The sequence below is a fragment of the Moschus berezovskii genome, chromosome 24, assembly GCF_049115385.1.
Source record: "Moschus berezovskii isolate FMDL1 chromosome 24, NW_MosBer_1.0, whole genome shotgun sequence".
Classification (NCBI taxonomy): Eukaryota; Metazoa; Chordata; class Mammalia; order Artiodactyla; family Moschidae; genus Moschus; species Moschus berezovskii.
In genome coordinates this window covers 3,377,526-3,664,921 of record NC_142483.1, presented here as the reverse complement: position 1 = coordinate 3,664,921, position 287,396 = coordinate 3,377,526, and the positions used below count along the sequence as shown (strand labels likewise).

The 287,396-nt window shown below is 47.5% G+C and overlaps 4 protein-coding genes and 1 pseudogene across 19 annotated transcripts; 4 read left to right on the top strand and 1 right to left on the bottom strand.

Moving 5' to 3' along the window:
- The first annotated feature begins 45,866 nt into the window (after nucleotides 1-45,866).
- TRH (thyrotropin releasing hormone) lies at nucleotides 45,867-48,966 on the top strand. Its single transcript, XM_055413271.2, has 3 exons — nucleotides 45,867-46,040; nucleotides 47,026-47,244; nucleotides 48,099-48,966. Exons 2-3 carry the CDS (start codon nucleotides 47,034-47,036, stop codon nucleotides 48,617-48,619), a joined length of 732 nt encoding a protein of 243 aa, XP_055269246.2. The 5' UTR covers nucleotides 45,867-46,040; nucleotides 47,026-47,033; the 3' UTR covers nucleotides 48,620-48,966.
- Nucleotides 48,967-82,935: 33,969 nt separating this feature from the next.
- On the top strand, nucleotides 82,936-105,576 carry RBSN (rabenosyn, RAB effector). Of its 2 annotated transcripts, XM_088831530.1 has the most exons (13): nucleotides 82,936-83,150; nucleotides 84,964-85,261; nucleotides 89,606-89,746; nucleotides 91,903-92,003; nucleotides 92,915-92,960; nucleotides 93,080-93,241; nucleotides 94,532-94,773; nucleotides 96,004-96,074; nucleotides 98,396-98,482; nucleotides 99,727-99,829; nucleotides 100,833-100,937; nucleotides 101,597-101,698; nucleotides 101,807-105,576. In XM_088831530.1, the coding sequence occupies exons 2-13, from the start codon at nucleotides 85,114-85,116 to the stop codon at nucleotides 102,740-102,742; spliced, it is 2,244 nt and encodes a 747-aa protein (XP_088687656.1). In that variant the 5' UTR covers nucleotides 82,936-83,150; nucleotides 84,964-85,113; the 3' UTR covers nucleotides 102,743-105,576. The 2 variants fall into 2 exon arrangements, with proteins under 2 accessions (XP_088687656.1, XP_055269487.2); XM_055413512.2 differs by having other exon boundaries at nucleotides 82,937-83,150; nucleotides 101,597-105,576.
- A 4,928-nt stretch (nucleotides 105,577-110,504) lies between these two features.
- Nucleotides 110,505-164,889, top strand: MRPS25 (mitochondrial ribosomal protein S25). The gene is made up of 4 exons (XM_055413510.2): nucleotides 110,505-110,773; nucleotides 152,560-152,666; nucleotides 164,119-164,206; nucleotides 164,629-164,889. The coding sequence occupies exons 1-4, from the start codon at nucleotides 110,640-110,642 to the stop codon at nucleotides 164,819-164,821; spliced, it is 522 nt and encodes a 173-aa protein (XP_055269485.1). The 5' UTR covers nucleotides 110,505-110,639; the 3' UTR covers nucleotides 164,822-164,889.
- A 1,526-nt stretch (nucleotides 164,890-166,415) lies between these two features.
- NR2C2 (nuclear receptor subfamily 2 group C member 2) lies at nucleotides 166,416-274,710 on the bottom strand. 14 transcript variants are annotated; one of them, XM_088831961.1, is made up of 17 exons: nucleotides 274,571-274,710; nucleotides 273,464-273,585; nucleotides 272,731-272,941; nucleotides 259,701-259,784; nucleotides 206,106-206,216; nucleotides 191,033-191,233; nucleotides 185,331-185,433; nucleotides 183,174-183,353; nucleotides 182,283-182,430; nucleotides 181,527-181,620; nucleotides 178,635-178,768; nucleotides 177,258-177,435; nucleotides 176,693-176,814; nucleotides 175,949-176,088; nucleotides 174,768-174,905; nucleotides 173,415-173,520; nucleotides 166,416-172,036 (listed from the first exon to the last, which is right to left on the bottom strand). In XM_088831961.1, the coding sequence occupies exons 4-17, from the start codon at nucleotides 259,758-259,760 to the stop codon at nucleotides 171,862-171,864; spliced, it is 1,890 nt and encodes a 629-aa protein (XP_088688087.1). In that variant the 5' UTR covers nucleotides 259,761-259,784; nucleotides 272,731-272,941; nucleotides 273,464-273,585; nucleotides 274,571-274,710; the 3' UTR covers nucleotides 166,416-171,861. The 14 variants fall into 14 exon arrangements, 13 of the variants coding, with proteins under 13 accessions (XP_088688087.1, XP_088688086.1, XP_055269477.1 ...); XM_088831960.1 differs by lacking the exon at nucleotides 272,731-272,941; XM_055413502.2 differs by lacking the exon at nucleotides 274,571-274,710 and having other exon boundaries at nucleotides 273,464-273,862.
- LOC129547520 (uncharacterized) lies at nucleotides 273,760-279,540 on the top strand (annotated as a pseudogene). Its single transcript, XR_016036152.1, has 2 exons — nucleotides 273,760-275,374; nucleotides 277,327-279,540. The product of XR_016036152.1 is annotated as an uncharacterized LOC129547520 (transcript).
- Nucleotides 279,541-287,396: the final 7,856 nt, after the last annotated feature.

Genomic DNA, 287,396 nt, shown 5'->3' with positions numbered 1-287,396 from the left:
CCCCTGGTGGCTCAGCTGGTAAAGAATGTGGGAGACCTGGTTCGATCCCTGGCTCAGGAAGATCCCCTGGAGAAGGGAATGGCAACCCACTCCAGTATTCTTGCCTGGAGAATTCCATGGAAAGAGGAGCATGGCGGGCTACAGTCCACGGGGTCGCAAAGAGTCAGACACAACTGAGCAACCAGCTACCAACGTTGAGTACCTGCCATGTGCCAAGCAGCTTTATTTATTGTCTCATGTCACCCTCACCACATCCAGCGACACAGCTGCTGAGAGGCGATCGAATCTCTTTGCAACTGGACTGCATGATTTGAGCCCTGCCGGCCCTGCCACTTACAAGCCGTGTGACTTTGGGCAAAGTACTTCATCTGTGCCTCAGTTTTCTCTCTCTCTTTTTTTTGATGGCGCCACACAGCTTGTTGGATCTTGGTTCCCTGACCAGACCAGAGGTCGTCAATCCGAGCCAGGCTCCTGGCCATGAAAGCACTGAGTCTTAACCCCTGGCCCGCCAGGGAATTCCCAGTTTTCTCCTTTGTTTAAAATAGAAATGAATGCCTTTCATACCAGTCTCATAGAAATGATTTGTAGATGAAATCAAGGACATGAGACAGGGAGTGGCATGTCGCAAACATTTTGTGTTTACTGATACTGTTTCAGGGATGTAGCAACTGAAGCTCAGAGAGGCTAGCTCACTTGCTCAGGGTCACACAGCTGGGAAGTAACAGAACTGGAATTTCGACTCAGGGATTCTCTGACAACAGGTAAACAAGTGTGTAGAAAATTACAAAGGTATGTACCTTTGTAGTATCTCCTATAATATCTCCTATAACAAAGGTACTCCTTTGATAGCTTGTGATTGGAGGAGATAGGAGATTGCTTGTAATCTGTGGCCGCCCGGAGGAGGCCTTTAGACAGGTCTGGGACAGGTCTGGAAGGCTTCCAGGAGGAGATGGTGCTTGGGTTGTGGCTTAATGGATGGGCCGAGGTTTGCCAGGTGAGCAGGTGATGTGGGGCTGATTCCCAGAGGCCCCCACCCCCACCCCCCGCTTCCCTGCCACCCTCTCTCACATCTTTACAGAACCCCCAGGACCTCACCCTTCACCTACACCTGAAGGAACTGAGGCCCAGAGGCCAGTGATAAGTGTTGAGGCAGTCCAAGAGCAAGTTGGAAAAGAATTTCCAGACAGAGAGCATTTCAGAAGGGAGTGAGTTTATGAAGAGCCAAGAGCAGAGAGAGAAAGTGGTCAGTGCAGGCACAGTGGGCCAACAACACCTGACAGACCAAGGGGATCAACAGTTTTCATGGGTTAATAGCCAGTTTTTAGAGCCTGAAGACAAAATTCCCTCTGGACGGTTGGTGTTGGGTGATCAGTCGGGGCACTGTAGGGCATTTACTGGAGTGGGCATCGCTGCCTGACTGGGAGTCAGGAAGCTTATGAGTGATGACCAGCGGTTACCAAGGGGCTCTGTCAGCTTCAGAGGTGACCTTGGTTCTGGGCTCCACGTCTGTGGCCTTAGCTGCAAGGCCTCGCACCTGCGGCCTTGGGGCAGGACTCAGCAACGATAAGTGAGGGCCAGCAGTCTGGGGCCTTTTCTTCTCAGGATCTTTAGAAGTTTTTCTGGAAGATAACAGTTTCTGAATAAAGTTGGCTGAATGACTCAGAAAACCACACAACCGCCCCTTTCTGGGATTCTGTGTCCGCAGCTATTCAAAATGGAGGGCTGGTCAAGCTGACCTCAGAGACCCTGACCCGTCCCTGGATCCTGAGGCCATTGGTTGGGCCTCAGCCCCTCTTAAGGAGACCCCCTGCCCCCTACCAGCCCCAGCTCTCAGGCTCTGTCCCTCCAAATGCCACCCCCAGACTTCAGGGGGCGGGGGATGCCAGTGAGCGAGGCCTACACGGAGCGCCCGCCTGGCGAGCAGAGGCCTGGCGGCCCCGGGGGCCAGAGGCTGACAGGATCCAACCTGGCGGCTGACAGGATTTTTAGGCCTCTGTGCGCCTGCCGCTGGGCTGGAAGCAGATTAGAGAAACACAGAAATGGAATGACCTCCGCTTGGCCCTCACAATGCCACCAAAGGGAAGGAAAGGCTTTTGAGAGAAAGCTAAACAGCCTTTGGTTGTTGTGGGTTTTTTTTCCCCTTCCCTCCCTCTTCTCTCAGCCCTGGGAGCAAGGTCAGGACCCAAAGGGGGTTTGAGGGGGGGCCTCTCACTCCTACAGACACCTCATTTGGGACCAGGAATCTCCTCCCATCTGCCCTCAAAACCCATGAACCTGCCTTCACGCCCTTTGCGTAGGGCCTGGGGAGGGTCTTCAGTATGCCTCGCAGGAACCGTCTGTAACCTGACCATGTGGCTCCCATCTCCCCCTTCACTCACCACCGTTATTTATTTCACAAAGACATACCTCCCGGGCTTTCCTCTCTGCACTTCCCAGTACCCACTCATTTAATCCTCAGACACCCTCACTTTGACAGCAGAGATCACAGAGAGAGATGGATTAACCTCCAGCGTCCTCGGGACTCAACCCAGGCAGTCTGGCTGCAGAGAACCCCTGCCCCCGTGACGCTCCACTGTCTGCCACTTCTCCAAAGTCTGACCCCCTTCAGGCTCCCGATCACCAGGCGCCTCCCTTCTGAAGTCACCCCCCAAATCCCCCAGCTGCACCCCACCACGACCTCTAACGTCACCCGCTCACCATGGGAGGCTGTGGTCCCAGAGTCATTATTCACAGATGAACTGCTCATCCACCCCATCCATCAGCTGCCTCTGACCTGCTGTGTCGGGCTGCTGTGCCGGGCTGCCCGGATGGTTGTTCTGGAACCTCCCCCCTCACCCCACTGCTCCTCACCTGATTCCTCTAAGTAAGCAGAGTCCAGCCTGGGGCCCTCACACAGTCTTGTGAAAGCCTGAGGGAGTGAAAGGAAAGCTGTAACCAGTCAGCCCACACCCGCCCTGGCTGGTTCTTGCCCTGAAGAGCCCTGCCCTGGGCGCCCCTGCTGGCTGCTCCTTTCCTGAGCCCTTGGCCTCTGATTTTAGTGAGAGACCATGCCATCACAACCCCTTGTTCTCTTCCCAGAGTGGAGGAACTTCTCACTTCCCGGGCCAGGCCCCAGTCAGAGCCACAAACCAAGAAAAACCCCACAGTCTCTCGCAGTTGCCACCTCCTTGCAGTGGCAGAACGCTGGGGCCAGATTCCTTCCTTCTACAGGAGGGCTCACTCAGACTTGGGCTTCTCTGATGGCTCAGAGGGTAAAGAATCTGCCTGCAATGCAGGAGACCCACCTTCAATTCCTGGGTTGGGAAGATCCCCTGGAGAAGGGAATGGCAACCCACCCCAGTATTCTTTCCTAGAGAGTCCCAAGGACAGAAGAGAGTGCCAGGCTACAGTCCAAGGTCTCAAAGAGAGACAGGATTGAGCCACCAACCACTCAGAAATTTATTTAATCTCCAATAACTAGATCATGAGATCCTCAATACTGGGAAAACCTTCTAAGGTCTTACAGCGGGTTTTTGTTCATTTCCTCTGAACATTTGCATCTTGGTCTGGAATGTCTTATAAATTTTATCTTGGTGACGGAGTAGGAAGTTGCAATTTAGCAACCTGTTACACACATGCGCACGCACATACACACAATTACATGTGCAAAGAGGTAAGAACAGTTCATACTGCTGAATTTTGGCAGGGAGAGCTGTGTGTGTACCTGGTCAGGAGGGCGAACAGGAGCACTGGCTCGGAGGTACAGGCTGAGGGCTCTGCACTTGCTGATTCTGGTGCCCCCCCCCTCCATGCTGCCCTTGCACAACTTTCCTGCCCCACTGGCCCATCCTCCACCCCCAGCTCCCAGGTCAAGGTGAGAGCGGAGGCTTTGCACAATAAAGAAACAATTTGAAAAGCAGAGGTAGAGGAGGGGCAGCAGAAACAAGGAGCAAAGTGCAGTGAGGAAAGAGGAAGGCAGCCTCATACCGAGAACCCTCTCCCTGAAGCCGAAAGAGAGAGAGTGGAAGTCTGACTCTTTGTGACCCTACGGACCGTGGCCCGCCAGGCTCCTCTGTCCATGGGATTCTCCAGGCAAGAGCACTGCAGTGGGCAGTGTTCCCTTCTCCAGGGGATCTTCTCTACCCAGGGATTGAACCTGGGTCTCCTGATTGCAGGCAGATTCTTTATCACCTGAGCCACCGGGGAAGCCCTAACACCAAAGCCTGACAAAATTCCTCTAAAACTCACAAGCAGGATCCAGTCCCTCTGCTCTGAGCCAACGCTGAAAAACTCCTTCTCACCTGTCCTTTGGGGCCAGGAGCTCGTTCTGCAAAGGCAGGGACCACTGGGTCTGTCTTGGTCACCACTAGATCCCCCAGAGTGAGCGACTGATAACGGTCAGATGACTGACTCGGGAGCCAGAGCCTGAACCAGGCTTTGGGGGCTGAGATGATGACCGATGTGCCCAGGGTTCCTTTATGGTTCTGTTCCCTCCCCTTCTTCATCCTCCTATGGTCATACAAATGATATCTTCATGTATTATAAGCTTATCCACTTTTTGTTTAAAAATTAAACAGAAAAAAGAGCTATAAACCAAAAAATGTATCTATGCTATCTTCTAGAATCACCTGTGTAGATGCCTAGATGCTGGCGCTCTTTATTTCTTCCTGTGGATTTCAGATACTCTTGAGTGACCTTTCATTTCAGCCTGAAGGACTGCCTTATGTAAGCAGCAAGTAATGACTTTCTATTATCTCCTCCTCTCTGAATCTAGGAACCACTAATCTGCTTTCCACTCTATGAATTTACCACTCTAGGTACCTCATATCATTGGAATCATATAATATTTGTTCTTTTTTATCTGGCTCATTTCACTTTAGCCTGATTGCAAGGTTCATCTGTGTAGTAGCAAATGTTGGACCCTTTCATCAGCTCAGTTCAGTCGCTTAGTCGTGTCCGATTCTTTGTGACCCCACGGACTGCAGCATGCCAGGCTTCCCTGTCCATCACCAACCCCCGGGAGCTTGCTCAAACTCATGTTCATTGAGTCACTGGTGCCATCCAACTATCTCAGCCTCTATCATCTCCTTCTCCTCGTACTTTCAATTTTGCCCAGCATCAGGGTCTTTTCCAATGAGTCATTTCTTCATATCATGTAGCCAAAGTATTGGAGCTTCAGCTTCAGCTGAATATCCAATGATATTCAGGACTGATTTCCTTTAGGATTGACTGATTTGATCTCCCTGCAGTCGAAGGGACTCTCAAGAGTCTTCTCCAATACCACAGTTCAAAAGCATCCATTCCTTGGTGCTCAGCTTTTTTTATAGTACAACTCTCACATCCATACATGACTCCTGGGAAAACCATAGCTTCAACTGTATGGACCTTTGTCGGCAAAGTAATGTCTCTGGTTTTTAATATGCTATCTAGGCTTGTCACAGCTTTTCTTCCAAGGAGCAAGCATCTTTTAATTTCATGGCTTCAGTCACCATCTACTGTGATTTGGAGCCCCCAAAATAAAGTCTGTCACTTTCCATTGTTTCCCCATCTATTTGCCATGGAGTGATGGGACCAGATGCCATGATCTTAGTTTTTTGAATGTTGAGTTTTAAGCCAACTTTTTCACTCTCCTTTTTCACTTTCATCAAGAGGCTCTTTAGTTCCTCTTCACTTTCTGCCATAAGGGTTATGTCATCTGCATATCTGAGGTTATTGATATTTCTCCCAGCAAACTTGATTACAGCCTGTGCTTCATCCAGCTCGGCATTTCGCATGATGTACTCTGCATATAAGTTAAATAAGCAAGGTGGCAATATACAGCCTTGACATCTCCTTTCCCAGTTTGGAACCTTTCCCAATTTTCCTCCTTTCCCAGTCTGTTTTTTCGTGTCTGGTTCTAACTGTTGCTTCTTGACCTGCATACAGATTTCTCAGGAGGCAGGTAAGGTGGTCTGGTATTCCCATCTTTTAAAGAATTTTTCACAATTTGTTGTGATCCAGACAGTCAAATGTTTGGTATAGTCAATAAATCAGAAGTAGCTGTTTTTTTAGAACTCTCTTGCTTTTTCAGTGATGCAGTGGATGTTGGCAATTTGAGCTCTGGTTCCTCTGCCTTTTCTAAATCCAGCTTGAACATCTGGAAGTTCTTGGTTCATGTACTGCTGAAGCCTGGCTTGGAGGATTTTGAGCTTTGCTTTGCTAGCATGAGAGATGAGTGTGATTGGAATGCCTTTGTCAGGATGTCTGGCTCTAGGTGAGTGACTTTTTCATGGCTAAATAGTTTTCCATGCTATGTATAATATCACATTTTGTTTGTTGATGGACATTTGGGTTGTACCCACCTTTGGATTATTCTGAATAATGCTGCAAGGACCACTGACATAAGTTTGCTGTACATCTGAAAGTAACAACATTGTAAATCAACTATCGTCCAATAAAAATTATCAAAAAATAAAGTATTTGTCTAGTAAATCCACCATCTGGCCTTCCTCAAAGATAGTTTCAGTTGGTTTCTTTTCCCCCCATGTATGGGTCGTACTTTCCTGTTTCTTTGTGTGTCTTGCAAATTTGCTGAAATATTTGCATTTTAAATAGTAAGTGTAGCAATTCTAGGAATTAGACACCCCCCTCCCCAGGGTGCATCGTTGCTGCTGCTGCTGCTGTTTGTTTGTTTGGTGATGTCCCTGAGTGAATTCTGTAAAATCTGTGTTCTTTGTTATGTGCGGTCACTGAAATCTCTGTCTGGTTAGCATGATGGTCTGCTAATGATGGAACAGAGATTTCTTTAAATGCCTTGCACCAGTAAATCTCCCAGCCTGGATGAGAGGCTCTGTGTGTTGACACATGCTTCTAATGCTCTATCAGACAGTTTACAGTCTTCACTTTCTGCTTCTTCAGAGCCTGAAGGTCAGCCAGAGATGAACCACTAGGGCCATCTCAGGTATTTCCTGGACAGGTGCCCAGCGCTGCCCGTGTGCATGGCCTTCTAGACCTCCAATAACATACTGGAGCTTTTCAAAGTCCTCTATGGATGTACCATTCCCCAGCTTTCCTTTTACATGTTTTTGTGCAGCTTCTCGTGTGTTCCATCTGTTATCAGTGCTTCAGGCAGATTTTATGTTAAATTATTGCTGCTGACCTTTTTATCTTTTCTTTTTTTTTTTTTTTTGACAAAAGTCCCCTAGGGAAAAGCCTGTTCACACTGACAGAGCTGAGTCAGGTCAAAGAAAGACAAGCTCTGGGAGTGGGGATTTCCAGGTAACTTCCAGCAGGTCAAATAATGACAAAGCCCCTGGGGACAGGACAATTTAGGGAGCACCAAGCCCTCCTTCCCCCTCCAGATGTTGCTAAATTGCTGTTTTTTTCTGGCTATTATGATTGTGAAACTGTTGGTTTTCAAGGCTGCTGCAGATCTGGGAAGAGAAGAATGGACTCGGATAATAGCCACAAAAGTTCATGGCTCTTACTGAGACTAGGTTTGTTTTTCTTAAAATAAATGTTCCTGGGAATGTTGTAATACTTTTGTTAATTTCCAGAACACTGAAACAGTTGATTTTGACTACCTTTGCCAACATCCTCATCATCCTTACAGAGGGCTGGATTTTCAGAGGTCCTTGCTCCATTCTTCTGGAAGTGCTCTCCCCTCCCACAGAGAGTTTGAAATTAAAAAATTTAAAATGTGCTGCCCAAACAAAAGAGGCTGTAGATTGAGATGGTCTGTGGTCCATCAGATGATTTGTGGCCTCTGGTCCCTAAAATAAGCCCTCTACGGGGCCTTCCCTGGGGGCTCGGTGTTAAAGACTCTGCCTGCCAATGCAGGAGACGCAGGTTCAATCCCTGATCTGGAAAGATCCCATGTGCTGCAGAGCAACTAGGCCCGTGTGCCACAACTCCTCCTATCTATACCCTAGAGCCTGGGAGCTGCAACTGCTGAAGCCCAAACGCTCTAGAGCCGTGCACCAGAACCAGAGGGTAACCCCTGCTCACCACAACTAGCGAAAAAGCCCGCACAGCAGCAAAGACCCAGCACAGCCAAGTAAATGCACGATTTTTAAAAAGCCCTCAACACATGTTTGCTTCCCTGAGAGCTCCGTTGGTAAAGAATCCTCCTGCAGTGCGGGAGACCCTGGTTTGATTCCTGGGTTGGGAAGATCCCCTGGAGAAAGGATAGGCTGCCCACTCTAGTATTCTTGGGTTTCCCTTGTGGCTCAGCTGGTAGAGAATCCGCCTGCAATGTGGCAGACCTGGGTTTGATCCCTGGGTTGGGAAGATTTCTTGGAGAAGGGAACAGCTACCCACTCTAGTATTCTGGCCTGGAGAATTCCATGGACTGTATAGTCCATGGGGTCGCAAAGAGTCAGACACGTCACTTTCAACAAATGTTTATTTATTTGTAGAAAGTTGTAACACTCGGTTGGGGGAGTAGTAAACAATGATTCCATAGCCTGTGGTTCCCGGAATCCCTATGTCTCTTCTCACCTATCAGACCACATGCCTGGCCCTTGGCTGGACCTATGACAGTTGTGGCTATTCCCAGTGGATCTAGCCCCAGCTGCATCACCTCTCAGCCCAGGACTTTTCCCAGGGCCCTCAAGGTGGGCAGTGAGGGAACACTGTCCGGGGAGATGTTGTGGGTACAGAGCCTGGCAGTGTCCAAACCTGTTCTTGGGCAGTTTCTCATCTTTTGATCAGCACACTAGCTCCCTGACACAGGCAGCACGAAAAGACCACAAAATAGAGGCCTTTTAGATGCTACTGATTGGTTAGACAACTGAGCACGTCTCCTTGTATGAGTGAGTATGTGACCTCGTAAATGTTTGTGTGGGTAGCTATGTGCATGTATGAGTGTACGCGATGTTTGAGTGTGTAAGTGTACACGTGTACACGTGTGAGCTTGTGTGTAAACACGTGTGAATGTTTGCGTGTGTGTATGTATATGGCTATGTGTATAAGTAGACATGCTGGCAAGTGTGTGTGAAAGTGTCTATGAATGGGTGAGGTATGAACGTGTGGGATATTGTACGTCAGGGAATGCAGAGTGGGTGTGTGAAAGTGTAAGTGTTGTGAATATGAATGCGTGTGAGGTGTAGAACATTTGAGTACGTGTGTAAGTGTATGAGTGTGTGCACAGGTGTATAAGCATGTGTGAATGTTTGTATGTGTAAATGTGTGTGACTGAGTATGTATGAGCAGAAGTGTGTGTAAATGTTTGAGGGTATATGTTTGGGAGCAGATTTAAGTATGTTTGAGTATAAAACTGTGTGTCTATATTAGTAACTATGTTAGTGTGTGCATTTAAAGGTGTGAATGTATATGTTTATTGCTGTCCAGTTGCTAAGTCATGTCCGTCCCTTTGAGACCCCATGGACAGCAGCACACCAGGCTTCCCTGTCCTTTACTGTCTCCTGGAGTTTGCTCAAACTCATGCCCACTGAGTCGGTGATGCTATCTAGCCATCTCATCCTCTGCTGGCCCCTTCAGTGGTAAAGAATCCGCCTACCCATGCAGGAGACACAGGTTTGATCCCTGGGTCGGGAAGATCCTCTGGAGAAGGAAACGGCAACCCACTCCAATATTCTTGTCTGGAGAATCCCCTGGACAGAGGAGCCTGGCGGGCTACAGTCCATGGGGTCGCAAAGAGTCGGACACGACTGAGCACCTAATGTATATATGTTTGAGGGTGTGTAAATATGAGGATAAATGAATGGACGTGTGGATATGAAAGTTTGAGTGTGTAAGCTATGACCACATGTACAAATATATGTGTGTGAGCACAGGAGTCTGAGCAGGAGAATCGTATGGGAGCGTGAACGTGTGGATGTGAACATTTGGGTGAACGAGCCTGTGCATGTATGAGAGAGTGTGTGTGTGTGTGTGTGACAAGTGTATGCAGATCTGCCGGGGCAAGTGAGTGTCAACCACAGTGAGGGGGTAAAGCCAAGCTTCTCCTGTGGGACGTGCAGGGCAGGCGTCCCCAGGCGGGAAGTCTGAAGTCACACTGGGCAGATGTTCACCTGCTTAACCCTAAGGCCCTGGCCTCCTGCTCCCCAACCGCTCGCGGTCCTGGGGTTCAGGCGGGGCTCCCAGGCACTGGTCTCCTGGCTGTGGCTTCGTCCGCCCCCTCTCAGTCAAAGAAGCCTTGCGTTTACAGCTCAACTTTGCCTCCAGGCCTGCTATTGGGGTAACAGAGGCGAAGCACATATTACTGGCATTCTTAAACTTTTCCCATCAGCGTTATTGCACAGGCCACCTGGAGGTTGATTTTAAAATCCTGCTCTTTTTTGAGAAATTTAGACCCTTCCCCTCAAAACTTCACCTCACCTAGTTCTCTCCTTCCATTATCTCCATCACATAAATCTGTTTATTTCCTTGATAACCCAACCTATAATTATCTTAGTCTTTAAATTGTTTGTTGATGTTTCTGTCTCCAAACTCCCCCAAGGCAGGTATGTATTAAGTCAGCCCTGAAGTGAAGTGGCTCAGTCGTGTCCGACTCTTCGCGACCCCATGGACTGTAGCCCACCAGGCTCCTCTGTCCATGGGATTCTCCAGTCCAGAGTACTGGAGTGGGTTGCCATTTCCTTCTCCAGGAGATCTTCCCGACCCAGGGATCGAACCCAGGTCTCCCGCACTGCAGGCAGACGCTTTACCCTCTGAGCCACCAGGGCAGCTAGGAGGTCAGTCCTACTCACAGCTGAGTCTACAGCACTTAACACAGCTTGTGGGCACTTAGTCCGTGCTCCGCGAACAGCCTCACTGACTGGCAAGGAATTCATTCACACACATACACCACAGAAGTAAATGCCTCTTGAAACCAGCTACCCACTGGAGCTTCCTATTCACAGAGCTCAGGTGTAGCATCTCCTGTCTTAGTTTGCAAAGTGGCTGATGTTAAGATTCTAGAACTGTTCAGTTCAGTTCAGTCGCTCAGTCGTGTCCGACTCTCCGCGACCCCATGAATCACAGCACGCCAGGCCTCCCTGTCCATCACCAACTCCCGGAGTACACTCAAACTCATGTCCACAGAGTCAGTGATGCCATCCAGCCATCTCATTCTCCATCGTCCCCTTCTCCTCCCGCCCCCAACCTTTCCCAGCATCAGACTCTTTTCCAGTGAGTCAACTCGTCGCATGAGGTGGCCAAAGTACTGGAGTTTCAGCTTTAGCATCAGTCCTTCCAATGAACACCCAGGATTGATCTCCTTTAGAATGGACTGGTTGGATCTCCTTGCAGTCCAAGGGACTCTCAAGAGTCTTCTCCAGCACCACAGTTCAAAAGCATCAATTCTTCGGCGATCAGCTTTCTTCACAGTCCAACTCTCACATCCATACGTGACCACTGGAAAAACCATAGCCTTGACTAGATGGACCTTGGTTGGCAAAGTAATGTCTCTGCTTTTTAATATGCTATCTAGGCTGGTCATAACTTTCCTTCCAAGGAGCAAGCGTCTTCTAATTTCATGGCTGCAATCAGCATCCGCAGTGATTTTGGAGCCCCAAAAAATAAAGTCTGACACTGTTTCCACTGTTTCCCCATCTATTTCCCATGAAGTGATGGGACCAGATCATGATCTTCGTTTTCTGAATGTTGAGCTTCAAGCCAACCTTTTCACTCCCCTCTTTCACTTTCATCAAGAGGCTTTTGAGTTCCTCTTCACTTTCTGTACACATTTCGATTATTTGAAAACTCGGTTTGTTGGTTCTGAAGCCACAGGTCGCTCAGCCCAGAGTCTGGCTATTTCTGGCACTGCAGTGTCACCTAGTGGCTAGAGATAAATCTGCAGTCTTAGGAAAAGTCCCTACCCTCCAGGTCGCAAACCAGGAATGGAATGTGGGGGTGTCGCTGATAAGAAATTGATGGTGAAGCAATGACACTTCAGCTGTTGTTACAGTTGGTTGCAGCTGATGGATCTACAGCAGGGTATCACCACCTAAAGCCTGTAGCTTACTTTAGAGTTCACTCCTGGTGTTCTGTCTTGTACTTTTCTTCATGTGAGGTCACAAACATGATGTTTTTAACAATGCCACACAGAAAAAGAGCAAATACAACATGTTCCATCACTGAATGAGTCTCATTTAAGGCAGTTAGGGAACTTACCCCAGGAACATATATTTTGTGGACTGACAATCAGCAGTCATATCGTTACAAAATGACTCACCATTTGGCATTCTTTGGTACCCATATATTTCAACCCTGCCTCTTCTTTTTTCTCAAAATGTTTTGGTTTGGACTTTTTATTTACTTATTTTTTTATTGTTCTGGGTTCCAAAGGCGATTCTAATAACCAGCATTAGATTTGAAGATTGTTATATCTCTTTGGGGTAAAAATCAATCCATTTCATTATTTTGACTATTAACCTAATCGATTTCATCCCCCCCTCCCCGACAATCAAGAATGGAAGGGTTCAGATGAAGCTGTCCTTAGTGCCTGTATTCAGAGATGCTGCTTATTTACCTGGCTGCACTGGGGCTTAGCTGTGGCACATGGGGTCTTCCATCTTTGTGGAGGCAGGTGAACTCTTAGTCTGGCGTGTGAGATCTAGTTCCCTGACCAGGGATAGAACCTGGGCCCCCTACACTGGGAGTGCAGAGTCTTAGTCACTGGGCTACCAGGGAAGTTCCCATATCATAGAGATATTTCTGAGAATTCTAGCCTGGAGAATAATGATGACACAGAGTTGATGTAGCCGACATCTTTATTCTTGTACTATTTTTTTCTACCTAGGAATTTTGGGATCATTATGTAGCAGCCTGGGAAAGTTATTCCATGATAAAACAGAACTGTATAGCAATATTTTGATAAGCTACATATAAGTTCTGTGATGTCTTTTTTCTGCACCTTTTTTCCACCTTGATATGGGTAACATAAGGAATCTACCTAGTTTGCATTTGAATGACTTCAATACACCCTGGTTTTTCCAGTAGTCATGTATGGATGTGAGAGCTGGATCATAAAGAAAGCTGAGTGCCAAAGAACTGATGCTTTTGAACTGTGGTGTTGGAGAAGACTCTTGAGAATTCCTTGGACAGCAAGGAGATCCAACCAGTCCATTCTAAAGGAGATCAGTCCTGAATATTCATTGGAAGGACTGATGCTGAAGCTGAAGCTCCAATACTTTGGCCACCTGATGCAAAGAGCTGATTCATTAGAAAAGACTCTGATGCTGGGAAAGATTGAAGGCAGGAGGAGAAGGGGATGACAGAGGATGAGATGGTTGGATGACATCACTGACTCAATGGACAGGAGCTTGAGCAAGCTCCAGGAGCTTGTGATGGACAGGGAGGCCTGGTGTGCTGCCAGCCACAGGGTCGCAAAGATTCAGACACGACTGAGCAAATGGACAATAACAACAATAATATGCCCTAGCTCCACTTTTTGATTTGATTCAGAGAAGCACAACAGCTCTCAAGTCTTGCCTGTTTTAGAAGCCTTAAATCCGTAAGATGAAACCCCAGGCCAAGAATCTGAGGCGAATTAATTTGTGTGGAAGGAATGTAAAGAAAACATTGGCCGGAGCATAATTAGGGCAGGATGCATTAACTAAATTCTGTTTTCAAAAACTTGAGTTGCAGTAGAATTTTTTGATGTATATTTCAATTATCAATAGCAAATAAATGAGTGTACAGAGGATCTTATTAAAATTTGAGTACTTAAAAAAATTCTTGTTCTTATTATTTTATATTAGCTTATTTCTGGCCAATTATTCAGTGACCAGTAATTCTTATCTTCATCATATTCCTAGGATATAAATATCTGGCATTCTAATATTTTGTGATAGTGAACCTCTGGGAAGGAACTTCACGCATTTGAGTTCAAAAACAAGAACACAGATATTTGCACATACCAGCTTCCAGGAAGAGATGCCAAAAACAGATATGTATATATATATATATCCATTTATATATGTGTGTATATATATGTATAGGTATATGTATATATAGGGGTGTGTGCTTCCCAGGTGGTAAAGAATCCGCCTGGCAATGCAAGAGATGCTAGTTTGATCCCTGGGTCAGGAAGATTCCCCTGGACGAGGAAATGGCAACCCACTCCAGTATCCTGCCTGGAAAACTCCGTGGACAGGCCTTGCTGAACCTGGTGCGCGGTCACCCCCTCCCCATGCCGGCCTCCTCACAGCTCCCCTAACTGATGAGGTGGACTCTCTCCCAGGGCCTTTGCCCGCCTTTCCCTCTGCTGGGACCCTCCTTCTCCGGATTGCCCACTCAGTTCTTCCACTCAGCCCCTCTCTGGGTCTTTGCTCAATGCCTCCTCCACAGTGAAGCCCTCCCCCAGACTTCCTATTGCCACCACCCACTACTCGGCGTATTTTATACATTTGCTATTTGTCTAGTCTCATTCCCAGCACGCTATGCTTTCCGAAGCCAGGAATCATTGTCCCTGCTCGTTTAGTTTACCGGCACATAGTAGACACCGAGGGCTTCCCAGCCGGCTCAGTGGTAAAGACTCTGCCTGCCAAAGCAGAAGATGCAAGAGATGTGAGTTCTGTCCCTGGGTCGGGAAGACCCCCTGGAGGAGGAAATGGCAGCCCACTCCAGTATTCTTGCCTCGAAACATTCCACGGACCGAGAAGCCTGGTGGGCTACAGTCCATGGGGTCGCAAAGAGTCGGACATGACTGAGAACACACGCCATGATTGGTTGAATGTGTGAAAGAGTGCCTACGGATCAAAGCTGGCAGTCTGTGATGCTACAGAGAGGGGCTGCAAGTGGGATTTCCTGGATTAATCAAGCCCCAGTTAATCATCTCCATACGGAAAAGCATTCCAGTATTCGCTGATCATCTGATTATTGAAAGGAAGCTAAAAATGTGACTTTTGTTAAGTGAAATTCTCCACTTTTTAAAGTGGAACTGATGTCGTTTTTAAGAACATTGACTGTACAGACCAAATGACATCTGTTGGCTAAGTTTGGCCCACGGGCTACCTGTCTTGTGACATCCAATAGAGCCCAGCTCCCTCTTTCCACCCCTGATTCCTCTTCTGGGCCTCCATTTAAGGAAATGCTGCCTGGACACCTCCACCTGGATGGCCTCCTGGACTCGCAGAATTCCCAGTTTCAACCCTGATTTCACCCTCCTGTTCTCTCAACCAGATGCTTTTGAGCACCTCACCTCACCCTGCAACCTGTCTCCTAAATCAGTCTCTTTTCAATCTGACTCCTCCACCTGCCCTGTTCCTGACTTGGTGGCCGTCCTCTGAGGTACAGTTAGGGTGAGGGGAGCTCACTACAAGCTTGTCAGAGCTTCAGTTCAGTTCAGTCGCTCAGTCGTGTCCAACTCTTTGTGACCCCATGAATCACAGCACGCCAGGCCTCCCTGTCCATCACCAACTCCCGGAGTTCACTCAAACTCATGTCCATCGAGTCAGTGATGCCATCCATCCATCTCATTCTCTGTCGTCACCTTCTCCTCCTGCCCCCAATCCCTCCCAGCATCACAGTCTTTTCCAGTGAGTCAAGTCTTCGCATGAGGTGGCCAAAGTATTGGAGTTTCAGCTTCAACATCGGTCCTTCCAATGAACACCCAGGACTGATCTCCTCTAGAATGGACTGGTTGGATCTCCTTGCAGTCCAAGGGACTCTCAAGAGTCTTCTCCAGCACCACAGTTCAAAAGCATCAATTCTTCGGCGATCAGCCTTATTCATAGTCCAACTCTCACATCCATACATAACCACAGGACAAACCATAGCCTTGACTAGATGGACCTTGGTTGGCAAAGTAATGTCTCTGCTTTTCAATATACTATCTAGGTTGGTCATAACTTTCCTTCCAAGGAGTAAGCATCTTATAATTTCATGGCTGCAATCAGCATCTGCAGTGATTTTGGAGCCCCAAAAAATAAAGTCTGACACTGTTTCCACTGTTTTTCCATCTATTTCCCATGAAGTGATGGGACCAGATGCCATGATCTTAGTTTTCTGAATGTTGAGCTTTAAGCCAACTTTTTCACTCTCCTCTTTCACTTTCATCAAGAGGCTTTTGAGTTCCTCTTCACTTTCTGCCATAAGGGTGGTGTCGCCTGCATATCTGAGGTTATTGATATTTCTCCCGGCAATCTTGATTCCAGCTTGTGCTTCTTCCAGCTCAGCGTTCCTCATGATGTACTCTGCATAGAAGTTAAATAATCAGGGTGACAATATACAGCCTTGATGTACTCCTTTTCCTATTTGGAACCAGTCTGTTATTCCATGTACAGTTCTGACTGTTGCTTCCTGACCTGCATACAGGTTTCTCAAGAGGCAGGTCAGGTGGTCTGGGATTCCCATCTCTTTCAGAATGTTCCACAGTTTATTGTGATCCACACAGTCAAAGGCTTTGGCATAGTCAATGAAGCAGAAATAGATGTTTTTCTGGAACTCTCTTGCTTTCTCCATGATCCAGCGGATGTTGGCAATTTGATTTCTGGTGCCTCTGCCTTTTCTAAAACCTGCTTGAACATCTGGGAGTTCACAGTTCACATATTGCTGAAGCCTGTCTTGGAGAATTTTGAGCATGACTTTACTAGCGTGTGAGATGAGTGCAATTGTGCGGTAGTTTGAGCATTCTTTAGCATTGCCTTTCTTTGGGATTGGAATGAAGACTGACCTTTTCCAGTCCTGTGTCCACTGCTGAGTTTTCCAAATATGCTGGCATATTGAGTGCAGCACTTTCACAGCATCATCTTTCAGGATTTGAAATAGCTCAACTGGAAATCCATCACCTCCACTAGCTTTGTTCATAGTGATGCTTTCTAAGGCCCACTTGACTTCACATTCCAAGATGTCTGGGTCTAGGTCAGTGATCACGTTATCATGACTATCTTGGTCATGAATATCTTTTTTTGTACAGTTCTTCTGTGTATTCTTGCCACCTCTTCTTAATATCTTCTGCTTCTGTTAGGTCCATACCATTTCTGTCCTTTATCGAGCCCATCTTTGCATGAAATGTTCCCTTGGAATCTCTAATTTTCTTGAAGAGATCTCTTGTTTTTCCTATTCTGTTGTTTTCCTTTATTTCTTTGCATTGATCACTGAGGAAGGCTTTCTTATCTCTCCTTGCTATTGTTTGGAACTCTGCATTCAGATGCTACTGGAGATCAGTGGAGAAATAACTCTAGAAGGAATGAAGGGATGGAGCAAAAGCAAAACCAATACCCACTTGTGGATGTGACTGGTGATAGAAGCAAGGTCCAGTGCTGTAAAGAGCAATATTGCATAGGAACCTGTAATGTTAGGTGCATGAATCAAGGCAAATTGGAAGTGGTCAAACAGGAGATGGCAAGAGTGAACATAGACATTCTAGGAATCAGTGAACTAAAATGGACTGGAATGGGTGAATTTAACTCAGATGACCATTATATTTACTACTGTGGGCAGGAATCCCTTAGAAAAATAGAGTAGCCATCATGGTCAACAAAAGAGTCCGAAATGCAGTACTTGGATGCAATCTTAAAAACGACAGAATGATTTCTGTTCGTTTCCAAGGCAAACCATTCAATATTACAGTAATCCAGGCCTATGCCGGAGAAGGCAATGGCAAGCCACTCTAGTACTCTTGCCTGGAAAATCCCATGGATGGAGGAGCCTGGTAGGCTGCAGTCCGTGGGGTCGCTAAGGGTCGGACACGACTGAAGTGACTTAGCAGCAGCAGTAGCAGGCCTATGCCCCAACCAGTAACGCTGAAGAAGCCGAAGTTGAACGGTTCTATGAAGACCTACAAGACCTTTTAGAACTAACACCCAAGAAAGATGTCCTTTTCATTATAGGGGCCTGGAATGCAAAAGTAGGAAGTCAAGAAACACCTGGAGTAACAGGCAAATTTGGCCTTGGAGCACGGAATGAAGCAGAGCAAAGGCTAATAGAGTTTTGTCAAGAGAATGCACTGGTCATAGCAAACACCCTCTTCCAACAACACAAGAGAAGACTCTACACATGGACATCACTAGATGGTCAACACCGAAATCAGATTGATTATATTCCTTGCAGTCAAAGATGGAGAAGCTGTATACAGTTAACAAAAACAAGACCAGGAGCTGACTGTGGCTCAGATCATGAACTCCTTATTGCCAAATTCAGACTGAAATTGAAGAAAGTAGGGAAAACCACTAGACCATTCAGATATGACCTAAATCAAATCCCTTATGATTATACAGTGGAAGTGAGAAATAGATTTAAGGGACTAGATCTGATAGATAGAGTGCCTGATGAACTCTGGACGGAAGTTCGTGACATTGTACAGGAGACAGGGACCAAGACCATCCCCATGGAAAAGAAATGCAAAAAAGCAAAATGGCTGTCTGAGGAGGCCTTACAAATAGCTGTGAAAAGAAGAGAAGCAAAAAGCAAAGGAGAAAAGGAAAGATATAAGCATCTGAATGCAGAGTTCCAAAGAATAGCAAGGAGAGATAAGAAAGCCTTCCAAGGAGCAAGTGTCTTTTAATTTCAAGGCTGCAATCAGCATCTGCAGTGATTTTGGAGCTCCCCAAAATAAAGTCTGACACTGTTTCCACTGTTTCCCCATCTGTTTGCCATGAAGTGATGGGACCAGATGTCATGATCTTAGTTTTCTGAATGTTGAGCTTTAAGCCAACTTTTTCACTCTCCTCTTTCACTTTCATCAAGAGGCTTTTGAGTTCCTCTTCACTTTCTGCCATAAGGGTTGTGTCATCTGCATATCTGAGGTTATTGATATTTCTCCCGGTAATCTTGATTCCAGCTTGTGCTTCTTCCAGCCCAGCGTTCCTCATGATTGGAGGGGTCTGAATCCAACCCTGGGGCAGAGACCTCACAGAAACAGACAGGAGATGGTACCACTCTGATCTCTGGATAAAGTCCATACACTTGATAATTTAACACAAATCTATTTTTAAAAGTTTAAATTGGGATCCATACATATATATGGCCAAAGTTGGGATCCATATATATATATAGCCAGATGCAAAAATCCTAAGTATCCAGCATGGTGGATTTTCCATGTGTAGATACATGAGGCCATAGGACCTTTCCAGTCTCCCAGCAAATGGCCTGGTTTCTCTTCTCAGTCAATACTGTCCACAGCCCCCCACCCCCACACACACACCCCACACGTACACACTCCCAGTATTATTCTGATTTTATCATTAATAAATGACTTAGGCTGCTTCTGGGATTTCACACAAGTGGGGTCCTGCGACAGGGACTCCTTTATGTCTGGCTCCTTGGCTCAGTGTGATGATTCTGAGACTCAGCTTTGCGTGAATCAGCTGTTTGCTCCTCTGATTGGATGGATGTTCACCTGGAGATGGACGGTGGGCTGTTTCCAGGTTTGGCTCATATGACAAGTCTGCCTCGAGCCTTGCTGTGCAAGCCCCCGGTGGCCGCGAGTCCTGCTATCTGGGGGCGTCTACCTGGAGCAGAATGCTTGGGTCCCAGGCAAGTGCAGGCTCACCTTCCACATCCAACAGCAAAGGAAAAGCAGCTGGACTTTGTGTTTTTAAAGGATTTTAAAGACAGGATGAAGGAGAGTATATGTGATTAGCTCGTGGACTGTCCTTCTGATCGGTTGGTGGTGAGGTAACCTGGAGTCAGCATCATCAGCCTTCTGGTTCCAGCTGTTCAGCCATCTACCTGCTTATGGTCAACAAGCAGTTAATTTCTGCCACCTGTCTGCAAAACAACTTAAAGAATATGGCTCAGAGTATTATCGATAGGGCTTCCGGGGTGGTTCAGGTGGTAAAGAATCTGCCTGCAATGCAGGAGACCCTGGCTCGATCCCCGGGTCAGGAAGATCCCCTGCAGAAGGAAATGGTAACCCACTCCAGTATTCTCGCCTAGAGAATCCCACAGTCAGAGAAGCCTGGTGGGCTACAGTCCATGGGGTCCCAAAGAGTTGGATACAACTTAGCGACTAAACCACCACCACCATTATATATAGCCGTTGAGAGGGAATTAAATGTCTTTAACCTCATTTCATGACTAAACTATTATATTTTATCTTGCTTTACTGTTTTCTTTCTGTATTTTCTCACCTCTCTGATTAAGTTTACTTTTTGGAACTCAGGGAAGGCCTAGGAAGCACAAGTTTTCCTGCAGAAAAGAGGCAGGTAGAGGACATGGCAGGGATCTGTGTTCCAGGAAGACCCCATAGGGCCCCCAAGCGGGGCCCTAAGATAACACACACGGGCCTTGTGCCCAACCAGCTCCACCCCCTTCTATGGGCCTCAGTCTCTTTGTCTGTGAAACGGGACAGTTAGCTCCCGAGGTCAAAACCTGGCTGCTGTTTTCCTGACAAATCTGTTTTGCTTGACCTGCATGGTGATACATGAACTTTGAATTAGTTGCCAACCTGTGGAAATCTGGAAATTTAATCTAAAGCCAGTATTTGTGCCTCTTTTGAGAAAGGAGTCCTTCCCTCAGGGCTGTGGTGGGTGGGGTGAAGTGAGGTCTCCTTCAGCCTACGTAACTCCAAAGGCCTGTGTGAAAAATCTAAGTTTCTATGAAAAGGATCCTGGCGTAGGGTGGTGGTGGCATGTTACGGTTGCCAGATTTAGCACATTAAAAATATAGGACTTTGCTGTCCACCGGAAACCAGCACAACATTCCTAAATGGCTGTGTGTGTGCGCGCGTGCGTGCTCATGGGCTTTTGCCCTTCCTGACTACAAGAACGGTTGCAAGTTTAAAGTGCAATTCTGATTCTTACCACCAGGAGGAAGCAGAGATTGCAAAATTGACAAGTTCCAGGCCCAGGCAACAGAGGAGATGGTTGGATAGCATCACCAACTCAATGGACAGGAGTTTGAGCCAACTCCAGGAGATAAGTGAAGGACAGGAGGGAAGCCTAGTGCGCTGCCATCCACGCGATTGTGACGAGTCGGACACGACTGAGCGGCTGAACAACAACCAGGCCCAGGGGCTCTACTCTGCTGGGTTCAGGGGCTGCCAGGGCAGGAGGAGAGGGCAGCTGAAAGGAGATGGTGGGGACAGGATCTGGGGATGTGCCTGACCCAGTGTCTGACAACACGGGAAGGCCAGAGGGAGAGAGATCATATTGGTATTGCTGTTCAGTCGCCCCAAGGGGTTTGGTGTTTTCAAGAAACAACCAAAGTCCTCGGAGCTCTAAATGATGGGCTAGCGGTAAGAGGGGCGGTCAGAGGAGCAGAGGAGACACAGGACGGAGGTGCAGGGCCCGTGGGCCACGGTAAGAACTTGAGTTTTTACTCTCCCTAAAGCCAGGAGCCATGGAACGCTTCTGAGAAGCAGAGGGACATGATCTGACTTCAGTTTCGAAAAGAACCATCTGCTAGGAAATAGCTCATGGGGCGGGGGACCGAGGAGGGACCCAGGTGGAAGCAGGGAGACCAGCAGAGAGGCTGTTGCAGTTGCTGGGGTGAGAGGAGATGGTGGCTGAACCAGACTGATGCTGGGGGAAAGGCTGGGATTCTGAATACATTTTGAAGGATGAGCCAATAGGATCTGCTACTGGAGGGGTCATGGGAAATGAGAAAAAGAAAGGAGTCAAGAATGACCCCAGAGGTTTTTGCCCAAGCAACTGTTAGGAGCGGGTTGCATTTTCAGAGACAGGACGCCCTCAGGAGAGCCGTCAGCACGTGTTAGAGAGAACCCACTGTGTGGGGCCCAGCCAGCCTGATCCTGGAGCCTGGGGAGGGGAGACAGACAGTAACCTCTCACTCACAAGTAACGAGAAGATGCTGGCTGGTTGGCAGGGCCATGCGGATCACAACAGGGTCATGAGGTCTTCACACTACCTAAGAGCAGCCAGAAGCAGCTTTCAGCAAGAGTCACAGGATGCCTTGACCCTTTAGGAGAGAACAGAGCGCCTCACCACCACACCACCCCTCTCAAGGGGCTTGGGAGACCCTCCAGTTCCCTGACAGCTCAGTTGGTAAAGAATCCGCCTGAAATGCAGGGGATCCCAGTGTGATCTCTGGGTTGGGAAGATCCCCTGGAGAAGAGAAAGGCCACCCACTCCAGTAATCTGGCCTGGAGAATTCCATGGACTGTATAGTCCATGGGTCGCAAAGAGTCAGATATGACCAAGCAGCTTTCACTTTCCTGTGCCCAGGGACTCTCAGCAGCTGCCACCTCACGATGGGGACTGTCATGTCCCCCTGGACCTCGCGGCTCCCCCTTCATTTCCCTACAATCAGCTCCATCTCTGGGCTTTTTCATTTCCTCCGGAGCCACCCGCACCCCACGCCTTGCTCATATCCTGTTGTTCCAGACCCCTCATCCACCAGCGCTGCCCCCTACCCCCCTCTGGTTATGACTTGGCTTACGAGGGCATCACTCCGATGTCTGCCTCCCGGGTCACCGGGCCATCTCCCCATGTGTTTCCGTCTCTGTGTCTTTTCTCCCCTTCTAATAAGAACAGCAATTGTGTTGGCTTAAGGACACACCCTACGACTTCACCTTAGCTAATTACATCTGAGATGACTGTTTCTGAATAAAGCCATGTTCTGAGATACTGAGCTTAGGACTTCAATATAGCTTTTCAGGGGGACTTGGCTCATCCCTCTATCAATCAGATCTAGTCCCTTAAATCTATTTCTCACTTCCACTGTATAATCATAAGGGATTTGATTGAGGTCATATCTGAATGGTCTAGTGGTTTTCCCTACTTTCTTCAATTTAAGTCTGAATTTGGCAATAAGGAGTTCATGATCTGAGCCACAGTCAGCTCCTGATTATACAGTGGAAGTGAGAAATAGATTTAAGGGACTAGATCTGATTGATAGAGTGCCTGATGAACTCTGGACGGAGGTTCGTGACATTGTACAGGAGACAGGGACCAAGACCATCCCCATGGAAAAGAAATGCAGAAGAGCGAAATGGCTGTCTGAGGAGGCCTTACAAATAGCTGTGAAAAGAAGAGAGGTGAAAAGCAAAGGAGAAAAGGAAAGATATAAGCATCTGAATGCAGAGTTCCAAAGAATAGCAAGGAGAGATAAGAAAGACTTCCTCAGTGATCAATGCAAAGAAATAGAGGAAAACAACAGAATAGGAAAAACAAGAGAGCTCTTCAAGAAAATTAGAGATTCCAAGGGAACATTTCATGCAAAGATGGGCTCGATAAAGGACAGAAATGGTATGGACCTAACAGAAGCAGAAGATATTAAAAAGAGGTGGCAGGAATACACAGAAGAACTGTACAAAAAAGATCTTCACGACCAAGATAGTCACGATAACGTGATCACTGACCTAGAGCCAGACATCTTGGAATGTGAAGTCAAGTGGGCCTTAGAAAGCATCACTACGAACAAAGCTAGTGGAGGTGATGGAATTCCAGTTGAGCTATTTCAAGTCTTGAAAGATGATGCTGTGAAAGTGCTGCACTCAATATGCCAGCAAATTTGGAAAACTCAGCAGTGGCCACAGGACTGGAAGAGGTCAGTCTTCATTCCAATCCCAAAGAAAGGCAATGCCAAAGAATGCTCAAACTACCGCACAATTACACTCATCTCACACGCTAGTAAAGTCATGCTCAAAATTCTCCAAGCCAGGCTTCAGCAGTATGTAAACCGTGAACTCCCAGATGTTCAAGCAGGTTTTAGAAAAGGCAGAGGCACCAGAGATCAAATTGCCAACATCCGCTGGATCATGGAGAAAGCAAGAGAGTTCCAGAAAAACATCTATTTCTGCTTCATTGACTATGCCAAAGCCTTTGACTGTGTGGATCACAATAAACTGTGGAACATTCTGAAACAGATGGGAATCCCAGACCACCTGACCTGCCTCTTGAGAAACCTGTATGCAGGTCAGGAAGCAACAGTCAGAACTGGACATGGAACAACAGACTGGTTCCAAATAGGAAAAGGTGTACGTCAAGGCTGTATATTGTCACCTTGCTTATTTAACTTATATGCAGAGTACATCATGAGGAACGCTGAGCTGGAAGAAGCACAAGCTGGAATCAAGATTGCTGGGAGAAATATCAATAACCTCAGATATGCAGATGACACTACCCTTATGGCAGAAAGTGAAGAGGAACTCAAAAGCCTCTTGATGAAAGTGAAAGAGGAGAGTGAAAAGGTTGGCTTGAAGCTCAACATTCAGAAAACAAAGATCATGGCATCTGGTCCCATCACTTCATGGGAAATAGATGGAAAAACAGTGGAAACAGTGTCAGACTTTATTTTTGGGGGCTCCAAAATCACTGCAGATGCTGATTGCAGCCATGAAATTAAAAGACGCTTGCTCCTTGGAAGGAAAGTTATGACCAACCTTGATAGTATATTAAAAAGCAGAGACATTACTTTGCCAACCAAGGTCCGTCTAGTCAAGGCAATGGTTTTTCCCGTGGTCATGTATGGATGTGAGAGTTGGACTGTGAAGAAAGCTGATCGCCGAAGAATCAATGCTTTTGAACTGTGGTGTTGGAGAAGACTCTTGAGAATCCCTTATACTGCAAGGAGATCGAACCAGTCCATTCTAAAGGAGATCAATCCTGGATGTTCATTGGAGGGACTGATGCTAAAGCTGAAACTGCAATACTTTGGCCACCTCATGCGACGAGTTGACTCACTGGAAAAGAGTCTGATGCTGGGAAAGGTTGGGGGCGGGAGGAGAAGGGGACGATGGAGAATGAGATGGCTGGATGGCATCACTGACTCTGTGGACATGAGTTTGAGTGTACTCCGGGAGTTGGTGATGGACAGGGAGGCCTGGCGTGCTGTGATTCATGGGGTCACGGAGAGTCGGACACGACTGAGCAACTGAACTGAACTGAACTGAACTGGCTCATCCCATGACAGCTTCATTGTTGGAGGCGATGAGCCAGCCTGCGTGTCTACATTGCCCAAGAGTTGTGCCCTATGGGAGGGCTTTGCGGATGAGGTGGCTCCCATTGGCCAAGGACAATTATCAGGAGAAGGGGGCAGCTGTGCTCTTTAGCAGGCAACACTCACGGCAGCTAGGGGGTGGGTTCCTCAGCCCAGAGAGGGAAGCTGGGTGGGGTGCCCGCAGCATCTGGACAGGGAAGCTGTTCAGCCTCACTGGGCCTCGGTCCCTTCACTTAGAAAACAGGGCTTGCAGCCTGTGTGGTGGTGATTTAGTTACTAAATCGTCTCCGTCTCCCTGTGACCCCATGGACAGTAGCCCACCAGGCTCCTCTGTCTGTGGGTTTTCCCAGGCAAGAATGCTGGAGTGGGTTGCCATGTCCTTCTCCAGGGGATCTTCCCGACCCAGGGATCAAATCCTGGTTCCCTGCATTGAAGGCAGTCTCCTGCATTGTGTAGACTGTGTACATTAGGGAAAGGTGAGGATTAAAATAGTTTACATTCTTAGAACCGTGCCTGATGCGTGGTAAGTTCTTGGGAAATGCTAGCGTATTATTAATCGCCTCTTGGGCCATGGTGGGCATGCCAGTCTCTGAGAAGCAGCAGGGCTCAGGCTCAGTCTCAAAGATGGGCCCCTGTTCAACCTCCTGGCTGATTCAGAAAAACCCTCAGATGACTTAGTTCACCACAAACACGACTGCAGAATGAGCCCTTAAGGTCATCCACTTCAGTCCTCTGGGACCATTTTGCAGATGGGGAAACTGACGCCCAGCCAGGAACTTACCCAAGTAATGCATGGGAGGCAGCACGGCAATCTTTCAGAGAGATGTCTTGGAACAGACAGACTTGGGCTTGAAGCCCAGCTGATTGGCCTTGGGTCAGTACCTCTGCCTCTCCGGGCTCCAGGTTTCTTGTCTATTAAAGGAGTCATCACTGTACTTATGGTTGAACATGAAATGCTGCTCTCTAAATGCTTATTAAATATCAGCTCCTGTGTCACATCAGCATTATCATGAAACACGTGGCACATATGTGGCCCTCCTGGAAGGAGGGGTACTTCCTAGCCAGGATACTCTGGCTGCAGGCGGAGTGACAGGGTGGGGGTTTCAGCCCCTGCATACTGACTCTAGTCTCCGCAGAGGCCCTGTCTGGCCTGGGCTGTGGTCCCACCCATCCTGGTGGCCTGTCACTCACCTTCCTGGAGCCATGGAGCTGCTTAATTGCATAGATGGTGGTGCTGTCGCCAAGGCCTCGTTCGTCAGAGCCGTGTGGTCTCAGCCGTGCTTGGCTGAGAGGTACATTCATTATGCAGACAGCTCCAAGCAGGACTTCCAGAGAGACTGGCCGAGGAGGGAGGCGAACAGGCACGTTCCATTCCCGGGGCTCAGCAGGCCTCTCGTCCCGCGGCTGATTGACACGCGGGCCCACTCTGTGAAGGGTGCTGTCCTCAATGCTTCACAAATGTCAGCTCACAACAGCCCCGTGAAGACGGTTATCTGTGAGGATGGTTACTATGCCCGTCCCCTCTTGTAGATGCATCATGAAGGACTGAAGCTGAAGCTCCAATCCTTTGGCCACCTGATGCGAAGAGCTGACTCATTAGAAAAGACCCTGATGCTGATGCTGGAGAAGGAAATGGCAACCCACTCCAGTGTTCTTGCCTGGAGAATCCCATGGACAAAGCAGCCTGGCAAGCTACCGTCCATGGGGTTGCAAAGACTCGGACACGACTGAGTGACTGACACGCACACACACACACGCTGGGAAAGATTGAAGGCAGGAGGAGAAGGGGACGACAGAGGACAAGATGGTTGAATGGCATCACCAACTCAGTGGACATGAGTCTGAGCAAATGGGGAGATGGTGACGAACGAGGAAGCCTGGTGAGCTGCAGTCCACGGGTCACAAAGAGTCAGACACGACTTAACGACTGAACGACAGCCAAGGCCCAGAGAAGCGCGGTGACAACTCCACTTTCACTCAGACCGAAAGTGGGGCCAGTGGCTCCCGGGTGGCCTCTCAGTGACATGCGTGTTGCTAAGTGTGACATCACTAGTAGTTTCCAGGTACTGGGAGTTCGCAGGGGTCAGAGGCGGTGCTAAGCCCCTTTGTGAATGGACTCTGAGATAAGGACGAACAGCCCCTTTTACAAAAGGCCCCTGGAGGGTGGTGGCACTTGCTCCAGGCCATACAGCCATCCAGGAAGCAGCTGCTTTGTCTTCTTTTTTTTTAAATATGTATTTTCTTTTTATTGATTTGACTGAGCTAGGTCTTAGTTTCAACATGAAAACTCGTTAGATGTGGGATCTAGTTCCCTGGGCAGGGATCAAATCCAAGGCCCCTGCATTGCGAGCAGAGTCTTAGCCACTGGATCACCAGGGAAGTCCCTGCTTTGTCTTCTTAAATAAGGCAGTTCTGGTTCCCAGCCTGGACCTTAACCACTCCTTCTGCTTGCGGGAGGTTCTTGCCCTTCTCTAGCCCTCAGTGTACTTAAAAAAAAACTTATTTTTTTGGCTGAGTGGGGTCTTAGTTGCTGCATGTGGGTTCCCTGACCAGGGACCGAACCCATGCCCCCTGCATTGGGAGCAAGAAGTCTCAGCCACTAGCCCACCAGGGAAGCCCCCTCAGTGCCTTTTTTAATCCATCAGTTCAATTCAGTCACTCAGTTGTGTCTGACTCTTTGCAACCCCATGGACTGCAGCACGCCAGGCCTCCCTGTCCATCACCAACTCCCAGAGTTTGCTGACTCATATCCATTGAGCCGGTGATGTCATCCAACCATCTGTCATCTGTCGTCCCCTTCTCCTCCTGCTCTTAGTCTTTCCCAGCATCAGGGTCTTTTCCAATGAGTTGGTTCTTCGCATCAGGTAGCCAAAGTATTGGAGCTTCAGCTTCAACATCAGTCCTTCCAGTGAATATTGAGGACTGATTTCCTTTAGGATTGACTGGTCCAAGGGACTCTCAAGACTCTTCTCCAACACCACAGTTCAAAGCATCAATTCTTTGGCGCTCAGCTTTCTTTACAGTCCAACTCTCACATCCATATATGACTACTGGAAAAACCATAGTTTTGACTATATGGCCTTTGTCGACAAAGTAATGTCTCTGCTTTTTAATATGCTGTCTAGGTTGGTCATGGTTTTTCTTCCAAGGAGTAAGCATCTTTTAATTTCATGGCTACAATCACCATCTGTAGTGATTTTGGAGCCTAAGAAAATAAAGTCTGTCACTGTTTCCATTGCTTCCCCATCTGTTTGCCATGAAGTGATGGGACAGGATGCCATGATCTTCATTTTTTGAATGTTGAGTTTTATGCCAGCCTTTTCAATCCATAAACCAGTCTTTACCAAGCTCCCTACACTGAACAACAACTAGACTGTGTTGGGGGATGTGGCAGGTACAGAAGACGGCGGGATCTCAAGTTTCTGCCCGGAGGGTGTCAGATATCCGCTGCCACCCCGTAGTTGTTCAGGCACTCAGTCGAGTCTGACTCTTTGCAACCCCATGGACTGCAGCACGCCGGGCTTCCCTGTCCTTCACTATCTCCTGGAGTTTGCTCAAACTCATGTCCATTGAGTCAGTGATGCCATCCAACCGTCGCATCCTCTGCCGCTCCCTTTTCCTCCTGCCCTCAATCTTTCCCAGCATCAGGGTCTTTTCCAATGAAAAGGCTCTTCGCATCAGGTGGCCAAAGTATTGGAGCTTCAGCTTCAGCATCAATCCTTCCAGTGATTGGTTTGATCTCCTTGCTGTCCAAGTGACTCTCGGGAGTCTCCAGCCCTGAAGATCCTGCAAACCACCGTTTCTCTGGGTGTAGACCACATGGATTGAATGGAACGTCCACAGGCTACAAGGAATCAGATTTTGCACTCTTTGCTCTTAATCAAAAAGCTTTAGGAAGAGAACACGTTCTCCATCCAAAGCCTCAGGAAGGTTATTTGAGACATTTAACAAATGAATATACAGTTTAACGAGTTTGAGAATTTAGAAAAGTCGTATGTGTACATGTTAAAACACTCAAACAGCACAGGGGGTGAAGTAGGAACTTCAGCTCCTCACCCTCCACTCTGCCTCCCGGAACTGCGGCCCAGAGCTCTCCTGATGCTGCTGCTACTGCTGCTGCTAAGTCGCTTCAGTCGTGTCCGACTCTGTGCGACCCCACAGACGGCAGCCGACGAGGCTCCGCCGTCCCTGGGACTCTCCAGGCAAGAACACTGGAGTGGGTTGCCATTTCCTTCTCCAATGTGTGAAAGTGAAAAGTGAAAGTGAAGTCGCTCAGTCGTGTCCGACCCTTAGTGACCCCATGGACTGCAGCCCACCAGGCTCCCCCGTCCATGCGATTTTCTAGGCAAGAGTACTGGAGTGGCTTGCCATTGCCTTCTCTGATGCTATTGATCACCTTCTGGGAGTCAAACACTGCCCTGGGCACTGGGGACAGCAGGGAACCAGACACAGTCCCTGCAGAACCAAGGACAATGGCCGTGGTTGTTAAGGTTTATTGAGTGCTTGCTTAGAGTGGCCGGGCAGGGTCCTGATTCTTTTAACAGTGCCCCTTTTATAAAAGAGGAGAAGGGAGCATCTCCAAATCATGATTTCCTAGACTTTGTCTGAGTTCAGCCTGTATCTGAAGCACTTGGACGGGCCGTGCTCAAACGCAGGTTCCTGGGCTTACACTCACCTGCTTCTCAGAGCGGGGCCAGAAGCATGCATTTTCCACACACACCCTGGGAGTCTTTGTCATTGTTCAGCCATGTCTGACTCTTTGTGACCCCATGGACTAACGGCAGCACGCCAGACTCCCCTGTCCTTCACCATCTCCTGGAGCTTGCTCAAACTCTAGTCCATCACGTCAGTGATGCCATCCAACCATCCCATCCTCTGCCGCCTTCTCCTGTTGCCTTCAACCTTTCCCAGCATCAATTTTGAGGACCACTGCCCCAGCTGCCCTGGGCAGTGGCAGGGTGAAGAGACTTACCATTGAGGTAGTGGCATTCTGAAAAAGTGAGAAACCCTTGAGGGGGGGCAGCCAGGGCAAAGGTGCAGGGGGGAGTGGGCTCACCTGCTGGGTTTCTCTGAAGCTGAGCCTCCTGCAGGTCTAACTGCCTCCATCCCAAGGTTTCTAGCCCCCCTAGGCACTCCCCCTCCTTCCCAAGATGTGCAATTATTCCAGCCTCCAACCCCCAGGCAATCCCAGCTGCTTTTTTTTTCAATATCTTATTAGTCAAGCGGAACATTAATTAAATGTGAGACTAATAGGCCCAGATTAGAAAGAAAAAATTATAAAGCCGAAGCAAGTCTGTTCACAGGGCTCTGCGGTAGCTGAGACCCTTAACTTTGTGACAGTGAGGAAGACTGTCACCCGGACGTTCCCACTCTGCCAGGTAACTCGAGATAGCACCTTTAGATGTGTGTGGGGGTGGGGGAAGTGCATGGAGATGCTGAGTCCAGGGAGCCCTGAAAACCAGAGTCACCTCAGCCACCATGGGGCTCTGTGAGGGAGGGGCAGGACGTGGGCCACCATCCAGGAATAAACTAGACCCTGTGGGAAAAGACGCCCAACTGCCTCCCTTCACCCCACCCTCCTACTCTCCTGGCTTCCCCCTGGTGAGTGCCTATTCATCCTTCAAGGCCCAGCCCAAAGACCCCACCTCTGGGAAGCAGAGCTAATCTTTGCATCTCCCTGGCTAGGAGCAGCTCTCTGCCACAGTTCAGGCTCCTCTTCCCACGTCTGTCCCCCTTACAGTCATCCGAACAAGGCCTGGCCCTGAGCAGCTGTGGATGAACAGGTGTTTTGGCAAGATAAGTGCTGGAGCCGGTCAACTCTGCTTCCCCTAAACCCTCCTTTCAAATTAAGTTTTGTCCCAACATCCAGCCTGTACTGAACAAGTAGACTGGAGTTGTGTGTACTGTTTGAAGTGATATTTAAGGTTGTTTGCAACCTCAGCCTCACCTCCTTTACCAGTTCTTCCTAAGCGTTGTTCCTGGCCCAGCTACGTCCGAGTCACCTGGGGCACCCCCTGGACCTACCTGGTCAGAGGCTCAGGGAGTTTGCGGAGCCCCAGTTTGCAGATAGCACTAGGCAGTGGGAAGAGCTGTTGATGGACAAAGTCGCTGGAAGCCAAAGAGCCCCGCCTCTCACCAACCCCCGGCCCCAACCCTCACCCCCACCCACTGAGCAGTTCTCCTTTGCCAAGCAGTACATTTATCTAAATTAAACACGGTGCTCCTAATGAAACAAAGAGTTATTACACACTCCGCTACCTCCCAGCAAAGCCTCTAATCAACTCAGCCACCCTGAGAAGGCACTGAGAATGGGGGTGCAGTCCACCCCCACCCTGCCAGAGGAAGGGGCTTGGACGCTGGAAATCAGCTCAGCAAGGCCCACCTGCTTCATTCACCGAGGTTCTAGAGCTGGAACGCCCACCCACTGGATCTGCCGTGTGGGGAAGTCAAAGTGGACCTGTGGAGAGAGTGGACCCTTTTCCAGCTCCTTCCTTCCTGGCTTTGTGGTCAAACACTGCCATGACTAGGCAGCTGGAACCTTCCCCAGCAGCCCTGACTCACCAGCTGGAGGTCCCTCCTGGGTTAAGTGTCATGATCGACCCCCGGCTTAGCTCCGTGAACCCTTGAACCCTCACACCTTTTGCCCTTCCCTTCCCCTTCAGTAACTTACAAGGATCCCAGGAGCAGAAGCTAATGATTACTGAGCTTTGGATTCCTGTCTGGATTGTCACTGCTGCAGCCCCTAGGTCCCACTATTTCCAGCCTGGGGAGGGAATGGAAGAAACAAGATGTTTCTGCCTGGTTCTTTCGGGTCACTTGCTCTGGGCACCTGGCCACCCTGCTGCGAGGGAGCCCAGGGGCCTTGGAAAGGCCACATGTGGGTTTTCCAGGCCACAGACCTGGCTGAGGTCCCAACCAACAGCCAGTATCAGCTGCTAACTGGGGGGACCTTCAAGGTACTTCCGGCCTCCGCCACTGTCTGACCGTCACAGCACAAGTGACCCCAAGCGGGAACCCCCCAGCTGAGCCTGGTCGGCCCTCAGACCTGTCTGGACAGTAACCGCCTGTTCTGTTATTCTGTCAGTTCTTCTTGTAGGCCGCTAAATCTGGGGTTGATTCCTTAGACAACAACAGAAACCTGGGGACTGAGCAGTAGGGGTGGGAGATTCTGAAATGACTAAGTTTCCACTTCTTAGCAGAGAGAGAGCTTGTGATGGAAATGAAGTGCCAACCTAGAGAGTCAACATTTTTGCCTATTTGGCTTCGAGGCTTTTAGACAAAGAAGTCATGCCCTTCATGCCAGCCATGTGACCTTGTGGAAGTCACCTTCCCTCTCTAAGCTTCAGTCTTACGAAAGACATGATGTGCTTGGCACCCACCCGGCTCTCCTTGTCTGCCCTCACCTCCACGGGATTGAGTGCCCTTCACATCTCCCTAGACACCCTCCTTCTCCACTCTCAGGCCATCCTGCTCCTGGGGACACACGCACGCCCCTTTCTGCCTCCCTGGGTGCTGGAGTGAGATGGGAGCCGGGCAATCGATGGCCAGCTCTGCCTTGATGAGTTCTCTGCTCGTTAGAAGGGCCTGCCGCCTCTGCCTCCCTCCCTTCCAACTCAGCAGGTACCTGATTCAGGGCAGGAGTAAAGCAACTAGCAGTCTGCTTCTCACCCCACCTGCTCAGAGTTGGAGAGTCTGCCCCCTGCACCAGAGTAAGGCCTAGATGGAGATCTAGACCATTAATTTCACTCCTGAGAATTAAGCTAAAGACATGATCTAAAACGTGAGGATATTCATTGCAGCATTGCTTAGAATAACGAAGCCCTGGAAAGGATTTAAGTGTGCATAAAGTGTGACCCTTCATCTCTAGGGCCTTAGAGAATAGAGGAGGCTGGGCTACTCTACACTTAGAGAGGAGAGAGCAGAAAGAGGGCTGGGCTTTGGATTCAGATGGACCCAGGTTTGAATCCCACTCTGCGTGTCCCTGTTGAATGTTCCTGCGTGTCTGTCTTCATGTCTCCGTGTGTCCTTGTGTGTGTCTGAGTCTCTGTATTGGTCTCCACGTGTGTCCATCCGTGTGTGCTAAATGTGTGACACTTTCTCCACCACCTTCCCCACACCCCGCCTGCCAGTCTACTCCATCCCGTCTTAGGAGTTGGCGACCCTGACCTCTGTTTGCCTCGGACCAGCCTGGTGGCTGTGACCCGGCCCATCTCAGCACTCCGCCCTCCCTCCCAGGCCCAGGGGAAGTCCCAGGACTTGGTAAATCCTGCTTGAAACCCCAGCCCCCACCATCCTGACAGCTGCAGCAAGTCCGTTTGTGACTCTCTGGATACGAACTGAAAAATGACTGGCGGTAATTGTGAGAGGAGGGTGTCTCTCTGTGTGTGACTCCAGCCAGAATTTATTAAATGTTCTTCTGAAAATTTCTGTTCATTTCCCGACCTGTTGGACTCGAGAGGCTCATCAATCATGAGGCGCCTCTGGCGTGAAGAGCATCCGCAGGGCTCCCGCTCGACGTCCGGCCCTGCCCATCCCCGCAGAGGACGTCATAGTGTCCCGGCCCCTTTCTCAAGCTGCGTCCCTGAGGAGACCAAGCTTATCTTTCATCAGAGCGCAGTCATTACTGCACTCCCCTCTCCGGGCCGTGGAACGCTGGCTGCGGCTGCAATTGGAAGACAGAGGGTTTGGGAGCATGGTGACAGAGAGGGGTCTCCAAGTCTACTACCAGCGGGGCATTCAGAGACCCCTTTCTGGGTCTCTCTATTTGACCATCCAGACCCACTCTCCGTTTCCCCCTGCTGATCCGTGCGTGCGGAGCAAGCCAGTCTTCATCAACGGCTTCCTAGGCCCCTGGTTCTCTTTTGCGTTTGGCCGGTGGCGAGTCCCAGGGAAGATCAGAGGTGGGAGGAGAAAGAGGCTGTGGTGTTTAGTCCCCTGGCTCCTCTCTGGGCTGGGAGGTCCCTGAACTGAAGATTACAGCTCCGGCCACGTCCCTGTCCACCCAGCCCCTGCCTTCCTTGGGTTCTGGTGACCACTGACTCCTCTGTCTCCCTTCAGGCTTGGAGGTGCTGACAGGGGTCCTTCACCCTTCCCGGGTGCTACACGATACCTTGTACACTCTGCCCATATTTTTATAAATATCCCCTTTATTGAATTATCCTCAAACTCTCCAGTTGGAAGATGCCATCTATTTCTTGGTCTGACTCTGACCAATATGCTTTTGCTACCCAGACCACAAGCAGACACATGGTTGCTGTTTCAAATTTTTAAGAAGACTAACTCTGTTTCTAATAATAAGTGCGCCCCAATTTAAAAAAAAAATTAAAAAGAAAAAATTAACAAAAACAAACAAACAGGAAAAAAAAAAAAAGCTAGAAAACAAAACCAAAAAAAGTGTCCATTGGGGAAAAGTCAGAAAAAAAACCCAATCTTTTCCAAGTATCTGCTCTGTTCCAGGCCAGCATGATGCCAAGAACATTCCACATTCCCTCACATGACCCCTGTGAGGAAGGTTTTACTCCATTCAATGTAAAGATCAGGAACCTGTGGAATGGAGAGGTGACCATACCTGCCCCAGTCATGAAGCAAGGCCGCAGTGAGCTGAGGAATGGACTCTCACAGTCCAGAGTGCTTTCTGCGGTCCCGCCCACCTCCTCAGACGCCCTTGCTTATCTGAGCATCATTCTTACTGTCCTGAATAGCTCTCTGGCCCCAAAACCAATAAAGGAAAGTCTACTTGCTGCAGCCACTAGGTCCCCAAGATAGCCCTGGAGATGAGTTTAGCCTCAACCTTTGCCACGGCCAGACCCAGGATGTCTGTGATGGAATGGTCTGGCTCACCTCTTCACCCCACTCGTGGGCTGGAGTGGAGAGAAGCCCTTCCTTGTGATTTCTCCCCCAAGAATCCATGCCCTAGATCTGCGCCCACAAATAACTGCTGGTTGAGTGCTGCCTCAGGCGTCGCCCTCACCTTGGCAAGGGCGAAGCGGGTCTGGCGGGAGGCGGTGAGCCTCCTGCACGTCCTCCTCTTCTCTGGCTGCGCGAGGTGGCCCCTCCTGAGTGCCTGACCCTCTCGGCTCCTGCTTTTCTGATGTTACCCATTCTTCAGCACCCCAATGAGCCCCTCCTCACACTTCATACTTGACGGGTCTTCTCCAGTCCACAGAGACATCTTCCCTGGTGACACACCTTCGCTGCCACGTGTCTCGGCACATAACTGTTCTCGAGTTGTTTATACTGTTTTTTAAATCAGTTAGTTGGTTAATTGACTGTCCTGGGTCTTTGTCGCTGCGTGCCGACTTCCTCTAGTTGCAGCGAGCAGGGGCTCCTCTCTAGTTGCGACACGTGGGCTTCTCATTGTGGTGGCTGCTCTTGTTGCGGAGCACGGACTGCAGGGTGCAAGGGCTTCAGCAGTCTCATCGCGAGGGCTCCCTAGTGGCACGCGGGCTCTAGCGTGCAGACTCAATAGTTGCGATGCACCGGCTTAGTTGCCTCGCAGCATGTGGCATCATTGCAGATCAGGGATTGAACCCAGGTCCCCTGCGTTTGCAGGCAGCTCCTTAACCAGTAGACTGTCAGAGAAGCCCATTTAAACTGTGTGTGTCTCCCAGTTGCCCTGTGCGTGCACGCGTGCTCAGTTTTGCTCAGTCGTGTCCGACTCTTTCTGTTGGTGAATACATCCACGCCAGGAGGGAGATGCCCCCCGGCGCTACAAAGACAAGCGCTCATGCCCAGGACCCTCCCAGATCTCGCCCTAGGGGTCTCCTCATCTCACTGTTCATCTGCGTCCTATGTAATGCTGCTGTTCAGTTGCTCAGTCCTGTCCGACTCTTTGTGACCCCAAGGACTGCAGCCCACCAGGCTCCTCTGTCCATGGGAATATCCTGGCACCAATACTGGAGTGGGTTGCCATTTCCTCCTCCAGGGGATCTTCTCGACCCAGAGATCGAACCTGCGTCTACTGAGGCTCCTGCCTTGGCAGGCAGACTCTTTACCCTTGAGCCACCTGGGAAGCTCTCCAGCTGACCTAGGCGCTCCACAAGGCAGGAAACCAGCTCACTTCCGTCTCCCTCACTCACTTGCTTATTCACGGATCTATCCACTTATTCACTGCCTGACCCGTCCATCCATTCATTCGCTCAGTCACGTAAAGCATAGTGTCCTTAACATTTCCTGGCCTCCTTTGGGCTACCTACAGATGAGGCCAGGAGAAATCATCCATCGCTTGAAAGTCCAGTTCAGATATCGCCCATAGGGCCAATGGCCCTATGTCGGGTAAGGCCTTGAACTTGCTTTGTTCTCTCAGAGACTCATGAGACTGTGGGTCACTTCCTCACAGGAATACTTCTCAGGTGGAATCGGAGCTACCTCTGGAAGGTGCAGAATAAGTAACAAAGAGGCTAGAGCTTGTGAACCAACAGGAAGAGCAAAGCTCCCTGCCCCTCATGGCCAGGTGTATTTTCAACAACTGACAGGCTGTGTACCATGTTAGTTAAGAGTCAAAGATTTGGTCTTCCACCGAGTGACCCTGGGCAAATTGCCCAAACTTCGGGGTTTCAGCTTTTTCATCTGTAAAATGGGAATAACTGTAATACTTACATCATTCAATTTTTATGAGGATTTAACGTAATAATGCATGGGGAAAATCCTTAGCATAAGGACTAGCCTATGGTAACCAATTAGTTTGCTGAAAACTTTAAAAATTATTATTAGTGCTTAAGCGTTATTTTCATCTTCATTTTACAGAAGGAAAACTGAGCTAGAGATGTTAAGTAGGGTACCTAATCCCCTCTCCCCTCCAGCAAATCATTGGCTGAGCTGGTACTTGAATGCACACCTATAGAGTTTGTGGCAGAAGCTAAGACAGGGGAACTTGCTCTGGTGTCAGTCACATGATTCTTCTTCCCTGTGCCGGGATCCCTTTACTTTTTTGAGTGTCATCTGTTAGTCATTGGGTTGCAAGTGACAGAAAGGACAGCAGAAACTGACTCAAACAGTGTATTAAAAAACAGAGACATCACTTTGCTGACAAAGGTCCATACAGTCGAAGCTATGGTTTTTCCAGTAATCATGTACGGATGTGAGAGCTGGACCATAAAGAAGGCTGAGCCCTAAAGAATTGATGCTTTTGAACTGTGGTGCTGGAGAAGATTCTTGAGAGTCTATTGAACAGTAAGGGGATCGAACCCGTCAATCCTAAAGGAAATCAGTCCTGAATGTTCATTGGAAGGAATGATGATAAAGCTGAAGCTCCAGTACTTTGGCCACCTGATGTGAAGAGCCGACTCATTGGAAAAGACCCTGATGCTGGGAAAGATTGAGGGCAAGAGGAGAAGGGGGTGACAGAGAATGAGAGGGTTAAATGTCATCATGGATATAAGTTTGAGCAAGCTTCAGGAAACAACGAAGGACAGGAAAACCTGGAATGCTGCGGTCCATGGGCTCGCAGAGTCAGACACTGGACAACAACCAGAAAAACAAAAGGAGGGCTGTGGAGGGTCCAGGCAGCAATGACTTTCCAACCATGTTACCCCAGCACTGTCTTTACTACTGGTACGAGTGTGCCCCCACAGCTCTGGCATGTCTCCACCCAAGAGTCCAAGTCCCAGGAGGGAGGGGGTTCCATAGGCCAAGCTTGGCCCACATGCTGGTTCCTTGTACTGGGATGTGCTGGTGTGGCTGGTGTGTGGCTCCCCAGGAGGAAAGAAGGTTCCTTCTGCTTCAGTTCAGTTCAGTTCAGTTCAGTCACTCAGTCATGTCTGACTCTTTGCGACCCCATGGACTGCAGCATGCCAGGCTTCCCTGTCCATCACCAATGCCCGGAGCTTGCTCAAACTCATGTCCATTGAGTCAGTGATGCCATCCAACCATCTCAACCATGGCTCCTTCTGCTTCCCAGAGGTCAAAGGATGGATATAGGAGGCCAAAACACAATGACATCCACTCCAGACTCACAAGTGACTTCCCATGAGGTAATGAAAAGGAACACTTGAACTCTTAGGAGGGACAATGAGCCTCTCCTCGGACCAGACTAACTGGACGTCTCCGTCAGCACCTGCTGGGGTCCTCTTCCTCCATCTCCTCTCACCCTGGCTTATGGTCCAATGTTAGTGGCAGATTAATACCTGCTTCCCCACTTGCAATATTCCAAGGACAAGCTCTAATTAGCCCAGAACATTGTCATAGAGCTTGCTTGTGGCTGACAGCAAGATAAATATACCTAAATGGCCAAGGTGATTTGGGATTGGTTTTCATTTTCCTCCTGTAATAAGAGGAGCATGGGCAGGGGTGGGGGTGCGTTATCTCTGGCGGGCCTGATGGATGACGCGGTATCTCATCCGCCGGGGGCTGTGGCTCACAGGCAGCCCACGGTTTATCACCCATCCCCGCCCCAACCCACCCAAAGCGCTTCTGGACTCATCAGAGTCAGCGTACATCCTCCTGGAGGATCCAAAGATAAGCTTCGTGATATTTAAAAAGTGAGAGTCTCACTTTTCATGATGGGCCCTGAGACCTCAGAGTCTGGGCTGATGGCTTGAGGTATGGATTCCTGCAAAACATTTTCTGTTAAAAAATAAAACTCCCTCTAATTTAGTGAGGAGAATACGTAAGCAAAACATCAAAGAAAATTTTGCTAAAGGAAAAAGAATTCTCCATATGCATCAACATCCTAAAACTAGTTGCTTTCAACTGGGTACATTCCCTTCCAGTGGGATAAAATAGAAATTTTTATTTATTTTAATAAAGCATTTTATTATTTTTAAAATTTTATTTATTTATTTTTGGCTGCACTGGGTTTTCTCCACTTGCGGTGACTGGAGGTTAGTTTTGTGTTGTGGAGCACAGACTCTAGATAATTGCAGTGCATGGGCTTAATTGCCCCAAGGGATGTGGGATCGCCCCCAGACAAGGGATCGAACCCATGTCCCCTGCATTGGCAGGCAGATTCTTAACCACTGGACCATCGGAACTGTCCCAGTGGGCAAGTTTTAGAATAACACAAATGTGAGTTCAAAGCTAAGTTCCTCTATTTCCTGGCTGTGTGACTCTGAGTAGGTCATTTTGCTTCTCCGAGCCTCGGTTTCTTTAAAGAGGCAGAATCATTTTGCCCTCATATGCCCGCGTGCATTGAATGAGAAAAAGATGTGTGCGGGGCACCCAGGCGTTGGCTGCTACACACAATCTCTTTCTGCTGTCCCTCTCCGCATTCTCCTTCCTCAGCACCCATGGTGTGCTAAACTCTCTGGGAGGTGGACACATTATGTCCGCAGGGGAGTTCCTTCTGATATAATAACACATGTTAACTTTCCAGGCTAGCTAGTAGAGAATGTGTGTGTGGCGTCTGCTCAGTCACTCAGTCGTGTCTGACTTTTCGCAGCGCCATGGACTGTAGCCCACCAGGCTCCTCTGTCCGTAGGATTCTCCAGGCAAGAATACTGGATTGGGTTGCCATTCCCTTCTCCAGGGGATCTTCCTCTGACCCAGGGATCAAACCAGAGTCTCTGCATTAGTAGGGGGTTCTTTACCACTAGCGCCACCTGGGAAACCTCAACTAGCAAAGAATGAAGAAGAAAAGAATAAACAGGCCAGTGTGGAAGGAGGCAACGAGAGTGGTCCGTTCACAAGTAAAACACTGGATCTACACCGGATGGGGTCACCAGCAACTAACTGGACCCTAAGATGATCGCAGACCCTGCCCCAAACTGAGCCACAGACGCAGGTCCACCCTGACCTGTATCCCTGGGCACACACGCACATGCACACATGCACACACTCAAGCTTCCTGTGTGATGCAGAGCCGTGCGCCTGAGCACCTCTGTGTACACGCTCCACGTCACCCACACGCATCGGGCAACACTCTCCAGAGCCGCTCTCCTGAGTTCCGCTCCCTGGCTGGCTCTGCGGGTTGGCAGCATCTCAGCCACCCCGGGCCCTCTCTGATCGCAGGCTCCATTCAGCAAGCTCCAGCAGAGCGGAAAATTGCTCTTTAGACACAATCTGGACCACACAGACCTGCAATTGGCCTCTCGGCATGAATGTAAGACCTCAGGGAGGCACAGGGCCTGGGCTGGTGGGGCTCAGGGCTTCAGCTCATCAGTCAGCCTGGACCATAGAATCCTGAGCTGGCCCTGAACCCAGACAGGGGCACGACTCTGCTGGGCATCTCACAGGGCGTGGGAAGCTTCCCTGGGCATCAGCCATCTCCAGACCACGAGGCTCTGGCGAGGGGATGTCTCTGCTTAGGAAGGGAAGAAAAACAGGTCCTCAAACAGCTAGGGCTCATCTGTTTCCAGTCCTGCTTGTCCCAAGTACCCCATCCTCCGGCCCATCCACCGCCAGGAAGCCTTCCCTGATTGCTCTTGCCTTCGCATCTCTCCTCGCACACCCTGAAACTGCCCCCCATGTGGTTCGTTCCTCCTGGTAAATGTCTAGACTGCCTTGTGTGTTCCCAGAGATGACACGGGGTGGGGGAGGGGGCTACCCTTACGCCCTCTCGGTTCGAAAGACATCGACCTGGCAGCTCAGCTTGCATGTACTCGTTCTGGGCTGAACGGATTCACTTGTGCCATCAGTCATTCAATAACTCTTTACCAAGTACCACCTCTGGGCCAGAAACTGGATAAACAGCACGGAGCAAGCAGCTGTCCTCACGAAGCAAGGTTCTGCTGTGGGAGGCAGACAACAAACCAGGGACAAGGAAATAAACACCCAACTGCGCTTCATGATAAAGGCTGGCAAGGAAGGGCGAGTGCAACGGCCACCTGTTTCAGCCAGGGTGGTCAGAAAAAGCCTCCTGGTAGGACCTTCCATCCAAAATAACTCCAAGTCTTGTCCAACAAACCATCCATCCCTGACCCTGTGGGCTGGATCTGTGGCCCCACCCCAGGGCTTTTGAGCACTTGGTAGCTTGCAGTGCAATCGATGTGGACAGGTTCTCCTCCCCTCCCAGACTGCTAACATCTTCAGAAGAGTGTTCCTTTCTGGATGCCCTCAGTGACCCTAAAACTCAACGTGACCTGCTCAAGGAATGTTCATTAAACGAGCAAGTAAAAGGGGAGATGAATGAATGAGCAAGTAAATGAGTAAATAAACGGATGTGTGAACAAATGCGTGTTTGCGGGAGGCTCTAAAGAACGTGTCCAGTTATGAAGTCCACCCTTTCGACACCAGCTTCTCTTACATATTAATGACCTAACCCTTGGCATTCAGCAAGGATGCAGGATTCAACTCTGAGACTGCTTGAAAAGTGGAATAGTGAGTGCAGACAGGCCAGTGGAGGCATATTACGTTTCTGAAAGTAGCTTTCACAATAAAAAAGAAGATGGGATTTTTTTTTTAACATCAATACGCCACTCATTCTAGAAAAATTATTTCTTCACTTACTATCTCCACATAAGGTGCTTAAGGGCTTCCCTGATAGCTCAGCTGGTGAAGAATCTGCCTGCAAGGTGGGAGCCCTGGGTTCCCTGGGTTGAGAAGATCCCCTGGAGAAGGGAAAGGATACCGACTCCAGTATTCTGGCCTGGAGAATTCCACAGACTGTATAGACCATGGGGTCACAAAGAGTCGGACACGACTGGCGACTTTCACTTTCTAGGTGCTTAAGGGGTTCAAACTATTCTTCTTATTTGATATATGTGTGTATACATGTCTGCATTCATAGTTTCTGAATATGTTGTCCTAAAGTCTGTATGTGAAAAAAAAAAAGAATAAATGGCCCACAGGTGGCAAGGTCTAAGAAGGGGGCAACAGCATGGTGGTGAGAAACGGCACCGCAGTGGCTCTGTGGTTCTGTGAGGAAGCTGGTTTGTGGCCAGGCACAGAGAAGCAGCTGGGGAAGGCTGGGCGGTGCACGGTGGGAGCAGACTCAGGCTGAGCCCCATGGGGCACAGAGAACTTAGGAGCCGGCAGAGTAGAGCGAGAACCCAAGAAGAGAGAGTGGGCAGAAAGGGGTGAGAGAGACGGGAGATTTCACTTCCACAGAAGCTCCTCACTGGCTTTGCTATTTCTCTTCACCCCCTGTGTACTCACAATGAAGCCGGCAGACAGGGGGATGGTCTGAGAGGATAAATCGGATCAGAGTTCTCCCTGCTTTAAACCCTCTGTTGTGCCATTGCCTCGAGAACAAAGTCCATAGTCTTTCATTCTCTACCGCCAATAAGACCCCAGGAGATCTGACCCCTCCCCGCTCTTCTCTTATTGTCTATGACCCCCTCCCCACCCCACCACCGCTGTGTGCCCTGGGCTGGAACCATCCCCGACACTCGGATGTATGTCGGAAATCTTTGTTGAATAAAGAAACACATCCATGACTGAATTCACAACTAGAAAGTTTACAGTGGACTCATGATCAATAAAGTCATTGATCAGTTGAGTCAAAAATCTCCAATGGAATCTGACTGGGGAAATTTTCAGAGTGAGTTTCTATGGAGAAAAAGGCAGATGCTGAAAGGACTCTTCTTCCTGGAATTTTTTGAGACAATTTTTATGATCTTGGGAAAGAGAGGACGCGTATTGTGCATTATTATTTCTATTAAAGCTGAATACAAAGGAAAAAACTGAATATTTAAAAGGTACCATTTGCTATAATTAAAAAGCCACCATGTAGTGGATACGGAAACCACTAGAGGAAGATGGAACCGTTGTGGGAAGCTGGGAAAAGGGTACCTATGACCTCTTTGTATTATTTCTTACAATTTCATGTGAATCTACAGTTATCTCAAAATTAAAAATTTATTAAACCCTGAAAAAAATTAATAGGCTAGGCAGACCTTCTGCAGCTTAGGGTTGATGAAGACCCTACAATATCTGAGGGGCATCTCTGAACATGGAGCGGAGGGCTTTGAGAGAGGAGGTTAGAGGAGCTCAGGGAAGGCAGGATCTGGAAATCAGAACTTTCCCAGGGTCTCAAGAGTCCTCATGCAGGAAGATGCATGTGTGTGTATGTTGGGGTGGGTGGGGGTGATAGTCGTAGGTACTGGGAGTTAGAAATAGTGTCCAAACCTCACCATTAAATTATCTCATTATTCTTTTTCAAAAGCAAAGCTGTCTTAATCTGATAAGCAACGACAGTCTTGAAATCAAGCAGATTTCTATCATCAGGTGGGGGGAAAGAAAAAGCAAGTTGGAAAAATGTATGCAATACAATGACTGGACTCCTAGCTCCATGAGAGAGAGAAGGAACCTGACTTGTTATCCTGCTGGTCCCTTTGCTCATTATTCAGGTCTGGTGAGACCAGCAGATGAGGAGACGAGAGGGAGTGACCGCAGCTCCTAAGAGGAGGACGGCGCACCACGCAGGGCCACAGAGGGAAGTACCAGCGTCCACCAGGAGTTAGGCAGAGGGAGCAGGGAGTGGGGGAAATGGGCAAGGACCTCTACTGTGGTTTCTCAGGAAGGAATAGGCACCGTGGTGGGGGCAGCTTTAGAACTGGCTAGTTTGAATAGTTCCAGTGGACTCTGGGGCATCCGGACTGTCCCTAGTTGTCTGGTACCTGACCCTGGCTGATTTGGGCTCTGGATTGGTTAGTTTTGTATATGAAAGGTGCTCTCATGGGAGTTCTTTACTATCTCTAGGAACTGGCTACCCTGGGAGGGGCAGGGTCTCCAGAGAGTCAGCAAGACCCCAGAGGTCTCCATGCCGTCCTCCAGGGGATCGTCCCCACCCAGGGATCGAACCCGCCTCTCTTACGTCTCCTGCATTGGCTGGCAGGTTCTTTACCGTTAGCACCACCTCAGAAGCCTTGTGGAAGGCACACATGTGTTAAATTTTCAGGTTGCCACCCAAAGAGATGGTATTGATTTACACCTCCACTGCTGTATACGAAAGGTAACAGGCCTTTGTGTCTGTCTGATTTAATGCTTGGCTAGGATGGCAGTTCTTCTAATCCTGGGGTCTGGTTGGGAGATCAAGTCTGGAATTTCAGGTTTGTAATCCACCCCCACACAACCATCTGACCCTGGGGACACAAAGTGTGTCTGGGAGTTGGGAAGGTGGTCAGGTTACCTCTCCAGACCTAAGAATGAGGAGCGGACTACAGCTGGTGATCTAAAAGCTCCCTTCCACCTCCACTCTTTCTGCTTCTCTGAGTCTCTATGTCCCTATCTGTAAAGTAGGACTTACAGTCCCTATCCCACTTATCTTGTGATGTAAGGCTGATGTAAAGGTGATGTAGGGATGCAATGGGTGGTGGACATGCCTGGAAAGTTAGATGCTCTGCCAAGGAAAGAAGTAAGAGCTAACACTCTTGGATTCCCCTCGCCAAACCACCAGCGTGGCCTGAGACATACAACAGGTACTCCAAGTTTTAGCCTGAAGAACTATTGCAAGGGGAGGCAGAACAATGTTCAGAATGTCCAGAGGTAGGAGTCTTCACTGATGCTGTTCCCTCTGCCTAAAATGTGGTTCCGCCTAAGTATGCCTGGCACACTTCTATATCTCCAGGAGGGACCACAGAGCCTGGCACACTGTGGGTGTCCATTGGCTGTTTCACTGTGGAGGCTGTTCCCAGGACAAGTGTAACAGTGCTCTCCTCCAAGGTATCATCTGACTTCAGGGACTGATTGGTGCACAAGTTCCTTGGGATCTTTGATTTTCTCCTCCCTCTATCCCTTCGCTTCCTTTGCCTGGGGTTCAGTTCAGTTCAGTTCAGTTACTCAGTCGTGTCCGACTCTTTGCGACCCCATGAATCACAGCACACCAAGCCTCCCTGTCCATCACCAAATCCCGGAGTTCACTCAAACTCATGTCCATCGAGGCGGTGATGCCATCCAGCCATCTCATTCTCTGTCATCCCCTTCTCCTCCCACCCCTAATCCTTCCCAGCGTCAGAGTCTTTTCCAGTGAGTCAACTCGTCGCATGAGGTGGCCAAAGTACTGGAGTTTCAGCTTTAGCATCAGTCCTTCCAATGAACACCCAGGATTGATCTCCTTTAGAATGGACTGGTTGGATCTCCTTGCAGTCCAAGGGACTCTCAAGAGTCTTCTCCAGCACCACAGTTCAAAAGCATCAATTCTTCGGCGATCAGCTTTTTTCACAGTCCAATTCTCACATGCCTGGGGTAGGTAGACTCAAAAAAACTTCTTATCCAGGGGTCAAACTCCAGCGTCCCTCCTCAAGGACCAGAGCAACACACTGGGAAGACAGTAGAAATTGGTGGAGGGTGTGGTGACCCGGGGCAGCTGTTGTCAGGAGGAAATGCAAGCCCACTTTTCCCCCCAAGAGATTTTCAAGAGAAGCCACAAATCCATACTTTCCCTGGGTTCTCCTGGCTGTAAAACGTTGGTTACTGAGTTTTTTCTCTGGCCATGGGATTTCCCAGGCAAGAATACTGGAGTGGGTAGCCATTTCCTACTCCAGGGGATCTTCCCGCCCCAGGGATCCAACTGGTGTCTCTTGCATTGGCAGGTGGATTCTTTTATCACTAACGCCACCTGGGAAGCCCAACAGGCCAGTTTAGTTCAGTTCAGTCGCTCAGTCGTGTCCGACTTTTTGCGACCCCATGGGCTGCAGGACGCCAGGCTTCCCCGTCCATCACCAACTCCCGGAGTTTACTCAAACTCATGTCCATTACAGTTTTGAAGTTTTAGAAACTGAGGCCTTCCCTCACTGTAGGGAAGAGAAAATTGGGCCCAGAGAAGTGTGGGCATTTTCCAGACGCGACACAGTCAATCTCAGAGCCCTGGTCCACTTGTCCACTTTCTTCCTCTCTCGGCCTCCCCGTTACTCCCCCTCCTCTCCCCCGCACCCCCACCCCCTCTCCCATCCTGGCTGTCTCTGCGTCTTTCAGCCTCTCCGGGGTGTGTCTGCTCTGCATCTCTCTGTGCATCTCTCGTCTCCATCTCCGATTTGGACCGGTGCGCATCTCTGTGCGATTCTCTCAGCCTCTCCGCCTTTGTCCCCTACCCGGGTGTTCTCTTAGACACCAGACCTTCGAAGCTGGATGCGGAAACACCCGCTCCAGCATCCCATCCTGCGGCTCGAGCCTCCCCCCGCCCCGACTCCTCCGCCCGCCGCCCCCGCCCCAGGTTTCCGGCGGAGCGGGCGGGCGGGGTGCCCACGGGGCCCGCTGCCGTCAGCGTCCCTTCCCGGCGGCCGCGACCCCTCCGCGCTGACCTCACCCGCGCCGCCGCCCCGCGCAGATATAAGCAGCGGCCCCGCGGCGAGCAGGGCAGCCGCCGCCCGGGTCCCACCAGCGCTCCTCGACTCCCCACCCGCCGACCCCAGGCCCCGAATCTCCGGATCGGAGCCCAGGATCCCGGACCGGTCCGCGGAGCTCGTGCCGGGCAGGTAACCACTCTCGGTCCCTTCTCCCCGCGGGCGGCGTCCGGGGCCCGGGAGAAGGGGGCGCTTTGCTCGCCCTCCAGCGCGCCCCGCGGGGAGCGGCCGCTTTGGAGCTCGGAGCGCGCCGGGCAGGGGCGCTGCGCTTGCACCCCCGGGCCTTCCACGGCGCAGGCCGGGGCCCGACGGAGGCACGGCGCGGGCACAGGGCTGGCGGTCCCTCCCGGCGCTCACGTCCCGGCCTTTGGAGCCGCGCATCGCGGGGAGGTTCGCATCCCACCGCTGCACGGCTTCCCCATGCTGGAGGTCCGCGCCAGGATGCCGGGGGCTGCCCTGGGCAGTTTGGGCACCGGCGGGAGAGCCTGGGAGTTAGGACTCGAATCCGGACCTTACAAACAGAAGTTCACGGTGGCAACCGACCTCAGCCTGAGAATCTCAGTCTCGGAGCTAGAAATAGGATTTAGCCTATTGAAATTAGCCTCTTAGTGTTAAGATTTGATTCCTAGCCTGGCCCTAGAATCTTAGCGTTAGAAATAGAGTCAGCGTTGCAATCAAAACGCTGTAGAAGGAAGGCGTGTTGGAATAAAAACATTGCTTTGGGAACCTTGGGGGAGAATTTTAGCCTGCGACGCTGCAGGTTAGCGTCCTGACTGTTGGGCCCGCACCGCAATCTTGGTGGTTACACTTTTCAGGAGTGGCATTGAGAAGTGGCGGTGGAAATGGGGTCCCTGACTCTTGCAGGTAGACCTGGGGGCGGTCAGGCTGTCCAAGCATCCTTAGGGCTGAGGATGCCCAGGACTCAAGGCAGGTCCTCCAGCTGACCTCGCCCAAACGTGGCAGGTGGTCCTGCTCCTGGGAGGGCATTTGAACGGTTGATCCCCCCAACTCACCCCCGGCCTCGGGTATCCCCCAGGACAGGAAAGAGAGCCATAGAGCAGGCGGGGAGGGGAGCGCAGCAGTGTACCTTTGTTCTCTTCCTGTCTCCCTGCCCCAGACGCCAAGATGCCTGGCCCTTGGTTTCTGCTAGCCATGGCTTTGACCCTGACCCTGACCGGTGTCCCTGGATGCCGCGCACAGCCGGATGTAGCCCAGCAGGAGGCGGACCTGTCTGAGCAACAGGGCCTGGAAGACCTCCTGCGACAGGCGGAGCGCCTCTTCCTCCTCCGGGAAGACCTCCAGCGACTGCGAGGAGACCAGGACGACAGCGTATCCGGTGAGGGCTGGGACTGTGTGGGGCTGCGGGTTGAGAGGAGGACGCCCGGCTGGAGACGGTCAGGGGAAACTCGCCACAGAGGAGGGAGCGACTTAGGCATTCAGCCTCTTGCCTTTCAGAAACTGCCCCTGGCCACACCTTCGGCAGGTGGTGAGTCGACTGCCTCCTGGGATCAGATTCCTTTTCCATCTCAGTTCTGGGACTATCTCAGAGAGCAGACCTTCTGTGGGAAAGAGTCTGTGCCAGGGAGAGAGAGTTTCTTTGTATGTTACAGTGTGAATTACTAGGCACCTGTTCATACTAGGCACCGGTATGCCAGGCACCCTTCTAAGTACTTGAAACCCCTCATAGCAGGATTTGATCTTCCTAAGCGTCAGATCCTAAATCTGTCTGCAATGCAGAAGACCCAGGCTCTATCCCTGGGTGGGGAAGATCCCCTGGAGAAGGAAATAGCAACCCACTCCAGTATTCTTGCCTGGAGAATTCCGTGGAGCGAGGAGCCTGGCGGGCCACGGTCCATGGGGTCTCAAGAGTCAGACACGACTTAGCGACTAAACCACCAAGCCTCAGATAGGTACTGTTATTACCCTTCCCCACCCCATTTTACTCAGAAGGAAACTGAGGCTCAGATAAGTTGAGTTGCTTATGGTCACACAGCTGGGGAGTGGAAGCAGAGGCCGTGCCCTTGACCACCACCTGTGTGAGTGTGTGTGCCTGGGTCTATGAGGCCTGAGAGGCAGGTGTGAGGCCATGAATCTGGGTGAATGCTGTGGGAATCTGTCTTGCCTGGAAGGAAGGCTGGAGTGGGCTTCTGCGGGTCACGGGGTCCCTCACCGGCCTCTTTCCTTCCCCAGAGTCCCAGATCTTTCAGCCTGATTGGTTCTCCAAGCGTCAGCATCCTGGCAAAAGGGAGGAAGAGGCAGACGAGGGAGTGGAAGGAGAAGAGGGAGGAGGAGGGGCCGCGGGACTCCGCAAACGGCAGCACCCCGGCCGGAGGGACGAGGTGGCGGCGTGGGCGGTGGACGCGGGTCAGCAGAAGCGGCAGCACCCCGGCCGGCGCGCCTCCTGGCTTGGGTACGCTGTCAACAAGAGGCAGCACCCAGGCAGACGGCTGGTGGACCCCAGGGCCCAAAGGAGCTGGGAGGAGGCAGGGGAGGATGGGGATGAGGACGAGGATGGAGAGCTGATGTCCGAGAAACGCCAGCATCCTGGAAGGAGGGCCCTGGGGAGCCCGTGTGGACCCCGGGGACCCTGCGGCCAAGCCAGCCTTCTGCTGGCACTCCTCGATGACCTGAGCCAGGGGCAGGGGGCTGAAGAGAAGCGGCAGCACCCTGGGCGGCGAGCGACCTGGGCCAGCGAGCCCCTGGAGGAGTGAGGCCTGTTGCCTGTAAACTCAGTTTGTGGTCCAAGAGTGTCTCGAGCCCTGTGCGCCCTACCCCCTGTGACCCCCTTTTCCCCCCCTCCTTCGATGCCTGACCATACTCCCGAGCCCCCCAGTTTACACACATGTCCAGCCCTTGGCCTCACCTGCCTATATCAGGGACGAGAGAAAGCCAGCTGATGAGTTCAAACCTTGTGTCACCCCACTCGGCATTTCTGGTGAGGCGACAGACCCCAGAGTCCCTCTCCCCTCACCCCTGCAGGCCTGTTCCCCTCCCTAGCCCTACGATGAGCGTGCTGTGTCTTCTAAGGGACCCCCAGGGTGGAACAGGGTGCCACTGATGTGAGCAACCAGGGAGGGTGGGTGGGGTTGAAGCCAGCATGTCCAGATCCAGCGCCCAGCCCTTGCCATGTGCCAGGATTTGCCATGTATAAACTTCACCCCTAGTAATCAGAATCTCATTCTCTTCTTGGGCATCCTTTTGTGGGTAGGAAGAGCCCCTCCCTACGATTGTGTTCCGCTTGGGAGAAACATTGTGGGTGGTGCTGTGCTGTGTGGTGGCTGCAGGAATAAACACGTGCAGGAATTTGTAAATGTCACCCTGGAAGCCACGGCTTGTATGTATCCTTCTCGGCACCTTTCTCCTATCTGCGTTAATAAAACCTGCATCTGGATAACGTCAGCGGTTGCAGTTATATCTCAGCTGATGTAGGATTTATCTTTACAGCATTGAGAGGGGACAGGCTGAGCGCTACCCAGCTCTGCTGAGAAGGGAATCAGGGACCTTGCAGGGGTGAAAAGTCCTCTCCACCATCCCCAGCTCAGAACAAGCTCCAGGGAGGTAGATGGGAGCTCTGGAGCCCATTCGACACCTGGGGAGACTGAGGCCTGGAGAAGAGGAGGGACTTGGCAGAAGACACACAGCTAGCTGGGGCGGAGCCACGGGTGTGAGAGGCAGCTCAGGACCCTGACTTGAGTTTGCCTGATTGGTGACAGGGCTGGTCTGGCCCAGTTTTATAATCATCATTGTTCTTGGCAGGAACCAAGAGTTCATGTGTCATCTGGCAGGCACAATGAGGACAAGGGCCAGGCTGTGTTTGTGAACTCAAACCAGGGGCTGAGCAGGGAGGCAGGCTGGGTGCAGTACAAGAGGGAGTGGTGGGGACTTGGGCAAAACTGGGAGAGGCCGTCTGGTAGCTCTTCAGCTCTTCAATCCAGAAACATTGACATCCTGTGAATCAAATAATGGTAATAATTGTGACACACACCCAACATGTACTGTGTGTCAGGCAGTTCTTAAGCACATTATGTATATTAATTCTGATCTTCACAGTGACCCTAGGTTTACCATGATTAGGCCAAACTTCCTAATGAGGAACCCAACGTACAGAAAGCTCAAGAGACGTGTCTGGGGCTGATTTGGCCCATTCATGGCCACCTTCCCACTTCTGACTCGAACTCTGAAATTTCCCTGGGTCTTAGACTGTGTGTTACACACCTTCTTTTTTGGTGGGTGGATGGGCTATTTGGCTTTTCTGCACACAGCGTTTGGTCACCTTCCTGGAGAGGGAAAGAAGGGTTGGAAGGGTGTCTGAGACTCAGTTCCCCTCCTCAGGGAACCTCAGTTCGGGTGGGCTGGGGTTGGAGGAACTCAGGGCTTACGCATTCACACTTGTCATCTCCACTAATATCCACAGAAGTCTGCTGAACTATTGAGGCTTTGATGGATTTTTCTATTTTTGATGAGGGAAGCAGCACAGAGATTAGGCACCGAGGTGCCTGAAGGTGGGGCTGGCCTTCCCTCTAGACCCTCTGGCGCTTCTTCACTGGACCATCAGCGCAAGCGGGGCCCTAGCAGGAAACCCTCTGCTCAGAGACGCTCTGGAAGGCAGACCCCCTAACACGGGCCACTTAAAGAGCTCTTCCAGCTGCTCAGGGCTGGCAGGTGCTTTCTCAGCCAATCCCATGGCAGCCCCAGGAAGCTGCCTGTCATGTCCTTTTTTTTAAAAAAAATACACTAGACTGTTCTGTTGTGTTTTTTGCTAATTAAAATAAATATTTATTATTTTTGGCTGCTCTGAGTCTTTGTCGCTCTGAGGGCTCTTCTAGTTGCGGCGAGAGGGGGCTGCTCTCGCGTTGCACAGGCTTCTCATTGCAGTGGCCTCTCTTGTTATGAGGCGTGGGCTCTAGGGTGTGCAGCTTCAGTAGTGCAGTTCCCCGGCTTTGGAGGACAGGCTTGGTGATGGAGGTGCACGGGCTTAGTTGCTCTACTGCATGTGGGATCTTCCCGGATCAGGGATCGAACCCGTGTCTGGATTGGCAGGCGGATTCCTCACCACTGAGCCGCCAGGGAAGCCCTGGTGTGTCCTTCTGAAGTTGAATGGCAGTTGAGTGTGGAGAAATGAAGTGCTTGCCCAAGAGCACGCCCTACCCTCTGCCCTTCCAAACGTGCTTGGTATGGGTTGCTGTTACCTCTTCAGAGATGGCGCCATTTGAGGAGTAGGACACCCACTTCCCCTGTCACTTAATGATTCCCCTCTACCCCTGAGAGTGATCAGACCACGTTGTAGTTAGCAAAGCATAGGGTAGACACAGATGGCAGAGCAAATCCATCTGGCTGAGCAAAGCAGGCTTCCTGGAGGAGGAAACATCCAAGCTGAGTCAAAGGGTAAATAAGAGGGAAGATATTTCAGGCAGAAATAAAGAGCATAAACAAAGGCCCAGTGGGGAAAACAACCAATGTTCCTAGAGTTGCTAACACCGGAAATCTGAGGTGTTCTGGCCCATTCCTTTCTTCAAGGAAAAATGTGGCCCATTTCTCTACCTGTTGTCTAGTGCTGATCATGGCCCCTTAGAAGTGTGAGAGAGCAGTGTGGTTTGGGAATGGAATCAAGGAAGCCTTTCTGGGGAAAGGGGCATTTGAGGTGAGCTCTGAAAGATGAAAGAAAAAGAAACCTTTCTAATCATTTACTCTGGGCCCAGACATCAGGCTTTGCCTGATGGGCACTTTTATCCCACTGCCCAGCACATAGTAGGTGATTTGTAACTACCTGTTGAATGAGTTAATTACCCATCGTAGTCACCTCCAGTTCAAAGAAAAGGATACGAAGAGAGAAGTAAGGTTAGGGTTGGTCTGAAACTTGGGGTTCATCTCTACCCAAGCCCTCCTCTAGCATCCAGTGTTTACCATGTTCCGTAAATTTTACCTCCTAGATCTGTCTCAAGTCCACCCACTTTCTCCCAGTTCCTCTGCCACCCCCCAGGTCCTGGCCTCCATCTTTTGCTGGTCTCTGGCTTCCATGCTTGTCCCCCAAAGACCATTGTCCACACGGTAGCCAGAGAGAAGCAGATAGGACTATGGAAACCATACTGCTTCAGACCTCTTAGTAGCTTCCAAGTTACCTAGAATAAAATCCTTGCCATGGCCCACCCAGTCGGACTCTTTTCTGTTTCCTAAACACACCTCAGGACCTTTGTCTATGTTTCTCCCTCCGTCTGGAGCCCCCTTTTCTCCTAGGGTATCCGAGGATACTTTTGAAGTATCTTACGGTGCTTCCTGAACTGTGGAGGTTAGAAAGCAGAAACTGCATCTCCAAGACTCCCTTGCAGCTAGAGTTTTGGAATCACGTTAAGGTGTCCACGGGGAAGAAGTGAGATTGGAAAGGCTGCTCTGATGATTCCTTCTGGAAAGCAAGGTGATAGTGATCTGTTTCTGCAGCACCTTCCTGCTCTCCAAACTCTAGCTCTGAGAGCATCTAGAGTCAGTTGTTGAAAGCACCTTTCTGGCCGGCTTCACAGCTATCATTGTATGTTCTTTTCCCTTATAAACAACTTTATTGGTGGTATATTTTACATATCCTAAGATTTATTCATTGTGGGAATATACTTCAATGATTTTTAGTAAATTTATACAGTAGTACAACCATCATCATTAATCAGCTTTAGAGCATTTTCAGACCCCCAATAAATTCCCCGTGCCCACTTACAATTAATCTCCCTCCCTGCTCTTAGCCCCAGGCAACCACTCATATACTTCTTCTGCATACATTCGTGCTTTCTGGATATTTTATACTAAAATAATCTATAACATGTGGTCTCTTATGCCTGGCTTTCGCTGATTGGCACAATGCTTTTGAAGTGCATCCATGATGTAGCATGTCTCATTACTTTGTTCTTTTTGGTTGCTGAATAATATTCTAAGTTGTTGTTCAGTTGCTAAATCCTGTCCGGCTCTTTGTGACCCCATGGACTGCAGCACGCCAGGCTTCCCTGTCCTCCATTATCTCCTGTAGTTTGCTCAGATTCAAGTCCATGGAGTTGGGGATGCCATCCAGCCATCTCCTCCTCTCTCACTCACTTCTCTTACCTTCCATCTTCTCCAGCTTCAGGGTCTTTTCCAATGAGTCAGCTCTTCACATCAGGTGGCCAAAGTATTGGAGTTTCAGTGGCAGCATCAGTCCTTCCAATGAATATTCAGGGTTGATTTCCTTTAGGACTGACTGGTAGCGGGTTCTTAAGCTCAATGTTTCCCACGGCAGTCTCCTCATTTTCCTGATTAGAAACGGAGAAAACATCTTCCCTGGCAGGGCACCTCTGTGGTATTTTTCTGCAGGACGGCTCCCCCAGCCCTTTGACAGTTTCATAAGCACTTTATTCCGAGAGCAATATTCCAGATGTTCAAAGACTGGTACCAGACAGGCATCAGCCAATCAGGGCACATGTCCGATCAGAATGGATGGATTCTGACACACCTGTGAGGCCACAGCAGTATTGATACAACTTGCTGAATGCCAGCCCAGCTGTGTTAGATCAACTTTTCTGCTTACCATCCCCAGAGCAAAGCGTTTGCTGCGCTCACTCCTGATTCACACCAGGTAACTCCTCCTCCTCCTCAGCTGTCGTTTCAGACAACCCTTCATCGGGATGTGGCACCACATCTCGCCTTTCCTTGCAGCTGTCACAGTTTGCTCTTTTATCTGTAGCCTAAGACAGGACTAGAGTGCAAACAGTTTACTTGGAGGGTGATCACAGGAAGCGATGGTCTCAGAGCTGGGGAGGGATTTGGGGAAGAGGAGGCAATGAATGTAGATGCAGTGGTGAACAGATTTCCCTTGAGAAGCTGGAGAACAGGACTCAGAGCGTCCCACTCGACAGCGAGGTAGCTGGAGATTTTCTGCTGACTCTCACTGATCAGGAGCCAAAGGTGGGTCCTAGGGATGTTAACACCCTGGCACTTTCAGCTTGCCGCAAGCACTGACCACTGGGGGCCCTGAGGTGGAGAATCTCCGGATGCTATTGTGTATCACCGCAAAGTTGAGCACTGAGGGGATGGCATGAGGGACCCGCAGCAGCTGCCGGTCTTCTTGGGTGATTTTTTCATAAATGCCTCCTTCGTCACCAAACTCTGTGCCCCATGAGGCGATCACTCCGGTACCCCCAGCACCAAGGACAGTTCCAGTGCAGGGCAGGTGCTTAGAAAACATTTGTTAAACATGAAAACCAAGGTGGAGATGGGAGTTGAAGGCTTCCTGCTTCCCTGATAGCTCAGCTGGTGAAGAATCCGCCTGCAATGTGGGAGACCTGGGTTCGATCCCTGGGTTGGGAAGATCCTCTGGAGAAGGGAAAGGCTACCCTCTCCAGTATTCTGACCTGGAGAATTCCATGGACTGTATAGTCCATAGGAGTGCAGAGTTGGGTATAACTGAGTGACTTTCACTCACTCACTAGGTGGCGTAGTGGTAAAGAACCCAACTGCCGATACAGGAGACATAAGAGATACAGGTTTGATCCCTGGGTGGGGAAGAACTTGGGGAGGAAAGCATGGCAACCCACTCCAATATTCTTGCCTGGGAAATCCCATGGGCAGAGGAGCCTGGCGGGCTGCAGTCCATGGAGCTGCAGAGTCAGACACACTGAAGGGACTCAGCACGCTTGATGCCTGAGAGAGAGCCAATGGGCAAACCCAAATGTTGCAGGGTGCTACACAGTCACTACAGACCTGTGAGCCTGGCCTTAAGGGTGGCCCTGGAGCTGAGAGCTTGTGTCATGACCCAGTGTCACACTTGCCCAGTGCCTCTGCCGTTTACAGAGTCTTGGAGGGCGTCAAACAGCCCTCTGCAGGTTGCAGTTTTTAATCTCTACACTGGGACACCAAGAACCTCCTCTGTGTGGGGACTTTCCGCTTACCATTGACACCCCACTTTATGGGTGAGAGATGCCTGGTTTAGAGAGGTGAAGCAACTTGCCCGAGGCCACACGTCTCTTATGGGTGGTACCACCGGGCTTACCCCAGTTCTCAAGACTTCAAGGCCAGTGGTTTTTCCTTTCTACCCCTGCCATCCTCATGCACGCAGCTTTAAAAGCAGAGGAACAGGACTTCCTTGGTGGCTCAGTGGTAAAATATCCACCTGCCAATTCAGGAAACGCGGGTTCAATCCCTGATCCGGGAAGCTCCCCCATGCAGCTAAGTCCATACGCTGCACTGCTGAGCCTGTGCTTTAAAATCCAGGAGCCCCTGCTCCACAGCAAGGGAAGCCACCGCAATGAGAAGCCTACCCACCACAACTAGAGAGAAGCCCACACAGCAACGAAGACCCAGCACAGCCAAAAATAAATAAATATATAAATTTTAAACAGCTGGGGAGCATTCCTTCAAGGAGCTGCCTCTCACAGAATCCAGCGAGGCTGCCTGACCTGCTTCGCTGTGATCCTTCCCCATGTCACGACTTCCTCTGATATATGTTCTTGAATTAATTCCTTCTGTGAACCTTATTTCGATTAATTAGATGCAATCAGAGGACTGCTTTGCCAAGAGACTCAGTTCCTGCTTGGGCCTCTCGGGGAGTGGGGTAGGGTGGGGGAACACGTGGGGCTTCTAACCTGAAGGATGTTGGCAATTAGAGCCCATTTCAATCACCCGGGTATGAGCTGACTGCCTTGGAGAACATCAATTAGCTCAGTGGCTAAACTGCACTGAGAGTTACAGGTTACCAAGGGGACCTGTGGTCAATGCCAGGATTTAAGTGGCTCTAGTCTTCAGGGATCATCTTTCCTGAATTGCGGCCATGTTCTGGGGCTGTTGATTATCGGCAGGCTGATTAGACCCTGTCCATGGAGGAGAGTGTATTCCTAATTGCCAGCTGCTGAGGAGGCGAGCTTCCCGGCACAGACGCAGGTACACCCCGTCCAACGTGCCAGACAGAGGCAGGCAGACGCATGTCGGGGGGCGGCCACGTTAGGCCGGTAGCCAGAGAGATGGCACAGGACTCATACCAGGCTCAGCCTGGTCTCCCCTAGGAGGAGTATGGGGTCTCGGGGTGACCCTGGAGACTACGGAGGCCCAGGCCATCCTTGGGAGGATAAACATTGTCTCCAAGGAGATGCCCAACCTAAAGAAAAAAGGGAGTCCCTGCTAATGCCAGGCTCTGAGCTAATAATCATAACTTTGTTGTTCAGTTGCTCAGTCGTGTCCGACTCTTTGCGACCCCACGGGCTGCAGCACGCCAGGTTTCCCTGTCCTTCACCATCTCTCCGAGTTTGCTCAAACTCAAGTCCACTGAGTTGGTGATGCTATCCAATCAGCTCTTTCTCTATCACCCCCTTCTCCTGCCCTCAATCTTTCCCAGTATCAGGGTCTTTTCCTATGAGTCAGCTCTTTGCATCAGGTGGCCAAAGTATTGGAGCTTCAGCTTTAGCATCAGTCCTCCCGATGAATATTCAGGGTTGATTTCCTTGAGGATTGACTGGTTTGATCTCCTTGCTGTCCAAGGGACTCTCAAGAGTCTTCTCCAGCACCACAGTTTAATAATCATAATAGTCAGTGTTAATTGAGCTCTTAATTGAGCGCCGAAGAATTGATGCTTTTGAGCTGTGGTGTTGGAGAAGACTCTTGAGAGTCCCTTGGATTGCAAGGAGATCCAACCAGTCCATCCTAAAGGAAATTAGTCCTGAATATTCATTGGAAGGACTGATGCTGAAGCTGAAACTCCAGTACTTTAGCCACCTGACGCAAAGAACCAACTCATTGAAAAAGACCCTGATGCTGGGAAAGATTGAAGGCGGGAGGAGAAGAGGCCAACAGAGGATGAGATGGTTGGATGGCATCACTGACGCAACGGACATGAGTTTGAGCAGGCTCCGGGAGTTGGTGATGGACAGGGAGGCCTGGCGTGTTGCGGTCCATGGGGTCACAGAGAGTCGGACACGACTGAGTGACTGAACTGAGCTGAGCTGAGTGCCTGGCACTGCTCTAAGCACCTCACAGGAAACAGGACCTTCAGCCCTGTCAAGGAGAAAACTGAGGCTCAGAGAGATTAAGCGATCTGCCCCCATCTGTTTCCAGCCAGCCATTCTGTTTCCCAGATGAACAGCTGTGGATGGAGTGCTGGCTCTTCAGCGATGGTGCTCGGATGACCCCTCAGGTCCCAAAACCCTCTAAGGGGATCCACAAAGTTTTCACTTTCCTAATTGTGCATCTGTGTGAGGCCAGGTTGTCTTCACGTGTTTCCGTCAAAATTTAATCTGGTGAGTAAACGCAAAAGCAGATAAGAGAATCTAGTTGTCTTCCATTAAGTCGGACAATTAAAAAATTTGTAAAATTGTACACCAATGCCACTTCTCTCATCAAATTTTTTTTGTTTTGGAAACTTTAATATTTCCTTTAAAATATTTTAGTTAACACACTATGTATTAGTTGTTTTAAAATATTCTCACTTGGATTTCTCATACGGGAAACACCAATAGGTATAATCCAGAGTTCTTTGAGGGGGTCTCAGTAACTTTTAAGTACATAAAGGGGCGCTGAGAGAAAGTTGATTGAGACACATACACACACACACACAATCTTAAGACGAGGTGGACTTAGCAGTCCTGTGTGCTGCATACTCTTGTAAGGGCTTTATGTATTTTGAACTGTGCAGTCTTCTTAGCCAGGAGGTAACTATTACAGTTATCCACGTGGGGAAGCTGAGGCACAGCGCGGTTCAGTCTCTTACCCAAGGCCACACATTCAGGACAGGGCGGAGCCCAGTTGCCAGCCCAGGCCTCCAGGCTCTGGATCTGAGCTCCTGGCCAGGCCTCTGCCCTCGGCTGCCAAGCAGCAAGCACCCTGGGGCAGGGAGGAGAAGGGGACGTGGGGTCGGGCTGCACAGAGCTTAGGGCTTACGGAGTTTAATGGCATCAGTGTAAGTTTCCTATAAGTACATTTCTGCACAGAGAGACACAGCGCTTCTGCTGGATCACACAGCCAGGAGAGGGCTTCTTACTCCTCAGTTCGGAGCCAGACCCTGGGGACCACCTTCTCACCACCCTCAACAGTGACCAACCGACTCAGGGATGGGCCACGCCCAGCTGATGAGAGCCGGCTTCAGAGCTTCAAAGGGGACATTTATCCGGAGGCTCTTTTTCCCTCACAGGTTGCTGAACTGGTAGAAGCTTACCCTGGAGCTGCTGGGGGCCACCTGGCCAGTGCAAAGCAAGAACCTGGCTGAGAATCCTCACTGATCATGAGACCGACAAGCAACGGAGAGACTGAGACCCGGATCCAGCGCTGCCTTACACCCTTGGCCTTTCCAGTGACGCGAGCCGATGACTTCCGTTTTCTCTCAAGTCATGTGTGTTTCTTTAAATATAACACAAGTTTAACATCATCCGCACATGTCACCCTTTTATTTGTTTCTTTAGCTGTGCCAGGTCACAGCTGCAGCATGCGAACTTAGTTGCGGCATGTGGGATCCGGTTCCCTGACCAGGGAGCGAACTTGGTCTTAGGTGTCGTGAAGATTGAACGAGATGCGGCATATGAATCGTGTAATTTGGGGCCTGATTCAGGAAATTACCCACAAACGCCGGCTCTTGGGACGATCACTTTATTAGTTTGCTTTTAATTTTTGCTGGGGGAAGAGTTTTGAGCTGTCATAATTCTCAAAGGGGTCTACGATCCCGGAAGGTCAAGAACGATTGGTTTGGGAATCCGAGGAGCGTGGGTCGGATATTACGCTAAATGATCACGTCTTGCTTTGCAAAGTCTGCCAGGATGGCACCCTGTGACTGCCTCTGTGGGGGTCAGGATGCTCGCCCTAGCCAGGATGAGCCCCTCCCTGGCTTATCTATCCCTCCCCCTGGCCCCGGGTCCCTGTGACCTCAAAGCTCTCAAAACGCCTCATTAATGCCTGGTGAGAGCAGAGCCAGCAGGCGGGGCTGCCTCTGGCCTCCGCGGAGCACACCCCTCATTAGAGCAGAAGGAAGCGTCTCATCTGACAGTGGGGCGGCCAGGGCCGGCGGTCCCTTTGTGTCTGGGCCCGATGACTCAGGGAACGCCAGCACAGGGCCGTGGCACCGTGCCCCACTCCCACTCCCATGATTCTCCGGCCCCAGGGCCCAGCACTGCAGCTGGCATTTACCGAGGTGATAAACTAGGTATGTACTCATTGGTCCTCCTGGTTTGGCCACGAGAGGCTGAATCAGAACGTGAGGCCTCAGGGAGGGAGGCAGAGCCAGGGTTCAGATGCCTTGTCCCCACTCCAAAGCCTTGCAGTGGAGAGTTGGGGGGTCGGGGGGGACAGGTGGAAATTGGGGGCAAACTTGATGTCCGGCAGACAGGTGGGTCCTCTGCTCTGCCACCTCCAGCCTTGGTGTTATGCAAGCCATTTCTTCCGTCTGTGCCCCAGTGTCCTCAACTGTAAGGAGGGGATGAAGAATCGCACCTGAACCGCTACCCTGCAGAGAACTCATTTCACAAGTCCACTCTGCTCGCGTTTCTGTCCTGCTGACGTCCCCAAGTCACACTAACCCCAGCTCTCAGACACAGGTGAGGTCAAGGCCCGCCGTTCAAGGTCCTTCGTGAGTCAGACCCTGCCCACTGCTCCTGTGTCAGCAACCACACAATCACCCACCTTACCCAATCACTGAACGGATAAAATGATGTCTCTCCTTCACCCATGCAATACTACCACTTGGCCTGGAATTCTTCCAGCCTCTCTTTCTGAAGTTGGAAAATCCCGACTTCAGGCTCAACTCGGGCACCTCCTCCTCCAGGAAGCCTTCCGTGACCTCCTCCCAGCGTTGCATCAGGCAACTCCTCGGGGATCCTACCTGCCGGAGCTGGACAGGCCTGGGCCCAGGATCCTGGGGATCCATCTAGAACAGCCCATCTCAAAGCATGGTCCAGCATCATCCAGACACTTGTGAGAAACGTGACTTCTCAGCCTCCACCCCAGGCCTTCTGAATCAAAACTGAGAGCATGGCCCAGCAATCTGTGTTGTAAAAAGCTCCCCACGGGATTCTGAAGTTCAAGTTTGAGAATCACTGGTCTAAGCAGCTGCGTTTTCTGCGTTTGGTGTGCCTTATGACCTGGTCCCACTCCAGCAGCTGCTGCGGGCCGTGGGGTTGCCTCCCCTGGATGCCGCACGCTTACAGAGTTGTTACTGACGAGAACTGTCTCTGACCCATCCTTTTCTCCCACTTCCTGGAGACACTCAACCAATTTTGAATTTTAACTTTCCTTTATTGGTAAAGAAGAGACTTCGGCACCAGTCTCATTTATTTCTCATCAGTCTCTCTTCCGCCCCAATCCTGCCAGGCTGGGACCTGCTGAGTCTGAGAATCAAAACGCCAGTCAGCTGCCTCTTCAGGAAAACGCTGTCAATTTCGTGTGGCTCCCCTCAGACACACCAAATGTCTGGAAAAATACTTCTTTTCTCCTCTTCTCTTGCCCAGCACCTCACCACTGTGGCTCAGAAAGCTGGGAAGGTCTCAAACGTTTTCAGAAGAGTCACTTCCCTCAGTCTAATCCCCTCCCTGCACCCCTGGAATCTGCTAACCTCTTGTACTAGGATGTTCTTCTTGGTGTCTAACCACACTCTTTCTTGCTGTCACTGGCTCCAAACCAGTCTGTGGTTTATAAGAAACAAGTGGTTTTATCTCTGTTTTTTGTTGTTGTTCAGTAGCTAATTCGTGTCTGAGTCTGCAACTCCATGGACTACGACACACTAGACCTCTCTGTCCCTCGCTATTTCCCAGAGTTTGCTCAAACTCATGCCCATTGAATCAGTGATGCCATCCAACCATCTCATCTTCTGCCGTCCCCTTCTCCTTTTGCCTTCCATTTTTCCTAGCATCAGGGTCTTTTCCAATGAGCTGGCACTTTGCATCAGGTGGTCAAAGTATTGGAGCTTCAGCATCAGTCCTTCCAAAGAATATTCAGGTCTGATTTCCTTTAGGATTGCCTGGTTTGATCTCCTTGCCGTCCAAAGGACTCTCAAGAGTCTTCTCCAGCACCACAGCTCTAAGGCATCGATTCTTCAGTCCTCAGCCTTCTTTATGGTCCAGCTCTCACAAGACTAGTGGAAAAACCATAGCTTTGACTACACAGACCTTTGTCAGCAAAATGATGTCTCTGTTTTTTAATATGCTGCCTAGGTTTGTCACAGTTTTCCTTCCAAGGAGCAAGCACCTTTTGATTTCATGGCTGCCATCACTGCCTGCAGTGATTTTGGAGCCCAAGAAAACAAAATCTATCACCACTTCCACTTTTTCTCTGGAAACTAGCCAAGGGCCAGGCACACAGCAGGCACTCAGTAAATGGTTTATTCACTTAGAAATAGTGCGTGTGGGGGGGAATGGGGGGGATTAAGAATAAACTTTGACAATCAAAAGTGAACATTTACTCTGAGCATTACGTTAAGTGTCTCAGATCTAGTCAAAGAGCCAACAACTTTACGAGGTAGATAGTGTCTTATTCCTGTTTTACTTGTGAGGAAACTGAGGCTCAGAGAGATGAAGCAATGTGTGTGAGGTCACACGGCAATTTTGTGACCGATCTGGTATGTGAACCCAGGGGAACATGGGGGGCTCACTTCCTGGATGGTCCCGTGAGTGTTGCTGGGGTGTGGGGGGCAGCTGTCTTGAGAAGCACCCAGCCCCCAGAGATTTCAGCTGCTTGGGAGCAAGGCCCGAGGCAGAGACACATGAAGCCCATAGCTGTCCTCCGATGAAGGGCTTCTGAAGCTGGCAGGAGGAGGCGGCGGAAGATGCTGTGAGCAGGCGGCTGCGGTGGAGGAGAGGCTGCCACCGAGACAGCAAGTGCCAACAGGTGTGAGTAAGAAACCCCTTTCCTCACACCCGGCTGGGGCTTATGGAGCAAAGCTTCAAGACCAGTGACAAGCAGCAAAAACAGAGCAAGCCTCCCCTAACACCCCCACACACACCCTGCCAAAGCACGCAGCTGTTGACGTAGAGTGCCTTCTTCTCTCTTTCTCCTCAAACCCAGCCTCATCCACTCAAGGAACAGATGCCATTGTAAAGAAAAACCGTGCAACATGAAAGCTGTTGAGTCGAGGTTACTCAGAATCTCACTGAGGACTACAGCCCAGGGGGCAGTCTCTCAGGCTGAGGAACCGTTCCAGAGAGGTAAGCGGGGAGGTCAGTGTGTGTGTGATTTTGGGGGAAGTGTGTACCGGCCACCAAGCACACACCTTGGTACAAGGAACAGACAGCTTAGTAAATGGTTTTAGTGCTTTCTTTTTTTTTTTTAATAAAATATTTATTTATTTCGCCACATAGGATCTTAGTTGTGGCATGTGGGATCTAGATCCCTGACCAGGGATCCAACCCAGGGCCCCTGCATTGGGAGATCAGAGTCTTAGCCATTGGACCACCAAGGAAAGTCCCCATGCTTTTTCAGAATATGGGAAGATGCAAGAGTTTGGCTTCATAAAATTCTCTCCTGCAAATATCAAACTGTCTGAAGGCCTGTTCTGCCAGTTCTCCTCAATTCCTGATCTCCACCCTGAACCCCCGGCAGGCTGTCCTGAAGGTCAGATCAGGCAGGCTATCCTGAAGGTCAGGAACTGTAGTGCCTTGTGACCTAACCCTTGTAGACCCAGAGGGCCAGCACCATCCTTCAGTGGGCATAAAGTAATACATTATTGTGTAAAAATGTGTGTACACACAGATCTGCAGAGCAAAAATCAGAGTCCCCTTTGGTAACTCGGCACCTCCTGCTTCCCCAGGGTTTGGAGGTAGCTGGCCCTGGGGGCCTTGCTCCCAGGAAGAGGGGGCCCAGGGGAGTAGGGAGGAGGGTGTGTTACTGTGTGGCCTCGTGGTAATCCTTGCACATGGCTCACAGGTGTGTCCATTTCACATGGAACATCTCCAGACAGACTAGGAGCCAGAAGGGTCCAGAGGAGTCTGGGGATCAGCATAGCGCACACGCCACCAAGGGATGGTCGTTCAAATAGGGAGATGCAGGAGGGCTTTTCAATGTGGGTTCTCTGGTGGCTCAGATGGTAAAGAGACTTCTTGCAGTCGGGGAGACCCGAGTTCGATCCCTGGAGAAGGAAATGGCAACCCACTCCAGGATTCTACATTTTCGGTGTAGATTTTGTTATTCCGCCCAGTGTGACGAGGCCCATGGACCTAGAGACGACTGCCATTGAAAAGGCAGCTTAGGAATTCCTGGGCGGTTCAGTGTTAGGACTCTGTGCTCTTCACTGCCGAGGGCTTGAGTTCAACGAAACTAAGGTTCCGAGAAAGAGAGAGATGGAAATACAGAGAGAGAAAAGACACTCTGCGTCTCAGTCTCTGTGAGGAGAGGGCCCCCGCTCCAGAGGAGAGCGGGCGGGCACGGTTGGGGGGTGACCACCAGGGTTGATGGAGCCTTACTATGGTGTCTGTAGGGAGGAACGGGCTAGCGAAGACGGTAAGCGGAGCTGAATAATCCCAGTGGGCTCTGGGGAGCAGGGGCTGTCTCTAGCTGACTGGGGCCTGGCGGAGGGTGTAAGAGCTCCTCTGGATGGTCCAGTTTGCATCTAAAAGGCACTCTCCCAGGTAACCCTCTCTGAGCCCTAGGAACTGCCTACCCTGGAAGGTCAGCCTCTCCGGAGCCTGCAAGCCCCCACAGTTGCTGGCATCAGAAATTAGGGAAGGTATGGGACTTTCCTGGCGGTTCAGTGGTTAGGAGTCCATGCTTCCAATGCAGGCGGCATGGGTCTGATCCCTGGTTGGGGAGCTAAGATTCCCACATGCCACCTGGCGTGGTTAAAAAAAAAAAGGTAAAAATATTCAGTTAATACAAGGAGGAGCCAGGAACTCTGGGTCTGAGGATGGCAGGCCACGGGGGAAGGTCCCACGCCAGGATCTGCTGTCTGTGATCTCGTGAGAGGGGTGGGAGGGACAGAACCTGACCGCTGGCTGTGTGTTGAGGAGAGATGCAGAGGGCAAAAATGCCAGATGTGCTGGGCACATGATGAAGGCTCGGTGTCAGCTGAAAGGATGAAGGCTGAGTCTCCAGAAGGAAGCATAAATAATAGCAAGGGTGGTCTCTGCTTTTGCATATTTTCATGCATCACCAGGGCACACACACACACTCTCATGCCTTGTCGCCTATTATTTGACATAAATGTTACTATCCCTCTACTCCTTGCCCTAAGCTGCTTTAGCAGCACAAGACTGTGCTGTTAGAGCGCCATCATTCACTTTCACATCCCCTGGGGCTGGGTATCTAGGTTATTTTCAGTGCATCTCCGTTATAAACCGTGCCACCATGAGCAGCCTTGTGCAGATGTGAGAGATTCTGTGGGACAGAACACCTAGGAGTGAAATTGGGGGTGGTGGTTTAGTCACTAACTCGTGTCCAACTCTTGCGACCCCATGGACTGTAGCCTGCCAGGCTGCCCTGTCCATGGGATTCTCCAGGCAAGAATACTGGAGCGGATAACCATTTCCTTCTCCAGGGGATTTTCCCAACCCAGGAATTGAACCCAAATCTCCTGCATTGCAGGCAGATTCTTTACCGACTGAGCTACAAGGGAAGTCCCAGAAGTGAAAGTGAAAGTCGCTCAGTCGTGTCCGACTCTTTGTGACCCCATGGACTATACAGTCCATGGAATTCTCCAGGCCAGATTACTGGAGTGGGTAGCCTTTCCCTTCTCCAGGGGATCTTCCCGACACAGGGATCGAACCCAGGTAGCCTGCATTGCAGGCGGATTCTTTACCAGCTGAGCCATGAGGGAAGCCCCAGAAGTGAAATTGCTAGGACAAAAAAATGGACAGACATAATTTTTGTAAATCCTGCCAATCGTTCTACAGAAGTCTGTATGCAATTTATACTCCCACCAGAGTGAATGAGATTTGTGCGTTCTCATTTTCCCACGCCATTCCCAACACTGGATATTATCAGTCTGTAATATTTTTGAAATGAACCTATTTCTATTTATTTTTTGGTGGGGCGGACACAACTTGCAGCCTGCAGAATCTCAGTTCCCTGACTAGGAATCGAACTCACACCCCCCTGCAGTGGAAGTTCAGAGTCTTAACCACCGGACTGCCAGGGGAGTCCTGAAATTAATTTAATAATATTTCTAATATATATTCTACTTGATCCCCAATGTGGTTTGAGATAGCTTTTACTCAAAGATATGTGAAGGAAGCATTCTAGAATTGTACGTAAGTGGTGTAGACTCCAGAGTTGGACCACTTTGGTTCAAATTCCAAGGCTGTGTGAACTTGGCAAGTTTCTGACCTTCTCTGTGCATTGGTTTCTTTGCGATAGGATGAGACAAAGAAGGTTGTGGTATACAGTAGCCATAAAGATGCCCCTCTGATGTCTCCAAGGATGGGGTGTGTCACCAACTGCCTCAGCTGCCTGTGCAGAAGGACACATAACATTCCCGCGGAGACCAGGCTCCCGAGGGCTGCTCCCAGCCAGTGACTGAGAGCACCAGGTCCTCCCCCAGGGACGGGACCCCCCCGGGCCTGGAAGTCACGCCTTTGACTCCTTTCTTTGACTCTCTTGCCTCCCTTTTATAAGGACACTTTTGATTACACTTAGGGCCCATCTGGATAATCAAGCATCATCTCCCTATCTCGAGATCCTTAACTGAATCCCATCAGCAAAGTCCTTCTGACAGGCACGGTAACAGTCACAGGTTCTCTGCATCTCGGGGGGCCATTATCAGCCTACCGCACTGCCCACCTTCCCTCTTTTCCTCCCCTGCCCATGGGAGCCAGGCCTGTGGTTGGATGCCTCTCCCAGGTGCCTCCAGATGAAGTAGAGGGTGCTCAGTTACATGTTGGGGACACCGAACAATGTTTAAATAGACAAACGCATGGGACGCAGTGCATAGAACTTACACTATAAAGTGACTCATTGCTCATCTGACATTCAAACTCAACTCAGTGTCCAGTACTTCCTGCTTCTTCAGTCTGGGGACTCTAGTAGTGTCCCTGGGTCCCTGCGTGGGTACAGCCGTGCCCTGGCTGAGGTGTGAGGAGGGCTAACTGCCCACACGGAGGGCAGAGGGTGTCTGGGGACCAGGACACCAGGAGCCCCCACCCTGATTCTCTGCCTCTCCTCTCTGGACCAGGCTGGGCATCCTCAGCCGCAGTTGGGGCTCTGGCACTGGGGCCTCCATCTTGGACACTTCTTTCTGTTAACCTATCCTGTCTCCTTTTAAAATTGATTTATTTGGGGGCCTCCCCTGCCAGGTCCAGGGGTTAAGACTCCAGGCTGCCAGTGCAAGGGGCACAAATTCAACCCCTGGTTGGGGAACTAAGATCCCAACTGCCCGGCAGTGCAGCCAAAACAGAAAAAAAGACAAAAAAAGTAGATTTATTTTTTAAAGTGAAAGAAAAAAAAAAGTCCAGAAGACCTAGAGATAGCTGCTTTTACTTGGTTCTTGTGAGTCCCTCTAGAGCTATTTTAAGCATTTTCAGCATCCATGTGCTGTCCTGGACTTAGAATTAAACCCTTCCATTCCTATTCTCTGAAACCCTGAAAGGCAGCCTCTAATCCCAGATCCCACATGCCCTCCCAGGTGTGGTGAGTACGACCCTGGGTCTGCACAAAACGATTTGGAGTGGAGCATGGCTTGAAGTTTTAATAGCTCAACTTCTACCTAAATGTGTCCTAAAGAAAACAGACCAGTACATCCCACACAGAATTTCCCATCTGCATAAAATGGGATTAAAATTTAAAAGTGTGCTGTGTTCAAGGTAAATAATGGGCAATCTGTAAAAAGAGTGAAACTGTACAGGAGGCGGAGAGACAGTTTGGAACTTGGCTTGTGGCTATTAACATGACCAACCTAGACAGCATATTAAAAAGCAGCAAAGGTCCGTCTATGGTTTTTACAGTACTCAAAGCTATGGTTTTTACAGTAGTCATGTATGGATGTGAGAGTTGGACCATAAAGAAAGCTGAGTGCCAAAGAATTGATGCTTTTGAACTGTGGTGTTGGAGAAGACTCTTGAGAGTCCCTTGGACTGCAAGGAGATCTAACCAGTCCGTCCTAAAGGAGGTCAGTCCTGAGTGTTCATTGGAAGGACTGATGTTGAAGCTGAAACTCCAATACTTTGGTCACCTGATATGAAGAGCTGACTCATTTGAAAAGACCCTGATGCTAGGAAGGATTGAAGGCAGGAAGAGAAGGGGATGACAGAGGATGAGATGGTTGGATGGCATCACTGACTCAATGGACATGAGTTTAAGCAAACTCCAGGAGTTGGTGATGGACAGGGAGGCCTGGCAGTCCATGAGGTCGCGAAGGGTCGGACATGACTGAAGCGACTTAGCAGCAGCAGCAGCAGCAAGAAAGTGAGATCCGTGCTTCGCGCCTAGAACGAGCCCAACCCAGTGACTGGGAGAGGAAGGCTGGGTTCCTGAGCTGCCAGTCTCAATCTTGGTTGAACATCGGAATTGCATGGGAAATGATAAAACCCCCAGGGTCCAAAACAACCTGAGGGTGCAGACCCAGCGTTAGAATTCTTGAAGCCGCAGCAGGGACGGGAGTGCGGTTCCTAGAGCTTCCCTGAGCCTCTCAGGAGAAGAGGATGTTGGGCGCCCCCTGCTGGCGGGAGGAGCCGCATTCTCCCAGCCTGGGAGGATTTGCTCGGGAGACTTGGGGTTATCAGTTCCGTGGGGGAGAGGTTGGTCCCCTTTACGTAAGCTGTGCTCCAGGCTGCCTTTTCACAGGTAGCTAGAGGATGCTATTTAAAGCAGGAGGCTGGAAGGCACGTGGGAGGCCACTAGGTCTGGTTCATGCGCTCAGGACGCAGGCAAAAGACGTGTCCCAAATTCTGATCCTCAAAGTGCCACCAAGGCCAAACAAAAATAGGAGCGGAGGCAGAGGCCAGGCTGCATGGGGGAGTGGAAGAGGCTCTAATTAAAATGCTCAATACACTTGATGATACTTTATTTTTCTCCCAGCTAAAAGCTTACCCATTCCCGTGCTCTGGCATTTCTGCTCATGAAGTTGAAGGTCACGCATAATTCAGCGTTTCATCCATTCTACAAATGTCTCCTGGGCCAGGCCCTTTGCAAATATAATAACAGCTCACACATATTGAACGCTTACTTTGTGTCAGGAGCTGTTCCTTGTGCTTTGCACATATTAACTCATTTGATCCTCGTACAATCAATCCTACCTGAAAGTGCTAGTCGATCAGTTGTCTCTGACTCTCTTGACCCCCTGGACTGTAGCCTGCCAGGCTGCCCTGTCCATGGGATTCTCCAGTCAAGAGTACTGGAGTGAATTGCCATTTCCTACTCCAGGAGATCTTCCCTACACAGGGATTGAACCTTGGGTCTCCTGCATTGCAGGCAGATTCTTTACCATCTGAGCCACCGGAGAAGCCCTACAATCCTATGAAGATGGTCGTTATCCCTGTTTTACAGGTGAGGGAGCTGGTGCAGAGAGGGTTAATAACTCGCCCCAGTTCTCACAGCTGGAACGGCCTGGGGCACGACTGGAACAGGGTTCCTTCCTCGGGAAGCTCGCCGTCCGGGGGTGACAGACCTGGAACTCACAAGAGATGAATTGCCCGCTCTGTCTGCGAGAGTTTGGGCAGGGCAGGCCCTTGAAATGGGTTCTAAAGGTTGAGTAGGAGTGGCGTGTGTGCTCAGCTGTGTCCGACTCTTTGTGACCCCATGGACTAGAGCTGGCCAGGCTCCTCTGTCTGTGGAATCTTCCCGGCAAGAATCCTGGAGTGGGTTGCCATTTCCTACTCCAGGGGATCTTCCCCGCCCCAGGGACAGAACCTGCGTCTCTTGTGTCTCCTACTTTGGCAGGCGGGTTCTTTACCACTGCGCCACCTGGAAGGTCAGAATGGGAGTCAGCTAGGTTGACAGCATGTGGCAGAAAAGGGAAGGGCCACTTCAGGCCACCCATTCAATTGCTGAGTCCTGCAACACTTACTGAGGGCCTACTTTGTGCCAGCACGGTTGGGGGCTGGGATGCGGCAGCAAACAAGGCTGAGTTGCTACTACGTGCAGCTGGCATCCGAGAGGGAGGCAGGCAGGCAGTAAATACAGGCATATTCAGAAGAGATGAAGGCAGTGAACGCCGGGCATGAGCATAGAGGTCAAGGGGTCAGGGCGCGGGTGAACAGCCAGGAACAGGGGAGGCAGATGAGGCTCCCAGAGTCCAGAGAGGAAGCCAGTGGTGCCTGGTCTGGGGGTGAGCACCCCCTTAAACTCTGCACAGTGTGGGTGTCCCCCCACCCCCCACCCTGGGCGGAGGGGAGAAGCGGACATATTCTGGATCCACTGGGGAGCAAAAGCCAGCCGGACTTACTGATGGATTGGGAGTGAGGTGTCAGAGGGGTCAGAGACGACCTCAAGGATTTGGGCTGGAACAGCTCCTGAATGGAGGTGCCATGGACCCCCACGGACAGGCTGCTGTAAGAGCCGGTTTGGGGGTGGGGTCTCCGAGAGAACAGAAGCCCCGTGAGCTCTGCTGAAGGCACAGGGCTGGTCCAGAAGGCACTGTGAGTCCTGCCGTCTGAGCTCATCAGCGGCTCAGCTGAGCCCCCGTGAGAGAAAGGGGGCTCACGTTCAGCAGTGCAGGGACTTGGTCGGGGGAGCGCGAAGGGGGCTGACTCTCCCGCCCCAGGTCGCTGGGGTGCTCACCCGCCCCTGATGGACAGCAAGGGGCGGCCTCGGAAAGCAAAGGACGGACCCGCGTGGCACCCCAGGAGGGCTGCATGGCTCTTACATGGTCCTATGGCGCCGCCTGGTGGCTGAATAGGCTCCTTGCAGCCCTCTGCTGACCCTGCGTGCACAGCCCACAAAAAGATTGTATAGTCACTAAGTCGTGTCCTACTCTTTGGGACCCCATAGACTGCAGCAGGCCGGGCTCCCCATCCTTCACTCTCTCCCAGAGCTTGCTCAGACTCATGTCCATCGAGTCAGTGATGCCATCCAGCCAGCTCATCCTCTGTCGTCCCCTTCTCCTCCTGCCCCCAATCCCTCCCAGCATCAGGGTCATTTCTGATGAGTTGGCTCTTTGCATCAGGTGGCCAAAGTATTGGAGTTTCAGCTTCAGCATCAATCCTTCCAATGAACACCCAGGACTGATCTCCTTCAGAATGGACTGGTTGGATCTCCTTGCAGTCCAAGGGACTCTCAAGAGTCTTCTCCAGCACCACAGTTCAAAAGAATCCATTCTTTGGTGCTCAGCCTTCCTTATGGTCCAGCTCTCGCATCAGAAAGAGTATACACTGCGAAAAGGCCTCCCTTCAACCCACCTCCCCCTCCCCAGAGGCAACTCCAGCTAGAATTTGTTTCCTTCCAGAGACTCAGCGTGCGTGCTTTACAGCGACACTCACCAAGGGTTCACCCTGCGCCAAGCACATGTGGCGTCTCTGTCCTCTGCCCCTCTCCCCAACACAGAAGCCGAAAGCCCAGTCCTGTCCCTCTCCTACTCCGAACCTTCCCCTTTCCCCCACCTCACTCAGAGTAAAGGCAGAAGTCTCCGTAACAGCCATGATGTGCCCTCTCCCCTTGGGCCCAGGATCTAAAGCCTGTAACTCCTTCGCTCCCTGCTTCAGCCACACTGGCCTCTTTGTTGCGTGGCGTTGTTTCATTGCTAAGTTGTGTCTGACTCTCTGCGACTCCATGGACTGTAGCCCTCCAGGCTGCTCTGTCCGTGGGATTTCCCAGGCAAGAATACTGGAGTGGGTTACCATTTCCTTCTCCAGGGCCCGGCCTCTTTAGATTTTGTGAACTCTGGTAAACATATACATTGGATTTACTGGTTTGACCCTTTTTAAGTGCACAATTCAGTGGCATCAGATGCAGTCAGAGTTTGCAGTGACTAGCACCACTGCTGCGTCCAAACTCTCCCGTCACCTCCACACGTCCGCCCTCGTGAGACTCCCCTCCTTCTCTGGCAGCCTCTGTTGAACCTTCTGGCTCTGTGAACTTGCTTGCAAGTGCAGTCACGGACTATCTGTCCTTCTGTGTCTGGCTTACTTCTTTCAGCATGATGAAAATGGTCCATCCATGTTACAGCACAGGTTAGAGTTCTGTTCCTTTACACGACCGAGTAATATCCCACCGCATGCCTAGAACACACTTGGTTTGTCCAGACAACCACTGACGGACACTTGGGTAGTTCCCACTTTTGGGTTTCTGGGCACAATGCTGCTATGAACACAGGTGTTGGCCTCGTCACTCTTTTTTCCACCTGCCAGGCATGCCCTGGCTTGAGGACTTGGCACGGACTGTTCCCTCTGCCTGGACTGTTTTTCCCCAGGGGATCCACATAGCTCAGTCCTCACTGCCTTCAGGGCTTTCTTCAAAGTGTGCCTATAGTCAGCCTACTCCAAGCCCCCTGCTAAATCCCTGACCTGGCCCACCCCGTCCCCTTTATCTTTTTCCATAGCTCTCACCACTTCCCAACACACCGCCTAATGTACGTACTTAGTATACGTATCATCTGGAGTCTGTGTCTCTCCAGCTCCAGGAGGGCGAAAATCAGGGTCAGTCTGGTGTATCTCAGGCAATACACGTATTGAATTGAATGAACTAAAAATTGCAACCCTAAGTCAATTCTGAGTTACATATTTTAAACTGGAGGCGCAAGTCTTGTTAGATTCTGTGCTCTCCAAACTCAAATGCCTCAAATACTTCAAATACCACATATTATATGGATCGCGTCAATTTGGGGCTGAAATTAGGATTAACTTCGCAACTGGCCGAACACACTGATCTGAGCTGCAGGTCAGAGGAATGGGTTCTGAGGCTGCAGACGACCGGCGTGGGTTTTTCTCCCAACCTGAGCAGCGTGTTCACTGTGATTCTCTCCTCTGTCCCTGGGAGCACAGCTTGGGGTGTGTATATCACAGTCAAGGGGCTGAGTGGGAACAGGGGTTGGGTGGGTGGCCAGCCCCTTCGGCCAAATCCAGGGCTTGAGTGCTGGCACAGGGTTCCATCTGATGGGTGCACGGGGGTTGGGGGGTTCTTTCTCATTCACTGAAGGTCCCTCTGGCCTCTGGATGGGTGGTAGCCTTGCCTGGTCAAAGGCGATGCCAGTCCATGACCTGCAAAATGGGCAGCTTTGCAGCTCACTTGCCCTCGGGTCAAGTTTTCTATTTTCTATTTCTATTTTCTAATTTTCAGGTCTGCAGAGGCTGCTGCTCCCCACCCCCACCCCCACCCCTGCACCCCCATCACATTCAACGAAATGTGGCTCATATCTGATTCAGTCTGAGCTCCCACCTGGCAGGGCCATGACACCCAACAAAACCAGCTCGGACTCTCATACCTTCTGTGGCGGGATCTGACTCAGCCTGACGCCAGCTGCCACGGTGTTCGGATGGCAACTTCCGTTTCTCTTTATTGAACCAACATTTACTAAGTCCTTCCTACCCACTGGGTACTTTTCCAGCACTTTCCAAATGCTGACCTCTTTAATCCTCCAACCTAGGAGGGAGGTACAGTCATGGTCCCATTTTAATGATGAGAACAATGTAGAAGTCCAGAGAATCCACGTGACCCACCTGGGATCAAACAGCTCCTGGACTGGGATTCAAACCTGGGTCCCCTGGCTCTGGCAGTGGATAACCACGATGCTTCACTATGCCTTCGCTTAAAAAAAAAAAGTGATTTTTTAAAAATTTAATTAAATTTACTTATTTGGCTGCACTGGATCTCAGTGGTGGCACGTGGGGTCTAGTTCCCTGACCAGGAAGTGAACGCAGGCCCCCTGCATTGGGAGCGCAGAATCTTAGCCCCAGGCCACCCCGGAAGTGCCAGTTTTTCCTGTCTGTCTGTTTTTCCTCTTCCCCTACTTGCTTCCCTCCCTTTCTGCCCCTTCCTTTCCTCTGTTTCCTTCCTTCCTGACCCCGAGCAGCTGCCATCTGCTTCCCCTGGACACCACCCAGCCTGGCACAGTCTCTGCCGGTTTCCCAGACGGGGCCCAGCCAGTTCCTCCGTCACCGCGGCCGCTTCCCAGTGCCAGTGGACAGGGAGTGCCAGCCTCCGCCCCGCCTCGCAGCGGCAGGTGGCAGAGGCCTGGGAACCGGGCCCGGGCCAGCCTGGAGGGAAGCCAGGCCTATGGGGAGCTGGGTGAGGCGCTCACAGCCGCCCCTGACGTCTGGTGCCCACCTCGTGAGCTCCATCCGCCGCTCAGCGACTCCACTGTGACGCCAAGTCAGCCTGTGCTCCTGGGGAGGCGCTTCAAGAGTGGGGACCCCGCTGCTCTTGTGAGTGTCACACTGCCTTGTCTAAATGATAGAATGGCCAGCAAAAATCACGATGGTTGAAAACAGGTTCATTGCCTGACCCCAGACACAATCCTGCCTGTGGGCATGACTTGTGCCAGGGCTCCCATGACCGCTGGACATGAAATGAGCTTTTTTCCTTCCCCAGTGCTGGCTGCCAGGACCTAAGGGAGAGGCCAGTGACACGGGCAGATCTGGGTCTGTTGCTCTGCTTCTGACCCCCTGGCAAGTCTCTTCCCAGTCCGTGTGAGTATAGGAAGGGGAGTCCCTGTCGATGCCTTGTGAAAAAAAAAATGTGGCCTTCAGGTTGAAAACATAAAACATGTTTGGAACCCTTTTTATCTGTACAGATGGGAAAACAGAGACCAAGAAAGGGGATGGAACTTGCTCCAAGTCACAAAGTAAGATGCGGTCAGGGCTGGTTCCCAGGTCTCGAGATACCTAGCTTACTGCGCTTTCACTGGTGGTTGTGGTATTCAGTCGCTAAGTCGTGTCAACACTTTGCGACCCCGTGGAGTGCCGCACACCAGGCTTCATCTGTCCTTCACTATCTCCCTGAGTTTGCTCAGACTCATATCCTTTGAGTTGGTGATGTCATCCAACCATCTCATCCTCTGTCACCCCCTTCTCCTCCTACCCTCAATCTTTCCCAGCATCAGAGTCTTTTCCAATGAGTCGGCTCATCTCATCAGGTGACCAAAGTATTGCAGCTTCAGCATCAGTCCTTCCAGTGAATCTTCAGGTGAGTGGTTTGATCTCCTTGCTCTTCAACAGACTCTCAAGAGTCTTCTCTAGCACCACAGTTTGAAAGCATCAGTTCTTCCGCGCTCAGCCATCCTTGGTGGCTCAGATGGTAAAGAATCCGCATGCAATGTCTGAGACCTGGGTTTGAACCCTAAGTTGGGAAGATCCCCTGGAGGAGGGAATGCCAACCCATAGTATTCTTGTGTGGAGAGTCCCCATGGCAGAGGAGCCTGGTGGGCTAAGGTCCACGGGGTCGCAAAGAGTTGGACAAGACCGAGCGACTAAGCACAGCAGCCTTCTCTATGATCCAACTCTCACATCCATACATGACTACTGGAAAAACCATAGCTTTGACTAGATGGACTTTTGTCAGTAAAGTGATGTCTCTGCTTTAGAATACGCTGTCTAGGTTGGTCATAGCTTTTCTTCTAAGGAGCAAGTGTCTTTTAATTTCATGGCTGCAGTCACCATCTGCAGTGATTTTGGAGCCCAAGAAAAGAAAGTGTCACTGTTTCCATTGTTTCACCTTCTATTTGCCATGAAGTGATGGGACCAGATGCCATGATATTATTTTTTTTAATGCTAAGTTTTAAGCCAGGGTTTTCACTTTCCTCTTTCACCTTCATGAAGAGGCTCTTTAGTTCCTCTTTGTTTTCTGCCGTTAGAGTAGTATCATCTGCATGTCTGAGGTTGCTGACGTTTCTCCTGGCAATCTTGTTTCTAGCTGGTGATTCATCCAGCCTGGCGTTTCCCTCTGCATACAAGTTAAATACACAGAGTGACAATGTACAGCCTTGAGGTACTCCCTTCCCAGTTTGGAACCAGTCCATTGTTCCATCTCCAGTTCTAACTGTTGCTTCTTTGCCTGCACACGGGTTTCTCAGGAGGCAGGTCAGGTGGTCGGGTATTCCCATCTCTTTCAGAAATTTCAAGAGTTTGTTATGATCCACACAATCAGTGGCATTAGTGTAGTCAATGAAGCAGAAGGAGATGTCTTATTGCAATTCCCTTCCTTTTTCTGTGATCGAACAGATGTTGGCAATTTGATCTCTGGTTCCTCTGCCTTTGCTAAATCCAGCTTCTACATCTGGAAGTTCTTTGTTTATGTACTGTTAATGCCTCGCTTGAAGGATTTTGAGCGCGACTGTGAGATGAGCACAATTGTGAGGTAGTTTGAACGTTCTTTGGCAATGCCCTTCTTTGAGATGGGAATGAAAACAACTTTTTCAGTCCTGTGGCCACTGCTGAATTTTCAACATGTGCTGGGGTATTTAGTGCAGCACTTAAACAGCATCATCTTTTAGGATTTGAAATAGCTCAGCAGAAATTCCATCACCTCCATTACTTTGCTCCTAGTAATGCTTCCTATGGCCCCCTGGACTTCACACTCCAGGATGACTGCCTCTAGGTGAGTGATCACACCATTGTGGTTATCCAGCTTATACGGACCTTTTTTGTACAGTTCTTCTGTGTATTCCTGGCATCTCTTCTTAATCTCTTCTGTCAGGACCAGCCCAACAACTAACCAACCCGCGGGAGTAGTGCCACAAAATAATAAGGAAAAATAAGACTCAGAAATAAAATGGGGATCAGGGGGCTGATGCCAGTTGTAGGCAAAAGCCCAGATCCTAATCCTTGCATGCCTTTTGTTGTTAACATCCACTTCCTTACTGGTGCTCTAGAGATAACTGTTCTTTACCATCTCAGATCCAAGATAAAGATACACAATGTCAAATCTCCAGGCCTTTCATGACTTGTTTAGCCTTTTGGCTAGCAACACCCTTTCTCAGGAACTGCCTCAAGGCTCTGGTCACTAATGGTTTTCCATGAGTCACATCAGTACTTCAACATCTTGTTTTCAAGACGTCTTTCCGTGATGTACTTCTTACTGCTCCCAGCCCTTCGCCTGGGGGTGATGAGAAAGTCGTTCTTATTTTTCAAAGAAGCCCCGTTAATTATAGTACAGGCCTGTGCATAGCAAGTTCCCTTCATCTTCTCCTCTGTCCGGCCCATGCTGTTGCTGTCCTATCCTGGGCCCCTCTGCATGAACTGTGCCCATGGTATCTAATTTTCTTAAAGGGAACTCTAGTCTTTCCACAGCTTTGTTTTCCTCTATTTCTGGGGGTTGTTTGTTTAAGAAGGCGTTGCTGTTATTTCCCCTTGTTAATCCTTGGAACTCTGCATTCAGAGGGGGTATTTCTCATTCTCCTATTGCGGATTGTTTTGAATTGCCTCTCACTAATGCTTGCTTTTCTTGTGTTTCAGCAAAATCATCAACGCAGCAGCACATTCTGCCTACCGTCCACCTCTTGAAGTTTGCATCTTGAATGGGGCTTCTTTTCTGAACTGTTTCTCATGACCAACCCCAGGACATTTCTGGAGGTGGGGTGTCATTTCCAGGGCCCCAGCCCTTGCCAGTACCCAGTGCCCAGAAGCGGTGGTTTTCAAGGTGTAGTTACAGGACGTGTCCACAAGGCGACAGCAGGTTTCCATTTTTGGGTCTGGGTGGGCGGCAAGCGGAGCCTTAAGGGAAGAAAGTGGCTTTCCGGGGGTGGGAGAGGAGGGTCGACAGAGCGAGAAGAAACAGCCGAGGGCTTGTGCTCCTTACTGTTTCCCGGGACGTTTCCCACCCCCGACGGATGTCAAGCCCTGGCAGACCGCTCTGCTGAGGACGCTGTGGTCCCTAGGTGGGGGGCCGGCTGTGCGCGAGGAGGTGCAGCGGGGAATCCCACCGTCGGGAGAGTTGCACACCAGGTGACTTGCAAGCTCTTTCAGCTCAGAGGGTAGACCGTCTTTGGATGCAGGAGGTTTTATGGAGCCTTCAGGAGGGTGCACCTGGATGGGGAGATGGTGGTCACGGCTGCAGGGAACCAGACCCTCCAGGACTCAGGGGAGAGACACATCCTCCCAGCTCTCTCAGCTGGCCTAGAGTCTAGCCTCGGGGGCCCTAGGCTTTTCAGGCTCCGGGGAGGTGACACAAGCCCTGGTCACCGAGACTTCAGGTACAGAGCCTTGGCATTATTATTGTTTTGTTTTTTTCTTCTTCTTTCAATTTCAGGTGTTTTGTTTATATTGGAATAAAGTTGGTTTCGTATGTTGTGTTTCTTTGACTGTTTAGCTTCCTGTTTCTGTTACACATTTATATAGAAGTATTCTTTATTATTTTTAGAATTGTTTTTAGATTATTTTGGGTAGTGTCCCCTTGTTGATTAGGTCCTCCTTGAGTGTTTATATGTATGAGAATTGATGTATTACTCCTGTACTAATATATCTCTCCACTTAGCTTTTTGCTTCCTTCAGTCAGTTCAAGCGCTCAGTCGTGTCCGACTCTGCGACCCCATGGACCACAGCACGCCAGGCCTCCCTGTCCATCACCGACTCCCGGAGTCCACCCAAACCTATCTCCATTGAGTCGGTGATGCCATCCAACCATCTCATCCTCTGTCGTCTCCTTCTCCTCCTGCCCTCAATCTTTCCCAGCATCAAGGTCTTTTCAAATGAGTCAGCTCTCTGCATCATGTGGCCAAAGTATTGGAGTTTTAGCTTCAACATCAGTCCTTCCAATGAACACCCAGGACTGATTTCCTTTAGGATGGACTGGTTGGATCTCCTTGCAGTCCAAGGGACTCTCAAGAGTCTTCTCCAATACCACAGTTCAAAAGCATCAATTCTTCGGCACTCAGCTTTCCAACTGAGTCCAACTCTCACATCCATACATGACTACTGGAAAAACCATAGCCTTGACTAGACGGACCTTTGTTCACAAAGTAATGTCTCTGCTTTTTAATATGCTGTCTAGGTCGGTGATAAGTTTCCTTCTAAGGAGTAAGTGTCTTTTAATTACATGGCTGCAATCACCATCTGCAGTGATTTTGGAGCCCAGAAAAATAAAGTCATCCACTGTTTCCCCATCTATTTGCCATGAAGTGATGGGACCGGATGCCATGATCTTAGTTTTCGGAATGTTGAGCTTTAAGCCAACTTTTTCACTCTCCTCTTTCACTTTCATCACGAGGCTCTTTAGTTCTTCACTTTCTGCCATAAGGATGGTGTCATCTGCATATCTGAGTTATTGATATTTCTCCCAGCAATCTTGATTCCATCTTCATCCAGCCCAGTGTTTCTCATGATGTACTCTGCATAGAAGTTAAATAAGCAGGGTGACAATATACAGCCTTGACATACTCCTTTTCCTATTTTCTGTTGTTCCATGTCCAGTTCTAACTGTTGCTTCCTGACCTGCATACAGGTTTCTCAAGAGGTCAGGTGGTCTGGTATTCCCATCTCTTTCAGAATTTTCCACAGTTTATTGTGATCCACTCAGTCAAAGGCTTTGGCAGAGTCAATAAAGCAGAAATAGATGTTTTTCTGGAACTCTCTTGCTTTTTTGATGATCCAGCGGATGTTCACAATTTGATCTCTGGTGCCTCTGCCTTTTCTAAAACCAGCTTGAACATCTGGAAGTTCATGGTTCACATACTGCTGAAGCCTGGCTTGGAGAATTTTGAGCATGACTTTACTAGCGTGTGAGATGAGTGCAATTGTGCAGTAGTTTGAGCATTCTTTGGCATTGCCTTTCTTTGGGATTGGAATGAAGACTGACCTTTTCCAGTCCTGTGGCCACTGCTGAGTTCTCCAAATTTGCTGACGTATTGAGTGCAGCACTTCCACAGCATCATCTTTCAGGATTTGAAATAGCTCAACTGGAATTCCATCACCTCCACTAGCTTTGTTCGTAGTGATGCTTCCTAAGTCCCACCTGACTTCACATTCCAAGATGTCTGGCTCTAGGTGAGTGATCACACCATCGTGATTATCTTGGTTGTGAAGATCTATTTTGTACAGTTCTTCTGTGTATTGTTGCCACCTCTTCTTAATATCTTCTGCTTCTGTTAGGTCCATACCATTTCTGTACTTTATTGAGTCCATCTTTGCATGAAATGTTCCCTTGCTATCTCTAATTTTCTTGAAGAGATCTCTAGTCTTTCCTGTTCTATTGTTTTCCTCTATTTCTTTGCATTGATCGCTGAGGAAGGCTTTCTTATCTCTCCTTGCTATTCTTTGGAACTCTGCATTCAGATGCTTATATCTTTCCTTTTCTCCTTTGCTTTTCACTTCTCTTCTTTTCACAATTATTTGTAAGGCCTCCTCAGACAGCCATTTTGCTTTTTTGCATTTCTTTTCCATGGGGATGATCTTGGTCCCTGACTCCTGTACAATGTCACAAACCTCCATCCATAGTTCTTCAGGCACTCTGTCTATCCGATCTAGTCCCTTAAATCTAGTTCTCACTTCCACTGTATAATCATAAGGGATTTGATTTAGGTCATACCTGAATGATCTAGTGGTTTTCCCTACTTTCTTCAATTTAAGTCTGAATTTGGCAATAAGGATTTTCTGATTCCTGGAATAGGTTTCCATTTTGTAAATGGCTGTGTTTGTGTTGTCAGTACCATCCTATGAAAACATAGGCTACTTTTTGTTCTGTGCCTGACACCCTTCACCTAATATGATCAACTCCAGGCCATCCATGTTGATGCAAATGCAGTTTTTCATCAATTCCTTTGTCTGAGTCGTAGATCATTATATATATGTACCTCATCTTGACACATCCATCTCTCTCTGGACATTTCCATTGATTCCATTCTTCACTATCATATCATAAATTATGATGCAGTGAATGTTGTTTGTTTGTTTCCTTTCGAATGTCAGGTGTTTTTTTGCATGTTCGTCCAGGAGTTTGATCACCGGCTCAACTTTTTGTGGTATTTTGTAAAAATCCATATTTATTTACTTGTTTGGCTGACCTGGGTCTTAGTTCCAGTACCCAGGATCTTTATTTACAGAATGCACACTCTTAGTTGCTTAGCTGTGGCATGTGGCATCTATTTCCCTGACCAGGGATCAATTGAACCTGGACCGCCTGCATTGGGAGCATGGAGTCTTAGCTTTGGACCATCAGGAAGTGTCCCTCATTGAGATTTTTTTTTTTTGAAGGAGAACGTTCCTACCGTTCTAAATCTTATCCATTCATAGTCTCAAAAAGAGTGAAGGAGAGTTCATGTTTTCCTTGCCCCTCCACATTTATCGAATGGAACACTTTGATGATGACCATTGTGACTTCTTGGAGGTTATTTCTTGGTATAGTTTGATTTGCCTGTCTCTCGTAGTGGTGTTGAGCGTCCAGCCTTATCCTTTTTTTTTTAAATATTGTGAGTAAAATTTACCTCCTTGAATTTGTTTCTTGAAAGCTTTTTTGAAATCTTTTTCAATTACTTTCTTCAGGGCTAATTTTTTTGAACAGGTTTCATTAATATCTCTTATGACTTGTTAATATTAACAGCCCCTAAGCACTTGTTGTATTCCCATGTTGCTCTGTGGGAAACAATTTGCCTTCCAGTGCTGGAGTCGTGTATTCAATCCCTGGGTCAGGAAGTTCCCCTAGGAGGAGATGGCAACCCACTGCAGTATTCTTGCCTGGGAAATCCCATGGAAAGAGGAGCCTGGCAGGCTACCGTCCATGAGGTCACAAAGGATTTGGGTATGACTTAGAGACTAAACAACAAAAACAAACCACAGGCTTTATATTATTTTTATTGGAACCAGCCATGAGGTGGCAACAGTTCTTCTTGCATGACTCTGGTTTGTTCTGCAATCAGAACTTTGGTGAATGTCTTTGTCCTGGCTTCTGAATTAAGAGTGGAATGTACCAGAGCAAACAGTCAAGACTTTGTGTCTCATTACTTCTTCCCCCTTAAGCCTCACCCCTTTTCCCCCACCCAGGACAAATGTCCACCCTTGCATAAACCTCTATGGTGAGTGTGCTGTGGTTCATCGGTGGTGTGACTATGAGGAAGAAGGCTGCCCTCAGTTTAGTCCAGTTGCTCGGTCACGTGTCCGACCCCTTGGACTGCAGCACGCCAGGCCTCCCTGTCCATCACCAACTCCTGGAGTTTACCCAAACCCATGTCCTTTGAGTCGGTGATGCCATCCAACCATCTCATCCTCTGTCATCCCCTTCTCCTACCGCCTTCAATCTTTCCCAGCATCAGGATCTTTTCAAATGAGTCAGCTCTCTGCATCAGGTGCCCAAAGTATTGGAGTTTCAGCTTCAGCATCAGTCCTTCCAATGAACACTCAGGACTGATCTCCTTTAGGATGGACTGGTTGGATCTCCTTGCAGTCCAACCACTAAGGCTACCCTACCACTAGAATATTTGGAGACCAGTTGACTTTCGAAGCTCTTGCATCTTTCCTGTCCACCGTCGTTTGGGTGCAGTAGGTCTGGTTGTACTGCTGCAGCACCCGGCTGGGTCAGGAGAGTTTGGTCTCCATCAGCATGGACGAGGTATTAGAGGCCCAAATGGGGCTCATTTGCCAGACCATCCTGTCTTACCTCCCTCAGCCCCACTGCAGTACAGCCTTGGTATCCAAGGCTCCTCAGATATAGGGATGTCAAAGCAGTCAGGGTCACCAAGGCCCACGGTGAATATAATGAGCATCCCCCCCTTTTTTTGGTCACTTTTTTAATCCTTTCATCCATTCCTGGATACTCTAGGTTGTTTCCATATCTTGCCTCTTGTAAGAGATGCTGCAATAGGTAAGTGGATGCAGATACCTTTTTCAGTTAGTCTTTTCTTCACATAAAACCTAGAAGCAGAATTAGTGAACCCTATGGCAGCTCTCTTTTTAATTTTTTGAGGCACTCCATACTGTTTTCCACAGCGCCTGCCTCACTTTACATTCCCAGTTCCATCTTCACCAACACATTTCTTTGTGATACAGTCACTCAGTTGCAAGGTGACATCTCACTGCCATCTTGTTTTGCATTTGAAGATTCACCGATTTTCCTGACCACACTGTACATGCTTGGGTTGGATCCTCTGTCTTATTTCAAGCTTAAGCTCACGCAGTAATATTCTAGATGGTTCCACATACTGCAAGTTTCTCAAATACGCCTTTTCTTTCTAGCTCTTAGGACTTTATGTACTAGGTACATGTGCTCAGTTGCGTGTGACTCTTTGGGACCCCACGGACTGTAGCCCACCAGGCTCCTCTGTCCGTAGGATTTCCCAGGCAAGAATACTGGAGTGGGTTGCCATTTCCTCCTCCAGGGAATCTTCCCAACCCAGGGATCGAACCCACATCTCCTACATTGCCTGGTGGATTCTTTACCACTGAATCACCTGGGAAGCCCCAGAACTTTTATTGTTTCTAATTAATTTATTAACAGAACTGCAGTTGTTGGTCTGGAGGAGGCATTAAAGACCCCTGGATGCCTCATAGACCACATACCTGGGCCAAGGCCTAAGGGGCTTCAAGGTTCAGTTTTCCAATCCGTGCAATGGAGTGGAAAGCAAAGGGTGGGGTTTAACTTCAACTCCCCACCCCCTCCCCGCCCGCCTACTCCCAGCCCTTGAACTTCCAGTAGTTTTGTTAGGATGTGACAGTTGGTCCATGACGAAGGCTGAGTGCGAAACAATTGACGTTTTGTGATCCTGGAGGAGACTCTTGAGAGTCCCTTGGACTGCAAGGAGATCAAACCAAAGTGTGAAGTGAAGTCGCTCAGTCGTGTCCGACTCTTTGTGACCCCGTGGACTGTAGCCTACCAGGCTCCTCTGTCCATGGGATTCTCCAGGCAAGAATACTGGAGTGGGTTGCCCTTTCCTTCTCCAGGGGATCTTCCCGACCCAGGGATCGAACCTGGGTCTCTCGCATTGGAGGCAGACGCTTTACCGCCTGAGCCACCAGGGAAGTCCAATCAATCACTGGAAAAGACCCTGATGCTGGGAGGGATTGAAGGCGGGCGGAGAAGGGGATGACCGAGGATGAGCGGGTTCGATGGCATCACCACTCGATGGACATGAGTCTGAGCAAGCTCCGAGAGAGACAGAGAGAGAGAGGAGAACAGGGAAGCCTGGCGTGCGTCCATGGGGTCGCAAGGCGTCACACACGACCTATCCGTTGAACAGCAACCCCAACTTCCGGGTTTGGGAAAAACGTAAAGTCAAGGAGCGTACCGCGGTCACTCGCTCCGGCGCCTGCGCAGAAGCCGCAGCTGCGCCGCTCCTGGGGAATTTTTTTCCGGCCTCTCGATGACACGGCGCTCCCAGGTCTTCTCTCTCCCGGGCTTTTGGTTTCGGTGCCGCCGCAGGCGTGCCTGCCGAGCGCCGAGCTGTTGATGGCGATGGCGGCCGCGCCCGAGTGAAGGCTTGTGGAGGCCCAGAGCCCGCGTCTGAGGGCTGGACAGGCCTGCGCGCCCGCGGGAGTCCCGGGCCGGGTACGGAGAGGGCCGGGCGCGTCTCCGGGTCGGGGCGCCACCCGCTTCGGCAGGCAGACAGGCGGTCGGTGGCGGCGGCGGTGGCGGGTGGGCCTGCGCTGTGGTGGGTGTGACCTGCGTGGCGGGCGCCGGGCCTCTGCTGCCGCGCGTCCCGCCCGAGTGTCCGCGCTGCGTTTACTCCGGCCGTGGCTGCGCGGGGGCGCTTTGGCGGTGTTGGCTTCTGCGGCGGCGGCTGCGTGGTCCCAGGCTGCGGCGAGCGGCCGGCGGCGCTCGCGCTGGACGAGGACTTGCAGGGGCCGGGGCCTTATTTGGACTTAGCACAGGATTTCGGGCGTGCTTGTGGACGTGGGGCCCAGCGCGGTGGTCCGTGGTGGGCGTTTGGCTGTGTGATCTTAGAGCTCGTTCGTTCATTCATTCCCTCCCGGGGCGTTGTTGGGGTCGTCGGAGGTTCGTGCCGGCACCGACCCTGCGGTGTGGTGGTGGGAACGTGGACGTGGCCGCTGCCCTCACACAGCTCACAGGCTGGGGGTTCCAGTCGCTCTGTGTACCTCCGATTACTAATTGAGCTTAGTGCTGTGAGGGGAGGTGCAGGGCCACGGGACAGAACACCTTGATCAGTGCTTTCGCGAGGGCGTGAGGGTGCCTTGAGATTTCGGGAGTATGTGTGTTGGATTTGCGGCTGGTTGGGTGAGTGGGAAGGGAGGAGGCTCAGGTGAACCTCTGGCTGGGAACTGCTTGTTCTTTCAGCGGATGTCTGGAAAAGGGGCTGAGATGTGATTGTATGTAATCATCGGGCTTTTTCACTGGAGGAAGAAAACAGGAACCTCGTGTTTCATTTGTTTATTTCCTGGGTCACCGACCCCGTTTCGCTTTGATGACTGGGCAGTCCCTCCTCAGTGGCCCTGTAAGCGGGTCCATCGGCAGCTCAAAGCTGAGGTTCATACGTTCCTCCTCACTCTGCACCCTCGTTTGTGGCCTCAGATTCTTGAGAAATTTCTCTGCTTTGGTGGAATGGTTTTGCCTACGTTTTCCCTATGGCTGGGAGTCTTTCTGAGTTGACATTGAAAGTGACTTTGTCCAGGCTGGATAAAACTGAAAATGTAACTTATTAAACTCTGAATTGTTTAAGCACCGGGTTCTTTTATTTTTTAGGCAGGGAGAACGTTAGACTTGCTGGTTTATAAAGTCTAGTAAGTTTATTGGAGAACAAGTGCCGTACAAACATAAGACACGAAATATATTTTTCCTTTTTTGATAAGTATTTGTGTTATTTTCAGTTCGAGGCTATCAAAGTAGATTTTTCTTTCTGATCACTCAGGTTTCTAATGCTGCTCCTTAGACTGAAGTCGGAATTTTTGTTTGGTTTCTAGGATAGATGCTACCCCTTTTCCATCAGTGCATTTCTGACACGGATGCAAAAACTCCATATCTGTAGTTGAATAAATGGTCAAGGGAAAGAGAGTCAAGTAAAAACTTCCGCTTGTTGAGAACTACTTCAGACATGGCATACACATTATGAAGTTGGAATAAATATTAGAGAATGGACACTTCTGATGTTGTATTTTCCTTTCTTATCTTCAGGAGTCTGTGCTTCCCCCTTCATTGAGTTGCTGTTGTCCAGTGATGACCTCTTATCTTAGAAAGTTTTAGTTTAGTTTCCATCTAAGGATTTGAGAAAGCAGTTTGTATTCTCAGACTTGCACTGGAAAACATTAAGTACCTGTCTTGAATTGTGAAAAGAACAAGGAATGTTCTCAGTTGCTGCTAATTTGCCTGAATTGGTTTCCCTCTCCCTTTCTTTTTCCTTTCTTAGGGCTTCTGCTCCAGAGGGGACACCTCACCCGGGCCCACGATGCTGCTTCCCCATCGCCTGTGTGCCGCCAGACCCCTCGTCTCCTGTAGAGGAATCCAGCTGACTCTTGTCATGAGTCCCCTGCGTTGTGGGGGTTGAGAGAGACACCCCATGGCGTCTCTGGATGACCCAGGAGAAGTCAGAGAGGGCTTCCTCTGCCCTTTGTGCCTGAAGGACCTGCAGTCTTTCTATCAGCTGCAGTCACATTATGAGGAAGAGCACTCTGGGGAAGACCGTGATGTCAAAGGGCAAATTAAAAGTAAGAGGCTAGGATTTCCTGCTTATCCTGTTCTGTCATTGGGAGCTTTAACTCGTGGGATGGTTTTTATCAGCTCCCATGGTTGTCACTTTTGACTAAAAAAAAAATGTACAACTTGAGAGTTGTGAGTTAAGTTTTATTTGGGGCAAAATGAGGACTACAGCCCGGGAGGCAGCAGCTCAGATAGTTCTGAGAGACTGCTCCAAAGCAGCAGTGGGGGAAAGTCAATATATAAGGTTTTGGTGAAGGGGGAGTTGAGTACTATGAAGTACTCATTTTACAAAAGTTTTTTTGTTAGTCTTGAGGGTCTGATTTCACCATGAAGGGATTTAGTGCTGCTCTAGATAGGAGATGCAAGGATTGAGATCATAAAAGTCTGTTCCTAAAAACATCCAACTATCTAAAGACCTGTCCCACCAGATTCCCTGGAGCATGGAGTGCCTCCCTCCACCCTGAGCTCCCTCTGGGTGTGTTGAAGGCCAGCAGCTGGAGCAGCCTGGGTCTCAGCCTCTGCAGGGGTAGAGGGCAGGCGCCTTTGTTGTTCAGTACTTGGCAGTGCCCTTGGTGAGCGCCCGTTTGTAGTTGACGCCACCTCACACGATAAATAACAGAAAATTAACAATAATGATAGAGAACATGCTTCTAGTGATTTCCATGTACCAGGCAGTATTAAAAACATTCCCCTGCATTAACTTCACTGAATTGTCACCATAACTGTGTTGTCAATGAGCCCCATCTTTCTGATGAGGATTCCAGACACACAGAGATTAAACACGGAGATGACGCCTGCAGAGTGAGGCTTCACACATAATGTGAAGCTGCACAGTGAGGTAGAGCCTGGCTTTGAACCTGGTGAGTGTGATTACTGTTCCCTGCTGTCTCTCCCTAGCCTGTTTGAATTATCTAACTGCCAGTGCCAGAGGGTTTTGGGGTGGAATTCCTTCCCTTTGCTCTGTAAGCGGAGGCACATTGTATACCCGTTTACCTGTCACAGGTTCAGGCCTTCCTGCCATCCTTATTTCCTTCACTGCACCTTGTCCTCTGCAGCGCAGGAAAAGGAAGGTATGATTGAAATGTAAGGAGGAAAACCCACAAAGGTGAAACTTGGTGTCTTCCAAGTTTCCAAACTTGGTGAACTTCCAAGGAACCTCACGTCCTGAAGGGTTGCAGAAAGAATTTGTGAAGGTAATTTTTGCGGTTGAGAGTGTTCATGTCCTAGACTTCAGACTCTAACCCCCAACGATGACGCTGGTGCTCTGGAACTCTTTCCTAGTGATTCAGTTAATCGCTGGCCACACTTCTGAAGGCAGTGAGATTGAAAAGGTCTGATGCCATATTCACTTGGTTGGGTGGGAGAGAAAGGAGTGATCCATGTCTTCCTGAGTGGACTTTGGCCTTCGTACATGTGAGTCACACGCCCCCTGTAGTCAAAAGAATCTCACTCCGTGCCTCACTTTTCAGTTCAGAAAAAGAGTTGTTGAAAGCTTTACTACTTATAACTCTGATGAAAAATATGACAGTTAAACATTTTCAAAATCCTGAAGGCTGTGATGGACGAGGTGGCTTCTGGCTGCAGAGTCTGGAGCAGCCTCTTAAGAGGCTCTTAGGAGACGAAAGAGAAAAAAGAACAAGAGAGAAATGTGTGTTCTTTCACATACATTGTCATTTCATTCAACTCTCCCAACAACCCTGCAGGAAGGTGGCTGATCTCATTTTACGGAGAAAATGCAAGACTCTGAGATGTGCGGTGACTTCTCCAAGGTCACTCAGGGATTGACAGAGCTAGGCCTCGGCCCCGTGTCTTCCATGCTCTTTGCCCGTGGCATCACAGCTGAGGCGAGGCCCTGTATTCCTATCACAGCAGACACTGCAGCTGGAAAACTAGCAAACAAATGAACTGCTTGTCTAAGTGGCCTTCGGACAACTGAGGGGCCCCTTGGTTTTCAGGGAACACCCAGTCTTCGTGTCAGCTGAACTGGGTCGTATACTGGGATTCTGCTGAGACTTTGGCGCTAGTGGCTAGAGAGGTTAGAGAGTGGTGTCTTCACATTACTTTTATTAGGACAACTGAGCTTTTATTAGGGAAAATATGTAAGATTATTGAAATAATAGATACAGGACCTTTTTTTTCTGACTGAAAGGAAGTGAGGGTTGATCGTGAATCCTGGTTAGAGAGAGACTGGAAGTTGTCAAATTTAGTTCCTCTTTTCTGTCAGTGTTTCTCTCTGCTTTTCTGTTTCTGCCTCCTTTGAGAGACTGAGTTTCTTGTTGGCTTTGGCTGTGAAGGGAAGACAGGCAAAATGAATCAGACACCTAGATTTTAGTCCCCTTTCCTTTCATCTGGCTCATAATCACAAAATGTTTGCAAGAAGTCAAGACTTGGGCTTTCTTCTCAACTAATGAAAAGGAGAAATGTGGTACTGAGCTGAAGAAATGCTTTCGGCTGATCAGATACTGAAAACTACATATCCTTGCTCCTACCTCCTGCTTCCATTACTTGACTTGTGGGCGCTTGGAAAACCTGGGACTGGAAAGAACTGTCAAAGATGATGCCAGCTAAGGGGCCAGGAGTTTGAGTGAACTCCGGGAGTTGGTGATGGACAGGGAGGCCTGGCGTGCTCTGATTCATGGGGTCGCAAAGAGTCGGACACGACTGAGCGACTGAACTGAATTGAACTGGAAGGGCCAGGCTGCAAGCACTAAAGCCTGCTTTTATTAGGAAGGGCGTTTCTCATTTTCCGTTTAGCATTGGTCACAATGGAAGGCTGCAAGAAGGACCTTCTTTGGTTGGCTCAAGCTTTGGTTCTAACTCCAACATAACTTCTTAAAAGTAGCCTCACCATCCCTTCAAGGGCAGGTTATGGGCTGTTTTCTCTCTTAACTCCCAACGTCTGGCATCGGTGGGACACTGTGTATACATCCCGTGGTCCTCCTGGTGCCTTCACTAAGCTTACTTTATTTATTTTTTAAATTATCTTTTTGGGGGCTATTTTCTGTCCTCCTTTCTGTTTAATTTTTCTTGCAGGACAGTTGCTTTACAATGTCGTGTTAGTTTCTACTGTACAGCAAAGTGAATCAGCGTGCGTAGGCATGCACCCCCTGCTTTTTGAATTTTCTTCCTGTTTAGGTCACCACAGAGGGTTGAGTACGAGTTCTCTGTGCTACGCAATGGCTTCTAGGCTTCCTTTGTAGCTGCCGTCTGCCCCAAAGCCATGCAGAACCTTTCAGGAAGGATTCATTGCCTGGTGCATCTTGAATTGAGGACTTATGCCTTGTCTGAAGTGCATTTTTTTTTTAACAAAGCCCTTTCAGGACACAAGCGTTGTCAGTTGAATTTAACTTTCCTGATTTTCTCTGTTCCTCTTAATCATCCTCTTATTTGGGAAACTTTTAATCTGGGAGCCACTCTGGTGTTCATGAAGATTCTGATTCCGTTTGTCTTGCTGGAATCTGGGAGGCAAGACCCAAGGCTTGGGAGCGGCTTGCTGGTGGGTAGACGATGCTCTCCGTGTGTCCTCATGTTCCTGCTGGCTGGCTCTCCCTCTCCAACTTTTGAACTGTCGACTGGACATGTTTGTCCTCATAGAAGCACATGGTTCCTCGTGTGTCCTTCCTTGGCCTCCAACTATTAGCGTCCTTGAAGTTCTTGAATTTTATCTGAAGTCTGTTTTGCAGCCCTAAGATTTTAGACTGGAGAAGGAAATGGCAACCCACTCCAGTATTCTTGCCTGGAGAATCCCAGGGACAGAGGAGCCTGTTGGGCTGCCGTCTATGGGGTCGCACAGAGTTGGACACGACTGATGTGACTTAGCAGCAGCAGAAGCAAGATTTTAGACTAGAGTTAATCATAACAGTACTGCTGAAATCACCATCTGCAGCTTTCTTATGGGACCCGAGACCCGGGGGTAACTTTCTGTACTGCACGTCCAGCATGTACAGATGTTTCATAGTACTTGTCCAAATCTTTGAATCCAAGAGTCTTACCTCAGAATCGATTTTCTGGTAGGGTTTGCTAATGTTCCTCAGCCTGCCATTGAGTCTCCCCTTAACTACTTCGTTGATTTAAATCAATTATTTTTTTAAGCAACAAGATCCCTATAATGATACGGGCTAGAGGATGGAGTTGGACCAGTAAATGGGATTGGGACACTGGTCCTAGAAGTTTGCCTCCTTCCCTCATACTGCTGCTGTCCTTGGAGAATGAAAGAAACCTGATACAAGAGAATTCACGAAATGAGCTGGGACCCTGCTGATAGGGGAAATCTGAGTGCTCCTCCTGTAGCACCTCAACACTCCCCTGGGTATTCTTCATGGATTCATATGGCGTTTGTTCCATTTTTTAAGGTCTTGTCCAGAAGGCTAGGAAAGCAAAGAACAGGCTGTTGAAACGGGAAGGAGATGATCGAGCTGAGTCAGGCACCCAAGGATATGAGTCTTTCAGCTATGGAGGGGTCGATCCTTACATGTGGGAACCCCAGGAGCTTGGTAAGAAATGCTTTTCATTCATTCATTATTGAGCATCTGTATGTTTTCAGAGTTGGCTGAAGAGACACCAGTAAACCTGCATGGTTGTAAACTTCCCATGACCTTTGTGTCCTAGTCGGGGGAGATAACCAACAAGGATGAGCTGGGCATTCAGACACAAAGCATTGTGGCATTGGGCACTGCACTGAATCTGTACATGTGGACTCTCATTTAATTGTTGCTGAACTCCATGGGACCTGCCCAGGGTCAGACAGCTGGGGCGCTGCAGAACTGGAATAGGAGAAGATCAGTCCAGACACAGTTCATTGTCTCTTCTCATATAGATGTTACCTGCCTACTGAAAAGCACTAGTTCATGCAGCTTAATTTTCTGAAGTGTGTAATTATGGTATCATCTACTTGCTTTCCGAATTATCATCTTTTGAGGGTAAAGGAAATAATCTAAAATTTATTTTGGTGATGGTTGCACAAGCCTGTCAGTAAACTAAAACCCACTGATTTTGTATGCTTGAAATGGTGAATTGTATGTATTTGAATGATAACTCAGTGAAGCTTTTATCAAAAAGATCATGCTACATGGACCTGAACTAACTAATCTTCCATGTCCTTTAACTGCTGATCATTAGTGATCATTAATATAATACTGTCTATCCATGTGATGGATAAATAATGATTTTTTTTTTTTTTGTAGTACTTTGTTATACTTTGTTTGCTTTTTGGCTAAGCCATGTGGCATGTGGGATCTTAATTCTCAGACCAAGGATTGAAAGCCACAACCCCTGCATTGGATGCTTAGTGTCTTAACCACCAATTGCTAGGGAAGTCACGTACTGCTTTATTATACTTTGATACTCATTATCTTGTTCACCTTTCATAAAAGCCATGTGAGGTAGAAAGGATAGTGATGCTCATTCCATTTAAAGTTAAATAAGATTTAAAAGTCAAAGTCAGTTCCATGACCACACACCAGCTAAATTTTAAGAGCTCATTCTCCATGTGTGGCCAGTGGCTAACATATTAGAGAGTGGAAATGTTTTATTTTCATCATGGCAGGAGAAAATAAAAATAAGACTATATGCATATACTTATTTGTTACATATGAAAGACAAAAACACGAAGGAGACATTTTAAGTGTATGACTTCTTATTAGATTTTTGATAACTTATTTCATGATTGCCAGTGTTAAATTTATCAAGCTAATGTTCCAGTTAACTTCCCTGATTTAACAATTGAAGGAAGGCACAAATTGCAAAGGGTCAAATGAATGGCAAATTTTCAAAGTTAATGCTTGTTGACACTCCTAAAAATTTGAAGCTAAATTTTAATTAGATGTTAAAGTATGGCTGGGAAGAAGAGAATAATGGATGGTTAAGAATCCAGTATAAAGATCTAGATACAGTAAAGTACCTACATGAACAAGCCGTCATTGGGAGGAAGAAATGAATTGAGTGCTGGGAGGGGTGGGTGCAGGGCCAGCTTTCAGAAGCGGTCAGAGATTGAGCAGGAGCTCTTCCAGATGCTCTGAGACAAAAGGCTAGTTGGTTCCATCTGTATGAGGATTGTCCTAGGTCTTGGCTCCTGGACTGAGGATGCTATCGGTTTAACTAGCCCCACAAAAGCATCTCTTAGCATTTGCATGTTGGGGGCTATTTAGAGAAGGGTTGTGTTCCTTCTGATGAAAAAGCCATATTGTACCAACTTGGAAAAGTATAGAAAAATAGCCCATAATGTTATTTCCTTTTTAACAAAAGTTCACATTCCAGGCAGTGTTCTAAGGATTTTATAAATTTAACTTCTTTAATTTGGATAACAGCACTGTGTGGTAGCTACTCCTGTTTTCCCCATTTTATAGCTGAGTACTTCAAGTTACAGAGACGTTAAGGAACTTGTCCAAGGTCACACAGTGTGAGGCAGAATTGAGCACAGGCTGGTTCCAGAGGCCAGGCTCTGTCCTTGAGGTCTTTTTTAACGTGCTTTGCAGCCCCAAGGTGACCATAGTTAACATTTTAGCAAACTTCCTTCCGTTTGGTTTTCTAGTTTTTAGATTTTTGTTAAGACTCTAAAACCCTAGGTTTTGGCTTGCTTTTGAAGTTTGGGGCAGGGAGGCTCCCCCAGGGAGTGACAAGTTGTTTGTGTTGCCTCCCCGCTTCCTTCTAGGTGCTGTGCGAAGCCACCTTTCTGACTTCAAAAAACACCGAGCTGCCAGAATTGACCACTATGTCATTGAAGTCAATAAATTAATAATCAGGTTAGAGAAGGTAAATTTTTTTGTTTTAAAACATGTTTTTTTCTGCAAGTATAAATTCTTTGAAGGGAAAACTTACATTTCTGCAGCGTGTGTGTCGTCTTAAATCTATTGTGTAGGTCTGACGCTGGCAGGAAGACACCCTATGTAGAGTGGTGCTGAGGATGTGGTGCATGGTTCTAGCCTGGGCTGGTTTTACTGAGGGTAGCAGCCTGGGTCAATGGTTGGCCACATACCCAGCTTCCTTTTTCCTTCCTGTGAAGCCCACTTGCCTGCCTGGCAGCCCTTCTGCCTTCAGATCCTTCCCTCGTCTGGGGGTCCCAGGCACCGTCACGCGAAGGGGTAGATGCCCTGTGATGGCAGTCAGGCTGGTAGCCAGGCGCGGGAGGAGCGCCCACCAGGACCAGTGTGTGGGGTGGGGACCTCTTGTCCTGTGGTTGGTTTAAGAGTGAGTCTTCAGTATCATGACCACTTTCTTTTACATCAGCCCTGGAAATGCTTAATGTGTATCAGCTGGATTGTGAGATAGGCCGGCGTGGCAGCACTACAGGTTCAGCTCTCTGTGTGCGCTTCGTGGGGCAGGAATATTGTGTCCACTTTCATTGTCCAGGAGGGCTGTGGAGAATCGGGGGTTCCCCCTCGCTCCCAGTAGCCACCCCACTGTGTCCTTGCCTGCCCCTGGTTATTGCTTCCCTGGGCAGCCAGCAGTCAAGAGACTGGAATGGGTCATGGGAAGGGGAGTGCCTTCTGGATGCAAAGCTAATACTCTGTCCCCCGTGAAGTTGTTTTTGTGACATTATGGGGTTGGAGATGACATAAGACTTGAGTAATGCCCATGTGCTCATTCCCACTTGATGGCTCTGCCTGTAGACAGTGTATCCACCACCAGATTCATTCCTTCTGACCCCTTTTTCTCCTTGTCAGCTGACTGCATTTGACAGAACAAATACCGAGTCTGCGAAGATCCGAGGTAACTCTAGAACTTTGCTCACGTTCCTTCTGTTCTTTATCTTTCATCCTGACCCAATCTCTTTTTTTAAAAGGGCCTTCCTTTGTGTGTGTTTGGTTTTTGTCTTGTTCTTCCCACAGCAATAGAAAAGTCCGTGGTGCCTTGGGTCAACGACCAGGATGTCCCTTTCTGTCCGGACTGTGGCAATAAGTTCAGCATCCGTAACCGCCGCCACCACTGCCGCCTCTGCGGGTCTATCATGTGCAAGAAGTGCATGGAGCTTATCAGCCTTCCCTTGGCAAGTAGGTGACGTGGAGGCGGCCTGGACCCTGACCTCCTGTCGAGACCAGCCCCCACTGGGGGGCTGGGGGGCTTTTTGTCTCAGTGTTTGGCCCATGGGACCTTCATTCATTTACTGCTGATTCCTTGCGGCCCACTGCAGCCTCGGCAGTGTGCTAGGGCCCAGGGCAGCAATGGTCTGTAATAGAGGTTGGCCAGTTTTTCCCATAAGAGACCAGACAGTGAGTACTTTAGGCTTTGTGGCTCACATCCTGTCTCTGTGACATTTCTTCTTAATTAAACAGCCTTTGTGAGGTATAAAAACCATAGGTAGCTTGAGGACCACATACAAAACCAGGCGGACTTGGCTCACCCACATCTGGTCTATTAGCGTCGTCCATTCCTCCAGGGTAGGAGGAACCCAATGGCTCAGGACTTTGAATCTCAGCTGGTGAAAAGTTGCTGGAGACGATCTCAAGGCGTTCTGGCTGACTCTGGGGTGTGTGGGGTGGTTTTGCAACCCTGCAGAGTTCCGCTGACTCTGCACGTGCTGTTGACTGCAGGGTGTCTGGGTAACGTGGGACGGGGCAGATGTTTCCTGGGTGGGGCTCTGGCGTCCAGTGGGCACGTGTCACCTTGGTAAGTTCCCTCTCTCCCTGAGATGACTCCCTGTCTCAGCTGAGCTATGTTTTGGGGACACTCTTCACCTTCCTTCTCTTGGGCTGATTGACTGATAATTACTGGGCAGCTGCTGTGCGGTAGCCCTATTGGAACAAACCCATAGGGATGCAACTATGAATGGGACAGTTTGTGCCCTCGGAATCATAACTGCTTGGGCAGCTCTGGGCTGTGCATAGAGCTGTCATCACATAGAACATGTGGGAAGTGCCCCAGGAGGAGCAACATGGTGGGAACTGATAGGCGTGCAAATGGTTTTTGCCTCAAGGAATTGGGGAAGGCTTCCTGGAGGATGTGCCATTTGAACTGAGCTCAAATGAACTCAAATGAACTGCTGAGGGTTAGCAGTTGGGGTTTGGGCCTGGGGGAAGGCTGCAGGGGATAGTCCCAGGGAGAGCCTGGGTGTGTCCGGGCAGCCGGAGCAGGGCAGGAGGTGGTAAGGCCAGATTGGGGTGAGCCTCAGAGCTTCAAGGACAGACTGTCCTTGGCTCCTGACTCTCTTCTGGAGACGCTGGGCGTCCAGCACACCGCAGAGCCTGAGCCCTGGCAGGCAGAGGTATAGGTGCCTCTTGCCTGGGGCAGCATCTGCTCCCCACCTGTGGAGTTCACTACTGCCCATCCTGTGTTCTTTACAGACAAGCTAACCAGTGCCAGCAAGGACTCCCTGAGCGCTCACACCAGCCCCAGCCAGTCACCCAACAGTGTCCACGGCTCCCGCCGGGGCAGCATCAGCAGCTTGAGCAGTGTGAGCTCCGTCCTGGACGAGAAGGATGACGACCGGATCCGCTGCTGCACACACTGCAAGGACACGCTCCTCAAGAGGGAGCAGCAGATTGACGAGAAGGAGCACACGCCCGACATCGTGAAGCTCTATGAGGTCATTCCTGAGTCCGATTCGAGAGGCTAGGCTGTTTGTTATGTGCATGCCCACGGATTTTGAAGAATGGTTTGGAAAATCGTTCCTTTCAATCATTTTTAGTTTCTGCCAGAGGGCACTAGCTAGGGCCCGAGTGAGTCGCAGAGTCACTGGGTATGTTGCAACAAACTTGCTTCCTTGCCCTTCCCTGCCCACCTGAGAGTTGGAGGTTGGCGCTTTCGGTGGCCCAGGGGCAAGAGGAGGAAGGCTGGTTGCCATGCGGTGTGGACAGGTTCTGAGGGTCAGAGCGGGAGCAGGAGCTGGTGGTGAGTGGTGGACCAGAAGCGTCCTGGGACACTCCCTTGGGAGTTGGAGAAACTTCCCCGAAGCGTGGCGCTTCCTCTTTGGAGTCCGTTCAAATGCCTCAGCGCTGGTCACCACCAGTGACCCTGCGCTGCCTTCAGTAGCTGCTACATCATAGGGGCAGAGTGTGGCCAGAGCCTGCGGCTTAGAGGCAGACTGGGCGTGAGATGACTCTGCCTCCCAACCCGGATGCGGCCGCAGGCTGAGACGGGTGAGCCAGGAGGGCGTTGGGCAGGGAGGTGATAGGAAACGGGGAGGAGGAAACCAGCCTGGCAGTGGAAGGAAGCAGTTGGTGCAAAACCAGACAGGGGAGGAGAGAGTTTTCGTCTGGTCATCACTGAATGGTCACTGTTAGCAGTTCTGCACGTCCCAGTGATGGTGTTTCTGGAACCACCGTGACTGCTAGAAATGGTGTCAGTTAAAACCTTGCTGAGCTGCAGACATAGCCGTTGTCCATTGTTTTGTGGAGCTCATGATCTGATAATTTCTATAAACAGCCGCTGAGCTTTTGGTTTCCTTTTTTGAAGTGAGCCCTGGCAATGCCTTGTGTGGTGTTCGGCATCACCTGGCAGATAAAGGTCATAGCAACTGATTTCTTTTCACTACCTTGGTGAACTCACATGACTCGTGTCCGGGAAGGCCTTGCTGCTCTCGAAAACATCTGGTCAAAGTTACCCTTCTTTCCTTCTTACAAGATTTTTTTGTAGAGTAGGTCTGTAAGTCAGGAAATTGATAACAATGAACAGAACAAAACTAAAAGCCACTGTCTGCATTTTTTTTTATATAGAAAACTGCACATTTTCTATACATCTCCATTGATTCTGCATAACCTTTGTGTTGCCTTCTTTGTACCTTGAGACACAACCCACCTCTTCTTTTTGTTCTTAGAAATTACGGCTTTGCATGGAGAAAGTTGACCAAAAAGCTCCTGAATACATCAAGATGGCAGCATCATTAAAGTAAGCTCTTCCTTTCTGTTTCACTGGTCAGTGGTGACTGTTTTCTGGCATTTTAGGTCAGTTCTTCAGTAGCTGAAAATGTAGGCCCTGCCCCTTTTCCCCTCGGTCCTCACAACTAGACACTGCAGCCCCTGGCAGTGGACAGTGGAAGCGTGGGGAGCCCTGTTTCTTGAGCCCCACTGTCCCCGACTACCCCCGTATATTTGCGCCTCCTGGGTCCCGGTCCTTCTCTCTCCACCCCTTGCCCGAGACCACTGGCTCTGAAGGAGAGCAGGGAAAGGACACGGTCCCTTCCTGCCTGCAGTTCACTGAGCAGTAACTTCACTCAATGGATCACACTGCCTTCCTGTGAGTAGGTGCAAAGAAGCGTAAACCTCCCTGGAATGGAGAGTCCTTGACTCGGAGCATCTGCCGCATGTTCCTTTCCTCCCTGGAACTCACTGGAGTCAACATGCCCTCCTCCCTCGCCTGCCCATGGGTTTAAAATTGGAGCAGGCCTGCCTTCTACCTGGATGCCAGCAACGTCAGCCGGTGTTGCTGGCAGTGTGCTGGCATCCAGCCTTTTCCTCAGGACATTGTCACCCAAGGGCCTCCTCTCCCAGAGTCCTGGTGGGTTTTTGCTTTGTGCCTTAGACACAATTGTGGGTCAGTGGGCTCTCCCCTAGCCAGAGGGGAGCTGCCGTTGTTGAGAACGTTTCCAGGTGTCTTAACCTTTCCTCCAAAGACCGTCCCTGGAGGGCTCCCAGTAAGGGTGTTCAGCCCGTCACTCATTCATTCAGTGGACGTTTATCAAGCGCACGCTCGCTGCCAAGCGCTCCTGAGTGCTGGGGCTGCAGCAGTGCAGGGCGAAGACAGCTTCCCTATCACGGGAGCGCAGACTGTGCGAGTGAGCAAGTAACGCACAAGATGCCGACTGCCCCGAGAGCAACATGGCGGGCTGCTGTGCCTGAGGCCAGGGCAGCGATCCCGGACTCAGGGCAGCCCTGTTCGCCCCCACATGGCTGGTGACACCGAGACAAAGGACAGGCCCTCTGAGTCCTGATCTGGCGCTCTGTGTGCAAACTGTGCAGTTAGAGGTGATGAAACAATGTTACTGAACCTGTAGACTACAGAACGCACCAGGATCTTTCCAGCCAGGATTGCCTGATGGAGGGAAGACAGATACACCTGGCGGTTCTTTTCTTTAACGTAACTTGCTGCTGCCTCAGGAAGGGAGTTTAGTGGCCATAGCTGAGGCTGGATTAATAGCTGGGAGATCATCTGAAATGTTCCTGTTCTCAGTAAACCTTGTTTAAGCGCGTCCCATGTGCTAGTTACTGGGGGTATAAAAATGAAAAGTCATAATCACTGCACTTGGAATTCAGCAGTCTGGTGGGAGTGTGTGTGTGTGCTTAGCTGCTAAGTGATGTCTGACTCTTTTCCACCCCATGGACTGTAGCCTGCCAGACTCCTCTGTCCATGGTATTTCCCAGGCAAGAATACTGGAGTGGGTTGCTATTTCCTTCTCCAGGGGATCCTCTTGCCCCAGGGATCGAATCCAGGTCTCCTGCTTGGCAGGCAGATTCTTCACCACTGAGCCACCAGGGAAGCCGCCTGGTGGGAGTGGCAGACTCGTAAATGAAATTCTAAGACCACATGATAACCGCGTTGTTCTTTGAGTCTGAGGTTAAACCCATTCTGGCCTTTCCTGATGTGCCCTCCTCTGCTCTCTGGGTAGTCTTTGAGGAAGGAAAAGGGCCTTCTCCTCTGGTGTGATGTAAGCAACTCGTGTAGTAAACCACTTCATCCCTCTTCCTAGATGCACAGAAGTTGTTCAGGGAAAGTGTTAGCAGGCTGAAGCAGGGTCAGTCCTACTTATTTTGACAACGAGCTTAGGAGCTGGCCATCATAGGCCTCCGCACTAGTTTTCCCATGGCGTTGGCAAATTAAAAGCGATTTCTGGTTAATTAACACTCACATGTTGAAAAGGAACAAACACTGCATTATATGAAAGTGACAGTGAAAGCCTCTCAGTTGGGTCTGACCCTTTGCGACCGATGGACTGTACAGTCCATGGAACGCTCCAGGCCGGAATACTGCAGTGGGTAGCCTTTACCTCCTTCAGGGGATTGTCCCAACCCAGGGATCGAACCCAGGTCTCCCGCATTGCAGGCGGATTCTTTACCAGCAGAGCCACAAGGCGGGGGCGTCTAAAATGCCATTTGAAGAGAGTTAACTGTCCCCCTCTCTGTGAGGCCTTAAACCTGTAGAGTCCTTTTACACCACACTCTCCATTCAGTGCCATGAAACTTAGATCAAACATCTGCGTTATTTCTCCCTAGTGCCGGAGAGACAACCTATAGTCTGGAACATGCCAGTGACCTTCGAGTGGAAGTGCAGAAAGTGTATGAGCTAATAGACGCGTTAAGGTAAGGTCTGTTAGGTGATGTTCCTGCCTGTTGCCTTAACTGGAGGATGTGCTGGGTTTACGGGGTGGTGGGCGGCCAGCAGACTAGCTTACCTGGTCCTGGTGATCGGGGGTGTGTGTGAGGAGGAGGCTGAGGGGGCTGCCAGCTCCGGCCCTCAGTGCATCTCAGTAACTTGCTTGAGGAGTTTTACCGTTCATGATTGGTAAAGGAACAGGAGCTGATTGGCGTCAGCTATGTGTTGGTCACCGGCTGTTTCCACACAGAGTGGCTCTTGTGTTTTACCACAGTTACCCTGTGACGTAGAGATTAACACCCCCATTTTATAGATGCAGGAATGCACCACAGCTAGCGAAAGTGCTGGAAGGATGGAAGTCTAGATTCTTTCTTCAATTTGACCACTGCTCTTTTTTTTTTTTCTCGTTTTTTTTTGGCTGCACTGTGTGGCTTGTGGGATTTTATTTCCCCAACCAGGGACCAAAACCAGGCCTACGTCAGTGAAAGTGGCCGAATCTTAACCACTGAACCACCAGGGAATTCCCAGCTACTGCATTTTAACTGTGGATTGTCTGTTGGGGTTAGATCAGCCCTTTGCAGTGTAGAAAGTACCGTGACTCAGAACAGAGATGCGGATCCCTTGTCCATCCGTACCTGTAAGACTAGCTACACAGGTTGCAGGGTCAGATGCAAAATTAAAATGTAGGTCCCCTGATCAAAGTTAAGAATTGTGAGGGTCTTCCCTGGTGATCCAGTGGTTCGGAATCTGCCTTCTGATGTGGGTTCAATCCCTGATCGGGGAACTGAGGTTCCACTTACCACGGGGCAGCTAAGCCGTGTGCTGCAACTACTGAGCCCTCGCCCCGCAACTGAAGAGAAGTCTGTGTGCCGCACCTGAGAGCCCGCAGCAGCAACCAGGACACGATGCAGCCAAATACAGAAATGAATACAGGAAAGGAGACTTGTACGGCAGTGACAGAAGAACGCTAAACTAAGCACAGGGCTCCTCCACTGCACCGGTCACGGGCCCTCGTGGCTGAGTGTTTGTTGTTTGCCCCCGTGCTTGTCTGGGGCCTCGGGTACAGCCACTGGGTAAGAAACGCGCTTCACCCACAAGGACATTTCAGGGGAGCCTGGAGCCCATTTCTCCTCATACCTTGCCGGCATGCAAGCCTGGCGACTGGGGACTCTTCACCCGTGTTTCTGAGGCTGGCTGTGCCTCTTACAATGACGTGTTTGTTCTCATGCAGTAAGAAGATCTTAACCTTAGACGTGAAGCTGGACCCGCCGCCACATCCCAACACTCTGCGGCTGCAGAGGATGATCAGATACTCGGCCACACTGTTTGTGCAGGTGAAGCCGCCGCTCTCCACCACTCAGAGGGTGGACGGGGCCCACAGCTTGCTTGTTCTCTGTTCGTGCACTCACTGCTCTTTAGGATTACACGTGTGTCAGCCACATCTAGGGAAAAATCTGCATGTCAAAGGAAGGTGACATAGACCCTGCTGTGGGTGTGCTCACCACCCTTTATGTAGCTTTTCCCCTGTCCCTGGGCATTTGATAGGCTCCCATTTCTCCACTGCTGTGAGGAGTGCCTGGTGGACCTGCTTGCACAGAGCATTTCCTCTTTGGGATAAGCTCCTGAGGGACTCTCCCTGGGCTATTGATATGGAGGAGACAGGTGATTGTTCAAGGGCTCACTCCACTTGGGAGGCTGCATCTGAGTCCTCTCAACCTCAGAAAGCCCTTATGAGAGTCACAGTCAGTCCCTTTTGGGGCTCCTGACAGAGATCTACGTGTCTTGTTGGGTTAGTTACCTGACACTATAATGCAGAGTGAGGCCCTTCCTGCTTTTGATGGATGACTGTATTCCATAGCCGTTGGTGGGTGCCCACTGTGGCCCAAGCAGTGTTTTAAGTGCTGGGTGTCCTGATAGACTTTTCTGTTCTTATAAAGCTTGTATTATAGAGAGGGGATAGATGAGAAAGAACTAAACATATGGCTTAAGAGGGTGGAAAGTGCTGTGGAGAAATGGAAGGAGGGCGTAGGGGTGGGGCTCAGATGGTGGCTTACAGACGTGGTAATAGACAGGGAGGGCAGGAAAAGGCCTCACTGAGATGGCAAGTAACTGGGATGTCTGGTGTTGATCATCTCCTAACGAAAAGGCTGGCCCCTCCATAAGGAAGCTGGCACGGACCCAATTTCAGGGTTAGGTCCTTCCCCGCTCTGCTTATTAGGGTGACTGTCCGAGACCGACGTGATGTAGCTTCAGTGGACCCTCATTGGGGAGCTTAAGATTCTTTTTTTTTTTGTCCCAGAAAGGGTTTAAGTGTAAAATTTCCATGACTCCCTACAGGAAAAGTTGCTTGGTTTGATGTCACTGCCGACCAAAGAACAGTTTGAGGAACTGAAAAAGAAAAGGAAGCAGGAGATAGAGCAGAAGAGGATCCTGGAGAGGCAGGTGAGTGAAACTCAGGGACACTGGCACCTGTCTTCTTCCGAGCGGCTCCCATGAGCACAGAGGTCTCCCCAGGCTCCCAGGAGGTCCCGTGAGGTTGTCGTTAAGTCAGAAACTCTCACTCGCTCTGGTTTGTGTTTTCCTTCTGTTCTGGCTCTTGCATTTTAGAAATCAAAATAACTGTTTTTTTCTCCCAGGTCCTATTTTTCTTTCAGAGGTTCTACTGATTTTCTCCTGTCTAGAATACCATGGAGACTGGCAGTCCTCCCCCCAGTACAGGGTGCAGATGACCCAGACACCAGGGAGTGTGTCTGGAATATGCAGTGTTCCACTTTGGAATATGCAGTATTAAACAGAGAATAATATGTGTATTTAAGATTGTGTGAGATTCAAGTGTAGATGAATGGTAATAGACCTCAGAGGTTTCAGATAAGTGCTTAGCCAGTGAATATGAGATGGAGGAAAGCTTACCCCTTAACTTACTGTTGTTTGCTATTTTAATTTTGAAAAAGCATAATTTGATTTTAGCAGCTGGATATTACAGTCCTGCGGTGGGGAATCGGGGTCTCACTGGAATGGGGATGGCGTGACCGCAGTGGTGGCCAGCAGTGTGGCTGTTGGCCTGGTGACCGTGTTTCTTTTCGGTCTTGGTGTCTTCCCAGGCTGCCCTGGAATCCCAGCGGAGGCTTGAGGAGAGGCGGAGTGACCTGGCGTCCCGCGCGACCAACGGGGAGGTGGCGCCCCCTCGCAGGGGTCCTGCCCCGGTGAGAAAGACCGAGGGCTGGCTCCCGCTGTCGGAAGGCCAGAGGCAGAGCGAGGACCCGGACCCCCTCCTGCAGCAGATCCACAACATCACGTCCTTTATCCGGCAGGCCAAGGCTGCGGGCCGGACGGACGAAGTGCGCACCCTGCAGGAGAACCTGCGCCAGCTGCAGGAGGAGTACGACCAGCAGCAGACCGAGAAGGCCATCGCGCTGTCCCGCAGGCAGGCCGAGGAGGAGGATCTGCAGCGGGAGCAGCTGCAGGTGCTGCGCGAGCGGGAGCGCCAGCGCGAGCGGGGCCAGGCGGCTTCGCTGCACACGCGGACTCGGTCCCTGGACTTCCGGGAGATCAGGCCTTTTCAGCTGGAGCCGGGCAGAGAGCCGCGCACCCACCTCGCTCACGCGTTGGATCTGGGCTCTTCCCCAGCTCAGAGCGGCACTGCCACCAAGACCTCTCCACCCAGCTCGGCTCCCGAGCCCTTCCGAGGGTGGTCTGGGCCCCCGGCCCTAGGCCAAGAGTTCCTGCCCCAGAGCACCCCGTCACAGCGCAGTGAGGCGCCCTCCCTGAATCCCTTCGATGAGGAAGAAGACCTTGCCAGCCCTTCAGCCGAGGGCACGGCCAGCCCTCCTGCTCCGGAGCCTTCCTTTGGCCCGCCAGCCCGCGTGCTCAGAGAGTACAACCCTTTCGAGGAAGAGGAGGAAGAGGAGGCCGTGGTGGGGAATCCCTTCGCTAAGCCAGATGGCCCCGCCCCCAACCCCTTCGAGGAGGAAGACGAGCATCCCCCGCAGACACCCACATCCCCTCCTGCCCCTGGCAACCCCTTCGAGGACTCCCCCTGCACCAACCCCTTCGAGGAGGAGAGTGACAGCGGGCAGGAGGGCGCCGAGCCCATTGAGGAGGAGCTGTTGCTCCAGCAGATCGATAACATCAAGGCATACATCTTCGACGCCAAGCAGTGCGGCCGCCTGGACGAAGTGGAGGTGCTGACGGAGAACCTGAGGGAGCTGAGGCGCACCCTGGCCAAACAGAAGGCGGGCACCGACTGACCCGGCCGGGCAGGGGCCTACGGAGCAGGTGGGAGGGCTGGGGGGGCATGGAGGAGGAAGGTGGAGTTTAAGGTGCCTACAGGTTAGGGTGGAGGAATTGGGTATTTGGTGCTGTGCACTTGGAGCTTTTCCCGTGACAGATGAATAATAAAATGGGAACGAGAACAGGAAGAACCAGCATGCATTTGCTGCTTTTCCTGAATTTTTTTAAATAATTGGGTTTTCCCTGTAGAAGGGACGTGAAATCTTCACTGCCAAGGTGTCACAAGTGCAGTTCTGTTGGGCCCTGGGCAGAAAGGGCTCCCGTGTGCACCTTGTGTGTGCATTTGCTCCTGCCTAGTGTTGGTCAGTTTGCAGTGTTAGAGGGCAGCCTTTTATAGGGCCCTTCCTTTAGCCAAGACACAGCGGAAGTGTGTCCCATCAGACTGTGTTCCTTTCGCCTGGGACTTCCACTGCCCTCCAGGGCACGTCTTGTGCGATGGCAGGGGGAGGTCTCACTGTGGAGGCAATGGTGTAGACCCAGGAAAGCCCCTCTGAAGAGGGTGAGGGGGTGGGGTTTCATCAGCGTCTCTTGCCCTCTTCCTTTCAGTTCTTCTTTCTCGCTTTCAGGAAGTTAATCTCCCCGTGCAGGGTTATCACTGTGAGTCTGTTCATGAGCTTTTTAGAGAACAGCAGTTTTTAACTTTTTGGCTGACAGAAGTAGTATACTTTGGGAGCACAGTCTCTGTCCAAGTGTTGCTCTGTGGAACTGAATGACCCCTGGGACAATTCTCTGTCCCCGGAGAAAACGTCCTCTAGCGCTCTGGCACAGTTACTCTGATGTGGGCTTTTTCAGAAGGCCCAGGCTATCGTTTCGGAGCTGGTGTTCAGGAAGCCCTCGTGGAACCTTGTCAGAAGAGCTGAAGTCCCCTGAGTCAGAAGGTCAATGGCAGTAACTCCCAAGGCTCGTTGATGAGCCTTTCTGTCTGTAGGTCATCTCGTGCTGACCGTGGGCACTGGTGAGATACTGTCTCACCTACGGTTAGTAGTATTAACAAATTAAATGGGGAATTACCTGGCGGTCCAGTGGTTAGGACGCTGAGCTTTCATTGCCGAGGGCATGGGTTTAATTCCTGGTCAGGGAATTAAGATCCTGCAAGGGGTGTGGTGTGGCCAAAAAAAGTAAAATGTTTGCAGGAGGCACAACCCAGGATCATTGTGGTAGAACCGCAGTACTTGAACTCTTCACCAGTTAAGGGCAAAAAGGGAAATTGTGAATTTCGCTTTGGTGCTTAGGTTTACAGGGACATGACCCTTAACTGACATCTGACATCAGATACCCAAATGTGTTCAGCTCTGGGTAGAGTTGCTGCAGTTACGCTTGTTAACTAATGAACAATAACTGACCACTAGTCACTTTATACCCATAACTAACTCGGGCTCTTATGATCACTGGTTACTGGTGTAAGAGCTGAAATTTATTTTGTCTCATTTTGGGCAGACCTCTGTTGATCTTGGGAATGTCTGAAAAAACACTGTGGTGTAACAGATGCTGTATTTGTGTTGACACTATTCACATTTCTTTAGCCCCTGCTGGCTCTTTGGGCTGAATGAAGAGGTCCTGAACAGGAGCATGGCAGTGGGGAGTGGGTGGGCGGAGAGTGTGTGGAGGACCTCTTGAGTTTGGGTCCTATTCACAGAGGAGTGCGAGTGGGTTACTAAGGTCAGCCAGTTACCAGCCTTGCTGATTGTCATGGTTTTGGGAAGCTGGCAGTCAGGCATCTCAAATGCTGCCTGGTACAGATGTCCTTACCCCCTCAAGGTCAGTGCCCTTCATGCTGTTACTTGCGAGGGACTTACGGATGACTGCATGCTCCTTGCTGCTCCATCTGTCCTTTCTGACTGAGAAGAAGGAAGCTCTCTGCACCAAAAGCAGGTAGTTCCCGGAGCCAAGTCCTGCTTGCCCTCATAGTTATTTTTCTAATGAGAATATATCTCTTTTAATTAGCTGGTGGTTTCAGTTAAGACTAGTTTACCAAACATACCCTTTCCCTGAAATCAGCTGCAGGTAGCAATCTGTTAGTAACTTAAGAGCACTGAGAACCAGACCTATAAGAAACATGTTTTTAAATTTAAAAAAGAATCACTGAATATACTAAACCAAACTAAAACCCTCTGATGTGATTGAATTCTTCCATGGCTACATTCTCCTGTAATCACAGACATGACTGGAGTCAGAATTCTCTATCCCTCCTTTGTACCATTTCCCAGAATTCATAGACCCAAAGATGGGCACAATGTTGGATTTACAGGGATGGGGGAGCATCATGGAAAAGGTGGCCTGGGAATTGCAACCACAACTTCAAGTTCTTCCCTCATGTCAGTGTTTCAGACATCCTACATCCCTTCAGTGCAGACAGCTCCATCCATCTCATCAGAAAGTGAGCAAGTCCTTGATCCGTCGTTGGCAGATGTCCCTAGACACAGATCATGTGTGGAAGAGACTCTGGGGGTTTGGGCATCAAATGAAGCTGACTTTTCCCTTTTATGCCTTGATTGTATTTTCCCTTGTCTACACTAAGGACACTTACGCATTATACTCGCTGCTCAGTGTGTCTCTCTTGTTCAGATACTAGAACATACCTGAGTCACCAAGAGCCATGTGGTAGGCTAGACGTCGGCATGATAGGTGATGGGGCTCAGGGTGAGAGGCTGGTCTCTAATAGGTCACAGGCTGTGGTAGTGGATTGTGCTGGTCACCAGACAGTGACAGTTGGAGGGTCATTGATTTGCATGTACTACTCTGGGGCCTTGTATTGGAACCTTTTTAAAAAATAAAATAACAAGATATTCATGGTTGGATGTGTGTGTGTGTGTGTGTGTTTGTGCACACCAAGAATTACCAGATAACATCTGGTCATCTCCTTAATAACACTAGTCCTCTCCTTAATGACTTCTGAGTACAAGACAACAGCCCCAGCTCCTGTGTTCCCCGTGTGGTTATGGCCTCCAGACAAAACCAGGAGTCTTCCCAGGGAATAAATACGGGTTCCAGTTCTGCCCTTATGTTCAGTGATTTCTGCAGTCTTGATTAAATGAACTGTCTTACACAGGTGTCGTGCCCAAAGGTAGCAGAAGGGGGCAATGGGAAAAGAGAAGAAGCTGCTGAGTGGGTCTTCGATGTTGCCATCACTTGGACCTTTGAGACCTCCCAGGACTAAACCAGGAGGAGGTGATGTTTAGAAGAGTGTAGGGTGTCCCTCAGGGTGCCACTCCCATGCTAGTCCACACTCAGCCTCCAGGAATTCATCTAGTTTTCCAGCTTTGGCTCCAGTGGCTTCTGCTGCAGGTAAGCAGACCTTGGCTGTCACTCTGCATTCACCTCTCCAGATTTCTTGGTGGTAGTCAGCCCTGCCAACTCGGTTCTCTGGGGTCCGAAGAGTCACTGACTTTCAGTTTGCCCAGCTTTCTCATGTAAGAACAGGAGTGACAGCTATCAAACTCTTCATGTTTCTGAGCTGAAGCTGGAAGTCCTGAAGTCTTTGAAAGCCACGCTAGGCTACTGAAGAGTTTTAGGCAGAAGAGCTTTTGACCTTAAAGTTCAGAAGAGGTGCTTCCTATGGACGAAACGTCCTCCCTAATGTTAGAACCCTGAGTGCCTGTACACGAAGCAGACCAGGGCAGCTTGGGTTTTGGAGTCAGGCAGACCTAGGCTAGAACCCCAGGGGTGGTGACCCTTAGCATGCTTAACCTCACCACACTCTCTTTGATCTGTAAACGAGTTGTTTGGAGGGTTAAATGAGATATCCATACCCAATACTTGACATGCTGTCTGACCTACAACAAGCACTGAGTATTACCTGTCTGTTTTGTTTTTGAATTTTCTATGTATTTAGCTGTGCTGGGTCTTAGTCGCAGCACGTGGCATCCTCAATCTTCTTTGCAGCACGTCAGATCTTTAGTTGAAGCATGTGGGATCTAGTTCCCGACTAGGGATTGAACCCAGGCAACCTGCATTGGGAATGTGGGGTCCTAGGCACTGGACCACCAGGAAAGTACCCTACAAGGGTTTTAGGAGCTCTGACCAGGAGCTGGGAACAAAGACCAAATATATTTCTTTTTTTTATCACAGAGGTGGTTTAAGAAATACTTATAAAGGTCACAGCCCAAGGACACTGACCCATTAAAATACTGAGATTTCACCATGAAATTATTCTAGAATGCTTCCCTTCCCCTACACCTTACCACCACACCAACAGAACTCCAGTATAAGAGTAGACTACAGCTGAATAAGGTGCAAAACACACATTCTCTAGGGAAGCCCAAAGTCACAAGAGACAAAAGCTGACACTAGAGGAGTTGAAGCTTCTGGCCACCTACAGCTATAGCAAACATTAAACAGCTCAAGTCCCAGCCAGAATAACATAACTCTTCGTAATAGAGGCTTATTTATCTCAGTTCCTATTACCTAATACAGCCAATAATGTCTGACTTTCAACAAAAAATTTTAAGTGTGCTAAAAAAAAGGTATGGAAAAAAAACCCCACTCTGATAAGACAAGTATATATCACAACCAGAATCAGATACTAGACAGATGTTGGAGTTACCAGATGGGAAAGTTAAGTGATTAATATGGTAAAGAGTCTAGTGGTAAAAGTAAATAATATGCAAGACGAGATAAGTAACGAAAACAGAGATAAGGAAACTCTAAGATTGAAAGGAAATGCTAGAAATAAAAAACACTAACAAAGAATGCTTCCGACGGGCACATTAGTTGACTGGACACAGCCAAGGAAAGAATCAGTTGACTGGACGCAGCCAAGGAGAGAATCGGTGGGTCTGGAGGTCGGTCATAGAGACTTCCTTTGTTGTTCTTGTCCAGTCGCTAAGTTGTGTCTGACTCCGCGACCCCATGGACCGCAGCGTGCCACGCTTCCCTGTCCTTCCCTATCTCCCGGAGCTTACTCCAGCTCATGTCCATTGAGATGGTGATGCAATCCAACCGTCTCATCCTCTGTCACCCCCTTCTGTCCTCAGTCTCTCCCAGCATCAGGGTCTTTCCCAGTGAGTCAGCTCTCTGCATCATGTGGCCAAAGAATTGGAGCTTTAGCATCAGTCCTTGCAGTGAATATTCAGGGTTGATTTCTACTGGAGAAAGGATAGGCTACCCACTCCAGTATTCTTGGGCATCCCTTGTGGCTCAGCTGGTAAAGAATCCTGTTGCAATGTGGGAGTCCTGGGTTCAGTCTCTGGTTGGGAAGATCTGGAGAAGGGAAAGGCTACCCACTCCAGTAGTCTGGCCTGGAAAATTCCATGGACTGTATAGTCCACAGGGTTGCAAAGAGTCAGACACGACAGTGATTTTCTCTTTCACTTTTCCTGTAGTGAAAAGTGGTTTGATCTTGCAGTCCAAGGGACTCTCAAGAGTCTTCTCCAGCACCACAATTCAAAAGCATCAATTCTTTGGTGCTTAGCCTTCTTATGGTACAACTCTCACATCTGTACATGACTACTGGAAAAACCATAGCTTTGACTATATGGACCTTTGTCAGCAAAGTGATGTCTCTGCTTTTTAAAACACTGTATAGGGTTTTCATAGCTTTTCTTCCAAGGAGCAAGTGTCTTTATATTTCATGACTGCAGTCACCATCCTCAGTGATTTTGGAGCCCAGGAAAATTAAATCTGTCACTGTTTCCACTTTTTCCCCATCTATTTGCCATGAAATGATGGGACCAGATGCCATGATCTTAGTTTTTCAATGTTGAGTTTTAAGCCAGCTTTTTCACTCTCCTCTTTCACCCTCATCAAGAGGCTTTTTAGTTCTTCTTCACTTTATACCATTAAAGTGGTATCATCTGCATAACTGAGATTGTTGATATTTCTCCTGGCAATCTTGACTCCAACTTGTGATTCATCCAGCCTGGCATTTTTCATATGATGTACTCTGAATATAAGTTAAACAAGCAAGTTGACTGTATACAGCCTTGACATACTCCTTTCCCAGTTTTGAACCAGGCTTGTCTTTCCATGTCTGGTTCTAACTGCTGTTTTTTATCCTGCATACAGGTTTCTCAGGAGACAGGTAAGGTGGTCTGTTACTCCCATCTCTCTAAGAATTTTCTACAGTTTGTTATGATCCACACAGTCAAAGGCTTTAACATAGTCAATGAAGCAGAAGTAGAACTTTTTTGGAATTTCCTTGCTTTTTCTATGATCCAGGGGATGTTTGCAATTTGATGTCTGGTTCCTTTGCCCTTTCTAAATCTAGCTTGTACATCTGGAACTTCACAGTTCACATACTATTGAAGTCTAGCTTGAAGGATTTTGAGCACTACCTTGCTAGTATGTGAAGTGAGCACACTTGTATGGTAGTTTGAGCATTCTTTGGCATTGTCTTTCTTTGGGATTGGAATGAAAACTGACCTTTTCCAGCCCTGTGCCCACTGCTGCGTTTTCCAAATTTACTGGCAGATTTCCCTACTGAACTTCCCTACTGAAATGCAAATGGGAAAAAGGATGGAAAACAACAACAACAGAAAAAACCCCGCAGAACATCCAAGAACGATGGGACAATTTCAGAAGAGGTAAAACATACATAATCAGAATACCAGAAGGAGAAAAAAAAAAGAGAATAAAAATATTTTAAATAATAATGGCCAAGAATTTTCCAAAATGAATGGAAGTCACCAAACTACAGGTCCAGGAAAGCTCCGAAAATATCAAGCAGGATAAGTACCAAAAATACACACCTAGGTATATCCTTTTTTTTTTTTTTTTGCCTAGAAATTTTATTCTGGTGCACTTCACTGGATTGACAAGTACCTTAGAGATATAATTTTGCTAGAAATACATACTGTGTGCAGGTTATATATATATATATATGTGTGTGTGTGTGTGTGTGTGTCTACACATACACATGCCATATACCTAAATTTGAATTCTACTTGTTGTGTGGGTGATGACAAAGGTGATTGTCATAACCTATACACCTGGGTATATCTTATTCAAACTCTATAAACCAAAGACATAAACAAAATCTTGAAAGAAACCAGAAGAAAAAACTATCTTACCCATAGTGGAAAAAAAGACAGCTGCCTCCTATTCAGAAAGCATGCAAGAGAGTGGAGTGAAACATTTAAAGTGTTGAAAGTTGCCCCCCAACTCCCAACCTGTATTTCTGTATCTGGCAAAACTGTCCTTCAAAGTAAAGAACAACTGAATATTCGGATCAATAAGAGTACTTCAGAAAGAGTACTTCTCAGCCACCTTTTGCTTTTCAAGAAATAGAAATCCAGAGCTCTCAAGTGATGAAACTAGGAAGTGGATAGATACTCAATTCCTTTTTTCCCCCGCTTTTGCAAGTCAGTTTTTTGTTGTTGCTTGTTTGTTTGAAGCCAGTGTTAGACATTGCGCAGTTCTAACCTTTCACCGTAAAGCCGGAGAAGTTGAGTGAGGAAAACTGACACACTTGAGGTTGAACAGAAAGTTATTGGGCGTCTTGATACTCAAACTCCGCTCCCCCGAATTACTTCCTCCTGTTAAGTTTGTTGTCCGAATGACCGAGTTTGAGTGTACATAAAGTGGTTTCCCTTGGCGGAGCGGAGTAGGACCGAGTCACGGAGCATGAAAACCTCAACGTTCCACGAGTTCCCAGGCTGTAGGCAGAGGCGCTGTTTCCCCGCCCACGCCGCCGCCACCTGAGGAGAGCCCCGCCAGCCAGGACTACAAGTCCCAAGCCGCCCCGCGGCGCGCGCGCTGCCCGCCGGGAGCGGCCCTCCCTCTCCCGTGAGTCTGCGCGGGAAGTGGAAGCCGGCGCTGAGGCGAGGCTGCTCGCGCCAGGGGAGCTGTCGGCGTGCCCGCTTCTCCGCGCTGCTGGACTCGTGGCCGGCAGTCCGGCCCCCCCACTCCGCCGCCGCCATGCCCATGAAGGGCCGCTTCCCGATCCGCCGCACCCTGCAGTACCTCAGTCAGGGGGACGTGGTGTTCAAGGACTCGGTGAAGGTTATGACGGTGAACTACAACACGCACGGGGAGCTGGGCGAAGGCGCCAGGTCAGTCCTAGCCGCCGGCGACTGGAGGGAGCCCGCTGGAGACCTGGCGCCACTGTCCCCGCCCCACTGCGCGGACGGGCGGCTGCCCCAGGTCCCACAGCAGAAGGGGACCCTGGGCCGGGCCGGCTGAGGGGCGGAGTGGATGGAGCCCAGCCCGGGGCCACCGAGCCGCTGGCGCCCCGGCTCTGCTTGCACTCGCGGGCTCCGGGCGAGCTGCTTTTCCTCAGTGTCCCGACTGGGGGGACACCTGTGTGCCTGGGCTGAGGCGGGGGTGCGCTGGGAGAGGTTACCGCCGCTGGCCGTGGTGGAGCCGGAGCCTCCCGGCGTGCAGCGGGGTGTCTGAGAATGCTCCGCGTGCTGTCTAAGCCCGTTTGCTGTTCACCGCAGTGTTCCTCTCTGCCCAGGGATGAGGGAGCGCGAGACGGTAAGGGACAGGCTCGGCCAGGCACACCCTCCTGAAGGCTGGTGGGGGCAGCTCTGAAAGTGCTTCGTTCTCCAAGGACTCATCACCGTTGGTTTTTTTTTTTTTTTTTTGAATTAATTTCGGGCTGTGCTGGTCTTCAGTTGCCGTGGGGGGGGGCGGGGGGCTTTCTTTTGTTGCCCGAGCAGGGGCTACTCATTGCGCTGGCTTCTCTGGTTGTGGACCACGGGCACTGGGCGGCCGGGCTTAGATGCGCTGCAGCGTGTGGGATCTTCGCTCCCGACCAGGGATGGCGCCCGCGCCCCTTGCTCCACCCCAGGACCACCAGGAAAGTCCGCACTCATCACCCTTATAAGTGAAGGGACTGTCCCTGTCAGCTCTGCAGCCGCCCGTTACCCACTTGGCCCCTGCACCCCAAACTCCTTGATGCTCTTCAGCCCGCAGCAGAGTCGGGGTTCATTGGAAGGGAAGCTTGCAAATGAAAGGTTTGAACTGGACCTTGAGGCAGCGACAGTGCTCTGGGCTTCTCAAGTGTTAGATATAAAGTTACCGAGTGCCTCCTCATGCTGGGCCCCGTGAAGTGTGCTGGAAGTGTAATTCCTGTTATTCAGAAACTTTGGGCCTGGGTGTGTGGGATGGATCAGAGTGACCGGAGAGCAGCTCCCTGTGGAGGGTCGACCCCTTGACCTCTGGGGGGTTCTTCAGTGCAGGGCTGTTCAGGAGAGCCAGAAGCTGCCCCCTAGCTGTGTTTGCTTTCAACAGGTGAACCTAGGAACTTGGACCTACTTGTGTGGGGTCAGCTGGTATGAGGGCTTCCTGGAAGACTCGGTCATAGGGCTGCATGGGCTCCGGATCTCCTTCATAACTGCCTTTGAATCCTTCCATCCACACCAGGAGTTCCAGGGCAGAGGCCAGACAGGTACAGCAAAGGAGGGACACAGTGTGGATGGACCTGCAGTAAAGTGAAATACTGCCCTGTCTCAGGGGGTCATTCACTGCTTGGCCACATGTTAGCTAGGTGGGTTCCATGGAGAATCTCTGACTTGTCAAGAAGCCTGAAATTCAGCTTTTTGTGTAAGTCTCTGGTGTTTTAAATGGTCTGCTGGGGACTTCTGGGACTTCCTTAGTAGTCCAGTAGCTAAAACTCAGTACTCCCAATGAAGGGGGCCCAGAGTTCAATCCTTGGTCAGGGAACTAGATCCTGCTTGCTGCAACTAAGACCCAGGGCAGCCAAATAAATAAATATGTATATCTTTTAAAAAGACCAGTCAGTCAGAATAGGCCTGCACATACTTGCTTGCTCAAATATTTTAATACTCTTTAGGTAAACAGGAGCCAAACATCCTCTGTTCCTAGTGATAAGGGTTTGCCTTGTCTCACTGGTACTGAGGTTTTAACCTGGCAGTCTTGCTTTTTGTAGCCCCATTGGCCTTTGCCCTTGGCACTTCAGCTGTCCCTCCATTGCAAGTGCCAGTGACCGGACAAACCCCGGGCTAGTTAGTCTCAGGATGTGCGCTGGGTGTGTGGGGAGCCGCTTTATTCAGTGTCTGAGCTGAGTTCAGCCTCACCTCTGCCAGGTGTTGTTGCCCTTATGATGCAACGGGAGTAGTAACAGCTGCTGGCATTTATCGAGTTCCGTGTTCAGTCCTGTGCTGCAGGGTCGAGGTGAATTTGATAATGACTGGAGCCCAATGCTCACGGCCCTGAGTCTGGCTTACTGGTCATGTGACCAAGGCCATGTTACTTTCCGGACTTTTTTTTTAAACATTTATTTGGCTGCACTGGGTCTCAGTGGCAGCATGCAGGACCTTCGATCTTTGTTGCGGCATACGGGATCTTTAGTTGGGGCATGTGAACTTCCCTGGTGGTCCAGTGGCTGACTCGGTGCTTCCAACGCAGGGTGCCTGGGTTGGAGCCCTGACATGTTTTCTTAATGTAAACACCCCACCCTCTGGGGTTGCTGCCAGCGTTCGCCTGTTATTACCCGCCCCCCCCCGCCCCGCGCCGGGCTCCAGCAGGAGCCCTTGCATAGCCCTGTTGAATGTTGTCATAGTAGTTCTAGGTGCGAGAAGCTCCTGCACAGATGTGCCCTGATTTGTTTGTAAACGGTTTTGCTATGTGGCCATCCTCTGCTGTGCGGTGGGAATTGAGGAGAGGGGTCCTGAGTCTGGGAAAGTCCAGTCCTGTGAGCTGTGGTGGTCTCCACGGCTTACTATGGTAGTCAGTACTCTGCTTCCATTTCCTCCCAGAGGCAACTACTTTTCAACTCTAACCATTTGATTAGCGAAGTTTTTACTGCCATATAAATACCATAGTTAGCACCTTCTTCTTTTCTTAGCTTTAGGCTTTATCGATTGACTTGCTGCTTTTTAGAAGGCAAGGGTTTAGCTCTCCCAGCAGCACTGCCATTCCCCACCCCAACACATGCATGTCGAGTGTGAGCTGGAAAAGAATTTCCGACAGTGTTTCAGAGAGGAGTCTATTAGGAACAAAGAGCAGAGATAATGAGGGCACTGCGGGCACAGAGGCCGGCCCCTGGCCGACCAGGGAGAGCCCATGCAGGGCTAGTAGCCGGTTTTTATAGTCTCAAGACAAAGAAAACTCCTGCTGGAAGGGTGACATTAGGTGACTGGTTGGGGTGGGTTATCTAATGTGGGATCAGGGAGCTGGCTGGTTTAGGTGGGTTGGGTGCTTATGGCAACGGTTACTATGGGCTCTGTCAGTTCTGGAGATGACCAGGGTGGCATCTGTGGCCATGGTGTAGACTCCACAGTACATACTACTCGACAGCCCCCACCGTCCTCCCAACATAGTCACTTAAGAATTTCGGATAAATCAGTACTCGCTGTTCAGTTACTATGACTGTAAACACTGTACACAGTTGAATCAGAGTACGGTGATCATTTTTTGTTTTTCTTTTTGCAGTTTTTTGTTTCCCTAGCATTATTAATTGTCATTGCTTTTGTTTTAACGTTGGATTCTGCCCCAGTTTTGGACATCTGCCCAAGCAGATGTCAAACATTCAGGCTCTCGGTTGCTCCTATCCTTTTCCTGAGAATGGACTTCAAGCCCCTGTGTGGACTGCCTGTCTGCCTTGCCACTGTGTTGACATAGACACTGAAGCACAGAGCAGTGGCTTGCCCCGGGTCGGACGGCTGGGACGAGGTAAAGCCAGGCAGGTACTCTTCTGCTGTGTACCGCTCACACCGGTCCATGGTCTGGTGTGGGGGCAGGGCGGCAGCAGGAAGCAGAGGGTGCTTTGAAATTCGGGTTATTTGGGGAGCCTTTAATCAAGGGATGCTTTGCAAAGGTGTGGCAAGGATGGGAAAAGAAACCACAAGGGATGATACGGACCAGGGTTCTTGGCTTTCCCCAAGCAACAGAAGTTGACCAGAGGCCTGACAAGAGATTCAGGCAGGGCTTTACTGGGGCTTTTGTTCCGGCTGCAGGATGGAGCAAAATCAAGTAACAGGTTTTCTTGAGCTGTTTCCGTCTGTGAGGTGACAGTGCTGGTGAGTCCAGGGAGAACCACAACAGTAGCTATTTAGGGACTGGAAAGGGGAAGGAACCAGGTTACCTTTGGCTTAACTGTTGACAAGAGCAGTGGTCATGTTGCTCCTGCCAAGGAACCATTCTGCTCGGATATGTGTTTGTGTCAGTCCCAGGGATGAAATCTCTAACGCGTTTTCCTTGTTTATTTTGACTGTATGTTCTTGGAGTATAGTTGCTTACAGTATTGTGTTAGGTTCTGCGGTACCACATCTTGAAGCAGTCAGTCGTATGTATTCATGTGTCCCCTCCCTCCCAGCCCTGCATTCCACCCTCCAGGTCGTCCCAGAGCTCAGAGCTGAGCTCTCTGTTACATAGCAGCTTCCTGCTAGTCATCTGTTTTGCCCATGGTTGTGTATAAATGTCCGTGCTGGTCTGACAGTTTGTCCCCCAGCTCCTCCTCAGCATGTGTCCACAAGTCCCTTCTCCAAGTCTGAGCCTGTATTCCCGCCCTGCGGTAGGTTCATCAGTACCATTTTTCTAGATTCCAAATATGTACATTAATTTATGCTATTTCTAACTTCACTCTATGGAACAGGCTCTGGGTTAGACATTATTTCAGCTGACTCTAATTTGTTACTTTTTATGGCTGAGTGCTGTTCAGTTCAGTTCAGTTCAGTTCAGTCGCTCAGTCGTGTCCGACTCTCCGCGACCCCATGAATCACAGCACGCCAGGCCTCCCTGTCCATCACCAACTCCCGGAGTACACTCAAACTCATGTCCAGAGAGTCGGTGATGCCATCCAGCCATCTCATTCTCTGTCGTCCCCTTCTCCCGCCTCCAACCTTTCCCAGCATCAGAGTCTTTTCCAGTGAGTCAACTCGTCGCATGAGGTGGCCAAAGTATTGCAGTTTCAGCTTTAGCATCAGTCCCTCCAATGAACATCCAGGATTGATCTCCTTTAGAATGGACTGGTTGGATCTCCTTGCAGTATAAGGGACTCTCAAGAGTCTTCTCCAACACCACAGTTCAAAAGCACCGATTCTTCGGCGATCAGCTTTCTTCACAGTCCAACTCTCACATCCATACATGACCACGGGAAAAACCATTGCCTTGACTAGACGGACCTTGGTTGGCAAAGTAATGTCTCTGCTTTTTAATATACTATCAAGGTTGGTCATAACTTTCCTTCCAAGGAGCAAGCGTCTTTTAATTTCATGGCTGCAATCAGCATCTGCAGTGATTTTGGAGCCCAAAAAAACAAAGTCTGACACTGTTTCCACTGTTTTCCATCTATTTCCCATGAAGTGAGTGCTGTTACATTGTATAAATGTACCACTTGTCTTTATCCATTCATCCCTCCAGGGACATCCAGGTTGCTTCCATGTCCCAGTTCAGTTCAGTTCAGTTGCTCAGTCGTGTCCGACTCTTTGCGACCCCATGAATCACAGCATGCCAGGCCTCCCTGTCCATCACCAACTCCCGGAGTTCACTCAAACTCATGTCCATCGAGTCGGTGATGCCATGCAGCCATCTCATTCTCTGTCGTCCCTGTCTCCTCCCACCCCCAATTCTTCCTAGCATCAGACTCTTTTCCAGTGGGTTAACTTGACGCGTGAGGTGGCCAAAGTATTGGAGTTTAAGCTTCAGCATCAGTCCTTCCAATGAACACCCAGGATTGATCTCCTTTAGAATGGACTGGTTGGATCTTGCAGTCCAAGGGACTCTCAAGAGTCTTCTCCAGCACCACAGTTCAAAAGCATCAATTCGTTGGCGCTCAGCTTTCTTCACAGTCGAACTCTCATATCCATACATGACCACGGGAAAAACCATAGCCTTGACTAGACGGACCTTTGTTGGCAAAGTAATGTCTCTGCTTTTTAACATGCTATCTAGGTTGGTCATAACTTTCCTTCCAAGGAGTAAGCATCTTTTAATTTCATGGCTGCAGTCAGGATCTGCAATGATTTTGGAGCCCAAAAAATTAAAGTCTGACACTGTTTCCCCATCTATTTCTCATGAAGTGATGGGACCAGATGCCATGATCTTAGTTTTCTGAATGTTGAGCTTCAAGCCAACCTTTTCACTCTCCTCTTTCACTTTCATCAAGAGGCTTTTGAGTTCCTCTTCACTTTCTGTGATAAGGGTGGTGTCATCTGCATATCTGAGGTTATTGATATTTCTCCCAGCAATCTTGATTCCAGCTTGTGCTTCTTCCAGCCCAGCGTTCCTCATGATGTACTCTGCATATAAGTTAAATATGCAGGGTGACAATATACAGCCTTGACGTACTTCTTTTCCTATTTGGAACCAGTCTGTTGTTCCATGTCCAGTTCTGACTGTTCTTCCTGACCTGCATATAGGTTTCTCAAGAGGCAGGTCAGGTGGTCTGGTATTCCCATCTCTTTCAGAATGTTCCACAGTTTATTGTGATCCATACAGTCAAAGGCTTTGGCATAGTCAATGAAGCAGAAATAGATGTTTTTCTGGAACTCTCTTGCTTTCTCCATGATCCAGCGGATGTTGGCAATTTGATCTCTGGTTCCTCTGCCTTTTCTAAAACCTGCTTGAACATCTGGAAGTTCACGGTTCACATACTGCTGAAGCCTGGCTTCGAGAATTTTGAGCATGACTTTACTAGCGTGTGAGATGAGTGCAATTGTGCGGTAGTTTGAGCATTCTTTGGCATTTCCTTTCTTTGGGATTGGAATGAAGACTGACCTTTTCCAGTCCTGTGGCCACTGCTGAGTTTTCCAAATTTGCTGGCATATTGAGTGCAGCACTTTCACAGCATCATTTCTCAGGATTTGAAATAGCTCAATTGGAATTCCATCACCTCCACTAGCTTTGTTCGTAGTGATGCTTTCTAAGGCCCACTTGACTTCACATTCCAAGATGTCTGGCTCCAGGTGAGTGATCACACCATCGTGATTATCTTCATCGTGAAGATCTTTTTTTGTACAGTTCTTCTGTGTATTCTTGCCACCTCTTCTTAATATCTTCTGCTTCTGTTAGGTCCATACCATTTCTATCCTTTATCCAGCCCATCTTTGCATGAAATGTGCCCTTGGCTATTGTAAATAGTGGAGAAGGCAATGGCAAGCCACTCCATTACTCTTACCTAGAAAATCCCATGGACGGAGGAGCCTGGTAGGGTGCAGTCCATGGGGTCGTTATGAGTCTGACATGACTGAGCGACTTCACTTTCACTTTTCACTTTCACACATTGGAGAAGGAAATGGCAACCCACTCCAGTGTTCTTGCCTGGAGAATCCCAGGGACGGGGGAGCCTGGTGGGCTGCCGTCTATGGGGTCACACAGAGTCGGACACGACTGAAGTGACAGCAGCAGCAGCAGCTGCAATGAACATGGGGGTGCATGTGTCTTTTTTTAGAATTTATATATCTGGCCACAGGGAGTCTTTGTTGTGGTGTGCGGGCTTTATCTAGTTGGCAGAGAGTGGGGCTAGTCTTTGCTGTGGTGCGTGGACTTGCCATTTCTGTGACTCCGCTTGTTGTGGAGCAGAGACTGCAGGCTCAGCAGCTCTAGAGCACGGGCTCAGTAGTACTGGCTCATGGGCCTCGTTGCTCCAAATCTTGTGGACTCTTCTCCAACCAGGGATCAAACCTGTGTCGCCTGCACTGGCAGGCGGTTTCTTATCCCCTGTACCACTGGAAAGTCCCACATGTGTCTTTTTGAATTATGTTTTTGGCCGGGTATGTGCCAAGTAGTGGGATTGCTGAGACATATGGTAGTCTTATTTCTATTGTCTAAGACATCTCCTTAGACACTGATGAAATCACTGCAGATGGTGACTGCAGCCATTAATGTAAAGGTGCTTGCTCCCTAGAAGAAAAGCTATGACCAACCTAGACAGCATATTAAAAAGCAGAGACATTACTTTGCCATCGAAAGTCTGTCTAGTCAAAGCTATGGTTTTTCCAGTGGTAATGGATGGATGTGAGAGTTGGACTATAAAGAAAGCTGAGCACAGAAGAATTGATGCTTTTGAACTGTGGTGCTGGAGAAGACGCTTGAGTGTCTTGGACTGCAAGGAGATCCAACCAGTCCATTCTAAAGGAGATCAGTCCTGGGTGTTCATTGGAAGGACTTATGCTAAAGCTGAAGCTCCAATACTTTAGCCACCTGATGCGAAGAGCTGACTCACTTGGAAAGACCCTGATGCTGGGAGGGATTGGGGGTGGGAGGAGAAGGGGACGGCAGAGGGTGAGAGGGACGTGAGTTTGAGCAGGCTCTGGGAGTTGGTGATGGACAGGGAAGCCTGGTGTGCTGCAGTCCACGGGGTCGCAGAGAGTCAGTCATGACTGACCGAGTGAGCTGAAGGCATTGCCATGCTCTTTCCCACAGTGGCTGTGCCGGTTTGTGTTCCCGCCAACAGTGTCAGAGAGCACCCTTTTCTCCATTCTTAGCATTTATTGTTTGTAGATTTTTCTGAAGATGGCCATTCTGACCTGTGTGAGGTGATATACCTCATTATAGTTTTGATTTGTATTTCTCTAATAATGAGTGGTGTTGAGCACCTTTTCATGTGTTTGATGGTGATCTGTATGTCTTCTTTGGAGAGATGTCTACATAAAGGTCTTCCAGCCATTATTTAATTGAATTGTTTGTTTTTTTGACATTGCGCTTGGTGAGCTGTTTGTATATTTTGAAAATTAACCTTTGTCAGCTGCTTTGTCTGCAAATATTGTCTCACATTCTGCGGGTTGTTTTTTTTTGTTGTTTCCTTTGCTTTGCAAAAGCTTTTACATTTAATTAGGTTCCGATTGTTTCTATAGTCGTTATTTTAGAAGGTGGGTCAAAAAATTTTTATTTCCATTGTTAAAATAATTTTTCTTTGCATTTTAAAAGATTAATTTTAACTGGAGTATCATTGTGTTACAGTGTTGTGTTGGTTCCTTCATACAGCAATATGAGTCACCTGTAGGTATACATGTGTCCCATAAGTATACATGTGTCCCTGCCTCTTGAACCTCTGTCACCCCCACCCCACCCCTCCAGGCCCTCAGAGAGCACCTGACCCTGTGTTATTCAGCAGCTTCACACTGCTTTACACATGACAGCATATGTATTTCTGTGCAGTTCTTTCAGTTCATCCCATCCCATCCTTTCCCTGCTGTATCCGCAAGTCTGTTCTCCAAGTCTGCGTCCATATTCCTGCTCTGCAAATGGGTTCATCAGGACCTTTTTTCTGGATTCCATATATATGTGTTAATATGGTATTTGTTTTTCTCTCTCTGACTTACTTCACTCTGTATAAGAGGCTCTAGATTCATCCACCTCCCTAAAACTGACTCAGCTTCCGTCCCTTTTATGGCTGAGTAATATTCCATTGCATATATGTACCACAACGTCTTTAACCATTCATCTGTGGATGAGCATCTCGGTTGCTTCCGTTTCCTGGCTATCAAAAATAGTGCTGCAGTGAACTTTGGGGATACACGTGTCTTTTTGGATTACAGTTTTCTCAGGGTCTGTGCCCTATAATGGGATTGTGTATAACAGAGTAGTCTATCCCTGCTTTTTAAAGGAATATCCATACTGTTGTCCATAGTGGCTGTATCGGTTTGCATTCCCACCAACAGTGCAAGAGCATTCCCTTTTCTTCTCACCCTCTCCAGCATTTATTCTTTGTAGAAGTTTTGATGATGGCTGTTCTGACTCTGTGAGATGATATCTTTTTGAAGTTTTCATTTGAGTTTCTGTAATAATGAGCGATGTTGAGCATCTTTTCATGTGTTTGTTGGCCATCTGTATGTTTTCTTTGAAGAGGTCTCCGTTGAGGTCTGCCCATTTTTTGGTTGGATGTCTTCTTTTGAAATTGAACTCCTTGAGCTGTTTGTGTTAATATATCTTGGAGATAAATAATCCTTTCTCAGTTACTGCATTTGCAAATATTGTCTCCCATTTTGATGGCTGTCTTTTCTTTTCTGGTTTCTTTTGCTCTGCAAAAGCTTTTAAGTTTAATTAGGTCCCATTTGTATATTTTTGGATTTATTTTCATTATTTAGAAGGTGCATTGAGAAGTTTTATTTTTATTTTTAATCGAGCTACCAGGGAGGCCCCAGTAATTCCTTAGGGGTGTTTAAACTTGACGTTTTGTTGAGTGCAAGTGCTTCACAGTGTTGTGTCGGTCTCTTCCACACAGCAGGATGAATCGGGCATCAGTATACACGTGTCCTCTTCCCCCCAGAGACTCTGCCTGCCCGGGCCCTCCTCACACCCGTCCAGTCTCTCTCGGGCATCACAGAGCACCAGGCTGAGCTCCTGGTGCTATGCATCAGCTTCCCACTAGCTCGGTTGTTTTACACATGGTTTTATATGTATTTCTGTGCTACTCTTTGAGTTTGTGCCACCCTTTCTTTCTCCAGCTGTGTCCACAAATCCATTCTTCACATCCACATTCCTGCTCTGCAAATGGGTTCATCAGGACCATTTTTCTAGCTTCGATACATAAGTGTTAATATACAGTATTTCATTTTCTCTTTCTGACTTACTGCACTCTGTAAAACAGGCTCTAGGTTCACCCACCTGGCTAAAAGTGATTCAAATTCATTCCATTTCATTGCTGAGTAATATTCCATTCTGTGTATTTAGCACAACTTCTTTATCCATTCATCTGTCAACAGACATCTAGGTTGCTTCCATGTCCTCAACATTGTAAATAGTGCTGCAGTGAGCATTGGGGTACATGTGTTGTTTTGAATTACGGTTTTCAGACTGTATGCCCAGTAGTGGGATTACAGGGTCATACGGTATTTTTATCCCTAGGTTTTAGGGAATCTTTATACTGTTATCCTTCGGAGAAGGCAATGGCAAGCCACTCCAGTACTCTTGCCTAGAAAATCACATGGACAGAGGAGCCTGGTGGGCTGCAGTCCATGGGGTCGCTACTAGTCGGACACGACTGAGCGACTTCACTTTCACTTTTCACTTTCACACATTGGAGAAGGAAATGGCAACCCACTCCACTGTTCTTGCCTGGAGAATCCCAGGGACGGCGGAGCCTGGTCGGCTGCCGTCTGTGGGGTCGCACAGAGTCGGACACGACTAAAGCGACTTAGCAGCAGCAGCAGCAGCATACTGTTATCCTTAGTGACTGTTTTAGCTTACATTCCCATCAAGAGTGCAAGAGAGTTCCCTTCTCTACACACTCTCTGCAGCTTTTACTGTTTGTAGAATTTTTGATGATGGCCATTCTAACCTTGTCAGGTGATACTTCATTGAAGTTTTCATTTGCATTTCTCTAATAATGGGTGATATTGAGCATCACTTCCTGTGTTTGTTGCCCATCAGTATATCTTCTTTGGAGGGATGTGTGTTTAGGTGTTCTGCTTGTTTTTTTTGAATGAAGTGGCTTTTTTGTTTTTTTAATTGAACTCCATGAGCTGTTTGTCTATTTTGGAAGTTAAGCCTGTGTCAGTTAGTTTTCAAAGATTGTCTCCTATTCTGAGGGTTGTCTTCTTGTTTTGTTTGTGATTTCCTTTGCTGAGCAAAGGAAAGTATGTCCCAATTGTTTATTTTTAAGTATATTCATTATTTTAGAAGATGCATCAAAAATAAAAAATTTCATGTGTTATTTTTTTCATATTTTTTTTCTCATTTTTTAATTGGGGTATAATTGCTGTACATGTTGTGTTGGTTTCTGCCATACAACAACATGAGTGAGCCCTAAATATACATATATCCCCTCCCATTTGAATCTCCCCACCCCCACCAGTCTAGATCATGACAGCCCACCAGGCTGAGCATCTGGGGTTATACAGTAACTGCCCACTACCTATGCTCTTTAACATGATAATGTATATGTTTCCTTGCTATTCTCGATTTTTCCTACCCTGTCCTTGCCCTGATGTGTCCAAAAGTCCATTCTCTACCTTTGGGTCTGTATTCCTGCCCTGCATATAAGTTCATCAGGGCCATTTTTGTAGATTCCATATATATGCATGAATATATGTTACTTGTTTTTCTGACTTCACTTTGTATAACAGGCTCTAGGTTCACCTACCTCCCTAGAACTGACTCAAGTTTTTCTTTTCTATGACTGAGTACTATTCCATGGTGCATATGTAGTACATCTTCTTTATCCATTCATTTGTCCAGAGATAACTAGTTTGCTTCCATGTTCTGGCTATTATAAATAGTGCTGCAGTGAACATTGAGGCACATGTGTCTTTTTGAAAAATGTGTTCTCAATTGTATGCTCAGTAGTGGTTTTGTAGGTATAGTACGTTTTTTTCCTTCTGTTTTTTATGCAATCTCCATACTGTTCTCCACTGTGACCATATCTTCCCACATAGTACAGGACGGTTCCCTTTTCTCCACACCCTTTTCAGCATTTACTGGACTTGTAGAATTTTTATGGTGGCCGTTCTGGCCCGGTGAGGTGATAATGATGCCTCATTGGAGTTTTCATTTGCATTTCTCCAGTAATGAGTGATGTTGAGCATCTTTTCATGTGTTGGTTGGTCATCTGTATGTCGTCTTTGGAGAGCCATCCATTAAATTTTCCCCCAATTGTGATTCAGTTCAGTCGCTCAGTCGTGTCCGACTCTTTGCGACCCCATGAACCACAGCACGCCAGGCCTCCCTGTCCATCACCAACTCCCGGAGTTCACTCAAACTCATGTCCATCGAGTCGGTGATGCCATCCAGCCATCTCATTCTCTGTCATCCCCGTCTCCTCCTACCCCCAGTCCCTCCAAGCATCAGGGTCTTTTCCAGTGAGTCAACTCGTCGCATGAGGTGGCCAAAGTATTGCAGTTTCAGCTTTAGCATAAGGCCTTCCAATGAACACCCAGGATTGATCTCCTCTAGAATGGGCTGGTTGGATCTCCTTGTAGTCCAAGGGACTCTCAAGAGTCTTCTCCAGCACCACAGTTCAAAAGCATCAATTCTTCGGTGCTCAGCTTTCTTCACAGTCCAACTCTCACATCCATACATGACCACGGGAAAAACCATAGCCTTGACTAGACGGACCTTGGTTGGCAAAGTAATGTCTCTGCTTTTTAATATGCTATCTAGGCTGGTCATAACTTTCCTTCCAAGGAGTAAGCGTCTTTTAATTTCATGGCTGCAGTCAGCATCTGCAGTGATTTTGGAGCCCAAAATAATAAAGTCTGACACTGTTTCCACTGTTTCCCCATCTATTTCCCATGAAGTGATGGGACCAGATGCCATGATCTTAGTTTTCTGAATGTTGAGCTTCAAGCCAACCTTTTCACTCTCCTCTTTCACTTTCATCAAGAGGCCTTTGAGTTCCTCTTCACTTTCTGCCATAATTTGTCTTTTTTCTTGAAACTGAACTCCAGGAGCAGTTAATATGTTTTGGAGATTAATCCTGGGTCAGTTAGCTTTCAAGTATTGTCTCCTATTCTGAGGGTGGTCTTTTTGTTTTGTTTGTGCTTTCCGTTGCTGTGCAAGAGCTTTTAAGTTTAATTAGGTCCCATTTGTTTATTTTTAATAGTCATTATGTAGAAGGTGGCTTCAAATTTTTTATTCTATTTTTATTAAAAAATTTTCTTTTGTTATTTGAAGTTGATTTTTAATTGGAGTATGATGGCTTTGCAGTGTCACGTTGGTTTCTTCCATGTAACAGCATGAACCGGTCATAAGGATAGGTACTTCCTTTCCCCTTGCACCTCTCTCCCTGCCGCCTGCCCCAGTCCAGTCTTGCTAAGCTATCACAGGGCACCAGGCTGAGCTCTCTGTTATACGTCGTCTTCCTACTGGTTGTTTCACACCTGCTAATGGATATATCTGTACGCTGCTCTTTCTGGAGGTCCCACCCTTTCCTTCCCCCACTGTGTCCACAAATCCACTCTCTACATCTGCCTCTGTATTCCATTTTTCTGGACCCCATACATGTGCCTGGATATACAATATTTGTTTTTCTCTTACTGACTTCCTTCACTCTCTGTAAAAGGGTCTGCTGCTAGGTTCACCCAATTCCTTAGAAATGACTAAAATTATTTATTCCTTTTTATGGCTGAGTAATATTCCATTGCATATGTGTAGCACAACTTTATCCATTCATCTGTTGACAGACATCTAGATTGCGTCCACGTCCAGCTGTCATAAATGGTGCTCCAAAGAACAGCAGGCTCATGTGTTGTTTTGAATTATGGTTTTGTCAGCGTATAGCCCAGTGGACTTGCTGGGTCATATGGTATTTTTATCCTCGTTTTTTTAAGGAGTCTCCATACTTAGCTCCATAGTGGGTGTATCACTATACTTTTCCACCAGGAATGCAAGAGGGTTCCTTTTTCTACACACCCTCTCCAGCATTTACTGTTTGTAGAATTTTTGTTGATGGCCATTCTGACCTTGTACTGTAATACCTCATTGAAGTTTTCATTTGCATTTCTCTAATAATGACTGATGTTGAGCGACATTTCATGTGTTGGTTGCCCATCTGTATGTCTTTGGAGAGATGTCCATTTAGGTATTCTGCATGTGTTGTGAATGGATTTTTATTATTTGTTTGTTGACGTTGAGCTCCAGAAACTGTATATTTTAGAAGGTAATCGGATGTCGGTTGCTTCCTTTAAAATATTGTCCTGAATCTGAGTGTGTTGTCTTTACCATTTTGTGTGTAGCTTCCTTTGTTGGGCAAAACCCAACCTAAGGTTGGTTAATCAAACTTAACCTTAGGTTCAAGTTTTTTATTTTTGTTTTATTGTCATTATTTTAGAAAATGGGTCAAAACCTGTTATTTTTATTTTTCATGAGCATTTCATTCTTTAACTGGAGTATGTTTGCTTTACAGTTGCGTAAAGCCATATGTGTACATATACCCCCTCCACCCTGAACCTCCCGCTAGCGCCCACCCCTCTGGGTCGCCACAGCTCACTGGGGTACTGTGTTACACAGTAGCTATGCACTCACTGTGCATTTTGCACATGGTCATGTGTGTATTTCCATGCTACTCTCAATTTATCCCACCCAGTCCTTCCTCAGTGAGTCCACAAGTCCGTTCTCTATTTCTGGGTCTGTATTCCTGTCCTGAAAATAGCTTCATCGATGCCATTTTCCTAGACACCATAGAGATGCACCAAATACAATATTTGTTTTTCTGACTTCTTCACTCTGTCTCAGAGGCTCTAGGTTCAACCACGTCCCTGGAACTGAATCAAATTTGTTCCTTATGGCTGAGTAATATCCCATGGTGGGCTTCCCTTGTGGCTCAGCTGGTGAAGAATCCGCCTGCAGTGCGGGAGACCAAGGTTCGATCGCTGGGTTGGGAAGATCCCCTGGAGAAGGGAAAGGCTACCCACGCCAGTATTCTGGCCTGGAGAATTCCATGGACTGTATAGTCCGTGGGGTCACAAAGAGTCGGACGCGACTGAGCGACTGTCCCTTTCAAGATCCCACGGTCTGTCTGCAGCACAACTTCATCTGTTAATGTGCTGACGTACATCTAGGCTGCTTCCATGTCCTGTATTGTAAATAGTGCTCCATAGATAATTGGGATACATGTGTCTTTCTGAATTATTGTTTTCTCAGGGTATGTGACCAGGGATTACTTGGTCATATGGTAGTTTTATCCCTACCTGTTTAAAGGAGTGTCCATACCGTTGTTCATGATGGCTGTATCAGTTTACATTCCCACCCACAGCGCAAGGGTGTTTCTTTTCTCTGCACCCTCTCCAGCATTTATTCTTTGTTGAATTTTTGATTGTGGCCTTTCTGACCCTGTGAAGTGAAACCTTATTGAGGTTTTCATTTACATTTCTCTAATAATGAGTGATGTTGATCATATTTTCATGTGTTTGTTGGTTATCTGTATCTCTTCTCTGGAGGGATGTCCATTTAGTCTCCCCCCCGCCACCCACTTTTTTTTGTATTAGATTGCCTTTTTTCTTGGGCGAACTGTGGTTCAGATCATGAACTCCTTACTGCAAAATTCAGACTTAAATTGAAGAAGCTAGGGAAAACCACTAGGCCATTCAGGTATGACCTAAATCAAATTCCTTATAATTATACAGTGGAAGTAACAGATTCAAGGGATTAGATCTGATAAACAGAGTGCCTGAAGGACTATGGGTGGAGGTTCTTAACATTGTATAGGAGGCAGTGACCAAAACCATCCCCAAGAAAAAGAAATGCAGAAAAGCAAAATGTTTGTCTGAGGAGGCCTTACAAATAGCTGAGAATAGACGAGAAGCAGAAGAGAAAAGGAAAGATATACCCATCTGAATACAGAGTTCCAAAGAATAGCAAGGAGAGATAAGAAAGCCTTCTCAAGAGAAGAATGCAAAGAAATAGAGGAAAACAATAGAATGGGAAAGACTAGAGATCTCGAAGAAAATTAGAGATACCAAGGGGACAAGGGACATTGCAGTCCCTGCAAGGAGATCCAACCAGTCCATCCTAAAGGAGATCAGTCCTGGGTGTTCTTTGGAAGGACTGATGCTGAAGCTCCAATACTTTGGCCACCTGATGCTAAGAACTGACTCGTTGGAAAAGACCCTGATGCTGGGAAAGATTGAAGGCGGGAGGAGAAGGGGACGACAGAGGATGCAATGGTTGGATGGCATCACCGACTCGATGGACATGAGTTTGAGTAAATTCTGGGAGTTGGTGATGGACAGGGAGGCCTTGTGTGCTGCGGTCCAAGGGTCAGACACAACTGAGCAACTGAACTGAAGGGGACATTCCATGCAGGGGTGGGCACAGTATGTATGTATGGACAGAATGGACCTAACGGAAGCAGAAGGTAGTAAGAAGAGGTGGCAAGAATACACAGAAGAACTGTACAAAGAAGGTCTTAATTACCTGGATAAGCACAATGGTGTGATCACTCACCTAGAGCCAGACATCCTGGAGTGTGAAGTCAAGTGGGTCTTAGGAAGCATTACTACAAACAAAGCTAGTGGAGGTGATAGAATTCCAGCTGAGCTATTTCAGTTCCTAAAAGATGATGCTGTTAAAGTGCTGCACTCAGTATGACAGTAAATTGGGAAACTCCGCACTGGCCACAGGCCTGGGAAAGGTCAGTTTTCATTCCAGTCCCAAAGAAGAGCAGTGCCAAAGAATGTTCAAACTATTGCACAATTATGCACATTTTATATATATATTCCTTCAAGGTAGGTTTCAACAGTACCTGAACCGAGAACTTCCAGATATACAAGCTGGGTTTGGAAAAGATGGGAACCAAAGATCAAATTTCCAACATCCACTGGATCATAGAAAAAGCAAGGGAATTCCAGAAAAACATCTACTTCTGTTTCATTGACTAAAGCCTTTGACTGTGTGGATCAAAACAAACTGTGGATAATTCTGAAAAAGATGGGAATACCAGACCACCATACCTGTCTCCCGAGAAACCTGTATACAAGTCAAGAACCAACAGAACCTTACATGGAACAAGTGACTGGTTCCAAATTGGGAAAGGAGTATGTCAAGGCTGTATATTGACACCTTGCTTATTTAACTCACATGCCAAGTACATCATGTGAAATGACAAGCTGGGTAAAGCTTAAGTTAGAATCAAGATTTCTGGAAGAAGTATCAGTAACCTCAGATATGCAGATGACACCACCCTCATGGCCGAAAGCAAAGGAGAACTAAAGAGCCTCTTAATGAAGGTGAAAAGAAGAGAGTGAAAAAAAATCTGACTAAAAATTCAACATTCAAAAAACTTAAGATCACTGTATCCAGTCACATCACCTCATGGCAAATAGGGAAAAAATGGAAACAGTGACAGACTTTATTTTCTTGGGCTCCAGAATCACTGTGAATGGTGACTACAGCCATGAAATTAAAAGATGCTCCTTAGAAGAAAAGCTATGACCAACCAAGACAACATGTTAAAAAGCAGAGACATCACTTTGCCGACCTAGGTCCGTCTAGTCAAAGTTATGGTTTTTCCAGTAGTCATGTATGGATGTGAGAGTTGGACCATAAAGAAGGCCAAGTGCCAAGTAATTGATGCTTTTGAACTGTGGTGTTGGAGAAGACTCCTGGGAGTCCCTTGGATTGCAAGGAGCTCAAATCAGTCAATCCTAAAGGAAACCAACCCTGAATATGCATTAGAAGGACAAATACTGGAGCTCCAATACTTTCGCCCCCTGATGTGAAGAGCCAACTCATTGGAGATGACCCTGATGCTGGGAAACATTGAGGGCAGGAGGAGAAGGGGCAACAGAGGATGAGATGGTTGGATGACATCATCAACTCAATGGACATGAGTTGAGCAAACTCCAGGAGACAGTGAAGGACAGGGAAGCCTGACGTATTCCAGTCCCAGGGTCGCAAAGAGTCCTATATGACCGAGCGTCTGAACAACACAGTTTTTCTTGAAACCGAACTCAGTGAGCTGTTTGTATATTTTGGAAGTTAATCTGGTGTCAGTTTCCTTGTTTCAGATATTGTCCCCCGTTCTGAGTGTTGTCTTTTCATGTTTTTCCTTCGTTGTGCAGAAATTTTTAAGAATGTTCCAGTTATTTATATTTGCTTTTATATTCATCAGTTTTGAATGTGGGTCAAGATTTTTAATTTTTTTTCACAATTAAAAATTTCTTTCAACTGAAGTAAAATTCCTTTATAACGTTGTGTTGGTTTCATCATACCACAACCGAGTCAGCCATAAATACACATGTATCCCGTCCTTCTTGAACCGTGTCTGCCCTCACCTCTCTTGGTCATCACAGCTCCCCAGGCTGAGTTCCCTGTGTTATACGGCAACCTCCCATTAAGTGTGCATTTTCACATGGTAATGTTTATATTTCGGGCTTCCCTGGTGGCTCAGAGGTTAAAGCGTCTGCCTCCAATGCGGGAGACCTGGGTTCGATCCCTGGGTTGGGAAGATCCCCTGGAGAAGGAAACGGTAACCCACTCCAGTATTCTTGCCTGGAGAATCCCATGGACGGAGAAGCCTGGTAGGCTACAGTCCATGGGGTCGCAAAGAGTTGGACACGACTGAGCGATGGAACGGAACGGAACGGAATGTTTATATTTCAGTGCTACTCTCTCAATCCTTCCCACCTTGTCCTTCCCCCACGTTGACCACAAGTCCGTCGTCCTCTGGCTGTCTGTTCCTGCCCTGCTAATGGGTTCATCAATACCATTTGCCTAGATTCCCTGTAACATTAATACATGATATTTGTTTTTCTGAATTCATTCTATATGAGAGACTCTAGGTTCATCCACCACCTTCAGAACTTACTCAAATTCCTTCCTTTTTATGGCTGAATAATAAATATTCCATTGCATATATGTAAGACGACTTCTTTCTCCATTCATCTGTGGGTGGGCATCTATGTTACTTCCATGTCCTAGCTATCATAAGTAGTTCAGCAGTGCATTTTGGGGTACATGTCTGTTTTTTAATTATGATTTTTTTAGGGTTTATGCCCAGTAGTGGGATTACTGACTCATATGGTCATATTTGGTAACCCACTCTGGTGTTCATGCCTGGAGAACCCCATGGACGGAGGAGTCAGGCCATCTACAGTCTGTGGGGGCGCAAAGAGTTGGACATGACTGAGCGACTAACAGTACAGCATGGTTGTATCTAGTTTAACAAATCTCCATATTGTCCACAGTTGCTGTATCAATTTACATTCCCAGTAATAGTCCAAGAGGCACGCATTTCCCCACACCTTCTCCAGTATTTATTGATAGAATTTTTGATAATAGCCATTCTGACCCATGTGAGGTAGTACCTCATTGAGTTTCTCATTTGCATTTCTCTCTTAGTGAGTGATGTTGATCATATTTTCATGTGTTTGCTGGCCAGGAGTATATCTTTGGAGAGATATCTATTTAGGTCTTCCAGGTATTTTTTGATCAGATTGTTTGTTGCTTTTGAAATTAAGCTCCATGAGCTTTTTGTATAATTTGGAGCTTACTCGTACATCAGTTGCTGTTTTTGCAAACATTGTCTCCCATTCTGTGGATTGTCTTTTCGTTTTGTTTGTGGTTTTTCTTTGCTGCGCCAAAGCTTTCAAGTTTAAATATGTCCTAATTGTTTAGTTTTGTTTTTATATTAATTATTTTCAAAGGTGGATCAAGCTTTTTTATTTTTAAAATACTTTTTCTTTAGTTTTAAAAATAAAAATGTGTTTTCTTTTTCTGACAGTTTTTGTTAACTGTTTTACGGTGCTGTATTGGCTTCTGCCATAAAACAGTGAATCAGACATAATTATATGTACATCCCTTTCCTCTTGAATGTCCTTCCAACCTGCCGCATCCACCACTGCCCAGATCCCATCCTTCTAGGTCATCATGGAGCACTAGGCTGAGCTCCGTGTGCTCTGCAGCGGCTTCCCACTAGCTGTCCATCTCACCACTGGTGATATATGTGTCTCAGTGCTGCTCTCTCAATTCCTCCCACCCTGTGCTTCCTGCACTGTGTCTACAAGTTCCTTCTTTACCTCAGGGTCTTTATTCCCACCCTGCAGATGGGTTCATCGGTACCATTTTTCTGGATTCCGTACATATGTGATAATATACGATGCTTGTTTTTCTGACCTACTTTACTCTGTATCAGAGGCTCTAGGTTCATACACCTATCTAGAACTGACTCAGATTTGTTCCATTTTATGGCTGAGTAATATTCCATTCTATATGTGTACCACAACTTTTTTATCCATTCATCTGTTGACAGATATCTAGGTTGATTGCATATCCTATCATAAAAAGCAGAGTTGATAGCCAGGATAGTGACTATCCATTGCGCTGAAATAGTGCAATGATCCCTGGAGTTTAAGAGTTTTTTTGAATTACTGGTTTCTCAGGTATATGCTCAGTAGTGGGATTGATGGGGTATATGGTAGTTTGGTTTTTTTTTCCCTTGTTTTTTAAGTCTCCATACTGTTCTCTATTGTGGCCATATCAGTTTACATTTTCACCAGCAGTGCGAGGGGGTCCTCTCTTCTCATCCTCTTCTGGATTTTCTGTTTATAGAATGTTTTTGATAATGGCCTTTCTGACCCGTACGCAGTGATTCCTCATTGTTGTTTTCCTTTGCATTTCTCTGACAATGAGCGATATTGAGCGTCTTTCATGTGTTTGTTCGCCATCTGTGTTCACAAAGGTAGATCCGCAATTTTTATTTTAACTTTTTAATCAGTATTTACAAATAATTTTTAATCGGAGTATAATTACGTTAATATGTTGTGTTGGCATCTTCCATATGGCAACCTGACTCAGCTGTAAATATGCATGTGTCATCTCCCTCTTTAATCTCTCTTCCCACCCCCTGTCTAGTCTGAATAGCCATCATATGCTTAACTTTGAACTGTTATAGCCAAAAAGGCACAAATTTTACCAAAAGGTTAAAAAAAAGGCCTAAAAGGAGAACTACAACTCTAGCTACTAAGGAACCTAGGACGCGACAGAACCGGGTTGACTTTGGTTTTACTGTTGGCCAGACAGCGGGTGATGGGGCCCCCCACCCCGAAGGAGCCACTGTGCTTGGATATGTGTTTTGTTAATCTTAGGGGTAAGGTCTCGGAGAAGGCAATGGCAAGCCACTCCAGTACTCTTGCCTAGAAAATCCCATGGACGGAGGAGCCTGGTAGGCTGCAGTCCATGGGGTCGCTAAGAGTCAGGCACGACTGAGTGACTTCACTTTTCACTTTCACACATTGGAGAAGGAAATGGCAACCCACTCCAGTGTTCTTGCCTGGAGAATCCCAGGGATGGGTGAGCCTAGTGGGCTGCCATCTATGGGGTCGCACAGAGTCAGACATGACTGAAGCGACTTAGCAGCAGCAGCAGCAGGGGTAAGGTCTAACATGTTTTTCTGCTTTACTTTTGTTGGAATAGAATTGCTTTACTGAGTTGTTGGTTTCTGCTGTCCAGCGTCGTGAGCCCTTTACGTGTGTTCATGTATCCTCTTCCCCTTGAGCCTTCCCCTCCCCGAACATCACCTGCCTGGGTCCTCACAGAGCCCTTGCCTGTGCTGTGCAGCAGCTCCCCGCTTGCTCTCCAGGTCACACGTGGCACAGTGCGTGCGTCAGTGCTGGCCTCCCAGGTCACGCCCCTTCTCCCTCCACGCCCGTGGCTGCAAGTCCTTCCCTGTGTCTGTGTCTCTGTGGGTAGGTGCGCCAGTACCATGTTTGTAAGGTCTATATATGTGTGTTAACATGATACTTGCTTTTTTCTTTCTGACTTACTTCAGTCTGTAAAACAAGCTCTAGGTTCATCCACCTCAGTTCAGCTGACTCTAATTCGTTCCTCTATGGCTGAGTAATATGCCATTGTATACATGTGTCATATCTTTACCCATTCGTTCATCTGTCGATAGGCATCTAGGTTGCTTCCATGGCCCAGCGATTATAAATAGCGCTGCAGTGAACATTGGGGTACATGTGTCTGTTTTTGTCTTTTAATATATTTATTTTATTTTTTCGCCTGTGCTGGGCTTTTGTTGCAGTGCCCGGGCTTCTCACTGCAGTGGCTCTCTTGTGGAGCACAGCTCTAGGCGCGCGGGCTTCAGTAGTTGAGGCACACAGGCTTGGTTACTGCAGCTTACAGGCTCTAGAGCTCAGGCTTAGGAGCTGTGGCACCAGGGGTAGTTGTCCTGCAGCACGTGGGATCTTCTCAGACCCGGGATCGAACCTGTTTCCCTTGCATTGGCAGACGGATTCTTATCCCCTGTACCATCAGGGAAATGCCTCTTTGTGTCTTTCTGAGTTATGGTTTTCCCAGGGTATATGCCCGGTAGTTGGAGAAGGCGATGGCACCCCACTCCAGTACTCTTGCCTGGAAAATCCCACGGGCGGAGGAGCCTGGTAGGCTGTGTTCCATGGGGTCGCCAAGAGTTGGACATGACTGAGTGACTTCACTTTCACGTTTCACTTTTATGCATTGGAGAAGGAAATGGCAACCCACTCCAGTGTTCTTGCCTGGAGAATCCCAGGGACGGGGGAGCCTGGTGGGCTGCCGTCTGTGGGGTCGCACAGAGTCGGGACACGACTGAAGCGACTTAGCAGCAGCAGTATGGCCAGTAATGGGATTGGTGGGTCATATGGTAGTTCTGTTTTGTTTTTTAAAGAACCTCCATACTATTCTCTGTAGTGGCTGTACCAATTTATGTATTCACCAGCAGTGTTAGAGGGTTCCCTTTTCTCTAAACTCTCTCCAGCATTTGTTTGTAGATTTTTTTGATGATGGCCGTTCTGACTGGTGTGACACGATGCCTCATAGTTTTCATTTGCATTTCTCTAATAATGAGCAGTATTGAGCATCTTTTCATGTATTTGTTGGTCATCTGTGTGTCTTCTTTGAGATGTCTATTTAGGTCTCTGCATTTTTTGGATTGGATTGTTTATTTTTTGATGTTTAACTTCATGCGCTGTTTGTATATTTTGGAGATTAGCTTTTTGTCTGTTGCTTTGTTTCAAATATCGTCTCTTATTTTGAGGGTGTTTTCTGTTTGTGGTTGCCTTTGCTGTGCAAAATCTTTTTAAGTACGTCCCTTTTTTTAATTTTTTGTTTTTACATTCATTATTTTAGACAGTATATCAAAAATTTATTTTATATTTATTGTTAAGATTTTTTTTTTGCATTTTAAAAAGTTTTTTGCATTTTAATGTTTACTAATATTTTTATTTGGAGTATAGTTGCTTTTCAGTGTGCTGTGTTTCTGCTGTACAACAACGTGAATCAGCCATAACTGTACATGTATTGAATCCTCCTCTTACACCTCCCTCCCACCACAAACCTTTATCCCGTCCCTCCAGTCTTCACGGAGCACCAGGGCAAGCTCCCAGTGTTATACAGTACTTTCCCACTAGTTCTTTTCAGATGGTTACATACATGTTTCACTGCTGCTCTCAATTCAGTTCACCCTCTTCTTTCCTCTCTGTGTTCACAAGTCTGTTTTCTGCATTTCTATTCCCGCCCTGCAAATATGTTCATCAGTACCATTTTTCTAGATTCCATATGTATGCGTTAATATACAATATTTATTTTTTCTTTGACTTATTTCACTCTGTGTAACAGGCTCTAGGTTCATCCACCTCATTTCACCTGACTCTAATTCATTCCTTTTTATGACCAAGTAATAATCTGTTACATATATGTACCACCCCTTTTTCCATTCCTCTGTTGATGGATATCTAGGTTGCTTCCATGTCTTGGCTATTGTAAGTAGTGCTGCAATGAATTTTGGGGTAGATGTGTATTTTTAAATTACGGTTTTCTCAACATGCTGCTAAGTCTCTTCAGTCGTGTCCGACTCTGTGTGACCCCATAGACGGAAGCCCACCAGGCTCCCCCGTCCCTGGGATTCTCCAGGCAAGAACACTGGAGTGGGTTGCCACTTCCTTCTCCAATGTGTGAAAGTGAAAAGTGAAAGGGAAGTCGCTCAGTCGTGTCCGACCCTCAGCGACCCCGTGGACCTCAGCCTACCAGGCTCCTCCATCCATGGGACTCTCCAGGCAAGAGTACTGGAGTGGCTTGCCATTGCCTTCTCCGTTTCTCAACATATATGCCCAGTATATTGCTGGGTCATATGGTACTTTTATCCCTAATTTTAAAAAATGCATCTCTATATTGTTCTCCACAGTGGCTGCATCAGTTTACATTCCCACCAACAGCATAAGAGGGTTCCTTTTTCTCCACATCCACTCCAGCATTTATTGTTTGTAGATTTTTTTTTTTTTTTTGATGATGGCCATTTGATTATTGAGAGATGATACTTCACGGAAGTGAATTTCCCTAATAGTGAACAGTGTTGAGCATCTTTTCATGTTTGTTGGCGGTCTTTATGTCTTCTTTGGAGAAATGTCTGTGTTTAGGTCTGCTGCTGTTTTTTTTTTTTTTTTTTTTGGTGTGTGTGTGTCCCTAAATCAATTTAATGTGGTAACAACACGAAACAGACAACAGATTGGGCCTCTTTAGCGAAACACAATTGAAAAACGAAGATCGCCAGCAATCATCCATAGTGCAGTCTTCATAAAGCTTCAGGGGACATTATCTGACAGAATTAAGTACAAAGTCACTTATAAGGAATTTATCCTTTTGGTGGCTAATGTTGAAAATATTATTTACATTAGCAGGCAAAATAAGCTGGCAATACACAAGAAATTTTCTAAATTTTATGGATGTGGTTCTGCCCCTAAATCTGGGTAACGATACCATATCTCTTATGAAGCTGTATTATTTTTTTATTTTTCATTGGAGGATAATTTCTTTAGAATGTTGTGTTGGTTTCTGCCATACAGCAACGTGAATCCGCAGTAAACATGCCTGCTGTCTCTGGAGCTCCCTTTCCCCACCTCACCCCACCACTCTGGGTTTCATGCAGCACTGGGCTGAGCGCCCTGTGTTACACAGCAGCTTCCCACTGGCTGGCTGTTTTCCACGTGATAATGTGTCTGTCTCAGTGCTGCTGTCTCTGTTCCTCCCAACCTCTCCCTCCCCCGCTGGGCCACGAGTCTGCTGTCTGTGTCTGCATCTCTGTTCCTGTCCTGAAAACAGGCTCATCAGTGCCATTTTTCTAGATTCCATATATATACGGTACGTGTTTTTTCTCTTTTTGACTTACTTCACTCTGTAGAAAAGCCTCTAGGTTCATCCACCTTAGTTCTACTGACTGAAATCCATTCCTTTTTTATGGCTGAGTAATATTCCATTTTAAATATGTACCGTAATTTCCTTAATCTGTTGATGGACATCTAGGCATCTTCCATGTCCTGACTACTGTGAATAGTGCTGCAGTGAACATTTGGGTATATATGTGTTCTTGAATTGTGACTTTCTTAGGTTATATGCCCAGTAGTGGGTTGCTGGGTTATATGGGAATTTTGCTTCTAGTTTTTTAAGAAATCTCCATACTGTTCTCCCTTGTGGCTGTGTCAGTTTACATCCTTACCAGCTGTGCAAGAGGGTTCCCTTTTCTCTAAACCCTCGCCAGCATTTATTATTCGTAGATTTTTTGATGGTGGTCACTCTGAATGGTTTAAGGGGATATCTCAATGTAGTTTTGATTTGCATTTCTCTGGATGGCATCACCGACTCGATGGACATGAGTTTGAGTGAACTCCGGGAGTTGGTGATGGACAGGGAGGCCTGGCGTGCCGTGATTCATGGGGTCGCAGAGAGTCGGACACGACTGAGCGACTGAACTGAATAATGAGCGATGTTGAGCTTTTTTTCATGTGCTTGTTGGCCACCTGTATGTCTTCTTTGGAGAAACTTCCGTTTAGGTCTTCTGCCCATTTTTTGATTGGGTTGTTTGTTTTTCTGATATTGAGCTGCGTAAGCTGCTTTTATATTTTGGAGATTAATCGTTTGTCATTTGCTTCACTTGCAATTATATTCTCCCATTCTGAGGGTTGTCTTTTTGTTTTGTTTATGGTTTCTTAAGCTGTGCAGAAAGCTTTACATTTATTTAGGTCCTGTTTGTTTATTTGGTTTTTATATTCACTATTTTACAAGTTTGGTCAAAATTTTTTATTTTACTTTAACTTTTTTACTAATATACTGTTTTCTTTTTTAAAAAGAAATCTTAACTGTGCAGTGTCTTACTTGCAGCGTATGAGATCTTCAGTTGTGACATTTGAAATCTTTTGTAGTTGGAGCATGGAAACGCTTAGTTCTACCATGTGGGATCCAGTTCCCCGACCAGGGAGTGAACCTGGGCCCCCGGCCTTGGAGTGTGGAGTCTGAGTCCTGTCCACTGGACCACCAGAGACGTGCCTGTTTCTCTGTTGTTCAGACTGTGACGTCTGGCCCTGTTGGTCCCAGGTCTCCTTGGGCTGAAGAATCTTAGTCTCAGGTTTACAGCAGTTGGGAAGACAGCAGAGCATCCGAGAAATATGGCCTAAATAAGCGTGACTGAAGAGAAGAGAGTGAACGAAAAAATGAAAACCTCCAGTTTCTTACACCTTGTGGGATCCAGGAGAAACTATTTTCAGTGTCCCTGCCCATAGTGAGTAGCAAGGTTTGGTGGTTAACTGTCTGCTGAAGCCAAGTGGCTTGTCAGCTTTTCTCAGTGTTGGTTTCTTTTTATTCCTTTAATTCATTTATTTGTCTTTGGCTGTGCAGGGTCTTCATTGCCGCGCACGACGGGCTTTCTCTGCTTGAGGTGGGCGGGGCACTCTGTTGAGGCGCTCAGGCCTCTCCTTGTGGCGGCTTCTCTTGTGGAGCACAGGCTCTAGGCGAGAGGGCTCCTTTGCTCTGGGGCATGGGTCAGAATTGTGTCCCCTGCCTTGGCAAAGGGATTCCTCTCCATTGTACCAGCAGGGAAGTTTTCTCAGGGTTGGTTTATGCCTGGTTTGGACATCAGAGCTGCTTTGTGTGCCTCCTGATCGGCCCTGTTGTTCCCTCGGGGTAATTTGAAAAATTTCCTTTTGGTGTCTGTGGCAGTAGATGGCTACCACTAGTTTGGTTTTTGACCTGCTTTTGTGAGATATAAGGTCTCAGTCCCATCTTCTACAGGGGAATTTTTTGCATTCAAAAGCCCTATTTCTTTCTGGAGAGTTGCATGGGCCTGTAAAACGAGGTAGGGATATTTTGAGTCTATATATGTATTTCTAATTTTTCCTTTCCCCAATGTAAGGCCTTAGTTAGGGCTGTTAGCTCAGCCTTCTGGGCTGAAGTGTTAGATGGCAAAGGTTTTTCTGCTGCTTTAAAAAAAGAAACAAAAACCAAACACAAAACCCAGCAGCAGTCGGTGAGCCTAAAGAGCATTTGGCATTTCCTCAGAGGACGTCCTCATCAGCTAGAAACACAGATCAGATTGACGCTTTCAACTCGTCGTTGTCCTGAAACCGTGGGCTCAGCTTCTAGATGCTGTGAGCCCAGGTAGGTGTGGCACCAGCCACTCCGCTCTGTGTAGCCTGTCACATTTTAAAGTTTCTAACCCCATTTTTTACCTCCAAGAATAGGGAGAGTGGAATGTACAGGTTGAAGTAAGTACAACTTTTGCATAAAACACTGTTTTCTTTTAAAAGCAGAGCACACATTTTTCTACCTTATTTTCTAATTTTTATTTTATGATAATATTTAAAATTGGAAAGTGTGTAAGTGTTAAAAACCTCTAATTGCTAAAGAGCACCGAGGAAATGGAAGCGCACACTGAGAATAATAAAGACAAAATTATTTTCTTGAAAGCAGATAGGTGATTGAGTGTTTTAAACAAACCAGCATCATTCATAGCCTCCAAAAAATTACCCGAGTCAGCTTGTTAATATCGTAGTTAGTGTTCAGTGTTTTAATTCACTGTTTAGAATTCTAGGTCCTTTATTGCGAAAAGTCCACGGAGTTTACAGTGCACACTGTGTGGAGGTGCGGAGCACCTAACGTAGCCTACGTCACACGGGTGTGACACGCTCCCGTCTGAGCACAGGCCGATTGGGGCTTGCATCTGTCCACTCACTCCAGTGTTGCCAGCGAGCATTCGCACTAGCAAGTTTTGAGGGTTAGCTCTGAGGAGTCAAGCAGTCAAGCCTGGTCCTTAGTAAGGTGATCTCTGGTTAGCCAGTGGTGAGTCCCTTGTACTTGATGAGGGACCTTGACTTCCGGTGACTGTCCAGAGGTACGCTTGTTAGCTTCTTACACTAAAAAAGCAGTGCCAGGTATCATCCGGGGGCAGCCAGGCCATGAAATCTAGTTTAGGAAAAGAGCCTGTAGGCTGAGGAGCTTCTCCTAGCTTTTGTACTAGGACCCCCAGAGGGGCCCCCCTGCTCTCAGCTACACTTAAGATAAATGTGTGTTTTTCTTTTGTTTTTTCAGTTGGTGAGCCCCCCCAGAGCAGGAGCTCTGGTGAGGGCCTCTGTGGTATTGTTAAAAGCCCTCTCTTGTTCCCCAATCCAAAGTAATGGCTCTGCATCTGGGCCTTTGGTGGCTTCATATACAGGTCTGGCCATTAGTCCGAATCCTGGAATCCAGATTCTGTAAAATCCTGTCATGCCTAAGAAAGTATGAAGATACCTTTTTTTTTTTTGTCGTTGGGATGCTTAGGCCTAATATAGCTTGTTTTCTCTCTGGAGAGAACTGTCTCTTCCCGGTGTTTGTAATATATCCCAGATATTTTGTTGCTTTGAGATTGGTGCTTTTCTTCCTTTTTTTTTTTTTTTTCTGGGAGATCCTGTAGCTGTGGACCCCAAGGAAATTAAGGACTTAAGTGATATTCTGACCTGAGGCCTCCATGGTAGGACTGTATATTAACGTGTCATCTACATACTGTGGAAAGGCCCCTTCTTTCTCTCTGTTATTGGCTGTGTTGGGTCTCCGCTGCTGGGTGTGGACTCCTCTCTAGTTGCATTCTGATGACTTCTTTAGTTGTGGACCTTGGGGTTAGTTGCTGCACAGCGTGCGGAATCTTCCCATCCCTGGCATCTCCAGGACTCTGGACCTACATACTGTTACGGATTGGCCACAGGGGATGTGTAGAGACCCCTGCCTCGTTTACTGCCCTAAGGTCTTGAACTGTTCGATATTCCCCATTTAGTTTAATAACTGGCAGAATAGGGGCATTGCGTGGAGACTGTCAGGGTGCAAAGAAGCCTTAATTTCAGAATTTCTCTATGAAGGGCTGCAAACCTTTTTTTGCTTCCAACTTTATGGGTTATACTGTCTTCTGTTAGGATAGGCGACTCTGGCTTAAGGCTTATTTTTAAAGGTTGGGCATTTATAGCTGTCCCAGGGATTCCCAGTCCACAGGGTCGCAAAGACTTGGACACGACTGAGCAACTGAACTGACTGAGGGATTCCCTTGTCTCAAACTGCAGGGTTTGCTGTGTGTGGAATATGGTTGGCAATCCACCCTTGTTCTTCCAGCTGATTTGTCGAAAGAGTCAAGAAAAGGGGCCTCTCAGGGCCTGCTGACTGTAATAAGACTCCAAGAGAGCCCGGAAGTGGGGTGTGGGGCTCTCAGGCAGAACTGAGACGGCGCGTGAGAGCAAACTGCGATCAAAGTGATGCGAGAAGCCTGCAGGGGCGCGAGTGAGGGGCTCGCCCCGACACCGCCACAGCGCAGCACCGGCCTGAGAACTAGGACACATTCAGTGACTCCGCTATCAGTTAGAAATGGATCTTCTTACCTGCTGTGCCAAGGGCCATCCGAGGCTCCTTGAGGGAGACAGACGTCTTGTTGGAGGGGGGCCACCAGCATCCCGGGCCACCTCAGTTGTCCAGTGTGGTTGCCTCAGTAGTGGGAGCCCCCTTCCCTTTGGGACTGGGGACAGTCCCACTTCCAATGAACTGTTTTGTCTGCAGACTGGGCACGGACTAGGGAGTTCTTTCTGGCACTTTGGAGCCCACTGGCTGGTTGACTTACATTTGAAGCATCCCCCTTGCTGGTTTTACCTCCAGGTGGATGCTTAAACTTCCTTTCCCGCCTTGGGTTGTCCTGAGGTTGCCAGGCATGGCTGACAGCTGTGGCCCTCAGTTTAGCTTGAGCTCTGACCTGTTTTTACATCAGGTTCTCCATCCTCAGTTTGGTCTGGATTAGTGAATACCCCAAGGGCCACCTGTAGGAGTTGTGGCACTAGGGCTGACAGAATGTTCCAGCAGGTTCTGACCGTCAGGAGTGGGTGGATCAATGTCAGTAGGTTTTCTAAAAGCCTCCACATGCCGTCCCTGAAAGGAGGCTGGATTTCTCTTTTTTTCTTTTGGGTCATTTTGACCTTTTCGTAGTTAACTGACTTGTGGGTACACTTTCTCGTCCCTCCTAACACACGCTACATCACGCGCTTCCTGGCTTCTGTTCCCTCCCTGTAACTCCTGCTGGGCTCCTTACTGATTTGGAACTGTGTCGCCACACATAGTATAATGTTCGTGTTCGCAACCCGAACATGAATTGGCAGGCTGGTCACCATGTCGCTGGATTGCTGGCCAAAATCCGTCTTTCCTCGCAGGTACAGCAAGTAGAGAAGACTATTTCAGTATCCTTCTAAGTAAAATCAAAGGCCAGTGTTAGGGCCTGAAACCCTTTGACAAACTCACTAGGGTCTTGAGAAAACTGGCTCAGTCTGCCTTGGGCTAACTACATCGATTAAAAAGAAGGGCACATGTCCTTTGATTGTCTCTTTGCCATTTACCACTTCCCTCGGAGGGCACACTTTGCCTGATCTTGGATGGTAGGAAGTTCCACTGCGAGTTGCTGGGGTGTGGGATTGGTCAGAGGCATCTGGGGAAGTAGATGCCTTGGGGGAAGTAGGTGGGTCTAAAAAGCAAGGGAAGCTTGGTCTCCCCCTGAGAGTTGGGGGATGTTAGGAGATGACCTGAAATGTCAGGTGTGCCTTCGAATACCCAGAAACCGCCTAGAGTGAGTGGGGTTTTGGTAACGGACCACGAGGACTTGGACATTCAGAACCTGTCCATTTTCCTGTCTTGCGACAGTAAACATTTCCAGTTGCAAGATGATATTGTAATTTAGAGATGGATTTTTCTCCATCTCCCAACCTATATAAAGGCCAGGCAGTGTTATAGTAGTTTTTTTTTCTTCCCGTTTTCAGCCCATCTATTTTTAACACTTCTAATTTTTAAGGATACATTCCAGAGGTGTCTCTTCTGGCTTAGAAGAGGATCCTCCCATGTTGAGTCATCTGCAGCCAAGAGCACCTAGAAATGAAACCCAGCATCCCAGAGACATTTTCCCAGGAGGCTTTTGTCAGAGTGGAGTTGGAGTGCCCTCCTCACCTCGTGGGGTTTTAAGCGTCTCCTACTCTGGCCACCTCCATCCCTTGCACCAGGGGTTCCCGATGGGGGACATTTGAACCAGTACCAGTGCATTGCTAGGACTCTCCCTAAGGGGGGCATCTGTTGTCTATAAGCTTGTTGTCCTATAGCAGTTTTCTCTCTGTTGGATGTTGGGGTGTATTCCTCAAGAGTATGCATCTATAAATCCCAGGATGTGGGGCTGCTTGGAAGTAGCCAGCCAAATAGTCTGTAATAAGGTACGAGCTGCCGGAGCCTGGAGGAAAGGCTGAGATTAGATGGAGAAAGGAACTCCTGGAGAAACTGGAGCTGGGCAGAGTGAACGCCCTGGGGTCAGGAACAGGAGCTGGGCACGGTGGGGAATGCCCCGGGGTCGGGATCGGAGGGCTGGAGGTGGGGAACACCCCCGGGTCAGGGTCAGGAACGGGAGCTGGGCACGGTGGGGAATGCCCTGGGTCAGGGTCAGGAATGGGAGCTGGGCATGGTGGGGAACGCCCTGGGGTTGGGATCTGAGGGCTGGAGGTGGGAGTTGCTCCCACAGGGGATTGTTGGACATATAGTGAGATGAGAGCCTAGACAGCAGAAAAACCGGAAACCCTTTCCCCCATGTTTGGTGGCTGCGATAAAATTGGAGATAACCTCTATCTGACACAGGGAACAGCGGGTTTGGACAGCAGTTCCCATATAATTTAACGTACAGTTAAATTAGGATCTGTTTGGGATACTCCAGGGGCCCTTTGAAACACCCCAAGGTTAGCTGGAGGTCAAAAGAACTTTAATTAGAATTTGATGTTTGGGAAGTCTGTCAAAAATTTAAAAAACCCAGTCAGAGTCAGAGGTCACTGTGAAGCAATTATTCCTTAAGCTAAGGTGAAAAAATTTTTTTCAAAACTAAGTAAACTAAGCACAGAAACTCATTATCTGTTGTTATCTTATGAAAGACCAAATCTAGCCCTTCTATAGCCTGTGTTAGTAAAATCCACTTACCTAATAAGATTTAATTCCACTTTAGAAAATACAAAATTCTTCTCAGATCTACTTCTGCAGACCTGTCCTTTTCTGTAGCAATACTTTGTCCCTTATTCTTCAATTTAGAAATAATCAGCCTTAGGAGAAGTAACCCTTTATCCTTTAATGAAGTGTATGTCCATTTCTCACACCTCCTTTTTTAGAAATGCACATCCCACAAACTGTCTTTTCCATCCGCACTCTGTCAGTTGGCAGAGCACGTCTCAGAGCAACGCCAGACAAGCTTCAGTTCCTCTCTCACAAAGCAGGCTAATTTAGCAGTTAACATTCCCAACATTTTACCCATCGTATTTGAAATGACCTGGATATGCAGTGAATTCCTGTATTTAACGTAATTTAGTTTTGAGTACCAAGATGTACAGAGACTTTTTTTTTTGCCTTTTAAAATATTTATTTATGTATTTGGCTGCGGCAGGTTTTGCTGGCAGTACAGGGGGTCTTCACTGCATGCTGTGGGATCCTTCGTTGCGGACGCTCTAGTTGTGGTCCTCGGGCTCAGTAGTTGCAGCGCAGGCTCAGTCTTGGCGTGGCGGGTCAAGTCTTAGTTCCTTCACCAGGAGTCGAACTTTGGTCCTGCTCATTGCAAGACGGTTTCTTAACCCCTGGAGCAGCATGGAGGTCCTGTAAAGAGACTGTTTTAGATGGATGTTTCTAAAGCATAGTCATTCCCCTAGAGTTAACCAACAAGTATTCATCCCATTTACTTAAAAATTTAATCATATCAGATTATTACACCTGTTGGCAAATTTCATAACAGGAACACAGCGTGTACTTAACTGACCTTCAGTAATCTTAGGTACAGTGAAAGTATTATATTTATTGTTGATGACTCTAAAGACTGATCTGTATTAGGTAAACCCACAAGCTTAAGTCAGACTAGCCAATTTCTATAGAACCAGAGATTTCCTAGTTTTCTGGCTTGAATTTAAAATGGCCTCCTTCCCCTGGGGCACCCCCCAGCCCACCTTCGATCTGGGGCACTGCAAATGAAGTGGGCTGTTCCTGAGTTCAGGCAACATAGTTACATTGCAAAAGCAGAGGACAGCTGCAAGCTCCCAGAGCCAAGGCAGAATAGTTACACTACAAAAGCTGAGGAGGTGAGTGCAAGCCCCTCTAGTCTTTTTGTTCTTTAAAATTCCTCCAAGTAACCCAAGGCTGGAGTCTCAGGCAATGTGGGCTGCATTTATATTTCAAAATTTAAATGATCCACCCTGCCCACAGTTTTGGCAGAGTCTTGCAGGAGCAACCAGACAGACAAAAGTACATAAAAGAAAGACCCCAGTGACAAAACCTTAAAGACACAAGAGGCAACAGGAGTACAGTTATAAGGACTGAAGGGGAGGTATAGGGAGGCGGGACAGAAAAAAAAGAAGACAGCAGGAAAACGAAGAGAATACTGGGTCCATAGAAGTTCCAGCCCCTATGATCTCTAACACTCACAAATCTCTCTGGGAAGGAGAGGACAAGGAGGAGAGGACAGAGATTTCGGGAGAGGGAAAAGGACACGAGGGAGGGAAAGCATTGCCTGAACCAGGGTCCTGAGGCCCCCAGGGGCCAGGAAGGCAGACTTACAGCATGCGGTGATGGTGAAGCATGCGGTTCAGGTAGGCATTGGTCAGCCATTGATCTGCACTCCGTGGTCTCGGACGTGCCCAGGTCCTCGCCCCGGAAGGGGACTGCCCCAGGTTGGGTGCCATCAGCTGGCCAGGTTCTTGGCCTTCCCCGATCAATAGAAATGGACAGACTTGAAACTCAGATGATGCTTTGGCTACAGGAGGGAGCGCGCCCTGGAGCTGGTTCCTTATATGGGGTGAGGGTAGGGGTGTGTCCAGGGGTCGGGCTAGAGGTGGGGCTTAGGTGTTTTGCCCACCTCTTTCTGGTGTGGAGTGCAGTGGGGCATGCGCAGTACCCTGTTTTTGCTCCCGACACCCAGTTTTTGCTCCCGGCTCTTCAGAAGTGGCAGTTGGGGTTTGTATATTTTGTATCTTTTGGTCCAGAGCTTGCCCTAACTGCGCCTGCGCAAGGAGTTATTTTTAGTCCCAGATAGTTTCTTTGTATTTTGTAGCTGCCCAAGAGGTACGTCCAGGTGCAGGCTTTGCAGGACTGCAGCAAACGGCCACAGGTCTTGGGAACAGTGTAAGACCCCAGGTCGAGGCTACAGAAGTGAGGAGGAGAATGGTTGTTGGGCCCTGGGGGTGAAGAGGGCTGCCTGACAGGAGCCTGTGGAAGTGGGACTGACTGAGCCTGGGGTCGAGCCAGAGAAAACTACCTTGACTCTCCCTGTCTTTCTGTTGTTTTGACAATGCTCAGTTCAGTCCAGTTGCTCAGTCGTCTCCGACTGTTTGCGACCCCATAAATCACAGCACGCCAGGCCTCCCTGTCAATCACCAACTCCCGGAGTTCACTCCAATTCATGTCCATCGAGTCGGTGATGCCGTCCAGCCATCTCATTCTCTGTCGTTCCCTTCTCCTCCTGCCCCCAATCCCTCACAGCATCAGGGTCTTTTCCAGTGAGTCAACTCGTTGCTTGAGGTGGCCAAAGTATTGGAGTTTCAGCTTTAGCATCAGTCCTTCCAATGAACATCCAGGACTGATCTCCTTTAGAATGGACTGGTTGGATCTCCTTGCAGTCCAAGGGACTCTCAAGAGTCTTCTCCAGCACCACAGTTCAAAAACATCAATTCTTTGGCGCTTAGCTTTCTTCACAGTCCAACTCTCACATCCATACATGACCACTGGAAAAACCATAGCCTTGACTAGATGGACCTTTGTTGGCAAGGTAATGTCTCTGCTTTTTAATATGCTATCTAGGTTGGTCATAACTTTCCTTCCAAGGAGTAAGTGTCTTTTAATTTAATGGCTGCAGTCAGCATCTGCAGTGATTTTGGAGCCCAAAATTAGAGTCTGATACTGTTTCCCCATCTATTTCCCATGAAGTGATAGGACCATATGCCACGATCTTCGTTTTCTGAATGTTGAGCTGGAAAAGGTCAGTTTTCATTCCAATCCCAAAGAATGCTCAAACTACCGCACTATTGCACTCATCCCATACACTAGTAAAGTAATGCTCAAAATTCTCCAAGCCAGGCTTCAGCAATACGTGAACCGTGAACTTCCAAATGTTCAAGCTGGTTTTAGAAAAGGCAGAGGAACCAGAGATCAGATTGCCAACATCCACTGGATCATCGAAAAAGCAAGAGAGTTCCAGAAAAACATCTATTTCTGCTTCATTGACTATGCCAAAGCCTTTGACTGTGTGGATCACAATAAACTGTGGAACATTCTGAAAGAGATGGGAATACCAGACCACCTGACCTGCCTCTTGAGAAACCTATATGCAGGTCAGGAAGCAACAGTTAGAACTGGACATGGAACAACAGACTGGTTCCAAATAGGAAAAGGAGTACGTCAAGGCTGTATACTGTCACACTGCTTAGTTAACTTCTATGCAGAGTACATCATGAGGAACGCTGGGCTGGAAGAAGCTCAAGCTGGAATCAAGATTGCTGGGAGAAATATCAGTAACCTCAGATACGCAGATGACACCACCCTTATGGCAGAAAGTGAAGAGGAACTAAAAAACCTCTTGATGAAAGTGAGAAGAGAGTGAAAAAGTTGGCTTAAAGCTCAACATTCAGAAAACTAAGATCATGACAATGCTTGCTGTGGGCTAAATCCAACACGAAGCCATAGGGGAGGAAAGCCCACTCCCTAGCATGTATCTGTTAGCCACTCAGGATGGAGAGCAGGTAGAGAGGAATCCAGGTGTACAGTTATGTCATAATTTATATAGTCAGTCTGCCGTTTAAGCTGTTTCTGTTCCTTTACTGTAAAAAATGATACTGCAGTAAAGTTCATGGGTGTCTTTGCATTCAAGTGTGAAAATACCTAAAAGCAGAGGTGAAATCATTGAGTTAAGATCTGTGCTAGTTCCAAAATGACCCCCAAGGAAGTCAAACCAATGAATATACATAAGGAAAGGTTTCCTCACTTCTGTAAGTGTGAAAATGTTAGTTGCTCAGTCATGGCCGATTCTTCGCGACCTCATGGACTGTAGTCCACCAGGCTCCTCTGTACATGGAATTCTCCAGTCAAGAATACTGGAGTGGGTTGCCATTCCTTTCTTCAAGGGATCTTTCCAGCCCAGGAATCAAACCCCGGTCTCCTGCATTGCAGGCAGATTCTTTGCTGTCTGAGCCACCAGGGAAGCCCCCCTCACTTCTATAAATTAATTGCTTAAGGGAACGGCTACCCACTCCAGTATTCTTGCTTGGAGAATTCCATGGACAGAGGAGCCTGGAGTGCTGTAATCCATGGGGTTGCAAAGAGTCTGACATGACTGAGCGATTAACACTTTTACCTTTTAAGCAATCTAAGAGATGAAAAAGGATGATTTAAAGTATAATTGTTGGGAAGATACTGGGGATCCTTCCTCTGATAGACCATGTGAGTTTCTGCCCGTTTGTGGCCTTTGCCTTTAGTACTGGATTATAAATCTTGTTAATGGTGTGCAGAATTCTATGTAAGGGAATTAACCTTGTGTTTTGTGCTTGGCAGATGTTGAGTTTGTTTTTGGTAAGTTTTGCCTTGCAAAGGGTTGTATTTATTTATTCATTTATCTATGGCTGCGCTGAATCTTCATTGTGGCACACGGCTCTTCATTACTACAAGCCAGCTTCCTCTAGTTGCAGCAAGCAGGGCCTTCTCTCATTACAGAACGTGGGCTCCAGAGCATGCAGGCTTCAGTAGCTGCAGCTCCCAGGCTAAATAACTGGGGCACGTGGGCTTAAATGCCCCATGGCATGTGGGTTCCTAGTTCCTCAACCAGGCGTTGAGCCCGCACCCCCTGCATCGGCAAGTGGACTCTCAACCCCTGCCACCAGTTGTTCAGTTGCTAAGTCGTGTCTGACTCTCTGGGACCTCGTGAACTGCAGCACTCCAGGCTCCCTTGTCCTCCACTATTTCCTGGAGTTTGCTCCTATTTGTGTCCGTTGAGTCAGTGATGCTATCCAACTGTCTCACCCTCTGCCCTCCCCTTCTCCTCATGCCCTCAGTCTTACCGAGCATCACGGTCTTTTCCAGTGAGTCAGCTCTTTGTATCAGGTGGCCAAAGAATTGGAACTTCAGTATCAGTCCTTCCAGTGAATATTCAGGGTTGGTTTCTTTTAGGGTTGACTGGTTTGATCTCCTTGCTGTCTGAGGGACTCTGAAGAGTCTCCTCCAGCACCACAATTGGAAAGCATCAGTTTCTTGGCACTCAGCCGCCTTTATGGCCCAGCTCTCACATTTGTACAGGACTACTGGAAAAACCATAGTTTTGACTATATAAACCTTTGTTTAGCAAAGTGATGTCTCTGCTTTTCAATATACTGTCTAGGTTTGTCATAGCTTTCCTTCAAAGGAACAAGTGTCTTTTAGTTTCTTGGCAGCAGTCACCATCTGCAGTGGTTTTGGAGCTCGAAGATAAAACCTGTCATTGCTTCCACTTTTCCCCCTCTGTTTGCCATGGAATGATGGGACCAGATGCCACAATCTTAGTTTTTTGAATGTTGAGTTTTAAGCCAGCTTTTTAACTCTTTCACCCTTATCAAGAGGCTCTTTAATTATTCTTCCCAGTTGTTGGTGTTTCTCCCCACAATCTCAATTCCAGCTTGTGATTCATCCAGCCTGGCATTTCGCATGATATGCTCTGTGTATAAGTTAAATAAGCAGGATGAGAGCATACAGCCTCGTCATACTCCTTTCCCAATTTGAAACCAGTCAGTTGTTCAATATCTGATTCTAACTGTTGGTTCTTGACCTGCATACAGGTTTCTCAGACAGGTAAGGTGGTCTGGTATTTCCATCTCTTTTAAGAGTTTCCCACAGTTTGTTGTGATACATGCAGTTAAAGGCTGTAATGTAGTCAGTGAAGTAGAAATAGATGGTTTTCTGAAATTCCCTTCCCTTTTCTGTGATCTGACGGGTGTTGGCAATTTAATCTTTGGTTCCTCTGCCTTTTCTCAACCCAGCTTATACATCTGGAATTTCTCTGTTGACGTACTGCTGAAGCCTTGCTTGAAGGATTTTGAGCCCTTACGTTGCTAGCGTGTGAAATGAGTGTGATTGTATGGTAATTTGAACATTCTTTTGCATTGTCGTCCTTTGGGATTGGAATGAAAACTGACCTTTTCCCATCCTATGGCCACTTCTGAGTTTTCCAAATTTGCTGACATATTGAGTGCAGCATTTAACAGCATCGTCTTTCAGGATTTGTAATAGCTCACTCAGGTGGCTCGACTAGCTTTGTTTGTGGTAATGCTTCCTAAGGCCCACTTTACTTCGAATTCCAGGATGTCTGGTTCTAGGTGATCACACCATGGTGGTTATCTGGGTCATTAAGACTTTTTTTGTAGAGTTCTGTGTATTCTTGCCACCTCTTCTTAGTGTCTTCTGCCTCTGTTAGGTCTTTACCATTTCTGCCCTCTATTGTGCCCATCCTTGCATGAAGTGTTCCCTTAGTATCTCCAGTACTCTTGAGGAGATCGCTAGTCTTTCCCATTCTGTTGTTACCGTCTGTTCTTTGAAGGAGGCCTTCTTACCTCCCCTTGCTGTTCTCTGGAGCTATGCATTCAGTTGGGTGTATCTTTCCCTTTCTCCTCTCTTCTTTCCTCATCTCTTTGTAAAGCCGCCTCGACAACCACTTTGCTTTCTTGCATTTCTTTTTCTTTGGGATGGTTTTGGTCACTGCCTCCTGTACAGTGTTACAAACCTCCATCCATAGTTCTTTAGGCACTCTGTCTACCAGATCGAATTCCTTGAATCTATTCCTCACCTTCACCATATAATCACAGGGGATTTGATTTAGGTCGTACCTGAATGGTCTCGTGGTTTGTCCTCCTCTCTTCAGTTTAAGCCTGAATGTGGCAATAAGGAGTTCATGATCTGAGCCACAGTCAGCTCCCGGTCTTGTTTTTGTTGACTGTATAGAGCTTCTCCATCTTTGGCCGCAATATAAGCGGTCTGATTTCTGTGACCATTTGGTGATGTCCATGTGTACAGTCATCTCTTGTGTTGTTGGAAAAGAATGTTTACTATGACCAGTGTGTTCTCTTGACAGAACTTTTAGTCTTTGCCCTGCTTCATTTTATACTCCAAGGCCAAACTTGCCTGTTAACTCCAGGTATCTCCTGACTTCCTAGTTCTACATTCCAATCCCCTATGATGAAAAGGGCATGTCTTTTTGGTGTTAGTTCTAGAAGTTCTTGTAGGTCTTTATAGAACAGGTCAACTTTGGCTTCTTTGGCATCAGTATTTGGGGCATAGACTTGGATTGCTGTGATGTTGAATGGTTTGCCTTGAAAACAAACTGAGATCATTCTGTCCTTTTTGAGATTGCATCCAAGTACTGCATCTCAGACTCTTGTTGACTGTGAGAGCTACTCCATTTCTTCTAAGGGATCCTTGCCCACAGTAATAGATATAATGGTCATCTGAATTAAACACCCATTCCTGTCCATTTTAGTTCACTGATTCCTAAGATGTCGATGTTCACTCTTAACACCTCCTGTCTGACCATTTCAATTTACCTTGATTCATGGACCTAACATTCCTGGTTCCTGTGCAATATTGTTCTTTACAGCATCAGACTTTACTTTCATCACCAGACACATCCACAGCTGAGCATCGTTTCCATTTTGGCCCAGAGGCTTCCTTCCTTCTGGAGCTTTTAGTAATTGTACTCTGCTCTTCCCAGGAGCATAAATGGACACCTTCCGATCTGGGGAGGGGGGCCTCAGCTTCTGGTGTGACCTTTGTAAGGTCGAAACGGCCCAATGATGTTGAATAAAAGAACCCAGACGCCAAATAGATAATGTAACAGGCTTTACTGGCTGTGCATCCCCAGGTGGAACCCCAAGACCTAGCAGAGCGAGGTCAGGAAGTCCGCACCGAACAAAGGCAAGAGGCAACTTATATAACTTTAGGCAAGATTTGGAGTGGTGGTCTCTCATAGGTCAGTTTGCCGGGGGGCAAGACCGGGTTGGTTGCCCGATCTGCTCAAGGTTGTGCTGACACAGCGGAATAGTTCTTGCTGTTTCTGGGCAGAGTGCTGTTTCTGGACAGGAGGTTAGGAGGAGGAGGTTAGGAGAGGGTTGATCTCTACCAGGAACTGATACCTCAAGGACACTCTAGCAATGGGGGAGGGAATGAGGGAACAGAGCACAATAGTCAGCCTTTTTCTGCCAGTGGGAAGAAGAGAAGGGGGGAAGGGAAGAGGCCAAAATGGTCACTGAGGTCCGACCTTACAACCTTTTTTTGCCTTTTCATACTATTCATAGGCTTCTCACAACAAGAATACTGGAGTGGTTTACCATTCCCTCCTCCAGTGGACCATGTTTTGTCAGAACTCTTCACTGTGACCCATCTGTCTTGGGTGGCCCTGAATGCCATAGCTTGAGTTATGCAAGCTTCTTCACCACAAAAAGGTTGTGATGGCAGACCACCAGGGAGATCCTGCAGAGATTTTAATTAATCAAATTGGTCTGTATTTTAAACCTTCTGAGTTCAGTGATTTATCCACACCTAGATTGTAAGAGTATTCCCCATGATTGTTTTTATGGTTCCTTTTATTTTTAAATATTGGTATAAAAACATAAGGACTTCCCTCATAGCTCAGTTGGTAAGGAATCCATCTGCAATGCAGGAGGCCTGGGTTCGATCCCTGGGTTGGGAAGATCCCCTGGAGAAGGGAAAGGCTACCCGCTCCGGTAATCTGGCCTGGAGAATTCCATGGACTGTATAGACCATGGGTTCGCAAAGAGTCAGACACAACTGAGCAACTTTCATGACGATGATAAAAAGATAAAGTGCTCCCCTGGAGATATACAGCTTCTCAAATGAGTACACTGTGTAACTGTCGCACCAGGCAAGACCATGGACATTTCATTTTTGTATTTATACTTCTGCTTTGGTGAGTTTTAGGTTAATGTGCAACGTGAGGTAAGGATATAGATTTCTTTTCCTTAAATGACAAATCAGGAGTCCCAACACCTACATTCAGACAGCACATTTAATAGACTCCTGTGACCTGCTTTTCCTTACTCCACCTTTCTAGGGGGCCGAGTCCTCAGAATCTGCTGGGAATTCTGGACTTCTCTTTCGAAGAATACACAGGTGCATAAAGTTTTAGGTTAGAAACTCTCACGGGTTTAATTTCTTGTTGCAGGAAATTCGTGTTTTTCAACATACCTCAGATCCAGTACAAGAACCCCTGGGTGCAGATCATGCTGTTTAAAAACATGACGCCAACCCCTTTCCTGCGGTTCTATCTGGGTGAGTGTCCCGGCTGTCTGGCGTGGGTTGGAAAAGAATTTCCAGACACAGAGCATTTCAGAAGGGAGTGAGTTTATTAAGAGCAAAGAGCAGAGATAATGAAGACACTGCAAACACAGCGGGCCAACACCTCCTGACAGACCAGGGAGAGCCCACGCTTTTCAGGGGCCAGTAGCCAGTTTTTATCGTCTAAAGACAAAATTCCTGCTGGAAGGGTGGCGTTAGGTGATTGGTTAGGGCCCTAGAGGGTGAGCACTGGAGTGGATATTTTCGCCTAACTTGGGTCAAGAAGCCTGCTTGGTGCTGACCTTGGGGCTTTTGGGAACGGTTCCGGTGGGGCTCAGTCAGTTCTGGAGGTGACCTTGGTTCTGGGCTCCACTTGCGTGGCCATGGGTTAGGGCCCCACAGTGAGCACGTGGCCCTGTGCTGTGGCCCAGGCCTGCCGTTCCCCCGTGCTCCTCCTGTGCGGCCATCACTGGGGCCTGAGGGGAGCGCTGGAAACCTGTTGGTCCTGTTACCTTGGCTTCTGCACCTGGTGCCCAGCGGCCACCAAGATCTCTCTGCTCGCACCCCCTCCCGCCCCTGCAAAGTCACTCCTGTTGTCCCACATCTCCTACAGGCCTCACATCATACAGGCCAGTCTTTGCAAATTCCCTTGCTGCACTGTGCTTCGATCCCTTTGCTCATATCAGGCCCTCTTCTGGAAATCCCCTTTCTACTTTTCTTTGCTAAATTAAAAAATAAATCCTTTGAGAGTCAGCTTGGGTACCAGCTCCCCGAGGAAGCCTCCCTGCACCTTAGATGGGTCTCCCAGGGTGTGCCCCTCAGCACTGGCCATGTTCTTGTGAACCGTGTGTGTGTGTGTCCCCTCTCTGGATCATACACACTTTCGCGATGCTCTCCTGTCCTCTTGAGGCACAAATTGTGAAGATTCCTTTCAGCTGGCTCAGTCCCTGGAAGTCAGAGTCAATGTTTTAGCCCGGCTCTCTCCTCAATCATTCTGATCAAGTATTGTTCCTAGTTCCATATTTCTAGGGGAAGGTAAAATATCTTCCTTACACGGTCACGAGAATCAAATGAAGTGTAGATTGGGAAATGCATCAGGAAACAAATTGATGATGTTCTTTCATTCATTCAACAAATATGTGTCAGGTTCCTGCTAGGATCCACGGACTCTTCTGGGTGCTTGGGGTGTCAGGGAGCCATAAGGACAAAGACCTCTAGTCGTGTAGACATGATCTTCCAGCAGGAGAAAATAGAGTGAACAGGAAACTCAGTAACATGGTTTGTTAGAAGGTGAGTGCAGCGGGAATAAGGAAAAACAGAGCAGGGTGGAACTGAGGAGCATGGTGGTGGTTTGGCAAGTCTGTGTTTGTATTTGTGTTGTCGTTTTAAAAAACTAACTTTATTGCGGGATAATTTACCCATAATGCACAGGCCTTTTGTGCACAGAGGGACGGGCTCTGATAGATGTGAAGGGCCTGTGTCACTGTTCCCCAGTGAAGACAACGGCTCTCCTGCTCCAGGAAGTCCCCCAGGACTGCTTTCCAGTCAGTTCCCACTCCCAGCAGAGGCAGCCACTGTGAGCAGTTCTCCCTTTTTGTGTGTGTGTATGTGGCTGAACGGCATGGTCTGTGGGTCAGACCCTGGCCCTCTGCAGGGAAAGCACTGTATCCTGAGCACCGGAGCCCCAGGGAATTTCCCCTGTCGGCGGTTCTTTCACCATAGTCTACTTGTTTTTTCATTTTTGGCTGCACTGAGGCTTCACTGCTTTGCCTGGGCTTTTCTCAAGGTGAGGTGAGCGGGGGCTTCTCATTGTGGGGCCTGGGCTCCAGGGGCTCAGGCTCAGCAGTTGCGGCACCCTGGCTCGGTTGCTCTGAGTAAGGTGTGGGCTCTTCCCAGACCAGGGATTGAACTGTGTCCCCGGCACTGGCAGGCGGATTCTCATCCACTGTACCACCAGGGACATCCGAGACTACCTCGTTCTGTTAGTTTCAGAACTTAATCTGGAGTCTCAGAGTCTATATTCTCCTGTGTCTGGTTTCTGCTCGTGGTGTTGAGTCACCCACGTGGTGTGCATCCATGGCTCACTCATTTTTCCTGCTCAACAGTGTGATGAACATTTGGGTTTTTGACAGATGCCCAGACAGAGTTACAGGTGTGAGATTTATGGAGGGCAGGGCAGCAGGCAGGGAAAGTCTCAGATGGTGAGGCAGGGCCAACGTCCCTGGAAGGAGGCCTGGACAGGAGTTGTCCCAGACGGAGGTGCAGTGCTGGGAATCGGGGGGCTGGCCAGCAGGCAGCTCTGCAGAAGCGGCAGGTCCTGGACAGAGGCCTGGGGCGCTGGACTTGGCTCTGCTGCCGGGGCAGAGGGTGTGTCCTCGCTCGAGGGGGGCTGCGAGCGGTCATCCCTGTGGACCTGTGTGCTCAGTTCTCCTGGGCACAGGCTCGGGCTGGACTTGTCCACAGAGTAGACACACAGTGTCCTTAGAAGTCGCCAGATAGGCCTTCAAGGCGACCCTGCCGTTCAGCCTGCAATGCGCAGGGTGAGGGTCCCGCTGGCGCCTCAGCCCAGCCGCTCCCGTTACTCATTTGCATTTCCTGTCACTGCTCTTAACATCACCACGAGCCTGGGGCCTTACAGCCATACAGAGTCCTAACCTGAGAGTTTTGTAGGGCTCAAGCCCAGCAGGGCGTAATCTTGGGCTGTCAGCAGAGCCTCCGCTCCTGGAGGCCCTGGGCTGAAGCGTTCCTGGGCCTTGTTCAGCTTGTCGAGGCTGCGCTGCCCTTGGCTCCGGCCCTTCCTCCATCCTCGGGCGCTACTTTGGCGGCCGGCTGCCTCCCCGTCCCGCATGCCTCTGACCACAGCGTGGGAGGTTCTCCAGCTTTAAGGACCGTGGAAACTGGTGGCGCCAGGTTGTCCGGGAGACTCTCCCCATTTCTGGGTCCTTGAGTTTAACTGCATCTGCAGCGGCCCCTTGGCCACATCAGGTGTCGTAGTCATGGGTTCTAGCGGACGGAGAGGGGGCCTCTGTGGGAGCCGTTCCTCCCGTCACGCGGGTGTTCTCAGTGTTAGCAGTTCCTGCGGGGGTCTGTGTCCTTGACATCTTGCTGTGCATTTCCCCGTGAGTGTCTTTCCATGCGTGTATTGGCCATTCATTTCTTTCTTTTCTGAAGAGTCTATTTGGATCTTTTGTCTGTTTAAAAATTTTAAAAGGTGAGGGCTCTTTTCTTGTTGAGTTGCTGGTATATTCTGGATTCAGTTCATTTGTCAGATAGATGTATTGTGAATATTTCCTGTCTGTGGTGGGCTTTTCATTTTCTTAATGGTATCTTTTGAAGAGCAGAAGTTTTCATTTTGATGAATTTCAGCTTCTCAGCTGTTCTCTTTTGTCTAGGACTTTCTGTGTCCTGGCCAAGAAATCTCTCTTCCGCAAAGTCGTAAAGATTTTTCTCCTGTGTTTCCTTTAAAATTGGGAGAGTCTCTGGTTTTACATTCAGGTCTGTGATCTAGTTATTTGTGTGTTAAGTGAGGTAAAGATTGAGGGTTGGTTTTGGGTTTTTTAGATTTGGGGTATTCAGCTGTTATAGCACCATTTGTTGAAAAACAGTCACTTCTCTTATGAAGTTTCTTTGACGTCTCTGTCACCAAAAAAATTGACCGTGAATGGGTAAACAATCTGCATGTGCTCATCCAGTGGGATGTTACTCAGTCACGAAAAGGACTGAAGTGCTGATACAGGCTTCAGCACGGCTGAACCTTGTCAGCGTGAGCAGAGAGAAGGCAGCCGCGGAAGGCGTGTGTGGGCCCGTCCGCGTGAGCTGATGGCAGCGAGGCTGCGGGGCAGGAAGTGGGGGGCCGGGCTGGGGCGCTGTGGGGGAGGGACAGCCTCACGGGTCCGGGGGTCTCTGTGGGGTCACGGGAGCGTGCTGGAGCCTCAGTAGTGGCGATGCTGCACAGCATAGTGAGTGTGCTCAAACCCGCCAGATTTACACTTTAAGAGGCTAAATGGGGCTGTTCCCTGACGGTCGAGCGGGTGGGGCTCCATGCTGTCACTGCCAAAGGCGTGGGTTCAGTCCCTCTTTGGGGACTTGCGAGACACAAGGCCGAAGCCAAATGAAGCTGAAGTACAGCTGACGCACAGCAGTGTGTGCCACAGGTGCGCACCATCGTGAGTCACAGGTTTCAAGGGCGGACGCAGTTCACAGTGACAGCGCGCTGGCTGCGCTCCCCGTGTCGCACGCCTTTGCAGATGATTTCCACATGTAACGCTCTGTATCCTGTGCGCCCCGCCCCTCACCGCCCCTCCGCCGTCCTGCTCCCTTCTGGGGACCGCGGGCTTGTTCTCCGTGTCTGTGAGTCTTCTTTCTGGTTGTACTTACCAGTCTGTTGTACTTAGATGCCGCGAGTAGCTGCTGCTGCTGCTGCTAAGTCACTTCAGTCGTGTCCGACTCTGTGTGACCCCATAGACGGAAGCCCAACAGGCTCCCCTGTCCCTGGGATTCTCCAGGCAAGAACACTGGAGTGGGTTGCCATTGCGAATAGCTGCTAGGGCGGAGTATTTGTCTGTCTCTGTCTGACTTATTTCACTTACACTGTTGTCATTCACTCGCGTCTTTTTTTGTTACGCCATGGACCGCAGCACACCAGGCTTCCCTGTCCTTCACTGTCTCCCAGGGTTTGCTCAGACTCATGTCTGTTTAGTCAGTGATGCCATCTCATCCTTTGCCACCCCCTTCTCCTCCTGCCCTCAATCTTTCCCAGCATCAGAGTCTTTTCCAATGAGTCAGTTCTTCACATCAGGTGGCCAAAGTATTGGAGCTTTAACTTCAGCATCAGTCCTTCCAATGAATATTCAGGACTGATTTCCTCTAGGATTAACTGGTTTGATCTCCTTGCGGTCCAAGGGACTCTCAAGAGTCTTTTTCCACCACTACAGTTTGAAAGCATCAGTTCTTCAGTGCTCAGTCTTCTTTATGGTCCAACTCTCATGTCCGTACATGACTACTGGAAAAACCATAGCTTTGACTATATGGACCTTTTTTGGCAAAATAATGTCTCTGCTTTTTAATATGCTATCTAGGTGTGTCATAGCTTTCCTTCCAAGGAGCAAGCGTCTTTTAATTTCAGGGCTGCAGTCATCATCCACAGTGATTTTGGAACCCCAAAAGTAAAGTCTGTCACTTGATATTTTTTCCCCATCTATTTGCCATGAAGTGATGAGACCGGATGCCATGATCTTAGTTTTCTGAATGTTGAGTTTTAAGCCAGCTTTTTCACTCTCCTCTTTCACCTTTATCAAGAGGCTCTTTAGTTCCTGTTTGCTTTCTGCCATTAAGGTGGTGTCATCTGCATATCTGACATTGTTATTTCTCCTGGCTTAATTAATAAATCTTAATTCCAGCTTGTGATTCATCCAGCCCGGGATTTCACATGATATACTCTTCATATAAGTTAAATAAGCAGGGTGACAATATACAGCCTAGACATACTCCTTTCCCAGTTTTGAACTGGTCCATTCCATGTCCGGTTCTGTTTCTTCTTGTTCTGCATACAGGTGTCTCAGGAAGCAGGTCAGGTGGTCTGGTATTTCCATCTCTTTCAGAATTTTCCACAGTTTGTTATATAATCCACACAGTCAGCGGCTTTAGCACAGTCAATGAAGCAGAAGTAGATGGGTGTGGGTTTTTTTTTTGGAATTCTCTTGGTTTCTCTATGATCCAACCTATGTTGGCCATTTGGTCTCTGCTTCCTCTTCCTTTTCTAAATCTAGCTTGTACATCTTGGTTCACAACTTGAAGTTCTTGGTTCACATACTGTTGAATCCTAGCTTGAATGATTTTGAGCATTACCTTGCTAGCATGTGAAATGAGTACGATTGTACAGTAGTTTGAACATTCTTTAGCTTTGTCCTTCTTTGATATTGGAATGAAAACTGATATTTTTCCAGTCTTATGGCCACTGCTGAGTTTCACAAATTTGCTGGCATATTAGATGCAGCACTTTAACAGCATCATCTTTTTAAATAGTTAGAATTCCATCACTTCCTCTAGCTTTGTTTGATGCTTCCTATGAACTGTGGTGTTGGAGAAGACTCTTGAGAGTCCCTTGGACTGCAAGGAGATCCAACCAGTCCATTCTAAAGGAGATCAGTCCTGGGTGTTCATTGGAAGGACTGATGCTAAAGCTGAAACTCCAATACTTTAGCCACCTCATGCGACGAGTTGACTCACTGGAAAAGACTCTGATGCTGGGAAGGATTGGGGGCGGGAGGAGATGGGGACAACAGAGAATGAGATGGCTGGATGGCATCACCGCCTCGATGGACATGAGTTTGAGTGAGCTCTGGGAGTTGGTGATGGACAGGGAGGCCTGGCGTGCTGTGATTCATGGAGTCGCAAAGAGTCGGATACGCCTGAGCGACTGAACTGAACTGCACTGAAGGCCCACTTGACTTCACAGTCCAGGATATCTGGCTGTAGGTGAGTGAGCACGCCGTCGTGGTTATCCGGGTCATTAAGACCTTTTCTGTACAGCTCTTCTGTGTGTTCTCGCCACCTCTTGTTAATTTCTTTGCTTCTGTTAGGCCCTTACCGTCTCTCCTTTATCGAGCCCATCTCTGCATGAAGTGCTGCCTGGCTACCTTCAGTTTTCTGGGAGGTCTCTAGTCTCCCCCTCTCTACTGCTTTTGTCTGTTTCTTCCCTTCTTCACTTAGAAAGGCTTTCTTGTCTCCCTTGCTCTTCTGTGGGACTCTGCGTTCAGTTGGGTGTATCGTTCCCTTTCTCCTTTGCCTTTTGCTTCTCTTTTCTCAGCTATTTACAAGGTCTCCTCAGACAACCACTTTGCCTTCTTGCATTGCTTTTCCTTGGGGATGTGTTTGATCACTACCTTCTTGTACAGTGTTACGAGCCTCCATTCATAGTTCTACTAGATCTAATCCCTTGAATCTATTCCTCACTGCAGTCTATAATCATAAGGGAAATCATAAGGGCTTAGGTTATACCCAAATGGCCTAGTGGCTTTTCCCTACTGTCTTCAATTTAAGTTTGAATTTTGCAATAAGGAGTTCATGATCTGAGCCACAGTCAGCTCCCGGTCTTGTTTTTGCTGACTGTATGGAGCTTCTCCATCTTTGGCTGCAAAGAATATTATCAGCCTGATTTCTGTATTTAAGCATCTGGTGATGTCCATGTGTAGAGTTGTCTCTTCCATCCATGTTGTTGCAAATGGCAAAAAAATTTTTATGGCTTAGTAATATCCGTGTGTCTGTGTGTGTGTGTGTACGCACGCAGCAGTAATATCCACGTGTGTGTGTGTGTGTACGCGCGCAGCAGTAATATCCGCGCGCGCACGTGTGTGTGTGTGTGTACGCGTGCAGCACATCTGAACCCATTCATCTGTTGATGTACGTTTAGGTTGCTTCCATATCTTGACAATTGTATTAAATAATGCTGTTCCAAACATTGGGGTGCATGCATCTTTCTAAAATAAGTTTTGTTTTTTCAGATGTATACCCAAGAGTGGAATTGCTGGGTCATATGGTAGTTCTGTGTTTAGTTTTTTGAGAAACTTCTGTACTGTTTTCCACAGTAGCTGCACCAGTTTACATTCCCATCAACATGTGGACAGAGGAGCCTTGCGGGCTATAGTCCACGGAGTCTCAAAAGAGTCAGACACAATTTAGCCACTAAACAACAACAGCATGGTACTGTGCTCCCGTTTTCTCACAGCCGTGCCAACCTTGTGCGTGGGTCTCCTTGATGGTAGCCATTCTGACAAATGGGAGGCAATGTCTGGATTGTGGCTCTGATTTGCGTTTCCCTGGAGATGATCTTAGAATCCTTCTCTGTGCCTGTTGGCCATTTGTATTTCCTTTTGGAAAGATGTCAGTGAAGCCCGTTTTTGTTCAGCTTTTATTTTTGGTACCGAGTTGTGTGAGCTGTTTATATACGTTGGATGTTGACCCCTTATCGTGTCATTCACCATTATTTCCCCACTTCGTAGGTTGTCTGTTTCCTGGTTTGCTGTGTCCAGAGCTTTTAAGTTTAACTCGGTCCCATTGTTTTTCAGTTCAGTCGCTCAGGCATGTCCGACTCCTTGCGACCCCATGGACTGCTGCACCCCAGGCTTCCCGTCCATCACCAACTCCTGGAGCTTGCTCAGACTCATGTGTTTTTAAACAAGTATTTGTGTATTTGGCCACATGAGGCCCTAGCTGCAGCACGCAGGCTCTTTGAGAACACGGACTCTTTAGCTGCAGCACAGGCTCTGCAGTTGGCATTCACAGGCTTAGTTTTTCCGTGGCATGTGCAAGGGATCTTAGTTCCTCAGCCAGGGATCGAACCCACGGCCCCTGACTTGGAAGGCAGATTCTTAACCCCTGGACCACCAGGGAGGTCCCCCATTTGTTTATTTTTGATTTGTTTTAGGAGACAGATCAAAAATATTGCTGAGATTTATCTCATATTTATCTTCTTTTAGGAATTTTGTGGTAGCTGGTCTTAGGTCTTTGATGCATATTGAGTTTATCTCTGTAGATAGTGTTAGAAAACACTCTAATTTCATCCTTTGGCCTGTCGCTCTGTGGTTTTCTGAGCTCCGCTTACTGAAGGGAGTGTCTTTTCTCCATTGTGTGTTCTTGCCTCCTTTGTGGTAGACTTGTGCAGGTGTGTTTCTGGCGTCCCTTCTGTGCTCCATTCATCTGTGTCTGTCTTTGTGCTGATGTCTTGCAGTTTGGAGTACTGAGCTCTGGTGTAGTCTGGGCAGAGCGCGTGATGCCATGAACAGATTTTCTTTGAGATTGTTTCGGCTGTTTGAGTTTCTGGGCTCTCCATCCTGTCTGACTGATCTGTTTCTGTCCTCATGCAGACAGTGCAGTGGACTGGTCTTTGTCGATTCAGAATGTGTGTTAAGATCAGGGCGTGTACATCCAGCTTTGTCCCCCGCCCTTTCTTTCCCCCCTGAGATTAAAGTTGGCCCTTGTAGGTTCTTTGCATTTCTGTATTAACTGTAAAATTTGCTCACCAGTTTCTAGGGGAAGAAAAGCTTGCTGGGATTTTGATCAGAATTACATTATAGATCAGAGGATAATGGACATTTTAATAACATTGAGTATGTTTTCTGTAAATGTTACATAGCTTTTAAAGTTTCCTTTTCCTGTTCTTCGGTTAGCATCAAACAGCCTTATAGACATACCGCTGATTTTATACCTGGGTCTGGTGTCTTGTAACCCTGATAATTCACATTTCTACTAGTTTTTATTTGCTAAATTCCTTAAGATTTTCTACAGACACAATCATTCCTTCTACAAAGAGAGTTTTACTTCTTTCCAATCTTTTTTGTGTGTCCTAATTCTCTGTCTGACATGGCTGTAATATTTTTTGCATTTTTACCAGTAATTCAGGAAAGTTTTGAATGTTACCCTGCATCCTAACACTTGGTATTGTGTTTTTTAAAAAAAATTAGCCACTTTAATATCACACTGATTTTATTTTGTATTTTTCTAATGACTGAAAGACCTGTATGCAGGTCAGGAAGCAACTGTTAGAACTGGTCATGGAAGAACAGACTGGTTCCAAATAGGAAAAGGAGTACGTCAAGGTTGTATATTGTCACCCTGCTTATTTAACTTATATGCAGAGTACATCATGAGGAACGCTGGGCTGGAAGAAGCATAAGCTGGAATCAAGATTGCCGGGAGAAATATCAGTAACCTCAGCTATGCAGATGACACCACCCTTATGGCAGAAAGCCTGTTGATGAAAGTGAAAGAGGAGAGTGAAAAGTTTGGCTTGAAGCTCAGCATTCAGAAAACGAAGATCATGACATCTGGTCCCATCACTTCATGGGAAATAGATGGGGAAACAGTGGAAACAGTGTCAGACTTTATTTTTTTGGGCTCCAAAATCACTGCAGATGCTGATTGCGGCCATGAAATTAAAAGACGCTTACTCCTTGGAAGGAAAGTTATGACCAACCTAGACAGCATATTAAAAAGCAGAGACATTACTTTGCCCAACAAAGGTCCATCTAGTCAAGGCTATGGTTTTTCCCGTGGTCATGTATGGATGTGAGAGTTGGACTGTGAAGAAAGCTGATCGCCGAAGAATTGATGCTTTTGAACTGTGGTGCTGGAGAAGACTCTTGAGAGTCCCTTGGACTGCAAGGAGATCCAACCAGTCCATTCTAAAGGAAATCAGTCCTGGATGTTCACTGGAAGGACTGATGCTAAAGCTGAAACTCCAATACTTTGGCCACCTTATGTGACGAGTTGACTCACTGGAAAAGAGTCTGATGCTAGGAGGGATTGGGGGTGGGAGGAGATGGGGACGACAGAGAATGAGATGGCTGGATGGCATCACCGACTCGATGGACATGAGTTTGGGTGAACTCCGGGAGTTGGTGATGGACAGGGAGGCCTGGCGTGCTGTGATTCATGGGGTCGCAAAGATTCGGACACGACTGAGCGACTGAACTGAACTGAATGACTGATGATACTATCTTTTCATGTGCCTATTATCTGTTTTTGTTGTTAAATGTTTATTCAGGTATTTAGCCCATTTTTCCTTTGGATTGTTTGTAAGAGTTCTTTAGTCGGAAAACAGGTCTTTTATTAGATGTTCTTTCTCATGGAGTTTGTCTTGCCATCTTTGCTGAAAAGCAGTTGACCGTAAATTTAATGTTTATTTCTGGACTCAGTTTGGGTCCATTTCTATAGTCTGTTTTTTTGCTCATACCACACTGACTTGATTATGTAGCCTATGGGGGAGTGTGTGTGTGTGTACACTCAGTCATGTCTGACTCTTTGGGACCCTAGGGACTGTGTAGCCCGCCGAGCTCCTCTGCCCATGGAGTTTTCCAGGCAAGAATACTGGAGCAGGTTGCCATTTCCTTCCTATTCAAGGGGATCTTCCTGACCTAGGTAGGAATCGAACCCCCATCTCTTGTGTCTCCTGCATTGGCAAGAGAATTCTTTACCACTGTGCCACCTGGCAAGCCCATACTGTAGCCTGCAGTAAAACGGAAACTGGAAAGTGAAATGTGTTCCTATTTTTGGGTTGGTCAAAGTTGTTTTGGCTATTTTGGGTCCTTTGTGTGAATTTAAAGCTAAGTTTTTCAGCTTCTACAAAAACATCTGCTAGGATTTGGAGAGGGATTGAATGAATCCATAAACTGATTTGGCTAGGACTGCCATCTTAACAATATTAAATCTATCTATGAACCTGGAGGTTGTTTCCTTTAAAACAGAATGTATGCTTTTGTACATACCTGGTTTATCTGTATTCACAACTACAGAAATGGAAACAGGCCACATTGTGGGTTATGTAAACACCTGCTTTACTGCTGGGCTTCTCCACTGAATGCACACCCCCGTCCAGCACCAGTGGAGCCTGAGTGGGTCCTGCCGCCCCCTCAGCCCTCTCCCCGCTTTCCTTCCTGTCCTGTTCCAGATTCCGGGGAGCAAGTGCTCATGGACGTGGAGACCAAGAGCAACAAGGAGATCATGGAGCACGTCAAGAAGATCCTGGGGAAGAACGAGTGAGTCGCTGGGCTGGACTTGGAGGGGTGCAGGCGTGCCTAGCCCAGAGGTCCGGGAGGAGACAGGCGGTCGGGAGGGTTGTTGAGAGGGCGGGCCCCGGCAGGAAGCGGAGACGCTGGCCGGAGGCCCTTCCTCCGGGGTCCGCAGGGGGCTGAGAAACCTCTGAGACCCCTGCCCTGGCTGTGACCGTGTCCCTCCCGGGGCCTCTCTGGTGGGACCTAGTGGTGAGCCGCCCCAGGAGGGATGGGGCGGAGCTGTCCAGAGGCGGCGCACGGGCACCGAGGCCCCTTTGTCCGCCCGCCTGCCCTTGCCGGCCTTCCTGCGCGCCCTCCTCCGCGGCCTGGGGCGCGGGGCAGGGCTCACTGCACCGGGGTCCCTGCGGGTTCCCGGTGCCACGCCTCCTGAGCTCTGCTGTCCGCAGGGAGACCCTCCAGAGGGAGCAGCAGGAGCGCGAGCAGCTCTCCCACCCGGCGCACTTCGGGCCCCGGAAATACTGCCTGCGGGAGTGCATCTGCGAGGTGGAGGGCCAGGTGCCCTGCCCGGCCGTGGTGCCGCTGCCCAGGGAGCTGACCGGCAAGTTCCAGGCCGCCCTGAGAGCCGGCGCCCAGGACTGAGGCCCCGGGAGCCCCGCCTGTGTGCCCCGAGGACTGACCGCCGCCTTGCAATAAAAGGGTCCCCTTTACACACGTGTGTGAAAGCACATTGCGAGGGGGGCTGGGCTGCAGCCAAGCTGCTCAGAGGACACGCTGCGCCATCACGGCCATGCAGGCCGTGTCACTGAGCAGCGCCGTGTGACGCCGATGGGCCTTCGGCGGGGACGGGGCTTCAGGGCTGGGAGGGGGCCAGGCCGCAGCCTGGAGACACACGTCTGGGCCCCGCGGGCGCTCAGCGCGCTCTGGGAGGGGGTGCGACGCCGCCGGCTCTGGCTGGGAGCTCTTTCCTCACAGGACGCTGAGGTCGCGTCACTCTGGTCGTGCTGCTTTCAGGCCTCAGGAGACAGGATCTGGGCTGACCCCGAGCGCGCCCCGCCCCGTGAGATGTGTATAAACGCTGCAGGTTTATCTCACTGTGATAACAAGTTTGGCGCTCTTCCCATTTGATGCTCGGGTGATGATTTACTGTGATTTTGTACCAAATCCACATTCAGGGTGATGGTTTAAATGTGCGGGTTGCGAGGGAGGTGGGCATGCAGGTCTAAGGAGGGATGGGCAAGTTCCTGAATGGCCACAGGCTTCTTACTGGGGTGGTTTCACTGAAACTCAGACCCTCAGCACCCTCCCCCACCACCGTATTGCAGGGACAAGCCTGTCCCCGGTTCTGCCGCCTCCCCGAGTGGGCGTCTCAGTCCTGCCCTGTTTCTGATGCCACACCCACCCGCTGAGGGCCTTTCCTCTGGCCGGCTGGGCTTGTCAGAGAGAGTTCCCTTCCACGCTTTCTCCAGAGCACAGTGAGACAGCCTTTCCCTCCATGGGCCACAGGGGCACCCTAATAAGGCTGCTGAGTAGGAGGATCACTTGGAACCAAGGTATAGGTGCCGACCCCTCTAGAGAGGATGATGTCCAGCAACTGTTTTCCTGGACTGTTTCATAGGCAGCAGGTAGAGGCTGAATCAGCAGTGCTGGGGGCACTGTTCTCTCCTCGTTTCCTACTTTAATAGGGACAAAACGATGGGCTTAAAATTTGCAGAAATCAGAAGCAATGATACAGAAGATTGCTGTGAGCATCTATAATGGATATACTTTTATTTGCATAAGCAGTGTTCACTAGATGGTTTTTGGCCTTGTTCTACTGAAGTAACCCATTTGAGTTTCATCTTGACCTCTACTTGGCAAAGCCATTTAACGCTGCCAGTGGTTTCTGCCACGAGTCTGACTGGATGTCAAAAAGGGGTTGTTTTTTTACCTCCTGGATAGCAGAGACCCTTCCAGGAAGCCTGGCTCTGCGCATTTGTCTGTGCATCTGGCGCCACAGGCTGTGTTCTCCAGAAAGGTCTGCGTGGCTTCTGGAAGACGCAGAGGAGATGGTCTCACCAACGCTTCCCTTAAAGGTACTTACAACCCAGTAGACCATTGAACACGGAGGGGTGAGAGCGGTAAGGTTCTGGCAATCAGGTGCCTCTCTGCTACCTACCTGCCAACCTACTTGGGGTTCAGGGTTACTGATGTTATTACCATTAGGAGGTGAAATGAATAGCAGGATGTACATTACTAGTTTTTAATTCACTTTAATAGTATAAACCTCATTTAGGTAGTAGATTAAGCCACAACAATAATGCCACATTGAAACAGCATTTAATAAAATGCATAAAGCTAATTCATGCACTGCAATACTCTATATACAAACACAACAATGCAAATTCTTCAAGACTGAAGACATTGATTAGACATAAAATTGAGTTTAAAAAGAACATGCTATTTTTTAAATGCCATCACATAAACAAAGCTGATTTCAAGCTACAGCTTTCAACAGATTTTAAACCTGGAATTAAAATGTGATGGCATAGAATATATGGCATAAACAATATATTCTATATTGTGAAGGGCAGAGGTTACAGAAACGGTCCCAAGAAAATAACACCCAAATTTTCCTTTAACACACTTTTTTTAAAAGGGTTGGTAATGCAGGTACATTTTAACAGAGAGCTCTGAACTACAGGTAAAAACTATGGTCTGTACTGTGGAAAATGTGCAGCTCCCAGGTATAAAGCACGTTGAACACGGGCTTACAAGGTGACTGGGAGGACAGAGAGACTGTAGGAAACACCCCAGCTCTTGAGTTGTGTGGCGGCAGCGTGTGAGTCCGTGAGTGCTCTGGTGGTTGTAGTTAACTGATGACACTTTTCTAAAGAAAAGCCATTTTATATATTTCCAAATATTATCCAAGTGTTAAGCTTTATCACAGTCTGTCAATTGATAAATATTGCTGAGCCTTTTTTCCTAGCACATCTCAGACATTCCTCACCCCTAAAATACTCTTAAAACTGAGAGTTTATTCCTAGTTAAAAGTAAGCAGCCCCAAGGAGAACTTCTGAAGACTCATTTAGAGACTGCCAAGCTTCCACTTGTATTTTAGCTGGGGAGTCCCTTCTACAGTGTGATTGTCACAACAGGTAAGGACGTGGGAAAGGGCCGACCACCACTGTGGGATGAGGCCACAGAAGTAGCAGGAGCTTTGTCACATCAAAGCCACGGGAAGCCGAAGGCTGTACACCCAGCGTCTCACGAAAGGCACTGAGGGCTGTGGCCTCGTTTGAATAAGCTAAAGTAACCTGTGGTGTGTGTGTTTTCATACTTATCCAATGATTTCTTTCAGCAGCCAGCTTTCAACCTCCCCACCATTCAGGTCTCCTGCTTACAGTGCGTGAGCAACTATTTCTGAGCCCTGGCTCCCAAGTGCGGTGTCTCGGTGTAAACCTCGATTAATGGGGAGAGTTCATCGGAACAGACCTGGACAAGGACAATTTGGCATCTGTAGCACTAAGGTATACATCTGTGCTAGAATGCAAGTTTTATCTGAAATTTTAAAATGTTAGAACCATAATCTATAGAAAGGAATAAGGGCAGTGAATTTTATTCACATGCTACAGTTAGAGAAATAAAAGATCTGTAATTTATATGCCATAGGAGTTAGCCATCAACATTCATGCTTCTTTTTAAAAAATACTCGTTTTGCAGCTGTGGTAGAGAGAGGGTCACAGGCAGCACTCACTGTCCGCTGAGTCCCAGAGCACGTGTGCGCAGTTTCCACCACACGGAGTCAGGGCCCACCACGCAGACTGTTCTCGGTCTGGACTGAGACTGTGTGGGAGGCCAACACCACTGCCTACCACAGTCCTCCCAGTTAGGCCATAAATAGATGTATCATTTTGGACATTGGGATAAACTGATGTCTTCCAGCTTCCTGGCCCTGGTGGAGGGCAGGGCCTTTCCCAGCCAGGCTCACCCCAAGGAAAAGGTCAGCAAATCCATCCTGCTGAGGGACCGAGGAACACCCACGTCAGTGACTGTAGCAACTCTGTCCTATCCTAGATGCTCGGTAAAACGTGAGGGGAGTCTGGCTATGTGGCTGCGCGTCTGTATACATATAATATACACCTATGTACACATATGCTATATACACTGTACACACAGAGAAGGTATAAACACGTACATTCAGTCAGTCACACACGCCTGTAAATCTGCACACGTACAACGCCGTTGAAGGGACCCCAGGGCTGGACACACAGAAGTGCCCGCTCATAGGAGGCACAGGGAAGGAAGCCCAGGACCCTGTGTACAAAAAGACTCAGACCACTTTGTTGTGATGAGAGGCTGACTCTGCAAATTTACATCAAAATTAAGACATTTTCAAAGAGTCACACAATCAATGGAGAAGGGAAGTGGGACCCTGGAAGATGTGGGTGGCTGCCCTGCCTTGTCGGGCCTTCCAGGTTTGGAGGGCAGCAGCCTCCAGGGTAGGGATGTGTGCATCAGAAGATGCCACCTTCCCTGGCCTGGACTCGGGAGCTGAAATGTCACCTGTAGCCCCACCGCACGTTAAGGCCATTTCCCCTGGAAAATGGGCAGGATGCTCCCATCTATCCTCAGGCCCTGGAATTTGGGTCCTCAGCCAAGGGCTGTCTGTCGGGCAGAGGGCAGGGTGGAAGCAAGAGTGCTCTGCTGGGCATTCCGCCAAAGGACCAGGGTAAAAAGCACTAGAGTAGCACTAGAGCCCGGCGAGTATTCGGTTCTGCCACCACGACCCTCGCCAGAGTCCATATTTAATACTGATGGGCTAAAGACCAGTGCCTCTGAAGGGCGACCACACAACACCCAAGAGTGACTTCACAAAAACCCGGACAACAAAACCCCTGACACCCCTGACCACAGTCTCCTGGCAGAGGTTAGAAAATAAATAATGCAGCACCCCCCTCCCCCCAAAAAAAGAACCACACACGCCTCTCTCAAAATCAGAAGGGCAGTAACACACTTCCTTAAAAATACTTTCCAGGAATACCTTGGAAGATACCTGCTTGGATAATTTGGTCTTTCTGTCATCTTCTGTTACATGTAATGAACTCCACACATTTCAGCATGCAACTGTCCCCACTATCTGAAGTGCCCCTGGAGCAGAGCTTGCGTCCTCAGGAAGCAACACCGTGTGTCTATCCTCACCTCTGCTCTGTGGCGGGGCCACCAAGAACCCCGATCCTGGCTTGTTTCACTCAGATGTAGAGGGCGCTCTCTCTTCCCTGAATCAGAGTCTCAGAAACTACTAACGGATGAAGAGCCCTGTGAAAGTTGAGGCTAAGTATTTGCTTCCAGTCTCTCTAAATAATTTTTGACTTTGGGCTCCTCTTAACCAATTTGACAAGAGAGGGATGGGCCTGCTGTCAAAAGGTTTGAGATGATTGGGGGCGGTGAGAATTCAGGTAGTGTGGAGCTGATTTTTAAGGAAAAGGCCACTTCAAAGTAAGGCCAAGGCAATCTGGGACACTAAAGAGGAGTGTTCAAAGCCCTGAATGGTCCACTGGAATTAGCCATCAGCAGCGTGGGGACTCAGGCCCAGGACCCGGCTAGAATCAGCGATTCTCCCAGGGTGTCCTGCGGGCGCGGAGCGCACGCCTATCCCAGTGTTCACTGTCCCTCCGCCGGTCCCACCTTCTACTTCTACTCCCAGCCTGTCTCAGCAGCACCTTGGCTAAGCTGCCCTAGTACCGAAGGCCACCCGAGTGTAAAGGCCTCACAGACACAGGACGATGCCCCGGAGGGCAGGCCAGCGTTGACCTTCTCACCGTCACTGAGCACTCAGACCTGAAAGAAGCGACACAAGACGACACGTGATCCCAGGGAGCTGCTAGAGGACCCCAGATGTGCTTACGTCAAAAGTCAGAAACGTGCACAAGTGCTTCAGAATGCCTGCGAAAGCCCTTCCCAAGCAGACACGAAACACGCCCCTCGGTCATCCTCTTGGCCAGTTTCCTATCTCAATTTTGAAACTGAAGTCACTTTGAAGTTAGAAAACCACAATTGTAAGCTGGCAATATTAAATCCTCTCCATCATTTTATAATGGGTACTACACTGACTCTAAGACTTGCTTCACAGCATGAACAGTAAATGATAGAATCGGATACAAACAGGAATATCTGTTCCCACTTAATTCCCACTAATGATTCTCTAAGTGCTCCCGACAGGGACGGGGTACCGTCTGGTTCTGCCATAAGCCCACGTGGTGGCCCAGCACCCACCTTCCCTCCCCGGCGTTACGCCACCCTGCTGCTCGTCTGCCCTGGGCCTAGGAGGTTACCATCTGATGCTAAGGTTTAAGAGCTGCAAACCTGGCCTCACTGTAACCTGGGCCACCCGTACAGTGAGGACACCTGATGCAGCCTTGCTACGCTTCCCAGTAGAAACCTGCTGCTTGCTTACAACCAGGGCCATTTGTGAGCACTTTTCTCTAGGTAAACTTCCCAGTAACTGCATTCTGTTTTAATAAAACGATGGTCACAAAGATGATTTTGGGGTTAAAGTTTGTTTTTAAGGAGCAGGCAGCCTGCCTTTTCATCCATCATGTAAAACTCTCCAGGGGTCATCTGCGGACGCAGCCCCGGGGGACCCCAGTGTGCCGCTCCAGGACCATTAAGAAGTCCGCCGCCCAAGGTGGTGCTGGGCCTGGAGATGCTGAGACTTACACCATGTGGCTCCACCGTGGCTGCTGCCCGGCCAGGCGCAGGCAGTGCACCGCGGAGATGACAGCCTTCCCAGCCCTTCCCCGAAGACATGAAGGCAGGAGATCCCAACAAGGGTTCAGAAGGCCCACCTTGCACTTTCTGGGCAGACCGCTCCATCTGCTGTGAGCGGCGGAGGTGATGCAGCGATGTTTTCGGTTGTGCGGTAATTGGTGGTTGAATCCAGTTCTGAGAACCAGTCACAGAGGAGCCCGAGTTCGGAGGAGCCCGTGGAGGCCCATCACAGACCGGGGAGCCCAGTCAGGATCCGCTCAGGCTGAGGAAGCTTCATGTTCAGACCAGCACGTGTATGCCACCGCACTCCCACCTCCTTCACGCCTGGGGCTCGGCTGACACCAGCAGCGTGTGTGCACGGTCAGGAATGATGCCTCGCTTCCTTAAGTGTATGATTGTCTCCTGTATCCTACTGCGTTTTCACAGAAACCATTAGCATTTCGGCCAGAGACAGACACAGTTTTCCATCTGCCCTGCACGCTGGCAAGGTGTTGCTAACATTATGCATTGATAAGAAGTGCTTAGAAAGTGCTAGTATTGTTACCCTGGTCGTTAGTAGCTATTCCAAGGACATTCTAATATATACACACATACTGTTGTCTTACGTTCTTTTAGTTTTAATACTAGTCTCTGACATTATAAAACTTTGCTTTTGTTTTTTGCCCTTTGAGAATTTCTGGATACAAACTGAGTTAAAAGATTGTTTAAAAATCTGTTGCTTCATCAAAAGGCATTAAAACATTTCTTAACGGCAGGAGAGGATCCTACTAGTCTTTTAGTGGCTACTGTCTGGGGAGTAACAGATAAAGAGAAGCCAGGTGCGAAACAGCTAACACACTGGAGTATTTGCACATACCAAAACACGCTACTCTACTGTCTGAGTCTGAGCGGCCCCGGTGGCCCCGGCGCTCCTCGGCAGGGCGGGCTGTATGCTATAGGCTGGCTCCGGTGATCTGGCCGTTATACTCCGCTGTCTCCATCTTGAGGATGTAGGGGATGATGCTGTCTATCGAAACATTGCCAATGAGGCCAGTAAAAAACAGCTCTTCTGTTATGCTGGAACTCATCAGCCTGAGTGCCGGCAGGCGGACGAGAATGCGGGCCAACCTGTAAGAGGGGGGTCGTCAGAGGGGGCAGGGCCACGGCCCTTTAGGCTTCACCGGACAGGGCCTGTCTGCAGCCCTGGGGACCCAACTGAACCGCCACTGTCCACTCGTGCCTTCCTGGTTTCAATAGTTGCTCTTGTAGGAATTTATTACGAGTGCAGTGATGATGTACAAATATGTTCCCTTCATTGTTTGTAACAACTCTGCCCAACCCCGCCAAAAAGAAAAACCTGGAAACCTGTTCATGGAAGGTAGGTTAAACCTGTAGAATCACTATACACATTAAGGAGGAGAATAAAAGTCTATATTCACTGATAAGAATTCCAAGACACACAGCGGAATGAAACGTGACAGCAGGATGAGCACCAGCAGGAATGACACTTGGCTGTGTGTGAGTAAAGTGCTCAGGACAGTCACCAAAGGCTAACGGTGGACTTCTGGGTATTGGGATTTTAAGTGATTATCAATTAAAACTTTTTCTGTGTTGCTCTAATTTCCAGTGTTCACTTAGCATTGTAAGTAAAAGGAAAGCAGTGAGATGTTTATTCTGAAGGAGCCCCAGGAAGGCACACCACGGCCCTGTACTGCAGCTCCCTGGACGTTATCTGCAGCCTCCCCTGGATGGGCCAGTCCGCTGGCCCACTCCTGTGGGCGCTGGGACACTGTACTGCAGGGCACTTTCATCAGGAGGGAAACGGTGGAGAAGTTGTGGCATCTCCTCAGCCACGGAAAACGACTTAAAGAATATATACACACTTGCTGAATATTAAGTGAAAAAGATGCTAGTAGAAAATGGATCTTGCTTTGGCAAAAGCTGTGTCTGGCCATGGCAGCATGCCTAAAGCAGGAGCAGGCTCTCTGCCGGCCAGGCTGGGCACAGGTCCCTGTGGCCCAAACATGATAAACTTGCACTTGAATAAAGGAATTTTTAAAATACCAATTTATGTGGGGAGTGGATTATTATTTTGTACAACCCAATCGTGATTTGATTTCTGTCAATGGACTCTTCTGTCAAGCGCTCTAGCTAGCACTGTCTCCTCAGTAGGTGGGGAGCCCGGGGCAGAGCTGCTTGCTGACTCTTGTGGACTCGGGGCTGGTCTCTGTGAGAACTCATGTCTCACACGCACTTTTAGCCCCAAACCAGAGGACGACTCCCAACCCCTCGAGTTAGAGGAGCAACTGTGGGTCTCACCCACAGTCCCCCAGCAATACTGGGACGGCCTGGGCTTCCTGATCCTCCGCACTCCACTGTCACCGAGAAAACGCAAGAATTACAGTGATCACACGGAGGCTCTCCCGGGCTGCCAGACGTGAAGGCCAGCGTAGCGCACATCTGCAGCCAGGGCCAGCCTCGCCCCCGTCCTGCCCGTGTGCCTCACCGGTAGGTGTCTTCCGAGTAGGTTTTCTGAACGTAGTCCTGCAACTCCATCTGCGCCTTTTCTTGGAATTTTTCAATCTGGCTTGTGCTGGTCAAACCTGGATGATCTGAAGGGAGAAAAGTACCGCAAATTGCCCTCTGTATTTGGAAAGCCTCGTGTGTAGACTTCTCAGTACTTATTTTTATTCAGACTTCTGACAAACTTATCTAGTGCAACAGACTGAGCTCTGGGGGCTGGTCTAGGTGAGAGGTGCTGCCAGAACACTGGTCCCTCCTCTGCTCTGCCGAGACCTGCAGGGTCCCAGGGGGGCCTGGCCCTGAGCTGTCACACCAGCCTCCACAGTCCCACTGGGGTTGGCTCTACACCTGTGGCTTCCTACCTGCTCTAGGAAACACATACATGCGAAATCAGGAATCACCATCTACTTTCTAGATGTGTCGTCACGCAGTGTCTCCCATTCTGTTAGCTATTTTCTTGTTCCTGAGGAGGCTGGGAGGTGTGGGGTGGAGAGGTTAAGCTGGGTCCCACTTAACCCAGCGGCCTCTCAAGAGGCTCAGAAAACGGCCGAGGGGCGGGGAGTGAGGCCAGCCGCGGCCACTCTTGCTCTCACCCGCAGTCCTGCTGCCTCTTCGTCTGCGGTGACCACACCTTTCGGTGTGCCCTGCAGGTAAACGTGTGCAGGTGCAGTCTGTACTGGAATATGTGCTAACATACCTAAAACTCGGCGGAGAGCAAGACCAGAGCAGAGGGCAGTGGGTGGGGTCTAGCTGTCCCTTGGTAGCCGCTGGGGGTTGGTTCTGGGACCCCCACACAGATCCCCTGATGTCCTTTACGCTGAATGTGCATGTAACCTACACGTCTGTCCGTATACTTTTAAATCGCCTCTATGTTACTTTCGAACTCCTGGAACATTTTTTCCCTTGAATTTTTTTTTTTGGCCACACAGCACGTAGGAACTTAGTTCCCCAACCGGGGACTGAAACTGGCTGCCCTGCGCTGGAAGCTGAGTCTCAACCACTGAACGACCAGCGGCGTCCCTTTTCTGATTCGTGGTTGGCTGAATCCACCAATGTGGAACCCGTGGATACAAAAGGCCAAATGCATACTCAATTTTGTAAGCTGTGGTCTCATTTGGCCAAAGAGATATAAATGATCCTATCTGTTAGGATTCAAATGACATCTATTGAACATATGAAGTTACTACAACATTGGGACTCTAAAAACAACTGTAAAAATGTCCTGTTCATGGGAACAGACCTCTCTACACTGCTGACAGCCTGGCAACATGCTCGTGTGCAGAACTACCCGTAGCACAGGTGGGAACCCGCCGTGCGTGACCCCCACATGTCTTACCGGGGCTAAAGAGAACTATAGCTTTAAGGTATGCATACTCATAGCCGTCTATATCCAGTCTCGCCATACTGTTACAGAACTCCTGGAGCTTCCAGATGTGCTCCATGACTTGCTTTATCCGGTCTCCGGAAAGTTTATCTAGAAATCAACACAAACATCCTCTGAGAAAGGCTAGTGGTAACAGTACAGGAGCTGGCTTCTTGGAGGGGACACAGATTGGAAAAAAGGAGGGAATTTCACTTTTCAATGAAAAACCAGTTACCTCAAGAGTCCCATTTTCCAGCTGTTGGTGAAGTGGCTACAGGCACCCAAACTCCACCCCGCTGTGTCACCACCCGCCCCGGACAGCAACTCTCCCTGGCCCGCACCTGCTGAGGCCCACCCGCCAGATCCTATCAAGGTCAGTTCTTTCTAAGTCTCGGCAGGCACTGAGTAAACATTTGCCAACCTGAACACCTTGGCATTTTTTAGCTGCTACAACAGTTTGAGCTGTCTGCTTTAGTCTTCATGACAGTATCTTGCTGAAGGTAGCGTTATGTGCAGTTAGAGATAAAACTAAAGCTCATTTGTGAACAAATCTAAAACTCAATAAAACATTACAGGTTGTAAAGGTTGCCTTCATGTCACTTCTGGAGGAAGTAACCAGAAACATGAAGGTGTGACCAGGTGCCCCACACACCCAGGTCTCCCAGCGAGAAGGGTGGCCGGCTCTAGCTCGGGAGCAGGTGTGACGTGCAGGTGAGCCTAGACCCTGGGCAGCGCGGGCACCCGACAGTCTTCAGGGTGCCGTGGGCACACAGCACGCAGGGACCACACAGGCTGCTTCCCAGCCTTGACGCGGCCCCAACCTCACAGTGAGCCCCGTGTCCACCCATGCCCTGCACGAGGGGGCCGCGGACCTGGGCCTCTGCCCCAGCCCTCCCTGGGACCTCGTCTCCCACATGCAACCCCAAGGAACAGTTTCTAATCCACAGGGTCATGAGGGTTTGTGAGCTGCATGAAAGGTTAACCTGTCAATGGAGATGAAGTGAGAGATAGTGACTACTCTGGAAACAGTACAGAATGTCTGCATCAGAACTCAGCACCTTTTCCCTTTCATCTTCGTTACAGGAAAAGCAGCAGCCCCTAGGAATGTAAACACTAAAGCCGGTGGCGACGTGAAGGCCCCTCAGCTGGCCTACCTTCCTGGATGCTGTTCTGCAGGTGGTTGACGATCGCAGCCAGGATGGTGGAGAGGCTCATGACCTGGGCGCACTGGGCCAGGCCGAGGGTGAAGAGCTCATTCCAGCAGGCCCGCACCAGGCTGGTGTTGCAGTCCTGCCTGGGGACACAGAGGCGGGCTGGCTGTGGGGCCGCTGCCCTGCCCCAAGCCCCACACACCCAACATGAGTCCCGTCAGCGTGCATGTGCCAGAGGCCTCTGGAGGGCTCAGGCCTGCTCTCCATGAACACCATGTCCACACAACTGCCTCGCCTGAAGTCCCTCTCAGGACAGGATACTCTTTCAGCAGCCCTGGGTGGGTCTGTCCCCAGAGGCTGCAGTGACCAAGGGGAGCCCCCAAGGCTAGAGACGTGTCGCCACCCAGGGAGGGGTGGGGTCTCCACTTAGGACTGCGCGGGTGAGGCCCCCTGAGACCGTCTGTCATCTCAGGCTCCCAAACGGGGGCCCCCACCCTGCCTCAAGACCTGGGAACAACTGCCTTCCGTTCTCTCAGTCCCCGCTCCCGCACCACGCCCGAGGCGCACAGAGGAGGCACAGTAAAGGTCGGGGGACGTCACAGCCCTGGAAGCCAAGGTGATCTCTCGCCAGCAGTCTGCTGACTGTATTTATTCACAGAGGAACACGCTGGAAGGGCCCGCAGACCCCTTCCAGGACGTTCCTGGAGTTGGGGTGGTCCTGCCAGGGACACAGGAAGAGCCACTCACCCGAGGGCCTGGAAGGCAGGGATGGACCTGGCCCAGTGCATGGAGAGGAAGAGCAGGCGGGAGGCCGACTCGCAGATGTAGTGCACGTTGAGGTACTCGGGCATCGGGCTGGGCATCGTGAGCTGCAGGAGAGGGCACACGGCCCGGGGCCTGTCAGCACCCAGCCCTGCGCAGACCCTCTCGGGAGGCGGGCCTACCCAGTGAGCTGGGGTCCAACGGGCCTGGAGTTGGGGGGATGGGGCCCAGCCTCTAAGCGTATCTGAGAACTACTTTTGGTGGCCCCAGCAGGCAGGAGGGCAGGCCCAAGGGCTGGGAACAACGCCTGTGGGAGCCAAGGGCCTGCCTGAGCCGATGCTTGAGCCAGGCCGTCCCGCGAGGGCAGACGGCAGGGCAGCCCGCCTTGGCCTGTCCTAGCAGCGATAGGAGGCCATGCCAGCCAGCCTCAGGGTCAGTGGCAGAGCCAGACAGCCAGGTGAGCAGAGACAGGCAAGAAGGCTGCCACCACCTAGATGGGCTCACTTCCAGGTCTGGTTTTTAACCGCGGCAGGCAGGCGGAAGCCCTCACCTTAAACGTGACGTGAGTGTCTGAGAGGAGGGGGCCCTCGACTTCAATGATGGGCGTGGACTGGTCTCTGCTGATGACGTGGATGCCCCCACCGCCGCTGCCGTCGATCCCGTCTGCCAGGCTTGGAGGCGAACCGCTGTCTGTGGTGTTAAGTGCCTTCGCTAAGGTATCGAATGCCCTGCGAGCAGAAGGGGAGCAAGCACGTGCTGTAAGTTCACTTCTAGGAGGAGCGCTCTAGCTGAGCAATCCTTTAGGAAAACAGAACAGCAGGGAAAAGAGAGTTACCTCTGCCTGAGAGGAGCAACGGCCGTCACGTGTGTCTCCACAGGGTCTCAGACACTAAGCTAGATGTTATTTGTTCTCACACATAATTTCTGTTTTTCAGAACTGCTCTCCAAGGTGGAATTCCCGCCATCCCAGAGATGTAAAAGCTAACTCTGCCCAGACCACTAGGAGTTAGGTGGCAGAACTGGAATTTGGCCTCACTCACATTCCGCCCTCTTTTCACTGGATCCAGACTGGCATCTTCTACCAGACCACAAGGGAACCTGAGGACCGCTGCCCCTGAGTGGCCCCTGCCTGGCCTGGCATGACGGGCAGGAGTGGCAGGTCCAACAGAAAAGGAGCAAATGCACAGGCCGGCTGCAGGGAGTGTACCTTGGCAGGGGGCACAGGCATCCAACCAGCTGGTGCCATCTAATCGTCAGTATCCGTCTGCCCTGAGGGATCTATCTCAGCTCTGGATTCGCTGCTGCTGCTGCTGCTAAGTCACTTCAGTCGTGTCCGACTCTGTGTGACCCCCACAGATGGAAGCCCACCAGGCTCCCCCATCCCTGGGATTCTCCAGGCAAGAACACTGGAGTGGGTTGCCATTTCCTTCTCCGATGTGTGAAAGTGAAAAGTAAAGTGAAGTCGCTCAGTCGTGTCCTACCCTTAGCGACCCCATGGACTGTGGCCTAGTAGGCTCCTCCATCCATGGGATTTTCTAGGCAGGAGTACTGGAGTGGTGTGCCATTGCCTTCTCCATTGGACTCACTACTTGAGAAAAACAGACCAAAACACAAGTGAGCGAGGGACTGCACTAGTGATGTTTAGGTCCAATGACCAGTGACAAGCACGCCTGCACTTGTAAGCTTCCCCTGAGTTACTCAGTCCCCTTGACCATCTGAAAGGAAGAGTTTTCCGACTATTATGTATCACGTAACCTAAGCAGGTCCACATTCCCATAGTTAAAACGAGGAAGACAGGCCTGCAGGGGCCCTGAGACAATTCTGGAATCCGTCATTAAACACAGGGTAGGCATCACAGTGCTGCCACCCACCCTCACCAAGCAGGGACTGTGTGTCAGGAGGGGCCTCCACTCTCAAGGGTTCCTACCGAGTAATCTCACTTGCAGACTGGTCCTCCGGCTGTATCTCTGAAGTGTCACCGTTGTTAAGGGATTCACTGAGGTTGGCGAGGGAAGTGACGACATTTGCCAGTGTGCCCAGGGCTCCCTGGCTTGTTTCAGCCTGTTGACCAGAAAATAGTGATATTAAAGATGAACATGCACACACGCCTCTCAGGAAAGTGAAGGTATAATTTTGTTTTAAAAGCAGCTTCTATGGAGGTGTGACTACGACGTGCAATGAAAGGAAGCGCTCTTGGGTGATGAAACAGTTCTGTATCTTGATTATGATGGCAGTTGCACAAACTACACACTAGATAAAATGACAGAACAAAGTGACCGATAAAATGACATCCAGATAAGCTGGATGTCACCAAAGGTTAAACCTTTGTGCTTCAAAAGATTATCAATAAAGTAAAAAGACAACCCCAAAATGGGAGGAACTTTTTGCAAATTATACATCTGATAATGGTTTAGTAGCCAGAATAGCTTAAGAACTCCTACACCTCAATAATAGAAAAACAAGCTAGTTAAAAATGCAAATAAAAACCACAATGAGATGTCACATCACACCCACGAGGATGGTCACAGTCAAAAGACATATAATAGCGAATGCTGGCACGGACATGGAGAAAATGGGAGTGCGGTGGGAACACAAAATGGTACAGCTGCTGTGGAAAACAGTCTGGCAGTTCTTCAAAAATGTAAAGGTAGAGTTGTTACATGACCACAGCAATTCCATTCCTAGGTACATATGTAAAACAAGTTAAAATATATGTGCACAAAAAAACTTTTACACAGTGTTCACAGCAGCATTATTCCTAAGAGGCAAAAAGCAGAAACAATGCAACGTTCATCAGCTGCTGACTGGATAAACCACACAAGATTCAGCTATTTAATGGCACGTTATCTGGCACTAGGAAGGAATGAAGTCCTGATAATGCCCTCGACACGGATGAACCCTGAGAACATTACACTGCAAGAAAGCAGCCCGTCACAAAGGCCGCGTGCCACACGGCTCCCTTTATATGGAAGGCCAGCACTGAGGAGACCGCAGTTAAGCACAGGAGTGGCTGCCAGGGGCTGAGAGTGGGAGAAGGGGCAGTGACTGCTTAGCAGGCTCAAGCTTTCTGTCTGTTGATGAAATGCTCTAGCGTTAGTAGGAATGGCTGTAACAATTATGTTAATATACTGAAAACCACTAATTACATGCTCAAAAGGTAAATTTTTCTGATGTGGGAATTAATATCTCAATTTTTAAAAAAAGCCCCCCCCCCAAAAAAAGATAAACCAATCAAGGTACATAAACAAAAATGTCTGCTGTATCTTGATCATAAATGTGAAAGACCAGAATCAGTAGAAAAGATCGTAAACAGATAAGTGATTAATAAAGCACAGAACCAGCATGTAACAGAATATAGATCCGCTGATCTCTAGTGTATGAATATAGCATATGACAGATACGCTGCAGGGGAAAGCTGCAGAGTGAAAAAGAGACCCCACGCCTGGACTGCGCCGTGCGCTGCCCTCGGTCCTGAGCCACTGCTCTGCAGGACGGAGCCCCGCGGGGGGAGGGCGCGAAGGGAGCATGGGTCTCGGTGGCATTTGAGAAACCATTACTTTCACTCAGAGTAAGTGATTTTGAATGTATAGTTACTTCATAGGAAAGAGCTTCACTGTCAGCTCCTGAGAACAGCTGCCCTCAGAGGCTCTGCGCGTGCTCCGTCCCCCGACAGGCCTCTGGGGCGGGTCCTGTCACCCCCGGCGGGAGGAAGGGCGCAGCGGGCTGCCTGTGTCCTCACTATACTTGACCCCTGCCGCCCAGCCTGTCTGTGCTCCTCCTCCCCAACCAACTCCGAGCCGTTAGTGGTTACAGAGTGGGTGCCTCACGCTTCATGGAACTAACCTCCTCGAGGTTCCCGTCACCCCTGCCTGGTGGGCGCCGGCTCCGCACCAGCCTCTGTGCAGGTGGCACACGGACGGGGGTGCAGTCCTCAGCCATCGGGAGTTCAGGGCGCTCGGGCCCTTCTTCCTGCTCCTGGCGTGCCCGCCCCTCTACCCAGGCGGTCGGTCATGCCCCGCCCGTCTGCCCGCCACACGCCTGGGGAGGTGGCTCAGCGCCGCCCGAGGTCACGAGGCTGACCGCCCCGCGGGAGGCGGCCAGGTGCAGGCAGTGGGCCTCAGCGGCCCTCAGCCCTCGTTCCCCTCCCATGGCCCCAAGAGGACGCCCCGGGACGCCCAGCGTGTGCACGTGCAGACGGGGCCCAGCTGCAGCTCTGAGTGCCAGCGAGGCCAGCACTGTCCCCGAGGGGCTCCTTCCGGAGCGGGGCCCTGGGGCTCAGTGCAGCCGCCCCCGTCACTTGGGCTGTCAGGGACCACAGGTCCGAGACTCAGTGGGCCCCCTTGCCTGGATAAAGCCCTCCCCTCAGCCTCCTCCACAGGAGGCGGCCAGCGGCTCTGTCTCGGGTGACAAACGTCTCTGTCTGCAAACTGGGTTCCCTGGAGCTGCCTCGCTCTGCCCCTGTCAGAGCTGTCAGAAGCCTGGCGGGACTTCGGCCTGCGGTCACCTACTACAGAGGAATGACGGGCTGCTGCCAAAGGCCGTCTTAGGAGAGGCAGCGCTTCCTCAGCCGGCCAGCAGTCTGCCCAAGGTGCGTGACCGGGGCGGGGGAAACCCCAGAAGAAAAGAGAACCACTGTGCGTTTGCCAGGTCAAACTCTAGCTCCTGACGTGCTGTGACTGTGACCAGCCCACAGCACGGCGGTGCCGAGGACACGGAGGTGAGGAGGGCACACCCTCCACAGCCTGAGGGCCGAGAGAGCCGGCGTCAGAGAAGCGCCCGCGTGGAGACAGGAGGGGGAAAGGCGCGAGCGGGACATCACCTTGCAGTCCGTGGCCAGGAGAACCGTTCCGTCCTCACGGATCAAAGGCTGCTGGATGTTCACAAGCATCCCTGGATCAAGAAGACCTGTTTGTCTAGTTAAGACATAAAGAAACCCAGAGTAGCTTCCAGGGTTTAGTGCAGAGTTCACGCTGCATCCACCCTGTGCATCTGCGGGCTGGGCCGGAGGATGCGCTCACTCGCTCAGCACCCAGCGAGCTGCCAGCCCTGCCCTGCAAGGAGACGCGCTCGGAGCTGGGCCTGCCGGACACAGGATGTGGATGCGCCTCCCCGGCTCTGCCAGTGATGCCACCTGACCTCAGAGCACCAGCAGGGCATTCCCAGCTCTGCAGTGCGCCACAGTACGAAACAGGGCTTCCCGTTTCCCCCTGCTTCTTTAAAGTCAGGTTTGAGAGATCACACTAAAAACAACATATAAGCTGACCCGTGGTGCTGTCCAGACCACACCTGGGTCTCAGGCCTTTTACCTCTATTGCAAGAGTCCCGATCCTGACTCATGGAACAACATTCTTCCTGCATGAATGACTCCTGAACTACAGCACATAACCCGAGCCCCTGAGACAGGAAGCTCTGACCCCATCCTGAACCCCCCCTCCTGAGTCCACCCTCTGCGGGCCTGTCCAGGGGTGTGACTGTAGTGGCTCCAACAAGGTGGCCGAGGTCCGCAGGTGGGGCCATCAGCCCCCCACGAGGAGCATCAGCCCCAGGGCCCCCCAGGCTGCTCACAGGCACTGACCTCGCCCCATCCTTCTCAGCCACGAACGTCGGCGTGGCTATCAGAGGACTCCGCAGGTCCTTCCGGATGTAGATCTTCTCAGTGGACGCAGCACAATTGCTTGGTTTCTCCCGCTGCACGTCAAAGGGTTTCCGTTCACTCTGCACAGCTTAAGTGATGACAGAAGCACCCGTGTTGAGCGGAAAGAGCCACACCAAAAAAAGCCACTCCCTCTGAGGGGAGGTGGGTTCCCCTGGACCGAGCCTGCTGCTGTGGGGATGTTGAGCTCTGCGGCAGATACGCCTGGCCCAGCTTCCACTGGGGACGCCGGCTGCTCACAGGACTCTCTCCCGGGGGAGAAACAGCCCCTCAAGTGGGCCCGACAGAGCTGCCCACGCTCCCCCCAGGGCGGAGGATGCATCCCAACGCCCGGCTCCAGCCGGGACAGCTTCCGCCACCTGCCAGCGGGGGTCACACCAGCAGCCTCTCTCTTCGGCGTCTGGCACGAGTGCACGCACACGCGACAGAACCCACTGAAGAGAACAGACCTTCACGGGGAAAGAGAAGGGCAGCCAGCCGCGGCAAGACGAGGGCGCTACTGCACGGCGCGGCTGGGGGCTCAGAGGCCATGAGCCGTCCCGGGACCCAGTGCCCGGGGCAGGGCCACGGCTGCGTTCTCTCGGCTCCCCCCACAGCCTGCGTCTGCTCCCCACACGCGCACGCTGGCTCCCGGTGGACGAGGTTTTCACTGGGGAAACTGACCCCGCCCAGCGGCGGCACCACCGAGCTGACCGCGGGGGTGACCTGGACGGAAGCCCCAGCGGACACGGTCCTCTTGGTGTATTTTAGGGCCGCGCGCCTCACGGTCCCCTCTTGTTGGCACCTGCGGGTGGGAGCCCTGTCTGTACTCACACTCCATCTTCATGCCCATCTCCAAGCACTTCTTCAGCCGGCAAAACTGGCAGCGGTTCCGGTGATGTTTGTTGATGATGCAGTCTTGGCTGCTCCGGCAGCTGTAGGTCAGGTTTTTCCTCACGCTCCTTTTGAAGAAACCTTTGCAGCCTTCGCAGCTGACAGCCCCATAGTGGCGGCCTGAAAGAGGAAGGGACGTCCGTGGGCCTGGTGTGTGGGCTCCCACGTTGGCAGCCACGGGCCAACCATGGGCCTGAGCACTACGCAGGCCCCGGGCCACACATCCTTCTTCCACCTTCAGAGGAACCTGCGAGGCCATGAAAGAGGCTGCAAGCTCGGACACAGTACGCGGCGCTGGCAGACGGTGTGCCCGAGCTCGGTGCCCGTCAGGGGCCCGTGGAGAGGGCTGGGCGGGTGGCCTGGCTGGGAACCCCTCAGCTCCCCTGTCCTGCCGGGAGCTGCGCGGAGCTGACAGCAGCCCGTGCGTCCTCAGCCCCCGAGGTCTCGGTCCACATTCAGTCCCTCTGAGTCCCGTCCTGGCTGCAGACGGACCTGGGGGCAGGAGCATGACCAGAGGACGCGGCGTGGGGGCTGTGACCGCACGGCCAGGCCCCAGGAAGGCCACAATGCCCGTGGCTCGTGGTGGTTCCCAGTCCTCGAGATACACGTCCCGAACACAGCTCTTCATTCTAAGCTTGTTTACTCTGGGGTCTGTAAACTCTAATTCCCTCCCACATTAAAGAGTCCCATCAGTTTGCTTTTCATCACAATCCCAGCGGGGACTGACTTGAGCATGCTCTCTTGTAACCCAGGGTCACAACTACGCTGCAGGGTCAGAGTTCACAAGGTCGCTGTGGACAGCAGCTGCAGAGCAACCCAGCGCCCTGAGCTCTGACGTGTGGGGCCCTTCTCTAGCTGTGCACCTGGGGGCCTCAGCTGTGGGCCTCTAAGAACCGTGGTGCTGGAGTGACTCTGCACACATCTCTTTTCCTTCCCTGCACCACTTTTCCTCAGGCTCTCGAGGCCGTAGAGGGACCTCTCATATCCGGAGACAAAGGTGCGCAAGCCTGTGACGAGCTTCAAACCCAGAAAGGGGAAGCTGAGCAGATTCTGTGGCCTCTGGTATGTTCAAGCTTCATTCATTTGCTCAAATCTTTACAGTGTCTCTCCGTGTTGAGCAAGAAGATGGGGATTCAGAGATGCAGGGGTCAGACAGGCCTGTCAGGAGGCAACTAGAAAAGAGCACATCCAGTGCCCAGAGGTCTGAACACAAGGGCAATGAGGACAAAGGCTGCGCAGGGGAGGCTCAGAGAAGAAAGCGCTGTGGCAGGAGCGGGCAGGGCTTGCCTTCCTCTTCAGAGGCTTGGCTCACCTTTTTTTCCAAACCAGGACCACCCAGTACCCAAAGCTGCTCTGAATGCAGCGAGCACAGAGCACAGGTCAGTGTCCCCGGCATCAGCACTCAACGGCTCCTGCCGGGGCCAGTCCTCTTCTGAGGTCCTCTCGTCCACTCCCAACCGTGGAGGCCCAGGAGTGCGTCCCCAGAGACACGGGGGCTGTGCGTGCTACACTCCCCGGGCCCGGCCGCCAGCGGTACCAGCCTTCTCTTTATCTGACAGCACACGTTCAACCACCGAGGTCACGAGTGTGACTCCAGGCCTTTTCTGACCTGGGACTCCAGCCATAAGGGCATGTTCCCTCCTGTTTATCACCCTGAGTTACAGTGAGGGCGTGAGAGACGGAGCTGCGGTGAGGACCAGGGCGGGACGGCCAGTAGACACATCCTGTGAAACAGCGAAGCGCTGGGCGTATGGTAACTGCGCCCATGACCGATGACTTTTTTTGGCCTTGAGGTGTGGGGTCTTCTAACCAGGGGTCAAACGGAGTGGAGCGTGTTCTTAATTACTGGACCATGAGGGAAGTCTTGATATTTTTGTACTAGTAAGAAGGTAATCAACATTCAACCATGATTTACAAATCACAGACACAGTTTCCCGACTTTTCCTTTGGATTCCTATAATCTGACAACCTGATCTGCTTACGGACATCATCATCCCAATAAGGAAAAGTACTGTCACACTTTGACCCCCCGCCACCCAGATCTGGTCTGTGACGCCAGCCCCTGAGGTGCACCCACCATGACCACTGCTTACTCACCCGAGGCTTTGTCGCCGCACACCACACAGTACTCTACCACCTGGGGCCGCTGGACGTCAGTCTTCCCCAGCAAACGCTCCACAGAAGCAGAGTCCGTGACAATCTAAGAGTAAACAGGAAACAAGACGATGAATACACAGAAGAACTGTACAAAAAAGATCTTCATGACCCAGATGACCATGATGGTGTGATCACTCACTCACCTAGAGCCAGACATCTGGAATGTGAAGTCAAGTGGGCCTGAGGAAGCATCACTACGAACAAAGCTAGTGGAAGTGATGGAATTCCAGTTGAGCTATTTCAAATCCTTTAGATGATGCTGTGAAAGTGCTGCACTCAATATGCCAGCAAATTTGGAAAACTCAGCAGCGGCCATAGGACTGGAAAAGGTCAGTTTTCATTCCAATCCCAAAGAAAGGCAATGCCAAAGAATGTCAAACTACCGCACAACTGCACTCATCTCACACACTAACAAAGCCATGCTCAAAATTCTCCAAGCCAGGCTTCAAGAGTAGGTGAACCGTGAACTTCCAGATGTTCAAGATGGATTTAGAAAAGGCAGAGAAACCAGAGATCAAATTGCCAACATCCGCTGGATCATGGAGAAAGCAAGAGAGTTCCAGAAAAACATCAATTTCTGCTTCATTGACTATGCCAAAGCCTTTGACCGTGTGGATCACAATAAACTGTGGAAAATTCTTAAAGAGATGCGAATACCAGACCACCGGACCTGCCTCCTGAGAAATCTATATGCAGGTCAGGAAGCAACAGTTAGAACTGGACATGAAACAACAGACTGGTTCCAAGTCGGGAAAGGAGTGCGTCAAGGCTGTATACTGTCACCCTGCTTACAGAGGACATCATGTGAAATGCCGGGCTGGGCGAAGCACAGCTAGAATCAAGACTTCTAGGAGAAACATCAGTAACCTCAGATGTGCAGATGATACCACCCTTATGGCAGAAAGCGAAGAAGAACTAAAGAGCCTCTTGATGAAGATGAAAGAGGAGTGAAAAAGTTAGTTTAAAACTCAACATTCAGAAAACTAAGATCATGGCATCTGGTCCCATCCCTTCATGGCAAATAGATGGGGAAACAGTGGAAACAGTTGATAGACTTTCTTTTTTAGGGCTCCAAGATCACTGCAGATGGTGACTGCAGCCATGAATTAAAAGACGCTTGCTCCTTGGAAGAAAAGTTATGACCAACCTAGACAGCATATTAAAAGGTAGAGACACTACTTTGCCGACAAAGGTCTACCTAGTCAAAGCTATGGTTTTTCCAGTAGTCATGTATGGATGTGAGAGTTGGACTATAAAGAAAGCTGAGTACCAAAGAATTGAGATGCTTTTGAACCGTGATGTTGCAGAAGACTCTTGAGAGACCCTTGGACTGCCAAGAAGATCCAACCAGACCTTCCTAAAGGAAATCAGTCCTGAATATTCATTGGAAGGACTGATGCTGAAGCTGAGACTCCAATAATTTGACCACCAGATGTGAAGAACTGACTCACTGGAAAAGACCCTGATGCTGGGAAGGATTGAAGGAAGGAGGAGAAAGGGACGACAGAGCATGAGATGGCTGGATGGCATCACTGACTTGATGGACATGAGTCTGAGCAAGCGCCATGAGTTGATGATGGGCAGGGAGGCCTGGCGAGCTGCAGTCCATGGGGTCGCAGAGTCGGACACGCCTGAGAGACTGAGCTGAACGGAAGATGAAAAACCAGAGCAAGAAGCCAAGTGAGGCTCAGCTGTGAATTCCTCACCTCGGGTTTCTAAGAACAACTCTGGGCAGAACTGGGAAAATCCCACTTGACAACCTCACCTGCCAGTAGGAATGGGAGGCCGTGCCTCTGGACCACGCCCTTCAGCAGTGGCGGGGGTGGGGGTGAGGCTGCCCAGGGTCTCAACGACCCACCCTCCAACCTGCTACCACCACCAAGACCCGGGGCCGTGGGGAAGTCCCATGCAGATGCTCCAACCGTGAGGATACTGAAGGTCTCTCTGGCTGCTTCTCTACTCTCGTGAAACAGCTTGGAAGTTCAGACTAGTACATTTAGCAGAAAACTAACTAAGCCTTCCTGACTAAACAACTAGTTCTCTCGTGAGGCTCTGGAAGTGGAGGGGCTAGGACAGGGAACCTCTGAAACCTATGTCTCCTTCCTTTGTAGGTGACTTTCTCCAGGACCCACAGTGCCCTCCAGCCACAGGAGGAATGTGACTGAAAAAGGCGCGTGAGAAGGTGAACAATAGCTGCTGTGAAACGGCGTGGGTCACAGCCTAGTCGAGGCCAAGGGGTTTGTGCAACTCAATGAAGCTAAGAGCCTTGCCATGCAGGTTCACCCAAGACGGACGGGTCATAGTGGAGACAAAACACGGTCCATCAGAGGAGGGAATGGCAAACCAGTCCAGGATTCTTGCCGCGCGAGCTCCATGGACATGAATGATATGAAAAGACAGAAAGATACGGCACTGGGAGATTAGCCCCCGGCCACAGAGTGCCCGGTACGAAGTACTAACAGCTCCACAAAGAGCGAAGTGGCTGGGCCAAAGTGGAAACGCTCAACTGTGAGTGTGCCTGCTGGTGAAAGTCAAGTGTGATGCTATAAAAGAACAATATGGCATAGGAACCTGGAATGTAAGGTCAATGAATCCACGTAAATTGGATGTGGCCAAGCAGGAGATGGCAAGAGTGAGCATCAACATCTTAGGAATCAGCGGACTAAAATGGATGGGAGTGGTGAATTTACCTCAGATGACCACTGTGTCTACCACTGTGGGCAGGAATCTGTTAGAAGAAACGAAGGAGCCCTCATGGTCAACAAGAGTCTGACATGCAGTACTTGGATGCAGTCTCAAAAATATCAGAAAGATCTCAGTTCATTTCCAAGGCAAACCATTCAACATCACAGCAATCTAAGTCTACGCCCCAACCAATAATGCTGAAGAAGCTGAACTTGGCCTGTTCCATAAAGACCTTCTAGAACGAACACCAAAAAGAGATGTCCCTTTCATCATAGGGGACTGGAATGCAAAAGTGGGAAGTCAAGAGATACCTGGAGTAACAGGCAAGTTTGTTGGCCTTGGAGTATAAAATGAAGCAGGGCAAAGGCTAACAGAGTTTTTCCAAGAGAACGCACTGGCCAGAGCAAACACCCTCTTCCAACAGCACATAAGAGATGACTACACATTAACCTCACCAAGTGGTCAATACCAAAATTAGACTGAAATTCTTTGCAGCCAAAGATGGAGAAGCTCTACAAAGTTAGCAAAAACAAGACATGGAGTTGACTGTGGCTCAGATCATGAATTCCTTATTGCAAAATTCAGGCTTTAATTGAAGAAAGCAGGGGAAACCACTAGGCCATCCAGATATGACTTAAATCAAATCCCTTATGATTACACAGTGGAAGTAATGACTGAGGTTCAAAATTGGGAAAGTACAACTAGGATGTAAATTATCACCCTGCTTATTTAACTTATATGCAGAGTACATGATGTGAAAGGCCAGGTTGGATAAATCACGAGCTGGAATCAAGATTGCCAGGAGAAATACCAATAACCTCAGATATGCAGATGATACCACCCTTATGGCAGAAAGTGAAGAGGAACTAAAGAGCCTCTTGATGAAAGTGAAAGACCAGAATGAAAAAGCTGGCTTAAAACTCAACATTCAGAAAACTAATATCATGACATCAGGTCCCATCACTTCATGGCAAATAGGGGAAAAGTGGAAACAGTGATAGATTTTATTTTCTTGGGCTACAAAAATCACTGCGGACAGTGACTACAACCATTAAATTAAAGAATGCTTTCTCCTTGGAAGGAAAGGTATGACAAACCTAGACAGTGTATTAAAAAGCAAAGACATCACTTTGCCGACAAAGGTCTGTACAGTCAAAGCCATGGTTTTTCCAGAAGTAACGTACAGATATGAGAGTTTCGCAACGCGCAATTGAAGGCTGAGTGCCAAAGAATCAATGCTTTTGAATTGTGGTGTTGGAGAAGACTCTTGAGAGTCCCTTTGACCGGAAGGAGATCAAACTAGTCAATCCTAAAGGAAATCAATCAACTCTGAATATTCACTGCAAGGACTGTTGCTGAAGGTCCAGTACTCAGGTCACCTGATGTGAAGAGCTGACTCACTGGACCCTAAGGCTGGGAATGACTGAAGGCAAAAGAAGAAGCAGGCAGCAGACAATGAGATGGCTGGATGGCATCAGTGACTCAGTGCACACGAGTTTAAGCAAATTTCAGGAGACAGTGAAGGGCAGGGAATCCTGGCATGCTGCAGTCCATGGGATCACGAAGAGTCGGACACAACGACCACCAACAATAAGCCTTAATGTGATTTAAGTACAGTGAATATACACAGAAATCACTATGTGGAATGACCTCTTATAAGAGATGCAACAGAATCACAGCCATCCTCTCACGAGCGAGGAGTCTAAGCAAGCAGGGAGGAATTCAGAGCTCAGGTGATCAGAATGGGAAGCTAGGAAGGGAATGATGAGGAGATATTCAGAGTCCATCATGCAGTGTCTCAGAAGTACAGCTCTGAAAGCTATGCACACTGGTGTTCTGAACACAGTTTGAGCAGAAGGACATAAACCCTTTCCTTCCTGAATTTTCTCCATAGCAGGATGCCCCCCGCAAAACACATGGATTCTTGGCAGCATTTTTCACAGTAGTCAAAAGGTCAAAGCAACCCCAGTATCCATCAACAGATGAATAGATAACCCATGCGTGGTCCATCCACAGAATGGAATATCATTCAGCTTTAAAAGGAAAGAATCATGAGACATGTGACCACACAGAAGAACCTTGAGGATATTGGACTCAGTGAAATTAGCCAGTCACAGAAGGACAAATATTACAGGAGTCTCCTTATGTGAGGTCCCTAGAGTCGACAGACCCACAGAAAGGAGAGGAGTGGTGGCCAGCGGCTGGGGGAGAGGTGGGGACAGGAGGTATTTAAAGGCTACAGAGCTTCGGTCAGGGAGGATGGCGTGTTGCAAAACAACGTCAATACAATTAACGCCAAGGTCAATACACTGACCTGGACACTTAAACTGATTAAGGCAGTGAGGTTCATATGTGGCTGCAATTTTTTTTTTTTTAAATTAGAAAGCAGAACCAAACAAGACCGTGGACTACACGCGCTCTTTGCTTGGCCGATGCGGGACACTGTCCTTGAGCCCCTACTCCTCCAGGTGCTGGACGTGGACATTCAGTGCATCCCAGTAACCCTGCTCTTCTGCCATCTCTTGTTCTTCCCCTTCCTGCACCTGCCCAGACCCCACCTTGCCCATCAGAGGGAGACGCAGGGCAGGGATAGAGACCAGAGCTGAGGAGCCACAGGCAGCAGCCCACAGGAGCAAGGACAGAACAGAGGGCTGGCCAGGCCAAGTAAGATGAGAACCAGCCGGCCATCACCTGGCTGCGGTCAGCTGTGGTGGGACGGTCCTCCAGGGGCCACGCCGACCTCTCAGTCGGTCTCCTGTCTCCACCCTCCCTGAGCACTGCAACAGCTGCCTTCTGGGCCTTGCCCCTCTCACTGGCTGGTTTTCACTTGAGCCAAGGCAGCAACCCGCCACGGCTACATGTCCCCAGAGGACCTTCAGAGACGGATATGGCCTCCAGAATAGAGGTGAGAATCCAGAACAAGCGCAGTAGCAGAAACACCGGTCAATGGGTCTTACTTGGATCCTGCCGGGGACGAGGTTGTCCGAGGTGGTGAATATGAGCTGCTTGGCACTGGAGGTCTCCGGGGAAGCCAGGATCACCTTCCCAGTTCCAGCTCCATCGGGGCTGGTCAGGATGAACTGCTGCTTGGGGGATCCGGAGGCGTCCACCGCGGTGACGATCTGGATCTTCTGTCCCGTCTGCTGGTCGGTCACGATCTACAAGACACAACACGGAGGGGGCTCTCACAGAGCACGTGCAGCGGCAGCCAGTGCCAGCCTGGAGTCAGCTGGGCCAGGACGGTCTCACCAGTGCCAGAGGAGGAGACAACAGGGAGCTCTTCAGAGTCCACTTTTCACAAAGCTGTCATTCCAGGATGATATCATCCCTACTACTTTTACAATCACATTGCTCCTCGGGAGGGGAAGGCGAAGGCACTCCAAAGGCGCAGACTTCAGCGATGAGGCCAGTCCTGGGGGCGTGACCCACAGCTTGTGACTGCGGTCAACTCCGCCGTACGGTGTGCATGAGAGCAGTTTGGGGACTAGACCCCCAGAGTTCTCACCACAAGGAGAATAAAATTCGTGTTTCCTTTACCTTTTCTCTGTATCTGTGTGAGATGGTGAATGTTAACTAAGCGTACTGTGGCAATCACTGTGCAATGTATCTAAGTTACCATGTTCCACACTCAGAACACTGCTGCATATCAATTACGTTTCAATAAAACTGGACCAAGAACGGCCCCTTCTGTTACGAATGAAATGGAGGCAACAGTAAATAGCAGATGGCAGCTTAACTTACATACACACACAGAGGGAGAGAGCACACGCACCGAGGAGGCGCACACATCCGTGTATGTACGGCTCCGTGTGTGTACGGCTCCATGTGTGTATGGACGTGTGTATCTCCTCGTTCCAGGCAAATTGAAGAATGTGAGCAACCCTAACTTTTATTTTTTGGCCTGGTACACAGGATCTCAGTTCCCTGACCAGGGATGGAACCTAGGCGTGTTGCAATGGAAGCCTGGTGCCCAAACCACTGGATGAGCAGGGAGTGCCCTCTCCTGAGTTTCTGAACCCAAAGCTGACAAAGGCTGCTTTAAAGAAGGGCGGCCTCTGAAGGGCAGGCCCTGTAAATGTCCGCCTTGGAGTGACGAGTGCAGGGGGCTGCTTGCTGACAACCCAGCTTCCCCAGTCCTGACTTAGAGGACTTCAAGCACAGACAAGACACCTGGCTCAGGCTGCACCCCCAGGGTTGGCACCAGAGAGAGGCCGTGAACGAGACCACAGCCCTGGAGGCGGTGAGCGCTGACTCTGGATAAGCCCTGAGCCTGGCTCTCCGGGGACGCCCGCTGCTCAGGAGCCCCCCACCAGAGGGGCCTCTTCCCTGCGTCCCTGCCCCAGCACACCAGTCATGACTAATCAGCTGCTGCGGGAAGAACAACTTCTCTTCCTCCCACTCGTGATGAAGATTCTTGGAAGCTGTTCCAGCCCATTCCTGCCTCTCTTCTAGGCCAGGCGCCAGCCCAGGGCACTGTGCGCTCTCTCCCCGAGGACCCAGCAGGCCTTCCCAGCAGACAGGACTCCTGGGGTGCTCGCGTTGGGCCCTGGGCCGGGCAGATGTGCGGTGTCTCTGGGGGACCCCAGTGCCCTGAAGTGCATCTACAGAAGGGCCTGTGCCCCCTCCTGACAGAACTGCCTCGGGACACGGCATCCCCAGGTTCTGACAGCAAATGCACAGAATCCTACCCAACGGCTCTGCCAATGTCCAGTACAGAAGACACGACAACAGTGGTAGCTGCCGAAGAAAATGACACAGGCAAGGAAAGTCAGTCGCTGACGAGCGCTGCTCCGGGGACTGAGGATGGAGACGTGAACCCGGCGGGGAGCCCACCTGCTAGAGGACAAACCAACCATGCAGCCGCCTCACATTCAGTCAGCGCCAGCGCCACGGAGGAAACCAAACAGCAGGGGAACGAACAGAACACGACATGGGGAAGGACGTGGGGCAACCTGAGGAGGAGAGACTGCTCTGAGGGAGTGATGCTGAGGGAGCCGTGCAGAGACATGACAGCACGGGCCAGAGGGCCGCGGGCTGGACCGGAGGCCCGGCACACCGTCACTCCCAATGAAGGGCCAAAGGGCCTCCGCGCTAGAAGCGGTGCACTCAGCGGGAAGAAGAGGAAGGACCTTTCACCGTTACCACCTGCGGCGTGCCAGGCCCCCTGGAGCAGCCCAACAGAAGACGGAGAACTGGGTGACGACCGACGGACAGCAGACGGGGTGAGACAACATGTCCTGGCGGTCAAGAGCGGGCCTCCTGCCTACTTTGTGCGGAGGGAAGCTGAACAGCCTTTGAAAGGCGCCCCCCCTAACCTGGATATCTGGGAGTCAGAGGTCTGACCTCCTCTTCACGCCTGTCAGCTCTCACTTTCTTCCTGAAGTGTTCTGGAACCTCACCGTGACCATGAGGCTGAGAGACCCTGCTGACACACACGGGCAGGCAGACTCCGTAAGGAGACTGAGGGGGCGTCAGACTGAGGGCGTACCCAAAGATTAAGCCTCCTGTGGAAGAGAGAGGTGCGGCAGGGAGAATCATGTCCCCTCAAAAAGATGTCTCAGCCCTGACTCCCAGGACTCACACAGGTGACCTAACTTGGAAGAGCCTCTGCGGACGTTGTTGACTTAAGGAGACAGCACACCACGCTGCCCTTAAGGGCAGCCACGTGACGACAGAGGCAGAGGCGGCAGTGACTCGGCTGCAAGCAGAGATGCTCCCCTAGAACCTGAAGACAGAGCCCAGCCCTGCAGACACCAGGATTCCGGGTTTTTGGCCCCCAGAATTGTGAGAGGAACACACTTCTGTTGTTTCAAGCAACTCAGTTTGTGGTAATCTGTTGCAGCAGCCCCAGGAAACAAACACAAGAGGCAAACTTTAATTTCTTTACTTGGAACAAATATTCAGACTCCCAACTGGCAGCCTCTGTAACAGACTGCAGGCAGGACAAGGAGGGGTGGGGGGAGTACTGGAAGAAGGGATATTGTTCTGACTTTTAAAGTTAAGGCCTTCCACAGCCTGGCCACTGTCAGTGCTGCTTTAATGCTGGCTTTGCAAAGTGCTTTTGTTCCAATGTGACTGATATACTGCTTCCCTGCTGGCTCAGCTGGTAAAGAATTGCCTGCGATGTGGGAGGCCTGAGTTCTACCCCTGGTTGGGAAGATCCCCTGGAGAAGGGAAAGGCTACCCACTCCAGTGTTGTGGCCTGGAGAATCCCAAGCACTGTACAGTCCATGGACTGATGCAACAGACAACAGTCTGAGTCTACTGTGAACTGTGAGCTTGTTTATAGCGTTCTCTTCAGTGAGAAACACCAGGTGAACACAAGGAATGCCTGCGGTGAAGCGAGCGGTGCGGGGGAGGCTGGTGCAGGGCACAGGAACCCCCGGGACGTGGGCCCCACACCGTCCGCACGTGAGCTCCAGGTCTCCATCAAGGCAAAACCCCGTATGTACTGGAGTCACCATGTATTCCTGACTGCTGACACATGTAACGTGGCAGTTTACATCAAATCCATACCCGTTTCTGATGTCAGCAGCAGCTCCCGAGTGTCGTGCCACTAACGCCATCTCTTGCCATTAGCCCTGTGTGGTTCTCACCGCTCACTCTGCACAGGGTGGGCACTGCTGGGGATGTGCAGCCCTGTCAGGGCAGTGCCGACTGCACGCTGCCAGCACATGGCCCGCAGTTCCAACTCAAAAGGCCCTCAGCGATGGCCTGACTTGCTGCCATTCTCGTCTGTTCACCCTCTCTGTTCCAGCCAGGCCGGGCCTGTCGTTTCTACTGGGAAAAAGCTTGCAAAGGGACGGCTTGAGGGCAAAAGGCCAGTCATGAGGTAACTTTCATTTCTCCAAATTTTACATTAAAAAACAAACAAACAAACCTAAAACCCAATTGACAACATTTAAAAATGGGATATTTCCTATAAAAATCCTGTTTACTGCTCTTCTGGCTTCCCTGGTGGCTCAGGGGTAAAGAATCCACCTACAATGCAGGAGATGTGGGCCCAATCCCTGGGTTGGGAAGACCCCCCTGGAGGAGGAAATGGCAACCCACTCCAGTATTCTTGCCTGGAGAATCCCATGGACAGAGGAGCCTGGTGGCTGACAGTCCATGGACACAAATGACCACCCATGCGCACGCACGCACGCACGCACTCTCACAGAACTCTTTTCAACAGACCAGCAGCCCTGGCCGTCCTGGGCCCACGTTCCCCTGGTATCAGCTGGGTGGGTGCGGCTGCCCTTTCAGCTGGTCTTCCCCACCCCTGCCTGGCCCTCCTCCTCCACTGTGCTTGGTCCTGGGAACACCGGAGTCTGTGATTCCGAGACAGCGCTTGGAGCTGCAGCCACGACTGGAATGCCTGCCCACTGCCTGCCAGCCGTGTCCGTGTGAAGCAGCCCTGCAGCCTTCTGAGCTTGCTTACATCTCTATAAAAAGCATCACTAGGGAAGTGAAAGAACACATGTGAACGTGCTTGGCACACGGCCCGGAACATAACAGGACCTGGATGAAAGTGTGTCCCTCCTCCAAGCACTCACACACGTCTCCCCCTCACTGGCGAGTCTTGTCTCAGCCGTTTCAGCTCATCAGTGCTCCCCCACTGAGGAAATCAGGACTCTCTTCTGCGGCTCACTCACGCGTCTCAGGCACTAGGCTCAGTGCAGCTCAGTCACTCAGTTGAGTCCGACCCTTTGCGACCCCACAGACTGCAGCACGCCAGGCCTCCCTGTCCATCACCAACTCCCGGAGCTTGCTCAAAACTCACATCCATCGAGTCGGTGATGCCATCCAACCATCTCATCCTCTGTCGCCCCCTTCTCCTGCCTTCAATCTTTCCCAACATCAGGGTTTTTGCCAGTGAGTCAGTTCTTCGCACCAGGTGGCCAAAGTACTGGAGTTTCAGCTTCAACGTCAGTCCTTCCAATGAATATTCAGGGCTGATTTCCTTTGTGATGGACTGGTTGGATCTTCTTGCAGTCCAAGGGACTCTCAAGAGTCTTCTCCAACACCACAGTTCAAAAGCATCAATTCTTTGGCGCTCAGCTTTCTTTATAGTCCAACTCTCACATCCATACATGACCACTGGAAAAACTATAGCTTTGACTAGATGGACCTTTGTTGGCACTAGGCTAGAAGACAGGCATTACGGAGACGGTGCCTGCTTTCACTAAGCTTTTAGTTTAATGAGAAACACTGGCAAAAAACCAAGTAAACAGACCAACCAGGAAATAATTTAAATGTATGATACATGCTTTGATAGGAAAGATCAGGCTGGGGTAAGAGAAAAATGCAGGCATTTTAGAAAGAGATGAGGAAAGGCCTCTGTGATGAGGTGACATTTCAAAGAAGATTCAAGGATGAGGAAAAGGGTGCCAGGTACAGGTTTAGGGGAAAGTGTGTACTAAGCAACAGGAAATGTTCTGGCATGTGGGATGTCCTGAGAGGAAGGACCTCTGGGAAGTGATGTCAGGCCCAAGGATGATCTAGAGGGGAGGGGGCTGGCCCTGCGGGGAGTGTGGGCTTCTAAGCACAGTGAGAGCCACTCAGGGGCCGTTTCCCCCAGAATCAGGTCTGGACCTTCTGGTCCCTTGTACCACTGGACACCTATCCTATAGTATTCTATACATCCACACATGCACCCCAGACAGACACACAGATCTTTATATAATACATACAAAATCTGTCATCATTACAGGTCTGCACATGTCAGAGCATAACAAAGAACAACAGCAAAGGTGACTAAATTTAAAATAAAAAAGTTAAAATATGTTTAAACAGTTTTTGAACTACACAAAAAAGTAAATTATTTTTTAAATAAATAACTCATATGAATAGTGTTGCTCACAGGCAGCAATGATAAAACAAGTATCTTCTCCATTTGGACCCACTAACGCCTCAATTCCTACAAATTCAGGTGGGTAAAATATTTGACAAAGTTTTCTTTCTTAAATAAGATAAAACACGCTTCCTAAATACACTCAAAGTTTTACGTGAGGGAATGATGGGAAACAAAGATCTTCTTAGACGCTGGCTGGAAAAAAGGGAAAACAAGACACTGGAAGCCATGGGACACTTAGGGCACCCCTAGGGTGGCCCAGGTGAGAGCTGAGCAGGCAGGTGGACGGGCGAGAGGTGGTAGGGACTGAGAGTCTGTTTCTGACTTGCTGAGTGTGAGATGCCCAGGTGAGGATGTCCAAGAAACTACAGACAGATGAGTCAAGCTCAAAGTATACTTCCAGTTTCAACTTCCACACGTGAAGAGCTGGGAAGTCATCATTCTGTCCTTAAAAAAAAACTAAACAAACTGAGAATCAAGGACTTTCCTTGAGGGCTCATCAGAGAACTGACCTTCGTGAGGCAAACTGAGATCTGGAAAGAAGTGAAGTCATCAAGTCTGAAATCTGCTTACGTGGATCAGAAGCTAAGCGGGTGGGACACACAAGTGGTAATCACAGTGAGGCTGGCGACCTCACACATACTAGCATGGGAGTGAGGAACTCCGGGGGGGGGGGGTTAAAGTCACAGAGGGCCCCACACTTTCATGAGTTTCAGCTCCAGGAACCCCACTTGGTTCCCCGGTAAAGAGGTGGGAATGATGCTCTGGTGACTCTGGCAGGGGAAGGGAAGAGTATTCTTGGTAACAACAAAACAAAACAAAAACTCAGTGTAACAAAGGCCTGTTCCCAGCAGAAAAGACCTTACCAGAGGCTTGTCTCATCCCACTGGGAAAGGGCATTTCTTCAACTCCAGGTCCCTCTACCCTGCCTTTCTCATCTAAGTGGGGGCAGGGGAAATAAATAAATACTTGTGAAGGTCATAGCCCAAGGACAAAGGACCACTAAAATACTGAGACTTCATCATAAGATTACAGACCTAGACAGTGTATTAAAAAGCAGAGATATTACTTTGCCAACAAAGCTGTCTAGTCAAATCTATGGTTTTTCCAGTACTCACGTATGGATGTGAGAGCTGGACCATAAGGTAGGCTGGCAATAGTGGTGGTGACCCCATGGACTCTAGCCTGCCAAGTGCCTCTGTCCACGGGATTCTCCAGGCAAGAATACTGGAGTGGGCTGCCATTTCCTTCTCCAGGGGATCTTCTCAACCCAGGAATAGAAACCAAGACTCTTGCCTTGCAGGCAATTTCTTTACTGACCGAGCTAAACTGATGCTTTTGAATTATGGTGTTGGAGAAGACTCTGGAGAGTCCCTTGGACTGCAAGGAGATTCATCCAGTCCATCCTAAAGGAAATCAACTCTGAATAATTTGTTGTAAGGACTGATGCTGAAGCAGAAGCTCCGATACTTTGGCCACCAGATTCTAAGAGCCGACTCATTGGAAAAGACCCTGATGCTGGGAAAGACTGAAGGCAGGAGGAGAAGGGGACGACAGAGGATGAGATGGTTGGATGGCATCACGGACTCGATGGACATGAGTTTGAGCAAGCGCCAGGAACTGGTGATGGACAGGGAGGTCTGGCGTGCTGCAGTCCAGGGGGTCGCAGAGTCGGATGCGACTGAGTGACTGAGCAACAGCCATCCTTCCTTTACACCTCACCAACTGGGCTGCAGAATGGTAGCAGCGGGTTACAGCTGAGCCTCAAGACACAAACCCTCTGAGGAGGAATGTCTAGGGCAGCTCAAAGTCAAGAGGACAAAACAAAGGAGTCTTGAGGAATCTGAAATCTCAGCCACTTACAGCTACAGGAGACATTAAACACAGCTCAACTCCCATCCAGATGACATAACCCCTCACAGTAGAGGCTGATTTACTTCAGTTCCTGTTACCTAACACAGACAATACTGTCTGATGTTTAGCAAAAAAAAAAAAAAATACACACAATTTCAAAAGATAAGAAAAATACAATCTGAAAAGACAATACAAGCATCAGACCCAGACTCAGATGTGACACAAATGTTGGAATTATCGGATAAGGAATTGAAAATAACCCATGATTAGTATCTAAGGATCTCTGAAGGAAAAAGACAACATGCGAGAACAAATGAGAATCTACAAAGAGATGAAAATTCTCAGAAAACATAAAATGCTAGAAATCAAAAATACTGTAGCAGAAATGCAGCATGCCTCGGCAGGCTCACTGGACACAACAAGGGAACGATCGGCGAGCTTGGAGACAGGCCCACAGGAACGCCCCGAACTGAAATGCGAGGGGGAGGCACGAAGAGAACACACAGAACACAGACGCAGCACACAAGACCCGGAGCTCAGCACCCGAGAGCGGCGGGACACGCGCCGGAGACAACACACACCCAGCTAGGATACCAGCAGGAGAACGAAGAGAGGTTTACAGTGATGACGGGTGAGAACCTTCCCTAACTAATGACGAAATACCAAACCACAGATCACGAAGCTTAGGAAACACCAGGCACAGTAAGTGCTCAAAAGCTACATTTAAGTATACCCTGTTTATAAGCCCAGAAAAAGAGGAAAAGTTTAACTCTCCCTGTCAAAAACATGGGAAAAGATTTCTCTCCCACTCTCCCTTTGGGAGGAAAGCCCACCTCACCTATAAAGACCAAAAAAAAAAAATTTAGAGCAGATTTGTCTTTAGAAACCATGCAAGACAAGATGGTAGAGCAAAATATTTCAAATGCTGTTGAAATAAACCACCAAACTAAAATTCTATATACATTATGTCAGACACAAAAGAAGCCAGACACACAAAAGGTCACATACTGTGTGACTCCATTTATATAAAATATCCAGAACTGATAAATCCAGAGAGATAGAATTCTGATAACCACTAGGGACCAAGCAGGAGGAGGAGCAGGGAAAACTGCACAGTGGGTAAGGGGAGTGAAGGAGTGACAGAAATGTTCTGGAACTTGCCAGAGGAGGTGGCTGCATCATATCATGAATATGTTAAAATGCTTAATTTTATGTATTTCACAGAAAATCATAAAAAAAAACCCATTATCAAAAAAGTCAAAGTGAAATAAAGACTTTCTCAGACAAAAAAGTGAAGTCGCTCAGTCGTATCCGACTCTTTGCGACCCTGTGAACTGTAGCCCACCAGACTCCTCCGTCCATGGGATTATCCAGGCAAGAATACTGGAGTGGGTTGCCATTTCCTTCTCCAGGGGATCTTCCCAACCCAGGGATCGAACCCAGGTCTCCCGCATTGCAGGCAGACACTTTAACCTCTGAGCCACGAGGGAAGCCCCTTTTCTCAGACAAAAACTTTACAAATTCATCACCAGCAGATATGCCTTGTAAGAAATGTCCCAAGGTTTTCTTCAGGCAGAAGGTAAATGGAACAGATCAGGAACTGGAATTGCATTTACATAAAGAATGGGAGAACACCAAAGAAGGAATTAATGAAGGTAAAACTAAATCTTGTTTTTCTTATTCTTAATTGATCTTTAAAAAAAAAAATGTTAAAATTAAGTAACAATGCACTGGGTGCCTACAGCATGTGGGTAAGTGAAATGAATGACAGCAAATTACAAAGGTTGGGAGGCAGGGGTTGGCAATACTGTGAAAGGTTCCCATTGTAGGTGAAACAAAATACTGTCAGTTGAAAATAAATTTAGATTACTTTAAAATGTACATTGTAAACTTTAGGGCAACAACTAAAAACACTTGTAAAGAGGTACATGTGATACACTAAGAAAAGAGATAAAAGTGGATCAGATGAGCTGCTCGATCAAAACTAGAAAAGGCAGAAAAAGCAGCCTGGCATCATACCAGAAACAGTTACATACACGGTAATATTAGTTCACATATATTCACAATCCGCTTTAAAGGTGGGTGTTCTGTATACACCATCCAAAAGAGACTGTCATCTGGATAAAAAATGACTTGGCTATACACTGTCTACAGAAAACCCTAAACCCAGACAGGTGAAAAGTCAAAAGTCAAAAGACAGAGTAACTACTTAAATGTAAACACAAAGCAAACTTCAGAACAAAGAAGATTTCAGGCATAAAGAGGGGCTTCATATGATAAAATGGCTCAGTTCCCCCCAAAGACATAACAATCCTCTAAACACGCATGCACCTAGTAACAGAGCAACAAAACACACGAGGTAAAGATGGATAAACCGCCAAAAAGAAACAGTCATCAGCCACTGCATCTGGAGTTATCACTTCTCTGTCAGATTATGCAGGCAGAAAATCAGTAAGGATACAGTTGACCTGAGCAGCACTATCAATCACCCTGATATAACTGACATTTATAAAATACTCCAGCTAGCAACAGCAGAACAGACATTCTTCTGAAGCCTGCATCGAACATTCACTAAGACAGACCACATTCTGGGCCATAAAACAAACAAACAAAGACACACACACACACAGACACAAACACACACACACACCCACCCACACACACACACCCCCACACCCCCCCCCAAACTATCTCACTGAGCGTGGAAGGGAACAGGTGCTCTCATGCAGACTGGCACGAGTTCAAACTGGCAAAACCTCTTTGGAAGGCAGTCTGGCAACTACTGTCAAAATTACACGACACTCTTAGTACCAGCAACCCTGTTTTGAATAATTGATCCTAGAGAAATACTCTCAGGTGAAAGGTTATTTATCGCAGCATTCATAAAATGAAATCTCAAAACCCTACTTAATAAAAAGAGGCGGCTCTATTTGTACCGCTTTACTCCAAGAAGTGCAGAGCAATGTGGGCAGAATGTGGGCAGGTATGTAAACTAGGCTGTACGCTGACGTGTATACTCACAGGTGTAGGTGCAGAGCCAACCTCTGAAAAATCAATGAGCAATATGGCAACAGCGGCTATTCTTGGGAGATGTGGAGAGGGAGACTCGTCTTTTACTCTGTCTGGTGTGACTCAGTCACAGCGTGTACCTATTACCCACTCAACACACACAAACAACTCCTATGCGACCCTGAGGGGAGCCGCCAGTCATCAGCGCGAGAGAGGAAGCACCCATCGTCTGCGGATGGAGAAAGGACAGAGAGCAGGCACTGGCAGCTCAAGAACGACGCGCAGGAACAAACAGCTGACGGAAGAGAGACCGAGGGAAGGAAGCTGCAGGAGCCCGAGATGCATTCCCCTGGGGAACGCAATGAGGATTCCAAACTTTTAAAAAACAAACAGCAGAAGTCTTTTCTAGTAACAGGTGAAACATCCAAAAAAAAAGAGAGATAAAAAAGCACCATATCGTATAAATGTATTTCATAAGCTTAAATGTAAACGTTTCCTTCAGTCAAACACTAAGGACAACTATGCTCTACTGAAAACATACACGTGAAATGGAGACTGTGGAGGAAGAGCTCAGAGGTGCCTTAAAACCCACAGGTGCAAAAGAAGCTTCAGGCCAAGACCTGCCCCGAAGAGAATGAAGGCGGCATCCCAGTGAGCACAGTGGCCTCCCGCACGTCAAATTTGGCACGTAATGTGTTCAAGTGTTTTTCTTTTCCTCTACAGCATCACTGACTCGATGCACATGAAACTGAGCAACCTCTAGAAGATAGCGAAGGACAGGGAAGCCTGGTGTGCTACAGTCCATGGGGTCGCAGAGAGTCAGACGTGACTGAACAACGAAAAATCACTTTAAAAGCTGGATTAAAAGATGACATTTGAACATAATATTTGCATAATCTTGGAAGTAATAAAGAACAGAGCTTGAAAACCACTGGCCTAGAAAGACTGCATATGATGAAAACTCATGAAATTTCCTGAGAAGCTAGGTTTTGTGACTGGACTGCTCCAATGAGGCCTCCCTCTCAGACAAGCTGGCGTCTCCTTCTTACCTCCATCCTCCTCCTCGCAGTTTCTGCACCAGGCTTCTGCATCCCCAAATACCACAGCTTTCCACCCCAGTCACAAGTCTAGCTCTCCCGGCACTGGGAGCCTCACTCTTCCCCACATGGTCCCAAAGCCCATGCAGCAGTGACACGAATGCACCCTCAGGGCAGCCCTCTGCTGGTCTGCACAACTACACGTGCTATTGGTCATGTGCTAACTGGCACCTTAATTTTTGCTGTGATGATTAAATACAGTAAAAAGAAATCCTAGGATGGGGGGAAAAACAACTATAGAGGACTTGGTTAAGAAAACTGATGAAATTTTAGAATTTGGACTATGGATTCGATAATGGCTTGTTTCAATATTAAATTTCCTGATTTTGATAATATAGCGTAATTATATAAGAGAATGTCATTCTCTGTAGAAAATACAACTCAAGTATCCAGGGCAAAGAAGGGTGACGTCTCTATTTTTATTCTCAAATGATTCAGAAAAAAGTACATTATACACACATTCAGAATGTTACAGCAAAAACTGGTGAATCTGTATAAAGGGACTACAAGATTCCTATGCATAATTTTCCTTACTTTCGAACTTGTATGAAAATAAAAAAAATCGTAACACAGATGCTTACGTCTACTGATCCTATAGGTTTATAGGCATCATCTCTTAATCTTTTTACAATGCCATAAAATAGGTATTATTACTATTGTCACTTAACAGTTACAGATGTTATAGAAACTTTCCCCAGGGTCACACAACTGAGTAGAAACAAGGTTTACTCCTAAAGTCTGTTCCATTCAGAGCCAAAAGTTCCTAAATGTTGCACAGCTTGCCATCCTTACTGAATAATCTTTCCCTTATAAACTTATCACAGAGCTACTCTCTGGGTCGGAGCACTGATTACTCATTAAAACATCAGGAAATGAACTCTTTTTCCACACTGGGTTGGAGATCCAACATTGAAGTCAGGGCTAGAAAGGAAAACTTCATGGAAGACATCGGCACCAACATCAAGAACTAGAAACCAACTTAAGTTGGTTACAACCATAATTTTCTTTAAAATACTAAACCTTCAAACACACTTCAGTTGAAGCAAAGTATATTCAATTTTATCAACAGTTCGCAATGAAAAGACTTTCAGCTATACTTCAGTTCAGTTCAGTCGCTCAGTTACTATACATAAAACTCACGCTAAGGGGTCATTTTCCCTAGAGAACCTGAAAGCACAACACCACAGATCCATTCTATAAGACTTCTGGCTCAAGAATCTAACTGTATTCTAGCCAGGACAGTGGTGGAACCACAGGCCAAGCACCAGGGCGTGGGAATACCCCTCTGGATGAATGGGATGCCCAAAAAGCCCTTAAGAAAACAAGGATTCTTCTCACACCGATACAGGGGGCTGTATACTCTCTCTTGAAATGTACACTAGCTCCAGGACTAGCTGGGGTCTTCTGGGGGAGCGTTCTATGTTCTCACCTGCCCTTGGATGGCTGTGAAACCACAATGGAACAGACACGGGTAAATACACAGAGTTAGTCCCTTTGCCAGATCTGGGAGAGTTACATAGGCAGGATCCTAATACCTTCTACATTAAACTAAAAAGGACTCATTTTCAAGTCACAATGAGCAAATAAGAACAAAGGGAAAGAAAAAATAACTTAGCTACATAAAGTTTCTAATTCTGAAGAACAGTTCAGTTCAGTTCAGTTGCTCAGTTGTGTCCGACTCTCCGTGACCCCATGAATCACAGCACGCCAGGCCTCCCTGTCCATCACCAACTCCCGGAGTTCACTCAAACTCACATCCATAGAGTCGGTGATGCCATCCAGCCATCTCATTCTCTGTCGTCCCCTTCTCCTCCCGCCCTCAACCTTTCCCAGCATCAGAGTCTTTTCCAGTGAGTCAACTTGTCGCATGAGGTGGCCAAAGTATTGCAGTTTCAGCTTTAGCATCAGTCCTTCCAATGAACACCCAGTATCGATCTCCCCTAGAATGGACTGGTTGGATCTCCTTGCGGTACAAGGGACTCTCAAGAGTCTTCTCCAACACCACAGTTCAAAAGCATCAATTCTTCGGCGATCAGCTTTCTTCACAGTCCAACTCTCACATCCATACATGACCACGGGAAAAACCAAGAACAGTAAAACCCCATTAATGTTGGACCAATTAATTCTGAATTTCCAAACACTCAGATACAGGTATCCTACTTGGTGTGAAGTGAAAAAAATGACAAGTATATGAACTTCTGTGTTTACGATGAACTATTATGTAAAATAGGTATGATGGAAATATAATTTTTAACAGCTCATTTCACTTTCCTTAATACAACTCTTCTATGCTTAGTGTTTAACAATCCATAAAATCAGTTTTAAGAATGGGAAAACACTACAGAAACCATCTTGTTATTACAGCATACTGCTCACTTTTACTTAGCTTAAAGTAAACAAATTGAAAATGAAAGCAATCTTTAACTAATTCACTCAAATACCTGTCTGCCTGGTCCTTTCTCAGACTTCTGTGACATAATTAGTGTTTTATCTGCCATTCATTTCTATTCATGTGTTTTGGTTTGGTCTTCGGATTCAGCCTTTTGAGATAACTATGAATCTAATTTGTGTCATCAATACCTTTCCCCTCTTCCTGTTTGTTGGTCATGATTTCAATACACAGATCTCTTTGTTCAATGAGCCAGAGGCAGGCTCAGAGCCCTGGGGAAGACTAACCTTCCCATAAGTGAATATGAAATAGTTAATAAGAACGATACTACTACTACTAACAGTTTTTATAGATGACGACTACACATCGAACATTATCATGTGCCAAGCACCGTTTTAAGCATCTTACAAGCAACATCCACTGATTCTTCCTAATAACCTTATGAGGTAAACACTACTATTATGCACACTTTCTAAATGAAAAAACTGAGACGTCAGAAAAGCTGTGAAGCGGAGCACTGGGATCTGACTTCAAGTGGGGTCCACACTCTTAACTACGAGTATACTAGGACATGCTGCCTCTCAGTTCTGAGGCACAGGCACACAAGTTATAAAACGGCACTTCATTCCAAGAGCCTGAAGCGAAACTTTAGACTTGTAGATTAAAAGTAAGTTAGCTTAGCAAGTGTAAACTCTTTTTTCTTTTATGTTTTAAATAAGAAATGAGACTGCACTGTATTGGATGCCTAAGAAGTACAGCTCCTTACTGAGACCCTTAGGCAGCTTTGTTTTTAGAACGGATTCAGGGAGGAAGGTGGCTGGACCCCAAGGGGACTGTTGCGGTACCTGAATGCGCTGAGGTGAGGCTACCGCAGAATCAGTGGAGATTATCTGGATGCGCGGGGAGGGGCTGGTCATCCCTGGAGATTCCGGCCGAGAAGTCTGTGTACGTGGTACCTGTGGGCGAGAAGCGGGCTGGATCACAAGGGGGCTCAGAAAGATGCCCAGTGGGAGTCTGAGGACCATGCCTCTTGGGTTTCACTGTGGCTCTGAGTGACAAAATGTGTAGTTTAGGATGACAAAGGATCAATGAGACACTTCTACAGAATAATCCTGAAAAACAGCTAAAATAGCTGTTTCTAATGTTGAAAATGCAAGAAAAAAATGAAAGGAATTTTCAGGTGTGCTCTTTACAGCACCAATAAAATATAAAGTTACCAAAATAACTTCTTAGAAATCATCTTTGAACTCCACCCTCCCCCACCGTCTCCAAAGCCAGCTATAAAGCACTCCTGTGAGATGACAGTTTTCAGAAGAAAGGCTCTCACACTACTACTGAGGATGGCAAACAGAACCAGAATTACACTGTGAACTACCAGGATTATTAATACTTGTGAAAGAGTCTCACAACCCCCCACCCCCACTGGGGTGAAACTGGAAAAAGTTCCTCAATAACACAAGGTCAAGATCCATCAAAGTAAAGGCTCAAAGTTCCGAACGGTCACTTGGACCCCTGAAGTGATCAGGTATTATTCTTCTTTGAATAAAAGTATATTATGAACCAATATTTTTCAAACTTAAAAAAGAGGAGAACAACAACAGCAGGAGGAGGAGGAAGGAAGGACTCCGTGGCTCACCGTGGGGCTGGTGCTGCCTCACAGAGCCAGACAGGTGGTCACAAGAGGACCACAGGCCCAGACCACCATTCCTGAAGAGTAAAGGTGCAATAGTCCGCAACAAAATCCAACCAGAATGAATCCAGACGCACATAAAGAGTCATACACGATGGCTAAGTGGGATTTATCCCAGGAATACAAGGTTGCTTCAACATATGAATCAAACAATACAATATACCTTACAAGGGGACAAAAGTCAGATGATCATCTTAATGGACAGAAAAAGCATTTGACAAAATTCAACACTCTTTCATGATTACAAAACAAACAAACAAACAAAAAAACCCACTTAACAAATTAAGAAGTACTGATATGTCAACCTGTTAACAAGTATTTATAAAATACAGCTAACATAATACTTAATGATATAAGACTGAAACCCTTCTCCCAATGATCAGGAACAAGACAAAGAAGGCCACTTTCACCATGTCCACTTGACACTGGACTGCAAGCTCTAGACAAGGCAATTAGAAAAGAAAAAGAAATAAAAGCAGCAAGATCTGGAAAGAAGGAAAACGATCTCTATTAGCAGGTAACATGATCCTTTATACGGAAAATCCAGAAGACTCCACAGAAAAACTACTAGGTCTAATAAATAAGTTTCAAGGTTGCAGAATACAAAAATCAACATATGAAAATCAGTTATTTTTCTATACATTAGCAAAGAGCACTCAGAAAATTAATGAAACAATCCCACTAACGATAACATCAAACACAAGAAAATAGGAATAAGTTCAACAAACAAAATACAGCATTTGTATACTGAAAACTACAAAACATTGTTGCAAGAAATTAAAGAAGATATAAATAAACATAAAGACATCTGTGTTCATGGATCAGAAAACGTAATACTATTAAGATGTCAATGCTACCCAAATTGATCAACAGGTTCAATATAGTTGCTATTCAAATTCTAGCTGCCTGTATTGCATAAATTGATACATTTATACTAAAATTCATGAAAATGCAAAGGAACCAGAATAGCCAAAACAATCTTGAAAAAGAACAAAGTTGGAGGACTCAACTTCCTGGTTTCAAAACTTATGTGTCTCTCGTGTCTCCTGCACTGGCAGGTCAGTTCTCTGCCACCTCGGAAGCCCCTATTAGAAAGCAATGGTAAACGGAACAGCGTGGTAATGACATAAAAACAGACTTACAGACCAACAAAACAGGACAAAGAGCATAGAAAATAACCTATCCATCAGCGGTCAGATGATTTTTGATGCAAGTGCCATGATAACTCAATGGGGAAAGAATAGCATTTTCAACAAATGGTGATAGAAAAACCAGACACCACATAGAAGAATGAAATTGGACACCTCACTCTTATTACATAAAAAACAATTAATTCAAGAGAGAGAATTCTGGGAAAATGGTGGAGTAGGAAGCACCAGGAATCTGTCTCTCTACCTAGATCACAGACAGACATCCGAAACTGTCTGATGGGACTATTGTGGAACTCCAGAATCCAAGGGAGGCTTGCAATTTCCAGGGGAAGCCTTGGATGACACAGTACAGTTAATTTTGGTCAACCTCAGCTCCTAGCACAGTAGTAGCAGCTACCTATCCCTGCCCCTTCCCGAGGGGAGGCAACTATGCACACGTTCCAGGAGCAGCCTGCACACAGCCTGTGGGAGCTAGGGTGGCGGAAAGGGTCCTTGTCCTCCAAGTACCGGAGATTGTGCTTCTGATCCCGGGTGCAGGCAAGGCGGGGGCGTCCATGGTCTCTGACTTCCTGTGGCAAATGCCCATTTCTGGCAAAGTGATTTCCAGGGGACTTAAAAGACTAGTTTGTTCTCCCACCACCCGCTTCTCTCTTCTTTCGGGAATCAGACATTAAAGACAAAGACTTTCAAACTAACTGCATACACAGGAAAAATTAGAAAGTAACTACATGTGCTTAGGGAAAGACACAGGTTTAGAAAAGACCTTAAATTTACATGTCAGGATGTTGCTTACAGAAAGTGCTTACAATAAAAACAAATTAACAAAACCCAGCAAATACCTGGCAAGAGAGAGTCTGATTTCTAGAGTTACCACATTATTAGAGTCAAATGTCCAGTTTTCAACAACAAAATCACAAGGCATACAAAAGTATGGACCAGTCAAAGGAAAAAAAAATTAACAGAAATTACATCTGAAAAAGATCTCACGTCAAATGTACCAGATAAGGACTGAGCTAGAGAGGAAGATGTGGAAGTCAGAGAATGATACATGAACAAAATCAGAACACCAGTAAGAGACAGAAAACCTAGTAAAAGCAAAAAAAATTGGAGCTAAAAAGTTCAGAAATTGAAATGAACAGAAAGAAAAAAGATTGGTGAGAAGTGACTGGTGCCAAAGAGACCTGCAGGATACCAACAGTGAGATCAACAGCACTGTGGGAGTCTGAGAGAGAGGGGTGTGGGCAGAGAGTATCTGAAGATAATGGCTGAAAACTTCCCAAATTTGATCAAAGACATGAACATAAACATTCAAGCTCACCAAATGAGGAACTCAGAGAAACCCAAATCAAGATACACTATAATCAAAGTTTCAAAAGCCAAATCTCGAAAGCATTTAAAAGAGAAGCAAATTGTCACATACAAAAAATCCACAATTAGGTTATTTGTTGATTTCTCTTTAGAAACTTCGGAGGTCAGAAGACAGTTGGCCAATACAGTCAAAGTGCTCAAAGAAAAGAAATATGTCAATCCAAGATCCTAAGCCCAGCAAAACAGTCCTTCAAAGGTGAGGGAGACTATAATTAAAATGGGAGATTATAATTAAAACGGCAAAAGTTAACGAGGATTCTAAAGGCAAGAAAAAGAAGTTTAAAAGGGAACTCCCATAAGGCTATCCTTTGATTTCTCTACAGAAATACTGCAGGCCAGAAGGAAGTGGCAAAGATAAATTCAAAATCCTGAAAGGGAAAAACCTGCAACCTAGGATATTCTACCCAGCAAGATTATCACTATAAGAGGAGAGAGAAAGAATTTCTCAGACAAGCAAAAACTAAAATAATACAGGAAGACTAAACTTCTACTGTTAAAAAAATACCGAAAGGTCTTCTCTAAAGAGGAAAGAAAGGGCCATCCCTGGTGGTACAGTAGGTAAGAATCTGCTTGTCAAAGGAAGAACACAAGTTCAATCCCCCAGTCTGGGAAGACTCCACATGCCACAAAGTAACTAAGCCCGTGTGCCACAACTGCTGAGCCGGCACTCTAGAGCCTGTGAGCCGCAACTACTGAGCCTGTGCGCTGTAACCACTGAAGTCTGCAGGGCGAGAGCCTGTGCTCCACACTGAGAGGAGCCCGCACACTGTAATGCAGAGTAGCCCCAGTTCACCATGAGCAGAGAAAGCCTGTGCGTGAAAATGAAGCTCCAGCGCAACTAAAATAAACTATTTAAAAAACGTTAAAATAAATCGGAAAGAAGGAAGAACCCACAGGAAAGAGACAAATACAACTAGAAAGTAGATTACTTAAATAAACCAGGGCAGTGATTAAACAACTGTAAAACGATTGTGGGAAAGTGGTAACAGCTGCAATAAACAAGAAAAGGATAAACATGAAGATATAAAAGACATCAAAACCATAAAATGTGTGGGAGGTAAGAAAATAGGTCTTGCTTGTTGTTTAGAATGTGTTTGGAGTATATCTGAATACCAGTCTAAAGTAAATGGGGGCTTCTCTGGTGGCTCAGATGGTAAACAATCTGCCTTCAATTCAGGAGATTAGGGTTCGATCCCTGAGTTGGAAGATCCCCTGGAGAAGGAAATGGCAACCCACTTCAGTATTCTTGCCTGGAAAATCCCATGGACAAAGGAGCCTGGTTACTGTCCATGAGGACGAAAAGAGTTGGACACGACTGAGCAACTGACACACACACACCAATAAAAAACATGCAATATATTCACAAAAACCAAAAAGAAGAAAACACAAGCATAATAGAAAACCATCAAACCACAAAAGGAAAAGAAAAGAAGAAATGTAACATCAACTGGAAAACAAGGTTTACAATGGCAATAAATACCTATCTATCAATAATCAAAGATGGAGAAGCTCTATACAATTAGCAAAAACAAGACCAGGAGCTGACTGTGGCTCAGATCATGAACTCCTTATTGCCAAAGTCAGACTTAAATTGAAGAAAGTAGGGACAACCACTAGACCATTCAGATATGACCTAAATCAAATCCCTTATGGTTATACAGTGGAAGTGAGAAATAGATTTAAGACACTAGATCTGATAGAGTGCCTGATGAACTCTGGACGGAGGTTCGTGACATTGTACAGGAGACAGGGACCAAGACCATCCCCATGGAAAAGAAATGCAGAAAAGCAAAATGGCTGTCTGAGGAGGCCTTACAAACAGCTGTGAAAAGAAGAGAAGCAAAAAGCAAAGGAGAAAAGGAAACATATACCCATTTTAATGCAGAGTTCCAAAGAATAGCAAGGAGAGATAAGAAAGCCTTCCTCACCGATCAGTGCAAAGAAATAGAGGAAAACAATAGAATAGGAAAAACAATAGATCTCAAGAAAATTAGAGATTCCAAGGGAACTTTTCATGCAAAGATGGGCTCGATAAAGGACAGAAATGGTACGGACCTAACAGAAGCAGAAGATATTAAGAAGAGGTGGCAAGAATACACAGAACTGTACAAAAAAGATCTTCACGACCAAGATAATAACGATAACGTGATCACTGACCTAGAGCCAGACATCTTGGAATGTGAAGTCAAATGGGCCTTAAAAAGCATCACTACGAACAAAGCTAGTGGAGGTGATAGAATTCCAGTTGAGCTATTTCAAATCTTGAAAGATGATGCTGTGAAAGTGCTGCACTCAATATGCCAGCAAATTTGGAAAACTCAGCAGTGGCCACAGGACTGGAAAAGGTCAGTCTTCGTTCCAATCCCAAAGAAAGGCAATGCCAAAGAACGCTCAAACTACCGCACAATTGCACTCATGTCACACGCTAGTAAAGTCATGCTCAAAATTCTCCAAGCTAGGCTTCAGCAATATGTGAACCATTGTGAACCATGAACTCCCAGATGTTCAAGCAGGTTTTAGAAAAGGCAGAGGCACCAGAGATCAAATTGCCAACATCTGCTGGATCATGGAGAAAGCAAGAGAGTTCCAGAAAAACATCTATTTCTGCTTCACTGACTACGCCAAAGCCTTTGACTGTGTGGATCACAATAAACTGTGGAAAATTCTGAAAGAGATGGGAATACCAGACCACCTGACCTGCCTCTTGAGAAACCAGTATGCAGGTCAAGAAGCAACAGTTAGAACTGGACATGGAACAACAGACTGGTTCCAAATAGGAAAAGGAGTATGTCAAGGTTGTATATTGTCACCCTGCTTATTTAACTTATACGCAGAGTACATCATGGGAAACGCTGGGCTGGAAGAAGCACAAGCTGGAATCAAGATTGCTGGGAGAAATATCAATAACCTCAGATATGCAGATGACACCACCCTTATGGCAGAAAGTGAAGAGGAACTAAAAAGCCTCTTGAGGAAAGTGAAAGAGGAGAGTGAAAAGGTTGGCTTGAAGCTCAACATTTAGAAAACAAAGATCATGGCATCTGGTCCCATCACTTCATGGGAAATAGATGGGGTAACAGTGGAAACAGTGTCAGACTTTATTTTTTGGGGCTCCAAAATCACTGCGGATGCTGATTGCAGCCATGAAATTAAAAGACGCTTACTCCTTGGAAGGAAAGTTATGACCAACCTAGATAGTATATTAAAAAGCAGAGACATTACTTTGCCAACCAAGGTCCGTCTAGTCAAGGCTATGGTTTTTCCAGTGGTCATGTATGGATGTGAGAGTTGCACTGTGAAGAAAGCTGATCGCTGAAGAATTGATGCTTTTGAACTGTGGTGCTGGATAAGACTCTTGAGAGTCCCTTGGACTGCAAGGAGATCCAACCAGTCCATTCTAAAAGAGATCAATCCTGGGTGTTTACTGGAAGGACTGATGCTAAAGCTGAAACTCCAATACTTTGGCCACCTCATGCGATGAGCTGACTCACTGGAAAAGAGTCTGATGCTGGAGAGGATTGGGTGCAGGAGGAGAAGGGGACGACAAGAGAATGAGATGGCTGGATGGCATCACCGACTCGATGGACATGAGTTTGAATGAACTCCGGGAGTTGGTGATGGACAGGGAGGCCTGGCGTGCTGTGATTCATGGGGTCGCAAAGAGTCGGACACGACTGAGCAACTGAACTGAACTGACTGATCAATAATTACGTTATATGTCAATGGACTGAATGTTCCAATCAAAAGACATAAAGTGGCAGATTAGATAGTAAAGCAAGAGGCTACAATATACTGAGTATAAATGATCCACTTTAAAGCAAAGAACACATACAGGTGGAAAATAAGGGGATGGAAAATCTATTTTCATGCAAACAGAAAGAAGAAGAAAGCAGGGTAACAATACTCAAATCAGACAAAACAGACTTTAAAACAAAGCCAAAAACAAAGATAAAGAAGGAAACAGCATAATGATACATAGGCACCCAACACGCCTGCATACGTGCTCGGTCACTTCAGCCGTGTCCAACTCTTTGCGACCCTATGGACTGTGGCCCCACCAGGGTCCTCCATCCATGGAAGTCTCCAGGCAAGAGCACTGCAGTGGGTTGCTATGCCCTCCTCCAGGTTATCTTCCCCACCCAGGGATCAAACCTGAGTCTCTATGTCTCCTGCATTGGCAGGCGGGTTCTTTACCACTAGAGCCACCTGGGAAGCCCTACGTCACCTGGGCTAGAATTTGGGGTTCAATATTCCCATAAAGGGACGTGACAGTGTATCCAGCCTTTCGTTTCCACCAGTAAATCAGATTTAATCAGTATTGGCTAAAGGTTGGTCTGAGAGGTCTGGATGGACACTGGGAGAAACTATCCGGATCTCGGAGCAAGTTTGAGTAGGGTCATCTTTTCCTGGTATGGGCAGCAAAGTTGCTGGGGTTAGAGTCTTGCAAATACTCAAACATATCTGTGGGCTTTCGAATAAAAGAATTTGCTTTCTGAGAATTCTTGATCATTTAGCAGATCTGGTACGTGGTGAGCAATCAGAACCTGCATGGGGCTCTCAGAGTTAACTTCCGTGCTCCCTCGGCTAGGAGGGACAGTGCTCCGAGCACCCTAAGACAGAGAGGCCAGCCTTCAGCAGTGGACTCCAGCTGTTGAGAGAGATGGGTTTTGGCTGTGTGGTTTCTCCCAGTCTCTGGGTTAGGGTTCCCAGGACCACACTCCCCGTTTTCTGGGTGCAGAGTCAGAACAGGTAAGAGACCCAAACTGGGAGCTCTGTGGAGGAGGCTCCTTAAAGTGTCCATGGCTCCTGCTGGACTGGTCCCCGTGTGAGGGGTACCTGACCTTCCTTACCTTTTAATGCTTGATAGAAGGGGGCTGTGCAGTGAGACCACAGTTAGGTATCCAGACTCTGCAATACCCGGTTAGGCCCAGAAATGCTTGTAGTTTTTTATGAGTAGTGGGAATCTGTAGATGGGGTATTGCCTGTGTATAATGTGCCACAAGGCTGCACCTACCAGGGGTAAAAATAATCCCAAAATAGGACACTTGCTGTACCAACTAGGCCTTAGATTTGGACACTCTGTAACTCCAATAAGCCAGGAAATTAAGGACCTGAGTGGTGTATATAATGGTGTGGGACTGAGTGGGGGAGCAGATCAAGAGATCATCAATATAGTGAATAAACGACCCCCCTCAAGAGTTAGGTCTTGTAGATCCTGGGCTAGAGCCTGCTCCAAAAGAGGAGGGCTGCCTCCAAAGCCTTGGTGTAGGTCAACTACTGAGGGGGTAGTGATGAGGATTTCTACTTCAATGCAACAAGTACTGTGATTCTGGTGCCAATGGGATGAAAGAGAAGGCATCTTTTAAATCTGAGAGGGAGAACCAGCTGCTGTCTGGGGGTCTTTTTTTCAGAAGTGTATAAGGATTAGGGACTACTGGGTATTAAAGGTATTATGACCTTATTAATGAGCCGTGAGTCTCAGTTCAGTTCAGTCGCTCAGTCGTGTCCGACTCTTTGTGACCCCATGAATCACAGCACGCCAGGCCTCCCTGTCCATCACCAACTCCTAAAGTTCACTCAAACTCATGTCCATCGAGTCGGTGATGCCATCCAGCCATCTCACTCTCTGTCGTCCCCTTCTCCTCCTGCCCCAAATCCCTCCCAGCATCAGAGTCTTTTCCAGTGAGTCAACTCTTCGCATGAAGTGGCCAAAGTATTGCAGTTTCAGTTTCAGCATCAGTCCTTCCAATGAACACCCAGGACTGATCTTCTTTAGAATGGACTGGTTGGATCTCCTTGCAGTCCAAGAGACTCTCAAGAGTCTTCTCCAGCACCACAGTTCAAAAGCATCAATTCTTCGGCGATCAGCTTTCTTCACAGTCCAACTCTCACATCCATACATGACCACTGGGAAAACCATAGCCTTGACTAGACGGACCTTTGTTGGCAAAGTAATGTCTCTGCTTTTTAATATGCTATCTAGGTTGGTCATAACTAGGTGCTATCCAATCTGATACTAGGGATAAAAAGACTCCACATAAAAACTACCAGAAGTGATAAATGAATTCAGAAAGGTAGCAGGATACAAGATTAACACACATAAATCAGTTGCATTTCTTTACACTAACAATGAAATAGCAAAAAGCGAAAAAATCTTTTTAAAGATTCCTTTTAAAACCATATTAAAAAATAAAATGAATAGGAATAAACTCAATCAAGGAAAGACACATATGCTGACAACTTTAAAACACTGATAAAGGAATATGAATACAAAAAAATGGAAAGACACCATATTCTTGGATTAGAAGAATATTGTTAAAATGGCCGTGCTACCCAAAGCAATCTACAGATTTAATGTGATTCCCCATTAAATTACCCATGATGTTTTTCATGGAACTAGAATAATTCCAAAATTTTTATGGAATCATAACAGACCCAGAATTGCCGAAGCAAGAAAAAAAGAACAAAGCTTGAAGCATAGCCCTCCCAGACGTCAGACAATACTACAAAGCTACAGTAATCAAAATCAGGTAGCACTGGCACAAAATCAGAGAACCCAAAAATAATCCCACACATCTATGGTCAATTAATCTCAGACAAACGAGTCAAGAATACACAATGAAGACAAGCCAGTCTCTTCAGCAAGTGGCTGGACAGCCATGTATAAATCAAGGAGTTAGAACACTCCCTCATACCCTACACAAAGATAAACTCAAAATGGCTGAGACAGATGCAAGAAATGACACTATAAAACTCATAGAAGAAAACATAGGCAAAACATTCTCTGACATAAATCATAGCATAGTTTTCTTAGGTCAGTCTCCCAAGACAACAGAAATAAAAATAAAACTTACAAGGTTTTGCACAGCAAAGTATACCATAAACAAAATGAAAAGACAACCTGTGGACTGGGAGAAAATACCTGCAAATAATGTAAGCAGTAAGGACTTAATTTCCAAAATATACAAACAGCTCATACAACTCAGTAACAAAAAAAGCAAACAACCCAATCAAAAAATAAGACTGGGATATTTCCCCAAAGACGACATACAAGTTGGCAAATAAGATACATGAAAAGGTGCTCAACGTCAGTAATTATCATAGAAATGCAAATCAAAACAACAATGAGGTATTACCTCACGCCAGTCAGAATGGCCATAGTCAAAAAGTCTACAAATAACAAAAGCTGAAGAGGGTTTGGAGAAAAGGAAACCCTCCTCCACTGCTGGTGGCAATGTAAACTGGTACAGCCACTGTGGAGAACAGTATGTATGTGTGTGTGCTAAGTCGCTTCGGTCGTGTCTGACTCTGTGCGACCCTATGGATTGTAGCTCGCCAGGCTCTCTGTCCATGGGAATATCCAGGCAAGAATACTGGAGTGGATTGCCACGCCCTCCTCCAGGGGATCTTCCCAATCCAGGGATCAAACCTACGTCTCTCCCATCTCTTGCACTGGCAGGTGGGTTCTTTACCACTAGCACCACATGGGAAGCCCAGAGAACAGTATGGGGGTTCCTTAAAAACAAAAAACAGAGCTGCCCATGTGATCTAGCAGTTCCTCTCCTGGGCATAAATCTGGTGAGAATTCTAACTGGAAAAGATAACATACACCCCAATGTTCATGGCAGCACCACTTACAATAGCCACAACATGGCAACAACCTCAATGTCCATCGACAGATGAATGGATAAAGATGTGGTGTGTATACATACAGTGGAATGCAGTTCAGCCTTAAAAAAGAATGGGGAAAAAAAAGAATGAAATAATGCCGTTTGCAGCAACATGGATGGACCTGGAGGTTATCATATTAAGTGAAGTGAGAAAGACAAATAGCACATGGTATCACTTATATGTTGAGTCTTTTAAAAACTATAGAAATGGACTTACTTAAAACACAGAAACAAAATCAGAGACACAGAAAACAGACTATAGTTACCAAAAGGGAAGGGCAGAAGTTAAGACTCCGGGATTAGCAAATACAAATGTCAATAAAAATAATCAATAAACGCTCTATAATAAAAGTTTTCTGTGAGCCAAACTGAAGACTAGCCCAGAGGCCAGCTCCCCAGATTACTCTGACCAGCTCCTCTGGAGAAGCATGGCTGCCAAGCAGAGTTTTGCATCTTGTCAAAGAACATTATATTTCTTCAAGGTTTAAAAACAAAAACAAACAAAACCCCACATGGATCAGCAGGTCAGCATGCCCTTGGCACCCTGGAAGAGAGTCTTATCATCAAAGGAGGACCAGCAATGGAAATCCAAGAAGACAGGAATTTAATCTTTATTTTTAACATGGACATTCTTCTGGTCAATGTGCCCTTTTCTTTTAATAATTAAAGCAGATATACAATGCATGTTTGATAGGCCACGAACAGGCTATTCTAATGAGCATAAAATTCAAGTTAACTCATGCATAAAACAGAATAACTTCCCTGTATCTAATATGTAAAAATTTCTTTTATTATACACACACACAGAAAATACACAAAAAAATAGGGTCCTACTGTATAGCACAAGGAACTATATTCAATATCGTGTAATAAACCATAATGGAAAAGAATATGAAGAAGACTATACATATCATAACTGAATCACTATGCTGTACAGCAGAAATGAGTGTAACACTGTATATCAACTAGGTGGCGCTAGTGGTAAAAGATCCACCTGCCAAGGCAGGAGCTGCAAGAGACCCAGGCTCAATCACTGGGTCTGGAAGATCTGGAGAAAGGGCAACCCACTCCAGTATTCCTACCTGGAAAGTTCCACGGACAGAGGAGCCTGGTGGGCTACATACAGTTCAAGGGGCCAGAAAGAGTCAGACACGACCGAGCGAGTACTCACACGTGCATGTACTTCAACTGAAACAAACAGGTACATAAACAAATATTTTTTAAAAGTGAGAGAGAAACCAAGACATTCCCAGATAAAAGCTAAGGGAATTTGTGATCACTAACCTTGCCCTGCAAGAAATGTTCAAGAGAGTCCTGCAAGGAGAAAGGAAAAGACACTAGGACACTGGAGAAACAAAAATGTCAATAAATGTAAATAGTTGCGTAATTAGAAAAAGCTGGTATTACTGTAGCAATGGTTTACAACTGTACTTTTTGTTTTCTACAAATATACTTAAAAAACCCTCAATTAAAAAAAAACCCTCAATTATTATTGTAAATACTATTGCTGTATCTTTGGTATGAAACTCAGAATCTTGTTTTCTACATAATTAAGGAGACTAATGTATTTAAAAGAATTATTAGTTTACGTTTTGGGGCATCAAAATGTAATCAGTGACATCAACTACTGTAAGAGCTGTAAACGGAAAATGTCTGACAGTGAATAAAGTTAAGTTGGTGTTAAGTTCATACTAGTGTGAATTTGTACCTTTAGGATGTTATATGTAATCTTCATGGTAACCATACAGAAAATAGCTGTGGAATAGGTACAGAAGAAAATGAGAAGTGACTTAAACATTTCACTACCAAAAAATCAACTATTAATACAAAAGAAGATAGGAATGCAGGAAAAGAAGGACGGAAAGGCTGTAAGGCATATACAGAGCAAAGAGCAAAATGACGGAAGTTCCTCATGTGTAAATATTTTAAATGCAAGTCAATTAAACTCTCTAATCAAAAGAGACAACAGCAGAACACCGCAGAGACACCCTGTTTCAACTGCATGCTGCCTAGGAGACTCACTTTAGAACCCAAGACACAAACAGACTGAAAAGAAAAGGAAGGAAAAAGATAATTTATGCAAAAACCAAAGGAGAGCAGAGACAGCTGTACGAAAGTCAAACAAAGCAGACTTTAAAGTTTAAAAGGGTTTAAGAGACAAAGAAAGAAAGAAGAAAGTGAAGTTGCTCAGTCGTGTCCGACTCTTTGTGATCCCATGGACTGCAGCCTGCCAGGCTCCTCCAACCATGGAATTCTCCAGGCCAGAATACTGGAGTGGGCTGCCATTTCCTTCTCCAGGGGATCTTCCCGACCCAGGGATCGAACCCAGGTCTCCCACACTGCAGGCAGACTCTTATCCTCTGAGCCACCAGGGAAGCCAAAGAAGGACACTAATCAGAGATTCAACACAGCAAGAAGATATAATAATCACAAAGTTACACACTTAATAACCAGAAAAGCACATGAAGTCCAAACTGACAGAACTTAAGGAAGAAACAAGACAGTTCTGCAATTATAATTGGAGACTTCAATATCGCAAACTCAAGAAGGAGCAGAACCATCAGACAGAAGATGTATGAGGAAAGAGAAGACTTAACACAATAGAAACTAATGAGATTGAACACACTCTAACAGGACACTCTACCAAGAAACAACAAATACACATTCTCCTGAAATACACAAGGGACATAAATGCAGTCAAAACTTAAATCTCAGCAAATTTTAAAAGATAGATATTAGACAAAGTGTTCTCTGACCATAACAGAATGAAGTTAGAAATCGCCAATAAAAGGAAACTGGAGAAAACCACAAATTTGTGGAAATGAAACAACACATTCTTCAACGACCAATGAATCAATAAGGAAATCATGAGGGTAATTAAAATTTGGAAATGAAACAAAAACATAACATACCAAAACTTAGGGAACACTGCAAAAGTGATATTAAATGGGAAACTTATGAGCTATAAACAATAAAAAAAAAAAGGAAGATCTCAAATGAATAACCTAACTTTTACAACTAGAGAAAAAAAAAGAACAAACTGTATTCAAAGTCAGCAAGAGAAAAGATATAATAAACATTATTATTTATAATCAGAAAAACTATGTAAAAAAGTCAACAAATCTGAAAGTTGATTCTTTGAAAAGATCAACAAAATTGACAAAATTGAAGAAGAATGTTCAAACTATTGCACAACTGCATTCATCTCACATGCTAGCAAAGTAATGCTCAAAATTCTCCAAGCCAGGCTTCAACAGTACATGAACTGTGAACTTCCAGATGTCCAAGCTGGTTTTAGAAAAGGCAGAGGAACCAGAGATCAAATTGCCAACATCCACTGGATCATCGAAAAAGCAAGAGTTCCAGAAAAACATCTACTTCTGCTTTACTGACTATGCCAAAGCCTTTAACTGTTTAGATCACAACAAACTGTGGAAAATTCTGAAAGAGATGGGAATACCAGACCATCTTACCTGCCTCCTGAGAAATCTGTATGCAGGTCAAGAATAGCTGACATGGAACAACAGACTGGTTCCAACTCGGAAAAGGAGTATGTCAAGGCTGTACCATGTTGTCACCCTGCTTATTTAATTTACATGCAGAGTACATCATGCGAAATGCAGGGCTGGATGAAGCACAAGCTGGAATCAAGATTTCCAGGAGAAATATCAATAATCTCAGATACACAGATGATAGACACCACCCTTATGGCAGAAAGTGAAGAAGAACTAAAGAGCCTCTTGATGAAAGTGAAAGACTAGAGTGAAAAAACTGGCTTAAAACATTCAAAAAACGATGATCATGGCATCCGGTCCCATCACTTCATGGCAAATAGATGGGGAAACAATGGAAAGAGTGACAGACTTTATTTGGGGGGGGGGGCTGCAAAATCACTGCAGACGGTGACTGCAGCCGTGAAAGCAAAAGACATTTGCTCCTTGGAAGAAAAGGTATGACCAACCTAGACAGCGTATTAAAAAGTAGAGACATTACTTTGCCAACAAAGGTCTACCTAGTCAAAGCTATGGTTTTTCCAGTGGTCATGTATGAATGCGAGAGTTGGACCATAAAGAAAGCTGAGGCCCGAAGAATTGATGCTTTTGAACCATGATGTTGTTGAAAGTCGCTTGGACTGCAATATCTCTGGCCACCTGATGTGAAGAACCAACTCATTGGAAAACACCCTGATGCTGGGCAAGATTGAAGGCAGGAGAAGGGGATGACAGAAGATGAGATGATTGGAGGGCATCACCAACTTGATGGATGTGAGATTGAGCAAGTTCTGCGAGTTGGTGAGGACAGGGAAGCCTGGTGTGCTTCAGTCCACGGGGTTGAAAAGAGTCGGACACGACTGAACTGAACTGAACCTAGTTAGATGGACTAAGGGGAAAGAAAGAGAAGACTCAAATTACTGAAATCAGAAAGAAAAGTAAGATTATTATAAATTCTATAGAAATAAAAAAAATTTATAAAAGAATACTATGATCAGTTGTATGCCAACAAATTGGATAACCTAGATGAAATTAACAATGACTGCCATGACTAAAGCATGAAGAAATAGAAAACAAGAATAGATTGTTAACTACTAAGGAGAATGAATCAATAAAAAAATCTCCTCATAAAGAAAACCCTGGACCCAACAGCTTCACCGGTCATTTCTACCAAATACTTAAAGCAGCATTCTCAGACTCATCCACAATACTGAAGAGTATGGAACACTTCCTAACTCGTTCTATTGAGGCCAGCATTGCCCTGGTATAAGCCAGGCAAAGATACTAGATCAACATATAAAAATCTATCATCGTAATACATGGCATTAACACAATGAAGGAAAAATCCCACAATATCATCTCAATAGAAGGAGTAAAAGCATTTGACAAAATTTATCATCCTTTTATGATAAAAACACTCAATGAACTAGGAATAGAAAGAAATTATCTAAACATAATAAAAGCCATATATGAAAAACCCACAGTCAACATCACACTCAATGGTCAAAGACAGAAAACTTTTCCTCTATAATAAGGAACAAAGCAAGGATGCCTGCTTTCACCTTCTCTACTCAACACTGTACTGGAAGTTCCAGCCAGAGCAATGAAGCAAGCAAAAGAAAGACAAGGCATCCAAGTTAGAAAAGAAGAAATAAAAGCTAAGTGTGTGCTTAGTCGCTCAGTTGTGTCCGACTCTTGGAACCCCTGTCAGGCTCCTCTGTCCATGGGATTCTCCAGGCAAGAATACTGGAGTGGGTTGCCATTTCCTTCTCCGGGGGATCTCCCCCACCCAGGAATTGAACCTAGGTCTCCTGCACTGCAGGCAGACTCTTCACTGACTGAGCTATGAGGGAAGCCCTAAAAGGTAAGAGATCTGTACATTAAAAACTGCAAAACATTGCTGAGAGGAATAAATGGAAATATTTTCCACGTTCATGGGTTGAAAGACTTAACACTGCTAGTATGTCAATATTTCCCAAAGTGATTTACAGATTCAATACAATTCCTATCAAAGTTCCAATGATTTTTTTCCCCCAGAAATAGAAAAACCCATTCTGAGTTTCACATGGAATTTCAAGGGCTCCCATATAGACAAAACTACCTTGATAAAGAATAAGGCTGGGGGACTTGTGCTTCATGATTTCAAAACCTGCTATAAAGCTTTAGTCACAAAATTGTGGTATTAGCATAAAGACAAACATACAAACCAAAGGAAAAGACATTCCAGAAGTAAATTGTTGCATATATGGTTAAACAATTTTTTGACAAGCGAGCTGAGACCATTCAATGGGGGAAAAAGACAATTCTTTTCTAGAAAAGTGCTAGAAAAACAATATCCATATGGAAAAGAATGAAGCTGGGTTCTTACCTCATACCATACACAAGAATCAATTCAATCAGAGACCTAATTAATTCAATCAAAGACCTAAATGTCAGATCTGAAACTATAAAACTCTCAGAAGAAATACTAGGAGAAAAGTTAACACACCACTGGATTTGGCAACAATTTCACGAAATGATACAAAAGGCACCGGCAACTAAAGGGAAAAAATAGAAATCACACAATTTAGACGTCATAAAATTTTTTAATATTTGTGCATCTAAAGACAGTATCAACAGAGTGGAAACGCAAACTTCAGAATGAGAAAAAACACTTGCAAATCATGTATCTGACAAGATATAAACCTCTGATTATATCAAGAATTTCTAAAACTTAACTACATAAAAAAAAAAACTCAACTTGATTAAAAAAATAGGCTAAACATATGAACAGACATTTCTCCAAAGAAAATATACAAATAACCAATAAGCACATGAAAGGTTGATCAACATCACAATTCATTGGGAAAATAAAAAAAAAATCAAACCTGGAAGATGCTATCTTATACTCACTATAATGGCTACTATCAAAGCAAAGAATTGAAAGCGGTGCCTCCAAGAGGTATTTGTACACACATTTACAGCAGTAGTATTCATAAAAGTCAAGAGGCGGAAGCAACCGAAGTGTCTGTGTACAGATAATGGATAAGCAAAATGTGGCATATTCATACAATGGAGTATTATTCAGCCTTTTAAAGTAAGGAGACTCTGGCACATGCTGCAACAGAGATTAACTTAGAGGACATTGTGTTAAGTGCAATAAGCCATGCACAAAAAGACAACCAACTACTGTATGATTCCACTTACGTGAAACATTGAGAGTCGTCAAATTCTTAGAGACACAAAGTAAGGGCAGTGATTCCTGGGCTTCCCTGGTGGTGCTAGTGGTAACCCACTTGCCAGTGCGGCAGACCGAAAAGACCTGGGCTCCATCCCTGGGTGGGAAGGTCCCCTGGAGAAGGACACGGTAACCCGCTCCAGTACTCCTGCCTGGAGGGTCCCATGGACAGAGCAGCCTGGCGGGCTGCAGCCCATGGGGTCGCAGAGTCGGACACCACTGAAGTGGGTTAGCACACACACACACGTGAAACGCTCAGTAGTCAAATTCAGAGATTAGAGAGTAGAGTGCTGGTTCCTGGGTACAGGAGGAGCTGGCAGTGGGCATTAGTGTCTAATGGGTAAAAAGTTTGTTTTACAAGATGAAGAGATGTTATGGAGATGGATGGTGTGGACGCTGCACAACATTATGTGTATTTAATACTATTGACTTGTATATATACAGCAGTAACTTTTATATATTTCATAATTTAAAAATAGGAAAAATTAACTTAAAATGGATCAAAGTATTAAATGTAAGAGCTAAAACTATAAATTCTTAGAAGAAAATATAGGTGTAACTCTTTGTGAACTTGGATTAGGTGATGGTTTCCTTGATATGACACCAAAGCATAATCAACAACAACAACAAAAATAGATGAAGTGGCCACAATCAAAATTAAAAAGTTTTGAGCTTCAAGGGACATGATTTAGAAAGTGGAAAGATAGTCTACGGCCATACCACCCTCAACGCGCCCGATCTCGTCTGATCTCGGAAGCTAAGCAGGGTCGGGCCTGGTTAGTACTTGGATGGGAGAAAGTGGAAAGATAGTCTATAAAATAGAAAAATTTTGCAGATGGTGTACCTAATACATGGACATGTACATATAGACCATAAAGAACTATTTATTACAACTTAATACTTTTTAAAAAGAGAGGCAAAGGAGATGAATGCAAATGTCTCCCAAGAAGATATACAAATGACCAGGAGCATATGAAAGGCTCAACATCAATAGTTACTAAGGAAATTAAATTTAAACCCACAACAAGATGTCACTTCACACCCATCTGGATGGCTGCAGAACAACTGGAACACAGAGGGGCACAGCTTCTGCGGAAAGAGCCTGCCCAGCTCTCAAAGGCCGCCATGTGGGCCGACAACTGCACTCCTCGGTGCACACTCCAGAGAAAGGCAAACTGGTGTCTACAGCCATCCTGCACAGAAACGTTCACAACAGCACCATTCACAGTAGCTCAAGAGTTAAAAACAACGGTGTATCTGCTAACTGATGAATGAAGAAAGAAAACACGCAAGCGCATGCAATCGAGCATTCCCTTACGTTCCGTCGCTCAGTCGTGTCAGACTCTTTGCGACCCCGTGGACTGTAGCCTACCAGGCTTCTCCGTCCACGGGATTCTCCAGGCAAGAATACTGGGGTGGGTTACCGTTTCCTTCTCCAGGGGTTCTTCCCGACCCAGGCATCGAACCCAGGTCTCCCGCATTGGAGGCAGACGCTTTAGCCTCTGAGCATTATTTGGCAATAAAAAGGACTGCAGACTTAAATACTACACCACAGATGAACACGCGCAGCATGCCACACAAGCCCATGTACTGTATGATTTTATTTACATAACAGTCCAGAGTAGGCAACCCAGAGGCACAGAAGGTACATCAGTGGCTGTCAGGCACTGAAAGGACACGGGAAGGAGTGATAACATCTGATAGGGAGTTCCTTTTTTTCTGGCTGAATCCAGCAGCTTGGTGCATCTTAAATCCCCAATGAGGGACTGAACCAGGCCCTTGGCAGTGAAAGCACGGAGACCTAACCACAGAACAGCCAGGGAATTCAATGGAATTTCTTTTTAAAATGATAAAAATGTTTTAGAATTAGATAGTGGTAATGGCTGTACAACCTTGTGAAACTACTAAACTGTACACTTTAAAGGGGTGAAATTTACGGTAAGTGAATTATATCTCAATTTTATAAAGTATAGCATGATGAATTACTGGGGGTAGTTGGGAAAAACTTTTTATTTCATAAGCATTAATTTTACCAACAAAAAATTCACTGTAGAAAGACAACAGAATGGGACTTCCCTGGTGGTGCAGTGGATAGGACTCCACCTGCCACTCCAAGGGTCACAGGCTCAATCCCTGCTCCGGGAAGACTCCACATGCTGTGGAGAAATTAGGCCTGTGCGTCACACCTACTGCGCCCCTGCTCTGGAGTCTGGGAGCCGCTCACTGAGCCTGTGTGCCTACAGCCCGTGCCCAGCAACAGGAGAAGCCTGTGCACGGCTACCAAGACTAGCCCCTGCCTGTTCCAACTGGAGAAAGCTTGCCTTCAGCAACCAAGACCCAGCACAGCCCAAAATAAATTATTAAAAAAAACCCCAAAAAAACCAGAATGCAATATTCTCATAGTGATTTTTAACTTACAAAATGCTTCATGTCAGTCTTCTCTTGGATAAGACAGGCCGAATAGGCAGAAACTATTCTAGCGAGGGTGTGACGAGGCTTACACCTTCCACAATATCTCTCCCAGCATCTCCCACCTACGCCATCTGTTAGCTCTGCTTATTTCTGATGAAGAAAAGGCTGGCCAGCCGCTTTGTCAGTGCACAGGAATTCAATCCTTCTTTTAACAATGAACACTTAGAATTCTGGCTGAGTCTATTACTACTCTGTAAGTTAACTCTACCCATTTCAGATACTTTGAATTCTTAACCAGTAGAATAATATGCTGCCTTTCTAACTCAACTTTACTCTTCACAAGTTTTAAAGCAATCAGCATTATTTGAGTACCCATATGCCAGGAATTACATAGACCTACCTCATGCGAAGAGTTGACTCACTGGAAAAGACTGATGCTGGGAGGGATTGGGGGCAGGAGCAGAAGGGGACGACAGGGAATGAGATGGCTGGATGGCATCACCGACTCGATGGACAGGAGTTTGAGTGAACTCCGGGAGCTGGTGATGGACAGGGAGGCCTGGCGTGCTGCGATTCATGGGGTCGCAAAGAGTCGGACACGACAGCGACTGAACTGAACTGAGGCTCTGAAACACACCGTCACCCTGACAAAGTCCCTTAAGCTTCTAAACTTCAGTTTCCTCAAATTCAACATGGACATATTGTTACTATTTTATGGGATTGATGAGAGGGTTAATAAATAATATGCTAAGTATTAATGCTATTTATTTAGTACACAGTTGCTATTAATAATATCACAAACTTCCTGAAAATGTTTTTCTAAATCCTGAGTTATAAACAGTGTATAAATATCTTTGTTACATATGATTAATTGTACTATTGAGACTTTCCTTGAACAGAAATTTCTTTTTTTTTATAAAAAATATATTAAACTCTACCTCACATTATACAGACAGATTAGAAAACAAAGGTGTAGATCTTCATGACCTTGATTAGGCAATGATTTCTTAGTTATTATACTTAAAGCAAAAGAGACAAAGATAAAACAAACTTTGTCAAAATCTAAAACTTTTGTGCTTCAAAGGACACTATAAACTAAAAAAGTAGTCCACAGAATGAGAGAAAATATTTGTAAATCATATCTGATAAGGAACTTGTATTCAGAATATATGGTTAACCCTTATAATTAGATATAAAAAAATGTTTTTAATGGGCAAATGAACAGCAAAGGAAACTACAAACAAGGTCAAAATCAACCCTCAGAATGGGAGAAAATAGTAACAAAATGAAACAACTGACAAAGGATTAATTTCCAAAATATACAAGCTGCTCATACAACTCAATACCAGAAAAACAACCCAATCAAAAAGTGGGAAAAAGACCTAAACAGACATTTCTCCAAAGAAGACACACAGATGGCTAACAAACATGTGAAAAGATGTTCAACATCGCTCATTATTAGAGAAAGGCAAATCAAAACCACAATGAGGTATCTCCTCACACCAGTCAGAATGGCCATCATCAAAAAGTCTACAAACAGTAAATTCTGGAGAGGGTGTGGAGAAAAGGGAACCCTCTTGCACTATTGGTGGGAATATAAATTGATAGAGCCACTATGAAAGATGGTATAGATATTCCTTAAAAAAACTAGGAGTAAAAGTAAAACCACCAGATGAGTCAGCAATCCCACTCCTAGGCATATACCCTGAGGAAACCAAAATGGAAAGAGACACATGTATCCCATTGTTCACTGCAGCACTATTTACAACAGCTAGAACATGGACGCAACCCAGATGTCCGTCGACAGATGAATGGATAAAAAGTTGTGGTACATATACACAATGGAATATTACTTGGCCATAAAAGGAACACATTTTAGTCAGTTCTAATGAGGTGGATGAACGTAGAGCCCATTACACAGAGTGAAGTAAGTCAGAAAGATAAATACTGTATACTAAGTATACAGATGGACTCTAGAAAGATGGCACCAATAAATTTATGTGCAAGGCAGCAGTGGAGAAACAGGCATAGAGAACAGACTCGTGGACATGGGGAGAGGGGAGCAGATGGGAGATGTGTGGAGAGAGAAACATGGGAACTCCCATCCTCATGTGTAAAACAGACGGCCCACAGGAATTTGCTGCATGTCTCAGGGGACTCAAATGGGGGCTCTGTATCAACCTAGAGGGCTGGGGTGGGGAGGGAGACGGGAGGGAGGTTACAGAGAAAGGGGCTATATGTATACCTGTGGCTGATTCATGTTAATGTTTGACAGAAAACAACATTCTGTAATTATCCTTCAATTAAAACATAAATATATTTCTAAAAAAGGAAAGAAAAAATGGGCAATGGAACTGAACAGACATTTCTCCAAAGATAATACTTTGGCCACCTCATGCAACGAGTTGACTCACTGGAAAAAGATTGGGGGCGGGAGAAGAAGGGGACGACCGAGAATGAGATGGCTGGATGGCATCACCGACTCTGTGGACGTGAGTTTGAGTGAACTCCGGGAGTTGGTGATGGACAGGGAGGCCTGGCGTGCTGTGATTCATGGGGTCGCAGAGAGTCGGACACGACTGAGCGACTGAACTGAACTGAATACTATGAAAGACAGCAAAGCAGGCCGTCTACTTTTTTCCCTCAAGCATTCTGTTGAAAATCATTTCGCACAATGATAAAAAGTCCATTTGGGGACTCTCCTGGTGGGACAGTGGTTGAAAGTCCACCTGCCAATGCAGGGGACACGGTTGGGGTCCCTAATCGAGGAAGATCCCTCATGCCGCAGAGCAACTAAGCTTGTGTGCCACAACTACTGAGCCCACAAGCTCTAGAGCCCAGGAGCCGTGACCACCGAGCCTGCACGCCGCAACTGCTGAAGCCCATGCTCCACAACCAGGCACCAATGAGCAGCACCGCAACTGGAGTAGCCCCCACTCGCCACAGCGCGCGCGCGCTGTGTACAGCCACAGAGACCCAGCACAGGCAAAAGTAAATAAAGAAGAAGAAGAATAAAGACAGACAATTTGGTAACAGGCCATAGAAACAGTGGCGACATTTCTGACCAGTGGAAGCATCTCCTTTCCAGCCTCCCTTTTTAGTGCCTGAGTATGTCGCGGCCCTCCCCCTTAGCCTGCTTTTCCCCTCTTGAATCTGCTCCAGCTCATGTAGTTCACAGTGACTGTAAATGCCTGGCAACACCCAGGTGTGTTATACCTGGCCAGAGCACTTGCACTCTGCCAGAAAACTGCTAGTCCAAAGGACTCAACTAAACCATTAGCAAGGAGGGTGGTGTGAAAGCACGTTCGGATACAGTTCTTCCAGAGCATGGTCTCTGACTCGCGCTTACAGAGTAAATCAGTGGTTCCATTTCACACCTTTTCTAAAGTGAACCATGCTTACCCAACACACGAATGCTTGTTTCCTGCCTAAAGAGTTCAAGAAAGCCTTACTCCTCTGGACAGCTCCCTCCCTAGCCCCGGGGCTTGTGCCCAAGTCCAGCTCGGGGCTCCCAGAGCAGCTGCATCCAAGCCCTCAGCCCAGGGCCCGCCCAGCACCTGCTCAGACACCCGAAGGGACGGCTCCTTTGACTCCTCAGGCCAGGCACACGCTAGGCCCACAATGACTGGTTAGAGACGAACAGTTATTAACTTTAGGAATAAATAACAAGTCATTTTTACAGTCCTTGATCCTGGGACTCTGCCTAGGCTTTTTTTGGTTTTATTCCACTCTTGTACCTATCTGCTAACTAAACATTCTGCAGGTACCCCCCAGTGTCTGCCCTGGCAGTTTCTTATATAAATAAACCAAAGCATCCTGGTTCTACCAACACACATGAATATATGAGGCTGATGGGAAAGTACATATATTTTTGCCCTCAAGTGAGAACCAACTCTATTTTACCATAACATATCATTGCCTTGGGAGCATTTTTTTAAGGGGTGGAGGGGAGTAATTCTTAGGAAAAATTTCTGTATTAGTCATTTGCTATGAATATCTAGGTTGAAGAGAATGCCCATAGCAGTCAGCTAATTAAGAAAAAACTCAATTTCTAAATCTACAACGTATCCTGATTTCAATTTTTGGCTGCAAATGGGTTATTAATAGGGCAACAAAGTTCACACCCTGAGGCGGGGGGGGGAAACAGATCATACAGATCCAACATGTAACCAATCTCAATCAAGGACTTCTGACTTATCCTTAACATTCCTAGGAAATAATGAACAAGTAAACAACTGCTTAAGTGGGTAAAGGGTTTCAGGCAGGAGACACCTCCAGCCTGAACTGAAATGTACCACATCCTGCTTTTATTTTTATTTCAAAGGACCATAAAATGATACGTATGGTGAAGAGTGAATGCGCAAAGAGTTAACCTCTTTGTGTGGCAGTTTACACCAGAGGGAAGAAGCCAGAGGAGCCTGCTGGTCTTCAAAGTGCTCGCCGTCACCTCCTACAAAGGGCTAAATCTCAGGCTTCCAGTGTCCATGTTTCTAAAGAACGACATCTCCTGAGGAGTGGCAAAGTCAGCTCTTCTTTATACTAAAGCCTCTCAGTATTATAAATCAGTCTCATTTATATCAGAACTGATCAACCATTTAAAAATTTTCAAGTTGATAGTATGTTTAAAAAGATAAGACTATAGCCTTAAATTTAGCATAAAGATTCAAAATCAGTGAGGACTGCCCCCGATCATATAAAACAAGGAGGTGTGTAAGAGCAGCGGGGTTCACTCTCTGCTCAGAAGCAGATTAACCTGCGGAAAAACAAGAAACAAACAGCTTTTGTCCCACTTGAATCTACCTAGCACATTCATATACAAGTTCCCATGGAGAAATAACTTGCTAGGTGCTAAGCACAGAAAAAGACACTAAATCACTTCCTTCAAATACACAGTAGGCATCTAAATCCACTGCTATTTTACCAACTGCTCAAAAAACAAGTGCCTATGAAACATACTGCATCACAAGAAGACTCCCTCCAGAAACAGAGACAAAAAGAAAAGGCTGCAAAATGAATCTTGTTTTTCTGCAGGACACTGCACTTACCATGCCAATGTCTCTCTGAAGTTTTATTTACATTTTTTCTCAGCAACTTCCCCAGCCAGACAGTCCACCCAAAAGAGCCAGGGATTGATGGGGGAACTCATGGGCATGTGCTTCAAACTGCCAGTGCAGATTCCATTCGCCAGAACCAGACAGAGCTGTTTAAAGATGCCCTCTCTATGACCCTGCTCTGCTGAAGGTCAAGTGCACTATCACGCCTGGTAACTAAGGAAGCAAAACTGACATGTTCCTGCTGTTTCACCAGCTGCTGAAGCAGTTTGTCTAATAATATGATTAATTGTTTCTAGGGAAGATGTATTCTGCTTTTCAAAGTTCCCCATTCACCTAGACTGCTGCCTTTGCTACATGCCACCCGCCCCCCGACCACTCCCCAGATCACCTTTCCTAAACAGGGGGCTCAGGAGAATGTTACCATGGGGTGCAAACCAACTCAAAACAGTTTTAAAACTATAAGAGGTAAAGGGAATACTTGAAGAACTCAGACATACCAAGGTCTGCACACAGCATTTTCAACATCGCAGTAGATTAAGTTACTATTTGTAAAGATACAGGGTCTTTGCAAGTTCCTCCTTCCCTGAAAGCGAAGGCAGCAGCGTAACTGCCTGCATTACATATGAAAACACCCACAGGAATAACAAGCGCTGGGCTCGGCTAACAGACATTTTCCCACATCCACCCAACATGCAACAGGCACGGGAAGAGCCTCCGACTATGGGGAGAAAGAAGGTGCAGTCAGAGCAGTTGAGTGACTGTGGAATGGCTGTGAATCTAAGCCTCCCCGCTCTCCCCAAGGCCACAGAGGAAAGGGAGCTTCTGGGGTGGGGAGCTAAGAGCACTTGCCTCCTGTTTTATGCACAGTGAATGCTGGTCCATCACCAAAACCAAACCAAACACACGAAAGCCTAGGGGAAGGGCAGGAAGAAACATATGGATGTTTACTTTTATGTAGGATGGGAGCATGGGATTGAAAGAAGGAACGTTTGAAAAACTAAGTTCACACTGCCATGAGTAATGAATTTCCACATCCCAAGTTTGTATGTGTACTAACTTGAAACAATCTAATTTGAAAGAATATGCCATCCATTTTTCAGATTCTAGCACAAATCTAGGTACCGCAACCCAAAAGGGAAAAAAAAATCAAGAGGAAAAGATGATTCTCTTTTAAAGGACAGATTAAAAGTCCTTCCATATCAAGAACTAAAGTTCTAAAACACTCAGTTCACTAAGTATAGCCAATAAATGACACGTTCAAAGAAAGATTAATCCAAGGAAGCAAAAAGCTACAAGGCCCAACTGTTGAGGTCACAGGTCTGAACTTATCATCAAAAATTTTGTTCATGTCCTGTGGACTGGTAATTCTACTTCCAGGAATCCACCCTACACAAATCATCCTAAACACAGAAATAACTCTTAACAGTGTGTAATCCTGTATTATTTTTCTAGGGAATATAGGAAATTCCTCTCTCAGGGATTCAGATAAGGCAGATACTTGCAGATAAAGCAGATACTGCAGGTCTGGGTTCCCTTGGAGGAGGGCAAGGGATCAATCATGCTCGGACACCACCACAGCAGCAGCAGGAGCCCCATGCCTGGCCTCGGCAGTGTGGTGTGCAGTCACAGCATCAGACCAACTCTTCTATGAGATCTGCGTGTCTTGCCTATATATATTGTCTTGCCTCACATATATTTTAACTCAATGCTTTTTGATAATCTTACTTCTAATTAAATTAAAAATAAACCTAACGTATGATTTGACAACTCTACTCCTGCCCATATATCTGTAGAAAACTATGGTTCGAAAGGATACATGCACCCCAATGTTCACTGCAGCATTGTTTACAACAGCCAAGACATGGAGCCCACCCACACGTCCACCGACAGAGGAATGGGTAAAGGAGGTGTGGCGCACACAGCGGGATATTAGCCAAGCATTAAACAGAATGAGCTGCGGCCACCTGCAGCAACACGGACGGACCTAGAGCGTCACACGGAGCAAAGCCAGCCTGACAGAGAAGGAGATGCCATGTGGCGTCCCTTACGCGTGAGATCCAAAAGGAAATGACACAAGGGGACTTACTCGCAGAGCAGAAACAGACACACAGACTGAGAAAACGAACTCACGGGCGCCGGAGGGAAGGGACAGTTAAGGTCATGTATACACTGCTGTATTTAAAATGAACAACCAAAAACCCCCTACTGTGTAGCACATGGAACTCTGCTCAATGTCATAACAGCCTGGATGGGAGGGGAGTTTGGGGAAGATGAATACCTGTATATTATGGCTGAGTCCCTTCACTGTCCACCTGAAACTATCACAACATTGTTAATCGGCTATACCCTAATACAAAATGTTTTTGGTGTTTAAAAAGTTAAAAATAAAAATGTCCAGAAAATAAATAAATAAATAAATAAATCACCAACAGCTGGTTTCTAATGTTATTTGCTATTAGATTCCTTGACTGTGTGTACTGTCTGACTGTACCCCATGGACTGCAGCGCGCCAGGCCTCCCTGTCCATCACCAACTCCCGGAGCTTGCTCAAACTCATGTCCATTCAGTCACTGATGCCATCCAACCATCTCATCCTCTATGGTCCCCTTCTCCTCCCGCCTTCAATCTTTCCCAGCATCAGGGTCTTTTCCAAATAGTCAGTTCTTCACATCAGATGACCAAAGTATTGGGAATTTCAGCTTTGGCATCAGTCCTTCCGATAAACACCCAGGACTGATCTCCTTTTAGGATGGACTGGTTGGATCTCCTTGCAGTACAAGAGACTCTCAAGAGTCTTCTCCAACACCACAGTTCAAAAGCATCAATTCTTTGGTGCTCACCTTTCTTTATGGTCCAACTCTCACGTCCATACATGACTACTGGAAAAACCAAAGCTTTGACTAGATGGACCTTTGTCGGTAAAGTAACGTCTCTGCTTTTTAATACGTTGTTGAGTTTTGTCATAGCTTTTCTTCCAGGGAGCAAGCATCTTTTAATTTCATGGCTGTAGTTACTGACTGATATAGCATGGATATATTTTTTTTATCAGTGTTATATATATTACAGAAAGGTCAGAAATGAATGTCCCAAACTAGGAGATCCAACCAGTCCATTCTAAAGGAGATCAATCCTGGGTGTTCATTGGAAGGACTGATGCTAAAGCTGAAACTTCAATACTTTGGCCACCTCATGCGACGAGTTGACTCACTGGAAAAGACTCTGATGCTGGGAAGGATTGGGGGCAGGAGGAGACAGGGACGACAGAGAATGAGATGGCTGGATGGCATCACCGACTCGATGGACATGAGTTTGAGTGAACTCCGGGAGTTGGTGATGGACAGGGAGGCCTGGTGTGCTGTGATTCACGGAGTCGCAAAGAGTCAGACACGACTGAGCGACTGGACTGAACTGAAACTAGGAGATGGGTTAGTGAATTATGCTATGCTCCCTTGATACGTAATTATGTAGCTATGAAAAATGATGGTCATGCAGGCCATGTAGCAATCTGCAAAAAGAATGATGATGTCTAGTCTGTGAAATTAACATGAAAGTAACCAAAAGATACAAAGTTGTCTGCACAGGATGATTACACCTGGATGACACCTGAAAAAGATCAAAAACTACATGTTTATTCATTTAAAAAAGAAATCTTAACACTGAGGGCTTATTATGTTCCAGTTTTACACAGCGGGTATTGGGGGGGGGTGGAGAACAGCAGCAAATGAGACAAAATTCCCACCTTTTTCTGGAATTTACATTTCATGTGACAGGTAAACAAGTATTATGTTTGTTAGATGGTGAAGCATTATGGAGAAAAATAAAATTGAGGATAGAGAATGACAGAGACAGAAGTAGAAGTGGTCATTCTATTTTTTTTATAGGGAGGTGACTGATAAAGTAATAAAAGAGTTAGTGACTTTTCCTTATGGTCCAACCACAGCTTTGACTAACGGACGTTTGTCAGCAAAGTAATGTGTCAAAATGAAGGAAATATGGTTTTCTTCTTTTTCAAAACTTTCAGAATGTTGTAAAATCCCTTTTATAGTAAAAAAAAAAGAAAAAATGAATAAACTGTTTCCAGGGAATTTCCTAGCAGTCCAGTGGCATTCTCACTGCCAACAGTCCAGGTTCAATCCCTGCTTGGGGAACTAAACCCCATAAGGCAAGCAGTGTGGCCAAAAAAACAGAACAATAAAAAATTGTTTCCAAAACAAAGTTACCTTCTACAACCAGCAAATATTGCTAGAATTTAGTACCATGAATCTTATTTTCCATCCAAAGTCTGAAATAACCGTGTTCTTCTCTTCTTCATTTTTAAAAGAAAAACTTCTACTCATTCAAGAGAGAATAAGGAAAGCTTTTCCTTCTTTTTTGGTAAGATGAGATATAAAAACATACCGCACTATAAGATAACTGATGAAAGAAATCAAAGATGACACCAACATGGAGAGATGGACCATGTTCTTGGATTGCAAGCAATCAATATTGTCAAAATGACTGTACTACCCAAAGTAATCTACAGATTCAATGCAATCCCTATGAAATTACCAATAGCATTTTTCATAGAATTAGAACAAAAAATTTTACAATTTGTTATTAAACAGAAAAGACTCCAAGTTGCTAAAGCAATCTTGAGAAAGAAAAACGGAGATGGAGGAATCAAGCTTCCTGACTTCAGACTATATTACAAAGCTACAGTAATCAAATATAGTATGGTACTGGCACAAAAACAGAAATACAATCAATGTTACAGGAAACAAAGTTCAGAAATAAACCCACTCTCTGGCATCCATGGTCACATAATCTATGACAGAGGAGGCAAAAGTAAACAATGGAGAAAAGACAGTATCTTACCAATAAGTGATGTGGAAAACACTGGTCAGCTACATATAGAAGATGAAATTAGAACTTTCTCTAACACCTTACAAAAAAATAAACTCAAAATGGATTAAAGACCTAAATGTAAGACTAGATACTGTAAAACTCTGAGAGGAAAACACAGGTAGAAAACTCCCACATGAATTGTAGCAGGACCTTTACGGATGCACCTCCTACAGCAATGAAAATAAAAACAAAATGGGACCTAATTAAACATAAAAGTTACTGCACAGCAAAGGAAACCACAAACAGAAAAGACAACCCACAGAATGAGAGAAAATATTTGCAAACAAAGTGACCAACAAGGGATTATTGTTCAACATATAAAAACAACTCAAGCAGCTCAATATCAAAAACAACTCCATCAAAAAAATGGGCAGAAGAAATGGACATTTCTTCAAAGACGACATACAGATGGCCAAAAAGCTCCTGAAAAGATGTTTAACACCACTAATTATATTAGAGATATGTAAATCAAAACTACAATGAGGTATCACCTGACACCAGTCAGAATGCTGCTGCTAAGTCACTTCAGTCGTGTCCGACTCTGTGTGACCCCATAGACGGAAGCCCACCAGGCTCCCCCTTCCCTGGGATTCTCCAGGCAAGAACACTGGAGTGGGTTGCCATTTCCTTCTCCAATGTGTGAAAGTGAAAAGTGAAAGTGAAGTCGCTCAGTCGTGTCCGACCCTTAGCAACCCCACGGACTGCAGCCTACCAGGCTCCTCCATCCATGGGATTTTCCAGGCAAGGGTACTGGAGTGGCTTGCCATTGCCTTCTCCGTCTGAGTAGCTATATGCCAATAAATGTGAAAACCTGAAGTCAAATTCTTAGAAAAACATAACTTACTAAAACTGAAAGTCAATTACAAATAAAAAAAAATCTGAATAACCTTTTAACCATTAAAGAAATTATATCAGTGGTTTAAAACCTTTCTAAGCCCTGGCAGTTTTACTGATGAGTTCTATAAGCACTGAAGGACCAAATAGTTTAAATTTTACATCAATTATTACAGAAGTAGAAATGGAGGGGCTCTCCTTCCAACTCACTTTAGGAAGCTAGCATAACTCTCATTACAAAACTTAAAAAAACGTTAAGTCAGTCTTCTCATGAACACAGATGGAAAGTTCCTAAACAAAACATTAGCAAACTGAATTTAAATGTATGTGCGAATCATGACTGGACTGGGATTAAGCCCAGAATCTGCAGCGTGTAGCAGGGCACACTAAGTCCCGAGTCTCAAAGAGCTGGACACAACTTAGCGACTGAACAACAAAACCCCAGGATCAAGATGAGTTTACAAGAAATCAAACTCACCACACTGATTCAAAGAGATATCACATTTTAGTATATTTTTAAAAAGTGATTGGAAACCCACCACCTGCTGAGTATAAGTTTTTCTCTAACTAGGAACAGAAGAACACGCCTTGTTGAAAGCATTCCTGTGAGATGAGGAATGAGACAACACTGCCTGCTCTGACGCTTCTGTGCACTCTGCACTGGAGGCTCCAGCCAGGACAGAAAGGCAAGACAAAACCTAAGGGCTGGAAAACAAATTAACATGAACATATAGTGGAACCATGAGAATTAACAGAATTCTCCCAGAGTTATGGAAATAAAAACAAAAAAATCTTTAAACAAGACCTTATTAAACCTAAAAGCTTTTGCATAGCAAAAGAAACCATAAACTAAACAAAACCACCCACAGAACAGGAAAAAACATCTGCAAACCATGTGACCCATAAGAGATTAATCTCCGAAATTTACAAACAGCTTATGAGGCTCAATATTTAAATAAAACAAACACACACACAATGAAAAAACTGCCAGAAGACCTAAATAGACATTTCTGCAAAAACATACCAATGGCTCAGACACACATGAAAAGACGTTCAATACCGTTAATTATTAGAGAAATGGAAATCAAAACTATAATGAGGTATCACCTCACACAGGTCAGAATGGAGGGTGTGGGGAAAAGGGAACCCTCTTGCACTGTTGGTAGGGCTGTAAATAGATAAAGCCACTATGGAGAACAGTATGGAGACTGCTTAAAAAACTGGGAATAAAACCAGCACATGACCCCACAATCCCACTACTGGGCAGGCATCATGATAAAACCATAACTGAGAAAGACACATGCACCCCTATGTCCACAGCAGCACTATTTGCTACAGCTAGGACATGGGAGCAACTGAGATGTCCATCGAAAGGTAAGCAGATAAAGAACACGTGCTACGTACACAGGACGGAATATTACAAGGCCATAAAAAGGCGTCTGACTCAGTCCCAGGGAGGTGGGTGAACCTGGAGCCTGGGTATACAGAGTGAAGTCAGTCAGACAGAGGAAACCAAGTATCGTGCATCAATGCACATACGGGAAGTCTGGCGAGGCAGTGCTGGTGTGGACGTGTGGGGGCGGCACGGGGAAGGAGAGGGGGATGAATGAAGAGTGGCAGGAAACACGCGCTCTGCGTGTGACACAGACGCCAGTGGGGATTTGCTGGATGACTCAGGGAGCTCAAACTGGGTCTCTGTGACAATCCAGAGGGCAGGAGTCGGGGGCAGGAGGTGGGAGCAAGGTCCAAGAAGGAGGGGACACATGTAACCGATGACTGAGTCATGCTGCTATATGGTGGAAGCCAACATAATATTACAAAGCAACTGTCCTTCAATTAAAAACAAATATTGTTAATTTAAAAAATTTCAAACAGAACTACAATGAGGTATCAACTCACAACAATCAGAATGGCCGTGATTAAAAGTCTACAAACAGTAAATGTTGGAGCTGGTGTGGAGAAAAAGGGAACTGTCCTACACTGTTGGTGGGAATGTAAATTGATATAACCACTGAGGAGAACTGTACGGACGTTCCTTAAAAACCTAAAATAGAGCTAACATATGACTCAGCAACTCCACTCCTGCACATATATCTGGAGAAAACTATGGTTTGAGAAGATACATGTACCCCAATGCTCACTGCAGTGCTGTTTACAATAACCAAGACATGGAACCCACCTAAACGTCCATCAATAGATGCATGGATAAAGAAGGTGTGGCACATATATCCAATGGAACATTACTCAGCCATTAAATAGAATGAAATAATGCCATTTGGAAGAAAAGCTATGACCAACCTAGACAGCATAGCATAATAAAAAGCAGAGCCATTACTTGGCCAACAAACTTACAGTTACCCAAGGGAAAAGGTGCGAGGGGGAATAAATTGGGAGCCTGGGATTGACAGGTACATACCACTGTATTTAAAATAGACAGTCAACAAGTATCTACTGTACAGGACAGGGAACTTGGCTCAATATTCTGCAATAACCTAAATGGGAAAAGAATTTGAAAAAGAAGAGATACATATATAGGCATAACTGAATCACCCTCCTGTACATCTGAAACTAACACATTATTGACTACACTCCAATATAAGATCAATTAAAAAAAGGCAATCCCTATAAAAAATAAGATTGCTGGATGTAAAACATATCTATAGACAAGATCACTTGCATTTCTATATACCAGCAGAGTTGGAAAATAAAACTTTAGTATGCTATTTTCAAATAGTGTCAAAGAACATAAAGTATTGGGAAACAAATGAAATGAAAATTATGCTGCATTTCAGCAGAAAAATTAAAAACCTAAATAAATGGAAGAATTTGCTACGTTTATGGATTATAAGACTCCATGCCATCAAGATATAATTTTTCAGACTTCCCTGGTGGCTCATAAAGAATTCACCTGCCAATGCAGGAAACATGGGTTCAATCTCTAGTCCCAAGAAAATCCCACGTGCCACAGAGCAGCTAAGCCCATGTGCCACAACTACTGAGCCGGTGCTCTAGAGCCAGGAGCTGCCAACTACTGAGGCCCATGCTTTGCAACAAGAGGAGCCCCCACTTGCCACAACTGGAGAAAAAGCCTGCACAGCAACAAAGATCTGGCACCGCCAAAAATAAAATCATTTTAAAAAACATATAAGTTCTCTCTAAATTCATTCATGAAGCAAATGCAATTCCAATTTTAAACAGTCAACAGGCTTTTTGTTTCTTATATGCATAACCTAGCAAATTAACTTTAAAATATATGTTTAAGGTCAAAAGGACCACAGATATTCACAACAATCTGAAAGGCAAAGAACAAAGTGAAGGAAACTTGATGCTTATTATGAAAGTTCATATGACACTTAAATGTCAATTCCAGGAAGCCCAAAGACCTAAACTCTAAAAGGCAAAACTAAATTTTCACTAGACAATTTAACCACTGAACCGTGGGGCAGGGATGAATTTCATAAACAAGATACAAAGAGTGCAAACTACAAAGGAAAAGACGGATGAACATACAATATCATGAAGAGAATAAAAAGGTAAGCCATGAATTGAGAGTATGCTCACAAAACATATAAGCAAAGAAGATTAACATCATGAATCTATAAAGAATTCATACTAACGAGAAAAGTGAAAACACAAATACAATTAAGAACACAATTTCAAAAAAAGAGGCACCCATAAAACTATAAATCATGTTCAACGTCATTAATAAATGTGGTGACATAAAGCTATATTGGGCAAGAATTTCATACCTACCTGACTGGTGAGATCCTGCCATGTAGTGGCAGGAATGCGGAGCGTCAGTTATTCTCATCCAGCCAGTGCTGATGGGACAGGACCGTGCGGTATGACCTCCTGGAGCTGACTAGGAGCCTCCTCATGACCAAGCAAGCCTACAGTGTCAGCCGTGAGCCTAAAGAAGCACCTGCACACATGCACTAGAGACACACACGGCACCAGTGTCACCCTCACCCTGTCATTCCCAGAAGGGGAGTGACAAATGACCCCTGGGTGGGGAAGCTCCCCTGGAGAAGGAAATGGAAACCCACTCCAGTATTCCTGCCTGGAGAATCCCATGGATGGAGGAGCATGGTAGGCTACCATCCACGGGGTCACAAAGAGTTGGACACAAGTAACTTCACTTTCGCTTTCAACAATCCCACTGTCTACCAGCAGCAGAATAAATACATGACGTGATAGTTACACAATGGAACGTGATAGCTGGACCAAGAGAAAATGAAGGAACTGGAGTCCTCTTCCCCCATTCCTGACGTTCCCCCTCTCTCCACAGTACCTTCCCCACCCAAAACCAATCCGCATGTGTATCTGAGAGCCATGGGCTTGAACCGCAACAGGCAACTTACTCAATTTCATGGGGAAAATGAGTCAAATTAATCTCCTTACAGAAAACTGCAGCGTATACCTCTGAAATGTGACATGCCGGACACATGTCAAGTAGTACTGGGAGGTTCTGGGTGCTTCTGTCTGTGACTGGTTACAAACGACACTCTAACCTGCTCGGGTGAATACTTGCTGGAAGGACGCTCACAGAGCCCAGTCTCTCAGGATGCATGACCGCGCTATCTGCAGAGTGGAGAGCTGTGGGGAGGCTTCTCTCTCCATCTTTCTGAGGCTGCCTGACCAGTTTCCTTGGCATTTTTTCTGAGAGTCTGATCGCTCTCTAGCTTCTCTTGGAGGACTAGCTTTTTCTGCTTCTATGTTCCCCAGCAACCTGGGCTTACATGTAGCATCAACTCAAGACCTGACACTGTATGACCTTCTAACTCCAGAGTCTAATGTAACCTTTTACTGACCATGTGCCAGTAAACATGTATTTAACTCTATGCTGCTGCTGTTAAGTCACTTCAGTTGTGTCCGACTCTGTGTGACCCCATAGATGGCAGCCCCCCAGGATCCCCCAATCCTGGGATTCTCCAGGCAAGAACTGGAGTGGGTTGCCATTTCCTTCTTCAATGCATGAGAGTGAAAAGTGAAAGTGAAGTCGCTCAGTCGTGCCCGACTCTTCGCGACCCTATGGACTGCAGCCTACCAGGCTCCTGCATCCATGGGATTTTCCAGGCAAGAGTACTGGAGTGGACTGCCACTGCCTTCTCCGATTTAACTCTCTCAGTTCAGTTCAGTCGCTCAATCGTGTCCGACTCTTTGTGACCCCATGAATCACAGCATACCAGGCCTCCCTGTCCAACACCAACTCCCGGAGTTCACTCAAACTCATGTCCATCGAGTTGGTGATGCCATCCAGCCATCTCATTCCCTGTCATCCCCTTCTCCTCCCGCCCCCAATCCCTCCCAGCATCTACTGGGTCTTAACTATGAAAAGTGAGAGCACCATTTCACAGACCTTAAGATTAAGCAAAATGATAACACATACAGAGTTTAACAATACCTGGTGCACAGTAAGGATTCAACAGTATCACTGTTAGCAAAGTATGTTCTGTTCCAAGGTTATTTCCGTAATGTGATTTTGATTCTACAAAACTGTAAATAGAGAAATGGTGGGGATACAAGAGTTGAAATCACAATGACTCACAAGTGACTGCCTCCAATTCCTTAACACATTCTATTCTATAGCACAGTGTAAACACCACAGAATGCAAAGCACACTGGCACCGAAACCGACAGGAATTCAGCCTCATGCACGAGGCCTGTTCACACCACGCTCTTTCCCAGTCTCACTCTGGCCATGTGCTCTGAGCCTTGGAAAAGCTCACCGCATGGGTCTCCCTAGTCTTTATGCATTCGTGCAATAATTCATCATCTCTAACTCTCCCTTGTATCCTCTACCATAAAGCTAATTTCACCTTGTTTTCAAGACAAAATCCTATGCTTACTCTAATGGTTGATTATGAGGAATTTAATGGCTTCCCTGGTTGAAGCATCGAGACCTGGGTTCGATCCCTGGGTCAGGAAGATCCCCTGGAGAAGGCAGTGGCACCCACTCCAGTATTCTTACCTGGAGAATCCCATGGACGGAGAAGCCTGGTGGGTTACAGTCCATGGGGTCGCAAAGAGTCCGACACAACTGAGCGACTTCACTTTCACTTGCAATGTCTTCTTACTTATATTAGCATTTTTACTAGGATTATTATTTTTGTTAGCGATCTGGGCCATTGTGAATGCTTTTTTTTCTATAAGTTCTATTACTTTTAGTGTGGAGAACACAAGATTTTTCAGAAACGCGTATTTCATGTAAAAACAAAAATGCTCGCTTTCCAGTTCTTAAAGAGTAGGAATCTTAACAGCTCAATCAGTCCACCAAGGATACAGGTTGGCTGAATCAGCTGTAGACCAAGACCAGGGTAATATCTTATAGATGTGGCCACACAGGTACATCCACAGCAGGGACTATGGGTAGCAACGGTTTCAAAGCGGGAAGCACTTCAAAGTACCCATCCTCAAGGAAGAGACTGGTCTGTCAGATCAGGGTCTGAGTGCTGGTTTGCATAATCAGCACGCTTCTGCGACAACCTTCAAAGACAGGCCAATTTCCTGCTCAGACTCTCCACTGGCTCCCCAATACACAGAGAAAAAAACAAAGATTCTCCCCCACGGCCCACGCAACTCATCTCATCTCCCTCCACTTCCATCCTCCCAACCCCCACTGCCGTGCACTCCTGCCGCACAGGCCTCCTCACACTCCTCCACTGTGCCAAGCATGCTCCCTCTCCCGTACCTGGACTGGTACCCGGTGCCACGCGCCAGTACTCACAAATGAACCCCTCTCACGTTACTCAGGTCTCCATTTAAAATGTCACCTTCTAAGAGAAGGCTTCCCTGAATGTGCTTAGACGCTCCACCCCTTCTTTCTATTCCTATCTCTATCTTTTCACTTCTCTTTGGAGCACTTACTGCTCTCCTAACAATTTTTGTTTGTTTAGATGTTGGTTATTTCCTAATAGAATAGAGGTTTCATGTGAGGAGAGTATCTTAAAAACCAGAATGAGGCCGAGCACACAGTAGGCACTCATTAAATGCTCATTGTATAGATGAATGGATATTTATGAAGCATCTTCAAGTCTATCCGTGAACAAGTGTAATCTGATTTACTAGTAATACTTTACCTGACTTCCAGTTAAATATAGCAAATACAGGCATTTATCATCTCTATTCCTTCAACACATCACATTTAAGTATGAGTAAAGGATTAAAAAAAAAGTACAAATCCCCAAGGGCAAAACTAGTAGTCAAGGAGATGACAGCAGATCACAAATACTAACAAACTCTAGGAAGACGGAAAGCAGATGGTAGAGAGGAAACTGACTCAGCATAAAGAACAAAGCCGAACTCCAAATGACTCTGGAGGGGAATACTAATGAGAAATAAGCTAATTCCACCCCAGAACCCTGGAGGGCTGCTCAGTACTAGATCTCGCAGTCCTACAGAAGCCTGGGCTGAGAAACACGTGGAAAACCAGGGGCTGGCTGAACACCTGTCATGCAGCTATGTGACTCACCCCAGGACCACCTCCTCCTCATTTCCCTGTGGGGAAAGCAGAGCCACCAGGCCCCAAACCAGACAGAAACATCTTCACAGTGAGGAGGGAGCCCCATTCTTCAGAGTGCAATGAGGGACATTAAGTATTGAACCTCAAACCCTCACCTTGTACCACAGCTTTGAAAATACTGCAGACAAGGCATGAAGTGCCCCCATCACCACCACCGAACCCGCCACCAAACTAAAGAGTTCTTGCTTAGAAAACCTGAACAGACCCAGAAAAGAAACCTATGGATAGTGACATCTGGGGCACTCTCCAAACAAAGTATGTGGGTGCCCATCTAATCACCCCAAAGTAAAATCAAACTGAAGGCTGACAAGACTTACTCCTGTACAAAACACATTTGTTTTTGCTTTCAGTTTTAAGAGCTTCATTTTAAAAATGTGAGCCAACAATAAGGATCATTAGCCATTTAAGAAAAATATTCCTTATAGAATAAACGAACTAAAAGAGACAAAAAGGAATCTGGATAAAACAGCATCTATGGAAGGAGCAAAAGAAAACTAAAGAGACAAAGAAAATGGAATTATTACCCTCACTAAAAAAGGACAAACTACCGCACCCATGAGACAAGTAAAATTTGCCACACAGTTCCATCCTGTTCAGCTAAACCTGCTCCTGCAAAAGTGGAAACAAAGACAAAACGGGAAAGGATAACTATTCAGACAAAACATAAAAAAGAATTGGGGAGCAAAGGGAAACAGGCCACAGTGGCTCACCAAAAGCAAGAAACTAAAGAAGGTTTACCTGCAGAAACTGGGAGAACTGAGAGAGGAGAGCTCAGCCTCTGATGAAGTGGGACAGAAAGAGGCCAACACTGCGGGGCCTTACACACCAATTCTTAGGGGTCCCTGTCTCACTTCATAAGAAATGTGGAGGAATAGTTAACAGCTATTTTGTAAACACAGGGATTAGAAAAAACAAAAAGTTCCAGAAACATTTTTAAGGAGGGAATCCCACCATATACAATCTTTCAATGGTAAATGTTTTTGTTTTTTTTTTGAGTGGTGAATCATCTGCTGTTGCTTATTTTTCGATACAACCTGAAAATAGCAGAATATTGAGTGCAGGACGCTTTGACTGTCTCGGGTGTCAGCTCAACATGCCACAGGTGGGGGTACTTTTCATTTCCTATTAGTTCAGTTCAGTTGCCCAGTCGTGTCCGACTCTCTGCAACCCCATGAATCACAGCACGCCAGGCCTCCCTGTCCATCACCAACTCCCAGAGTTCACACAAACTCACATCCATAGAGTCGGTGATGCCATCCAGCCATCTCATTCTCTGTCGTCCCCTTCTCCTCCTGCCCCTAATCCCTCCCAGCATCAGTCTTTTCCAGTAAGTCAACTCGTCACATGAGGTGGCCAGAGTACTGGAGTTTCAGCTTTAACATCAGTCCTTCCAAAGAACACCCAGGACTGATCTCCTTGCAGGGCAAAGGACTCTCAAGAGTCTTCTCCAGAACCACAGTTCAAAAGCATCAATTCTTCGGCGATCAGCTGTCTTCACAGTCCAACTCTCACATCCATACATGACTACTGGAAAAACCATAGCCTTGACTAGATGGACCTCTGTTGACAAAGTAATGTCTCTGCTTTCTAATATGCTATCTAGGTTGGTCATAACTTTCCTTCCAAGGAGTAAGCGTCTTTTAATTTCATGGTTGCAATCACCATCTGCAGTGATTTTGGAGCCCAGAAAAATAAAGTCTGACAATGTTTCCACTGTTACCCCATCTATTTCCCATGAAGTGATGGGACCAGATGCCATGATCTTTGTTTTCTAAATGTTGAGCTTTAAGCCAACTTTTTACTCTCCTCTTTCACTTTCCTCAAGAGGCTCTTTAGTTCCTCTTCACTTTCTGCCATAAGGATGGTGTCATCTGCATATCTGAGGTTATTGATATTTCTCCCAGCAATCTTGATTCCAGCTTGTGCTTCTTCCAGCCCAGCGTTCCTCATGATGTACTCTGCATATAAGTTAAATAAGCAAGGTGACAATATACAGCCTCGATGTACTCCTTTTCCTATTTGGAACCAGTCTGTTGTTCCATGTCCAGTTCTAACTGTTGCTTTCTGACCTGCATACTGGTTTCTCAAGAGGCAGGTCAGGTGGTCTGGTATTCCCATCTCTTTCAGAATTTTCCACAGTTTATCATGATCCACACAGTCAAAGGCTTTGGCATCGTCAATAAAGCAGAATAGATGTTTTCCGGGAACTCTCTTGCTTTCTCCATGATCCAGCGGATGTTGGCAATTTGATCTCTGTTTCCTCTGCCTTTTTTAAAACCTGCTTGAACATCTGGAAGTTCATGGCTCACGTATTGCTGAAGCCTGGCTTGGAGAATTTTGAGCATGACTTTACTAGTGTGTGAGATGAGTGCAATTGTGCGCCAGTATGAGCATTCTTTGGCATTGCCTTTCTTTGGGATTGGAACGAAGACTGACCTTTTCCAGTCCTGTGGCCACTGCTGAGTCTTCCAAATTTGCTGGCATATTGAGTGCAGCACTTTCACAGCATCATCTTTCAGAATTTGAAATAGCTCAACTGGAACTCCATCACCTCCACTAGCTTTGTTCGTAGTGATGCTTTCTAAGGCTCACTTGACTTCACAATCCAAGATGTCTGACTCTAGGCGAGTGATCACAACATCGTGATTATCTTGGTCGTGAAGATCTTTTTTGTACAGTTCTTCTGTGTATTCTTGCCACCTCTTCTTAATATCTTCTGCTTCTGTTAGGTCCATACAATACTGAGCCCATCTTTACATGAAATGTTCTCTTGGTATCTCGAATTTTCTTGAAGAGATCTCCAGTCTTTCCTATTCTGTTGTTTTCCTCTATTTCTTTGCACTGATCACTGAGGAAGGCTTTCTTATCTCTCCTTGCTATTCTTTGGAACTCTGCATTCAGATGCTTATATCTTTCCTTTCCTCCTTTGCTTTTCGCTTCCCTTCTTTTCACAGCTATTTGTAAGGCCTCCCCAGACAGCCATTTTGCTTTTTTGCATTTCTTTTCCATGGGGGTGGTCTTGATCCCTGTCTCCTGTACAATGTCAGGAACCTCCATCCAGAGTTCATCAGGCACTCTATCAGATCTAGTCCCTTAAATCTATTTCTCATTTCCACTGTATAATCATAAGGGATTTGATTTAGGTCGTATCTGAATGGTCTAGTGGTTTTCCCTACTTTCTTCAATTTAAGTCTGAATTTGGCAATAAGGAGTTCATGATCTGAGCCACAGTCAGCTCCTGGTCTTGTTTTGCTGTATAGAGCTTCTCCATCTTTGGCTGAAAAGAATATAATCAATCTGATTTCGCTGTTGACCATCTGGTGATGTCCATGTGTAGAGTCTTCTCTTGTGTTGCTGGAAGAGGGTGTTTGCTATGACCAGTGCGTTCTCTGGGCAAAACTCTATTAGCCTTTGCCCTGCTTCATTCTGTGCTCCAAGGCCAAATTTGCCTGTTACTCCAGGTGTTTCTTGACTTCCGACTTTTGCATTCCAGTCCCCTATAATGAAAAGGACGTCTTTTTCGGGTGTTAGTTCTAAAAGGTCTGGTTGGTATTCATAGCACCGTTCAACTTTGGCTTCTTCAGCACTACTGGTTGGGGCATAGGCTTGGATTACTGTAATACTGAATGGTTTGCCTTGGAAACGAACAGAGATCATTCTGTCTTTTTTGAGATTGCATCCAAGCACTGCATTTCAGACTCTTTTGTTGATTATGATGGCTACTCCCATTTCTTTGAAGGGATTCCTGCCCACAGTAGTAGATATAATGGTCATCTGAGTTAAATTCACCCATTCCAGTCCATTTTAGTTCACTGATTCCTAGAATGTCGACGTTCACTCTTGCCATCTCCTGTCTGACCACCTCCAATTTGCCTTGATTCATGGACCCAACGTTCCAGGTTCCTATGCAATATTGCTCTTTACAGCATTGGACCTTGCTTCTATCACCAGTCACATCCACAACTGGGTATTGTTGTTGCTTTGGCTCCATCCCTTCACGCTTTCTGGATTTATTCTCCACTGATCTCCAGTAGTATATTGGGCAGCTACCAACCTGGGAGTTCCTCATTCAGTATCCTACCATTTTGCCTTTTCATACTGTTCATGAGAGGGCATCAGAGGGCAGACACACTGAAATCATAACCACAGAAAACTAGTCAATTCCTATTATATAAAGCATACCAAACGACAACTTGGGAGCCTCAGTTGTGCACTTAATATGCCTTTAACATTTAAAATTATTTCTGTTCTCATTTTGTTTCCAGTAAAACTGTTTCCTCAAGAAAACAACTCCTTGATCTTGGCTCTGCCGGTTAGAAGTGCCTGCTCTCTCTAACTCCTTTGGTCATGGTTGTCCATTTTCCTACTAACTGTTAATATGCTGTGAAAGACTGAAAATCTGAATATCACAGATATTAATTTGTCAATCAGTGGGACTGACAATGTAACTCCAGTTACAGTTTATCAACATTTGAAAATACTGGCGTTTGATATCCTCTTAATATAACTCCCAACTATGCGGTTTTTCAGATGCTCCATACATTTATGTTACAAATTGTGTACAAACTGAAATATCTGTGTACTGATCCTCAAAAACAACCAATAAAATTTCAATCAAGAAAGGAAAATAAAAGAAAAAAGTTGCTGTAAGAGAAAACCAGGAAAAAAATTCCTAAAATGAAAATAAGACAGCAAAGAAGAAAACAAAATTGTACCCAGCAACAGGAGCTGGGCACTGACTGCTGCCATGTATTATTACTATATGTCACGCTCTAGACACTAGCTCTGAACGATAACCCTCCACAGTAAGTACCATCATTAACCCCATCTGATGGTTGGAGCAGCAAGGTTAAACAGTACGTTCAAGCAACTGGTGAGAGCTGAAGACAGATCTAAGTCAGGAAGTCTCTCCAAAAGTGGAAGCAGTAGGAAGCTGGAAACAGGAGATAAAAGAAGAGGAAATGAGAGGATTAGTTGGAGAGTTCCAGTATCCACTTAATGAGGAGTTCTGGAAAGAGACTGGAAAAGTACTGAGGAAAGAAGCGATCACAGAACTAGTGTCAAACAATTTCAACAGGGGGTCACAAGTTTCTAGATCGAAAGGACCCTCTGAGTGCCTAGTACAATGTATGAAAAAATAACTACACTAAGAGACATTACTGTGAAATTTCAGAACAGGGAGGAAGAAAGGATCTTAACAATGGAGGAAGGGAACAGAAAAGGTAAGAAAGAAAAAGGGAGAGAGACTCGTACAAAGATCAAGAACGTAAATGGCTTCTCAAAGCTGGAAGACAATAAAATGATGCTTCGCAATTCTGAAGTAAAACATTTTCCACTTAGATTTCTATCTCCATCAAACTATCACTCAAGCATGTGGTGTAAATAAAGACACATCTAGATATCTAAGATCTAAAAACAATTCACTTCTGATGCACTCTTTCTTAGGAAGTTATTGGAGCATGTTATTTTTTAAAAAAAGGAAAAAAACATGAACTCAAGGAAAGAATCCCAAACAAGAGAGAAATAAAGGATGACAGCTGTGTGTGCAGCTGGCTTAAAAAGCAATCAGTAAGGGCTGGAGCAGGAGGTCAGAGGACTTTAGGAGGAATGTTTTCACAGGAAAATAAAGGAAACTGAAAATTCCTCTGATGTACTTGTATGAAAAACAGTATTCAGAGAGTTCTACAACTCTATTGGAGATACTAGGAAGTATCTGTGATAATATTTTAATTCCTAGTATCTCCAATATGGTAGAGAAGCTGTAGAAAACTTATCACTGATTTTACAAAAATAAAAAGGATTCTAAGCAAGTACTGTACACAACTGTATACCAACACACTGGATAACCTAGATGAAGCAGACAAATCCCTGGAAACATGGAACATACCAAGACTGAATCATGAAGAAACAGAAAATCTGAGTAGACCTAGAACTAGTAAGACTGAATCAGTAATGAAGCCTCCCCACTCCTCAAAAAACCCGGCCCTGTCCTACTAAATTCTACTGAACATCTGAAGAATTAACACCGTTTTTCTCAAACTCTTACAAAAAACTGAAGAGGAGGGAACACTTCCAAACTCATTCTATGAAGCCAACACTGCCCTGATACCAGTTAGGCAAAGACTGAAGACAAGAATACTATAGGTCAATATCCCTTATGAATACCAATGTAAAATGCCTCAACAAAATTCCAGCAAAGTGATAACAGCAGCATGTTAAAAAGATTACACACCATGACTGAATGGGGTTTGAATGCTCTGTCATGTCCAGCTCTTTGCAGCCCCATGGACTGTAGCTGCCAGGCTCCACTGCATTTGGAATTTTCCAGCACTGGAGTAGTGTGCAATTTCTTCCTCCAGGGGATCTTCCCAACCCCAGGATTGAACCCTCACCTCCAACACGTCTCCTGCATCAGCAGGCAGATTCTTTACCACTAGCACCATCTGGGAAGCCCAAGGGGGTTCATTCCTAACAAAACTCAATACCTGTTTATATCAAAAACATCCAACAAACTAGTAACAGCAGGAAACTATCTCAACATAATAAATGTCATATAACAGCTAATATCACATTCTGTGATGAAATACTGAAAATCTTTCTCTAAGGTCAGGAAGCCAAGGATGATTGCTTTCACCTCTTCCAGTCAACATGCTGGAAGTTCCAGCTGGAATGATTAGGCAAGAAAAATAAACACAAGACATCCAAATTGAAAAGGAGAAGTAAAATTTTCTCTATTCACAGATGACATGGGGCTTCCCTGGTAGCTCAGCCAGTAAAGAATCTGCCTGCAATGCAGGAGACTTGGGCTGGGAAGATCCCCTGAAAGAGGGCATGGCAACCCACTCCAGTATTCTTGCCTGGACAATCTCCATGGACAGGGGAGCCTCGCAGGCTACAGTCCATGAGGTCGCAAAGTATGGCAGAAAGTGAAGAGGAACTAAAAAGCCTCTTGAGGAAAGTGAAAGAGGAGAGTGAAAAGGTTGGCTTGATGCTTAACATTCAGAAAACAAAGTTCATGGCATCTGGTCCCATCACTTCATGGGAAATAGATGGGGAAACAGTGGAAACAGTGTCAGACTTTATATTCCTGGGCTCCAAAATCACTGCGGATGCTGAGTCCAGCCAGGAAATTAAAAGACGCTTACTCCTTGGAAGGAAAGTTATGACCAACCTAGACAGCATATTAAAAAGCAGAGACATTACTTTGCCAACAAAGGTCCGTCTAGTCAAGGCTATGATTTTTCCAGTGGTCATGTATGGATGTGAGAGTTGCACTGTGAAGAAAGCTGATCGCCGAAGAATTGATGCTTTTGAACAGAGGTGCTGGAGAAGACTCGAGAGTTCCTTGGACTGCAAGGAGATCCAACCAGTCCATTCTAAAGGAGATCAATCCTGGGTGTTCATTGGAAGGACTGACGCTAAAGCTGAAACTCCAATACTTTGGCCACCTCATGTGACAAGTTGACTCACTGGAAAAGACTCTGATGCTGGGAGGGATTGGGGGCGGGAGGAGATGGGGACGACAGAGAATGAGATGGCTGGATGGCATCACCGACTCGATGGACATGAGTTTGAGTGAACTCCGGGAGCTGGTGATGGACAGGGAGGCCTGGTGTGCTGTGATTCATGGGGTCACAAAGAGTCGGACACGACTGAGCGACTGAACTGAACTGAAGGGAGTACGTACACAGATGACATGATCTTCCACACAGAAAAACCTCGATCTCTCTCTCTCACATACACACGCATCTGGTAAAATAAACAAATTCAGCAAAGTTGCAGGATATAGAATCAATGCATAAAAATCAGGTGCACTTCTACACAAATAACAATGATGCTCCAAAAAAAACCCAAATTAAGTATATAATTCCATTTGCAACAGCATCAAAAAGAATAAAATACTGCCAGGGTAGAGGGGAGGAGACAATAGTTAGTAAGTGTGTTCACTTTCACTTTTCCCTTTCACACACTGGAGAAGGAAATGGCAACCCACTCCAATGTTCTTGCCTGGAGAATCCCAGGGACGGGAGCCTGGTGGGCTTCCGTCTATGGGGTCACATAGAGTCGGACACGACTGAAGTGACTTAGCAGCAGCAAAGGTTACAGAGTTTAAAAAACGGTGAGGGGTAGAGAGTTTCAGTCTGGAGAGGTGAAAAGTTCTGAAGACAGGTAGTGGTAATGGTTATATAACAATGTAAGCAATGTCACAGAACAGTACACTCAAAATGGTTATAATTTTACATTTTCTATTTTACCACAATTTAAAAAAAACCTCTCTCCCAAATAGGGCAGTCCTAGCCACTCCAGTACTCTTGCCTGGAGAGTCCCATGGATGGAGGAGCCTGGTAGGCTGCAGTCCATGGGGTCGCTGAGGGTCGGACACGACTGAGCGACTTCACTTTCACTTTTCACTTTCACACATTGGAGAAGGAAATGGCAACCCACTCCAGTGTTCTTGCCTGGAGAATCCCAGGGACGGGGGAGCCTGGTGGGCTTCTGTCTAAGGGGTCACACAGAGTCGGACACGACTGAAGTGACTCAGCAGCAGCAGCAAACATGGATTAAAAAAAAAAAAAGGCAAAGTAAAGATACTTTTAGAATAAGGAGTTAAATACCAGAAGAAATAAAATTTAGAGACTTGAGGTTAAGGAAGGGGTGGGGGTGGTTCAGAAGCTTCCTGTTCTTTTTCAAGCCAAACAAAATATTGGCCGACATTTAAATCAATGTATACATACTACAAGAAAATGGATGTATACATACTATAAGAAAATGAAAACTTAAATGCTAGTTTGTAAGAGGGCAGAATAACAAAATGTAACGAGTTGTGTCTTTTCAGGACACTGAAAACCTAAAAAAAAGCAATGAGCTTTGCTTTCTTCCACTTAAGAATGTAGTCTTGCCAATAGTGAGTTTTTTCCAAGTATAGGGAGTGCCCTAGGTTCTTAAACATTCCCTGAGAAGTGTGAAGTTTTCTGCAATAGTGATGCAAGTCCTGATGATCAAAGAAGGAATAGGGTCATAAGAATTTGGCTGTTTTCTCAGTGGTGACTTTGAAATCTTCCATTTCAAAGATAGGAAAAGTAAGACTAATGCTACTGTTACACATGATTCCGCCTCCCACTGTTTCAGCTACAAACTCTCAACTGCCAACCATCCCCTTTAAAAAAATTAACCCATGTTCTTTATCAAATGTCACAGGCAATTCTATAGCACACACATTTAGAAGAAGCCTGGATCTAGCCATGCCTATGACACTGTGACCACGAAAGAATAGTTTTACTTTCTTTAAATAAGAGTTATTGACTTTACAATGTGTTACAATTAAAATTTGGAAAATGAAGGTATAAAGAAAATTGCCCATATGCAAGAAAACTAAAAATGCATTTTAGCATTTAGGGTATTTTTAAAAATGAAGCCACTGTGGGGGTCACTTTGTAATGTATATATATAAATACTGAATCATGATGCTGTGCACTAGGTGCACGGTGTGTGGGTCAACTACAGCTCAAAACACACGTACACACACACAGAGATCAGATCTGTGGTTGTCAGAGGTGCAGGAAAGGGGAACTGGAGGCAGGTGGTCACAAGGAACAAACTTCCAGTCATAAGATAAATGCACGCTAGGAATGTAACTCAGAACATGATTAACATAATTAACACTGCTTAATGTTATATATGATAGTTGTAAACAAGAGTAGTAAAACCTAAGAGTTCTCATCATGCGGAAAAAATATTTATTTTTTCTTTTGGTTTGTATCTATGTAAGATGATGGATGATCCCTAAACTTACTGTGCTAATCATTTCATGATATGTATGCGTCAAATCATTACGATGCACACCTTACAGCTGCAGGTCAGTTCAGTCGCGTCTGACTCTCTACGACCCCATGGACTGCAGCACACCAGGCTTCCCTGTCTGTCACCAACTCCTGCAGCTTGCTCAAACTCATGTCCATCGAGTTGGTGATGCCATCCAACCATCTCATCCTCTGTCATCCCCTTCTACTCCCGCCTTCAATCTTTCCCAGCATCAGGGTCTTCTCTATTGAGTCAATTCTTCACATCAGGTGGCGAAAGTACTGGAGTTTCAGCTTCAGCATCAGTCCTTCCAATGAATATTCAGGACTGATTTCCTTTAGGATTGACTGGTTGGAGTCTCCAAGGGACTCTCAAGATTCTTCTCCAGTACCACAGTTCAAAAGCATCAATTCTTCAGTGCTCAGCTTTCTTTACAGTTCAGCTCTCACATCCATACACGACTACTGGAAAAATCATAGCTTTGACTAGACGGACCTTTGTTGGCAAAGTAATGTCTCTGCTTTTTAATATACAGCTTCAGTTCAGTTCAGTTGCGACCGACTCTTTGCGACCCCATGAATCACAGCACGCCAGGCCTCCCTGTCCATCACCAACTCCTGGAGTTCACTCAAACTCATGTCCATCGAGTTGGTGATGCCATCCAGCCATCTCATTCTCTGTCGTCCCCTTACACAGTACTATATGTAAACTGTATCACAATAAAACTGAGGAAAAAATGTTTTTCATAGAATATGAACCTACTGTGCCCTATGAAAGTCGGCTCTGAAGTTACTCATATATGGCAAAGCAATCTCTCTACCTCTCAGTTTCCTCTTATTTAAAGTGGGGAAAGTAATGTTTCCCTTATAGTATTAACCAAAGTATTAAATGAGGTAATGAGCTGAAGCATAATACCAGGCACACTATATTATATAATGACAGGTACATGTTAACTATAAATACCTTACAAAACTGGAATCAAACTATATACACTATTGTTTTTAACTCATATGTCATCAAGTTTTACTGTTTTGGAAAGTATATAATTCTAATTAAAAAGCAGAAGTCACAAATCCTTTTAGTTTTTAGGTTTTTTTCTTTTCTGTTTTTTTATTTTGGAAAATACCCCCTAATTTTGGTAGTGGCATCTGGTTGCTGTTATGGGTTATTGTTTTAAAACAGTTTTTATTGAGATATAATCCACCTACCATACACTCTATCCATTTGAAGAGTACAAGTCAAAGGTTTTTAGTATATACACAGGTACGTGCAACCTTTCACCACAGTAAATTTCAGAAAAATCTCAACACCTCAAAAAGGTATCAGTTGCAATACCCAGACTGAGGCAACCACTATAATCTACTTTCTATCTCTACAGAGTTCCCTGCTCTGGACATTTCACATGAACGGAATAATATGCTGTCTTTTGTGACTAGTCTCTTTCACTCAGTATAATGTGGTCAAGGCTCACCCATGCTATGGCATGTATCAGTAACTCATTCCTTTTCATAGCTCAATAATAGTCTACGGTTTAGATACACCGCACTGTTGTCTATTTATCAGTTGTGGGACATTTAACTATTTCCACCTGTTGCCCATTTTGAATAACACTACTATAAACACTGGTGAGCATGTTTTTATGTTTTCATTGCTTTTGGGCATACAGCCTGAAATGGAACTGCTGGGTCATATGGTAACTTCATGTTTAACTTTTTGAAGGACTGCCAAGTTGTTTTCCAAAGTGGCTGAACTATTTTATATTATGACCAATAACACAGGTCTCCAATCTCTCCACATCCTCTCCAATACCTATTAACCAACCTTTTTTTCCCTCAAAAAGATACAAACTCCTGAAACTGACTCAAGAAAAAAAGACAATATGAATAGACCTATAACTAGTGACAAGACTAAATGAGGAACTAAAAAACTACCTGCAAAAAAACCCCAAGCCCACATGGCTTCAATACTGAAGTCTACCAGACATTTAAAGAAGAGTTAGCAATTCTTCATAACAATTCCAAAAAACAGGTCACACAGTCTGCAAGCAGCCGGGCCAGGATTTAAACCAGGCTATCATTCCAGAGTCTATACTCTTGACCACTGTATTAAACTCTCTGAATAACTGAAAAAATCTGAATACATTATAGTACACCCAAGTTGTTATTTTGTATGATCCATCTTTCCTAGTTCATTTTGGCAATGTGATTTCTCTGGTCTATAGCAAAAAAAAAAAAGACTGTTCTGAGAACTTGGGAAAAAATCATTTACATAAGTGACGATGTTGCTGTATCTCATTCATACGGCAAAAGCAAGAAAAGAAAGAAGAAACTGTCAGTTGCTCAGTCCGATTCTTTGCGATCCCACGGACTATAGCCCACAGGGTTCTTCTGTCCATGAAATTGAAATTCTCCAGGCAAGAATACTGGAGTGGGTTGCCGTTCCCTTCTCCAGGAGATCTTCTCAACACAGGGATTGAACCCAGGTCTCCCACATTTTAGGCTGATTCTTTACCATATGAGCCACTAGGGAGGGACCTGCTAAAGCTTCCTACATGTTTTTATTTCAATGACTTCTCACAATAAGATAATAGGCGCTACTGCTACTCCCATTTTCTAGATGAGGGAACTGAGACACATGGCAGTCACAGACGCCAAGTGGCAGGGCCTGGATTTAAACCCGCATCTTTCTGATCCCTGGAGAGCCTACCCTCTAGGGCAGCCTGTCTCATGCCTCATCCCTACCACAGAGCTCTGGGGAGCAGATCCGCAGGCCTGTTACTCACCGGCATGGGCTTTTGGCCAACAGGCAGGGAAGGGGTCCTTCATCGTCTGCTGAACGAATAAACAACTATCCCAAGCCGACTGCTATTAACCCCGAACTAAAAAAGTTTATTCCCACTCAATTACTGTTTAGCAACAAAATGATGACCTGAAGCTTCTCACACGTTTGGCTGACCTAATGTTATACAGTTACCGTATGTTAATAGTTTAAGTCATTAAGCTTAAAATTTCAAAATAATCATGGAAATACAGGGAATATTAAATAGGAAGATTGCTTTTGTTCTTCAAATTAATAATGCCTCCTATTATTGTGGAAGTCTCCACAAAATGTACTTTTTGCCATCGGAATCAATAGTTGCACTAAATTAATACATGAAATTCCTTATTTCCTCATGGCAATAAGGCACCTGACAGAAAATTTCAGAATACATACACAAAGCTTATATTATCCTAGAAGTTACTATAGGTCACTAACCTCTTCCCATAAGAGGTAATGATGACTTCTTAAGGCAGTGATCCATATACTAGTCTCCAAGTCTGTGTCAACTGGAAACTGTATTAAATGCAAAATAACCCGAAATATTTGAAAAGCCAACAATGATTTTCAAGATAACTGTTCCTATCACAAACTAATGCAACAAATAAACACAAGCATTTTAACTCTGATATTTTCACAGCTCTGTAGCTCTTTAAAAAATATATATTGAGAAATCTGTGAAATCTGTTTTCATCTTCAGTTAACACTAACCATGATTTGTTGATGGTTAAAGGACATGATTTAATCATGATTTGCTGAAGGTCCAATACTGAGGCCACCTGATGTAAAAGCCAACTCATTAGAAAAGACCTTGATGCTGGGAAAGATTGAAGGCAGGAGGAGAAGGGGGCGACAGAGGATGAGATGGTTGGATGGCATCACTGACTTGATGGACATGAGTCTGAGCAAGTTCTGAGAGTGGGTGATGGACAGGGAAGTCCATGGGGTCGCAAAGAGTGGGATACAACTGAGTGACTGAACTGACCCGATGATTTGCTGGGCGAGAGGGATGATTATATTGTCACCTTAAAATTAATGGTTTATCGAAAATCTGAAAAATCTGCTCACCATTTTTACTGATTTAAGCTGGCATGTGTGTACTTATTTTTTATTTTAAAAAATCCTTTCTTTAAATGTCCATTCTTCTGTAAATCTGCTTCTTCACTCTAGGAATATGATTAGTGGCTCAAAAATATAACTCTGAATCCTTCCAATGGCTCCAATTAGAAGCACGAAGCATGGTCTACACGAGGAGCTTTGGAAGAAGTGAAACACAACAGGGTCAGTGTGCCCTTGACCGATTACTTCTTTGAGCCTTGCTTTCCTCACCTTCACTTTTAGCGATCGTATCAACCTCAGAAGGTTGCTGAGGACTGAAGTCCTTGTGGAGGGATGGCAGAGTGAGACGATCTGGCCCCACTTCCCTCCTGGACACCTTGAGTTGCCTGCCCAGACCAAGGGACTTCATGTCTCCACCCTGTCTTTGTACAGGTTTCTGACTTAAGAAGCCCCGTCAGCACCTGCCAGGTTTCAACCCTGCCTCCTGGGGTCTAACAAACGATTACTTGCAGTGCAAGACAGCCTCCAGGACTACCCTCCATACATGGAGTTCTATGTCTTACCATTTTATAATTACTCCTTAACCAGACCCCAGGAACACTAAAGGTAAGACTAATGGCTCACTCACCTCCACATTTCTTATTGTTTAGTCACTAAGTCTGTCCGACTCTTTGTGACCCCATGGCCTGGAGCTCGCCATGCTGCTCTGTCCGTGGGATTTCCCAGGCAAGAATACTGGAGTGGGTTGTCATTTCCTTCCCCAGGGATCTTCCCGAACCAGGGATGGAACCCGAGCCTCCTGCACTGGCGGGCGGATTCTTTACCACTGAGTCACTCAGCAGGACAGGGCAGAAGGTCAACAGTGACTGTGGACTGCACAGAATCCACCCCCCACCACACATGGTATTAAGACTATCAAACATGCAAGAAACTAAGAGCCTGGGACTTGAAACTATACTTTCACAAGCCTGACAAGCATCAAACCCTTTGAGTTTTTGTTCAAGGTAAAATCTTTAAAGTCACCTTATCGTATGCAGCTGCTGCTGCTGCTGCTAAGTCACTTCAGTCGTGTCCGACTCTGTGTGACCCCACAGACGGAAGCCCACCAGGCTCCCCCGTCCCTGGGATTCTCCAGGCAAGAACACTGGAGTGGGTTGCCATTTCCTTCTCCAATGTGTGAAAGTGAAAAGTGAAAGTGAAGTCGCTCAGTCGTGTCCGACCTTTAGCGACCCCACGGACTGCAGCCTACCAGGCTCCTCCATCCATGGGATTTAGGCCACCCTATTCATGCAAAGGAACTTGAGGAGTCAATGTTCTTGTGGTTTTAACTCGTCTTCAACGGCAGCATCCTGCTCTGGATTTGGATCGCATGCTGACTCCATCGGGACCATTTCAAAGGGCGGCGCACACTGATGTACTTTTGCTGTAAGAGCAAGAGTGCCAGCTGGTGAGCCAGCCGCCGTCACTCACCTCAGCCACCTGCCGGGTCCCCACTCTGTGCTGCACCAGCCCCTCCGCATTTGTAGCCATGGTGAAGCAAGACCATTAGAGAACCTGTTTGGAAAGATGCAGCGACTTCCATCAGGTGGGCAGAAACCAGCCTCCTTGAAAAACATCAGTAAACAAAATTCTCCTTTGCTACTGTCTGGTGCAGGTTTTGTCCTCAGACCACAAGCTAACCAGCTTCTCCAATCACAGGTACCAATATTGATTAGTAGCAACACTTCAGTCTGGGGACAAGACTCCCCACTGGAAAACACAAAGATGAATTTGGAACTTTATCAGGTCTCTTGGGTTGTAACAGCTTGGTTCATCTCTCAGGCAGGTGGGAACCACCACCATCTATTTGGATGGCCCCGTGTCACAGTGTGCTGAATGCGAAGGTGGCTATCCGAGAAAGCTGGTAAGGTCAACTTCCAGACAGAGCACGAGACTGCTGTCAGCAACTATGCTTCCGTTACTAGTGACCAAGCAAGGAGCAAAGCCCCGCCAAGTACTAACACACCTCACTCAGGAGTTAAAAAGCAAACACTGACAAAAGCAGTAAGCACTACATTACTAAAGTGGGCTAAGAACATGTTCCCACAAATTTATCAATTTATATTCTTCAGTCCTCATTAAATTAGAAACGCAAATAGTTCAGCTTTATGTTACTAGAAAAATTATGCCATCATTTGCCTCAAAATTGAGGAAGATCATCTAAAGACCCAACACGTGCTAGTCTCCTGGGTCAGGAGCACTGGAGTGCAGGCACCTTGCTGAGACTGACCCTGTATTCAGGTCATGCAGCAACGCTCCCCTGAGGGGTCTCGACGTGTTGGTCACTCAGTCGTGTCTGACTCATTGCGACCCCATGGACTGTAGCCTGCCAGGCTCCTCTATCCATGGGATTCTCCAGGCCAGAATACTGGAGTGAGTAGCCATTCCCTTCTTCAGGGGACCTCCTGCCCTGCAGGTGGATTCTTTACCCTCTGGGCCATCAGGGAAACCCTGCCACTGCTAAGTCGCTTCAGTAGTGTCCGACTCTGTGCGACTCCCTAGAAGGCAGCCCACCAGGCTCTGCCATCCCTGGGAGTCTCCAGGCAAGAACACTGGAGTGGGTTGTCATTTCCTTCTCCAAGGCATGAAAGTGAAAAGTGAAAGTGAAGTCGCTCAGTCGTGTCTGACTCTTAGTGACCCCATGGACCGCAGCCTACCAGGCTCCCCCATCCCTGGGATTCTCCAGGCAAGAGTACTGGAGTGGGGTGCCATTGCCTTCTCCAAAGGAAACCCTGAGTAGTCCCTAAACCCTTTCCAATAACTCTGCCACAGTGAACCTAGGATAAAGGGGCTCCACTTTGGACCCACCTTCTGGACAAGACAGAGTTCATTACTGACTGCACAGATCAATGATTAACAGGAATTTAAAGCTCTTGTGTGACTTATTCTCAGCATTCACACATAAAATCTATACGGTGCTATCAAGTGTGTAGTTCACAAAATGCACATACAGTCCATATGCCTGGCCACCCCTCAGTCACTGAATATTCTGCAATGCACCTTTACAGAACACTTTCCTATAGTTTTCACCTAAAGTGTTACTTTAAGCACTGATGTCTATAGAACTTTTTCACTCTGGTAACCTTCTATATTATTCTATCCACTATTAGACAGCCACCACTTCTGTTATCACTAATTCCCCTTCAGATTATTTAATTACCAAAATAAGAGATGGGAGAATGAAACCATGACAAATAAGAGAAGAATGCCCCCTGACTTCAAGGATCACTGTCCTGTAAGAGCAGGTGTTACACCGACCTTGACAATGACCCCAGGTCACCAGTGTCAATGGATCGTCTTCATAGAACACGATCAGGTCCAAGACGAGGGAGGAAGTGTTTCTGATTATTTATTCTTTTAATAAGTAGCCAAGACTTTTAACATTTGTTTACTCCTCTTTGTTTCTACAAGAAAAAGCTTTGAGAAACACTCTTGTCTCTTCCCCTACTTACAGTCTGGTTCCAACTAATAAGAGACAGAGGAAAAAATAATGACTTCACATGTACCAGAAATCAACTTGATGAGAACAGAACTACTGCATGTGAAAGACTGGAGCTCCTTTTTCCTCAAAACCAAAGAGCTCTCTAAGCAATCAGATGGATAAAGATAGCAAACAGATATACTACATTAAGAAATAAAATCTAAATAGATACATTAAGAAATAAAATCCAAACATGCAGCTGTGACTGTAACACTTTGAGGTGTTACTAGCATTTCTGTTGCTGTCAACTGCATTTTGATGCAAGAAATACATGAACTTGAGTATTAAAAAAATAGTGTTAGGGAAACATCATAAGTATGAGAGTAGAGAAGTAACAGCGTATTAGAAAGGCATACTTTTCTACCAGGTTTCCCTAAAAGAGGTGCGTGAACCTCCAAGATATGAGGTGAAAAGGATTTTACAGGTGACTGTCTGATAGAAACCTTTCTGTAGTGACTCACTTGAACACTAAATTTGCAGGACTGATCAACCTCAAATACGGCTCAGGGGGTCCCAAGATACTGCTAGTGACTGCTGATTACAGACAGTAGGTCTCAGAGAAGTAGCAGTTAGCTGCTGAGTTTAGAAACGCTAAACATTCTGCACATTAATCCTTTGATGATTATATAAACGATAAATAACTTCTACTCTGCAGCTCATCTGCTTGCTTTCTTTATGGTGTCTTCGATGAACGCAAGTTCCTAAGTTTCATAAGGCTGAATTTCTTTTTCTTGACAGTTTGTACTTTTATTTATGAAAATTCTGTTCTACCCCAAAGTCACAAGCCTAATTTGAATATGTTTAAGTCTCTCACGTTTAAGTTCTCAATCCATCTGCAAATTAACTCTTGAGTCAGAGGTAGACAAAGGGCCCGATGAATTTTCTTCAAATACGGATAATCAATTTTCAACCCCATTTATGGAACAATCTAAGCTTTCCTCACTAGTCTGCAATGACACCTGGGCCACGTCTTGAGCCTCCCTGTGAGGATGTGCTTCTACGTTCCCTGTTCTCCGGCACAACTGTCCTGCCTTCCTCTGTCTCCTCATCATCTGATGCTACCCCTTTACAGTTCAGGCTTGCTCTCTGTTGGGGCAGGGGCCCCCCTCCCACCTTGCTCTCCCTTCCATGCCAACCTCTTGGTCTACAGCAAACACTCAATACCCAGAGCAACAACCTTCCTTTATATATTGGATTGACCAAAAAGTTCGTTCGAGTTTTTCCCATAAGGTGCTGTGGAAAAACTGGAATAAACTTTTTGACCACCTCAATACTCGATGTCTTCTAATTCTTGATCTGTTAGGTTTCTGCCACCAAAGAAGCTACAGGCATCACCAACAGCAGCTTAGGAAGTGCTTACAAATGAACAGGGAGGAACATGCACCTCTGGAAAAGCAAGCAGAGACTAACAGAATATGAGAGAGACGGAAACTATGAAAAGTGCTTTCAACACGGATTTAAATCCAGTGAGACCAGGCAGGAGAGAGAGAAATTTTTTAAAACATATTCCATTTCATCATGTTTGAAAAAACATGTTAAGCTGCAAACCATATCTTATTCTCCGGAATAAACCAAAGAAGACAGAGGCTGCTTCTTGCAGGCATCACGGTGTAGTGAGGAATAAATAAACAGCATCCTCGAGTGCCGTGAGAAAGTGAGGGGAACCTTTAAGTTAAATGCCTCAGGAAAAAAGACAATGTCAGGGGTCAGGTTCCCCTCAGGGCTTGCTTCCTTGGCTACCCCAGCCACAAGTGGCCCCTGGGACACAGGGAAAGGCAAAGCTTTGCAAAGGGTATTGGGAGATATTAGGGGGTGTCTTTCAAGAAACAGCAGCTCTGGGAACAGTGGGTTATGTCTACACCTAGTTTGAAAAGCCATTTTCACTAGTACAACATAATTCTGCATTTGAAATCTGAAAAACAAAACAGAAAAACCATACTGTTTGGATACGACGAACTAGACAAAGCCCTTGAAAAAGTCTTGCTGGTAGGGCGAAGCAGAATCATGCTGAAGTAACTGACACTTGCTGCGCGGTCACTGCACCGCGGGCCCTGTATTCACCAGCACGGTGGGCAGATCACTAACACAGCTCTCGGTTCAGAAGCACAAGGCCTCAAAGGCTGGTGCTCACCCACTCGGCTGCTCACCCTGGAGCACCGCACCCCCCCTTTCCTAATTAATTAGCCAAAGGCAAGAAATCCATGTACCCTAAGTTAAACAACAACAAAACCAACCTACTATGGAATACTTTCCTATGGTGGTTTTAAACTAACCAAGTTCAACTACCATCCATTCTTTTAAAATAACTAGGCAACAAGCTGACTGCTGAGCATGAGTAACAAGAAGAAGAAATAAAGGAGAAAGTCCTTGTCCTTGAAGAACTTATGAAGGAAACAAGTAAGAGCTGAGCAAGGTAAAGTCTACAGTCTGGAGGAAGAAGCAATGATAGTTTCACAGGAGAGAAGCCAAGAAGACTGGTCTTGAAGGGAAGTAGAACTGAGCAAACACACAGAGGGCGGGTGGGAGAGTTCTAAGCAGAGCTCAGACAGACCGGCAGACCACAGGAGAACGGCACAGTCGAGGACCAGCAGGCAACCTGCAGGAGACTGCTGGAGCAGTCAAGAGGGAGAGAGGTGGGCGCTGAAGACAAGAACAACCAGAGGTGTGGCAGAGACATGAAGTGGTCATATATGGCTCTTCCAAAAAAAAAAAAAAATCCTTCAGGGGACAGTGAGGAGGAGACAGAAAAGGATGGTCCACGGAAGGCCAGTTAGAAAGAAAGTGGTGGCAACGAAGACTGGGGATACAGAGTCTTCACCTGAACTAGCAAGTCTTTCCAGCACACAATGACAACAGGGCACAGCACACAAAAACTATTGTGCAGACCACAGAATGGCAGAAGTAAAACCACTACTGCTTGGCCTAAAGTGGCAGGAGGTTTGAGAACATCAATTCCTGCAAATGCAAGTAGATCAGGATCACTCTTAACAACAAAGAGGACACAATGGTGACTTTAATCAACTCTCCCAGATTTGCAAAAAGCATCCAGCTGACCAAACTTTGCAACCAGGGTGTCTTTGGTTTCAGCGGGGGGCTACAGACCCCACTGCAGTGAGAGCGGGGCTCAGACTGGGAACACCCGAATCCCAGGGAGCTGGAGAACAGCCTGGCCGTGCTCTCCCCAGGGGCAGGCTGAGAGGCCAATGTCTCAAATGACAATAAACACGTCGTGGGACAAGGAAACTCTGTCTTCGCTGACAGGAATCGGGGAGCCTGCCTTGCCCTTCACAAAGAACTGATTCACATCATCCTTATTTATATATTATGTGGCCCAAAATTACATAACATTAAAGATTTACTGCCTTGATATTTCCTCATCGAAACAAATATACTGGGTTCAGAGGCCCTGGCAGGCTTCTAAGCTGATCTCTCTGATACTGGACGGCATGAGATTATCATGAAGAACAGATCTTAATACATATAAAAAGGGCCTAACACTGTGCCAGGCACACAGCAGGCATGCAGTGCATAGGTCGCTACTGCTGGCACAAACTTCAAAGTCATGTGAAAGCAATGACAAACTGTGTATTATAATGCATATTATAATCAGGAACAGGTCCCTTATTTTGACATAAGAGCTACATGAAATGTAACTACACATGTGTATGTATTATATGCTCATACAATATTTATAATTCACTCTGTTAAACTGCACAATGAGAAATGAAAGGGCTGAATTAGGATAAACCTTACAAATATTTAAAGATAAACCAACACCAACAACTGTTTGCAAAATACTACTGCATATAGAACTTCCTGCCTGGGAAATCCCAAGGGCAGAGGAGCCTGATGGGCTACAGTCCATGGGGTCACAAGAGTCGGACAAGACTTAGTGACTAAACAACAACAACAGAACTTCTAGACAGGCAACAAGGTATTCAGTGTGAGTTTTATTATGCTATGACTGTCAGAAATCTCTTTGTACTCATGAGAAAAGAAAAACAAAAATATAAAACACCTGAGAACTTAAAAAATGAGAAATATACCATTCAAGACTTGAAATCACAGATCGACCTGAAAGCAAGAAACAGAAATCAAGTGACAGATTTAGTAAGTGTCCACCGACATGAGGATACCAGAAGGATCAAGTTGAGGTACACATCCTGTCGTCAGAAAGAGGCTCAAAGACTACTTAGCTCTGGGGCCAGGTGATTTCCTGTGCCCACAGGAAACTTGCTTCTTCCCTGTTACAAGTCCGGGGTCCAGGAAAGGACGGTGGAGGTGCTTTGGAGCTGGGGAGGCGGGTGAGCAGGGACTAGCCGGGAAGAGGAGCTGCTCTCACCTCTGTGGAGTCCCAGCAACCAGAGCAATGCTCCAGGTCACCGTGTGGAAACCTGTCCTGAAACCCCACTGCACACGGGGAGCTCTCCTCAGTTTACCAAGGGCCCAAGTGCAAGGGCAAAATGCACACTCCCTGCTTCTGTTAGTGTGGCCCGGCGAGAGAGGGAAGGAAAGCAGGACAGCTTTCGGAGCGCCTACAATGCGCCTGGTATCACTGCCTGCTGCTGCTAAGTCACTCAGTCGTGTCCGACTCTGTGCAACCCCAGAGATGGCAGCCCATCAGGGTCCCCCGCCCCTGGGATTCTCCAGGCAAGAACACGGAGTAGGTTGCCATTGCCTTCTCCAATGTAGGAAAGGCAAAGTGAAGTCACAGTAGGCAGCATTTAATCCTTAAATCCATGCCTTCTGAGTAGGTGCAACATTATTAGCTCCACCAATGCAGACAGGAGAAAAAAAAAGGAGACTCAGAAGTTTAATCAACTTGTTCCAAGCCACCTAGTTGGAAAAAGTGTACCTGGGGTTCTAACTCAGGCTTCTCTGACTCTAAAACCACAACCTTCCCTCTGCACCAGACTCCCCTTCAAAATAGTTTCCTGAAAGACGAAGTCAACAGAAGAGAATTATAAAGAGAGACAGAAGCCCAGCTAATCATCTGAAGGAACAAATGGCTTACATCAATATGCTGGACCTTTAGTAACTTATTTATATAACCACTAATTCCTAAATATGTGCTTGATGTTTCAGTATTACAGAAATTTCTGACCTAGCTCCACCCAGACAGCAACACGACAGTTCCTATGGAACCTGAACACCCTTTCCCCTTATAAATTTTACCGACATAATAAACATACTGATTAAAATAGCGAGGGAAACTTTACCATCTCCTCAGTAAACATTTTTCTACTGAAGCCTAACCGGCAGATGCGAAAGCGCACACAAACCACAGTGAAACAGCTGTGTGCGTGCTCCCTCAGTGAGCACACACGCACCGCGCTCCCCTCAGAAAGCAGCACCACTGGCACCTAAAAGGCTCCCCTCATGCCCCCACAGAACCACTGACTTCCTGCTGTCCTGCCTTCCACGCTCATGGACTCCTTCTGCTTGTGTCTGAGCTGTATGTTAATACAGTTTTCCCGTGTCTGGCTTCTGCTGCTCACTGTTGCGATAACCATGAGCAGCGAGTGCATTTTCACTCCTGTAGAGCATCCCAGCACACGACTGTGGCACTATTCACTTATCTATTCTACAGCTGATGAGCATTCAGATTATTCCTAGTTTGGAGCGCTAATGACTGGCGTTCCTCTGAGTGTTCCTGCACAGAAGGTCCCCAGCTTAAGGTGGCATAGCTTATGATTTTCCAACTTTACCATGGTGTGAAAGGGATATGCATTCAGTAGAAACTGCATTTCCATTTGTGAATTCTGAACTCTTCCCAGGCTAGCAGTATACAGTTATGATCCTCTCATGATGCCAGGCAGTGGCAGCTACCTCCCAGTCAGTCACATGATCTACTGTTAAACAATTATTACTGTTACAGTTAAATAATTAAACTGTTAAAATTACTCTGCTGCTCACTTTCAATATAGTAGTCAATAAATTACTAGAGATATTCAGTAATTATAAAATAGACTTACATTACACGGTTTTGCCCAACCGCAGGCTAATGTCAGTGTTCTGAGCATATTTAAGGTAGACAAGCCTAAGCTTCAATCTTTGGTAGGTTAGATGTATCAAGCGCATTTTTATGTACATTTTCAACTTATGAATAACCCCATCATAAATCAAGGAAGATCCATATGTGCCTTTTGATGCAATGCTACCTTTTCTTCACTTGAAAATTTTCCTACTTTTCCTACTTTATCTCTTCAGAAAAGAGACATGTTATAAATTTAGGACTTCCCTGATGGCCAGTGTTGAGACTCTGCCTGCCATTGCAGTGGACATAGGTTCGATCCCGAGTATGGGAAGATCCCACACGCTGTGTGGCAACTAAGTCAAGTGCCCCAATTACTGAGCCAGCGCTCTAGTGCCTGCAACTACTGAAGCCTGTGTGCCTAGAGCCTGTGCTCCCCAGCAAGAGAAGCCGCTGCAAGGAAAAGGCCACACCCCCCAGAGAGTAGCCCTCACCCTGCTGCAAATAGAGAAAGCCCACGCACAGTAACAAAGACTCAGTGCAGCCACAAATAATACATTCTTAAAAAATTTACGTTTTAAAAAATCTGTACTGTAAAGCCTTTGACTGTGGATCACAAGAAACTGTGGAAAACTGTTAAAGAGATGGGAATACCAGACCACCTGACCTGCCTCCTGAGAAATCTGTATGCAGGTCAGGAAGCAACCGTTAACTGGACGTGGAACAAGACTGGTTCCAACTCGGGAAAGGGTTACGTCAAGGCTGTATATTATCACCTTGCTTATTTAACTTATATGCAGAGTACATCATGGGAAAACGCTGAGCGGGATGAAGCACAAGCTGGAATCAAGATTGCCGGGAGAAATATCAATAACCTCACATATGGAGATGACACCACCCTCATGGCAGAAAGTGAAGAAGAACTAAAGAGCCTCTTGATGAAAGTCAAAGAGGAAAGTGAAGTGAAGTCGCCAGTCGTGTCCGACTCTTTGCGACCCCATGGACTGTAGCCTACTGGGCTCCTCCATCCATGGGATTTTCCAGGCAAGAATACTGGAGTGGGTTGCCATTTCCTTCTCCAGGGGAACTTCCCGACCCAGGAATCCATCCCGGGTCTCCCACATTGTAGGCAGACGCCTTATCGTCTGAGCCACAAAGTTGGCTTAAAGCTCAACATTCAGAAAACTAAGATCATGGCATCCAGTCCCATCACTTCATGGCAAATAGATGGGGAAACAGTGGAAACAGTGAGAGACTATTCTGGGGGGCTCCAAAGTCACTGCAGATGGTGACTGCAGTCATGAAATTCAAAGACACTTGCTCCTTGGAAGGATAGTTATGACTGACTTTCTCAGTGGAGACCGACCTGCCATGCAGAGGCAGGCAGCTATTGGAGAACGGGAAGAAAGAACGTCAGGTGGCGCCCAGGGAAACCATGCCGCCTCAGATCTGCTCTCCGGCCACCAGCCTCTCGCTTCTCTCCCCGCTCTGTGGATACCACTCACCCCATTTTCCAAGCCTCAGCACCTTCTCTCACACGTTCCGCGAATCCAAGCAGCAGAGAATGACAGTCTCTTCTATCGTTGGCATGAAATTCCTCCCTACTGACTCGTTAACACTTCAAGGAATTAGAATCTTCAGCGTTACTTGTCCATAATATTAGAATAAAAGGTTTGACCTCCTTTTATGGACTTTTGTTGTTCAGTCACTCAGTCACATTCAACTCTTTTGCAACCCCATGGACTGTAGTCTGCCAGGCTTCTCTGTCCACGGGATTTCCCAGGCAAGAATAAATGCAGTGGATTGTCAATTCCTCCTTCAGGGACTGAACCCACATTGCCTGGCCTGGCAGACGAGTTCTTTACCACTGACAGCCACCAGGGAAGCCCTCCTTTTATGGACTTCAAGGCTTATTACAGTGGAGCAGGTAATTTTTACTGTCCCTAAAAATCGCACTTTGCCTCAGGCTAGCTGTCATGATTACAGGCTCCTTGGAGCCCGTGGGTAATCAGAAAGATACTTGAGTATCTGAACCAGTCTCTTCCTTTCCCATCCTAATCCCCTCCCACCCCTCTGCTCCCAGACCCCAGATGCTGGGGTAGAAAGCTGCTCTTTCTGTCCCCTAAGAGTGTCTTACGCCAATGACCTAATCTGGGCTTTCAAGTCCTCTATCCACTCCCCCACCATCACTGTGGCTATACTAGCTGAGTGTTCGCAGGGAGACTTGCCTTTGGGTACAGAGTCCCTGCTGCTTAAACTCAAGCACTCAGGATACCTGAAGAAAGGATGGAAAGCAGTAAGCACCTGTCCCTGACAAGGGCTATGGGGAGAGAATGGCAGGGTGGGACAGTCACAAAGAGAACTTCAGGCCGAGTAGGCTAAGGCAAAAGAGACTCCAACAGGTAAGGAACAGCCTACCTTTTCAATGCGTGACAGATGCGGTTAAAGATGCCAATCATGCCTGGAGGAAAACAGTCTACATTAAGTTCTCCATAACTAGCAGCAGTGAGAAGAGGCCACTAGCCTCCGACAGAGGACTGCTGCAGCAGGTGGGAGGCCAGCCTGGATGAGCCTTAACACGGACCCTTCCCAGGTTCTCCCCATGCAGCACTGATTAAGGGGCTGCTCTGGGACTAAAGGCGCACACAGCACAAAAGAGGACTCACGGATACAAAACCCAAGTGAGAGTCCTCAAAATGTGGAGGCATTCAGGGAGCGAGACACACGGGCCAGTGCTCAGTGCCAAGGCTGAAGCGGGGCTGGGTCACAGGCCCACCTGCCTTGCTCTCTATGCCACCCGGATAACAAGAGGCCCCTGTTCCTGACCCCAGTCTCAATGTTGGCTCCCCGCCTCCTCATCTTACAAGCAGGGAATCTCTCCCACTTAAAGTTCCAGAGACAGGAGTAACTTGACTTCTTGGAGACAATCACTAAAACGTCCCAGGAGCCCTCATAAACTGGGGTTATCACAAAGCTTTTCCTCTTTCTGAAAGGCATGTTTATGACGATGAAACTTAAAGGTCACCGTAAACACAACTCCTAAAAGCAACAAATAATTTAATGATATAATACATACATATATAAAAAAAAGATATACATATAGTTAGCTTTTCCACTAGACTATGAGTTCTTTGGTTACCCTAACGAGTACAAGGAATCAAAAGTGCTGGATTGAAAAATAATACCAAAAAAACTCTTAAATAGGACAGAAAAAAAAAATCCAAAAATAAGTGATTAAATAAAAGGGTGACTATTTTAAAAATACTGTAACATTTGCAAAATCTGTATTATATAAAATAAGTGAATAAAAATGTTCCATTTACCAGACTCTTAAGCAGAAGCTTGATATATATCCGATAAATACTCTGTGACGTTGGTAAAGCAATTACAAGGTGATTTTCAATAACTCATCTTTGAAAAGATAACTATTTTAAATTAATGGCTACAGAGACTGAATTCCCAACTCTCTGCAAGCTCACTAAGTCTTCTTTGTCCTTGGATCCTCTGTGATAGAGTAAGACCAGCATTTTTTATTTCAAGAAAATCACACTGGTGCTTAAGTCCTCCAGTTAAAGTAAATGGCATGAATATATATGCTGTTTAGTTCCATTCACACTAACTTTCACACAGTTTACTTATGATACAATTATCTATTTCTTATCTCAAAAAAAAAAAACAAACCATAAATCAACACATTAGGTGGGTAAAAAAGGGTTCCTCTTGGGTTTCTTACAGATATTATGGACTTCCCAGGTGGCACGGGGGTAAATAATCTGCCTGCCAATTCAGGAGACAAGAGACATGGGTTCAATCCCTGGATAGGGAAGACACCCTGGAATAGAAAACCACAACCCACTCCAGTATTCCTGCCTGGAAAATCCCACGGACAGAGGAGCCTGGTGGGCTACAGTCCACAGGGTCGTAAAGAGTCGGACACGACCGATGCATGCACCCTGTGTCTGCAGACAATGCCACGCTGAGAAACCACTTCCTAACTCACCCAAATACTGTAACAGGTATTTATTTTATTGCTGACACTGCTTCTTAACTGCTAAACAAGCCTACATAAAAAGATACCAGAGATATCAAAAGTATCAACAATTCAATCACTCAGCAAGCAGTCACTGAGCCACTATGCTAAGTGCTGGAAATACAATGATGCGCAAAATTATTCCTGCTCTCATGAGGTAAGGGGAACAGGTATCCATCAAACGATCACAGTACGGAGTGTAATTATGCAGTGAGAGAAAAGTTATAAAGGGAGAGAACACAGTGTAAAGAAAAAGAAGTTGATCTAAACTGGTATGAGGGATCACAGAGGGACTCCCTAAGGAAGTGAGGCTTATGCTGACATCTGCAGGACTTGGGTGGGGGGGGGAGGGCAACAGCAAATGCTGTTAATTCCTTCCTTAAAGGAAGAGGGAACAGCATCTGAAAGAGCCTGGGGTAGAGGTAAGCCACACCTTCAAGGAAGCCAAAAGCAGGCCAGTGTGTTTCATGCACAAGGAGCTCAGAATACAGGGATAAGAAAATGATGAAAAGTCTTAGGTTTGAAAACAGGGAGGAGGAAAAGGACCTCTAGCGTTATGTCCTGGTAGGGCTTGAGCACTAAAATGCCTGTAAGAGAATTTTATAAATTGTAGCTCTGCACAATTTTGTTAATAGTATTAGTCCCACTACTTTTCTTTCTAAATACACTTTTGGCCTGGATGCCAAGTGACCAGCTGAAAGCATAAGAGCCAAAATTAGTTTCCCAGAGTTCTGATTCAGTGTTTTGCCCTACACCACATCGTCTAAAAATTTCACTGTTTGCCTCACTTAACCAGTCCAATGGCTTTTCCATACAGCTAGTTCTTCATGACAATAACTCCAACTGTGATCATTTACTACACACTTTTCTAAGCTCCTTATTTACATTTAACTCATTTAATCCGAAATTATAGAAGGAAGGTTCTATTCACTGTCCTGATGAAAACAACGAGGCTCAAAAAAGTCAAAGAACTTACCCAAAGTCACAGGGCTAGTAAAGACTGGCACTGTTACCCACAACACTGGCTTCTGCCCACAGCATCTGTGTGTAGGGATGTGTGTACAGAGATGCGCTGAGGGGAGAGGCAGAGACCAGAACGCAGGTGTTTGGAATTTCAATCACGGACCCGACGCCCACCAATGTCTGAATCAGCTAGCACCTGGGTAACAGCGGGGCTCAGCCAGTATCTGAGGAGTTGAAGGGATGACAGAGGACTTTAATGTGGAAGTAAAGTGATTTTCTGATGCTTTCCCACCAAGTCACGTATTCAACAGCTATGCGTTTCACGGCTTTATTTTCCTTGACTCTCATTGATTATTCTTCTCCGTTACCTCTATCATATTTCAGACTTCAGTTCGGAGGTGGGGGGGGGGAAACGGATGGAGCAATGAACTAACTGGCCAGCCTCACTGCACACCAAGTGCCCTCCCTCCTGCGGCTCTGCACTGGCCCTTTTCTCTCTCACGCTATTCCTCCCTTGGCTTCTTCTATTCAGTCACCACCTCACAGAGGCCCTCCCTGACCACTCAATGGCAGTTTTCTCAGGCCTGAAACACATCACCCCCCACCCGCAATTCTAGAAGAGCAGGGGCCTGCTCTACCTGGTTCTCTGAATGTATTCCAGGACCCTGGGCTGAGCGAATACATATTTAACCAACGAATGAAAAGACAATACTCCGGATTCCCCTGTTCTCAAAAGCCCTCCATACCCGTAAGCTTTCCACTCCAGGTGGCTCCACACTCCATTTTCAACAATAGCAACACTTCCGCAGGACTCGAGGTTTGCAAAGTTGCCTGGACTCCATTTTCTGAGTTGAGCACCTCACACGAGCTGGGAAGGGAGGTCCGGCCGGGTAAGAACGCCCATCCTCCCATTTTAGGGTCGATGAAATTGAGCCTCAGGAAGGGGATTCGCCCGCAGCCGCGCCGACAACACGGGCAGGAGCCCTAAGAGGTGTCGACTCCACAACGCCCTCTCCTACGAGCCGACGGCCGGGGGCTCGGGATGCTTCATCACCTTTATTACTATTGTTCAGCAGCACCCACTCCGGACGCGAGGCAGGCGGAGGACGCGCCCCGGCCCTCGCCGCGCCCCTGCGCGTCCCACGCGCCCCCGGCCGCGCCCCGCCCCCAGGCCCCGCCCCCGGACCCCCGCCGCGCCCGGGTCTCTGCTCCCGCGCCGCGCGGGGACCACCCCCTGCCAGCACAGCCCAATCAGCAGAGGCCCAGGGGGCGGGGCGGCGAGGCCCCGGCCCTCCTATCTGGGCGGCCATTGACCCCCTCAGCTGTCACTCATAAGGTCGCACCCGCACACCCGCCTTCCTCCCTTTCCTCCAACCCGCCCCTTCAGGGGGGAAAAAAAAAAAACAACAGAAACGGCGGTTGGGCCACGGTGGGCGGGAAGCGGAGAGGAGAGCAGCCGGGGAGCGAGGGAAGGACGGCTCCGGGGAGGAGCAGGCGATGGAGGAGGAGGAGGAGGGGAGCCCGGCCCAGCCGGAGCCGTCGCCGCCGAGGACAAAATGGCGGCGCTGGCGGAGGGCCAGCTGTGAGGCGGGGCCGCGGTCCCCCTCCGCCCCCACCCCGCGCCGGCCGGGCCGGTCAGGGGGAGCCCGCTCGCCGGGCCGGCCGCGGCGGGGAGGGGAGCGGAGCGGCCCGGCCCACTATGCAAAGCGGCCGGCGCCGCCGCCCCGTGGCAAAGGTAAAAGGGTCGGGTTCAGCCGCCGCCGCGGCGCCTCCATGTCCGCGCGCCAGGCCCGCCCCCTCCGCCGCCCGCCCGAGCCCGCCGCGGCCCTTTTTTCCCCCCCTTCAATTTTTACCTCAGGATTTGGCGCCAAAGCGGCCTCGAAGCAGGTCCCGTGTCTGCGGCGGGTCGGCCCCCGGCGCGGAGGGCAGGGCGCGGGGGGCAGGCCGGCTTCCCGGCGTCGGCGTCTGGCGGGAGCCCCCGGGCCGCTCCGGCTCGCGGGGCAGCTGGCGAGAGACGGGACGCCGGGGTGGGAGCTGCACGGCGGGGGCGGGCGCGGAGGCGCCGCCGGGGTCGCGGGGAAGGAGGGGTTTGTTATTGTTTTTGTCAGTGAAAGGTCAGAGTTCGTGACCCCGGTGCCGCCGCCGCCGCCGCCGCCCGCGCGCTGGGAGGAGGAGGGCGAATGTTCCTCTTCCTCTTCCAGCGCCGGCCTCGCCGCGGCCGCGGGGGGCGGGCGAGCACGCGATTGGCTGGGGCGCGCGCGCGCGCCGGAACGCGCCGGCCGCGCCGCTCCGGCCGGCCCCTCGGCGGCCGCGGCCCGGGCGGCGGCTGCGGGGGCCGCCGGGGTCCCCGCCCTGGCTCGGCCGTGCCGCCGTGCGGGCCCCGCGGTGCTTAGACGCCGAGGTCGGCGGGGCGAGCGGTTGGCTGGTCGTCACGAGCCGGGAGCGCCGGCCTCCCCGCCGTTCGGGCTGGCCCGCGGGGCCCGTCCCCCAGCCCGGCCCCGCCGAGCCCAGCCGAAGCCCCTGCTCTTGTGGACGGCAGAAGCGACGGCGGCGGAGCGCCCGCAGGGCGGAACTGGGAGGTTTGTTAGGTGGGCGTTGACCTGTTCGTGCCCTCGGTCCGGAGGATCTGAGGATGCACCAGCTTCTGCGAGTATCAGGTAACGTGTTGAAGCCCTCCCAAGCCTGTCACTGTCTTTTCTGGAATATATGCCCCAGGTCTTAAACGTTCAGAGTCTTCTCGCGATTTGAAACTGAACAACAGTGCTTCCGTTCAGTTAAGTCGCTCAGTCGTGTCCGACTCTTGGCGACCCCGTGGTGCAGCACGCCAGGCCTCCCTGTCCATCACCAAATCCTGGAGCTTGCTCAGACTCATGTCCATCGAGTCGGTGATGCCATCCAACCATCTCATCCTCTGCCGTCCCCTTCTCCTGCCCTCAATCTTTCCCAACATCGGGGTCTTTTCCAGTGAGTCAGCTCTCATCAGGTGCCCAAAGGATTGGAGCTTCAGCTTCAGCGTCAATCAGTCCTTACCAATGAAGTGCATCAATGCTTAAGTGTATACAGAGAAACTCCTTGTAGAGTTGCTTACGTATATAAATACAGTTGCTTCTCTTGATCCTATGAATCATGGGTTGTAGTTATTCACTAGATATTTCTCTCCCTTAGGGACGGTTTGACTTGCTTTGCATGGTTCTGACTGCCGTTTTAATTGGGACGCCCTGAACTGCATAGGCCAGACCGCTTGATGACCATGCTTTGTAGGCCTAAGATCCAATGCTAATTGATTTTTTTTCCTGAATTTCTTGTTTAATAAATTCTGACTCGAAGATGGATGATTTAGCCGTGTTTTTTTAAACCAGTAGCTATTTAGTTTTTATCAGTGTGACCTCAACTTTGAGTATTTTGTCCATAATCTTGTAATATTTATATTTGATAGGAAGTGCTTTAATACACCCATTTTCCCTGTTTTCACCTCTCAAGGAAAAGGAAGATGAGAACCAGAAAGGTCAAATGATATGCCTAAGGGAACACAGTATTTTGATGATAAATCCTTGTAAACATGTACTGCTTTGTAACTGTGTACTTTCCTCCCCCCAGATTAGGTTTTCAGTGTTGTATACCGCTTCTAGCTATAGCTTTAAAATACACATATTGAGGTTTTTTGTGGGGTTTTTTGGGGGGGGGCAAACAAATTAAAACTGTACTAGATTTTGAAATGCGTACTAAATAATAATTAATGTTTCTCTGATGGCTTATGATTTTCTCCATTGAATACTCGCATTTCTGTGAACAAGGCACTGTTATTTCATTTTACTGAGGTGAAAGAACTGATGCCCAGATAAGTTACCTTTCTGGTGCTACAGGTGCAGAAAGTGAAGCCAAATCTCTGATCTAGTCCTTTGGAACTTTTATGTTGTAAGCCATGCCATATCGGTTCACTTTGTTTGTAGTAGTAGTAAGTAATTTGCCGGTTAAAACCTTGGTTAATGTTGATACTAACAGTAATAGCAGGACCTTCCTGGGGGTTGAGTGATTAAGACTTGGCTTTCCAATGCAAGGAAGAGGAGGCCTGGTCAGGGAGCTGAGATCCCACATGCCTTGTGGGCAAAAAAACAGAAGCAATATTGTAACAAATTCAATAAAGACTTTAAAAAAAATTAATAGCAAGCCTTCATAATCTTGAGCACTTTTCTGCCCCAGGAAACAGAAGTGCATGGAATGCACAGGCAGATTGCTGCTACAGTATCAGCAGGTAACAGGCCTCTGCAGGCTGAGGTGGGCACTGCCAGAGTGCCATTTTCTTGCTCCACTGTGTGTTGGGCAGAAGTTTTTTGTGGTAACTCTTAAGTGATTTTGTAACACTTAATGGATTTTATAATGACAAAAATACACACATTGTGTTACACTTTTCTTGTTTTGACTATTAATACGAAGTATCCACATTTGCATTCACAGTTGCTTTGAACTTTGTTTTATCAACCTTTAAAGTATTCTTGATTGGGGAGTGCACTTCAGAACTGCCAGGCGCGTGCTGGGTCTGAAAGCTCTGGGTGGGGCCTGGCATCAGCACGTCTGCTGGGCATCCCAGATCATTCTGACGCACCCACAGGCTCATCACATCACTGATCGAACTCCAAAAACACGTGACAAAAGGAAAACTTCGTGTTCAAGAATGTTTTTTAACTTCTTGACTGTGCCTGAAGACTACTCACTGACAGAACCATTGGGAATGATCTGTCGGGCAGTACCCAGCGCTTGTATGTGCACTGCCTCAGCACCTACCCACGCTGAGCCTGTTCTGAAATGTGCCTTGTCCTTATCTCAGCCCTTCACACAATACCTGGTACAGAGTGGGTATGAAGTGGACGCCTAGTGAATGCTTTTCCCAGCAACAGTGTATGATGAATTGTGTTGGTATCATCATCTTGTTTTTACGGATGAACTCAGTGAAAACATGGTTTAGTTGGGCTTCCTGGAGCTGGCCTGTGAGCCCGGGGCCTTCTAGCTCCCTGCATAGAGCATGTGAATGAGATCCAGGCGTTCCCTCCTCAGCCTCTGTGGTCCTCTGGACAGGTCTTTTTTCCCACAACACTAAACAGGTCTGTTCTGCAATCATTAACTGAGAGCAGGAAGAAGATCATGCAGTTTTCATTTTGTACCTGAGTAGATGTTTTTTGCCATCCAAGCTTATCCGTGTTTAAATGATAAATGTTAATGAAAATCAAGTTTTAATTAAACAGTAGTTGTAGATGTGCTAAATTTTTCAAATTACTATTATCAAGTTTCTTTTTACCTAAAAGGTACAGCTTTTGTGATAGTGTGAATAATGGTTTTTCCTTTTTATTTTCATAGACTAGGAAGACTTAATGATTACCTTCATAAGCACTTATGTACATCTTTGTATCATTTTTCTGTAATAGCTTGTTATTTTACATAGTATTTATGACATTTCTGTCATTTATATAATTATGACATGTTTATAAAATAAACTTTTAAACCTCATATAATTGTTACTAGCCTTTTTTAAAAAAAATAACTTGGAATCTGAATGTAATCACTGAATACCAGATTGCACATTCCTTATACTTAGACATTATCCTGTTTAATCTTCATAATAACCCTGTGAAGTAGATGGTATTATCTTTTTTTTTTTTTAACTGAAGAGGCAGAAAACCTTTAACAGAGGGGGAATGACATCTGCAAAGTCACCTGGCTGGCATATGCTGGGACATTTATCAATAGTGATTTCTGCTAAGTTTTATATATATATTTTTTGGTCATGCTGCCCAGCTTGAGGGGTCTTAGTTTCCAGACCAGGATTGAGCACACGTGCTGGGCAGTGAAAGCCTAACCGCGGGGAGTGGTTAGGGCCTCTGGGGAACTCCTTCTGCTTAGTCTTTTCTGTCCTTGGGGACTTAGAAAAGAAGGAAACCTTTCTCTTCTGCCCACGTCTGTGATTCTGTCACGGTCAAGCTTGGTCATGGTGGAAGGTTACTTGGGGAAGTCTCAGCTTCTGAATCAGTGGCCCTTGTTCTTCCGAGGTAGAGAAAGCCCGGTGCTGCAGTGGATGGATGGTTCTGGAACATAGGAACACTGCAAGAGTGGGCCCCAGACCCCTCCGGAATGGCTTTTACTGAGTCATGACTCTAAGGGATTTTTTTTGTTGTTTCTGTTTGGTTTTTCGTTCACGCTGAGCAGCATGACCAGGGATATTAAATCCCTGGTCGGGGAAGTGCCAACTCTGGTTTCTGCCCCCTGGCTCCCATGCCTTAGTAAGTTGTACTTGGTTCACGTTATCTTGAAAACATAAGGGAAAGTCAGGTTATCTTCCCAGAATAGAGCACCTGCTGGGACTTCCCTGGTGGTCCAGTGGTTAAAACTCCACGCTGCCATGGCAGAGGGCACAGGTTCGATCCCTGGACAGGGGAACTGAGACCCTGCATCCCACGAGGCATGGCAAGTAAATACACCTACTTTTTAAAAATCGCCTGCTTTAGAATATGCTCGGGAGCATGCTGTGTTTTTAAATGTCATCTAATTGGGCCTCTTTGAGTCGTGAGGCCTGGAGTTCTTTACTAACCCAGCACCACTTCAAGAGCTAAGCCACTTGGGGCTGCCAGCTGTCTAAAACAGCATTCCTTGAGTTTCCGAAGACATGAGTTCCACCCCACAACCTGTTCACTATAGCCTAGGAAATGCACCTCAAAGCAGAGATTCCTTGGAAAAGCCTCTCCCTTAAGTGCTTTGCTATGCACCCCGCCCTCAGCCTTGGGGAGAGAGGGGGACGCTGCTAGAGGCCTCCGGCTTCTAGGGAGCTCTGGGTACACAGTCAAGGCTGAGGGTCTGAACACACATATCCCCTGGCTTTTACCCTCACATTTGGCCCCTCCTCCTCTGGTCCCAAGTTTAGGTCTTATCTCTGTCTTAACTGCTGTGGTTTCCTAGCCTTCCTAACTAATCCAAGTAATTCTCTCCGTGTCCATTTATTCATCCACCCTTCCTTGCTCCGTTCGTGCTGCTGCTGAAACAGCCACTCCTAGCCCTCTTCTGTTTAAGAAGTTCTTTCAATGGTTCTGCATTGCTTAGGGCTGAAGGGAAAAGTCAGATGCCTAAGGTGAGGACCTTGAGTAGGGTAGGAGTCCAGCAGGCAGTCTAAGGGAAGTTCAGAAACACACAAACACCATTGGTGTGTTAAATGGTGTTAGTGACCCCTGGCGAGCTCACTACCCACTTAAAGGGATAGAGCCCCTCATCGGCACCTGGAATGCGGCCCAGAGACACTTCATCTCAGATTTCTCAAGAGAAGCCAGGAATCCAGACGTGTAAATGTGAAATCTCTTACCTTTAAAGTACTGGCAGTTTGCAACCAGTTTCTAAACTCTGCAGGCCAAGCAGCATCTCTTAACCATGGTTCTGGGCGTCAGAACTAAGTTTGGGAACTTTGAGTAAGCAGATAAAATCCAAACTCCTGAGCCAGGGTGATCGAAAGTCCTTCCCACGGGTCCTTTCTGCCACCTTCAGTTGGCAGTGGTGGTCTTCCAAGAAAAACACGGTGGAACTCAGAATTGTGATTCTATTGAGCATACAGTTTGCACCTCAAGGAAGGGAACTTGGCAGGCAGAAAATGAGCCCCCAGTTTAGAAGATGAAGCCAAAGTGTGTGTGTTGCGGATGGGGGGCAGGCAGAAAATGAGCCCCCAGTGTGTGTGTGTGTGTGTGTTGCGGATGGGGGGCAGGCAGAAAATGAGCCCCCAGTGTGTGTGTGTGTGTGTGTGTGTGTGTGTGCAGGCAGAAAATGAGCCCCCAGTGTGTGTGTGTGTGTGTGTGTGCAGGCAGAAAATGAGCCCCCAGTGTGTGTGTGTGTGTGTGTGTGCAGGCAGAAAATGAGCCCCCAGTGTGTGTGTGTGTGTGTGTGTGTGCAGGCAGAAAATGAGCCCCCAGTGTGTGTGTGTGTGTGTGTGTGTGTGTGTGTGTGTGTGTGTGTGTGTGTGCAGGCAGAAAATGAGCCCCCAGTGTGTGTGTGTGTGTGTGTGTGTGTAGGCAGAAAATGAGCCCCCAGTGTGTGTGTGTGTGTGTGTGTGTGTGTGTGTGCAGGCAGAAAATGAGCCCCCAGTGTGTGTGTGTGTGTGTGTGTGTGTGTGTGCAGGCAGAAAATGAGCCCCCAGTGTGTGTGTGTGTGTGTGTGTGTGTGTGTGTGCAGGCAGAAAATGAGCCCCCAGTGTGTGTGTGTGTGTGTGCAGGCAGAAAATGAGCCCCCAGTGTGTGTGTGTGTGTGTGTGTGTGTGTGTGTGCAGGCAGAAAATGAGCCCCCAGTGTGTGTGTGTGTGTGTGTGTGTGTGCAGGCAGAAAATGAGCCCCCAGTGTGTGTGTGTGTGTGTGTGTGCAGGCAGAAAATGAGCCCCCAGTGTGTGTGTGTGTGTGTGTGCAGGCAGAAAATGAGCCCCAGGCAGAAAATGAGCCCCCAGTGTGTGTGTGTGTGTGTGTGTGTGTGTGTGTGTGTGTGTGTGTGCAGGCAGAAAATGAGCCCCCAGTGTGTGTGTGTGTGTGTGTGTGTGTGTTGCGGATGGGGGGCAGGCAGAAAATGAGCCCCCACTGTGTGTGTATGTTGCGGATGGGGGCAGGCAGAAAATTAGCCCCCAGTGTGTGTGTGTGTTGCGGATGGGGGCAGGCAGAAAATGAGCCCCCGGTGTGTGTGTGTATGTGTATTGCGGATGGGGGGCAGGCAGAAAATGAGCCCCCAGTTTAGAAGATGAAGCCAAATGAGCCCCCAGTTTAGATGAAGCCAAATGGGCCACCCCCAGTTTAGAAGATGAAGCCAAATGAGCCCCCAGTTTAGAAGATGAAGCCAAAGTGTGTGTGTGTGTGTGTGTGTGTGTGGCGGATGGGGGGCTGTTCCTCTTCTAGTTCTTATATTTTGAGTAAACTTCCTGTCTCCTGCCAGGGCAGGAGGAGAGCAGTCATTTGTCTGTACAGTGTGGGGTCAGGGGATGAGGGTCTCAGGGTTCCTTACAGACACTCAACTGGCGCTCCTGTCTTTACTCCCCTTGTGGGCTTCCCAGACCCCGTGCCTCCGGCTTCTGAGCCTGTTCGCGAAGCAGACGCTGATGTGTCTGGCTGGCATCTCCCCCTGGGGCACCTTTAGTGTTCAAATTCTGTACCAAGGTAGCTGTCACTGTCCCTGTATGTTGTATTTTCCAAAAATGACAGTTTCCACACCCTATGCCTCTTGGCTTTTCTCTGTCCTTCAGGTTATATCTTTTTATTCATTTACTGTCGTTTCAGTAGGTTTTGGGAGGGAGCCAAGAAATGCATGTTTCCTGGTTATCTAGCTACTTCTTGAGGCTCCAGGTTTCAACATGAAATTTGATTTGTTCAAAGACATTTCGGAGATGACAGGTAAATCAGCATTTCTTTGTGCTAGGAAAGTCAATATTTATGAGTGGATCAGAGTTTCAATCAGCAAAGTCAGTTTCCAGAAAAACAAAGAATTTTTGTAGATTTGCCATGAATTTCATACATTTTCCTCTTTGCAGTATTTTGAAGTGTTCAGAAAATAAAATCAAGTGGCATTACTTTTGAATATGTGATTTTAATTCTTCTGTTTTGGTTTAATTTGTCTAATGTGTCTAATTGCAACTCTGTGCTCTTTATTCTTACCCCCTTACCTGATACTCTTAAGCCAGTGGTTCAAAATTCTTTTTGACCATGATCTATTAAGTATAAATATATTTTACATCCACAAGCAGCACATCACATATAGTATGCGTGCCTGTGTGCTTGGTCGCTTTAGTCGTGTCTGAGTCTTTGCAGCCTTGTAGACTCTGAACCCACCAGGCTCCTCTGTCCGTGGGATTCTCCAGGCGAGAACGCTGCAGCGGGCTGCCATGCCCTCCTCCAGGGGGTCTTCCCGACCCGAGGACTGAACCCCGGTCTCACATCTTTTGTACTGACAGGCGGGTTCTTTAGCACTAGTGCCACTTGAGAAGCCACATATATATATATAGTATATGTGTGTATCAGTTCAGTTCAGTCGCTCAGTTGTGTCCGACTCTTTGCAACCCCATGAATCACAGCACGCCAGGCCTCCCTGTCCATCACCAACTCCCAGAGTTCACTCAAACTCACGTCCATCGAGTCGGTGATGCCATCCAGCCATCTCATTCTCTGTCGTCCCCTTCTCCTCCCGCCCCCAATCCCTCCCAGCATCAGAGTCTTTTCCAGTGAGTCAACTCGTCGCATGAGGTGGCCAAAGTATTGGAATTTCAGCTTTAGCATCAGTCCTTCCAATGAACACCCAGGATTGATCTCCTTTAGAATAGACTGGTTGGATCTCCTGCAGTCCAAGGGACTCTCAAGAGTCTTCTCCAGCACCACAGTTCAAAAGCATCAATTCTTCGGCGATCAGCTTTCTTCACATCCATACATGACCACTGGGAAAACCATAGCCTTGACTAGACGGACCTTTGTTGGCAAAGTAATGTCTCTGCTTTTTAATATACTATCTAGGTTGGTCATAACTTTCCTTCCAAGGAGTAAGCGTCTTTTAATTTCATGGCTGCAGTCAGCATCCACAGTGATTTTGGAGCCCAGGAAAATAAAGTCTGACACTGTTTCCACTGTTTCCCCATCTATTTCCCATGAAGTGATGGGACCAGATGCCATGATCTTTGTATACATACAATTAAAACAAAAATGCCATGAACCTGGCCCCTGGTGATGATGGAATATTCTGCTGCCTTCTACTTTGCTCTCTGTTGTGTGAGGCAGGGCGGGGTCCTGGTTGTGATGCATGACACTGATTCGTAGCTCAGTTCCAGAGTTTGAAAAACAAGGAGAAAGAAACTTCATTTATGGTGCTTTGTTTTTCCTTTTTCGCTCTGTGCTTTCTGAATGCAGATTTTCTCTTGTCCAAGCTCCTCTTTGGCTCCCCACACTGTTACATCACCTTTGAGAGGTGACCAGCATAGAGAAGAGACTCGTCACTCTGCTCTGCCAACACAGAAGCCCTTTCCTGTAAGATATCATCAATCACCCATCCACAGAAGAGACCCAGGCCATGCAGACAGCATGTCTGCAAAATTGCCCCATGATCACCAGGACACTGTGAGGGTGGCCATGGGGTGTTAAGCTTCTCCTGAGAGTTCTGTGGAAGGGGGTGTTGCTGTGCCAGGCAGCGGCTCTGCAGTCCCGGGTCTGACTGAGTCAGGCTTCCCCTCTGCTGTCCACCGCCTCGGCCGTGTATTCCTCCGGAGATCATCTGGCACTGTGTCACGTTCTAGAAGGTGCCTTGAAGTCCCGTCATGGTGCCACTGACAGCCCTCATTCCTAACACGTCATTCCAGATGCCCCTGGGTCTCCTCTTCTGCTCAGAATCTGACTATCCACTGCTGACTCCAAGCCTGGCCACAAGCTGGGGTCACTGCCCACAGATCAAGCTTTGACTGAAAACCTTCCCAGACCCTCCCAGGCCCAGATCCCCAGCCTGCACATCCACAATGTCCCGAGGGCACTTGTAGATAGATCTAGAGAAGGGAACCCCAGAAGAGAGGGGTGAGCCACGGGAGGAGCCCAAGACCGCACAGGCAAGGCGGGGATGAACTCCACTTCATGCTGGCCATCTCAGGCCACAGAACCTCCACAGCTGTCCCCTGGGCTGGCTCTCCCTCCAGCATTACCCGCCGCGCCCCAAGGCGGGCAGCCTTGGTGAAGTGGTCCAGACTCTGTCTGCAGTATGTGGTACACGGGTGGTCATCCCAACACCACTGCTCTGGCTTCACATGACCGACAGGCCCCCGGCTGCACCCTGCTTGGTTTCACTTCTGGAAATAGCCCCGTCCCTTGGGGATATGACCCCTGTCCCCCAGGACACAGGTGTTCTCTCTCCCTAGGAACTGGAGTGGCCAGGGTATGATGGCTTCCACCCCAAAATAAGACTTGTCCATTCTTACAGGACACATGTTAACTGCAACCTTCAGGCATGACTTCACAGGATATAAATTCACAAAGGCTTTGAGAATAGCAAGTAATTGATCGATTTTTAATTATTATTTATAAATACATCTTAGAAATCCTAATCTATTCCACTATGTGAGAAACATGTGAAGAATCCCCAAGATCACTTGCCTTAAAAATCCTTCATATGTGAGCGTTCCTCCTAACATGTCAACTGAATCACACTAGAAGCATGAAATGTTAAAACTTTTTAAAGCGTGTGGACTTTGGATTTTAAATATTAAGTTGGATTTTAAACACCCCATCTTAAGTTGAAGCAAACCTTGTGCATATAAAAAAAGTGCAGAAAAACAGAACTGTGTTCATCGTTGCAGTTAGAATACTGAAATAACCCAGGATTACGCACATGGTTGGATAAAGAAATGCACCTTGTGTGTGTTATGACCTTGGGGAAAAGGTCCTCCTGATTGGTCCACAGCAATCAGAGTTTTCTGTTGATTTTAGGAGGGACTTCACATTGCAAGTCTGAGAAAATATTAATAACTCAGCGTATCAGCTCACACACATTGAACAGAGACACTACAGGGGAGCAGTTATAAGCATAGGTTTCCCGATTGCGAGTGTGTGACACCGGGCTAGTGACACCAGGTTGCTATTCCCCAGTTTCCTCATCTGCAAAATGGAGATAATAATGAGAAGAACTCACCTCAACAGGTCCTTGGGACAATTAAATGAAGGAGTGGGGTTAAGGTGCTTAGAGTCCTTTATGCTGAGATGCTTGCTATTTATTATTTGTTGTTAACAATCACACAAAGGTCTCCTAGGAGCTTCTGAGAGGTCAGTGCTGTTGGCTGCTGATTTAGTAATTGTTTGATTAGGGGCTTAAAATACCAGTAACATCAAACCATCTTCCCCAAAGTCACTTAAACTAATAGTCGGCAATATATGTAACAGATGCCCCAATAACACTTATGTAAGTTACTCTCTCACAAAACATACCCCAAATTCACAGCAAGGCACAGCCCTTGTACTCCACTAATCCGAACCACAGTCGTCTTTTCAAAAGATGTGGTTCCAGAGAGTGGCCACTGTGGGTGAGTCCCCAGCAGTTGTCCCGCCCTGCTCCTTTTCCCCCAACTGACTGGTCTATGCGGGTCACCTTGGTGCCCTTCACAGTGACCAGCTCACTAAGAGTGGTCCGGCAGCCGTGTGCAGGGCCCGCTCAGTGCTTCTAAGAAAAAGCTACAGTCCCCACTACTGGGGGCGGTTAGCAGTCAGCCTCTTGGGAACCAGCCTTGAAATGAAGCTGACAATGGACAGTAGGTCAGAGAAACCCAAGGAGTCTGGAGCTTGGGAGACACTGTCCAGCCCTGAACCCACCTGGCTTTCCCAACTCCTCTGGATGAGCTGATCTCCTAGCTGTCTAACGCAGCATGAGGTTGGTTTCCTTTTCCTTGCTATTGAAAAACAGACATCTTAGTGTTGTCACAATTGTCCCCTCAACTGACAGTTAACACGTGGAAGCACAGGAGCCTCCCTGCTCACAGAGGCCGCATACCCCAGGCTGAAGCCATGAATGGGACAATCTTCCAGAATGTTGTTGACTTTGTCCCAAGGCAGAGAGAAAGCTGGGCTCCATCTGCTCTGAACCCTCCCCGCCCAGGTGGCCTCGTCCCGATTTACAGCCTCAGTGTTCAGCAACGTCATTTCCACTATCAGTCAAACGAGAGGCTGGACTAGATGGACAAAGGACTCTGACTTGCAGACCTCAGCCCCGGCACACGGTGCACGCCCCAACAACCCCTGGACGTCAGCCCCCACACCTCCCCAGCCCAGGCCGCATCCAGGGGAGTCTGTCAGCCTGAGAAGAACAACTCAGAGCGGATTCCTGACACCCAGAAGTTTCATTAAGGGGACCCAGGACCTCCATCACCGTCTCTGGACGCCCCCGTGTGCCCGTGTGTGCTGTGTCGATGACCACAATCACACTTCTTCCTGCTGATGAGGCCCCGTCCAGGCTGGAGAGACGCACCCAGTCTCAGGAAAGCTGTGAAACCACCGCAGTTAAAGTGAGTGCTACCTGCTTTCCAGGGCTGGGGCCTGCGGTCTGCTTTGACAAACAGCCGGTGTGCGCTGAACGCTCTCAGGGGCCGGAAGGGTCTCCGGGTGACAGATGAAGGCCCTGGCGCTCCGGGCCACTGGTTCCTGAGCCATAGCACAGCATCCTCCCTAGAAATGCACTCTGCTGGGGACATGCAGAGGGGCTGCCCGGCACCCCCGGCGGGCAGGCGGAGAAGCAGTAAATTGGGGGCTGTGGGCGGCTGCTCCTCCAGCCTCCCAGCCCGGAGAAGATGCACCATCAGCCAGGTGGGCGGCTTCCCCTGAGTTACTCCGGGCTCACCCAGTGGACAGACAGTGACACGAACAGGTAAGGCAAGTTGGACGGACAAAGGGGTGGGCGAGGGACAACGAGCAAAGTGGGCCAGTAGAAATCAGATGAAATGAGTCCACCCAGAACCAGGGGGAGCACAGGAGAAAGCAAGGCACCCAGGCAACCAGGCAGGTCGTGGCCCCGCCACACAGGAGCTGTGGAAGACCTCTGCGGCTCCCTCCTTTGACAAGAGCCATCCAATGTGTTCTATCTGCAACCCGGGTTTCGGTCAGGGGCAACTATTCACAGAGAATAAAAAGCCCTGTCACAGCTCCTTTACAGAGTATCAGAAATAGG

What these genes read in the sequence shown, in the direction of transcription:
- NR2C2 (XM_088831961.1), bottom strand. Translation starts at nt 259,760, where the DNA reads ATGGCTACAAATGCGGAGGGGCTGGTGCAGCACAGAGTGGGGACCCGG. An exon ending in GGACCCGGCAGGTGGCTGAG is followed by an intron (nt 206,217 to 259,700) that starts GTGAGTGACGGC and finishes TCTCGCCCACAG; the next exon opens with GTACCACGTACACAGACTTC. An exon ending in ACACTCACGTCACGTTTAAG is followed by an intron (nt 176,815 to 177,257) that starts GTGAGGGCTTCC and finishes CCTCTCCTGCAG; the next exon opens with CTCACGATGCCCAGCCCGAT.
- MRPS25 (XM_055413510.2), top strand. Translation starts at nt 110,640, where the DNA reads ATGCCCATGAAGGGCCGCTTCCCGATCCGCCGCACCCTGCAGTACCTC. An exon ending in TTTCCTGCGGTTCTATCTGG is followed by an intron (nt 152,667 to 164,118) that starts GTGAGTGTCCCG and finishes GTCCTGTTCCAG; the next exon opens with ATTCCGGGGAGCAAGTGCTC. An exon ending in AAGATCCTGGGGAAGAACGA is followed by an intron (nt 164,207 to 164,628) that starts GTGAGTCGCTGG and finishes TGCTGTCCGCAG; the next exon opens with GGAGACCCTCCAGAGGGAGC.
- RBSN (XM_055413512.2), top strand. Translation starts at nt 85,114, where the DNA reads ATGGCGTCTCTGGATGACCCAGGAGAAGTCAGAGAGGGCTTCCTCTGC. An exon ending in AAGATGGCAGCATCATTAAA is followed by an intron (nt 96,075 to 98,395) that starts GTAAGCTCTTCC and finishes ATTTCTCCCTAG; the next exon opens with TGCCGGAGAGACAACCTATA. An exon ending in AGAGGATCCTGGAGAGGCAG is followed by an intron (nt 100,938 to 101,596) that starts GTGAGTGAAACT and finishes GTGTCTTCCCAG; the next exon opens with GCTGCCCTGGAATCCCAGCG.
- TRH (XM_055413271.2), top strand. Translation starts at nt 47,034, where the DNA reads ATGCCTGGCCCTTGGTTTCTGCTAGCCATGGCTTTGACCCTGACCCTG. An exon ending in CCAGGACGACAGCGTATCCG is followed by an intron (nt 47,245 to 48,098) that starts GTGAGGGCTGGG and finishes TTCCTTCCCCAG; the next exon opens with AGTCCCAGATCTTTCAGCCT.